General features: G+C 42.9%; 2 protein-coding genes across 3 annotated transcripts; one reads left to right on the forward strand and one right to left on the reverse strand.

Annotated features, from left to right (window-relative positions):
* Positions 1-7,519: 7,519 nt before the first annotated feature.
* LIMCH1 (LIM and calponin homology domains 1) lies at positions 7,520-212,761 on the forward strand. Of its 2 annotated transcripts, XM_075261451.1 has the most exons (34): positions 7,520-7,848; positions 90,300-90,370; positions 109,221-109,290; positions 136,566-136,672; positions 138,764-138,794; positions 147,608-147,718; positions 150,000-150,195; positions 154,412-154,664; positions 158,945-159,178; positions 161,786-162,061; positions 162,352-162,606; positions 163,262-163,585; positions 163,907-164,164; positions 164,402-164,698; positions 166,019-166,255; positions 168,602-168,640; positions 174,451-174,574; positions 175,461-175,618; positions 176,327-176,735; positions 181,411-181,638; positions 181,729-181,819; positions 184,347-184,477; positions 185,601-185,700; positions 196,725-196,753; positions 199,861-199,968; positions 203,328-203,420; positions 205,430-205,564; positions 206,604-206,731; positions 207,653-207,750; positions 208,843-208,936; positions 209,293-209,370; positions 209,450-209,558; positions 209,914-210,016; positions 211,435-212,761. In XM_075261451.1, exons 1-34 carry the CDS (start codon positions 7,756-7,758, stop codon positions 211,458-211,460), a joined length of 5,094 nt encoding a protein of 1,697 aa, XP_075117552.1. In that variant the 5' UTR covers positions 7,520-7,755; the 3' UTR covers positions 211,461-212,761. The 2 variants fall into 2 exon arrangements, with proteins under 2 accessions (XP_075117552.1, XP_075117553.1); XM_075261452.1 differs by lacking the exon at positions 166,019-166,255.
* Positions 212,762-235,168: 22,407 nt separating this feature from the next.
* On the reverse strand, positions 235,169-237,275 carry PHOX2B (paired like homeobox 2B). Its single transcript, XM_075266466.1, has 3 exons — positions 237,035-237,275; positions 236,155-236,342; positions 235,169-235,618 (listed from the first exon to the last, which is right to left on the reverse strand). Exons 1-3 carry the CDS (start codon positions 237,273-237,275, stop codon positions 235,169-235,171), a joined length of 879 nt encoding a protein of 292 aa, XP_075122567.1.
* Positions 237,276-288,358: the final 51,083 nt, after the last annotated feature.

A 288,358-nucleotide genomic window follows, 5' to 3' on the forward strand; every position in this document is an offset into this window, starting at 1 on the left:
TTCTGTTCTAACATTCTGCCGGAACCCTCGTATTATAGGCACCAAATTCATGTGACAAACTCCATGATGTGTGTCACTTTAACTAGAAGAACAGCGTACTTGGTTGTCTCTAGCAGTCTTATTAGGGAGCTTTCACAAGGAGTAAACACGCGTGTATTTTTTGCAAAATACACATGTAAAAATAAGACTCCCATTGACTTCAATGACATATTACAGGCGTATTTTTGCACATGTAAAAAATATCATTGAAGTCAATGGGAGTCTTATTTTTACATGTGTATTTTGCAAAAAATACACGCGTGTTTACTCCGTGTGAAGGCTCATTAAGGGAGCCTTCACACGGAGTTACGCTGCGCTCATTCTGAACAGAAAAACAAGTTCAGAATGAGCGCGTAAAAAGCAGCTCCCATTGACTTGAATGGGAGCCGGCATACGTGAGCACAAGCTTGTCAGAGGCTGGGCTGCACGTCCCAGTGCTCAGAGGACACGGTGAAGCTGGATGTCACCCTCTGATGCTGCGGCTGCAGTGACACGCACACAGCATCTGTCATGGTGGCACACCGCTCACACCAGGCAGGGCTCCACCATCCTCTCCGCACCGCGAGTGAGGGCAGAGTCTGGGCGCCACTCTCTGCCGTCCTGTGATCCGCTGCTACTTTATACACAGCTCCAGTGCCAGCCAGCATCGGGCCAGTAGTCAGCAGTTCAGCATGTCCCGATGCTGATGCTGAACTGCGATGCTGGCCCGATAAGGGGAAAGTACCAAAAAGGCCTCCCATTGATTTCAATGGGTAGCGCACGTATGCCGACTCCCATTCAAGTCAATGGGAGCTGCTTTTTACGCGCTCATTCTCAACGTGTTTTTATGTTCAGAATGAGCACAGCGTAACTCCCTGTGAAGGCTCCCTTACTGTGATTGTAAAGGGCAGTCTTGTAAGCTCCATTCTAGGTATTGCAGGAGTGAGTCGCCTTTGGATATAAGATAAATGTCCACTGTGCGATAGTCCACTGGATACGATAGGTCATCAATATAAAAGTTTCGGAAAAAAAATAAAGCTCGGGGCACATGTGAAGAACACATACCTCCCAACTTTTGAAGAACTGAAAGAGGGACAAAATGTGTGTTGACTCCGCCCACTCGTTAATTTTTCATGTGCCCGCACACAGTATAATCCTCCTACAGTCACCCGTAAATTATTATATGTCCCCCCTCTATCTCTCCCCCAGTTTCATATACACCCTTCATCTGCCCCCAGATTCATGTCCCCTCCATCCCTGCCCCCAGATTCATGTCCCCCCTCCATCTCTGCCCCCAGATTCATGTCCCCCATCTCTACCCCCAGATTCATGTCCCCCATCTCTGCCCCCAGATTCATGTCCCCCCATCTCTGCTCTCAGATTCATGTCCCCTCCATCTCTGCCCCCAGATTCATGTCCCTCCATCTTTGCCCCCAGATTCATGTCTCCACATCTCTGCCCCCAGATTCATGTCCCTCCATCTTTGCCCCCAGATTCATGTCCCCACATCTCTGCCCCCAGTGTCATGCCGTCCTCTCCATTTCTGCCCCCAGTGTCATGCCGTCCTCTCCATTTCTGCCCCGTGTCATGCCATCTTCTCCCCCAGATTCACGTTCCACCTCCACATTAAACTTACCTTCTCCTCCACTCCCTCGCCGCTCTCTGCGCGCCTCTCTCGCTGACACATATGCGGCTGAAGTGAGGAGCTGACCTGTGTCAGGTCCTCACTTCGCCGCTGCCGCCGGCTACTGGCTTGTAGACGCGATGTATCACATTGCGTCTACAAGCCAGTAGCAGCGGCAGCGGCGAAGCGAGGTGCTGACACAGGTCAGCTCCTCACTTCAGCCACACATGTGTAAGCAAGAGAGGCGCGCAGCGGCGAAGCGAGGAGCTGACCTGTGTCAGCTCCTTGCTTCAGCCGCAAATGTGTTCAACTCAGATCTGCGTCCTCGCAGATCTGAGTTGAAATCGGGACATACCTCCCTCCAATCGGGACGGTTGAGAGGTATGAAAGAACATACTGATAAATTTCATTTCCTGCTCCATGGCAACAGCCGCCTGAAATTGTTTTTTGTTGTGGTTCACCTGCAGGATTTGCTGCATTTCCCCCACAGTTTTCATCCTTTGCATTGAAAAGGATGCAAGGAGCAGGTGAGCCCCACAGCAAGAATGACATGCTGCAAGGCCAAAACCCACAATGAAGATCACTTTGCGTTGCAGACCTAAGTCACAGCATGTGAATGATTTTTAGTGAAGTACATGGTGGCAAACCTACTGCAAGTGCTGCCTTGGAAAAGTTTGCAGCGGTTAACCTGCTGTAAATACTGGCTTGGGCAAGTTCGGGGTGACTAATCTGCTGCAAGCACTGCCCAAGTGCACCAGCAAAAAATGTGTTACTCATAATAATGCTTTATGTAATCATATAATGATTGGATGGAAAATCATAGCATGTAAATCCAGCATAAAGGGGTTATCCAATATTTGATCTGCAGGGGTCTGACATCCAGGACCCCCACAGATCAGCTGTACCAAACTGGCTCTTGGTACTGTTTACATACTGCACTGCTCATTCGCCATACAACATACAAACTGTAGGGTGTAGATGCTGCAGCACTGCCTTGGTATTGATGCTTTGCATAGGTCCCGGGTGTCACAGATGTAATATTGATGGCCATCAATCTCGAGAGTGGATAAACCCTTTAGAGTCATGTGCACATGATTGTAGTTTGTTGTATGTGTGTCTGTGAAAAATGCAATGGCATTCGACCATCATTACAATAGGCAGAGCAACAAAAATGTAGGTAAGTAGCCCATATTCTGCAATGTGGTCCTACGGACTCCACATGGATCTATAAAAAGTATGGATATTTGTATGGGGTCATAGAAATGAATATTTCCTCATACCATACGTTATGGTCATACGCATGAGGATACAGATATCACTGCAGGGCTGTAGTATAAAGTTACCTTCTTTTTTTCCACCATGTCCATTTCAATTTTGCCTTTAGTTATTGTTTTTCTGTCTGTTCTGAATTTTGTCGAAGGACTATTACAAGTGGTAAATCCCTTTAATATGAGTTATACAATAGCTTAGAGGGCTGCAGACTGCATTTAGTAGAAGCAGAAGCCGAGGACTAGAGATCAGTAGAGAACAGACTGTTTTGTGCTCCCGATTCTCCATCCTGACCACATGACGGTTGTAGCTCTTTGGTATTTATGTGTTTTTCTTGCTTTTTATTCGTTGCACCCATAAAAATAAGAGCGTAATATCTCTATAAGCGGTGTGATTAATAAGCCTCACTGTACTACATTTCCTGTAGGCTTTAGACTTCTCCACTACATAAAAAATGTGGACATAAAAAAATAATCAGACATGTGGTATCTCAGGGGATTAGAACTTGGCTGCGATGCTAAATCCTCTGCATGAGGATTGCATCAACCCTAAACCTTTCACATTTCAGACACTGCGCTCCCTGTTAAATACAAGTGACCCTACATTTCAAGTCACAAGTCATTTTCATATAGATTATCAGCACGATATCTAATCTAGCTCCGCAAACACGCTGTCGGGCGGAATGCTTGACACAGTGGTGAATATAGATTATGTCCTCCTGTGGGTGAATGTATACATTCACGGTGCACAGCTGGCTTCACGCTGCGTCTGGCCTCTATACAGACAAGGCACATGCTTTTTTTCATATACGGGATATGAATGTATGCATTTTTATGCCTATGTTCAGTGGAGCACTTAGAAGAGAGGTCCAAATGGGCCCCTAATTTTGATACCATATGGTGCCACCTAGGATAGGAGAGCATAGTACTTGTTTTGCTCCTTTCCATTACCCTTGGCCCATTTGATTGGTACCGTCATTTATACAAACTTTGCTTAAATCTATATTATAGTACAGGAAAATACAAGAAACTGTGTTATATGGCTTAGCAAGGAAAAATGCTTCTTTCTCCAGGCTGTTGCAATCCTCCCTGCTAAACTGACTTTCACTCTGAAATACAGTATCTTCACTATTTGTCTCAAGACAGAGTGCATTTCACTTCTATCAGGTTCCACATGTCTACAGATGTCTATGAAGAGAGTTAGTGAAGGAGAGAGACTCCTAACTTGTTCTTGAAACTTCTAGAGGAGACTACATTAATACCTATGAAGAATGCCACAATTTTTTATTATTGTTCTGTACTTAATGATTCTTTCTTTACAATTGCAATCCAGTAACAAAAAAAGATTGCGCCCTCTATTTGAAAGTGAGTGCAATGTTATTGAATAACTTACAGCAATATTGTGAGGTTATGTGCTTCCCTCTGAAGCACTCACCTCCTCTCCAATGCACACAGTGAAACCCAGCTATGCCATAAAATTGGCCTAGGTGTTGTGCCCCTTTGGCACATAGCCCATATTTGTGCCAAACATGCACCACTTTCTTTTTGCGCCCTGCTTGCCACTTTTTAAGAAAGGATCAAGGTGAGCCTGGGGCCATTCTTGTATGAATAGGAAGTCAAACTCACAAAGTCTACTAGACTCCTATAGACCTACATTGTGATTTTGACCTTGTGTTCATATAGGAAACACCTTATATATGTGAGAAGGTCAATGCTCCAGAGGGGAGCACATAACTTCACAATAACGTTGTCAGTAAGTTATTTAATGACAGAGAGTCCCATTTTCAAACATAGGTTACGAAAACATTTTTTACTAGGGTACTTCTTTACAGTTAGTTTGCAGATATATGGATGATTTCCTCTGTACAACTGAATATTTGCATCGACCCATTTGGTGAATTGTATTCTACAGTAGCAGCAGTCACAGCTTGTGACTGAAAAGCAATGTGAAGCATTTACAACCAATTTTCTGCTTCGTCATTACAATGATCTAATTCTGTGTACTAAGAAAATATTGTAATCATTTAAGGAGTGGTAATGGAGCTCGGGCATATAAAGTGGAAATCCATGTAATGTGTCTTCCGTCATGTTTGAGAGAGGACAGACATCACTGCACAGCAGGAAGGAGTGTGGATGATATTCAGAGGGAATAGTGACTATATGAGGTTACAATGAATGCTAGGTTCTGATGAACTTCTATTAATACTTCTTCACATTGTTATACAACAACGTTTGCCCTAAATTCAGGGATACATAAAACCTTATAACTACAGGAGACACTATTCACGCACACCAACTCTAACGCCCTGCACTATGGTTTACTTATAAATGCATATACAAAGTGGTAGTGGACCACAAGGAATATGGTGGATCACAATGAATATGGTATTTCACCATAATATTCCAAAGTCTGAAAACTGGTCTAGCCGATTTAATAACATAACTCCCAACTTTCAGATTACAGAAAAAGGGTCAAAGTCTGCGCCCTGCCAATGTTATATATGATGAACTATACCTCTAAACCCATCCATGCCCACCCAACCCCTTTGTGCACCCATACAGCATAATGCTGTCATATGGTAACATGCCGCCTTGATATACAGTATAGGGTCTCCCCATTGGCCTCCACATAATATAACACCCTACCTGGCTCACCATTGTACTCAACCCTTTCTGTGTTCACAGAATTGAAATTGGGACCTATCGTTCGCCAACCAGGACAGCACCTGAAATCCAGGACTGTCCAGCTGAATCTGGATGGGAGGTATGTAACAGCATAAAATAAAAGCAGTATCTTTATAGTGTAAATTGTTCCATACTACCAACATGGCTACTGTTAGGCTGTTGCGGTCACGTGTCATGTATTTTGGTATTGCAAAACATCACAGTGAAAATCTACAACAAATCCGAGACTTGGCATGGAGCGTATTTGACAATCCACAGCATGCTTTGAATTATATGCTGAATTTTTATGCTACATGCAGATAAGGTTGTGAGAACCCTCTTTCATATACAATGTAATGTCAATTATTGCTGATTTTCAATAAGGAAAATCTGAGACATGTTAAAGGGAGTCTGTCAGCATGGCCATCAGTTATAAACCAAACACATCACTCCCACATATTCCAGTACAACCTTTTTATTGTGATCCGATTTCTCCTATGTTAAAAAATTCAGTGTTTTCAAAGTATGTGTTACCTGGGGAGTTTATTCAGATCCAGGCACTGGTCCTCCATTATTGGTGGGATTTCAGACAAGACTGGTGGGGAGGAGGCCATTGTGATGAAACAGGTGTTTTCAAGGGGTAGAGGGGATAGAGCAAACAGCAGAAGGGCAGGGGTCCTGGATGAGACCCAAGACACTTGAATCTGAGGGAACACAAAAGTAGGACTGGGGGACTCATTTACATATGTATGAGGAGCTTATAGGTACCATTGAAAGCCGAGCGTCTAGTACTATAGGGGGAATTGTTTGCACATATTACACATTCAGACCTGCCATAGATTTTCTGTATAACTTGTGCCAGAAAACTGTCCCAGCCTGCTCTGCCCATATTCACAGAAAGAGGTGAGCGAGGTGCAGAACAAGGGATCTGATGCATATTTGGCGCAAGACAGTACCGTGCACTAAAGATGGCCACATTATCACCTCTCTATGCTAGAAAACGGATGTAAACGTGTTCCTAAATTCCACCCATTTTACCCACCTCTCCTTCCCCCCTCCACCTATATACATTGGGGGTGATTTATGATAAACCTGGTGGGACTGGCAGTCCTACCCACATTCTGCCCCCTTTTTGGAAAGTGGTGATGGTGGCACAAAATAGCAAAGAGACGTTTTTATTTGCACCAAATGCCGGTTGAACACATGTGACTTTTCAAGCCTTGTTTGCCAGAAAACTGGTGTATACATGATAAACTGTGGACATGATAAATCTGCCGCATTAGATCTGCTTTAACATCCGTCGAAATTGGCAATTCGTTCAGCAGTTGCTAAAAATGCCATATCTGCTTTTCTCAGACATTTGGCACATGGTAAACATAATGGTTGTGTGAATAGGGCTTTATTTTATCCACACATTTTACCACATTACCATTTTATATAGTATTGTATAACATATGGTTTGCAAAAACCTGAGTGACTTCTTTACTAACCTTAATGTTGCCCGTATGGGTTATCACCCAGCTTTGCCAGATACAGATAAAATTTACAAGGAGACAAATACTGTTTAACCTGCACAAAATGATGTAAACCTGACCATTCCAGAAGCCAAAGCCTAGCCTATGTTAAAGTGTGTAATTTAAGACACATAAATCCAGCAGAGCCGGCATGATTTATGGCAGGATTTAGCAGCAGCAGGATTTATTTATACATAGACATAAAAGCCCATGTCTGGTTGGGTTTCTGAGCGCACAAGGCTATGGCAGACACTTGTTGCAGGCTATTCAGGTGCACTGTCTGATTCTCCCATCAGCCCCTGTGCTGACACCTGAGTCACTGCAGCCATCCAGGCACACAATGCCAGGCCTGCACCCAGGGCACCTCTCTCTGCTGTGTAGCTCTGTGCTGCTGTGTATCCACCCTCTTGTGGGCTGCAGCACTGACTGCCTGCTCTATGTGAGCATGTAATGAGGCATGTGATTGCTGCCTGTGCTCCAGGAGGAGGTGGCTTCAGGATTTGCATGGGCTGAAGGCAAAAGCTGCAACAGTCTGATTATTTTTAGCTGGTGTGTGGTACAGATCACGTTGCACAGAGCAGGGAATTGCTTGTCTCTTGCTCTGGGAGCTGGAGGAGATTGTGGATCCCTTCTCCTGTGCTAGATCAAGCCATCCTGCTGCCTGGACATGGCCAGCCCTGCACTAGATCTAGAGGACATCAGCCAGCCCCAGGAATCCCCTCCTGATGCTGCCTGCAGAGAAGCCCAGAAGTGGATTGAGGTAAATCAGGATCTTTTTAATGCATCTGGATGGAAGTTGCTCCAGAAGCTTCTACTGTTTGCAATGTGTTCCTAATACTGATCTGCATTGTGTTTGTTTTATACATTGTTACTTGTTTCCCTAAACATCCTTTTGGTGGCCATTGTACCCAGTGCCCACTATATACTCTTTGTATACTGTAGTATTGGGCTATGAAGGTGTGCTGTCAGACCAGCAGCTATTTGCAGCAGTCCATTGGTACAGGCTATTGTTGTGTATCCAGTAGCTGGGTGACAGGCACTGTTATTCCAGCTGACACAAGCTGCTGTTATTGTTACATTGTACACATGACTTCCATATAGCATATCCTTATCCTGTCCAATGCAGCTTATGAAATGCTCATAGTGCCCATGCATGACATAGTGACAGCTGCAATATCTGCAGACAGTTATATATGACATTTATTCTAAGTGTCTTATTTCCCTTGCAAATGACTGGCAATGGGGACTGCATACCTGCTGTGGCTATAGCCCTGTAGCTGACAGCTCCTGAACACAGAGCCCTATTCATCTGTGTTTAGAATGGGAGACCAGGGAAAAAGAGGGGGCACAGACGCTTCCTGGCTGGAAATACTCTGTTATTCCTCTCTGGGGTTTTTTTTTTTTCTTTCTCTCTCTACACTTTGCCTGATACTTCATCCACTTTATCAGGCATTCATGTGCCACTGACTTGTACAGCTGCAAGGGGGTAAAAATTGGGTAGGGGTGACTATGGGAAAAGAAGAGCCTATTTGGTCCATGTAACGCAAGCATTATTGTGTGATTGATTGCAACGTCTGTTGTTCGCTGGGACTCTGAAAAGACTGCAGAACTTTCCATTGCATTGCTACTGTGAGGCAGCTCAAGCTTCAGGCCCTTCGTGGGACTGAATTGTTTCTTTTGTGAGGACGCAGGCGGAATGCAGATTTTTTTTTTTTCTTCTTTCCCTCTCAGTTTGGATGTAGTCAAGTGGATTCGTAGGCATGAATGTGTGATCCAGCTTATAGTCACCAGCCTGTTTATTGTAATGTAGATTATGTTGTATACATTTATATTAAATTATATACATGTTTTATTATACTGTTATATGCAATATATCATTACCATGAGGTCAATGCAAAGGGCTAATGGTGAACAACCTATAGGTGAAGCATTTGACACATTTGTGACTAGGATATCTGGTACATACAGGTTGTCGTTCTTTACATTTTCTCTTGCCTCTTTTTCTTCCCTGTTCCTTACATTTTTTTTAATGACTATTTCCCAAGATGAGCCAGGTTTGGAAAAATCAATCAGGTGCTCTATTGGGCAAACTTTTTTTTTTTCCAAGGCTTGTCATTTCACGTCACTGATCTCAGGATATATTATGCCAATAGGAAAGGTAAGGAAGCCAAGAGGTAGAGCAGGGGTAGGGAACGTAAGGCTCTCCAGCTGTTGCAAAACTACAACTCCCAGCATGCATACTGGCTCTGCTGTTCTTGGAACTCCCATGGAAGTGAATGGAGCATGCTGGGAGTTGTAGTATCACAGCAGCTGGAGAGCCGAAGGTTCCCTAGCCCTGAGGTAGAGAATGTAAGGACACATCTGTACCAGCCACAGGTAGCTAGAAACCCAAGCTGTAAATGGTGAAGGCGCCTGACACAAGTTACACAAGTCTCTAGTAAATTCATGTTGATGTCTTATGAGGAATGAGAATACTCCTATCCAATGTCAAGTACCAAAGGTCTCCTCTGGTGGGCCCAGGCTCTAACACAATAATGGCACACAAATTTTAAGGCTACTTTGGTTTATTTCATAGGAGCTTCTATAATCACTTTATCTGGTGGGTTCTAGGACCTCAGTCCAACACTGCTTATGTCTGGGTATAGCTAATGGATTAAATATAGCAACGGTGCTGCTTGCTATGGTCTAAGTGTTAATAAGTAATGTATTAGACAGTTTGGTTGTATATTATGACTATAAACTGGAATGTGCATGACTTGAGCACTACGGTGATACAAACACTTAGCAAACCTTCCTATAACGTCTTCAGATACTTATAGTGAGCAGGCAGTGGTGACCCAGGTACAGGATCTATGGTATAGGATGTATATGCACTACGAGACTCTTTCCATGAAAGTTAGCACTGGATCATGGACAAGTCATCTTGAGTTGTGCATCAAATACTGACTTCTGTATTTGTCTTTCTGTAAAGTAGCAATAGATATGGAGACTTGGCAGAATATTTTATTGTATAGATTATAAGAATGTGTCAAGTTTATAGATCCGAAACGATTCTGGGTTCACACTGATTTTACATGTTATCCTGTTGACTTCTGGTGGATCCACTTGACCTCCTCCTTCTGAATCGTGATACATTTGTAGCCTTTAAGAAGTGGTGACATAATATGGCTATACAGGATACAATGAATAAGTATTAGAGATGAGCGAACGGTAAAATGTTCGATGTTCGTTTCGAGTATCCCCTCAATATTCGACTACTCGAATCGAATATCGAATCCTATTATACTTTATGGGGGGAAAATGCTCGTTTCAGGGGTAGGCAACGTTCGATCAAATTATACTTACCAAGTCCACGAGTGAGGGTCGGGCTGGATCCTCCGAGAAGTCTTCTCCGTGCAACATACCAGCGGCATCTTCCGGCTCTGAATTCACTCTGCCAGGCATCGGGCCTGGGCAGAGCCGACTGCACATGCCCGCACTACAAGCGGACATGTGCAGTCGGCTTTGCCCAGGCCCGATGCCTGGCAGAGTGAATTCAGAGCCGGAAGACGCCGCGGGGAAGCTGCACGGAGAAGACTTCTAAAGGTAGGAGAAGAACCAGCGTTGATTGGCCGACTGTATAGCATTCGGCCAATCAATGCTGGTTCTGCATCAAACTTTTCCATTCGAATAGCGAGTGGTACTCGATCGAGTACGAGTATTTCGAATACCGTAGTATTTGATCGAATACCTACTCGCTCATCTCTAATAAGTACATATAGATCACTAGCTTATGAAGATCTTAGGCAGTGGTAAAACTTGAAGCTTATGGGCTTGACATGTGTTTTATAGGACTTTTTGGGTTCCCTCTGTCTTCAGAGTCCAGTGCGACTGCTCTCTTCATAGTTACGCTTCTCATCTATAGTGGGACGTTCAGAAGAGTATGCATTATGTATCTTCTTGGATTATCAGAATATGTATGAAGGCCAGGTGAACCCTCAAGTTTCCTTGTTATTGAATCCCATGCAAGCAATAATTTTGGGATCAGAAAACAAAAAAATCCAGCCAAATTAATAAAAAAAACAAAATATCATGTTGGCATTCACTGTACTATGTAGTGATCCAACATACCTTGTTACGAGGCAAAAGTGGCCAAAAGTAGATGACCCTGGATAGCTGTACGAGGAGTCACAGGTGACGCAGCACAGTTTCGCTTTGCTATATTGGTTATCGTCCCAGTGGTCTCCAGAGCTGGAAATAGTGTCAGTACTGGGCTTGTTGTAAGGCATGACTTGGTCAGTGTGGTGTCAGACAGAATGTTCCAGGATTATTTTTGGTTTTCTTGCTAACCACAGTAGAGGAATGTGGTAAGAGGAACAGGAGTTATATGCTTGGCCTTTATAGATGCAGTTTGGGGATTCCTGCAAGGTTTCATGTGTATGGGAGAATATCATAGTGTTTTTCCCTAAATGCAAAGAATCCCCAGCAAATATAAATCCAAGTGTTGTACTCCTCTGCTTCTAGGAAATCCTAGTGGTTGCCATTATGACTTTCCTTGGAGAATATCCACATGCGATACATACAATGTGGATTTTTCAGTGTGGAAAATTTGCAGTAGCAGAAAAGTGAATAATATTAAAGAAACCAGGATATTGTGCTGTAAATGGGTATCATAACCTGCCCAGAGGTGCAGATTTTTACATCCCTGCAGGTCAATTTGTGCTGTAGAGCTTCATCACAGATTTCACTTTATGCAATATCGAGGGTCAAATTTTGCAATTTTGTAAATTGGCCAAATTGCTTTAGTTTTTTTCCTCCTTGGCTGAGTATATTTTCTGTTTGGGCATATTCTTAGACTGGGCGCACAGGGTGAATACGCTGCTGAATTCCTCTAATGTCATGTATTCCAGAAAGTCGAAATTGCATGTTTTTGCTGTGGGACTCTGCTTTCAACCTTTGCGCTATAAAGACTGAAAGCTGCAGGTAAAACCTGCTCCAATAATTGTCATGCTGCAGGTGTAAAGGGGTGACTGGGACTTTGCTTTTACTCACTTCCTCCTTGGTTCTTTTTCGGTTTCTTGCCTTGATCTGACTGATGGCCACAAGATCATAGCCAGTACCTGACACCTGAGTTGTTCTGTCTCCTCACTCCTTTATGTGCTCACGGTATTATGGGTGTTATAAGGGAGTCTGTCATCTACTATGTCACGCAGGTGGATAGGTTGGGGCCTCCTCAATCAAAGGCTGTTTTTTCCCCTTATGAATCAGTGACCCCATTGCCAAGATATCGCCTTACTTTGTCAATAAACAAATGAACTCTTTGGAGCAATGAAGGAGCTGCTGCTTACTAGAGATGAGCGAACAGTAAAATGTTTGAGGTTCGATATTCTTTTCGAGTAGCCCCTCAATATTTGACTACTCGAATCGAATATCGAACCCCATTATAGTCTATGGGGGGAAAATGCTCGTTTCAGGGGTAGGCAACGTTCGATCAAATTATACTTACCAAGTCCACGAGTGAGGGTCGGGCTGGATCCTCCGAGAAGTCTTCTCCGTGCAGCGTCCCCGCGGCATCTTCCGACTCTTCATTCACTCTGCCAGGCATCGGGCCTGGGCAGAGCCGACTGCGCATGCCCGCACTACAAGCGGACATGCGCGGTCGGCTCTGCCCAGGCCCGATGCCTGACAGAGTGATTGAAGAGCCGGAAGACGCCGCGGGGAAGCTGCACGGAGAAGACTTCTAAAGGTAGGAGAAGAACCAGCATTGATTGACCGACTGTATAGCATTCGGCCAATCAATGCTGGTTCTGCATCGAACTTTTCCATTCGAATAGCGAGTGGTACTCGATCGAGTATGAGTATTTCAAATACCGTAGTATTCGATCAAATACCTACTCGATCGAATACTACTCGCTCATCTCTACTGCTTATCTCTTTGGAGCAATGGTGATGATGTCATTGCTCCAAAAGCTCATTTTCATATTGACAAAAACGATGATCTCTCAGCAATTGAGGCGCCGATTCACAAGGGGAAAACACTGTTTAATTCAGGTGACTTTATCTTATATGTCCATGGGCCTGGGTTGATATTTGGTACTGATGACAGACGTCTTTTAACAACCAATTTGGAATCCATAATGGTGGCTTAAGGCTAGGTTCACACGGTGGAAAATGAGCAGAAATTTTTCATTTCTTTGGGTCTGCTGCAACAGAATGCTGATGCCCCTGTATTCTGTTGCAGCTGATTTAGCCTGGATGAATGGGCCTAATTGTGAGGGACTCCAGAGCCACAAATCCGTGGCAAGATCGGGCAAGACGCTGAATTTTTTTTATTCTTTTTTTTTTAATGTGATCTCTGCCATGTGAGGCAGATTCAGGACAGACTCTGACCTAGATCGGGGGCAGAATGCACTCCCAAATCCGTGGCAGAGTCCTCCATGTGAACCTAGCCTAACTCTTCCAAGAACTAGTTCGATCTAAGTTTCTGTTTGCATCAAAGCCTTTGGTTCATCTAGTATTTTTGTCTGATTTTACTCAACAGTAGAATATAACATTGCATTGTGAGGTCTCTTCATGTGTGTGCTACTATGTATCCTGCTAATAAGTATAGAAGTGATCTTATATGATTGACAGGGTTCTTATTTATTATATTTTTTTTCTGTTTTTTTTTTTTTTTGCAGTGAAGAGAATGAGCAGGAAATGACCGAGTGGGTTTGTGTTCTGCTCTGTGTAGTGTTCATATAGTCGAGGTTATAAACAAGGCAAAGGCCCGCTCCCCCGAGGATTCATGAGGATGGAATTCAGAAGTATCATATCTCATTTTTGTGTCCATAGAATGGGCTCATTGTTCTTGATACACAAGTGTTATTGGGCATATTGAAGCTCGACTTCTACAACTACACTGCTTATCCCAAGAACTTAAGAGGGTCCCAGTGTAAAATCTTATGTTGACAAGTGCAGAAAATGTGAAGGTGATGTGTGGACTGGTCAGGTCTATGCAGAATAGTAGTGTGGCTTTTCTCTGTTGTCAAGCACTGCATTATTAACATGGTGGCTCCTCTTACACAAGCCTGGTGTACATTTCATTTGGACTAGATCACCATTGCAAGTGCATGATAACACACAAAACTAGAATAGATTCCTATTTACACTTGGGTGTATTGTGAAATTGGTAAGCAACTAAGTTGTCAATCAGCTGGGGGTTGTGCAGCGACATGTCACAGATCTAAGGCGTACATCAGTTTCTCACTCTCTGCATCTCGGCTACTGCAGTCACTTTAAGTTGTCTTGCGATTCGCAAGTTAATGAAAACTACTGCAACGTGATGGCTGTCATAACCCAAATTGGCTGGATATTTGGATGCAGTTGTATTATAGTCTTTGCAATTTTCAGTCTTCATTATTTGCATTGCAGGCAGAACGACCCAGACCCAGGATGACCCTGCCATATTTGGCTGTGCAGACCTAACTGATAAAGGTTGTCTTTCTAGAATGGTCCCTGACCATATGGCCTAGCAAAGCTAATGGATGTCATAGAGGTTCGATCCCTGTCCAGGTCTTCTCTCTGTGAGCTAGAGTAGAGGGCCACAAAGCTTCAGCCCAGCCCACCCCAGTTTCTGCATACTAAGGGCCCCTTCACACGGAGTGCACGTGCGTTATGCGAACATGCCATTGAACTCAATGGCTAACTACATTTTACACGTGTATTTTTACATGTGTAAAATGTACAGAATACACGGAGCGTAAACTCCGTGTGAAGGGGCCCCTTGAAGGTGTGAGAAGTTACTGCTTGAGACTCTTCTAGCATTGACCACTTTAACTACTTTAAGGAGTCTGTCCAGAATGAGAAAATAAGTACTATATCTTTTCTAGAGATGGCTCTACTGTTGCCTGCGCCCTATATCTGGCATTGTACCTGAGCCCCATTAACATGAACAGGGATGAGCTGCAATATCTGACAGCTCAACGTGCAAGGGGGTCTCTGCCCAGACCTAGTAAACAATGTGTACATTTTTTCCATAAGCAGAGGAATTTTACGGAAGAAGAATTCCACAAAATATGCCGTAGATGTCTGATAGATTTGGGACCTGCGCCTGTTTTCCCAACCCCTATCTCTTCTGAGTGGTGGCATCCAAACAGAAGATGAATATAGAGGAGGCCTGGGGTAGAAGGGCCCCAGTTATGGGTCCTAAAGTTTGGAATATTGGTTTAACAGTGGTAATGCATGGAAGTTTGTATTTTATACTGTATGGAAGAAGGAAGAACAGGCTTTACAAGCTACCTGCAATACTTGTTGGAGATGTTACATACTCCTATGCCTTAGGGCACACAGTTTCTTAATCGCAACCTTTCTCACAGGTCATGATGGGAAGATTTTTTTTTTTTTAATTATTATTAACATGAGGCTAAAATGGGGCTTTCAGGGATTTAAATATTGATGTTGTATCCTTAGGACCCCCACATATCAGCCCATTGCAGTGGCGCAGCTTCTGCTTTAAGGCCACAGGTGTCTTATCACGTTACCTGTGTGTAGATCAGTCCCACTGAAGCAAATGGGTCTGAGCTGCAATACCAAGCACAGCCACTATACAATGCACAGCACTGTGCTTTCATTAATAATGTTGTGGGACTTAGGTGACTGGCGTCAAACCCCCACCAATATGATATTGGCAACCTATGCTAAGGATAGGTCGTCTATATATACTATGTACTGTACTATGTATACTATATATACTATTTACTGTATTATCACAATGCAAAGACAATTCTGGCCCCAGCAGTTAACCACTTCAGCTTTCCATCTGCAGCCCTATAGCTATTCACTACATCAATTTTTCCACAAAGATGCTATTATGATTTTACGGGCTGCATTATTTTCTGCATAACTGATCCATAATACATCTAAAATAAAAATGTATTTTCTAAAGCCAATGGATTGTCCCACGAGAAGCTGGAGCACAGAGGCTCATGCCGACTCTCCGCCATTTATCTGGGCCAAGTGGGGTTTGATCGCTAGTACGTTATATACAAGATCCCATTCTGTAGGTACAAAGCTCAGCTCCACGCCGACATACTCTTTTTATAAGATCTCTCCTGAAATCTCTATATTCAGCATGTGCAAGCAACAAAGTCAGATGTGAACATGTAGAATTGTGTTTTGCACCGTTATCAGCAATAACCATCTATAGAGCCTGTGAATAGCAGGGATACCCTTATAAACCGTCCAGAGAATTTATGCATGTTTCAGCGTCTGTAGGGTGTGTGTCAGCATTGTGCATGTGATCTCTATAAATCCATGTACTACGGAGGCACCTGAGCTGCACACGGATAATATAATGCTGGCCGACACACTGTGGATGATGAACGTACAGTACAGCAAGCAATGAAATATAATAAATATATCCTAAATATACTGGTTCCCGGTTTCTCAGCACTGGATGTCGGCCATCAGTAGGATACCAAGAGGTCATATGTTGCGGAAGAGCTGTTTTTTTTTTGTTTTTTTTTTCTTGCAGATAGTGTTTAGTGTTCAGGCACTTTATTATTCTCTTCTACAAAGCATCATATCATCTTCCTCCTTGTAAGCCTTGTTTGTACAGGATATAAACTCGCGACTCCTACAGTTTACTGTGATTGTCAGATTGTCTCTCCATCTGCTAAATTCATCTGTCAAAAGATGTCACTTCTATTTCGGAATTGCGCACACCACTTTTTTTTTTTTTTTTTTTTTGTGTGTGTGTTTAGTCCCATACACACAAGATCTACCACCTATGTTATGTGTATGTGTCCTTCCACTTTTGACAATGGACGGCATTGGTTGTTTATTTTAGCATCTGAACACTTTGACTCCGGTCTTTCTGTAGTTATCAAATATACAAGCGAATCTTTAGACTAGGTACACATCTTTGTCGCAGTCTCTGCACGGAGGACTTTTCTCTCCACCATTTTCAATATAAAAAATGCAGAAACCTGATGGACCCTCGGTGGACCCCATTATAGTCTATAGGATCCGTAGGTAACTGCTGCTTCAGCGGACTGCTTTCTGTTCTTTAAGTCCCACAGTAAACCCGAGCGACAGAGAGCCCAGCGCAAGAGTGAACCTAGCCTGAAATACAGTTTTATCATTTGAACACAGTGGAACTAAGTGTGCGTGTGTGGTATAACTAGGAATGGAGGGGCCCCGTGGCGAACTTTTGACATGGGCCCCCCCGACTGACAACAAAGACCCCGAACGACACCCCTTCCCCCTGCACACCGTATTATGCCCCATAGTGGCCCCTGCACACAGTATTATGCCCCATAGTGGCCCCTGCACACAGTATTATGCCCCATAGTGGCCCCTGCACACAGTATTATGCCCCATAGTGGCCCCTGCACACAGTATTATGCCCCATAGTGGCCCCTGCACACAGTATTATGCCCCATAGTGGCCCCTGCACACAGTATTATGCCCCATAGTGGCCCCTGCACACAGTATTATGCCCCATAGTGGCCCCTGCACACAGTATTATGCCCCATAGTGGCCCCTGCACACAGTATTGTGTCCCATTGTGGACCCCAGAGTATTTTCAGACCCTAGAGTATAATAATCTGAGACCCAAGGGGGGATACAAACATGAAAAACACTATAACTTACCTATCCCTGGCTCCGCTGCACTCCCTCCTGATGTCGGCCTTTTTCAATGACGTACAGGACGTCATATGACCTGGCCTGCATCGCGACGCAGGCCTGGTCATGTGACGTCAGGGACATCACACTAGTAGACCCTTAGCCTGCCAGGAGAGGTAAGTAAATGGGGCCTGTTAACTGTTAATACGACCTATTTAAAAAAAAATAAAACCTGCAGCGGCTGTCATCGGGTCCCCTAATGTCCCGAACCCTGTGGCAGCCGCTATCGCTGCTACCCCGGTAGTTACACCACTGGTTAAATGTTTATTACAAGAACACCTTACCATACTTTGCATTTTACTTTCAGGGCAAGTGTTGATAAAATGTCAGATCCCTTCTAGTTCTAAGATCAGAATCTGTCCATTCTAGTTCTCTTATGTATTTGTTATCTCCTGTGTGTGAAGAGGGTGTTCTACAATGACTTCATGTTTTTAGTTGGAAAATAGTTCTGTTTTGATGACATAATGGTCAGGGTGCGCCTGGGAAAGTTACAAGTGGGCTTTGGTCATCTAATTTTAGACCCACCTTACATTGCAGTTCCTGTAGACTGTAGCGAGACAATGGCTCGAGCGTCCTCAGGGAGGTTATGTTGTGGTGCCGGTCAGTGTATACCCAGCAGGCAGGATAACATACTGACTATGCATCTTGTTTTATCCGAGCTATGAACAAGGCCGGACTCTGAGCTGTACAAGCGGCGGCGCTCTCATGTATACGACTGCAAGCAGACATGTTTAGTTTGCAAGCTGAAGTGTATAGTCTGCACATGAGATGCAATGTTATTTCACATGTGTCAGGAGAGGACTAGTCAGATATTTACGTGTTTACAGTCACGCATGGTTTGGTGTAATGAAAAGGAGGAATGGCCAATACTAATACTAATGTACTAATGAAATCTTATTCTATGCAGAAGTCTTCCTCCTCTTAACTTGCCTTTACAATTAAAATGTACTGCGTCTTCTTTACGGACAGTTGACACCAGTCGCTCCTGGTGTATCGGTTTCCAATCTGTGCTGTATTGGGTGGACTTAGTCTATTTGGGGCCCTGCGAGGTCTGCTATTTTTGATGTCTTATGTTCTTTCTTTGATGTTCTGCCTCTGAAAAGAATAGTGAAAAATCTTGATTACAAAACATTCTATGATTTGTGTCTACAGCTTCTATGCAGGTCTATGTGTCTCAATGGTTACAGACTGCACCAAGAAAACTGTAGTCTGATCCTTGAATCTTAGACCCATCTGCCCTGTACTATTTGGTATATTTGTTACACTGTGATAAGCGCCACTACTTCCTCCATATGTGCATACACTACATACCGCCAGGTGACATGTTACTATTACATCATATGTAGATTGTGTAGGTGATGACATGTTTCTGGCACGGTGTCAGGGTGGATGATTACTCTACAAGAAGCAATCCATCATCCATACTTGTTTTCAGATCTCCCTGGGCTCAGTATGGGTGGCACCGCACTGTGTGGGAACGGTAGCGCTTTCATGTGGTGAAAGGTATTGGGTTTATTATGTTGCTACATCTCCTAACTAGAACAACTGGCTGCGAGAATGTTTTCTTAACTAATGAAGATCCTCTGCGTGTAGGTGGAAATCACAAGACGGCCTTGTGGCTTCTACACGCTCACATACATGGCCAGTTACCTCTTCCAGGCAGTTGTAAAGGCAACCTTTTTCCTTTTTATCATGTTGCTTTGGTGCCTAATGCTTATAATACCTAAGGCCTGGTTCACATCTGTGCTTGAGGACCCTTCCCATACGGATTACCAAACGCATTGACAAGCGGTGAGCTTATGAAAGCACATGGACCGCATAGACTATCATGGGGTCCGTGTGTTTTCCACGTGGTGTCCGCACGGAACCTGTGGAGAGAAGAGTACTTCAATAACTACTTTCCTCTCCACATGACTCGTGCACAGACCCCATTCTAGTCTATGGGGTCCATGTGTTTTCTTTGCTAACTGCTTTTTAATGCGTTCAGTATTCTGTTTACAGAGTCCGCTTGTTTTCTACAGTAATACTGATGGACATTTACTGATTTCCTCCCCACTAAGGAGCTGTATAGGCTGTCATAGCTTGCCTCAGTAGTATTAGCTGATCTCTGACCATTATGGCAGCTGTACACACTGGTTTCGCACACAAAAATGACAGCATGGTGAGTTTATAACCACATACCAGTTCTACTCGATGTGCAAATTTTCAAGGTCTCCATAAATTGTGACAACAAACCTTTCGTCACTGCTGCCAGCTGTGGATTTGTGAGCCACAAGAATGTTGTCACGTCATGACTTTGACCCTGAGGAGCGGGACATGACTGGCAGCAGCGGCTGTGGGGGGACATTACTATACTACTGCATGTGACATTACTATACTACTGCACGTGGACCTCACACTGGTGCTAATTGGTAAATTGTGAGTAAAAATAAGACCCAAAGGGTGAAGATGCCTGACGCCACTACTTATAGGGGGTCATTCCAATAATGTATATGTCATGTCTATATCAGACATAGTAGGGAGCGCCTGCTTTGGGTGCAGCAGCCACTGTACAATTCTGGGAGCTTGTCCTACCAAGCTACTGGTTTAATAGGATATCTCTGCGTCCTTCAATAGGTGCCGACCACTGATTTCTGCACAGTTGGAATTTCTCTTCTATCCCCAATGTTCCTGAGCTATCCGTGTAGTTATGTTCATCACTCAATATGCTAATTAGGTTCTCTACTGTCAGGTGGGCGTTCCCGGGCTGGAGCAGATGTCTGGGGCCACCCACTTGTCAATACGTAGTATAATTAGCATATTGTTTGTAATTAACTGCATGGATTGCTCAGGGTCTGTGCGGGCTAGGGGGGATATTCCATCTGTGATGGACTCAGAGCAAAGTATTGTACAGTCGCCCTAGGAGGAGGTGTAGAAGAAAATGGATTAGCATCCTTTTATAGATAGGCAAACCAGATTCTGAGTATCCGGATTGGATTGTTTTGGCCAAGATACAATTGGGAAGGTTTCCTGGAAGCAACAAGTTATTTTCGTGAGCTGCTGTTTTTGTTTTAATTTTTATTAGGCCATTCCCTGAGATCTTGTCTTGGGATCCATAGATTTTCGCCTTGTCATGTGTAGTTACAGCAGCTTAAGCATTGTGATAGCTGAAGAATGACTACTTAAGAAATTTCTACTGTATATGATTGTTCTTGGATGTCATGTAGGATGCAAATCTCTCATAAGCGTATTCTGGACAGGAATCTGGAATAGAGCCACGTATGGTCTCTGTACATGAGATAACTGGGTAAAGTATTACAATTAAGCAAACAAATAATTGTGTGTATGTAACTGTATGGGCAGAAAGTCCTGAAAACCCAGCTGTGTCTCAATGTCCTATACTGCCCAGCCGTAGCCCCTCTGCATGCATCGTGTTCATCAACTTTATTCAGTGTTTATTACGGTCGGCTGATGAAAAACAAAAGTGACCTTCACTATAGTAAATGGGGCAGCGTTCCCGTACTGTAGGGTCAGGAGAGCAGCATTGGTCTCCTACAATCCCTGTAGAATTTTACACGCTTTTCCTTCAGTTGTGGGTTTGTATGGTTTACATTGTTGTTCTCTAGAAAATAAGTTTGATGAACATTCCCTTGTACAAGGCGTTTTTATGGGATTGCTCCTCGCACGCAGCAGCAGCAATGTGGTGTGTAGGAAGTAAGCACAAGCACCCAGCATTGAATAAACTGGTCCCGGATTGTTTTCTCTACAGCAGACTTATTAAAATAGTTGGACAGCACATGAGGATCCTTTGGCCCACCAAGTCGTTTCTGTTATCCTGCTGTATCTGTTTTTCCTCTGTGTGACTGGAGATTAGCTCCTGCTTGTGAATGTGGATTAAACTGAATACCGTCCTGTCTGGGACCATTAATCTCTATGTACTATTAAAGGATGGACATAGAGATGCACCGAACTACTTTACTTATTGGAAGTATCTATACATTGTATTTCGGTATTACTTCAAACATATGTAGCTATAAATAAATAAAATCTCCATTCAGATGTATAAAACTAATTTTCAGTTACCAAAATTTCTGTAGCAAATCTGCTAGGTACAGTCTGAACATATACATATAATGTGGCCAAGGCATGCAAGTACGCCGTACGACGCCACTGTATAGCGATGCATCATATTTTGTGCAGGTGAATGGCTTAGACTTGGCGTAGGTTATTGGCGGCGTAGTATGGATCTAGAAATCTGAGGCCTGGTTCACATCTGTGTTCGGGCCATTCCATTCCTCTCTCCGCATGAAAAATGCAAAGAGAAAAGTCCTGCAAGCAGCGCTTTTCTCTCCACATTTTTCTTGCGGAAACCACACGGATCCCATTAGTGTGTGTGTGGTCCGTGGGTTTGCATGGGTAACCACTTTTTTTAATGTGGGTTAGTTTTCCATTTGGGGGTCCCCAAGTGGACTTTCCGAATGGAAACCCATGTGCAGATGTGAACCGAGCCTTGGATTTCCATTCTGGATTTGCTGGAGATGTAGGTGAACACAGTTGTGGAAACCCCATTCATGTGATGGAGATGCAGGTTATTGTTGAATTTGGCACGGTATCCTTACTGAAATCCAGGCCACAGTAAACATAGGTGAAAAGGGGATAAAAATTTCAAGCAGTATCAGTGGTGGGATGGGGCGATAGTTATCAAGACTGGTGTATTGTACAGGATGTCTCCTGTGCAAGCAGAGAATGCAATGTCCCTCATCCTGAGTTATATGCTATAAACTCCCCATAAACCATTCCTGTATTACATACACATATATGTGTATGGGCATCTGTTCCTTTTGGAATAGAAATACTATTTTGACAATTAAATCCACATCATGATTAAATAGACTTTTTAACTGAGTCATGCATGATGTTAAGGATGCTGCCCTCTATAGGGCGGCGTACAGAGTGCACTGTTCTCCTAATTACATCCTGGAGAACAGATTTGCATATTTTATACACATATATGGGCAGACATTTATCTGGAGGCTTCCATGTGGCCACAACTTTCCCCTCCAAAATCAGCTGTTTGCTGAGAGCGATGGGCGCAGGACATGTGCCAACCCCTTTAAGGAGAATCTGATCTAAGTCTAATGGATCTAGAATAGGGAAGAATGATTTACATGGCAATTTACAGAAGGGTTTAGTAAAGTTCAGTAACAGGTGGAAAGGTCACAAGGAGATGTCACTTCTCCTTTCCAGATCAGAGACTTGGCGCATGGTGGCAGGGGTGTCCCCCACTGCTTTCTAGCTACAGTCTAAATATATAGAAGCAATTACACAGGTCCAGCTCTTTTTAGGGGGGTTAAAGGTTAGGGAGAAGTTGAATCATTTGACCCTGTTACTCAGCAGAACTCTCTTCATTCACCCTTAGTGCCAACAGCTGAGACTGAGACCTGTAAGCGGGATTCAGAAATAATCTACTGTACGCTGCAAGATTTTACCATAATTTACAACCTCCAGGTGCTCCTGTCATTTTATAACTGGTATATGGAGATCTAGTCTACTCTCCCCACATTAATGTCTGTGTCCTGTACCCAAGTAAGGTGTAAAAACTACGCAAGAGTCCTACAAGGAACTTCCAGTTCAGAATGTATACATGAACCCAAAAACCACTTGCCAATGGCGGCATTCAGAGGCTTTTCTAAGAGTAGGTCACCAATGTGTGTTTATTGGGGGTCAGATAATGAAGATAAAATAGCTGTCATGATGATGGGCATTGGACGTTCTTGAACTATCCTGTCCTTCATTTCATATAAAAGAACATGAATTTACCCACTAGTTGCCACCTTACGCACCCAGCCCTCCATTATACCGCCATCATATGCCTTCTTTAATATAAGTAAGGTTGTTGTCTGCTGTCGGCCATGTCATATATCCTCGCTGTTGCAATAGCAGAATATCCCTGCTGTAGAATGAGCAGAGTCATGTGAGGTTTGGCATGTAACCTTGAGTTTGTGAAGTAGCTCGGCTCTACCACAGACTTTGTTTACTATGATATTGCGAGTTATGCGCTCTGGATTGTAAGATGTGCTCTGGTTATACTCGCCATACTGCAGACAGCTCTGCTTTGTGTCACAGGGAGCATTTCTATTGTAAATGGCCATTCAGTATAAAACCTGACCTACTTCTACCGGCTCTGACATTAAAGAATTCCTATTTACTAAGCAATGACTGTAGAACAGCAACTCTGTCAGGGAGGCTACCATGCTCTTCTTTGTTATAACCTGATCTGTGACTCCCCTACCCTCCTGCCCACTTTGGCAAGGACAGCAAAAGTTCTAGTGATCTGTATGGATACAAGGCCTTACCTTTCTGTAGGGATCTACTGTTGTCATTCACTATTCAGCAGGATGGTCTGTATTCGTTTTCATTATGTAGACTACAGCTTTCATTTAAAAAAAAAAGTGCCCCCTAGAGTTAAGATACTAGTTGCTGATCTTTAGAGGGATGGTACAGGATGAGAATTGTTTGTTGTCCAGGATTACCACTTTGCATGGTGTGGCAGTTCAGCCCCATTATATGGGTGGTCCACCGTTCATGACCAATCTTTAAGGTAGACCTTACCCTTTAGATGGTGGGAGGTCTAGATGCTAGACCTCTACTCCTGTAATATATGGAGACATGGGATCCCTATTCTTGTGATTGGTGGAGGGCCCAGCAGTTGCACCTTTTTCACTCTTTCAGGCACCTTTATTGTGCAAATTACCTTATATACTAGAGTATAAGCTGAATTTTTCAGCACAGTTTTTGTGCTTAAAAAGCCCCCCTCAGCTTAAACTCAGCAAAAAATAAAATAAAATAAAAAAAAATACATAAAAATAAATATATATATATTTTTTAGGAGGGAGGGGGGTCTATGACTAGCCGCAATATCAATGTATAGAATTTCCCATAAAATAGTGGGGGGGGGAAAAAGCTTTAAAAAAAAAAAAAAAAAGTTGTAAATCCCTCCTTTCCCTAGAATACATACATAAGTAGAAAATGACCGTGAAACACAAACACATTAGGTATCCCTGTGTCTACTGAATATAGGGGATCTGCAGTGCTCCTGTTCCGTCGGGAAGGGCTTAATAGGAGCACTGTAGATCCCCTATATTCAACCAGGCTGAATTCCAAGTGGGGGAAGAAAAAACCCCAGTCCTCAAGCTCAGGGAAGGCGCAGACAGACAACCAAAACACCCCCTCCCCTTCCCCAGCACTTACTGCACCCAAAAACTCCGACCATTTTAATTTTTGAAATTTTCCAGTAGCTGCTGCATTTCCCCCCTCGGCTTATACTCGAGTCAATAAGTTTTCCCAGTTTTTTGTGGTAAAATTAGGAGTCTCGGCTTATATTCGGGTCGGCTTATACTCGAGTATATACGGTAACCTAAAAATACAGAAGTATTAGTTTAAGAATACTAAAGTCACAATGTAATCTTCTTGCATTTATCTATCTCCATTCTGAGATGTTCATATGGCATACTAGCGGACAAATGAGACTGGTTGAGTCTTAAGCCACATGTACCACACCCTGCAGTGGACCTGTTTGCTGTTTTTTTTGCCACAGATTTTACCCCTTGTTTTTGACCTATGCATTACACAAGCCAAACCTGCAACAAGAAACTGATCTGATGTAGGTTTGTTAAAGGGTGTTTTTAAAAACTGATTCATTATGATAGACTAAAACATCCAGCACTTTATGAAAGGTGGGCGTCCAATGTCTAAGACCTCCACCTATCCTGAGCAGGATGGAGCAGAAGTGCTGACAGTTTTTGACCACCCAGCTATGCTGAGAATTGCAGTTGACCCATTCACTTATATGGAACTGTTGTGCACTATTCACACCAGATGGCAGGAACGCTGCTGTGCAGGAAAGAATAAGGAGCTGAAGGTCTAAATCAGAGCAGTAGTCCATTAATTCTCAGGATAGCGGGAGGGTCTCGGAGGTCACACTCAACTGATTAGATGGGAGTGCCACTTTTAAGGTGGTTTGAACTGGAGCCTGAGAAGACCCAGAAGGTCCCGTGGCTCCACATGAGAAGTACTACTAATAATGTGTCATAGTTTGGCCCTTGTTACAGCTTTAACTCTGGGGACCAGAAGCTTCACGTTAACCCTTTGGTAACAAATGACCAGTGCGGCATACGAATTTTGATCAAGCCAACCTGTGGTGTCTTTCATCATCTTCAGTTGTCCCAAGTTGGACTTGGCATCGAAAGGAAGGAGACGTCAATCCTTTAAAGTTGGCCCCGATGCTGATTTTGTCAGTCCAAGTGTTTGTGCTTCGCCCCTTGTTTCCTTATACAACCGCCTAATGATTTACTCCCTGAGAAATGTGCTGGACATGTGTTTTTCAGCTGTAAAACTTGGAACTTTGCTTTTGTGTTTATATATTTAAAGTTTGTCATTTTTTTATACTGTATATGAGCCGGGTCCTCTAAATGTAAACTTGTATTGGAGTCTTAACAATCCAAGCAGGAAATGTATGACAAGTAACATGGAGTATTTATCAATAACATCCCTTTAAGAATCCATTTCTTCTCGCAGAAGTTCTTTTCTTTGTTCTTGTTCCATTTGACTATTTTCTTCCTCTGGTAGCAGCGATTTATACTGCCGGCTGCTACTACAGCAGAGACATCTTAAAGTGGACCTGTCATCTGTCTTGTAAATACTTTGTATTCTTGTTACAATAACAACTCTAAAGTGTCTTTTCTTAGAACTCTAGTATATGTCTAGTTTATTCTATTCCTATCATAAAATAAAGTGGCGCTCCCCCAAAAAGTGATCATTAGAACGGTGCATAGTGTAAATTATTGTTAAGGTAGTGGATGTATTTGGGAGTTATCCACTGCTTTCTGTTCCTTAGCTGTGTCATGTGACCAGTAATCCGACTCTCCAGAAAGTTGTGTGCTGTGTCAATTGGAGAGTCCTGGTGTAGGTCACATGATACAACTGAGGATCAGAAGGATCAGCCACTAATGGCAATTCATTCCATGTCGGTATCCAATAGATCAGAGAATACAACTGTATATGGAAGTGTTACTTTAAGATACTATTTAGGAGTGAGGCCCTCCATGCTCAGACAGTGTCCAGTCAGTGTTGCCAATATCAGACTGTGTAGGGGCACACGCCTTTGGCAAGGGGAATGGTAACACCCAGATGACAATATACATTATATGGACACAATATAGTACAATGGTATGGTCCAGCCAATTCCATTTTGGCTGGGTTATACTGTAGTGGGAAGACGAGTGGAGAAAGTCTACGTCCGTGTGAAACCCTATCTCTGTGCCTTTTTTTTGAGTCTCAAGGCTGAGAAAAAAGTTACTCCAGCTTCAACTAAAATGATTTATTTTTTATGCAATTATTAATATTGTAATATTGTATAATTAATTCCATGCATTATTAAATATGCAACAGGTCTCTGGTTTTTTAGTGAATTAGAACAGCTTTACTGCTTTTGACAGACCACGGCAGAGTTGGAGTCTGTGGTTTGGCCTACTAACTCCATACCCCTGCTCAGTCAAACCAGAGCACAATCTGTAGCTTGCCATCACCAAGTTCACCCCATATTCACAGTGAACTGTTAATAACGAACATCTGCTCCTCTATTCTAGTTGGTCATTGATGGTTGCTGTTTGCTTTAGTTAACAGTAAAGTTGAAAACGCTTGCTCAAGCATCCTTGTGTCTCTTGAATCCTTTAACTGCAGCTACCATTATGGGCGCTCCACCTACCATCTGGCTAAGGAGGGCTGAAGACTATCATCACCACCACCACCACCATCAGATGCCCTCATCTCTGCACCAACCCAAGAGGAGAGCAGGAGGAGTTGGTTGAGTCAACAAGCTATGCGACCACTCCTCCTCCTTCTACTAAACCCACCCTCTGGAAATCCTCCAACAGGTTGCTTCATGCGTTTGGGAATTTTTGCCCATTCGTCCAGAAGAGCATTTGTGTACTGGATGCGCTTTAGGCACTTGAGTTATTTGCATTCTGGAAGGAAAGTTGTCTTATGTTCCCAGTTTGTAAGGTGTCTTAGGAGAAGGAAGGTGGAATTTAAGCTGTGATTCACCTGTCATGCAACAAACTCTAATGGAACCCAATAGAACTCATTGAAGTCACTTTTCCTACATTTTATTTGGAATATAACCTGTCAGATGTGATGGAATTTTGCGATCAAGGAAACCTTATTTGTTCTTGAAGGAGGACTGGTCACCTCTCCTTACAGAGGAACGTGGGATTCTGAGTAAAGATGCTCCTCATTGTAATTTTAGGAATGCGTCAGGAGTAACCAATGCACATAGTAAGAAAGTTTAAAGAAGAACACATACTTTAGATTTTAAGACGTATATGTAAAAGTTGGGTGCAAAGAATTAAATAATAAAATGATCATCAATAACCATAAAATATCATTGTTGGGGTGCTCTGGTGGTCATCTTGGGAATGCTTTACCAGGCTAGGAAACTGGTTGCCCAACATTGGTTAAGGGCTGCTCCTATCTACTGTCTCTGAATACATTGCCAAATTATATAACTTCATTGGGGTAGAGAAGGGGATTTATTACAAGAGGAAAGAAGAGTGTAAATTTCCTGAGATATGGGGCATGTGGGAAGAGTAATCTGCTCTGTGCTCGGGCACCCATGGGAGCCCTGTTTTGGTCTGAGGAGGGCACTTACATGCTCTTCATTCACAGACACCTGTCTTTACTATGTATAAGAATGGTGAACAAGGGAGGAAGCGGATCCATGATGGCTAAAGATCCCAGCACGCCCGACCACACATTATATGTTACTGCTTATTCTTTTGTCTCTTTGTGGGAGCCACAGGGGGGTGTTTTGTATGTGGGTGGGGTGAGGGGCTTGGGGATTGTTTTGAGTGTCTTATTGTTTTACCTGTAATTGTGTATGAAAAATTATTTTTCAATAAAAACTGATTTAAAAATAAAATAAAACATCATTAATGAAAATTGACGGTCTATACATTGTTGGATATGGAAGCGAGAAAAACAGCTTAGGTCTATTTCTGTAAAGGTATTTTTGTTTCTTTGCTTGGTAGGAATGTTCCTAAGTGTAACCTTATATCATGGACCCGAGGGATGAGCTCAGTATTTCTAGTATTTCCTAGAATGAAGGTCCTCCCACTAGTTTGGCTTGGTGGTCCCTTGTTTTTCTGGTGCAGGGTATCCCTGAACATCTTAAATGTCGGATAGAACTTTTTTTTTTCCCCTTACAATTTCCATTTCTTTGCCAGGAGATGGACAACAGCAGAAATACATCTCACTTGAACTTCATTTTTTCCCCTGCTTACTATAGCTAGTGAATGGGGAACTTGTGTTAAAGCAATTTGCAAAAACTTGATAGCCATGTCACATGATGGGTGTATGACTGGAAGAAATACTGTATTAGAAGTCTGCTTTTAAGATTAATATAAGGGAAGACTACATGCTACCACAGTGACACAGCCTCCCTGTTCCCCCAGCTGTGAAATTTCATTATATCTGCATAGTGGTTTTTATTCGGGTATTAATAGAGGGGGGTCCACTTTTAGGATGCTAATCCGTTGGCCAGAATAGAAAGTAAAGAGAATCTTTTCCTCTCTGGAGGTCTTATCCATAGCTTTGAATGTGTGCGGAGTGTAATTCTTGATCTAACCTGGCGGTGGCACTGTTTGGAAAATTCAACACTTACTACTAGTCTTCCACAGGGATTACAGATGATCGCTGGGGGAAACTAGCAGGGGGACAATGGGGGATAAGCTTATTCTCAGGAGATATATCTAACAAGTAGAGATAATTTAAAGCGGTGAACCTCTTTAAATGAGTGACCCAAGCCTTTGAAATTGATGGTGTACCCCCAGGGGTGAACCATTTGTTTCTGCCGTCTGAAGCAGACGTCAGAAAGCCGCCCCCCCCCCCCCCCCGGAGGAGGGGGCGGGGCCGAGCAGAAGGGTCGGGGCCGAGCGGAGCGATCATCTTTAGCAGGCAGGGAGAGGACCTGCTCTCTGCCTGAGCGTGAGGGGCGGCCGCTGGAGCAGAGCTGCTCCAGTGACTTCCCCAATCCACCGCTCAGTGACGGTGACCCTAAGCCAGTCCAGGACAGCTTGTCCTGGACTGGCTTAGGTCAGCAAAAATGCCGCCCTCCCCGGGGCCCTGGCATAGCGCCGCCTGAAGCGGTCGCTTCAGGTCGCCTCATGGGAGGTGCGGCACTGTGTACCCCTAATGATCTAAAGTTAGTGGCATAGCTATAGATGGGACATCAATTGTAGTAACTTGCTGAATGGCTTTTCTGATAGTATTTGTGTCATTACTAGTTTTTGTAATTTTCCTTATTACCGTATATACTCGAGTATAAGCCGACCCGAATATAAGCCGAGGCCCCTAATTTTGCCACAAAAAACTGGGAAAACTTATTGACTCGAGTATAAGCCAAGGGGGGGAAATGCAGCAGCTACTGGAAAATTTCAAAAATTAAAATGGTCGGAGTTTTTGGGTGCAGTAGTTGCTGGGGAAGGGGAGGGGGTGTTTTGGTTGTCTGTCTGCCCCTTCCCTGAGTTTGAGGACTGGGTTTTTTTTCCCCCACTTGGAATTCATCTTGGCTGAATATAGGGGATCTGCGGTGCTCCTATTAACCCCTTCCTGACGGAACAGGAGCACTGCAGATCCCCTATATTCAGTAGACACAGGGAGACCTAATGTGTTCGTGTTTCACAGTCATTTTCTACTTTTCTATGTATTCTAGGGAATGGAAAAAATTTGGCTTATACTCGAGTATATACGGTAACAGATTCTGGCTCCTTTCTGTAAAATCCTATTTCTTTCCCTTATGTGTTCTTCCCCTGTTATGGGCCGCAGAAATACTCACTGTTCAGACTATCAGTACGGATGCAATACAGAAACGCTGCACTTTAAACACTGGGGATGTTTTCTTGGTAGAAGCAGTGGTGCGGACCCAAACAGTCACGACAGGGACACAAAATGTGCAGCAAACCGGCTTATTTAGAAAAACAGGAAAATAAATAAACCTTCACTTCGGGCAAATAAGTAAAACAAAATACAGCCTTAACTTCAGGCAATAATAAAACAAATTCCTGCTCGTCCGAGCAACTAAACAGAAGTAATAACCTAACTATTCAAAGAAAGGAGCGAAAATCCATTAAAAAGTATATTACAAAAATTGACACAAATACTACCAGAAACTCAAAAATTATTTGAAAGTTTAGTTATGTTTTAGGGCAGAGTGTAAAGCAATATAATAATCTAAATGGACAAATCCATTTGTTACTGATATGCTACTAAAGGAGCATCTTGTGAATCCTTCAGTTGACCGCAGGCTGTTATTTATGGTGGCCGGTATGTTCTGTAAATGTATTCCAGACTCCAGGTTGTCTGCTAAGGGATTAAACTGAACAAACTTGGAAAAGTCGCCTGCCATTACTGATATATGCGTGCTTGTTATAGGGTCAATATGGCATTAACCAGATGAGTAAAGATACTACTTGTTGCTTACATCGGTGTTGGCCGTCTTGCCTCTTCTGCATTTGTTGGTCTGTTTTTGGCATGGCTATAGGACAGAATGCTTCACCCTTAGGTCCAGGTAAAATAATTTCATTTGTGAGACTACTATATGTGACGGGAGTATATTTATGGTCATACGGTAGACGGTCTAACAAACTGTTCCTTCATCCTGACAAGTGGCACATATTGTACTAGGATGTTGTCAGGAGATGACAGATTTGGTGTTCACTAATAGACAAATCTCATATTTTTGGAAATTCCATTGGAGAGAGTGGAAAAAAAAATCAGCTTTACTCTCTATAGATCTGATTTTTGCTGGGTCTCCTAAGTGAGAAACTCGCAGGTAGAATGAGGTTTGGCTTCAGCCCTGGGAAAATATACGCTTTAAATGTTTTCTGCTGAATGGAAAGGGAACCTGAGACCCGTCCTGGATGCTCTGAGAACAAGACGGCTTTGTGTAGATTTTTGCAGATTACAGACACAATGGAAATGGTTACGTTTCCGAATGTGGTTTCAAATTTGTAACCTCAAAGTCTGTGTGTGGGGCTTTATCTGCGGCTGTATGGAGGGCTGCTCTGCAAAGCTGGCTGTTTGTATAAGGCAATTGAAGTGTATGTACACATTCGGCGTGGGTTACAGGCTGGATGGAACATTTTCATATATACGTTTTTCTTTAGGATATATATATATATGCTTAGCTGGTGTTGCAGCAGGAAGCTACATCATCATGGCATCAGAAAGGCCATTAAATAAATGAGGTGTTAATTCAGGCACTTTTGCTGGTTTCTCTTAGGAAAGCCATGTTTGAAGTCACCACGTCCAAAAGTTTTCCAGTATAATATATTATGTAAAGTTTCCTATATACCGTTCACCTTGTGTGCCGTCCGGGGAAGTAACCGGACAGCAGTTTGGCCGTCAGGCTCATGTGTCCTCCTTATGACCCATAAAGCATTCCTAGACACTATAGCAGAAACATAGGCATACATTATATTGTGTTACTATAAGGTGCATTTTAACAATAATTCTTTTTTTTTTTTTCCCTGATTCAACAATGAATCCGTGCCATTGTTGCCAAGATATTACAGTTTTTGTCAAGGTGCAGTTGAGCTCTTTGGAGAAATGAAAGGGGTTGCCTCTTACCTCTTTGGAGCAATGACTACACGCTCATTGCCATATAGAGCTGAATTGCATCATAGACAGCAATTTACAAGGGGAAAACACTGTATGACTCTGGTGACCTTAAAGGGGTTGTCCCATCATAAGGATCCTATCTATAATGGTAGTTTATGTAAATTGAAGACTTTTCCTAAATATATTGCTTTAGAAATGCTGCTTTGTTTGTCTGCTATGTGAACTTATTCCCCTCGTTGCTTACACAGCGTTGCTATAACCACGGACCTGTGAGATAGGACAAGGGATGTCACTTACTGTGTTTCCCCGAAAGTAGGACACCTTCGAAAGTAAGGCATGCGGGGAGTTTTTTGTTGAATTGCCTAATATAAGGCACCCCCCCCCCCTCCTGAAAATAAGGCATGCTCAAAAATCTTTGCAGCCGACTGAACACTGTGTGACGTGCTCGGTGTGCACAGGAAATCCAGCTGCTGCCCCTGCTGTTGTGTCCACTGTCCCTGCTGTCCCTTGTAGGATGAGCTCCCCAGCTCCCCAGCTGCTGTCAGTGAAGCCCCACCCACGAAAGTCCCACTAAGCCCTGCCCCCCAAAGGCTTGCTAAGTCCCACCCACCACTGTTGGGACGAACAGCAGCACCAGTGCTACTATGAAGATGGGAAAGGTAAGTATGATACCTTCTCCCCCCTCCCCTACACTACCTACAACTGGCAGTCATGCTGACGCTCCGCTAAGAAAGTGCCGGCATGACTGCCAGTTGTCATAAGATAGATCCTATATTTAGGACGACAATTTATTTTAAGACACTGTCTTATTTTCGGGGAAACACAGTACTCCGTGTCAGTAGGACAATCAGTTCAGCTAGTTGCAGTTTGCTGATAAAGCCAAGTCTTTTATCTCTATGTAAACAAACAGATAACACTGAGTCCAGTCTCTACACGCATGTGCAAATGATCTGATCTGCATAAATATTGTGATACGTCATAGTGTCCCGTTCAGCAAGAGGAGGAGGTGAGAAATACAGGAAGTGAGAAGAAGAGACAGCAGGCAATCTGCTGGAATAGTGAGATGGGAAAACCCATTTAGGGTATGTTCACACTGCGGAACTTGCATTCCGCGTGTGAACATTCTGCGCGGCTAGCCCGGCATCCCGTCGCGGCATTCTGCTCTGGATTAGACCCAAATGAATGGGCCTATTCAGGAGGGAGCCTTGCGCCGCAAAATCCACTGCAAGAAAGGTCATTTTGCTTCTTTTTTCTACTACTAGCTAGCGGAAAAAAGAAGCGAGTGGCTCCCATTGAAGTCAAAAAACTTTGTGTGAACAAGCCCTTAAGCTATCTATTCTGTGGAGCTGGGTGGATATGCTGTGTTTTGGTGACATCTATAATATTTGTTCCGTATTATGGCTGCAAATCCTGCAACAGATGTGATGCTGCTGTAAATTTGTGTCATGGATTTGCAGTCCTAATACAGCTCCTAAAATACCGCCACATTATGGCTGTCTGAACATGGCTTTAGGGTGTACGGTATGCATAAATAAAAAATCATGCCACGAAACAGCCACGTATGAACGTACCCTATGTTGAGACTGCAAACTTGTACTAGTCTATAGTACGGCGCCTGTGCATGATTTTTTGAAAACCCCATCCACATGTTGAAAAAATTAGCATATGGTGTGGACTTCAAAATTGAGAGTCTGCCGTTCTGGTTCAGTGTGAATTCCCTGCTATGCAATGGGTGAAAGCCCATGGCAAATAACACATGAAGTTCCCCCTTGGATTTGTCCCAAGTGAAGTAACTCCATCCATGTGGCCTCACTCTCAGTGGTGACCCCGGCCCACCTTCCTATTACATTAACACTACTAAACTACAGTTTTGCTACACAAGGATTTAATTTCCATTTCTGGCAAAGGATTCTTTGGGCACGATATTGGGTTATTGTGTCTTAGGGCTAGGAGTGTCATGTCTTGTAGCTGGTATTGAGAGTAACAAACCTCCGGTTAATGGCGAATTAGAGGAAACAAATTAAAGTGGTGATTGAGCAATTCTGTCTATGTGTAATATGGGTCCTATTGAAACCATGTGGCACACCTGGAATATGAGGGGGAGGGGACGTCAGTCAATGACAGTAAGTAATAAAGTCAAGATTGAGTGACATCATTTTTAAGAACTGTAACCATGTCACTGTGTTTTATTCACATCTTCCATTTCTTTCTACTCCGCACAATGAAAACATTAAAAGTTGTATCCTAACCAAGAGGATTAAACTGATACCAGTCCTGCTGCTACGGACGATGGAAACCAGACGGAACAAACGCTTATCCAATTCCATCCCTTAGACCCCATTTCTGCAGTATTTCTGACACCTAAGGCGCTGTGTGTTCCACATGTCATGACTTGTAAGAGACATTAGTACAGACTACTGGGAAGTCTCCAGTTTGACCATTACTTTTTCTTAGACTTTTGCTGTCTTGTTCCCAGTTTCCACATTGAGCAGTTTAAAGCTTTTGTAAACCCTTTTTGCAGACTATGGAAAGGTCATGTAAAAACCGATGAGAATCCCACATGTAAATATCTTTAATTTCATTTGAGGAGAAACCCTCCTGGGCACTGAACACCTGCACGCTCACTCCGTGGCTGGAAATTCTGCAATTGACATTTTAATTTGGTCGGGTCCCTGGAGAGCGCGCTTCAGTTGTGTTCATGATAATGCGATGGTCTGGCTTAGCTATGTCTATTAATAATGGGTCATTTCCATTCTAGGAAGCAGCGGTATTTTATTTGGCCTGTTTTTGCCAAAAAATATGGATGGAAATATAGAGCTATGCTGCAATATTGGTTATCCAGTGAGTTCTTGATCCCTGTTCTCACCTAAAGTGACCTTTTGGATGTAAGCAGAATCATGGGAAATGCTATGTGGTAAAATATTCTGGGCATCAGCGGAACAATAGGCCTTGTATTTGGCAGTACCACGTCTAGTGCCGTCAAAGTGGTCTATTTGTTTGTATAGTATGTTAGAAGGGCAGAGTGCTGGAGTCCAGATAGATCAGCCCCAGGTTTCTGACGTGTGTGTGTGGTCCAGGGCGGATCTGGAGTAGGCCTCAGCCCAGGTGTAGATCCTTGGCCCATTACTGGACCAGAAAAGGCTGCAGCTCCTGCATTCCAAGGCAGTTCCATGGAGTGAAAGGAGGTGTATGGTTCTGTCCTGTAACCCTGAGTCTGGTGAGACAATATTGCACTTGTTTTATTCGTTTGGCTGGTAGTAAGCCACATGTATAGTTAGGTTATCAGTTCTGTTTAGTTAGTTGCCTAGACAAGCAAGTTTTTTTGTTTTGCCTGAAGTTAAGGCTGTATTTTGTTTTGCTCATTTTATGCCTGAAGTCAAGGTTTATTTATTTTCCTGTTTTTTTTTTTTTTTTCTAAATAAACCAGTTTGCTGCACATTTTGTGTCCCTGTCTTGACTGTTTGGGTCCGCACCACTGCTTCTACCAAGCTAACTTCCCCACAAGTACTATAGGCTACCTGTCTATTCCTGTCACTAATAATAAAAAGGAAAAATTAATAATTCTCAACTAAGAATTTTATTTTTTTTAAAGGGGGGCTGAGTCAACTAGACAACTCCCTTTTCTACATGAAGAACAATTTAGGACCAAAGAACTTGGCTGCGCATACGTATGCTCTCCTATATACATACGCACTACTATAGCGACGGCTTATCTCCTCGAAAACAAAAAGTTAAGCTACTGTATATTACAATCCAGTTGTCTGAACCTTCTCTGACCAGACATTTTCTGTTGGGGAAAACTCAGTCCTCTGCTTTGAATGCCTCCTAACTTCTTTGATGTTCATATGTTCTAGTGGGACATTATTGACTGGACATCCCCCTTAGGCTTAAAATGGGGGTCCTAACCAACATGTACTCCCCTCTCGCTACATTCCTACCACTTTAGTTCCAGTGCTGCTTGGGTCTCCATTGGTCTTTATTTCCTAATGCCTGGAGATTGGCTAAACATTTGTAGAAATTTCCTGGGTGTCTCATGACATCAGAAAGTAGAGCCCAGCAGGAATTTGGGCAGCAATGGATTGGTTTTTTTTGAGACTTTTTATTCTAAGCCCTAGAAAAGGTGTTATCCAGCTTCCAAAATGATGTGCAAATACACCCACAGCGATGCTAAATACTCACTGTTCCCTTGTACACCCTTTTTCTTGGCTTTAGTTTACTTGTTGCTCCCTGATTCCTGTTTTCACTCTGTGTACCCTTCTCCATTCTCCTCTGCAAGGACATCGCCACTAATAAATCACTCCCACATCTGAGGTCACATGATGCTGTTTAGTTTGCTGGCTGCATTGCTCACAGGGAGGGGTAGTGAGCTTGCAAACTAAATGTTTCAGCTGATTGATGCGTCCTGTTATTTGACCTATTATAAACCCCTTTAAATTTATATTCACTGGAAATCCCCATTCACACTACACTCTCTTAGTACTTAGCTACATCTAATGTCTTCTTTGGGACCTAACGTTGTTGTTTGTTAACAGACTCCCAGAAGAAATCAGATTTATATGCCTTTTATGGTATTTGGAAAATTGAGTTCTAACTGTTATTACTGGTCATCCTCCTTGGACATCCACCATCTCCTAAATATAGCTCAATGATGGCTGCTTTACAATATTAAAACCCTTCAGATGAGAGGACAGTGTTTTTCTTTTATTTCGGAGAATATTTCTTACCGGCATTGTCTCTATAGAAGAGCTTTCCCTCTAGTCTGAGGTCAGATGAGGTACGTCCCGGTCTTTATTTTCTGTTTACTCAGTGCGGATCTATCCTGTTAATTCGTGACTATCTGGACCAATTGTACTCGTAGAGTTTTAATCGGCGTGAGCAACACTCATTAATTTTAATTAATTTGCCTTTACCGAGAGACATTTTTTCTGACCTCCTTCTTGTTCAACGAATTCATGTTTTCCGTGCGTAAGGACAAGTGACAGTGGAAAGTAGGTTTACGAGAATGTCAGTCACTCATTCCTGAGTATTTCCATTTAGTGTCCCACTTTCGGCAGCTTGTTAATTTATCCTCGGTCTCTGGACGTGTCTGGAATCCTTTAGGAAATGTGAATTTTTTTTTTAAATTTTTTTTTTTTCAAGAACAGATGAGCCATTCTTTAAATTGTCTCTAAAAGTGTAAGATGATTGACGTGGATTGCGCAGAGCAGTTTTTGATGCAATGCCAAGTCCTGTTTCTCGAAGAGTAAAGTTTCCAGTATGTGTCACGGTTGATCTACGTGTTCACTGCGTTCTCGGCCTTAGACTGGCCTATCGTGTCATTTTTCGTACAATTTGGAATAAAGGTTCTATAAATTGATTCTTTTTAATTCAATAGGATGAAAGGATTGTCTAAAGGTCATCACAAACATTTCATATTTGTTGGCAGATCGAGCCCATTTTTGGAGACCTCTGTCAGATATCTTTAGGGTCATACATCTTCAGTTATCACATTTTACCCAAAATTTTTTTAATCTGTTAAGAAAAAATTGTGTCTACATTTCTCTTAAAGTGGATTTTGGAAATGAACTTTGATGGCTTTCTAATATAAACCATTAAAGGGGTATTCCCGCGTTGCATACTCGCTAGTCTTCACTGCTGTAAAATCTTCTTCTTTCTTCCTGGTTTCTAGCGTCATTTGGTGGGCGTGGTTCCACATGCAACCTGCCGTTTAGCTCTGCCCCCAAATTAGCATGTAGCTCCGCCCACCACATAGCGTGATCCTATTGGGCGGCTGAAGAGCCTGTGATGTCATCAAAGGTCCTTAAAGACTATATGCACAATAATGGACTATGAAGTACAGGCAGGAGCAACTCCATTCTGTGTTACATACAGAGACTGCCTGTCTCTGCCTTAATGAACACAATTGAATTAGCTAGCCTGATAACTGGGAGAACAGAAGACGAGTTCAGAAATGAAAGCAGCTCCTCTCCCCTATCTGAGTGCAGGACCTAGGTCACGTGGTGTAGACACAGGAATAGCTAGAAACACAGGCTGGCTCCCGTGCACTTAGCCCCTCCTCCCTCCCCCCTGAGAGCAGCAGATACATCACTTGACTTTTGAGCAGATAAGTCAGGGCTGTGGCCACAATGAATTGAATAAAGTAAGATAGTGGACAAACAAAGCAGTTTTGCTGAAGCAGTGTATTTAGGAAAAGTCTTACTGTCACGTTCGTGTCAGAGTCCAGACACAGATTCCAGGCTGCAGATAGCACCACTAAGGAGACAGGGGAAGGAGACTATCCCTGGCACTACGTTGGCTAGCTAGGCCCTGCCTACGGGTGGTGGTCAGCTGTCTCCAAGCTAACCTTGGCCCCGACGACTCCTGGCTCTCTAGCACGAAGACCTGACAGACAGACAGGGCAAGAGCTGCAAGAAAGCTAGGGACTGGGGATTCTAGGGTGGTGACTCCTACAGAAATAAAGGTGCAGCTGCAGACAAACAAACCGGACGGGAGGTGCTGGACAACTGACACGCAGCACAACAAAGTACAAAACAAGAGGAATGAGGAGAGGGACAGTGGAGAGGTGAGGAGAGGGACAGTGGAGAGGTGAGGAAAGGGCAAACACGAGACTGGGGTAAAATAAACTGGAACCCACCTCAAACAAACGGATAGTGCCAAGCAAACAGACGTGAAGGGCAGGGCAGAGTAGAAGTGTGGAGGGAAACCGACTCACACACAAACAACACTCAAACTCCTTTCTAGTCTGTAAGCACAAGCACAACACTCCTCCTCCTCCTAAGGCCAAGAATTCTAAGTTGGAACCATGAAAACTGCCAACTGGTGGAGACAGCCCTCAGCCTAATAAAGGCCCCAGCCTCCTTCCATTGGATGATGGCGATCCATAACACCTGAGGTGACACTTATAACCCCAAGTGTGTTCAGAAGACCAGAACACCATGTACACACTGATGGCTCAATGGTAGGGAACCCACCAGCAGATCACAGAAGCCCGGATCGAATCCCCGACAGAAACATACACCAACACACGCACGCAATCAGGTCATGACAGTACCCCCCCCTTCAACGGGAATCCCCCGGATTCCTGGGCCGAGCCCTATCCGGATACCTCCGGTGAAAGGCAGCCACCAGTCTGGGTGCAGACACCTCAGAAGCCCGAACCCACGAGTTGTCCTCCACACCGTACCCCTTCCAAGCCACCAAATACTGAAGAGTTCCCCTCAAAAATCTGGAATCCACAATCCGGGAGACCTCATACTCTCCATCTGAGTCCAGGGGAGGCACAACTGTAGGTGCAGTCTCCACCGAACTCACCTTTTTTAGCAGAGAGACATGGAACACAGAGTTTATTTTCCATGACGGGGGAATTTCCAACCTGACCGAAACTTCATTAATAAGTTCTGTCACAGAAAAAGGACCCACAAACTTAGGACCCAACTTCTTAGAGGGGACCTTCAATTTCAAATTTTTGGCTAGTAGCCACACCCGGTCACCCACCACAAAATCAACTTTTCTCCTTTTCTTGTCAGCCACCATTTTATTTCTCCGTGAACAGGCTACCAGATTTCTCCTCACCCTGACCCAGACATCCTCCATCTTATTTGAGAAGGACTCCTCCTCTGGTACTAAGGACTTTACTCCAGAAAAGGGGCCAAATATAGGGTGCTTACCACTGCAACAAAAGAATGGAGAGCAGCCCGCCGCAGAAGAATCGTGATTATTGAGAGCAAATTCAGCCAAAGGTAAGAAATCTACCCAATCATCTTGGTTGTCAGACACAAAACAGCGAAGGAACTGCTCAATATCCTGATTTTTTTCTTTCTGTTTGCCCGTTGGACTCGGGATGGTACCCGGAGGAAAAGGATAGATTTATACCCAGCCTGCGGCAAAACGCTCTCCAGAACCGAGCCACAAACTGAGAACCCCTGTCGGAAACAATGTCTACTGGAACCCCATGCAAACGGACAATATTTTTAACAAATTCCTTTGCCAGAGTTTTAGCTGTGGGTAGCTTTTGAAAAGGAATGAGATGGCACATTTTACTGAATCTATCTACCACAACCCATATCACCGTGTAACCTTCCGAGCGCGGCAGATCAGTGATAAAGTCCATAGTCAAATGTGTCCAAGGACTACCGGGAACAGGTAACGGGTGTAATAGGCCTGCCGTCTGAGCATGTGAAGCCTTAGACCTAGCACAGACTGCACATTTGGCCACGTGCACAGCCACCTCTGCCCTGCACCCTGGCCACCAAAAATTCCTTGTAATTAATCTTTTAGTCTCGGCGACCCCAGGATGACCGGCTAGCCTGGAATCATGACACTCCAACAACAACTGACCCCGTAAATCTGGAGGAACAAATAATTTACCCCGTGGGGTACCCCTAGGAGCTTTGTCTTGGGCTGCTAGGATCTGAGCTTCTAATTGAGTGTCTAAGGCTGCTAGCACAACTCCCCTCTTAAGTACAAACTCAGGTTTATCAGCTTCATGGTTAGGAGTCACACTCCTTGAAAGAGCATCTGCTCTGACATTTTTAGTACCAGGGACATAGGTGACTGAAAAGTTAAACCTGGCAAAGAAAAGCGCCCACCGAGCCTGTCTAGCATTTAGGCGTTTAGCCGCATCCAAATAGACTAGATTTTTGTGATCCGTAAGGATCTTAATAGGGTGTCTCGCACCCTCCAAAAAATGTCGCCAGTGCTGCAAAGACCACTTAATTGCCAATAATTCACGGTCCCCAATGTCATAATTCAACTCCGCAGGACAAAACTTTTTAGAAAAGAAGGCGCATGGATGAAGATGCCCCTCTTTCTCCTGAGACAGTACCGCTCCAACACCCACGGACGAAGCATCCACCTCAGCTATAAAAGGTTTATTTTCGTCTGGTTGGATAAGCACAGGAGCTGAGCTAAACCTAGCCTTCAAGGCCTCAAAAGCCTCCACTGCCTCCACAGGCCACTGCGCGAGATTTGCCCCTTTTTTTGTCAAATTGGTTATAGGTTTAGCAATCACAGAAATTTTTTTAATAAATTTTCTATAATAATTGGCGAAGCCCAGAAACCGCTGTAGTGCTTTCAAAGTCTCAGGCCTTGGCCAATCTAACACAGCTTTAACCTTTTCTGGGTCCATCTTGAAGCCCTCCTGAGACACGATATACCCCAAGAATGACAACTCTTGAACCGCAAACAGGCATTTTTCCGGTTTAGCATACAAAGCATTTTCTCGGAGTATTTGTAAGACCTCTCTAACCTTTGCCCAATGAGACGAAATATCCTTAGAATAAATCAAGATATAATCCAGGTAAACCAGAACTCCTCTACCAAGAACTGGACCTAACACATCATTAATGAAATTTTGAAAGAATGCTGGGGCATTCGTTAGACCGAACGGCATGACAAGATTCTCAAAATGCCCCTCAGGGGTATTAAAGGCGGTTTTCCATTCATCCCCTTCCTTGATTCTCAAAAGGTTATAGGCCCCCCTCAGGTCAATTTTTGAGAACCATTTGGCCCCCACAACTTGGTTAAACAGGTCTGGTATCAAAGGCAGGGGATAAGGGTTCCTGACCGTAATTTTATTTATCTCCCGGAAGTCTAAACATGGACGTAGACCTCCGTCCTTTTTCTTTACAAAGAAAAACCCTACCGCCACGGGAGATTTTGAGGGTCTAATGTGACCGGCTTCAAGACTCTTGGTTATATAATCTTTTAATGCCTCACGTTCAGTTATAGACAAGTTAAAGAGGCGACTTTTGGGCATAGACGCCCCAGGAATAAATTCTATGGAACAATCATACTCCCGGTGAGGCGGTAAGGTCTTAGACTCAGATTCACTAAAGACATCATGAAAATCTGATATTTCAGCAGGTAAGGTACAATTTGTTATTGTGGCTATCATGGCGCCACCACACTCTTTGACACATTCTTTGCCCCAAGACAAAATAACATTATTGGGCCAATCAATTACAGGATTGTGCTTCCTCAGCCAGGGAAGCCCCAAAACAATACTGGCAGGTAAATTAGGCAAAACAAACAATTCAATCTTTTCTTTATGATCAGGCTTTAAGCATAAATCAAAATCAGCAACAGAATGGGTAATGGCATTAAGACCCAATGGAGAATTGTCAATTGCAGACACTTGGATAGGGAGAGATAATTCTTTTAACTCCAAAGAGTTGTCTTGTGCAAACTTAGCGTCAATAAGGTTCAGAGCCGAACCACAATCAATAAGGACATTAATCTCCCCCCTGTTACTGCACAGAGAAGATTTGCCACTAAACAGAACTCCAGACGATTTTATAAATGCCAATCTAACCGGACTAGATACAGAAATATCATTGGGAGAGGGAGATTTTCTCCTTTTTACATCCCCACCAGGTCTGCGATTAGGACGTTTCTCACAATATTCAATAAAGTGGCCCAATTCTCCACAGTAGAAGCACCGACCAGTCTGACGGCGCGCCTCTCGCTCTCCATTGCGATTGACCATACCACCCAGCTGCATGGGCTCATCAGAAAATTCAGCTGGGCGGGAAAGCTCAGACGCCCTGAAACGCCAATCAGTATCCTCAGCCTGCCTCTCCCTGAGACGTCTGTCAGCCCTTATCGCCGACAGCATGGCGTCCTCGAGAGATTTAGGCTTGAGGAAAGCGACCATAAGATCCTTAATTTTAGCATTCAACCCAGTCAGGAAAAAACTTTTTAATGCTGAAGAGTTCCAAGTGGTGTCTGCTGCCCACCTACGGAACTCCGCACTGTAGGTCTCAGCGTCTTTTTTTCCCTGACGCAAGGACCACAGCATAGATTCAGCAGTAGATTCCCGATCAGGGTCCTCATATAACAGACCAAGAGCCCTGAAAAATTCCTCCACAGACTGTAGGCAAGGAGCAGAGGCTGGCAATGAGAATGCCCACGTCTGTGGAGACCCTCTAAGCAAAGACATGATAATGCCAACCTGTTGTGATGCATCACCAGAGGACTGAGGCCTGAGCCGGAAATACAATTTGCATGCATTTTCAAAACGAAAAAAATCCTGCCGGTCCCCGATAAAAGGTTCCGGCAGGCCCACCTTAGGGTCCGTTGTCCGAGGAACGACTACTGGCCTGGCTTCCACACGCTTGTCAAGTTCGACGACCTTCATAGTTAGTCTCTGCATCTGTGCCACCACATCTTCCAGGGAGACCATGATACAACGGACCGATGGGTATATTGGGCCGGTTTTACTGTCACGTTCGTGTCAGAGTCCAGACACAGATTCCAGGCTGCAGATAGCACCACTAAGGAGACAGGGGAAGGAGACTATCCCTGGCACTACGTTGGCTAGCTAGGCCCTGCCTACGGGTGGTGGTCAGCTGTCTCCAAGCTAACCTTGGCCCCGACGACTCCTGGCTCTCTAGCACGAAGACCTGACAGACAGACAGACAGGGCAAGAGCTGCAAGAAAGCTAGGGACTGGGGATTCTAGGGTGGTGACCCCTACAGAAATAAAGGTGCAGCTGCAGACAAACAAACCGGACGGGAGGTGCTGGACAACTGACATGCAGCACAACAGAGTACAAAACAAGAGGAATGAGGAGAGGGACAGTGGAGAGGTGAGGAAAGGGCAAACACGAGACTGGGGTAAAATAAACTGGAACCCACCTCAAACAACCAGACAGTGCCAAACAAACAGACGTGAAGGGCAGGGCAGAGTAGAAGTGTGGAGGGAAAAACCAACTCACACACAAACAACACTCAAACTCCTTTCTAGTCTGTAAGCACAAGCACAACACTCCTCCTCCTCCTAAGGCCAAGAATTCTAAGTTGGAACCATGAAAACCGGCAACTGGTGGAGACAGCCCTCAGCCTAATATAGGCCCCAGCCTCCTTCCATTGGATGATGGCGACCCATAACACCTGAGGTGACACTTATAACCCCAAGTGTGTTCAGAAGACCAGAACACCATGTACACACTGATGGAACCCACCAGCAGATCACAGAAGCCCGGATCGAATCCCCGACAGAAACATACACCAACACACGCACGCAATCAGGTCATGACACTTACATCCACATTAACAAGCAGTATAGATAGGATCCTTGTGATGAGACAACCCCTTTAATGTAATATTGGGCAGATTTAGATCTCTGTACTACCCATTGATCTTCAGAACAAAGACTTGGGCTAGGGTCACCTCTGTGTTGGAGTCTCTGTAGGACCATTACAGTCTATGAGGTCCGTGGGTAACCACTTTTTAAGCGGACAAGCTTTCCATCTTTTGGGTCCCCATATTGATGTGAACGACTGAGACCAAAACAAAAGCTAGTGTTGCTGGATTTAATCCATCATAGTCGTATAGATGCTGCTTTTGGTACTGCAGCTCAGTCCCATTCATCTAAATGGCAATTGGGAAGATGGTCCCGGTGTTCAGGCCTCCAATGACCACACATAGCCTATCCTAGGCATAGACGAACGGAGGCAAAAGAGTATTGCAATGAGACACATTAATGTAACTTTAGTTAGATATGCTATCACTTCTTTTAGTTCAGACTTCTTAGATCCCCATATGTTACAGGAATGAGAGGGTTACAGCTGTGTAATGAATACTGAATCCATCAAGGAATTGTCCTGGATGTGAAAATATGGCTTCTTTCTTCATCAAACAGCATCACACCTGGTCATGGGTCAGACTGTATTCAGATCTGTGAAGTTGAGCTACAGTATGAGCTACAATCCAATGGACAGGGGTGATTTTTTTTTTTTTTTTCTAAAAAGACAGCCACATTTGTCTTTAATCTAGAAACTTTAAAACCACTCAGGGAATAGATCTCTAAAGTCTGGATACTTATTATATACTGTGGGAAAGGTAGCTTGGTAGTAGCAATGGTGCAGACTGAACCAGTCAGAGACAGGGACACAATATCTAGAGCAAACCGGTTTATTCAGAAAAACAGCAAAATAGATAAACCTTCACAGTGGGCACAAAAGGAGTAAAATAAAATACTGCCTTAACTTTAGGCAAAGAACATGAAACAAAACCCTGCTCATTTGAGTGCTAACTAGGCAATAAATACTAACTGTTCAGGTGGCTTATTACCAGCCACATAACAGTGTCAGGACAGACCCAGGCACTTCCTCTCGCTCCCAGGACCTGCCCTGAAGTTTAGCCTCTGCAGCCTTTTATTGCCCAGTAGTGAGCCTTAGGACCCACACCCGGACTGAGGCCTACTCAAGTTCCACCCTGGACCACACATAAGTCAGAAATCTGCTGGAAATATACCATGACTCCAGAACCCTGCCTGTTGCCTTCTCACAGTACCCTGAATTTATATACAATATATGTAGAATTGGCCTGTCCCTTTCAGTCCACTGCCAGGACTATCTCCTCAGTATGGCATCACTGTTTATGACATAGTTTCTGTTATGGCTCTGAGGTGCCCTTTTAGTTGGGCTCTTTGCTTCCCATTGTCTTGTCTTTTGCTATACCTTCCATTTTGTACTGTATTTTTGCTACAAATGTATCCATAGGTCTTATGTTGTATGTGACTGGTAATTTAAAAAAGTTTACTTTTGTTTAGAATTTAAAATTAAGTTGAAATGTTGATGATTTTTTTTTTTTTTTTTCCCTCCCCACCACTCTGCTGAACCTTTGTGAGACACACATTGAAAGATTGTACATTGTTTTTTTGTGTGTGGCTATTTTCACCTTTCAACAGTCAGGATGAGTATAGATGATCTCTGTGACAGACAACGTAATTTTGTTTTAGAAAAATAAAACCTTTGTGAAATAATCTTTTCTGAAGCTTATACTGCATGTGTCTTCCAGGAACAAGCATTGTGGATAGGGACATATTCAGTATAGGCTAAAATGTTAACCAGGTGGATTGAAGAATCTCGCGTGCTTTATGAATGTGGAATGGGTTTGGATTCCTGTCGGAGCAGATGGTGTGCATTGTATTTAAAGGGAATAGTGTATATAAGAATAAAGAGTAAATTTTTTAAGCTGACCACATAGGAGTCAGTGAGGGTACAACCACTGTGACCAGGTGGTGGGTGACAGAAGGATACTGTCCGTGGTGACCTCCATGCTGGAGAATAAATCCCACCCCATGTATGGGACCTTGATGGGACTTGGCAGCACCGTAAGTGACCGTCTGCTTCACCCCAAGTGTGAGAAGGAGCTATCACAAGTCCTTCCTTCCAACCGCGACCAGACTGTATAATCTACATCAGACCAAGCGAAGACACTCCGCACAGAGAACTAATGATTATGACTATGAAGTCTTCCTTCTTTCTTCTTCTGTTCCTTAGCTGCTATGGACTCCTAGTATATCTTCTCTCCTCAGCTTATGTGTGTCTACATCTGTAATATATTACTGTGTATTATCCTGTATCTGTATTACTATTCTGCTGTAACATGCTGAAATTTCCCCACTGTGGGACTATTAAAGGATTATCTTATCTTATATGACCTCATATGGATCCTATATCCACCCCCTGTTCTTCTTCTCTATCTCTTCTGTGCAAATGCCTCCTCTGCTTCTCCCATGATCTGCTCCCTACAGCCCCCCGTATTCGCCCATAATACCCCCCTCGCTCACACTCGTGTCACCATACCCCTATTACCTTCCCCATTGTTATCAGCAACCTATGGAGCCATTATCCTGACAGTCTCAGATCCTGACAGGTACATAGTATCATGAGCTCTGCAGTTTACTAGACAGGGGTACAAGTACTAGACATGGGTGACCACATCCCCCGATTTTGAATCCACTTCCATGATTATGTTGCATAGCTAAAAAAACAAGAGCTTGAAATGTCACTTCAATCTGTTTCAGTATAGAACATTTCTATCTGTAGATTATATGGTACCATAGTATCCATGGTATAGAGTATGTCACAGTATGTGCCCGATAATTTACGATGCAGCGTCCAGTGACTGGAATGCTATTTAGTATGTGTTATTCTGCAGTGGATGACGCGTGAAATGGTTGTATACTATAATTCTGTGTGCTCGGCAGGAATAAGATGCAAGTGCTTACTTTGCAGGATGCACTTTACTTGGCAGCTCTTAGTCATTTTCTTTCTCTGGTTGCTTTTAACAAGTGGACAAGTAAGATGTATAAGAGAGACATGGCATATATTGATAGGTACTGGAGCCTTTCTGCAGGATTAGTGTAGGATATACTGGGATATGTAATGTTTCATCTGTGGGTCATGATGTTGGCTCATGACTCACGTCTTTCATATACATTTAAAGGGATTCTGTCATTAGAATCCTTTTTTGAGGCAATACCACGTCGAAATAGCCTTAAGAAAGGCTATTCGTCCTCTACCTTTATAATTCTGCTCCAAGCCGCCGTTGCAAATAAACCTCCAGACAGCTCAGGGGGCATTACCTGAAGACTCTCCAGTGACTCCTCTATCTTCTTCAGACTGCCTCTTCGCAGTGTCCTTCATGTCGTCATCGCCAGGCTGACCCTGCATACGGGATGGAAATCACGGGCTTTGGGCAGAGCCGAATGCGCATGTCTAGGCAGGTGTGGAATAAAATACTGCAAAGTAAGAATGTCTTCACAAGTAGAAGTATTAATGGCTTATTTTTGTAAAGTAGCAAAATGAATTGAATGAACATAGATCTAAATTGCATGAATATTTGGTGTGAACCCTCCTTTTGCCTTCCATCAGTTCTTCTAGATACACTTGCAGACAATTTTTGTAGGAACTTGCAGGGAGGTTGTTGCCGCCATCTTGGAGAACTAAGCACAGATCTTCTGTAGATGTAGACTTGCTCCAATCCTTCTGTCTCGTCATGTACCGTATTTTTCGGACTATAAGACGCACTTTTTCCAATATGGGAGGAAAATGTGTGTGCGTCTTATAGTCCGAATGCAGCGTGTGCAGCGTCTGTGTCCTGTCTGAGAATCAAAAGGAGAGCAGCACGGTGCCTGCCTGCTCTGCCCCTCCTTCCCTGTCTGTGTCGCGTGTTTGCAGGAGCGAGATATGAGAGGCAGGGAAGTAGGGGCAGGCCAGACAGGTGAAGGAAGCGTGGTTTCAAGCTTGCCGAGAAAACCACGCCTCCTTATCCCGTCTGGCCCGCCCCTCCTTCACTGCCTCTCAGATCTGGCTCTTGCAATGAAGCCACACAGACAGGGAAGGAGGGGCGGGCCAAACGGGAGGAGGAGGCGTGGTTTTCTCAGCAAGCTCGAAACCACGCCTCCTTCACTCGTCTGGCCCGCCCCTACTTCCCTGCCTGTGTGGCATCATTGCAGGAGCCAGATCTGAGAGGCAGTGAAGGAGGGACGAGCCAGATGGGTGAAAGAGGCGTGTTTTCAAGTTTGCTTAGAAAACCACACCTCCTTCACCCGTCTGGCCCCCCCTTTTTCTCTTCTTGCATAGCTTCACTGCAGGGTGTCTCTTTCCATCCATGGATGAGATTAGATAGATAGATTAGATAGATAGATATGTTCAAATCACCCCCATATCCCTAGAATACATATAAAACAAAAACATTACTGTGAAACACATACACATTTGGTATCCCTGTGTCCGAAAGCCCCCGATCCTATTTACATTGGTGAAATATTATATTAGGTTATTAAATATTTCACCAATTTTTTTTCCTTAAATTTTTTTTTTTTCCCTATTTTCCTCCTCTAAAACCTTAGTGCGTCTTATGGTCCGAAAAATACGGTAATCCCAGACAGACTGGATGATGGTGAGATCAGGGCTCTGCGGGGGCCGTATCATCACTTCCAGGACTCCTCCTCCAAAGGGCAAATGTCACACCAAATATTGAAAACTTAGATTTCTCTTATCTAGATCTATTGTTGAGTTTATTGGCAGCTATAGAAATCCGTCTTCAGTAAGCGGTGTGTGGGTTTGGGGCAACGTAACAGATCAACTGAGTTCTGATGCCTTTGGAAATGTTAAACGTCAATGAAATTTTGGACTCTGTTGTATTAAAAAAAAGAGCATATCACTAAATATCTGTGTCGGGTTGTTGGATGACTTGCATTTCCTAAATCATCCGTCTGCTCTCTACCATTTGTATATTTCACGCTGTGATTCAGTCCTCTGCTGTAGAGTATATTTGGCTCTCCTACTGTATATTCATTCCATGCATCTGTGTATGAAACCTTAGACCGTCCAAGACGCTTTTTCTGCGCTGTTAATAATTACCCTCCACCTATGACTCATTTGTTAGTCGCTCTTCTGCCAAGAGTCGCAGTAAGTAAAGTGCCCACACGTCCAAGATCTCGACCTTTCAAGAATTGAAGACTGAATTGGCATTGTGAGACATCAATGAGGATATCTGCAGAGCCAAGTCTTCTCAATGGACGGGAGCAGGAAAAATCTGGAGAGACAGTTTTAAAAGTCACCGATACGTGTAGAGAAGAGAAGAAGATCCACTGCATGTACTTGTCCGAATACTGATAGACTGCAAATGCCTTGAGAATATATTTGGAACATCGTGAGCTGTGGACAAGTGTTACATATGGCATACTCAAGAAACCAACATGACCTCAAGTCAACTCTAAGCTTACACTTTACATTGTAATACAAAAGGCAATGGATTGACCTAAAAAAAATATATATATATCTAAGTGGGAATTCATCATTCTCTGTTTAGTTTTTTGGATGGTATTGAGGCCTACGTTTGGCTCAAGACCCTTTCTTGTACCAGATGTGCTTAACAAGCCCCAATCTACGCCTCACCAGTGACATTGTGTGAATGTTAGCAGGGCAGTGCTCCATGGGAACCAGGGGTGAACCTGCCTGTTTCGCCGCCCGAGGCGGATGACAGAAAGCCCCTCCCGGGAGGAGGGGGCGGAGCGAAGTGGGTGGGGCGGCACGAAGGGGGTGTGGCCGAGCAGCATTAGCAGGCAGAGAGCAGGCACGGAGATGACCTGCTCTCTGCCTGGGCGTGAGGGGAGGCCGCTGGAGCAGCGCTGCTCTAGCAGCCTCCCCAATCCACCGCTCGGTGACGCTAAGCCAGTCCAGGACAGCTTGTCCTGGACTGGCTTAGGTGAGCAAAAATGCCGCCCTCCCTGGGGCCCTGGCATAGCGCCGCCTGAAGCTGGCGCTTCAGTTCGCCTCATGGGAGGTGCGGCGCTGATGGGAACACATACATGGCCACTGCTAACTTCACTCCTATAGGGCTACCATACTTGTAAACCTCGGCATCCCCACAGAAGTGAGCGGTGGCCCATGGTTGTACACAACATGAAACACTTGTGGGGACTTACCGGTCCATGTTCTTCTTTCAGAATCCCCATTGACAAGGTACTTTATCACCTGCCTTGTGGCTATATATTACCATCTGTATTGTGTTCGAACGTAGCTCTTAACCTTAACTTTGGTAGTTTGAAAACTGCCCAACATGGTTTGGTGTTGAGCACCTTTAACTTAGCTCAGCTGAAATATAGAGGTAGCCACATCATTTTCATAACAGATTTGTTAGAGAGAAAGAAGAATGGAAAATGCTACATTTTGCAGGTCGGATCTTTTTATTCTCACGGAATATATGTCACTAACAGAGGTGCCTTGAGTACAGCTTGCCTCCTCTCCCCATTAAAGGGGTTTCCAGGCTAAAAATGTCTGTTAGTGCTATTAATGGGGTTAATAAATGAACCCATATATCTTTATTCGTGTTTTAAGTTATTTCTGGGTGTCTCTGGGAGCTCCTGGTATCTTCTGCATTTGTTTACTTGGTTCCGCTTCCTGCTCTGTAACTTCTATGCTAGCTACCTCTCACCTCACTCTCCCTCTCTCCTCTCTCCCTCCCTTACACCACCTTCCCTGTCTCTCTAGCTGTCCCACTCAAAACTACTAACACTTCCCTACCTACTTAGCTCAATCCTAGACATTATTATATCTTTACCCCTCTTCCTTCCAGTCTTCCTCTTGTGGGATGGCCCATCCTTCTTTTCTGACAGCCATGGCAATTTCCAGTAAAATGAATTTGCGTCTAACAGAAGATTAGTGCTATGAGAAATTTCTGCAGGTCGGATTAACCAGGACAAGAGCTGTATGTTTGGAGCATTATATTAACCCTTTATCAGTTTTTTTTCTATACGCCTTTCTTCTTGTTTTACCTTGCAAACTATATACTCCGCAAGACAAAAGTCTCAATATTTTTTTTGAATTAAAATGAAGATTTTTCTATCCTCTTCCTCACTTAAGGAGAAGGGTGCATGCAGTCAACCTTATAGATGAATGCTCTAATACGCACCTCCTATGAAAAATCATTTGCAGGGACTTGTTGTGGGGACAGATTAGGCTTCTCACGCACGCATAGCAAACATCTGCGTCAGTGTCTTGGCTTGTCCAAGGATGTGATGCTACTGTTGTATTTTTATTATACTTGTACTATAAAATGCTGTCTGTAAATTGCAAAGTGATGACAAATGTTGTATGAGGTTGCTCCATTTTGTAGGCAAATTCCAAACATTACCAATTTAGGAAAAAGTGACCCGCCATTGGCCCCAGTCAAGTACAGGCGGAGGGTAGCATTGTGAGGTGGGGGTGAGGCATTGCTAATACAAGGTGCATACCCTCATTGTGGGAAGTTATCTTTTAATACAATTTTTGTTGCAACTGGAGATTTTGCACCTCCCACTTAATGAAAGTAGAGGTTGCTTTATATTTAAAGGGGTTATCTAGGTTACAAAAATGTTCTGCAAATACATCCACAGCAGTGCTAAATACTCACTTCCCTTCTGCACTGTTTTCTTGGCTTTATTTTACTTGCTGCTCCTTGTATCACTGTTATTTACATGCAGGGAATCTGTGAACAAACTACATTTCCCATGATGCATCTGACTGCTCTTTCCTCCAATTACAGCACATGTAATAAATCCCTCCCACATCTGAGGTCACATGATGCTGTGATGTTTTGTTTGGATTCTCACACTCCCCTGACCCCTGTGAGTGGCAAACATGGAGAGTGAGAGCAGGCAGATGCATCATGGGAAATGTAGTTTCTTCACAGATGCATGTAAATAACAGTGATACAAGGAGCAGCAAGTGAAATAAAGGCTAGCAAAGGGTGCACAAGGGAACAGTGAGTGTTTAGCACGGCGATGGAGGTATTTGCAGATCATTTTTGGACGCTGGATAACCACTTTAATGTCTTTTATGCCAGTTTATTGCTACAAATAATGACTGAAATTTACAGGGGATATGAAGATTGGCATTCAATACGCTATTCTTCAGAAATATGCCCCACTGACCAAAACAAGAAAAAAAACACCATAGGCTATAAGGCCCGTCCTGACAGTGGGGAGATATGGGTACCAAAACCATCAGCACTGATATCCACAGCACCAGGGTGCGTACCGGAGAAGCCAGAAGTGTACTGAATCCAGGACACTATCTACAATCTAGTTGTATATAATACCGTACCTCAATGAGGACATGAAATGTCCTCTTTACTGTACAAAGAATTACCCAACAACTGCCAGACTATTGTTGTCTGCGTATAAACTGGTTATTGTGCCAGTCCATGAATGATCAGTTTGTGAAAGAACATTCCAGGAAGGATCGTGCGTCCTTGTCTGGTGTCATTGGACATGTGTGACCTATTTGTAATGGCCATTATTGACTAAAATGTGTGTGCGCCGTCCCCATAACTATTTACTCGTATTCACCAGACTGATACATAGAGTCTTATCTTTAGCTTTGTGGGGGATATTATGGAGATGCATTTCATAGGATCCTATGCATGGAGGTATTGGGAAGCGTATAGAACTTTTGTTTCTGTCGGCTTTAGTGTTTGTGAACTTGAGCTGTATAAATCCATTTCTTTTCCTAGTTCCAGATCATTCTGCCGGAGTGTGGGAAACGTTCCATGCTATTAATTATTTTTACAATTTGTTGCCACGTCTAGTAATACCCCAACTCTTCCCATGACCTTAGCAGATTGCCAGGAGGACGCATTTGTTGTTAGTATAGACGACGCCACATTTGGGTGTTTTGTTGAGTTTGTTTGTGGCAACCTTGGCTGTTTCCAGTTAAATGAGTCGGACTAATAAGTGTTTGGCATTTTCTAAATGTCTTTTCTTTCTCGGGGTACAGAATTAACCTTTGTACTCATCACGTCCTGAGCTCGATGCTGAAATGTGAGGCATGCGTTCTATTTTAGTGTTCTTGATATACTTAGCTCAATGTTACTAATGGGTCACATGATGATCTATTAGCTTGGGTTTGGGGTGATTAAGGAACCAGGATCATAGTTTACTTGTAGCGTCAGCTTGTTAGTTTAATCTTCTCTTAGAAAGATGTCCAATTGTCCATCCTTTGATACAACATGACAGTATAAAGTAAATATGTCAATAGTCCGGTGTCCATGACATCCTACCTACTCAGACTACACAGCGACGATTACAGGGAGGATCAAGGCTGTGGCTTTATTTCCTTCCCCGGCTTTGATTAGAATTAAGTGTTTCAATTAAAGTTAAAGATCTTACCATCACTTACTGTCTGAAGCCTTGTACATCCAAATATCCAACAGAAAACAAACCAGCACACGTGTCGTACAATAGTTTTAAAAGACGCCTGCTGGGAATTTTATTAATAAATAGGGCGCATACCCTAATCCTGTATGCCAGTGCTAATCTGTTGGACATTTTCTGTATGGCTCACGCCTGGAAACCAAGTTATAATAAATCTGTTGGGCCAAGATGTGCCCGGGTGCCCCGGGGTATTTGTTGTGTCTTTGGGCCTTGCACCAAAGATGTGCCACATTATCGCCCCTCCACACCAGAAAACAGGTGTAAATGGGATGATAAATTCTCCCCCCCATTGTGTTTGGGACCTGTTACATTTAATGCTGTTAGAGTGGAGATATTTTCCCCATAAATTTAGTTGTATGGCAGAACATGGGGGTGTATGGTTTTGTACTAGGATACATACAACCTCTGTACATAGGATTTAAGCATGTGGATCAATTCTTAAAGGGATTCTATCATTAGAACCCTTTTTTTTAACAAAGTACACGTTGGAATAGTCTTAAGAAAGGCTATTCTTCTCTTACCTTTCTTTTTCTAATCCGCGCCTCCGTTCCTGAGGAATTTCTTCTTTCTTCCATTTGTAAATGAGTTTTCATATAGCACTGGGGGGCGTCCTCTGTGCTGTCTGAAAACTCTCCAGCAACGCCTCTGACGTCTTCTCCGGACCACCTCTTCATCGGGTCATCGGCCGCATCTTCAGCCAAAAGCACCGACTGTGCATGTCCTTCAGCTATTTTCCTGTGGCCTTTTACACGAGTGCCCGTTTGGCCACAGGAAAATGGCAGATGGACGTGGCCCATTACTTAGGAGTCTGACCCTGTAAGGTCCATATTATATTGCTCTGTATATGGTGCATGGGCAAGCCACTGTACGGTCTACTAAAAAGTAAGCTAGATTACTAACATGCCAGATAAGCAGAACAGAATAGATTTATATTATTGCGTCCTACATGTAATCTCCCTGTGCAATGTTTTATCAGTCTTTGTTATGTAGGAGACAATACAGCATGTGGCTGTGAATCTCTGATAGCTTTTTAGCATTTGAAGGCCTTTGTCCATGTCTTGTTCGGTCTACAAATAAAATCTCTGGGATCTATAGGATAGTATTGCTTTGTGTTTAATGGGTGTAAGGTTTATAGCTGACGTAAGTCGTTTCGTGCTGATGGAAATGACCGGCCTCTGTTGTATGACTGGTATCTCTAGGAGGTTTATGTTTGCTATTCAGCAAGTGGGTCGATTCCTTTCCATTGTGTAAAGCATTTACATAAGAACATCAAACCAAACTATAAAGGGTTAACCAGTGCAGTCACTAGACTGACCATTCAGCTCATGGGAAAATTTGCTGCATTGGCGTCAAATTTGTAACCTAGATGCTACGGAGGATTGTAGGTGGCATAAACTAACACTCAATGGGCAGTCACCTAAACCTCGCATATCAACCTAACCATGAGCAATCAGGGTGTTGGTGCTTACTAGAGATGAGCGAGTAGTATTCGATCGAGTAGGTATTCGATCGAATACTACGGTATTCGAAATACTCGTACTTGATCGAGTACCACTCGCTATTTGAATGTAAAAGTTCGATGCAGAACCAGCATTGATTGGCCGAATGCTATACAGTCGGCCAATCAACGCTGGTTCTTCTCTTACCTTTAGAAGTCTTCTCCGTGCAGCGTCCCCGCGGCGTCTTCCGGCTCTGAATTCACTCTGCCAGGCATCGGGCCTGGGAAGAGCCGACTGCGCATGCCCGCTTGTAGTGCGGGCACGCGCAGTCGGCTCTGCCGAGGCCCGATGCCTGGCAGAGTGAATTCAGAGCCGGAAGACGCCGCGGGGACGCTGCACGGAGAAGACTTCTCGGAGGATCCAGCCCGACCCTCACTCGTGGACTTGGTAAGTATAATTTGATCGAACGTTGCCTACCCCTGACACGAGCATTTTCCCCCCATAGACTATAATAGGGTTCGATATTTGATTCGAGTAGTCGAATATTGAGGGGCTACTCGAAACGAATATCAAACCTCAAACATTTTACTGTTCGCTCATCTCTAGCGCTTGCCTCTTTGGAGCAATGGCAGTGGCCTCATTGCTCTAAAGAACTCATTGGCGTGTTCACAAAAACATTGATATTTTGGCAGTGGCGGCACCGATATAGCGTATGTCTAACTTTTTTTGTATGTGTGTAGACAGGGTGTGGTTAAGGGGTCTCCGAACAGAATTCCTCCAATGCATTTGCAGACTTTTCTTTCTTATCCATGGTATTTTCTTAAACGGTATTTTAGGGTATTGTAAATCTCCCATCCAGTAATACTTTCTATGGTGATTTAGCATTATCGTCCCTGATATAATGTGTCCACTTGGCTCCAGTATGGAATATTTGTGTGACAGACAGATATAGAAGTGTAAAATCTTGCAGATGTTGCATATATGTATTTCATCCAAGTCCCTGCAGTCTCCTATTCTAAGCCTGCTCTCATTTAAAGAGACATCACGTAACAGGAAATATGGACACTTGTATAGCCAGAAATAGGATTATCTAACACATGATGCTATGCTGGAGCATGGCACACTTTCCAGATGATTCACAATATCCTGAAGCTAGTGCGGCCAGGAAAAGTGTGTTTAAGCCCCCTTACCTGGTTTAGTGCCAATACAGCCGGTGCAGATGTGATGAGTGAGATGTTTGAGGAATGTTCAGCTTCAGATAATACATCACGACTGTTTGGGTTTTGGTCTTTGCCAGCAATATATCTAGCAAGCAACCTGCTGTGTATAGTCGTAGAAGCATTAAAGGGATTTTCCAGCCCCTAATGTAGTTTTCATACCGCTGACCTATGCAGAGGATATATGATCTGTGGGGGTCCGTCATGCAAACCGCAACCGGGTCAAGTGCTGCAGAAGCCTCTATAGGAGGGAAGCAGGTTGCTACTACTCCAGTAAAAGGAGCGCAGCCCTACTGATCACATAATGAGCCACAGATAGGTCATCGATATAGAAATTAAGGAAAACCCCCTTTAAGGAGAAGCTTCGGGGGTTGCTCAGTTTCAGTCTTGCTTTTGCTACACTCAAAGTGCTCTAGTGCACCATAAAAGTGTACAGCCTTTACGCTTGTGTCATGCCTCTTATTGGTCCCTGTGCACATGGAAGGCTATAATAAAGCGTAAACACTCTCTTAATTAACCTAATAAGAAGCAACTGCAGCTCCTATGAGCTCATGTACAGTATTCACATTTCTGAGGTTGATATGTCCATTAAGGCAAATCCTCTGTAATGGGTAATCTAAATGATCTGGTGACCAGATCTAAATCCTGTAATATGCCCACACCACAGCCATGACGGAAGAAGAATATTAGTTACATACATGACCAAGTACTGACACATGAACAAGTACTATGCAGATTTGTGCACCTTTCAATACCATTTTACAACAATGTATCAATTGACTATTTCCAGTACCGCTTGTTACTGTGTTGCTTTTTCATCCTATAATTCCATTATTACAGCCTGTAACATAGTTAAGAGCTGTATTCAGTTTTGTACTCATCAAAGCTGAAATCTTCCAGTTTATCTGTGTTTCTATCTGTATAGCTATACTTATGTGTTTACTGTGTGTCTAATCTTCCAATTCTGGAAATACAGCTACACCTGTCCAGAACTTTATCTGTATACAGGGACGTAGTTAAAGCTTCCTCTGCCATATAAAATTTACCCCTATCCTAAATTGCACAAGGTCAGTAGCAGTGCCGTAACAAAGGTCTTGTGAGCCCTGGCGCAACTTTTGTCCGGGGCCCACTACCTCATCCCTACAGGGAATTCTTGATAGTGATGGTTACGGGGGCTAAGGAGTATAATCCACTTTAGTGTGGTTAGGGTAATCTGTGGGTCTCCTTGGTTTATGGGCCAGATGGAAGCTGCAATCTCAATACTGATACCAGTGCTTATGGGGCTCCGGTGTGACTGCACCCCTTCAAGTTACGCCCCTGGTCAGTAGTAGGGACCCCATTACAGATTTTGCATTGGGTCCCAGCACTTTCAAGTTGTACCTCCTGTCTGTGTGTATATATAATATATAATTTATTTATTTATTGCTACCATCTTTGGATGTAGCCTTGTCTGCAAGCAGAGCCAACCCCTCGTCCTATAAGAGGTGACTCCAGCATGCCCACAGATGATCTGTATTTTTCTTTGCATGATCTTTCTATTCATGTTTTATACCTTATTTTCTTTGTACTTGAATCATTTGACTTCATGGCTCATTTGCAAGTACTATATAACTCTCTGGATGAGAAATGTGAGTTTCTTCTTGGCTTTGTAGACCAGGTGGAAGAGAAATGGAGAATTCTATAGAAAACATCATTAAGGCAAATCTGCTTTGTATATGGCTTAAAGTGGACCCACCTGTTTACACATCAGTGGTATTCAACTGGAGAAGGGGCCTGTAACTTATATACATAACATAGATACATAGAAGAAGTCTGGAGATCATATGGCGGTATTCGGACATGTGCTTTGAATCCTGTGTTCCATAAAATTATTGAAAATGTTTGTACGGTATATGGACTTATTTACAAGGTTTCAGGCAGAGGTTCAAGATTTCATTCCCAGCTGAAGGAGCCGCAATGGGCAATGGTTCCAGTGGAAATTCAGAGCACAGATCTTCTGTAGATGTAGGCTTACTCCAATCCGTCTGTCTCTTCATGTAACCCCAGACAGACTGGATGATGTTGAGATCAGGGCTCTTTGGGGGCCGTATCATCACTTCCAGGACTCCTCCTCCAAAGGGCAAAGATCACGCCAAATATTGATGGGATTTAGATTTCCCATATATTTTATTCACTTCATTTAATTAATTGACAAAAATAAACTATGGGAAGAATATGCAAATCTGTCTTCCATGATGTAATTAGGAAGTCGGCTGCTGCCTCAGTGTTGCAAACCAATAGAGGGCGCTCACTGGAATGTGCAAGCCTGTCTTCCCTGATGTAGTTAGGATGACAGAATTTCAGTGAAATATCCCAATAAAGGTTTGCTCCCTTTAGCATAATGCTCGACCTTCCAAGAGGCCGTTGTTTTGCAATGACGCTGGAATTATTACCAGGTATAGTCTCTCAATCGAGGATGGCCGTTTTGATGTACTTGCATCTCGTCAGCTCGACCGTGTCTAAGCCTCTCACCTCTACCAGGTTTTAGTCTTCTCTACATCAAGCTGACGAGATGCAAGTACATCGAAATGGCCGTCCTCAATTGAGAGACTATACCTGGTAATAATCCCAGCATCATTGCAAAACAAAGGCCTCTTGGAAGGTCGAGCATGATGCTAAAGGGAGCAGCCTTTATTGGGTTATTCCACTGAAATTCTGTCTTCCTAATCACATCAGGGAAGATAGGCTTGCACATTCCAGTGAGCGCCCTCTATTGGTTTGCAACACTGAGGCAGCAGCTGACTTCCTAATTACATCATGGAAGACAGATTTGCATATTCTTCCCATGGTCCCTTGCGAAGTGGAGTGCTAAAGGCTTAATAAGTCTCCACACACCTATATGGTGGTCTCTTCCCAAGGAGTGACAATATCCCCTTAACCCTAAAAATAAACTATTAACGCTTCTATTTCTGAAAGTATTCTTACTTTGCTGTATATTTTTTTTTCACACCTGCACCACACATCAAGTCAGTCATTTACTTTTATATAAATTTATCAAGTAGAAATTTTTAAGTTTTTTTTTTTTTTTTTTAGTTTAAGGTTAGAAATGACTGTTTTGCATGGAAAGAATTGACAATGTGTTTTTGTATTTGATAATCTTACAGCAAAATGTCCCCTATATTTCTTTCAGAAGAGCATAAAATACTAATAAATGTCAAAAACTCAGAGGGCGGCCATCACGGAGAACAATGCGGTTCTGTATTGTTGAATCTGGTTTGCTGTTGTGTAATGAAATAAACACATCTCTTTGGCAGAGAGCTGCTGAGGGATGGGACACTGGAGACATTGAATCCATAAAGTGTTGCCATCAAAGGCTTTTTTTCCCCATTTCTGTTTTTTCTTCCCGCTACGAGCCCTGTAATTGTGCATATCAAAACCCCCACCAGGCTCACCCCCAACAGCCCGTCTGTGTACTGGGAATCCTTGGACGCAAGCCTTATTAACCTCAGATGGGCTAATAGAACAAAGCGTGGAACGTCTTTTGTGGTTCATGTCTTGGCTGTGTCATGGTATTCTTGTTTTTTAAAGAATTCTGGCCTTGCTTGTTGTAGTTAATATCTGGGTAAAGATCAAGAACCGCTCCCTCTATATCCCACTGTAACCCTGTGTCTGGAGCTACTTACATTATAATTGACTTTTGCTTTCCTTCTTATTGTTAAGCAATATCTTGGCACTCCATGGTCGGAGTGAACGGAGCCTCATAAATAATGGCTTTGCCGGCTGCCCTCCATGAACCCAACTATTCTGCTTCTTTGCTGCTGCCATGTAAAACATTTCATGAGAGGAAACTAGCTGAACCCACTGGTTTGTTCTCTGCCAAGAAAAGAAAGCAAAGTAATTTTACGGCAAGAGTGCCAACATGCTTCATTCTCTGAAGGCTACCAATGAAACTTGCCCACCATGAGACCCACCAAGTTCAACACGTTTCACGTTCTTAAAATCTTCATTGTTTTTGTTTTCCTGTTTCAGCCTTTAATGGACTCCCAAGTATAATCCGGGAATTGAATAAATGGTTATGTCACGTATAAATAGATTTGTCAAGTTTATGGTCCACTGACAGATGATCATGAGATAAGAAAGAGATGAAAGATGAATGGCCGCAGACCAATGGTCCAGCAAGGCTTGGGAAGAAATCCACTGAGAACTAATCACACTGAGTTACATTGGATGATCCGAGAGTCCGTCTCTGGTCGGATATGAAGATAGGCTTTACTTTTACGGTTTCTGTTTGAGTTCTTGATTTCTTTCGTATTCTGCATCCACATGCAAAATCATGGAAGACTGTGGAAGCCTATGAACCCACAAACTCTGGAAAAGGGTCCAAAAAAAAGTCCCAAACCACCAAAACATAAGTAGTTTGTGTACAATTTCCAAGTTCGGGTCAGCTGAAAGAATGGAAGTAGGCCTTTATTGTCAACTTTTAGGTACTGTGAATGGGCATCTTGAAGAATAACTTTGACTCGATTGTTGTACTCTGAAGGGCTAGTTCACGCAGAGTAAAATGGTTCGGATTTTGACGCGGGAAGCCGCGTCAGAGTCCGGACCAAAATGTGCCTGCCACGGACCAAAATGCGCCTGCTTTGGCTTTCCGCTCTGGATTAGGCCCAAATGAATGTCGCGAGGCGGACGTCAGCGGAATCCGCCTGAAGAAAGGGCAGATCGCTTCTTTTTTCCTTGAGTGGGAACAAACCGCTCACGGAAAAAGGAAATGACCGGCTCCCATTGATTTCTCATCAAAATCCTGACCATTTTACTCCGTGTGAACTAGCCCTAAATTGTAAAGGATTGTACAGGATTAAAACAATATGCATGGCTTCTTCCATACAGATTGCCATGTCTGTACACAGATTGTGTGTTATTGGAGTTCAGCCCCACCAATTTTAATGCAGCACCATAGATGACCAAATCCAGTAGACTGAGTAGTTCTGGTGTAAGTAATTCCTGAAAGTGATGATATGGCCCCCACCGAGCCCTGATCTCCACATCATCCAGTCTGTCTGGGATCACATGGAGAGACAGAAGGATTGGAGCAAGCCTACATCTACATGATCTGTGCGTAGTTCTCCAAGATGGCGGGAACAACCTCGCTGTTGAGTTCCTTCAAAAACTGTCTGAAAGTGTATCTAGAAGAATTGGTGGAAGGCAAAGGAGGGTCACATCAAATATTGATGGAATTTATATTTCCCTTCTCTGTATTCGCTTTGCGTTTTGTTAATTGACAAATATTTAAAGCATTTTTTTTAAATTTGCCTAAAATTTTTGTACAGTTTGTACATTCAAGGACTGTTTTAGGACTTTGATGCTTTTAATCTATTAATTAAAATCTAATGTCCTTGACCATCTTTGTATCGGAGGACATGGTTTCCAATGAAAGTAATCTGCATTGCCACCCTATATCTGCATACAGGATGCGCCAATTTTTGTTGCGTTGTAATTTCCATGAACTATAGACGTTTTGTTTGCTGTAAGATGACTGACATGTATGGATATTTAACAGACATGTGTTAGCTGTTATAACGTAGTGATAAATGTCTGACATTGCCAGTATTCGCTCATTGTGGTGTATAAATAGGAATCCAATAAGTGAGATCTTTCTAATCGTGGTGTGAAATGTTATGCAAATTATAACTTGAGAAGCGATTTGTCATGTTGGATTGTTGAAGTCTACAATGGTGGGGTTTGTACAGTTATCTGGAGCTTGTCATTCACTTATTCTTATTGCTTAGGAATGAAAGCAATATTTTTCAAGGAATTTTCAAAGATTGGATATTGATGGCGTCTCCTTTGGGTCCATGTGGACATCCAAGTTGGGGGTCGAGTTTATCACCAGATGCAGTCTTATGTAATCCGAGTGCATTCATATTTATGCGACTTCCAGATCCATTCTGTGCCATTAACACAGATGATTATAGAGGTCCAATTCTGCTCAGTGTTATCAGAATGCAATGGATCCAGAAGGTCCATAGATGTGAATGCACTCGGATGTCACATAGTGTCATCTAACTGTGTTCCATGATAAACTATGCCCTCAACTAGGATACACAGTGTGTATGAACCCTTGGTATGAGTCTTCAATATCTGATCAGTGGGGTTCCAACATTCAGCACCCAGATGGATCTGCGCAGTGTATGGAGCTGGAACCTTTGATGTATCTATGCAAAAAAGATTAGCAGTGTCCATTGGGGTGCTGCAGCTGCCTTTGGGTCCTGCCATTCAGCTCCTGTTTAATATCTGAAAATGGTGGATTAGTAGACCATACACTTCTAGTGATCAACTGCAATGTGTGGGGTAACCTGTTAGCAAGGGTAAATGTATATGATCGTGTACATGTATGGATCAGTGTGCTATCCGTATATTCCACGAACTAATACACTTTAGTGATTGACACTGGACAGTAATAGAACATGAGCCAAGACGTAGCCAAAGTGTTCAGTGTCTTTGTACATTGGACAGCTCCTTTGCATAAGTGTTTCCCCAAAATATTTCACCAGTTTCTCAAATTTTGATGTGCTTGGTAAAACCCCAAGCCTTCATAGTGCAGAGAGCCCTGTGCACCTTCATTATGCTACCAGGTTGCAGGGTTTGTCCACTTGCATGAGTTAACAATGGTTGTATTGGTTATTTGCAATATACACTAATTATTAGTGACGAATACAATTAGCACGCCTATCTATATGGGTATAACGGTCTGCTTTGGGTATATATTTGCGATTCTGTAGACCTTGTACTGATATAGCAAAGCTGAATTTGTCCCTTGACATTGCGTCTTAATACAATGAAAGTAAACTTAACAAAGTGAAATATCTGCTTTTGTTATATTTGCTTAATTTGTGATCTGGTCTGTTTCAAAGAAACACTATGGTGTCACATGGAGGCACCATATGGCGGCACACAAAGTCCTATATCTCTAACAGGTGTTGACGCCTGCGCGAGGCTTTAATGTAAAAGTAAGCAAATGTTGTTTCCAATCTAAAACTCATTTGTCTGCGCGGTTCTGCCTCATTGACTTGCAGTAAATCCGTTCTCAGAACCCTTACCGATATGTAGCTGACTGTTCACTTCTAGGGTTGGCCTAAGAAGCGTTGACTATTACATCATGGAAACCGTGATGGTGGCCGTTTTGTTCTAAGCTTGTGATTAAGGATGTAGTACGAAGAATGTTAGGAGTCTATTTTCTGATGTGTAAAGTGCGTGCTTTGCGTCGTCGCCATCACAAAGGCCCCAGGCACCTGGATTACATTCAGCTTTTAATTGCTCGGGTTGTCCTGACTTGGTGCTGAGGTTTTCTTCCCTAATCTGTTACCTTGTGTTCCATAACAGGCCTGGGAACCGGTCCCTGCCAGAGCGAACACGGCCGGGCTCAGTAGACTTGGCACGCAATGCCACCATTAACTGCAGAGGCATCTAAATGTAATCCATACCTGTAATTATCAAAAAGATTTTAGACTCTTAACTGCTTGAGGGCATGGTTTCCCTTCTTGCCAATCTATTGTTTTCTGGCCTAATTGAACCATTTGTAAAAATTTGTAATCTCCTGGTTTACAGACGGAACAGCATTGGCTTGTTGTATTGGTTGTGACGGGATTCACATTGTGATTCTTTAATTGCTATAATACTTTTAGATGATTGTTTTGTGCAGATTTATATAGAGTTTGTGGAATATGATGGAGACATATAAGTAAACAAAATAAAATAAAATTAAGTGAGGCAGCATGGTGGCTCAGTGGTTAGCACTGCAGCCTTACAGCACTGGAATCCTGGGTTCGAATCCTGCCAAAGACAACATCTGCAAGGAGTTTGTATGCTCTTCTTGTGTTTGTGTGGGTTTCCTTCCACACTTATAGGGTGAAAAAAAAAAAAAAAAAAAAGTGCTGATCCAGTCCCCTGCCACTCCCATGTCTACATCTGCTGCCCTAGTCTCTGTGCCCTCAGATTGTTACCAATATATAGGGGATCTGCAATATAGGGGATCTGCAGTGCTCCTGTTTGTAGTGTTGTAGTGAGGATGCAGGTCTTCTGGAATAAGTCCAATATGAGATGGTTACTCTTGTAGATCAGAACACTTTATTTCATGCTCCATCATGGCTCCCTGTATAACAACTCCTCCCCCTAAGCTCAGCTCCTCCTCCATTACTACCTCACTGTTGCTAGGCAGACAAAGCAGAATAAGTAAGCAGAACAGAACACACAGAACATACTTATAACAACATCACATCTCTCCCCTTCTTATAAAAAAATAAATAAAATAAAATGCAAACATTACAAATGAACAATAAATAAAAGGTCCGAACTGAAAAGAAAATTTTACTGCAGAACATAGTCCCTGAGGTGCGTTGGTGGCCTTCGACTCATCCTTGTCGGGTAGCGTTGAGACATCTCGTTATCAGAAACAGTCTGTGAATTTTCTGAGGTATCTCTTGTTGGTGTTGCTGAACCAGTTGTACCTGGTGAAATGTCCTCATCATCTGTCTCCTCTGCACTTGCTCCTGGGTTGTAGTCACGAAGCTTTTTAAAATGGGAGACATTTCGTGTCACTTGATGACCCTGGCGTTGAGCAGTAACCATGGTACCTTTGACGTGTGTGACTTGAAAGGGTTCTGGATGATAAGGGGATGATAACTTGTCACTGGGTCTCAGCCTTTTAACAAGGACCCAGTCTCCCACGTCCAGCTGTTTGAAGCGACAACTTCTCTTATCTGCATATCTTTTCATCCTGCCTTTGGCAAGGGAATCATTGAGGACCAATGGAGTCTGGACGTGAACTACTGGGATGTTTGGAAGCTTAATGCGCAAAGGCCTGCCGAAAAGCGCAGTCGCTGGCGGAGTTCCTGTAGTAGAGTGTGGGGTGGCTCTGTACTGTCTAAGGAATCTGTATAATTCTTGCTGCAAATCCTTGTGTTCCATGGTAGCAATCCGAAGAGTTTTGTTGATTGATTGCATGAAGCGCTCCACTTCACCATTGGCTTGAGGCCAGTAAGGAGTTATTTTCCTGTGGTTAAAACCAAGATAAGTTGCAAAAGACTGAAAATCTGCACTATTGAAAGGTGGCCCATTGTCAGTCTTCACTGTTTCAGGTATGCCATATGCAGAAAAGATTTTGTCCAGTTTTGGTATGACAGCTCTTGCAGAGGTGGTGGAAACGGGTTCAATGACTGGAAACCTAGAAAAATCATCTATGACAACCAGTAAATAGGAATGATCTGGCAGAGTGCAGAAATCAACACTCACAACAGTCCATGGATTGTCTGGCAGAGGTGTCATTTGTACTGGTGCTCGGCTATGGTCCACCGTAGTTGCTTGGCAAGGTATACATGTGGCAATAAGTGCTTCCACTTGTTTATCTAGTCCGGGAAACCATACTTTCTCCCTAAGTAACTGCTTTGTTTTAACTATACCTTGATGGGCCTCATGGGCCAGATCGATCACTCTACTCTGAAGTTTCTGAGGAATGACCAGGCGGTTGTCACGTAGTAGTATGTTTGAGTCAGATACAGAAAGAGAGTGTCTTGCATTAAAGAAGGCCTGCAAATATGCTGTTTGGCCCTGCGGTTGAAGACGAGTCTCAGCTAGAAAAGAGTTCCAGTTCTTAGACCGAACAGTGTCAATTACCAACTGAAGTTGGGGATCAGAATCCACCGCATGTTTAATTTCTTCGAGGGTCATTGCTCTTGGCACAGAGTGTGTAACAATGAAATTTACATGCTCCTCAGCTAAGACAGTGGCAGGCAAGTCATCTTTGGTAGACTGTGGTGAAGGGTGTCTTGAAAAATAGTCTGCAGGGTTCCCAGCTCCTGCCTCATATCTCAAGTGAAAGCGATAGTTCTGCAGGCGGAGTAGCCAGCGTTCAAGTCGTGGGGGTGGCTTTGATGAATGTTTATTGAATATTGGAATGAGTGGTTTATGATCACTGACCACTGTGAATGGACGACCAAAGAGGTAAAGATGAAAATGAAGGCATCCCCATACAACTGCGAGAGCTTCCCTCTCGGTTTGAGAATAGCGCTGTTCCGTTTCTGTCAAAGCCTTGCTCGCATAGGAGACTGTGGAGATGCTGCCAGTTTTGGACACCTGAGTTAAAATTGCACCAAGGCCTACAGGACTGGCATCCACAATGAGCTCAGTAGATTTTAGTGGGTCAAAATAGGCCATGACTGTGTCACTAGAAAGACTGGACTTTAGTGTATCAAATGCTGATTGATGTTCAACTATCCATGACCAAGGAGTATCCTTTTTAGTGAGCTGTCGTAGGGGTTCAGAAACAGTAGCCAGATCAGGTATGAATCGTCCACAGTATGTGACCAGACCAAGAAAACTTCGAACATCTGAGACATTTTGTGGCTGGCTAGCAGAGGTTATGGCAGCTACTTTCTCAGGGTCTGCAGAAACACCATTTTCAGAAAAAATGTAGCCAAAAAAGTTCAATGACGTCTGGTTGAACTCGCATTTTGATGGATTAACAGTTAAATTGCAGGTTTGCAGTCTCTGAAAAACTTGTTCTAGGTGATTGTCATGTTCCTCTTGGGTTGTGCCAAAGATAAGGATGTCATCACTAACATTGAGGACTCCAGGTATTCCTGAAAGAACCTGCCTGATAACATTCTTGAACCTCTTAGACCTCTTGAACCTTCTTAGACCGACATGAGTGCTAAAAGTTGTGATATATCTGGAGTCTGGATGCAATTCAAGCTGATGATAACCAGATTTTAGATCAATTTTTGAGAATACTTTTGCACCATTTAGATCTGTGAGAATGTCATCAATGGTAGGCGTAATGTGCCTTTCTCTTTGAATGGCTCGATTGGCATGTCGCATATCCACACATAACCTGATTTTACCAGGCTGCTTAGGTTTAGGCGCAACAACAATTGGTGAGACCCAGGGAGTTGGGCCCTCGACACGTTCAATAACATCATCTGTCTCAAGGTCTTGTAGCTCTTTCTCCACTAGCTTGCGGACATGGAATGGGATGCGCCTGTGAGGTTGAACTGACGGCTGGACTGACTGGTCAATGTGTAATTTCACTTGAAAGTCTTTCAGCTTTCCTATGCCTTGAAAGAGTTGAGGATATTTCTGCATAATAGTTTGGACAGAAGAGTGTGTTACGCTGTTTGCCAGTTTCACTAGGCCCAGAGATACCGCACTACTGCAGCTAAGAAGAGTGTCTGCAGAACACTCCACTACATAGAAAGTGTCCGTGATGGATTTCCCTTCCGCCGTTAGTAATGCCTGAAATTTGCCACATAGGGGTAATGCAGTAGCTGAACCATAAGGATATATCTTCAGGTTAGTACATTGCAAAGCAGGTTTGTTCTTTAGCTGGTTATAAGTGGCATGACTAATAACATTGACAGACGCCCCTGTATCTACCAGTGTCTCCACCGGATTGCCATGTATTAAGATGACTTGTTTGGGATTAGACATTGCATGCACATTGTGAGACCCCTCAGTCACTGAGAATAAATGGGTGCTGCTGGGCTCATCCACAGGGGGCACTGACTGCACTGCCTGAACTTTCTGTGGCAAGGCTTGTTTAGCAGAGAGAGAAGATTGTGATTTTAATCTGCAGACTTTTGCAAAGTGATTTTGTTTCCCACAGTTATGACAAGTTACTCCCTTTGCTGGGCATGGTTTCTGATGAGGATAAGGACCTCCACAGTTGTAGCAGGCTGCAGCCTGTGTGTGAGGCACATGTGGCTTCTGAGTGAGCTTTGCTACAGAAGATGGCTGCTCTGGTATATAGTCTGTGTTCTCTATAAGTTTAGCTTGATTCTCTGCTGCATCATGAATACGTGCAATGTCCAGTAGCTTTGCTAAAGTCATGGTGGGATCTCTGAGTGCTTGTCTGCTTAACTTAGAGGACACACAACCTTGTATGATTTGCATCAGAATTTCCTTGTCTATATCTGCAAATTCACAGTAAGCTGCAAGTTGTCTTAAGCGGATATGATATTCATCAATGGTTTCTGTTGCTGACTGTTTTGACTGTCTAAACTTGAAAATTTCAAAAGCTGCATTTATGTATGGAGAGAAATGCTTAGTTAGCGCTGCTTTGCTTAGATCATAGTCACTGTCCTCCCCTGTATTGGGCAGAGTTGTGAAGATATCATAGACTTGCTCCCCTGCATAGTGTAATAACATGGCTTTCTTTCTTGCATTATCAGTAATGTTCATTGCTTGCAGGAATATCTCAAAGCGTTTCAGCCATTTATTCCAGCATGCTGCTAAGTTTGCTTGGGGCTGGTGCACATCAAATACAGCAAAGGAGGGTAAGCAGGCCATGGCTGGTGCTAGGATTGCAGTCTTGTAAACAGTTTCTGTAGCAGTGAAATACCTTTAGCTGATGATTCTTAATTAGAGATGAGCGAACACTAAAATGTTCGAGGTTCGAAATTCGATTCGAACAGCCGCTCAATGTTCGTGTGTTCGAACGAGTTTCGAACCCCATTATAGTCTATGGGGAACAGATACTCGTTAAGGGGGAAACCCAAATCCGTGTCTGGAGGGTCACCAAGTCCACTATGACACCCCAGGAAATGATGCCAACACCTCTGGAATGACACTGGGACAGCAGGGGAAGCATGTCTGGGGGCATCTAACACACCAAAGACCCTCTATTACCCCAACATCACAGCCTAACAACTACACACTTTACACACTCAATACCACCTCTCTGACAGTAGGAAAACACCTTGAAACATGTGTATTTGGCACTTGCAGTGAGGAGAGCTTGTCACCAGCAGTGAATTTGGCCCTTGTAGTAAGTTGAGGTTGGCACCAACATTTGTTTTGAAAATCAGGGTGGATTGAGCCTCTAACCAGCAGAGTTTGGGCAAATTCATGGTGGAGGGAGCCTCTAAAAACCCCAGTTTGGGCAAATTCATGGTGGAGGGAGCCTCTAAAAACCCCAGTTTGGGCAAATTCATGGTGGAGGGAGCCTCTAAAAACCCCAGTTTGGACCAATTCATGGTGGAGGGAGCCTCTAACCAGCCCAGTTTGGGCAAATTCATGGTGGAGGGAGCCTCTAAAAAACCCAGTTTGGACCAATTCATGGTGGAGGGAGCCTCTAACCAGCCCAGTTTGGGCAAATTCATGGTGGAGGGAGCCTCTAACCAGCCCAGTTTGGACCAATTAATGGTGGAGGGAGCCTCTAACCAGCCCAGTTTGGACCAATTCATGGTGGAGGGAGCCTCTAAACGGCCCAGTTTGGGCCAATTCATGGTGGAGGGAGCCTCTAACCAGCCCAGTTTGGACCAATTAATGGTGGAGGGAGCCTCTAACCAGCCCAGTTTGGACCAATTAATGGTGGAGGGAGCCTCTAACCAGCCCAGTTTGGACCAATTCATGGTGGAGGGAGCCTCTAAACAGCCAAGTTTTGGGAAATTCATGGTGGAGGGAGCCTCTAACCAGCCCAGTTTGGACCAATTCATGGTGGAGGGAGCCTCTAAACAGCCAAGTTTTGGGAAATTCATGGTGGAGGGAGCCTCTAACCAGCCCAGTTTGGACCAATTCATGGTGGAGGGAGCCTCTAAAAAACCCAGTTTGGACCAATTCATGGTGGAGGGAGCCTCTAAACAGCCCAGTTTGGGCAAATTCATGGTGGAGGGAGCCTCTAACCAGCCCAGTTTGGACCAATTAATGGTGGAGGGAGCCTCTAAACAGCCCAGTTTGGGCAAATTCATGGTGGAGGGAGCCTCTAACCAGCCCAGTTTGGACCAATTCATGGTGGAGGGAGCCTCTAACCAGCCCAGTTTGGACCAATTAATGGTGGAGGGAGCCTCTAAAAAACCCAGTTTGGACCAATTCATGGTGGAGGGAGCCTCTAAACAGCCCAGTTTGGGCAAATTCATGGTGGAGGGAGCCTCTAACCAGCCCAGTTTGGACCAATTAATGGTGGAGGGAGCCTCTAAACAGCCCAGTTTGGGCAAATTCATGGTGGAGGGAGCCTCTAACCAGCCCAGTTTGGACCAATTCATGGTGGAGGGAGCCTCTAACCAGCCCAGTTTGGACCAATTAATGGTGGAGGGAGCCTCTAACCAGCCCAGTTTGGACCAATTCATGGTGGAGGGAGCCTCTAAACAGCCCAGTTTGGGCAAATTCATGGTGGAGGGAGCCTCTAAAAAACCCAGTTTGGACCAATTCATGGTGGAGGGAGCCTCTAACCAGCCCAGTTTGGACCAATTAATGGTGGAGGGAGCCTCTAACCAGCCCAGTTTGGACTAATTCATGGTGGAGGGAGCCTCTAACCAGCCCAGTTTGGACCAATTCATGGTGGAGGGAGCCTCTAAACAGCCCAGTTTGGGCAAATTCATGGTGGAGGGAGCCTCTAAAAAACCCAGTTTGGACCAATTCATGGTGGAGGGAGCCTCTAAACAGCCCAGTTTGGGCAAATTCATGGTGGAGGAAGCCTCTAACCAGCCCAGTTTGGACCAATTAATGGTGGAGGGAGCCTCTAAACAGCCCAGTTTGGGCAAATTCATGGTGGAGGGAGCCTCTAACCAGCCCAGTTTGGACCAATTCATGGTGGAGGGAGCCTCTAACCAGCCCAGTTTGGGCAAATTCATGGTGGAGGGAGCCTCTAAAAAACCCAGCTTGGACCAATTCATGGTGGAGGGAGCCTCTAACCAGCCCAGTTTGGGCAAATTCATGGTGGAGGGAGCCTCTAAAAAACCCAGCTTGGACCAATTCATGGTGGAGGGAGCCTCTAACCAGCCCAGTTTGGGCAAATTCATGGTGGAGGGAGCCTCTAAAAAACCCAGTTTGGACCAATTCATGGTGGAGGGAGCCTCTAAACAGCCCAGTTTGGGCAAATTCATGGTGGAGGGAGCCTCTAACCAGCCCAGTTTGGACCAATTCATGGTGGAGGGAGCCTCTAAACAGCCCAGTTTGGGCAAATTCATGGTGGAGGAAGCCTCTAACCAGCCCAGTTTGGACCAATTAATGGTGGAGGGAGCCTCTAAACAGCCCAGTTTGGGCAAATTCATGGTGGAGGGAGCCTCTAACCAGCCCAGTTTGGACCAATTCATGGTGGAGGGAGCCTCTAACCAGCCCAGTTTGGGCAAATTCATGGTGGAGGGAGCCTCTAAAAAACCCAGCTTGGACCAATTCATGGTGGAGGGAGCCTCTAACCAGCCCAGTTTGGGCAAATTCATGGTGGAGGGAGCCTCTAAAAAACCCAGCTTGGACCAATTCATGGTGGAGGGAGCCTCTAACCAGCCCAGTTTGGGCAAATTCATGGTGGAGGGAGCCTCTAAAAAACCCAGTTTGGACCAATTCATGGTGGAGGGAGCCTCTAAACAGCCCAGTTTGGGCAAATTCATGGTGGAGGGAGCCTCTAACCAGCCCAGTTTGGACCAATTAATGGTGGAGGGAGCCTCTAAACAGCCCAGTTTGGACCAATTAATGGTGGAGGGAGCCTCTAACCAGCCCAGTTTGGACCAATTAATGGTGGAGGGAGCCTCTAACCAGCCCAGTTTGGACCAATTAATGGTGGAGGGAGCCTCTAACCACCCCAGTTTGGACCAATTAATGGTGGAGGGAGCCTCTAACCAGCCCAGTTTGGACCAATTCATGGTGGAGGGAGCCTCTAAAAAACCCAGTTTGGACCAATTCATGGTGGAGGGAGCCTCTAAACAGCCCAGTTTGGGCAAATTCATGGTGGAGGGAGCCTCTAAACAGCCCAGTTTGGGCAAATTCATGGTGGAGGGAGCCTCTAACCAGCCCAGTTTGGACCAATTAATGGTGGAGGGAGCCTCTAACCAGCCCAGTTTGGACCAATTCATGGTGGAGGGAGCCTCTAAACAGCCAAGTTTGGACCAATTCATGGTGGAGGGAGCCTCTAAAAAACCCAGTTTGGACCAATTCATGGTGGAGGGAGCCTCTAACCAGCCCAGTTTGGACCAATTAATGGTGGAGGGAGCCTCTAACCAGCCCAGTTTGGACCAATTAATGGTGGAGGGAGCCTCTAACCAGCCCAGTTTGGACCAATTCATGGTGGAGGGAGCCTCTAAACAGCCCAGTTTGGGCAAATTCATGGTGGAGGGAGCCTCTAACCAGCCCAGTTTGGACCAATTCATGGTGGAGGGAGCCTCTAAAAAACCCAGTTTGGACCAATTCATGGTGGAGGGAGCCTCTAAACAGCCCAGTTTGGGCAAATTCATGGTGGAGGGAGCCTCTAAACAGCCCAGTTTGGGCAAATTCATGGTGGAGGGAGCCTCTAACCAGCCCAGTTTGGACCAATTAATGGTGGAGGGAGCCTCTAACCAGCCCAGTTTGGACCAATTCATGGTGGAGGGAGCCTCTAAACAGCCAAGTTTGGACCAATTCATGGTGGAGGGAGCCTCTAAAAAACCCAGTTTGGACCAATTCATGGTGGAGGGAGCCTCTAACCAGCCCAGTTTGGACCAATTAATGGTGGAGGGAGCCTCTAACCAGCCCAGTTTGGACCAATTAATGGTGGAGGGAGCCTCTAACCAGCCCAGTTTGGACCAATTCATGGTGGAGGGAGCCTCTAAACAGCCCAGTTTGGGCAAATTCATGGTGGAGGGAGCCTCTAACCAGCCCAGTTTGGACCAATTCATGGTGGAGGGAGCCTCTAAAAAACCCAGTTTGGACCAATTCATGGTGGAGGGAGCCTCTAAACAGCCCAGTTTGGGCAAATTCATGGTGGAGGGAGCCTCTAAACAGCCCAGTTTGGGCAAATTCATGGTGGAGGGAGCCTCTAACCAGCAGAGTTGGTGGAAATCAGGGTGGAGGGAGCCTCTAACCAGCAGAGTTGGGGGAAATCAGGGTGGAGGGAGCCTAGTATTAGCAGAATTGTGCAACGCTTATGGTGGATGAGTATGAGGATGCGGAGGAATTGGAGAGGTTGAGTACAGACATGGAGTTTCATGTTGGGGTGCTTTACACAGGTGGGCACAAAAATGACGGCTCTACCCAGTGGTGGTTCATTTTTATCAAAGTGAGCCGGTCGGCACTCTCAGCTGACAGACGGGTGCGCTTGTCAGTGATGATGCCACCGGCTGCACTGAACACCCTCTCAGATAGGATGCTGGCGGCAGGACAGGACAGCACCTCCAAGGCATATAGGGCAAGTTCAAGCCACAGGTCCAACTTCGACACCCAATACGTGTAGGGCGCAGAGGGGTCGGAGAGGACAGGGCTGTGGTCGGAAAGGTATTCCCGCAACATGCGCCTATACTTCTCACGCCTGGTGACACTAGGACCCTCCGTGGCGGCACTTTGGCGAGGGGGTGCCATCAAGGTGTCCCAGACCTTAGACAGTGTGCCCCTCGTTTGTGTGGACCGGTGAGAACTTGGTTGCCTACTGGAGGAACTGCCCTCCCTGCCGCCAACGTCACATGCTGGAAACATCTCCATCATATTCTGCACCAATTGCCTGTGGCAAGCATTGATGCGATTGGCCCTCCCCTCTACCGGAATAAAAGACGAGATGTTGTTTTTATACCGGGGGTCAAGGATAGCAAAGATCCAGTACTGGTTGTCCTCCATGATTTTGACAATACGCTTGTCGGTTGTAAAGCACCCCAACATGAACTCAGCCATGTCTGCCACAGTGTTAGTTGGCATGACTCCTCTGGCCCCACCGGAAAGTTCAATCTCCATTTCCTCCTCATCCTCCATGTCTACCCATCCGCGCTGCAACAATGGGACGATTCGAAGTTGCCCGGAAGCCTCCTGTATCACCATCACATCATCGGACAACTCTTCTTCCTCCTCCTCCTCCTCCTCCTCCTCCATTAAACGCAGTGAAGCGGACAGATGTGTGGACCTACTCTCCAGCTGTGACGGATCGGATGCTATCCCTAACTCCTCTGTGTGATCTGAGTTATCCCTGATGTCAATCAGGGATTCTCTCAGAACACACAAGAGCGGGATTGTAAGGCTCACCATCGCATCCTCAGAGCTCACCCTCCTTGTGGACTCCTCAAAGACCCGTAGGATGTCACAAAGGTCTCTCATCCATGGCCACTCATGGATGTGAAACTGAGGCAGCTGACTTTGTGGCACCCTAGGGTTTTGTAGCTGGTATTCCATCAAAGGTCTCTGCTGCTCAACCACTCTATTCAACATCTGAAACGTTGAGTTCCAGCGTGTGGGGACGTCGCACAAAAGCCGGTGTTGTGGCACATGCAGGCGTTGCTGGAGAGATTTTAAGCTAGCAGCGGCTACTGTCGACTTGCGAAAGTGGGCGCACATGCGCCGCACTTTCACCAGTAGCTCTGGAACATTGGGGTAGCTCTTTAGGAAACGTTGCACCACTAGGTTGAAGACGTGGGCCAGGCATGGAACATGTTGGAGTCCGGCAAGCTCCAGAGCTGCTACCAGGTTCCGGCCGTTATCACAAACGACCATGCCTGGGCCCAGGTGCAGCGGCTCAAACCATATTGCCGTCTCATCGAGGAGGGCATCCCTCACCTCGGAGGCAGTGTGCTGTCTGTCCCCCAAGCTGATCAGCTTCAGCACAGCCTGCTGACGTCTACCAACGCCAGTGCTGCAACGTTTCCAACTCGTAGCTGGGGTCAATCTAACAGCGGAGGAGGAGGCGGTGGCGGAGGAGGAGGCGGTAGAGGAGGAGGAGGAGGGGGGTGTTCTTCTCGTGTCCCTGCCAGGAATGTTAGGCGGGGAGACGAGGTACACCGGGCCAGTTTGGGAAGCAGTCCCAGCCTCAACTACATTCACCCAGTGTGCCGTCAGTGAAATGTAGCGTCCCTGTCCGCATGCACTTGTCCACGCGTCGGTGGTCAAGTGGACCTTTGTGCAAAGCGCGGAACTAAGGGCCCGCCTGATGTTGAGTGACACGTGCTGGTGCAAGGCGGGGACGGCACACCGGGAGAAGTAGTGACGGCTAGGGACGGCATAGCGAGGTGCCGCAGTTGCCATCAGGTCCAGGAAGGCGGGAGTTTCAACAAGCCGGAACGCCAACATCTCCTGGGCCAGCAGTTTAGCGATGTTGGCGTTCAAGGCTTGCGCGTGTGGGTGGTTAGCAGTGTATTTCTGCCGCCGCTCCAATGTCTGAGAGATGGTGGGTTGTTGTAAAGAAACGCCTGATGGTGCCTTTGATGGTGCAGGAGAAGGAGATAAGACAGGACCAGGGGAGGATGAGGTAGAAGTCAACAAAGTGGCGGAGGCAGATGAAGTGGTGTCCTGGCTCGTCCTCTGGAGTGCATCGCCAGCACAGTCAGCAGTGGCAGTGGCAGAGGCAGTGGCAGAGGCAGTGGCGTGAACGGCAGGCGGCCTTTGTCCTGCCGTTGCTGCCTGCCACTGATTCCAGTGCTTGGATTCCAAATGACGGCGCATTGAAGTGGTGGACAGGTTGCTCTTCTCAGAGCCCCTAATCAATTTCGAGAGGCAAATTGTGCAGACAACACTATATCTGTCCTCGGCGCATTCCTTGAAAAAACTCCACACCTTCGAGAAACGTGCCCTCGAGGTGGGAGTTTTTCGGGGCTGGGTACGAACTGGAACATCTTGGGAGATTCCGGGTGTGGCCTGGCTTCGCCTAAGCTGCTGACCTCTGCCTCTGCCTCTAGCTACCCTTTTTGGTGCTGCACCTGCCTCAACATCCACACTACTTTCCCCGCTTGACATCCCCCCTGTCCAGGTCGGGTCAGTGTCCTCATCATCCACCACTTCCTCTTCCAACTCCTGTCTCATCTCCTCCTCCCGCACAATGCGCCGGTCAACTGGATGCCCTGACGGCAACTGCGTCACATCATCGTCGATGAGGGTGGGTTGCTGGTCATCCACCACCAAATCGAACGGAGATGGAGGAGACTCTAGTGTTTGAGCATCTGGACACAGATGCTCCTCTGTTAGGTTCGTGGAATCGTGACGTGGAGAGGCAGGTTGAGGGACAATGAAAGGAGCGGAGAACAGCTCTGGGGAGCAGGGACAGTTTGGGTTATTGTTCTGTAAAGCTTCGGAATTTTGGGAGGAAGGAAGACAAGACTGTTGGGTAATAGGAGGAGAGGAGGCAGAGTCTGACTGGCTGCTGGACAATGTGCTGTAAGCGTTCTCTGACAGCCATTGCAAGACCTGTTCCTGGTTCTCGGGCCTACTAAGGTTTGTACCCTGCAGTTTAGTTAATGTGGCAAGCAACCCTGGCACTGTGGAGTGGCGCAATGCTTGCTGCCCCACAGGAGTAGGCACGGGACGCCCTGTGGCTTCACTGCTACCTTGCTCCCCAGAACCATTCCCCCGACCTCGCCCACGGCCTCGTCCACGTCCCTTTCCGGGAGCCTTGCGCATTTTGAATTCCTAGTTAGAAATTGGCACTGTATACCAGTAGTAAAAATTGTGGGTGCACGTAACCCCAATATATTCTTTGAATTACCAGTCAGACAATGGCACTGTATACCAGTAGTAAAAATTGTGGGTGCACGTAACCCCAATATATTCTTTGAATTCCCAGTCAGAAACTGGCACTATATGGCAGTAGCAAGAAATGAGGGTATTTGTATTCCCAATATACTCTTTGAATTCCCAGTCAGACAATGGCACTGTATACCAGTAGTAAAAATTGTGGGTGCACGTAACCCCAATATATTCTTTGAATTCCCAGTCAGAAACTGGCACTATATGGCAGTAGCAAGAAATGAGGGTATTTGTATTCCCAATATACTCTTTGAATTCCCAGTCAGACAATGGCACTGTATACCAGTAGTAAAAATTGTGGGTGCACGTAACCCCAATATATTCTTTGAATTACCAGTCAGAAACTGGCACTATATGGCAGTAGCAAGAAATGAGGGTATTTGTATTCCCAATATACTCTTTGAATTCCCAGTCAGACAATGGCACTGTATACCAGTAGTAAAAATTGTGGGTGCACGTAACCCCAATATATTCTTTGAATTCCCAGTCAGAAACTGGCACTATATGGCAGTAGCAAGAAATGAGGGTATTTGTATTCCCAATATACTCTTTGAATTCCCAGTCAGACAATGGCACTGTATACCAGTAGTAAAAATTGTGGGTGCACGTAACCCCAATATATTCTTTGAATTACCAGTCAGAAACTGGCACTATATGGCAGTAGCAAGAAATGAGGGTATTTATAACCCCAATATATTCTTTGAATTCCCAGTCAGACAATGGCACTGTATACCAGTAGTAAAAATTGTGGGTGCACGTAACCCCAATATATTCTTTGAATTCCCAGTCAGACAATGGCACTGTATACCAGTAGTAAAAATTGTGGGTGCATGTAACCCCAATATATTCTTTGAATTCCCAGTCAGAAACTGGCACTATATGGCAGTAGCAAGAAATGAGGGTATTTGTATTCCCAATATACTCTTTGAATTCCCAGTCAGACAATGGCACTGTATACCAGTAGTAAAAATTGTGGGTGCACGTAACCCCAATATATTCTTTGAATTACCAGTCAGAAACTGGCACTATATGGCAGTAGCAAGAAATGAGGGTATTTATAACCCCAATATATTCTTTGAATTCCCAGTCAGACAATGGCACTGTATACCAGTAGTAAAAATTGTGGGTGCACGTAACCCCAATATATTCTTTGAATTCCCAGTCAGAAACTGGCACTATATGGCAGTAGCAAGAAATGAGGGTATTTGTATTCCCAATATACTCTTTGAATTCCCAGTCAGACAATGGCACTGTATACCAGTAGTAAAAATTGTGGGTGCACGTAACCCCAATATATTCTTTGAATTACCAGTCAGAAACTGGCACTATATGGCAGTAGCAAGAAATGAGGGTATTTATAACCCCAATATATTCTTTGAATTCCCAGTCAGACAATGGCACTGTATACCAGTAGTAAAAATTGTGGGTGCACGTAACCCCAATATATTCTTTGAATTCCCAGTCAGACACTGGCACTATATGGCAGTAGCAAGAAATGAGGGTATTTGTATTCCCAATATATTCTTTGAATTCCCAGTCAGACAATGGCACTGTATACCAGTAGTAAAAATTGTGGGTGTATATAGCCCCAATTCTATTGCTAGGGGACTTGCAGGGTATTTCTGGGGTGAAGGTGGGGGGGCACACCGTTGGAACGGGTATCGGGGTATATATCGGGTATACACTGACAGTGTATTCCATTCAGGATCCTGGGAAAGCTGGGTTGCGGCGATTGAGCCCGTCAGTGCCACGTTACACTGACAAGCTTCTCCCTGGAATTTAGCTCTTATAAGAGCTGTTGGTTGTCTTCTCCTTCCTATCCTAGCCTGTCCCTGCCTACCCAGAATCTAAGCCCTAGCTAACTGGACGGAAACCTCCGTCCTCGGTGAATTGCAAGCTCAGAATGACGCGAACCTGGGCGGCGCTGTTCTTTTAAATTAGAGGTCACATGTTTTCGGCAGCCAATGGGTTTTGCCTACTTTTTTCAACGTCACCGATGTCGTAGTTCCTGTCCCACCTACCCTGCGCTGTTATTGGAGCAAAAAAGGCGCCAGGGAAGGTGGGAGGGGAATCGAGTAATGGCGCACTTTACCACGCGGTGTTCGATTCGATTCAAACATGCCGAACAGCCTAATATCCGATCGAACATGAGTTCGATAGAACACTGTTCGCTCATCTCTATTCTTAATCCTTGTCGCCAATTGTAGTGTTGTAGTGAGGATGCAGGTCTTCTGGAATAAGTCCAATATGAGATGGTTACTCTTGTAGATCAGAACACTTTATTTCATGCTCCATCATGGCTCCCTGTATAACAACTCCTCCCCCTAAGATCAGCTCCTCCTCCATTACTACCTCACTGTTGCTAGGCAGACAAAGCAGAATAAGTAAGCAGAACAGAACACACAGAACATACTTATAACAACATCACACTGTTCCGTCGGGAAGGGGTTAATAGGAGCACTGCAGATCCCCTATAGTCAGCCAGACTGAATTCCAAGTGGGGGAAGAAAAACCCAGTCCTCAAGCTCAGGGAAGGGGCAGACAGACAACCAAAACACCCCTTCCCCTTCCCCAGCAACTACTGCACCCAAAAACTCCGACCATTTTAATTTTTGAAATTTTCCGGGTGCTGCTGCATTTCCCCCCCTCGGCTTATACTCGAGTCACTAAGTTTACCAAGTTTTTTGTGGTAAAATTAGGGGCCTTGGCTTATATTCGGGTCGGCTTATACTCGAGTATATACAGTAATACTGTGGCTCTTTTACGAGTATTATGTCGCCATCTGTGTTAACCAGGCACAACTCAATACTTTTAGTATGGATTGTGCCTAGTATTGCAGTTTGGCACATTTAACTGAATAAGACTGCGATGCAACATTGGGTATAGCCATTACTGATATATCAGGTCCATATACACACTGATCCTTTCAATAAATACTGATGTATCCAAAGGACCACGAGTGCTGCATCGCCTTCAAATGGCTGATCAGCAGGGGTGCCATGTGACTGACCCTTCACTGATCTAATATACAAAAAGGTAGAAAACCCCTACCCTAATTTTTTCCTTTGCCTTACGTTGTCACAACTTGCCAACATAGTTTCATCTCACTTCACACTTGTAACGTTTGCACATTGCTCCAAAATTTTGCATAATTTTGTAAGCCGGGTTTGTTATGTTATAATATACAATTCTCTTCTTGTGTACTGTTGATGCAGGTGAATTTTGATAACTCTCTGGGCCGCAGGGTTAGATAATGTATCTATAGAAGGCCACTTCTCTATCGGTGTTACATTATATGTTCCATGAGCCCTGATATGTTCTTCTGTTAGGAATAGATGGTTCTTGTTCTGTTGCGGAGCTGTAGAGTACTAGATGTAAATAGAGAACCCAAGTGATGTTACAGTTTCTGATATTTTTTGGAAGGGTGGGATGAGTAGTGTATGCCTAAATGTCAGTTGAGCTTTTTTTTCCCCCTCAGGAGAGGACAGCCAGAGGGGAATTATCCGTGTCAGGCGCGCTCAATCCCATACAAAGAGTTAAGGCGGTGGAATTTCACACGTAATCGTTTCAATTATGCAGCATGCATTCTTTTGGAATTTTCTCACTGATCTCAAAAGACTGTTGTGCTGTATATGCCAGTGCCTGTCTGATGACTGCGCAGACGGATCTTTCCAGCGAGATGCTCTAGATTGTCACTGGAAGGAATGACGTGCTGTCAAGGGGTCCCATTTATAAAGACCTCTGAATTGGCATGTGTAGATGCGACGACAGAGAATTTTTGTGATTAATATTTAGTGAGGTTTTTTGGTGTTTTGGTGACATAAAGGGAATCTGGGCCAAAAGGTCTCCCAAACCATTATCATTGCCATGTAGAGGTCTTCAGTAAGAGCAGAGAGATGCCTATGTGGTCACAAATAATGTTTTATGGATTTGCAACTTTGCCTTGGGGACGAGACAGATTTGTCTACAGACAGCCATGATGCATGGTGTCAATCAAAGACGGTGATTGCAGAGGAGAATCTGGAGCACTTGCATGTGTCTGTAGACTAATCTGGCCCTGCCCTTGAAGCAGTTGCAGGTTGAATCCCATATAACAAGAGTAGGCAACCTTTGGCACTCCAGCTGTTGGAAGTGAATTGGGAGTTGGCATGTTGGGAGTTGTAGTTTCACAGCAGCTGGAGTGCCGAAGGTTGCTGATCCCTGCCTTATACAATTATGCTATATCCCATATGGTTTAGTAGACAACCTGAGCAGTCCAGGAGGGAGACCTAAGCCAGGGTCAGTGTGAAGAAGGTTATCTGCGTCCATGTTTATCCATTATAATAGAAATGTATCAGCGTTATATGCTCCAGTGCAGTGGTCCCCAACCTTTTTTTCCACCAGGGACCAGTTTCAGCAAGGCAATTTTTCTATGGCCTGGTGGGGGTGGGAAGGGGTGTTGTTGGGGCGGGAAGGGGGTGTGGTTGGGGGGCGGGGTTAAGCATGGGGGTGTAGATTAGTATCATGTACATATGAAAACACGAGAGAGTGCCAACTATATAATTTTTATTATTTAATGTGTCTCAAGTCACCATAAGGCAGAATCAGTGCTATTAACTTCACTACAGCCTCACTACAGCTACATTACACGTCACAGGGTCAAGTGATGTGTAATGTAGTTACCCAAAGTTTGGTAGGCGAGTGAAAATCATAAAGACACTCTGCCCTCTTCCCCCCTCCCTCCTAAAATTCTATCCCTATGTGTCCAGTTGTACATAAATATGCAGCCTTCAGAAATTGTCCTTAGTTATATCTGAAGAAGAAGCCGAGAGCTTCGAAACGTTGTAATCGGTCATCATTATGAGTTAGCCATTAAAAGAAGGTATCAACTACTGAAAACTTCCAGTGTTTTTTTTTCTGTGCAGGATGTAATGGCTGGAGCTGGGCAGGGTCCATCTTCTGTATAGGGATAAGCCCCGCCTCCTGGGCTCTCCTCACCCTTTCATTAGTGGGCAGAGGAAGCCAGAGAAGGTGGTGGGGGGGGGGGGGGTGAAGCTTCCTGAGCACGCTGAACTGAGCGTCCTCTATCAATAGCTGCAGCTCCTGCACTGTCTGCTATTAGCCGTTGCTGCAGCTACACAGTGCCCTTGCGACATATACTTTCCCTATTTTAAAAGGGAAAGTATTCCACCGACACGGGGCCCCTGCAAGGGCTGGGGCCCTGGGCAATTGTTTAGTTTGCAACTCCCCCCGCCCCCAAGGCTGGCAACTGCTGACTCCTCGCCGCCGGTATGCGGACCGGTGCAACATGCCCCGGTACTGGTCCACGGCCGGTGGTTGGGGACCCCTGCTCTAGTGCTCCAGTGTATTTTGACCGGGATGTTGAATGTTTCCAAATTGTTATCCACTCAGTATTGTTGTTTTAAGCCTTTTTTTTTTTTTTCCGTATACAAATCACAACCCTAATTTTCCATATTGGTAATCTTTTTGTACTGATCTGTCAGCATGCTAGCACTTATTGATCCACAGTATAACTTATTGTAATTTTGGTTTCATATTAGATATTTTTTATGCTTTTAGACCCTTTTGTTGATAGATTATAAATAAATTTTTTGTTTTGTGTACGAATTTAAAGTGCACCTTTCACCGCCTCCATCAGCTCTAGTTCATGTGGGCGGTCCTTAACTGCTCTGGCTCAGGACCACCCACCTGACGGTAAAACGTCTAGTGCATTGGATGTTGAAATTAACAGCACAAGTTGCCTGGAAACTACCTAAAGTAGGGAACTACCTAAAGTAGCATTAGTAATGTAGTTTACATATGTTTAGATCTCAGCTGTAGCTTCTGTTCAATCTTTGCTTTTGTCTTGGCTGTTCAGTCTTCCACTTGACACCCCCATGGTGCACTTGTCTGCCGTCACAAACGTTCCCACTAAGCTATTACTTGCGCTGTGTGCCAGGAGTGAGGGTTTGTTAGAATACATTTTGGCTGTACATTATAGGTATACTCTTTTTGACTGAGGATATATGTGTGTATATGTATCTGTCTCTCTGTATGCCTTTTCATAAACTAATATTACATGTAAAGTTAATTTACCGCCTCAACCCAAAAACATCAATTGGGGTCAGTCGGTGCATTCTTTATGCAGATTTGCGAGCCCAAAAAAGGACGGTATTGATATCTGTGATTACTGGGAGTTTTAACATTAGGATACCCACATTGGTGGTGTACTTATAATGGGCTATATCCAGGAGATAGGTCCGATGTCTTGTTTAATAGGACTTTATAGGAATGGAAAAATCATGCTGCTTTCCTTCAAAAATGTGACCATACGTGGCTGCTTAGTTGTGTGTGGTATTGCACCTGAACGACAGCGGTGATCCACTTCAGTATCTGACATAACCTGTATAAGGTTTGGTGACCAAAATGAATGGTGATGTCACAGGTGAGGGTGTGTTGAGAAGTGACATCACAAGGCGTGGGAACACTATAAACGTGAGCTGCCGGATTCTCATCTACTACACAACAAAAGGGATGGCCCTTATCGAGGGAGTGGTACAGCTTATGTTGTGGCCTGAGAAGAAACCAGATTGATGTCACAGTGGTACTGGCATTATAGGTTCAACACCAGGACCCACAACCCTTAGACAGCTGTAACAACTGCATCTCTTAAATGGGTTTTCTGGCTCCAAATGGTTTATCATACTGATGACCTGTCCACAAATAAGACATCCGTATCTGATATATGTGGGGGTCCATCACCCGTACCCTCCCCAGCTGTTACAGAAGCGTGTGCAAGCTATTCCTATTCAAGCTATAGGATTGGAGCTGCAGCCCCATCCACTGTATAGCGGTGGTTCCAGAGAATAGCAGGCGATCTGTGTAGAGTCTGCATATTGGACCCCAAAAAATCAGGTTTCTGCATATACACAGTTTCTATCTAATGCAGTCTGTAAAACCTAAAGAATTGAGCTCAGTTTTTTCCATGTCTTCTTCGCACATCAGTGAATCTCAGATGTGTGCAGCCCATGTTCTCCTCAGACAGCACACAGTCCCATTCATTTCAATGATTGCACCTAGCAGGCCTTCCACAGAGACATGCACCACTTTGCTCTGTTTTACAGACTGTGCACCCCAAGTGGGGTTTGTAAATATCATGGATCGTTTCACCAAAAAGTTTTAAAAATTGTTGTCATTTTTCACGGATCGATCACCTTGACGTGGATGTAAAACTGTACTGACAAACTCTCCCTATTTTTGCATTCGCATGTGTGAATAAGGCCTGATGATGGGAGGCTGCAGATATCCTAACTGCACTCCATGCTCTGTTCAGTAAATGTACAGATATTATGGTGTTCGTGGGTGAGATCGATGATAAAGCTGGTTATTCAGACCCAGAACAAATGCATCAGGCCATGACGTACATCTGATTGAGATTGAAAGAGCTTGGCCTGTAGTAAGCAGAATGACGGCGTGACATACAGTTAATGAAACGTTCAGGTTCTACACAGAGGTAATGAGACAGAACCCCTGTGTGGGAGGCTCATGGTCTAGGTGCAGTTTATTAAAGCAGGGGATGGTTCCGGACGTCCACGCTCCTTTATCCTGTAAAACTACAGAAGAGTTGTGAGAATAAGAGTGTTCCAAAAATCTGCAAATCTAAAAGCGATTTGCTTAGCCCAGCTGTTTTCTTTCAAGATGTTTGCAGAGTTCCAGAACGCTAGCTTCTTGCTTCTCCCATTAAGCATAATCTCCCTGGGATAACAGTCATGTCTTTTTAGGTTTAATGGATGTCTGTAAGGCTATGGTCCTGAGCCTGGTCAAGGAGAGCAATGTGAAACCTTGTCAAAAAAAATCTCCTTCAGTTTTCAGTTCGGGTGGAAAAAAGTGTCTGACAATGTTTAAATGGTGGGAAGTCAAATGGAACGCTAAAAAAAGACATCCACACCAGGCTTTCCATGGCCTAATCTTTATATTAAGAGGGATTGGTGTCTCCCTAATCCCTTAATAGATCCATCACATCTTTTGACTATAATCGGATTACTGCATTCAGTGTAACGTTATATTGTGAGCCTACCTCTTGGAAAGGTTTACTAAGCGGGACATGGATGGCGCTGTGTCAGTTTATGTTCTTACCTGTCCACTGAATGCAATGAAAAAAGATTGTAGAATGACATTAGAAATAAAGAGAAGGCGTTTTACACGGTGCAAAGTCACCATAGACTCTGTGAGGGTCTCAAAAAGAAAAAAAAATTGCCTAGCCATGCAGTGATGGCTTTTGGGTTTGTGCTTTCCCTTCAACTGGACACTCAGTATATGCAGGAACCATCACCCGAGGTTATAAGGGCATGGGAGAGGGAATGTAAACTGGGCCATTTACCACCTCGATCAACTCCAGCTCTTGGCATCCTTTTGTAAGTGTTGCTCTACTGATTTCGACATGGTTGGAACTTCATCTCTAGCCCCCGCCATTCCCAAGCAATCAGTTCTATTAGTTACAGTATCTGACGTGCCAATTAGACTCTTTTTCTGTCAAGTGGGTGGTGTCAGTCAGGAGTAGGCAAGGGGGTGGATGTGATTCGAAGCTCCAATCAGAGACGGACCGTGTCATAACTCAGAATCTCGCCCCCTAATCTGCTCTGGCCCAGATCCACCTACTTGACAGTAAAGAATGTAATTATCGTATCGGGGACCAAAACCAACAGCACTGATTGCTCTGCAATAATCGGCGATGGGGAAAAAAAATTCCAACTGCCTCAGTATCAGTGGACTGTATGCCAAGAGCAATGGAAGCTTGTTGTGTACACCTATAGAACAGAAGTATATTCTGTACTTGTGGTAAGAGGGACTTAAAAAAATATTTTAAAAAATGGAAGCATGTTTTTGCAACTCTAGTAATGATGGACAAGGTAGAGAAGATGCTTGTTGTCCCAGGACTCAGCCTATCACGTCGATACTTATCCTAAAGACAGACCATTAATTCATATTACTGGAAAACTCTTCTAAATTATGCCCAGAGTTGGCCAAGACATGACGTAGGTGTCTGCCAAACAATCCTTTATCCAAGAGGTGTCCGTTTGACATGTCCATTAACATGCATATGTTGGGTAGCTGTAGGGAGATGCTATTTCTTCGAGAGAGACTGCCAGTTGGCGAAGAAAGTCTTACAGGTTAAGTAATGCTTCCTGGGAGAAAGATAATCCAAATTAGTCCTTATCCTGGAGGACAAAAGCTTCCTCTCTATACTGTATTCACATGACCAAGCCGAGACTCTGGCATGTGTTCCGTGCAGGATCCACTTGTTTCCGACCCATTCATCTAAGTAGTTGAATTGGGTCCATGAAAATGGACTCCATAGTCCAATACTTAAAAACGATAGAGTACAGTATGTTCTATTATTTCCCAAATCAAATAACCCCACATTTTTTGGCTGCCGTTTGGGTGAGAGCAAGGATTGCTCTTTGGTCACTTCCATAGATATTTGGTTTTGGGGAGATCCTTATACAGACTCTGAAATACCAATGGACATTATACAAAAACTTGTGATCTGGGTATAAGGGTCTCTCCTCTTCTCCGGCAGATACAGCGTTCATTTCATGTTCCTTAGAAATTAATTTCTTAATTTTTTATTTTTCTAAAGTTTCTGTTGCTTTTCTGCTCTTATCAGCCCACAAACACAACTTATCTTGTTTTGGATATTCATACCAACGCTCGTTCCAGAAATTCTTTGCTGCAATAAGCATCACAAGTTTTCCATCGCTGCAGAACTTCCAAATCAGGTCAGGAGTTTATAAAAACGGGTATGTCATCCACTGAAAACATGACTGCTATCTGCATACCATTGTGTTTCAATGCCACAAACCAAAAATGTGTCTAGCGGCTCCCTGAGCAGTTTGTGGTGAGACAACTCCCAGAATCAATGCCTGGCTTGTTGCTTTAAGAATCTAAGACCATTGTACGTCTAACCAGTGATTGATGGAAACCGCAAAAGTCCTGATTTTCCGGGAAGGTCTATGTGCTGGGCACATGTGGCTTTACTAATTTTATTTTTTTAATTTAGTAGTCATTTTTTTTTTAAATTTTGATAAATATTTTTACTTCCAGAAGAATGGTGAGATTTTTACTGGAATTCTAAATTAAAGGGGTTTTCCGGGAGTTATTGTCCATAGGTCATCGGTGGGGATTTGACTCTTGGCGCTCCCACAGATCAGTTGGTTGAAGTGTTTGCAGGGTTCTTTACTGAATACCAAGCATAGTGCCAACTATTGTGCTTGATATTATAGCTCGGCCCCAATCACTTGAGTGGTAATGAGTTGCTGCTATACCATGTGACCTATGAACATTTGGCACGGGGGGAGGCTATTGTAATCATGAGCAGCGCTACTCTTCAATCTGCTGATCTCTGCTGGTCCCGGTTGTTGGATTTGTGCTGATCACGCGTTATTGACCTATCCCAAGTATAGGTTATCAATATGCAAGTCACATACATCACTTTTAACCGTGAGGGATTCCTTTTGTTTTGTTTTGTTTTGGTTTGGTTTTTTTTTTTACAAGAGCAGCGATCTGCATCCTTACTGATGTACATGGATAGTCTCCTGTACAGTGCCGGCGCTGCAGGAGACTTGCCAACAGATTACAGGTGATTGCCCGGGAACCCATAAAAGCCCTTTAAGTGAGTTGTGCTGAGGCTACAGGGGATGCTACAGGGCTCTAGCTGATACAGCCACATAGGGAGGATGCTGAGTGTATTCTGTATTATTACTTGAATAATGGATGAAGTGGTGTTGATGGAGATGGCAGGTGGTAAAACAATTGTAAGTAACCATACGTTTGTTCTTTCAAGTCATGTTAAAAGATGAGCACTTGATATAGGACTGTGCATGGGGGGGAGAGTCAGGAGGTGGAAATGTTATGTATATCAAGTTTGGTGATCAAATAAATACACATATTTAAGATGGAACTAGTATCAGGAATTCTCCAAAACTTCTGACACTAAATAATTCAGTGACTCCCTGAACAATATGATGTGCGGTGGTCGGCCTCCCTATACCTGATCCGCGCTCTGTTCCCTATTTTTTCATTCCTTTACCTACTTCTCTGTGCGTTTTACAACTCCACGTAACAAAGCACATATGGAGTCTGTCACATGAGCCCTGGAAATCCCCTCATCCTGCTAATAGATGGGTTCGGGGCACCTGTATCAAGCAGAGCTTTCCCTTGTCCATTGCTGAGAGATCGCTGTTTTTGTCTATATGCAAATGTGCACTTTGGAGCAACCACAAAGTGTAGACTTGGCATGCATCCTTTGCACATAGATACCGATCCTGCTTATTGCTGCCGGCGTAATAATTGGAAGCTGGTCAGGAAACTTGTCGTGTTCTTAAAAACCTCTAGAGTGACGTACAATAATATATTCTGTCCGTAGCACAATACTTGCTTGTTCCAGAGCTCCAGCGGCTATATGTAACCACACATTTATTTATATACATCAATGTAAGAAGAAAACCACCGTGTAATCTGTGTAGGAAGATGTTTGTAAGGAGTCTTCTGATACCAGCGCCTGCACTCCCTCATCTGCCCTTTCTCAAGCACATTCAGCCTCTCGGCGTGTTATGTCCATGGAGATAGGACAGGGGAGTGTCAGCGGGACGACCAGTGCCACACGTGCCCATCATGGGGTAGTGACTCTAAGTGACATAACATGTCTAGTCCTTTTTTGTATTATGATTGGAAAGCCGACCGAATGTAGTCAGCCATTCTATCTGTGAAACTGTTATGGCGCGGGATGTTCTGTATTGGAGACACTGTATTTGGGGGTTGGACTGGCCTTACAGGGTTCCTGATGGGTCCGGCCTCTGACACTGTGCTGTTTTCTGTTTCAGTCCGGTGACTTGGGAGTCATAATCTTGTCACTAGGATTATTTCTTATAGGATGGTTCACAATGCTATGTCTTGTGTTTTGTAACTCCATTGGATCCCAGGCGGGTTTTGTTATGATCAGACTATGGCTCGGTTAACATCTGCGCATGGGTTTCAGTTTGGCGAGTCCGCTTGGGGACTTCCACATAATCCACATAAAAAAGTGGTTACCTTAGGAAACCCGTGGACCCCATAGAATATAATGGGGTCCATGTGGTTTCTGCTCTGTTTCCGCCCAAAAAATGTGGAGAGAAAAGTGCTGCTTGAAACGCTTTTCTCATGAGGAGAAGAACAGAATCCCCAAAAGCAGACTGACGCTCTGTCATATAACCATCGACTATCATGTAAAGTCAAAAAGCTGTTCAAGATTCAATGTTTCACAAATGTTGTCAGTATTAAGGATATGATATACAATTTTAGTCCAGTACAACTTTATTACATCTATAGTTACACAACTTCAGGATACACAACCTATTCCATCAGAGGCATAACCTAAGGCTCCTGGGCCCCAATGCAAAATCTGTAACCACCTTGTGTCATTTAGAATAGTAGTTTATTTTATAGCATGGAGGGATCTTTGGGGCCCCTCATGATCCAGGGTCTGTTGGCATCTCTGCACAATCCTATAGCTACGCCCCATATTCCATAATTTAATTGTTGATAAGTGGCTGAAAAGAAATGTATTGCACAACGTTTCTTTTTTTATCCCCAAAGGACATATCCCCCAACTTAATAGGGTTATCCTGCAGATAAGACCTCAATATCAGATATGTGAGGATCTGTCACCTGCCACCCCTATCAACTCATTTACAGATAATTCACAGAGCAGGAAGCAGATAGCTCTGTTCCCTGTGTAGTGGTAGAACCGAGTCACTGCAACTTAGGTCCCATTCAAGTGAATAGGAGTTGATCTGCAGTACCAGATTTGGCCACTACACAGAGAACAGTGCTGTCTGCTTCCTGTTCCATTTTCTATGTATCAGCTGATATTGGTGATCTATCCTTGGGAAAGGTCATCAATATTGTTAGCCTGGAGAACCCCCTTATTGAAACGCAAGTATGAATACACCCCAAAATAAATACAGATAAGTTCCTAGCCCAGACCAGACACCCTAATCTAGTAAAGACCCCAGACTAGACCCACTACTTTCATGCTGACCCCAGAGGAGAGGAGCAGGAAACTTGCTTGGCCTTGTGGGAAGCCAATAGGTCTCTTATGGTTTTTTTGTAGCCCCCTAGAAGAATTGGCACATATATGGTTTATACTGTTGTATTCTACATATTATATTACAGTATGTGATATTTTTAGATTATAATTGTGATTTCAATATTTTAGAAATACAAGAATTAACCATTTGCAGTAAATTATTTCCTTCTTTTACATTGTAAGACTATTAGAATAATTCTATATTTTTGTTTCCATTTTCCAGCAAGTTACGGGTAGAAGTTTTGGCGACAAAGACTTCCGTACTGGACTGGAGAATGGCATCCTTCTGTGCGAGTAAGTCCAACTTTTTTTTTTTTTTTTTTTTCTTCTTCTTCTTTTCATATTTTACAAGAAAAGATTTTGTGCTAAAATTCGGACATAGTCCAGACATGTCCAGCCATTGTGACAGAAAACATGTACGTGATCTGCGGTTTGTATGTTCAATGATGCCGGCACTCCCACCATATTAAGAGCAATGGAAGTGGGGAGGAAATTCCCAGGAAACCATTCATTCTATGAAACCTGTCTTCATTATTTAATGTGGATAATTCTACTGCTCTGTGTAGTTTAGGGATAGGAAAGAGTCAAGTCAGGCAAGTGTGATAGAATAATGGCTATAGACTAGCAGTGGATCACAGTATTGGCTTAAAGGGGTTTCCAAGATTTTTATATAGATGACCTATTTGTAAGTCATCAATATCAGACTGGTGGGGATCCATCACCCAGCACTCTTGCTTATCAGAGTACTCAGTCTCATTCAAATCAATGCAAATCTATTGTATGGGACTGAGCTGCAGGGGAACCACGTGACTGGTGTATATAATGTAAGTCACTATGAAGAGGCCGCAACGCTCGCCCAAGCACCACGGCCTGTACAGTCATCTAAGTGTGAGGGGTGGGAGCCGGACCCCCACAGATCTGATAATGATGACCTATCTTTAAGGACAAATAAGTCTCAGAAAACCCCTTTAAATTTTAAAAATTACTTAAGAAATAGAAGAATGACACTTAACATAATATCAGACTATTGAAAAGATCTCAAGGGGGGTGTAAAAAAAAAAAAAAATTTTGCACGTTTTTAGTTTGGCCACAAGAACCCTCCTGAACCCTTAAAAACCAATGTATCCCCAAAACTGGTAGAATAAGGGCGCTACACATCTTTATAATAAGGCACTGTATGGTGGGAGAGGTAAAATGAATGATATAATATCTACCGTATATACTCAAGTATAAGCTGAATTTTTCAGCACAGTTTTTGTGCTGAAAAAGCCCCCCTCGGCTTATACTCGAGTCAGCAAAAAAAAAAAAAAAAAAAATTTTTTTTAATTTTTTTTTTTTATTAGGGGGGGGGGGGGGTGTCTATGACCAGCTGCAATATCAGTGTATAGAATCTCCCATAAAATAGTGTGTGTGGGGGGGGAGCTTTAAAAAGACCCAAAAAAATAAAAGTTGTAAATCCCTCCTTTCCCTAGAATGCATATAAAAGTAGAAAATGACTGTGAAACACAAACACATTAGGTATCCCTGTGTCTACTGAATATAGGGGATCTGCAGTGCTCCTGTTCCGTCGGGAAGGGGTTAATAGGAGCACTGCAGATCCCCTATATTCAGCCAGACTGAATTCCAAGTGGGGGGGGGGGGGGAACCCAGTCCTCAAGCTCAGGGAAGGAGCAGACAGACAACCAAAACACCCCCTCCCCTTCCCCAGCATCTACTGCACCCAAAAACTCCAACCATTTTAATTTTTGAAATTTTCCAGCAGCTGCTGCATTCCCCCCCCCCCCCCCTCGGCTTATACTCGAGTCAATAAGTTTTCCCAGTTTTTTGTGATAAAATTAGGGGCCTCGGCTTATATTCGGGTCGGCTTATACTCGAGTATACACCGTATCTATTTTTTCCCTACAATTTTTTCTGAACTAATACAAAGAATTGTAGAGAACTGCAAATATCCATCCATTTATTTGGAAGCCATAGGGCTACACTTTTGTGTTGTCTTGTAATTTTTTTGCGCTTTAGTAAGTTAAGATGTAATTGTCAAAATTCTGCTGCCACTTAAGCTTCTGATATATTATTCTGCCTTAGGATATGCAAGTTTTTTGTTTTTTATATTAGGATATGCTGTCATTATAGGGGGCCAAATGCAGAATCCCTTGGCATTTTCTTTTGCATAGTGCTATTCTCCTGCACATGCTATTTGCAGAATGTCTCCGATCAGCATGTCGCCGCTGTGATAGGAATACCCCTTTTAATTCTGCTTATTGCTTCTATTGGCAGCTTGTCAACAGATATATCACAGACGTATAATGGAGTCGCTCTCTGTCCAGATTACTGTAGGGCGCTTGGCATAAAGACTATAGATCTCGTGAAAATCACAAGGGCAAGGCATTGCAGGCACTGAACAGGCAGGCAGTGCTGGAATGTCTGAACTGTGAATCTGGAGACGTTTCCTTATAGGAATGGTATAGGCAGAAGATCAGAAATTATATATAAAATTAAGAAAATTTGTCTTCCTGTAAAATTCTGAAGAACCTCCAATTTGCTCCAATTCTGTTTTTAGAATTCATTTCCAAATGTAATAATAATTGATGGAATAGCCCCCAGTTTAGTCTTCGAATCCCGTTTCCTAAAGACAATGGCTCCATGCTGGGATTAGCTGAACCACAGCTGCAGATCTGTAGGTTGCCCTCACTATGATATGGGGGTTCTGCCTTGCTTCTATTATGTAATCTGTATTCTTACGTCCGCCTCCCCTCCGTACGTTACGAGCTGTGTGGGTGGCTTTTTTTTTTTATATGTGTACACGAGATCTGGTCTGAAAAAGCTGTAATTTTGGTCTAATTGTTGCAAGTAATTAGAGACTCCCTCTCATCCACTGAGCGGCTATGAGATCATGAATTGAGCAGGTCTGGGGCAGGCATGTGGCGGAAATAGCTTTTATAGTCCTGTCTTTACATTGTGGTTTAATTAGGCCTTAGAGGTAATTAGGTTCTAAGGATAGAACGCTAAGAACTGTTATTGTACGGTATATTTAGTTTCTATGTTTGTATTAGCCTGTTTAGAGGATTAGGTAACATGGTTGACGTTACGAGTAGGTAGCTACATTCTAGTGGGAATGTAATTGTCGCACGTGTTTAGGTTTTGCCAAAGACATGCAATATAATAAACCGGTATCATGGTATCAAAGAATCATATAATTATATACAAAATATGTGCTAATGACATTCTTAAGCATAGATTTAAGTTTTTGATCAACATGACTATAAATAGTTGTGGGAAGAATATGCAAATCTGTCTTCCATGATGTAATTAGAAAAACAGCTGCTGCCTCAGTTTTGCAAACCAATAGAGGGCGCTCACTGGAATGTGCAAGCCTGTCTTCCCTGATGTAGTTAGGAAGACAGAACTCCAGTGAAATAACCCAATAAAGGCTGCTCCCTTTTGCATCATGCTCGACCTTCCAAGAGGCCTTTGTTTTGCAATGACGCTGGGATTATTAGCAGGTATAGTCTCTCAATCGAGGACGGCCGTTTCGATGTACTTGCATCTCATCAGCTCGATGTAGAGAGGACTATAACCTGGTTTGCAATACTGAGGCAGCAGCTGTTTTCCTAATTACATCATGGAAGACAGATTTGCATATTCTTCCCATGATCCTTTGCGAAGTGGAGTGCTAAAGGCTTAATAAGTCTCCACACACCTATATGGTGGTCTCTCCCTAAGGAGTGACAATATCCCCTTAACCCTGTCTAAGCCTTTCGCCTCTACCAGGTTATAGTCCTCTCTACATCGAGCTGATGAGATGCAAGTACATCGAAACGGCCGTCCTCGATTGAGAGACTATACCTGCTAATAATCCCAGCGTCATTGCAAAACAAAGGCCTCTTGGAAGGTCGAGCATGATGCAAAAGGGAGCAGCCTTTATTGGGTTATTTCACTGGAGTTCTGTCTTCCTAACTACATCTGGGAAGACAGGCTTGCACATTCCAGTGAGCGCCCTCTATTGGTTTGCAATACTGAGGCAGCAGCTGTTTTCCTAATTACATCATGGAAGACAGATTTGCATATTCTTCCCATGATCCTTTGCGAAGTGGAGTGCTAAAGGCTTAATAAGTCTCCACACACACACGTATATGGTGGTCTCTCCCTAAGGAGTGACAATATCCCCTTAACCCTATAAATAGTTGGGCACAAAGAACACCAGTCTTCCTCTTCTGCGTCCATATATTATGACAAAGGCAAGACAAGATTACTTTAAATACTAAAATCTTTTCATCTTAAGGCCCCACAAGTGCCAGGAGTGTATTGTGCAGTGGGGAGGTGGAGAAGAGCTTCCTTTTATATTTGCCATTGTGAGCGCCGCAGCCACTATAGATGGCTGATTAGTGGGGGTCCTGTATGTTGTATCCCCACCTGCAGTGGTGTAACTAAGGTCTTGTGGGCTCCGGTGCAATCTTTTGTCCCGGGCCCCCTACCTCATCCCTAAAGTCAATTCTTGATAGCGATAGTTGTGGGTGCTAAGGAGTTTACTCAACCTTAGTGTGGTTCGGGTAATCTCTGGGTCTCCTTGGCTTATGGGCCAGATGGAAGCTGAAATCTCAGTACTTATGCCAGTGGTTATGGGCCCCAAAGGCTCCTGGGCCCTGTTGCGACTGCACCCTGTGAACCCTTCAAGTTACGCCCCTGCCCACTGGTCACATATTGATGAACTATGCTAAGGGTAAGTCATCGACATAGGACCTTCCTTACTAATCCAGGCAATGGCAACGTGACCGTATTAAACAGAGAATGAGTCCTTATATAGAGTAGCTGGACGCTTCAGTCTCGGAGGACCTTTTACTGCAGTATCTCTGCTTACTACTGTGTATACTCAAGGATAAGCCGACCCGAGTATAAGCCAAGGCCCCTAATTTTACCACAAAAAAAACTGGGAAAACTTATTGACTCGAGTATAAGCCGAGGGGGGGAAATGCAGCAGCTACTGGAAAATTTCAAAAATTAAAATGGTCGGATTTGCTGGGTGCTGGGGAAGGGGAGGGGGTGTTTTGGTTGTCTGTCTGCCCCTTCCCTGAGCTTTGAGGACTGGGTTTTTTCTTCCCCCACTTGGAACTCAGCCTGGCTGAATATAGGGGATCTGCAGTGCTCCTATTAACCCCTTCTCGATGGAACAGCAGCACTGCAGATCCCCTATATTCAGTAGACACAGGGATGCCTAATGTGTTTATGTGTCACAGTCATTTTCTATTCTAGGGAAAGGAGGGATTAAGAACTTTTTTTTTTTTTTTTTTGCACTATTTTATGGGAGATTCTATACACTGATATTGTGGATGGTCAGAGACCCACCCACCCCTAAAAAAAAACAAAAAACTCGAGTATAAGCCGAGGGGGGCTTTTTCAGCACAAAAACTGGGCTGAAAAATTCAGCTTATACTCGAATATATATGATAAATGGCTCACAGCCATGGTCAGCCAGAAGCATTAAATTTCTTAAAAAGCCCCTGATTGAATTCCTATGAGCATAACTATACCCAACCAACTATGGATCTAATTATACAATATTATTACATGTAAAATATAATAAAAAATATTAATTTTATTTTGACACCGACTCGGTAACTTTTTTTGTCACTCCACCCAATATTGGCCTCATCTCCGACTCCACAGCCCTAGTCTGTAGACTCAGTATCACTAAGTTGCTGAGACTCTTCCAATACAAATCTATGTGGCTGTGCCTGGTAAACAATGAAGAGGATGGAATGCTCATTGGCCCCATCAGACAATTGGATCAATGGTGGTTACAGGCGTCTAACCCCCACTCATCAGATAGTAATTATATTGTTTTAATGGAGCGTCTAGGGAAGTTGCATTTATCTTTCTCAAAATGGCAGAAAATCATTCCAAAGCACTTAAATGCATAGGCGCCAAATTGAGATTGGTAAGAAAAGGACACCGCACTGTATTGCCATCCGAGTGAAGGACTTTCTATCTGCATTACTTCTAGTGGACACACATGTTGCCTTGAAGCAAGATTAGCATATTCATCAAGGTCATCTATCTCTCATGAATGGCAGCCGGCCAAGACCATATTTCCAGAAAATTTCCAGTTGGTGGGGCCATCATGCTGGGATGGAGTGACTCCCGACAGTCCAAGGCTCCGCTTTGGGATAAGATACAGTAGCTCGCCATTTCTATTGGCGTGAGGCCAAAACTTTCATCATCCAGCAGACAAGTGTACTGTACCATCTTATCATTAGCTAATCCTTTGACAGAGGGGCTTTCTAAAGAAGTACTACAGCATGCAAACCTCTTCAAAGACTCCTCTGCCCTCCCTTTCTTAACAAATTGGCAGCTGTTGTTACTTGTTGGCCTCTTCATGTTTATGTAAATGTCGACATTTTTCACTATTTTAGACATTGCACAGTTGGGTAATGAAATAACTATGGCAGCAGGCTGGAGATTAAAGAGGAACATATAAAGCATCCACTTTACATTCAACGTTAGCAGACTATCTTACCATGTTCACATAACATCTCATATCTTGTGGAGTTCACTGCATGGTCAATGGGGTAGGAATAGTCGTTTACAGCAGACCAAAGATGAATTATTCCAAACATTTGAGGACATCAGCAAAACCATGGACATAGTGTAGCATATTGGAACTTTATTTTACACCAAAAGATACTAGTAGTGGAGTAGAAACAAGACCCATCAATGGCACGTTCATGGAGAGCCATTCCAAGGATCTATATGGCAAGCAGGGTAGAGGAGAGAAGTCTGTTATCAGAAGTTGTTTAGTTCTGTAGTCTACAAAGAAGCCATGAGATCTTGGTTTCCAACTAGTCGGCTCCTCCGATGTATTGTTCCAAGCCACTAGGACTCTGTTGGCGAAGAGTTGGAGGAGATATCTTGTCAAGGCCATAAAATTGTCACAAGATACTTGGTAGCCACATTTGAGTTGAGAGGAAGTTTGTCGATAGGTTGAAGGCTGGTTCAATTTTGGCAAGACGTACGTTTTCTAGAAATGGATTGACCTAGAACTGCAAACCAGAAAGACAGTATGAGATGATAATGCCCCAGATATGTGTGAGAGTGCCAACGTCTTGGAGACCTCTCCAGCAAAGTGTAGGTTCAATGCAGTTTCTCTGGTATCTTGTACGTCCCCTCAGAGAGGGCGATACCAAGTTGAGACTTCCAAAAAACTAGAAAGAGGGTCATAGTATCGTTTATGAATGTAGTTAATTTGTTTGGCTTGACCGGGTGGGCATCTATGAGATGATAATGGGCATCTATGAGATGATGATGCCCCAGATATGTGTGAGAGTGCCACCATACTGGAGACCTCTCCAGCAAAGTGTAGGTTCAACGCAGTTTCTCTGATATCTTGTACGTCTCCTCAGAGAGGGCGATACCAAGTTGAGACTGCCCAAAAAACTAGAAAGAGGGTCATAGTATCGTTCATGACTGTAGCTAATTTGTTTGGCCTTGGTCGGGTGGGCATCTCTTCTAAGTCGTAATTTTTCTGCAAATATGACTGCAGCGCCTTGAAATCTATAAGAAGTGTTTAATTGTGCAGAACAGTTGACTTAAGACTGGAGGAAACGGGCATGCACATGATCACGCCATAGAAGTGAGACACAGAGAGAGACGCCGCGTAGCACATCGTAAAGAGTCTTTTTAGCATTACGTCAATGGGATTTTTGAGGAATGTAGCGTATAAAGCTGAGAAGGTAATTTTTAAAGATCTATTTGCTACTTTTATGATCTGCAGTAACAGACTAGAAACGTCGAATAAAGTTGATGGGCAGAGATCCTGAGCGAAATGGTTATTCATTTCTAAAGTTTAAGGAATACCCTGGGAAATTACACTTGGAAATGTTGATCCTTCTCGCTGCACCAGCACTTGTCTGGCCAAGGATAAAATAACCATACAGGCTGATCACGTTGGATGGGGAAATTGTGCAAACCTTACGAAGCCTCTCTGCCATGTTCCAATAAGGAAATGAAAAACGGAATTTTTTGCTGGTGAGGTATATGGATGAATTAATTAACCAGAGACTGGCGGTATTTCATCACTCCATTATGTGATTGTATCCAGCCTGACATAAGATGGTGTTAAAGTAATTATGTGACGGCATTTACACTCTTATTACATGGCACCTTTTCAGCTTAAAGGGTATAATCCAGACTTTATATAGCGCTCATCTTTCTTAGGAGTAACACATAAGCCTCACGGTGTGTAAATATTAAGTATAAATGTTACCTAAAATGTCAAGTTGCTGCAACAGGTGAATATCCATTTTTTAATTAGTGGAATCCTTATCCAATAAGAACCTTGTGTACGAACAAATTTAATGTAAAAGTACATTTTTGGTAAATGAATTCCCTTAAAGGGGATGTGGTTTAGTATATTTTTATACTTCCCATGAAGTAACAGTTTTGGAGCAACTTTCCTTAAAACTGTACATTAGACCAGCTTTTCTTAAATCTGATTGTCCGGGGTAGAGCATTCCAGAGAAGTGGTGCAACTCAGGAGAAGTCTTGTATTATGAGCATGGGAAGTTCTGATAATAGAGGATGTAAGTGTTAGGTCATTGAGTGTCTACTGCCCAACCCGTGTTCTCCGCTCAGAGATGAGGGAGGAAATGTATGGAGGTGCAGCATTATGGAGAGTCATGTGTATGAGGGTGATAACTTTATATTTTATTCTATAATGAATAGGCAGCCAATGTAGCGACTGGCACAGACCAGAGGCATCGCTGTAGCGTCTAGCCTGATAGATGAGCCTGGCCGCTGCATTCAGAATAGATTGTAGAGGGGAGAGTTTAGTGAGGGGAAGACCGATTAGTAAGAAGTTACAGTAGTCAAGGCGAGAATCAATCAGAGAGACAATAAGTGTCTTTAGTGTATCTCTGGTAAGGAAAGGGCATATTCTGGAGATGTTTTTGAGGTGGAGGTGACATGAACGTGCAAGTGATTCAATATGAGTCTCTTCACAGGGGTATAGTACAACCACTATTTCAGTATTGTCACAGCCTGGCTGACTGGTCTAAAGATTAATGTATTTCACTAAAATATATAACTTTTATTATTTGCCACTTAGGCTAAAAACGTCTAAACACATTACAAAATAAACACCCTTATAGGTTAAAGTTGCACAGCTAAATATGCTGACGTGCCCTCCCTTAGGACAATTCACAATATTTGCACTATGTGGGTGATAAGGTGCCGTTCACACATAGATGTTAAGTTGCACAGCTAAATATGTTAACGTGCCCTCCCTTAGGACAATTCATTGTATTTGCACTATGTGGATGATAAGGTGCCGTTCACACATAGATGTCTACCCACATCGATTGTTCAAGGGATTAAGGTATCCTCAGCTAATAACTGTGTAAGCCGTGCACACTGAAAGGTCTGAATCAAACATGACCCCGAGGCAGCGGGCCTGCTGCCTAGGAGTTATAGTAAGGCCTGAGACTACAATGGATATATCAGGGACAGATCTATTAGATGGTGGAAACAGTAGTAGCTCAGTCTTGGAGAGATTTAGTTTCAGATAGAGCGAGGACATGATATTTGAGACAGCAGAGAGACCGTCGCTGGTGTTCTGTATTAGTGCAGGGGTCATGTCACGATAAGATGTGTATAATTGGGTGTCATCAGCATAAAGATGGTACCTGAAGCCAAATCTAGTGATGGTTTGTCCAATGGGGGCTGTGTAGAGAGGGAAGAGCAGAGGGCCAAGGACCGAGCTCTGAGGAACCTCATCAGCAAGGGAAAGAGGGGAGGAAACAGAGCCCGCAAATGATACACTGAAAGTGCGGTCTGAGAGATAAGAGGAGAACCAGGAGAGCGCAGTGTCATTGAGGCCGACTGAGCGGAGCATGGTGAGGAGGAGATGATGGTCAACAGTGTCAAAAGCTGCAGGGAGGTCCAGAAGAATAAGAAGAGAGAAGTCACCATTGGATTTAGACTTTTGTGAGGGCCGTTTCAGTAGAGTGCAGAGCGCGGAAACCAGAGTGTAGGGGGTCAAGCAGAGAGTTAGCAGAGAGATAGCGGATTGAACGAGAATAGACCAGGCGTTCCAAGAGTTTAGAGATGAAGGGGAGGTTAGAGACTGGTCGATAGTTAGCAGCACAGGATGGGTCCAGGGAGGGTTTTTTCAATAGCGGAATTATAACAGCATGCTTGAAGGAGGATGGGAAGATTCCAGAAGAGAGAGAGGTAATCTTTTTAGAAATGTATGAATAAATTGGCACCTGGTTGGGGGGAAGGCGGGTCCCTACACTGGTGCCCTTAAATCACTGCTGCCAGTGCCGGGCATTGTAGGAACCCCCTTTTTGACTAGGAGATTGGTAATACTCATTTATAATAACAGAGGGACAGCACAATGGCAGAGCAAAAGAGCATAATGGCCCAGAATGATTGTTCTGCTGGGAATATATGTATTTACTAAAACTGACATGTAAGAATAGGTCACAGACCTGTGGAAATTCAGGGTAAAAAGTAATGATGACCTCTGCTAAGGACCAGGTTACTGCATGTTCGATCCCATATACTTGAGTGGGGACTAAGCTGCAATGACTCGACTCAGTTCAGCCACTATATAGAGTATGGCGCTGTCTGCTTCCTACTCCATTCTTTGTGTATCAGCTGACTGGTAGCGGTGCCAGATGTTGGACCTCATCAATCTGATATTGGCCATCAATATTTTTAGCCTGAAAAACGACTTTTAAAATGGTTATCCAGGAATTAGAGAAATTCTGGAGGGGCCCATGGCAGTGTCGTGCCTCAGCCCCAACAAGCTCTGGACTCCACGTGATTGCTAAGGCTGGCGTTCACATGAGAGGGGCCAGAGACAAAAGTGACTGAGGCGCGGGCTGCAGCGCTTGTACAGTGGTCTGAGGACATCCACTACAGTATAGGTAGGTGGACATAATGGACACTTTAGGCTGTGTTTAGACTTCATGGATATTTTTTTCCCATGTGTTTTTCACATGACTTTCAGAACGCTGACTTGGGAACACAACGTTGCTTAGATGTAATTGCGTAATTTTCCAGGTGTGTGATCTTTCTATAGACAGTAAGCCTCGGGATCTTCTGATCAGAGCCAAGTTCTAATCCATTTTAGGTGGTAACGTGATAAATATAAAGCTGAGACCTGTAAAATATATTCTCTGCACCCAACGTGCCCAGAACATCCTGCAGACAGCTGCGTAGTGTGTAGGACATCATGGCTTTCAGAGGATTGCTGCTAGGTTTCTTGTTGGTTAAGCCATTGTAATATTTACTTTGCAATCTTCCCTTAGGCATGTACTAAATAATGAAATGTCATTGTGTCCTGTAAGACTGAATGTTCTCATGATTTTGGAAAAGCAATGCTAGAATAAGCCTAGACCAAATGCAGACCAGTGGGTACTCGGGCAGCATCTGCTATCAATACTAGATTGGTGGGGCTCCGACTCCCCCAGTGATCAGCTATCCTCAGTAGAGATGAGCGAATACCGTTCGATCGAGTAGGCATTCAATCAAATATTACGGTATTCGAGATATTCGATTCGAATACCACGCGGTAAATGCAGTAAAAATTCGAATCCCCTCACATCTTACCAGGCATTTTTTTTTTTTGCACCAATAACTGTGCAGGGAAGGTGGGACAGGAAGCAGGAAAACGTAGGCATTGGAAAAAGTCATTGGCTGGCGAAATCAGGTGACCTCGGATTTATAAGAATAGCAGCAGCCATATTTGTGTCAGATGCGGTTTGGAATTAGATAGGGAGAGACGTTGTGCTGAGGGCGAGAGAGGATTTAGGTTTGGATAGGCAGGAAAAATTAAAACCAACAGCGTTTTTCAGAGCTAAACTACTTCACCAGTGTATATACACCACTAGTATATACACTAAGCTCCAGAAGTTTCACAAAAGCCCTTTTTAGGGCTCAGATTCTCCACCACTGATATACACTATATACCTGTCCCATAGGGGGTGAGAAGAAATCTGTATACTGTCATCTGGTATATACGGCAGTAAATATGCCCAATATACTGTATCTACCCTCTGTCTATTCAAAAAAAAAATTGTATACAATCCATCAGTTTGTGAACTCACTCACTTACTCACTCATTCCTGTATACTGTGTAAGCCGATGGCTGGTCAGGTAATGGAGGGGGTGTACATCTCACACAGACGACTAAGGTGGGTGAGATGAGAAAACTCCAGAAGGAATGTTTGTTCTCAGCAGACAACTTTCATCTGCTGAGCATTTTGGTAAATGCTCAGTACTGGGCTGGATTTTTAGGAATGGCAGGTAGGTTGGCAGTGTGACCTGTCATTCCTCCCCCTCCAGGCCACACTTTGGGGATGTTCTGGCAGCGACTCAGCTGTTGAGAGTCTTCTCATCAAGGAGGCTTAAGAAGTTGCTCCAGCAGCAACACTTTGGGCAGAGCTTGGCTGGAGAGCTGACAGAGAGGTCATATTTTTGGAGCTGTGTCCTGAATGATTCTACTGGCTTTTGATTTCTGTTATTCTAGGTGAGGTAATCTATTCTGTGTTTAGTTAGAGCCTAGCAGGGCAGGGATTTATTTTTGTATTGTTTCCTTTTGTTGCTGCACTATATTTTTGAGTGAAAATAAAACTCTACCTTTGTTTTGGACTAAAGAATCTGGACTTGTGTGTCTATGCCACCCCACCGAGCAACCCCAGACCCTGACAGCTGTCATCTGGTATATACGGCATAAACTAAAACTCTGCTGGTAAAAGGCTCAACTCACCTCAAAGGCCAAAAACATTGCTGGTACAAGGCTCAACTCACTCCAAGGGCCTGAAAAGTAAATTTTTGTATGGCTCAGCTTAAGGGCCTCTAACTTAATTTGGAAGGGCTCACGTGAAGGGCCAGAAAAGTGATTTTTGGAGGTCTCACCACATCATACAGACACACACACAATGACAGTTAAGGGTGGGGGCTGTTGGATTTCCCATTGCCTATGCCATCTGTGGTTGTGATGGGCAACGTGATTTAAAGGAGTGTATGGTAATGTTTATTTAGCTTAAAATTTGTGTTTCTGTCCATACTAATGTAGAGGAAAGAAGGTTTCCAAGTATTTCTCCACTTTCCATATTGAGTTTGGAGTGTCTAGTTGATAGGCTGTGATAGTGGGGACTGGGCATGTTAGGTGCCCCCAGACATGCTTCCCCTGCTGTCCCAGTTGCATTTCAGAGGTGTTGGCATCATTTCCTGGGGTGTCATTGTGGACTTGGTGACTCTCATTAGTCGAATAATGGTTTCCCCTGAAACAAGCATTTTTTCCCCCATAGACTATAATGGGATTCGATATTCGGACTACTCGAAACGAATATCGAATCTTTCTCTAGTCCTCCGTACTCACTGGTGCAGGAACTTTTCAGTGGACACAGCCAGTAGCAAAACACGTTCACTGGATAAGCTTCAGTGTCTCAAGAATGGCACCTTTTGCTATATCTCATAATCTGAGATCTACCAGAGTGGTCAGCTGGCCAAACGAAGCCGATTTTACAGGGGAAAATTGTCCTTGACCACATGTGGGCATTCAGTTGAATGACTCTTCATGGGCAATACATGGACAGCCTGCGGTTTCCAAAGTGAGAGCCATTATTTTCAGCAGTTCTGAGCTCTGGCATTGTTCACATTTGGACACAGTGCTTATTGTATATAGTGTGGGGTCTGGCACTCTTTGCACATCAAGCTATAAATCTCAACTTGTTTTTACCATTTTACGATTTATCGGGGTTCCACCTCTGATGCAGCCGTTTTCCTTCATGTTACTGTGTCCAAGCCTGAAGGTCTGGATACCATGTGGAGGAGATCTTCCTGGCACAATATGTGCTGCATACTTATCTATAACATGGTGGAGACTGCAGATGTTCTGAAAGGCTGCACAGACAATCCCGGGCTCTGCATGGTTTGTTCGATATATTTAGGTAATGTTTTTAGTTGAGCTTTGTTTTCCAATGGAGACGCCGGTGCAGATGTGAACCTAGGCATAGGGTATGTTCACACAGAGATTTTTGCAGGCTGAAAAATTCTGCTTCAGGAATTTTTATTTAACCTTTTTGATGCTTTTTTTACATGATGCATTTTTTGTTGCGTTTTTCATCACGGTTTTTGCAACCGGTTTGCACGGTTTCCTTTTTGTTTCAGCAAATTGTATGGACCTAGTAACATCCATGTTAAAAACGCTTTTGGTTTTTGATGCTGATTAGAGATGAGCGAGTACTGTTCGGATCAGCCGATCCGAACAGCACGCACGCATTGAAATGAATGGAAGCACCTGGTACTTCCGCTTTGACGCCGGCCGCTTAACCCCCTGCGTGCCGGCTATGTCCATTCATTTCAATGCGTGCGTGCTGTTCGGATCGGCTGATCCGAACAGTACTCGCTCATCTCTAATGCTGATGCCTTTTTTGCAAAAACTGCATTGCATTTTTTTCCGCCTCCCATTGATTTAAATGGGTTTTTCAAGGCGGAATTAACCTGAAAATAGGTCATGTCGCATTATTTTTTTTCTCTTAGCTGAAAAAGTCTATTCATTTTTAAGGCCCCAAATAGTGGCCCTCAGATAAAAAGCGATATCACGGTTATTCCCACATCGTTTTTCGCAGAAAGTCTGCAAAGTTTTCCTTTCTCATCATTTATACCTATAGGGAAACCACGGTCATTTCCATAGGTATATTTCCGCGGTTGACATGCTGCGGCGTTTACAGCACGGGGGGGCCTGGCCTAAGGCCTGGTTCACATCTGCGTTCGATATTCCATTCGGGGAGTCCGCATGGTGACCCCTCCCCGAACGGAATACTGAACACATTGGCACACGGTGAGCACTGAAAACACATGGACCCCATAGACTATTATGTGTGTTTTTCGCGCAGTGTCCGCACCAGTCATGTGGAGAGGAAAGTAGTTCATGAAGTACTTTTTTGTTTGCATGTTATATGCGGACACCGCACAGAAAGCACACGGACCCCATTATAGTCTATGGGGTTCATGTTCCTTTCGTAAAGTTGCCACTTTGTTTGATATTCCATTTGGGGGGCTCCCCATACAGACTCCCCAAACGGATTACCGAACGCAGATGTGAACCAGGCCTAAAATGAGTTTTGTAATCCAAACGTTTTTTTAAAAAAAATATCACGCTCCTATCTCCCTATGTGAATGGGCCCTAAATTGTTTCTTTTTCTATGTACTATTTTTTATCTCTTTTTTCGATTTTATCACATGAACCTTATTTATAGTCCTGTTTTTCTGCGGGGCCCAAAATATCCTAAACAAATAGAGGGGAAAAAAACCTGGCCGCAGAATATTAGCCATGACTGAATAAGTCTATTTATTACATTACAGACCGATACATTTTTTGCACATACATTCTTCTGCCAGGATACGGCTTCTGTTTGCCTGCCAATACATGGCTTACTGCTGCCCCTACATAGAGCTTTCTGTACAAATCAAATCTGGAAAGAGTGATGTCATAGTTGGACAGATAAGTTTTAATCTGCCCAAACTGGACCCTGCTCGGACTGAATATCCATATAAGACTAATAATGTCAGGGCTTTACAGATATTAACTTGTTCTTTGGTCAAAAGTAAACTTTTCTAATCGCTCTACCTTGTAAAGCAAAGCAAGCTTGTTCATTAAAAACCACTGTACGATGAGATTTGGTGCCGTAACCCTTTGTTGTCCCTTGTATATAGATGTAGCAGAGCTGAGTCGGTTCTCTGGAATGCCTGTATACTTCAATGAAAGATCGTGAGAAACTGACAAATTCAACTCTGCTACATCTGTATATCTCATTTCAGGAGCGGGAGCGATTCCCAGCACTAACCTGAGAGTCCATCAGCAGTGAATAGTGCCGTAGACACAGACTGCACCTGCCTAATAATCCAACTCCGCTTTCCCTGCTCGATTGTTGGAATTGCCTCAACTCATAAAGTCACGGACTCTAAGAATATTATTAGAATAATATACAAGTATTGATTTATCAGAGGCTGACCTAAACCCGTAGTAATAGTACATAACATAAGATGGTTTATTGTGTATCGTGTACAAACCAATCCAGCGATGTAGATAGGCTTTCTACTTTATCTAGTTCCAAAGTGGTTTGTTGGTGTCGCCCCCTAGCAGCCATTATCTGGGGCAATCAATTCCTTGTGGTTTCTAGATCATTCAGATGATATACATTCCATGGTCATATGATGCACATAATGGTGCACAGCTAGTTACAGTGTCCGTACAATAATACCTATGCAGATCAGATAATATGCAGATGCTTGTACAGAATGGACTCAGTGTTATCTGTGTGTTCACATACAAAGATAACAGACCAGGCTTTATCAGCAAACTGCAATTAGCTGAACTGATGTCCTGCCTGTAGAGCAGTGAGTGACATCACTTGTCCTATCACACATGTCCGTGGTTATGAAAACGCTGTGTAAACAATGGGAGGAATAAGTTCACATAGCAGGCACACAAAGCAGCATTTCTAAAGCAATATACAAGTGGTCCCTTGACTTTCGCGGGGGATACATTCCAAGGCCGCCCGTGAAAGTCTAATTTCCGCGAAGTGGAGATGCGGTGTTTAATCTCCTGTTGGGGGATGTCCTGCAATACTGTTCATATCCAAAATAGTATACCTACAGTACAGTACTGTATATGAAATGATATGGGTTTGAAGAAGATGCACAAAACTTTTCTGATGATAATGATGAGCGGCCACGGGAAAACCCATGGTGTTAAAAAAAAACAAAACAAAAAAAACCCCAACATAATATCCTTCCATTAATATTAATACCCGTGGTATAGCCCTTCCGCGAAGGTTGGACCCACGAACGTCAAGGGACCACTGTGTTTTGGAAAAATTTTCGATTTACATACACTATTAGTATAGATAGGATCCTTGAGATGGGAGTACCCCTTTAAATACCTAATATTACCAACATTGGAGTAGGTTGACCCAGGGAAATCCACCTTGACTGGAGCTCTAACTTGTTATCCTGCTTCTTAGGGCTTATAGACTTGACACCATGCTTATGGATCTTGGTACCATTGGTATATGTCTTGCACCTATATTGTATCTCTGTGTAGAATCAAAAGCACAAAGGGAAGTGCTATATGGGCTCATAGTTTTATATGTATATTGTACTTACAATACAAATACTATCATGTGCTGGAAGCCTAAGAGACCTCTATTAGGATACTTGCAACCAAGCAACTTCTACAGACAAAACCTACATCTCCCTTGGGTTTTGCTGGTGTATTGTAAATGTGTTAACTGTATACCACAAAACGATTTATCAATCTGCTCTATAATATGCCGCCCCCAGATCACATTACATTTTCACAGGTTCCCTTTAATTCTGACATTCAGTATCGTAAGGACTTTAGATGTTTGGATAGTTTATTGCCATAATAATGTCATTACTTCGAGAGCCTTTTATAATATGTTACAGTTGCTATTTCCTTCCTTCCTTAGTTACTTGGAACAATTTCTAACACATTGGAATCACAATTCTTTCAGTTCTGTCTCCGTAGCCCGATTAGAATTAGCCTAGATATCCAAGAATGTAAAGCCTTATTGACCTTGTCCTATCAGTCTTCTGGTTGTTTTGGTTTCCCAAAGCAGGACAAGTTATCAGGGATTTCTAATCGCCATTTATTGAGAGGACGTTTTTTGAGAACATTTCCAGCAGAGTTGGATGATGTTGGCAGCGCTGGAGTAATCTCTGTTACCCTGCCAGAACCAGCTGCTTTTCTAGTTCCCAACAATTAGGGAGGAATCTCAGCTTGTACTTGAGTCCAAGAAGAAAATTCCCACCACACCTTAAAAGCACAAAACAACACTCTGCATGAAGTCTACTTGTTGTACTGTAGATGTAGGTAAATCGCGGATGCTGTATCAGTCACTATTATCCTTCTGGGACTGGCAAGAGATCCTAGGAAAGGAAAAACTACAACCGCAATAGTATGGTATTATGTGGGCACGAGGCTAGAGTACTCAGTCACCATGCTTTGTCATATCTATGCATGGAAAAATGGTGGCACCAGTAGTAAATCTCTAATTTTACTTGTTCCCTGCAGCTTAGCGGGGGCGCTATCTATTCCAGAGAAGAATCCAATCCAGAGAGTAGCCAGGGCACTGCTGGACCACACAGGGGAAATAATTGCACATATGTATTACATCTCTAGGGAATAAAAGCATTAAATGTGATGTTTTGGACACATAAGGGGAAAAAAGCTCTGTATGGCAAAACATCACCTGGTCTTTGCATCTGTATCCTGTGGATGGAACACTTTCTGCAAAACCTATGGTTACATTGTTGTCTGAGTCAAGGTGAACACTATATGGATAAATGGTGACAGCTGTCATATTGTATTCTATGGACTCGGAGGATTCCAGTTTCTGAATACCGTATATATAGCTGATACCTGGGCAGCCTGAGGCTTCTGTTTCAGAGCTGGGGTAAAGGATATACTACTTGGTAGTTGTACGTGTCACATACAATTTTTCCATATAAAGTGTACAAAAATATGTATTGTCAGTGTCTGGGGTTGCTCGGTGGGGTGGCATAGACACACAAGTCCAGTTTCTTTAGTCCAAAACAAAGGTAGAGTTTATTTTCACTCAAAAATGTAGTGCAGCAACAAAAGGAAACAATACAAAAATAAATCCCTGCCTGGCTAGGCTCTAACTAAACATAGAATAGGTTACCTCACCTAGAATAACAGAAATCAAAAGACAGTAGAATCATTCAGGACACAGCTCTCTCTCCTGCCAAGCTCTGCCAAAGCCTCCTGCTGGAGCAGACTTCTTAAGCCTCCTTGACGAGGAGACTCTCTGCAGCTTAGTCGCTGCCGGAACATCCCCAAAGTGTGGACTGGAGGGGGGTGGAATGACAGGTCCCACTACCAATTCTACCTGCCATTCCTAAAAATCTATACGACTCCATGCTAAAGAAGCTGTACAGGCTCCGTGCCAGTGTGCATGAGTCTTTTGATCACTGGTGTAGTTATTAAACACTAATGTAACTCTATATTACATGTATGAGATGTCATTACAAATAATAAAATCACATTCAAGGCCGTGTTTGTAATTTTTTTTTTATCTCTATGATATTGCAGATTGTTGAATGCAATCAAACCAGGAGTAATAAAGAAGATCAATAGACTGCCCACACCCATCGCCGGCTTGGTGAGTACAATTTGCAATGTTTATTTTGTTGTTCTTAAAAATAGAAGTGCCAATATCTTTTGATGCAGTACATGGACTAATGTGAATTGTGGTGTAGCTTCATTTTCTTGTAAAACACCAAGTTTTGAAGGTTTGTCCAGAGGTAAGACCCCTGATAAGTAGTACTAAAGGAAACCAGGCAAGTCCAGGAGCTCAGCGGCATTATAGTCATACATGCTAGCCAATGAGTAACTATCCATATAATGCATTAGTAGTCATTGCTTTCTACCATTTTATGAGTGGGGTGTCCATGTTGAAGTCGTGTGCGTTGGCATCACATGAGAGTGGCTCATTTACGAAGTCTCCTAAAAGGGTTCTTGCACAATGCCCAATTTTACGTGGTGGTCATTCAGATGAACTTCCATTTTCCATCCTTACGTTTTCTGTGAATTTCTTCTAAAGATTTCATTTCTTCACAAATTCAATGCATTATTGCCGCATGCTATCAATACCTTCCAAATGCTGCCATACACAGAACAACCACTAGGTGGTCACATGTAGACATATTGCAGCGTCACACATTTTTAATTTGGTTTTTATAATAATTTCCGACCATTTCAGATGCCTGAACTCTCTATCATCCAGTCATCTTGGGTTATTCGTCTTTGGGGTATGCCAAGCCAGGAGGAGAATTGAGAAGGGAGTTATTTGTACATGGAGTGAGCACAGGAGAGCCCCCCTCCCCCCCATTGACATCCATATTCCATCATAGAACATAAGACAACGCCTTTAATAAAGTGTCTGTAAATTGGGTATATATCAGTGATACCTATGGGATATATTCCCCATTGTAAATTGAATTTGGATCGTTTTTATCACCTCTGAATAATCCTTATTTGGGTTGAGATTTATATCAAAATATAAGAATTGTAATTGAAAAACTCCAACAGAGTGCGTAAAGTGGGATAATATTTGATGGCACCATCACAAAAAATTCAATATTTTCCAGATGTGCTCAGTTATTTGCACGTGTTTGTGATATCAAGTTTTCATCACATTTCACATAAAATACCTACGGCGCGGAGAAGAAGATGGAGGTCCAAAACATAACGTCACGTGCTTGATTTGTAACGTGTGTATGGTACATTCTATTGCAACCAATACACAATTCACATTTGCACAAAAATTTTTCATTCCCTATTTCTTCTGTGGAAATGGACGGCTGTCGAGTTCAGTTTTACTGCAGCAGAATAGCTCATACTTTTGGAAAGAGTTGTCTCGCTACTCCGTCCCCTGTGCATGTATTTTATCATACCCTAGAGGTCGGCCATCCTTAATTAGCAAGGGTGAAGAGTCTAAAGCTGCTCCATTCTTGCCTTGATGCTGCCCTTGTCACCCACCAATGACTACCCTGGTGGCCTCAGCAACGATGGACTCTACAGCATTCCCTATGTGTTGTGAGGCACCAAGAAGTAGAGGTTGGTGATGGAATTAGGCCACAGTGTTGGGGATTGGTGAAGTGAGTACCACCAGTGGCAATAGATCAACTGGATTTTCCAGTCTGAACCTAGTCAGGAGGTGGAACTCCTCGTATCATATAAAATAGAAGAGCGAGGAGGCCCGGACTCCCAGTATGATAGATCACTATATTGTAAGGAGTCCTGTCTCCTAACTACATTTGTAGCCGATGTTCAGACCATATTTTCCGGTCCCAATACCCCCATGTGAATGGGGCCTACAGGACAGATTGTACTTTTGCATGTTTTTTGTTTATCTAAAATTGTACAAGTGTCCAAATGTATAACTGCCCTGGTGCACTCGCACAGCAGTGTATCCTACTTGACGCTTCACTCAGACAGGGGACGGGCACCCCATTCTGGATTAGTGAAGGTTCCAGCCGTTGGACCCCTACCAGTCAGAAAGTCATCCCCTAGGGGCCACATGGTGGCTCAATGGTTAGCAATGCAGCCTTGCAGCGCTGGAGTCCTGGTGTTCAAATCCCGCCAAGGGCAAAAAACCATCTGCAAGGAGTTTGTATGTTCTCGCCGTGTTTGCATGGATTTCCATCCCATATTCCAAAGACATACTGATAGGGAAAAAAATGTACATTGTGAGCTCTATGTGGGGCAAAAAAAAAAAAAAAAGTAATCCCCTATCCTTTGGATAGCGAATAACTATTAAGCTTGGGATAACCCCTTTAAAATTTTCGATGGAATTGATTTACAAAGTCATGTGTCTCAGGGGACGATGACCAGAGGACCCCCTTTCTTCCCTTTCTTTTGCCTATTTACAAAGGTCTGTTCCCTACCATAGTCTGACCTTTCAGCACTTTACTTTATGGCATTATGCTAATACCCAATTGCCACCAATTATCTGTTAATGAAGTTAGCATACAGGAATCCCTTGCTGATGTGATTTCCTACAGGAGTGAGTGACATTGACAGTGATGTATAGAATAGTCAATGTTGGCCTTCGAAGCAATGTCCAACAGATTTCATGTGATGGAGACCTGGCGCATATACTGTAGATGGATGCTTTACTGTGACTATAAGAACTGTGACATAGTATATACTGTATATACATACACCTTAGCACAATAGCCATATACACTAACTATATAAACCCTGTAACCCATAGAAACCCTTGACCAGCGACTTGTCTGGAGTTAAAATATTTTAAAAAAACTTCTTGCTCGCCGCCCACTGGTGATCACAGAATAATAAAACTGCTACACCTTCTGTTCTTCCGCTGCAATTGTATTATTTCGGCCCCCACAGCTATGTTAAAAGCTATACATGAACGTGGGCTCTCCATCTGCTGCCATTGTTCACAGCACCTACTCACATCACCTCGCTCCAGAGAATTTGTATTCCTTAAAATTCCAAGGTTTGACATTGTTTGACACAGTAGGACACACGCGTGTTCCTGTTTGCCATACACTTCAATCACGGCCTATATCAAAGGCATACTGTACATAAGAGATGCAGAAATAATAAGTGCACTATGGCAGGAAATTGCCGCTATGGTCCAGGCGTTGTGTCACGTTGCAGCACAGCGTTGGATGCTGAGATAGTAAAGGTGAAGAATATTGTAGTAGTTATACCTGTATTGCATATCCACTGGTTATGCTATAAATATCTAAATGATGCAGATCCCACCTCTTGGATTTGCACCTATCTCCAGAATCACAGATCTTTTGACCCTCTGACTTTTGCATACACCTAACCTTGCACATCGACACGGTTTCTGGAATTCTATATTAAATGTTATTTTAAAGGGGTTGTTCAAAAGTCATCATTAAAGATATATCCTTAGGATAGGCCTTTAATTTGAGATTGCGATCCATGCTGGCCCATGTTGTTTGCTTGGTTTGGGATGTTGGCTGCTCAGATCTAATGCCGTGGTCAGAATATTCCATGTGGAAAGGGATGATCTGGACAGGCCAAGGACACTAGAACAATTGGCACTACATCCTAGCAGCACTCAGTATTGGCTTACTTAGAGGGGCCGTAACATGGAACCCCTCCATAATGTCCAAAGAGCAAGATCTGAACCATTTATAATACCTATATTTCTTTAATTGGCAAAGGGGTCTTTGCATTCTACTGATGCCCCCATGAACCCCTCTTGGGAGAGAATTATTAATATTGTCTAATACATAGACCAGGAATTCTAAAGATGCACAAACTTTATCAAAGCGGCTTATGCTAGATGATAAATATAATGGATCTTTATACACGTTTGCCGAACTTTACACTTTGTACCTAAATTTTGTAGCAAATTATTTTTGATGTTTGTTGGCAGATCTTAAACCCCATACTTTAGTACGAACTGATATAGATTTCTGTTGTATCTCGCTATAGGAAACTGGCATGAAGTTTATTAAAGCAGCTGGGCTAATCCCAACCCCACAATGCCCACATTTGCAGTATGTGACGGGTGAGGCATAGATCGGGGCCAAAGGTCCTTGGCCAAATGTTCACCTCCAATATCATCCTTCTGCCGCAATATGATTCCCTCTTCTGCAAAGGAAAATGTTTATTTTTGCACGTTAGCCAGTGGTTATGAAATATAAAAAAAACAAAAAACTTGAGAGTCTTCAATAGGTGATACCTTTTTTTAATGGCTAACTCATAATGATGACAGAATATGACGTTTCGAAGCTTACTCTGGGCTTCTTCTTCAGATATATGTAAAAACACTTTCTGCAGGCTGCATATATATAGGATAGGATTTCAGGAGGGAGGGCAGAAGAAGCTTATTACTATATACATATAAAGACAAATAATCAATTCCGAATTCCCAGAGTCTTTATCTTTATGGCTCTCTTAGTTCGGTGATTTGTATAGAATGACATGAACCCAAGTGAAAGGTTCATTCCACTATCCAGAGTCTTGAATAGGGTCATGCACTTGTACTCATAAATCAGTCGCTGTTTTCTTGATTTAAAATTCCCTCTTAAAATCAAAATTTTCATGTCACTGGTGATATTATGATCTTCCTGGCAGAAATGTTTTGGCACGGGAAGGTCTATTCTCTGTTGTTTAATTGTATGGCGATGTGAATTCTCATTCTGAGTTTCTCGCCGGTCTCTCCAACATACAGATTTTCGGTGGAACATTTGGTGCACATGATCAAATACACTACATTGGGTGTGCTACAGGTGAACGTACCTGGGATTTTATATTGCCTGTTAGAGTTTGGTATCTCTATCCTGTCAGTGGTCCGTATGTGAGGGCAGGTCTTCTGTAAAGGGAGTCATAAATTCCCCCAGTGTTTTTGGCCTTTGTGAAAATGCAGCAGAAAATAAAACGCTGTGTTGTACTGTGTACTGGTGTGAACGAAGACCGAATACTGGCACAGTTTGCTTAGTAAGCCTTATATGACACGCCATGTATCAGGTCATGTATTGCTTAGTTGCAAGACATTCATCACAATGCAAAAATAGACCCCCTATCCACTTGAGATGTGGCCGCTACAAAAACATCAGCATGAGCGCAGTGGGTTTCTGTAAATCTCATTGACGGACCTGTCAGAAGTTTTGGCAGTAAAAGCCAGTTCGTTACTCCTGAGGGTCCCTGTAGACTCACCGTGTAGAATTTATTTGCGTGACTTGATGTTGGTGACATTGGAAATATTTTCATTGGCACTTTCTAATTAGAAATGATTTACAGGAAACCCCCAGAATATGTGGTGATATTATTAAGGTCGCCGCAGTAATGTGGGCCTTGACCTTCCATGATGCCGCTATTCACATAAACATACTTCTCTACGTGGTTGTCCTTGGATGACATGGAATATTTCCTCCGAAACACAGCGAGCTGTGTTAACAAAAATGGCACCTGACCTTTCATAAAAAGTTGGCATTTGTCACCATTAGCACAGTGCTGCCACCAGACTATAATGAGTGTGAAGTGTTTTCATCCTTCTGGTTATGGAGTCCTTCCAAAAGGATTGTTCTCCCCCAGAGCCCGCTCTCGCATACCACAATGATGGCTTTGACACATCAAACTCTCTATGATGTAGAAGTCTTACGGTCTCGTCCAGGATTTTACTTAGTTTGCCACAAATGAAATTGGGGTTAAAGGAATTTTCTGTTTTTTTATCCTAATAAAGCGTTGTTTTTGTATTAAATCACATTTCTACATCATTCTGTTCTAATTCCTTATTAAGGGGATATTGTCACTCCTTGGGGAGAGACCACCATATAGATGTGTGGAGACTTAAGCCTTTAGCACTCCACTTCGCAAGGAACCATGGGAAGAATATGAAAATCTGTCTTCCATGATGTAATTAGGAAGTCAGCTGCTGCCTCAGTGTTGCAAACCAATAGAGGGCGCTCACTGGAATGTACAAGCCTGTCTTCCTTCACTGAAATTCTGTCTTCCTAATTACATCAGGGAAGACAGGCTTGCACATTCCAGTGAGCGCCCTCTATTGGTTTGCAACACTGAGGCAGCAGCTGACTTCCTAATTACATCATGGAAGACAGATTTGCATATTCTTCCCATGGTCCCTTGCGAAGTGGAGTGCTATAGGCTTAATAAGTCTCTGCACACCTATATGGTGGTCTCTCCCCAAGGAGTGACAATATCCCCTTAACCCTGTCTAAGCCTCTCACCTCTACCAGGTTATAGTCTTCTCTACATTGGACTGACGACATGCAAGTACATCGAAACGGCCGTCCTCAATTGAGAGACTATACCTGGTAATAATCCCAGCGTCATTGCAAAACAAAGGCCTCTTGGAAGGTCGAGCATGATGCTAAAGGGAGCAACCTTTATTGGGTTATTTCACTAAGATTCTGTCTTCCTAATTACATCAGGGAAGACAGGCTTGCACATTCCAGTGAGCGCCCTCTATTGGTTTGCAACACTGAGGCAGCAGCTGACTTCCTAATTACATCATGGAAGACAGATTTGCATATTTTTCCCATAATTCCTTATTGTCAGTGAGAAGAACACTGGTTGTTACATCCCGAGGTAGCATTCCCCATATCTCAGCGGACAAGTAGATACGACGGTATCCGATCTAGACAATGGTCTGTGTAACAAACTATCAGAGAACTATGCGGCTGCCCAAATTTATAATGTCCTGATCCAGTTGCACCCACAGTTTAAAGTCTCCCAGCGATTGCCCCCATAAGATTAGGTCCCTCTCCTTAAATATAAAAAAGACTAACACTCACCTTTTACATATTGGGGAGGATTATGTTAGACATGAACTAAAAATTGAGCTTTATCTGGAAATAGGCGGAGACCCCACTTCCCAAAATACTGCCTGGATTCCTTGGTGTTATTTCTGTGGGTCATTCAGAACTCTTTTAACACTTCATCTGTATTATATTCCTACTGTATATATTGTTCCAAGGGGTTGTCTATTATTCTATACTACTGCTGAGGGGCCTATAAACATAACAAATTATTACTCGCCTCCCTTCTGTGCGGCAGAAGGTCCTGTCTTCAGTTTACAGGTCCCCTGGCTGTTTGTGCCCGGTGACTGCTTCAGCCAATCACAGGCCTCAGTGGTGACCTCTTCACAAACAGCACATCATAACAGTCACATGTCGTTAGTGAAGAGGTCACTGCTGAGCTCTGTGATTGGCTGCAGAAGTCCACTAGCACAAACTGGAAATCACTAATAATGTCAGCCGGGGGACCCATATATACGTGAACAGAGATGCTGCCGTTGGAAGCCGAGGCCTGGGGAGAGGTGAGGTATATTATGTTGGTTTTATAATTATTAAAGACAAGTAAGTTGGACAACCCCTTTAATGCGGTGGTTCTATCATAGAAGATGGCCTGTATACATAATAGATGGTCATTATATAGGACAACTCGTCATAAGCAGTTTGGTCTGGATTGAGAGTGGTCTTCTCAAAGAGGTCTTTTGGTGAGGTTTCACTGTAACGGAGAATTGGTCCAAAGTTTGTACTTCATTACTCAATGTATTCTGTACATGTAAGCTGTGAAAGATCCTATAGGTGCACTCCTCCTCATACTACTAGTCACATACCATTAGACATATACAGTATATAATCTTACGTCTTCCTGATATATTGCTTTCTTAGCAATCATTATGCGCCCTGTTTTGTTTATATATGTAAGGCTTTAATGTATATTGATTCTCTGTAATCCGCATATTGATTTACATGTAGACCTGCCTGCGGAGTGTGCTTAGCAAGCGACTGTCAAAACTCTTCCTGTTAACTCTGCTGTTCTGTATTTCTAAGGTATCAATGGTAGGAATCCGAGAAGTAAAGCAGTTTTTCAGAGTATCCACCAGTGTTGTAATGGTGAAGGTGAGACCTTCTGCAGCTCTGCCAATTGTTTCAGTGGCCATACACCTTAGATGTCCAACCCACTGTTATTCCTTCCAACCTTCCAACGTCCCATAGGCATGCTTATTTCATCTGATTGCCCATAGAGTGGGGGAATAACGTTTTGCCATATTCCTGAACAGAGAATTGGGCATCCAATTGGAAATCCAAAACTGTTAATCCTTTTTTCACCCCAAGGGGGTTGGAGGGGACTTCCTTATACATAGTTGGTTGGCCATTTCTACTAGAATTGGCAAATTCTGTTGACTCTCTTCTATTTTGTATGGCCACTGTAAGTCACTGCCAAAGGCTACCAGGTGGTGAAGTCTAACATGGCTGGTATCCCCCAGTGCTCCTTCAACCTTGTTCCATTTGCATTCTACGAAGAGTTGGAAGACGGAACGGTTTCCCTCTCCCCCCCACCAAAAAAAGTCCAGCCAACTCTTATTTTAGGTGTCAGCCCATCTTTACTTTTCTTCTTCGAAGTGTGTTGTGTAGGAATCGTGACCGTAATGGTTCCCCTATGGTAGTTCATGCTTATAGACCATAGCAGATACTAGACAGTTGCGGAGCTGTTTCACGCTATGTTTGGCAGTGACCGTACATAACCTCCTGCTGCTGGTCTGTCTCCTTGTTGGCAATGGGTGGGCGAAGCTCTATATAGCTATAGCAAGGTGAAATTAAAGTTATAGGTCTTGCGTGTCCTTCATGTCTGTAACTCTAGGGCTACATAACAGATACAAAACAAATCAAACTGCATAACTATAGTAATACTAGAACTATTATATTAGTGCTGTATGAAAGTTATGTCCTGGATGGAGAAGTGTTTGGGTGGTAATCTCAAGAGTACGCTGTGACATTCTCAAGTGTCCATGATACATACAGTCCAGATCTTACAAATACAATTGCGTCAGAGTTGGCAGAGCACAATTCAGCCTGTACTTTGTCTTTCTGCCTGTACGCTATGTGTACGTAGTTAGTTACTATGATGTGTTGCGGTATTGTACACTTACGGATTTCTAGTTTCTAATATGGGAGGAATATGCAAATCTGTCTTCCAAGATGTAAATAGGGAGGCAGGGCCTCTGTTATGCTGCCCTCTATAGGAAGCACTCTGAACATCATGCCCGACTTACCCAGGAGTCTTTACTGCATAATGCGGGGTTTGAACCAAATCAATTTTTCAGATACGGATGGCACCGTTTCTGTCTGGCTGGACTTCATCAGCGCAGCCTAGAGAAAATTGATTTGGTAGAAGCCTCTACATTCACAATCTGGGTAAACACCCTTGTTCTTAAGATCAGTAGGTGTCCCAGGGGTCAGACCCTCACTGATCAGAAATGTATCACTGTCTTATGGATAAGGGATAAAGAATTGAACTACAAGAGCGGCCTCCCAAAAATGGCCGCCAGCCGGCATTCGCACTCTGCTCTGCTGGTGTCTCACTGACAGAGCCAACTGTGCAGGCGTCGGAAGTGACGCAGGAGGAAGACGACAGAGAAGGGGAGGATCCAGCCGAAGATAGAGGCGTCGCAGGATCGTGTTTTCGAGCAGCAGTGAGGACACCCCCATCGCATTTTCAGCACTGGGGCCCGCCCCCATCACTGCCAGAGAACTAATTTGCATACCGGTAAAAAACGGTATTTCTAAGGAACGGTGTGGCGGAGATCATATCTAAAGGTAAGAGACGAATAGCCTTTCTAAAGGCTATTCCGACGTCTTATCCACAAAAAATGAGGTTTTAATGGTAGAATCCCTTTAAGTATTGAGACATAGCAGAAAGTCAAGACAAGTAGGGATTTGTCAGTGTCAGAACTGTGGTATGGAGGGATCGTTGAGAGGCGATTATTACGTTTTTTTTTTGTTTTTTTTTCTTATATTTCACCTGTTTCAAATATATTTATATTTCTATGGAAAACCCCTTGAATTGGACTCCACCTCATAATGTCCCCCCTATCTAAACCTGTGTTTGGTAGTAAATAAATCTCCTTCCAAGACGCTCCCGTAATTGTACATAACTTTCCACCTTGAACCATTCAGCGCAGCTCCCCAAGCTTTGAAATTCTAAGACTTGCCTAGTTTTCAAAGAGAATTCGGAGCAGATGTTTTCTATAAAATAACTTATTACCGCGCATGAAGCGAGGACATCAAACAAAACTTCATGTGATATTATAAATTATAGTCGAGCCATCGCCCGATGTAATCTATACTGTAGCAGACAGTAAGAAATGTTGTTTATAATGGTAGACCCCAACCTGAGGAATTCCTGCTGTGGCCGGTGACTTCCTTGTTTGTACAAACCTGACAGGGGAACATGCCCTTGTACATAACAGCCGGACGTTGCAGCCTGCCAAAAATGTAAAGATATTGGTTTTATTTTCCTTTTTTCTTAAGAGGAGGAAGGGGGGGGGGTGAAGTCTTATTAGTGGAGAGGAAGGGATACTTGTGGTGTAATGTTTAAGAATAAAAGCACTATTGACTATGCAAAAATTTAGTAATACCGTATGTAACGTGATCCATCGCTTTGTAACCTCGTGGTGGCAGACCTGGTCAGACCACCCCATGTGCTCATCACCAACTCTTATTAACTACCGCTCCATTCAGATTGAACCTGGACCTCCCCCCCCCCCCCCCCTGTAAACTTATTTCTCAAGAACTGACACCGAGACCCTGGATTAGATTTATCAAGGTAATGAAATCTCTCCAAAACAAAAGAGTCTTTGGCTCTCCTGAATGTATGCAGCAGTTATTAAGCTCAACATTGGCTCGACTTTCATTTTTGCAGCTGGGAGACATTGATACGGGCTGCCGAAGTATAACATCTGGAGCAGCTGGGATGGCAGACTGTGCATGCAAAGCCTGGATGGGGTGTCCATTAATAGTAAAATCACTTGTACTCCCACAGTGTACTGTACAAGGAGTGCAGCGTAATGTGTAACAGTACATTTCTCATAAGATCAGGAGCAAAGCTGCAGGAAATGGTTTTCAGACGAGCATAACCTTTCCATATACATCAGAAGACTGATATCTTCTGAATCCCGGGGGATACAGATTTAGAATTCAACCTAACACTGGTATGTGCACTCATATGTCTAGAGTAAATGTGAACCTGTGTAAATGTGTGCAAAATTCTATCCCCGAATTAGAAAATGATGAAAAGCTTTTGTTCTCTTTTCCCATCGTCATAAAGAGTTGTGCAGTTCTATCACTATATCTCTAGATCATGTCCTCTGAGCTTCAGCAGGTGATACTGCTTGCATCATGGAATAGGTGCAAAAGACCATGACTTTTATACCGGGGCATATGGAGGGTGACCGGAACCAGTAAGCTTCCCACACAGTATAATACGCTCCACATGGTGGAGCATTGTGTAGGTTTCTCAATACTTGGCGTTCTTAGGACCCGCGTTCCTTCTGTGCTCTGGTGCCGGTACACACTATATCAGATAACCTCCAGCACCAGGAGCTGGGAGTCCTAAGGACAGTGAATATTGAGAACTGTATTCTCCATTTGCTCCATGAAACACCTAGTAACAGCTGTGCTATACGGTTTCGGTACCTCCCACAGAAGTAAATCGTGAAGGTATAGCACAGCATGCTCTAATGTTTCTATGACTTTTATGGTAGTTCTGGAAACGGCGTAGAACAAATGTGTTTTGCGATTTCTGTAATTCCTGAACCACATCAGGGAGCCAGACACAGGCACTCACACCCCTCAGATGAGAATACCCCTTTAACACTGATTTACATACTCATATGACTTGGGGAATTTGGTGGGTTTATGGCCCCATGTCACTCCACTTTTAATTCTGTTACATACTTGCCTAATATAAGTGAAATAATTCTGTAATATAATGGTATAACAATATATACACAGTTGTTTTGTTGTAGGAATGGCCCAATAATAACACACACAGCCAAGTATTTTAGTTCCACGTTCCCTTCCATGTATCCAAAAATGGGATTGAATCTCAACTTCTGAAAAGAAATATTTCCTTTAGCAATTGTTTTCTATTGTCCTTCTGCTGGTCTGGGTTCCTGTTATTAGAAGAAAATTTTGGAAGGAAATATGAAGCCAAGTACACTTGTGTAAATATGCCCTTAAGCAGCTCCCTCGTGTTTTCTCAAAGGATCATTGAAAGCGACCTTACACTTACACAAGTTCATTCCATTGTCCCAAATACCCAGGATAGCAATAAAGGAATGGTCTATCCTCACAGGTTGGAAGACTTGTCTGTCCTTAGACTATATTGGGAGAATCAACTTGCTCTTCACACTGTACACTGCTGACTTTAGGCACAACTCCTCCAGCTGTTACTTACAGAAGTACTCCGATGACTCTGCTATAGTCGGCCTTATCACTGATGGCGAAGATAGGGAATACAGAGACTTAAACTGGGACTTTGTTGAATGGTGCCAGCAGAACCAGCTCAGGATTAATGCTGGGAAGACCAAGGAGATGGTGGTGGACTTTAGCAAACGGAGAAGTGCTCCGACCCCATGGAGATCCAGGGGACGTGCATTGAGATAGTCAGGACCTATAAGTATCTGGGTGTGCTCCTCAATAATAAACTAGAGTGGGCTGATCACCTGGAGGCGCTGCACAGAAAGGGCCACATCAGACTCTACCTGCTCAGGAGGCTGAGGGCCTTCGGAGTCCAGGGGACACTTCTTAGGGCCTTTTTCAATTCTGTGGTTGCTTCAGCCATCTTTTTCGGTGTGGCCTGCTGGGGGAGCAGTATATCAACCAGGACAGAAATAGACTTGACAGGCTGATCAGGAGGGCCAGCTCTGTCCTGGGGAGCCCCCTGGACCCAGTACAGGTGGTGGGTGACAGAAGGATACTGTCCATGGTGACCTCCATGCGGGAGAACAAATCCCATCCCATGTATGAGACCTTGATGGGACTTGGCAGCACTGTAAGTGACCGTCTGCTTCACCCCAAGTGTGAGAAGGAGCTATCGCAGGTCCTTCCTTCCAACTGCGACCAGGCTGTATAATCTACATCAGGCCAAGCGAAGATCACTCCGCACAGAAAACTAAATGATCCTGAAGTCTTCTTTCTTCTTCTGTTCCTTAGCTGCTATGGACTCCTAGTATATCTTCTCTTCTCAGCATATGTGTGTCTACTTCTGTAACATTACTGTGTATTAACCGGTATCTGTATTACTATGCTGCTGTAACATGCTGAAATTTCCCCACTGTGGGACTATTAAAGGATTATCTTATCTTATTATTTTCATAAATTTGTCAAAAGCAATTCCCAAATGGCACAAAATAATTCATTCGGTGATGGCAGACCTGTTACCGACTTTGCATTGAGCCTAGAAACTTCAGCGTCTGCCTTGGCACATTTACTTGGATAGTCCCTGTTGATACATTTTCAGACTGGAATACTATTACATACTCCCCATGCCGTCTGTGTAATAAAAGCAATGCTTATCATGCTATAACAGACTTATGTCTTATTTGCCATCATCTTAAGTGCCCCTCTTTGGCCATGAAAATCTGAGAGATAAAACATCTCTGACATTTCCTTAGAAAGAGTCATTGTTAAGACTTGAGATTTTGCTCTTATTTCAGCGCTCGCTGTCGGAGGAAGGGATTAGACCTGCTACAATTAGACACATGTTAACCTTGGAATGACTTCAGAGATAGTAACAAGTCTGCGGAGATAAAATGGTATAATAAAGTTGGCAGTATTTAAAGTGAAGCATTTTCTGTTCCTGTATTTCTTTATTCTGCCTCCTAAACACACAGTGATCACAGGGATTTGAGGGAAATCTACTTAATACCTACAGCACTAATGGACATGCGTCCGCACCTTGTTGCTAGTAAGGTTTCCATTTTAGCTTAAAGGCTATTATTAGCAGTCACATATTGTAATTCGTCTTGTGCTGGTGGATGGAAGCAGCTGTTGTCTTCCTTACTGGTAGCCAAGATTAGGTTACAGGTTTCTAGATGCAATAGGAAGATACTATAATTGTAAGCAAAGCAGCTTCTGTGTCTGTGGGAGCTCGGATCTGGAGGCTCCATTTACATTAGCATGGTGGCTTCCATTTATCACCGAAGCCAAAACATGGGGTCAGTCTCTACAGATTACATTGACTTCTATAATGGGGTCCATATTTAGGATAAGTTATTAATGTGAGATTCGTGGGTGTCCAATATGCAGCCCCCACCAATTAGCTGTTCTCCGCACAGTGTACAAATCTGAAGTCAGAGGGCTCTGTACACAGTGTCCCCCACATTCTTGTATTAATGACCTATCTTAAGGATATCGCATTATCATTATTCCATGATGCTGTACATTATTATATTAATTCCATGGTGCTGTACATTATTATATTATACACAAGGCCTAATAGAAAGGCAAACTACTAAAAAAGTTTTTTATGAAGTATATAATATTTATTAAATTCTTATGATAAAAATATAAGATAACAGAGAAGACAGGGGGATATTGCAACCACAAATTTACACAGAGGTGGAAGAATATGTCTAAAAAAGAGCAACCTGCATCAATCACTCAGCCATTATTGGGTTATTTCACTGGAATCCTGTCATAAGACAGACTTCCACATTCCAGTGAGCGCCCTCTATTGGTTTGCAACACTGAGGCAGCAACTGTCTTCCTAATTACATCATGAAGGCAGATTTGCATATTCTTCCCATAGTTTCTATGTATAATACTTCAGTGTACCCTGAGACAATCTAATATAACATTGAAGCAGGGTATACCTACAGTATATAACACTATATAGGTATACCCTGCTTGTTCATGGGAAGCCAATTTACCATTGTGCATATTTTTAAAGGATACCATAAGTCATCCAAAACACTTCCATATATAAAATGTTGTGGCATAGTGTTACTAATTTTATAATGTGTATATGGGCCATATGTTCTCTCTGCAGTGTACAGGGGTCATAATTTGACGTATATTGGCATTCTTGTCCTGTTCGTGTGCGCTTCTGACACCTGCTTGTGCAGTCTTGTACCTCTCGACTCCCTTTAAACATGAATGTGTCCAAGGGTGGATGTGTATGGGAACCTTTACTAATATGGCCCGGAGACATGATCATATACCGTATATACTCGAGTATAAGCCAACCCCCCCTAATTTTACCACAAAAAACTGGGAAAACTTATTGACTCGAGTATAAGCCGAGGGGGAGGGGAGGGAGGGGGGGAGAATGCAGCAGCTACTGGAAAATTTCAAAAATTTAAAATGGCCGGAGTTTTTGGGTGCAGTAGTTGCTGGGTGATGGGGAAGGGGAGGGGGTGTTTTGGTTGTCTGTGTGCCCCTTCCCTGAGCTTGAGAACTGAGGGTTTTCTTCCCCCACTTGGAATTCAGCCTGGCTGACTATAGGGGATCTGCAGTGCTCCTATTAACCCCTTCCTGATGGAACAGGAGCACTGCAGCTCCCCTATATTCAGTAGACACAGGGATACCTAATGTGTTTGTGTTTCAAAGTCATTTTCTACTTTTATATGTATTCTAGGGAAAGGAGGGATTTACAACTTTTATTTACTTTATTTTTTAATTTTTTTTAAATCTTCTTTTTTTTCTCACTATTTTATGGGAGATTCTATACATTTCTATTGTGGCTGGTCAAAGACACCCCCCCCCCCTCCCCCTTCCCTCAGCTTGACTCGAGTATAAGCCGAGGGGGGCTTTTTCAGCACAAAAACTGGGCTGAAAAATTCGGCTTTTACTCGAGTATATACTTGCATTATAGGTGTCATTGCTTCAAGGGATCTTTATTGGTGAAAGAAGCCCTTTAAACAGTGAAGAATTGTCTTTCGTTCTGAACATCAAAGGGGTGGCTGGAAGCCATTGTAAAACCGTAACCGGACCCTCAACTATCAATGATCATTTATAGCACTGCCCTCTGTATATGGGGCACCTATAGTGGCTCTACTATAGAACATCATCCATTACAGATAAACACTGCACGTATTCTGGCCATATGAGTTTTCAGACGGCCGTGTCCTTGTTAGTATGACCCTTCCTGTGGGTGCAGTCTTCACATGTATCTATAGTAATAATCTTTGGATTTGCACAGCTCAACAGAAGTATTTGCCATTTTATACGAGGAGCAAAAACAAAATGCATTTATCTTTTTGGATGTGTAATCTAAAAAAAACACAAAAAATCCTGACCCCCTATATAACAAAACACATAACCAAGTCTATTCAGTGCGGATTTATCTTTTGTGCCTGGTACAAAGATAATAGGGGAATAAATGAGTGTGGTTTGTAGAAAAAAAGCTCTTTGTCCCCTTCCACAGATCCATCATGCAGATGTGTGAGCCAGGAATTTGTTGTTTGGAAGAAACAGCGATAACATTTTCGATGTCCTCCCAGCGATGTGTAATGAAATATAAATAGCCTAGCAAGACCACCCGGCCCCTTCATTTATTGGGAGCTGCTGAGGTTTTATTTTACTGCTTATCAGAAGAGCTAATTCTGTGTAGCCGGATATCACCATGCTGAGCCGGGAACAGGAATATACTGGAGGCCTTCACATAGCCAAGGCTCCTGATGTTATTGTAGATGCATTACACTCCTTGACAAAAGCAATAAGACAATATCCCACGCAGACAGAAATGTTGGATTGCTGCAAAAGTCGGCATGCAGTTCTATCTTAAGTTACGGATTACAGGTATGGTCTGCTTAGACACTGGGCTATGACACTGTTCCACATCTATAAGACATTCATGGAATATAGTGTGGCTATGTCATATCTGCAATGGGAATACTTCTATCTAACATTACCTGTAGACTTGGCAAGAACACAGAGGCGGCGTGCATGATCTACATCTTCATCTTCTTCTCTAGCTGCCAACATTCCCCTAAAGTTTCATTTGTCAACCAATAGGTTATTGCTTCCAGGTGTTGCATATTCTTCTTGCAAATAGGAGACACCATGAAAAGTGACAGAGAAGGAATATTTTAAAAAAAGCGGACTTAAAAATATGTATGCTGTCCTAAAACAGAATTCTTTATGAATCTTTGTCATGGGTAGAAGAACGCCTAAGGGGTCATTTATGCTTTGGAAAATGAAGAGGATTCGAGGCTGACTTCCACCTTGGATTCCTGTCCATTTTCTGTCCCCAAACCTGAAGCAGAGCTTACACCTGTAATCTGATGCAGATGTTCTACCATGTGATGATAGATGGTCCATGTGTTACACCTCCCTTAGTCTTTGCTGGTTTTGGCATGTAAAAAGTGATGCCGTGGTAGAACCTGCACTCAGTATGAGAGTGTCCTGGCTGGTGAGTGACTGCACCGCTGCCGTATAAGGTGAACTTTGTTCTCCGCCAGAAGAAATGCTTTTTCTGTTGCTATGTGTTTGTAACTACACTGTAGACTAAAGGGGTTTTCTGAATAACAGGCAAAATTTAAGGAAGGGTTGAAATATTAAAAAAAAAAGCCACCTACCTGTCCTAGGCTCCTGGTAACTCAGCTGCAACTACTTGGTCCAAAGCACCTCCTGTTATGGCAGTGACTTGCATAGGTTCCCAAGTAGCTTCTGCAGCCAGTCAGTGACCTTAGCAAATGGTCAGGCATGTCACCATTGCAGAGGAACTGGAATCCCTGCAGTGTATTAGGTACCAAACCACCTGCATTGGCCGCAGCAGCAACAGGGGGCCAATCCACATCATTGATGGAGCACCAGAAAAGAAGGCTGGTGCTGTGGACTGGGGAGCTGCAGCAGGGACATTGGGGTACAGCCCATTTCACATCTGCCTTTGGGCCATTCCGTTCCCCTATCCGCATGAAATATGTGGAGAGAAAAGTCCTGCAAGGAGCACTTTTTTCTTGGTATTTTTTGTGTAGAAACCACGCAGACCCCATTATAGTCAATGGGGTCCACGGGTTTCCTTAAGTAACCACATTTTTATGCGGATAGGTTTCCATTCATGGGGTCCCCAAGCAGACTCCCTGAACAGAAACCCGAATACGGATGTGAACCGGGCCTACAACAGCAACGTTTGCAAAAGTGAATGCAAAGTATTCATGGTTTTCAGTCCCCCATCAAAAACCCTGGGAAGGCCGTTCTACTTCCGATGTCAGATTTGTCCAGTGGAGTAGCTATTTCTATAGTAAATTTCTGTCTTTTGTTCCTTAATGGCGCCTGATCACAGACTTTGACAAATGCTCTAGTCATACAGGGATGTTATCTCTATGTTTCAGGAGATGTTCTTTAAAGATGGCGGCAGCCTGTAGTTGTTAGTAGGGTGTGCATGGAGCCTCTGTGTGTGTAGAACCAGTGTGTATTGTGTGAGGGTTGGGCTGGGAGCTACGAGAGGTAATCTCTAGGAAGGGGACAGTGTCGTAGGCTCAGGAAGAATAAAGCGCTAAAGATGATCTCGAGAGACCGTGCCAGCTAGGCAGCTGTAACCTAAGCTGCAGGTCTGTTGGGGATCAGCTTGGCTCAAATGCAGCAATACTATTCCACTATGTATACAATTAACCCTGTATATATCCGTACAGGGTTTCCCCACAGACGTGCAAAAAAAAAGGGGGGCATGTTGCCTCCGATAGTGGTTCAGGTTAGGGAATTTTTGGGAATTTTGTGGAAAGTCTCTTTTATAGTCCTTCATGTAACATTTGTCAGGTATACATAGACTGCCTCCCTCGGTCATCTCACATATACTGCCCCCTATGGTCTCTTCCCTCCTCTCATACAAAGTGCCCATTATTTCCCTGTTTTCCAGATGAGTCGATATGTCTGGCATATTTTTGTTGGCTTGTGACCATTTGGACAGGTTTAGTGGCTATAGTGACACTGCTACTGGTGGATACTTGTTACAGAAGATTTCTACCACAGTCATTGACCATATATTAGTAAATCAGAAGTTAGAGCAGTAACCAAAGTCTGGTAGTTGTCTCTTTAGTACTGGCAGCCATGTTTACAAAAGTAAAAACATTACGTGCAGCCATATTGGTTGTCACCTTTACATGGACTTCTCAAAAATAACATTGCTATAGAGAATATGCTGACATTTGGTTTCTTTGGTTTTGGTGGAAATGTCCTTTAAAGTTAAGAATAGATCAAAATTGATTCAATAGGAGAACGTGTCTGATAACTCCATTCATACAATTACGATATACGTTGCAACAAACGGCTTTTTTTTTTCGCCTGGGATAACCATTAAAATCACAGTAGAAAGTGAAATTTCAGTAAGAAACTGGATGTATTTTGTTGTTTGGGTTTGTCTCGTGTTCTGTTTTCTTCTGAGCCTGTAAATATGCTGAGAAACACAAGCAGCGGGCTGACACCTACCTGACAAACATCATTACTTCTAGAAGAAACTGTGTTATCTGCAGGGCTGATCTGCAGTGAAATGTCTGGCATGACTTTATTGCCTTTGGAAAGAGACACTTGGTATGCAGCGACTGTGCCAAGATCCGCAGTCCTGGATATTTTATTTGTGTGAAGTTTACCTGGGTTGTCTGGACGCCACAATTCCACATCTTCTCTCTACGGGTAGCTTCATCGGGGTTGCTCTGTGTAGTGATATACAGCTAAATTTGCCCTTATGTACAGTCTATCCTATTAATATTATAAAGTGAAAGTTTGTGAGTTTGGATGTTTGTTCCTCAGTCACGCAAAACCCGCTACACTGATTTGGCTCAAAGTTTCCACAAACATAGTTACTACACTGGATTGCGCAATAGGCTACTTTTCATCACAATAGCGCACATACGTTTTTCCTAGGACCCTCACAAAACCCAAACTCACATCTCCATCTGTGTAATCTCACACACTTTCAAGCATAGCAAACCACAATACTTCCTATTGCCCTCTACAGCCTAGCCCCTAACCCCACACAATCATATATACATATACTTTAAGACTTTGCCCCTCACCTTAACGATACTTCAGGAGGCTACTTCTTCCATGCTCCGGAGCAGCCATGTTTGCTGACCCTCCACCTCTTGCACGCTCTGCGACAACGCCCACCCAGCCACTCCACTGTGTGGCCAGGTGCATGCGCATGTTACCCACCTACAGAACGTGTTCCTGCTCGCCACCATTTTGCGCCTCCAACGTAGGCCGCAGCACCCACCATACTGTCTCCAGCCAGCTACACTCCCCGATGGCACTGCGACCACCCTGCTGTTTCGTCTTCACCATCCATACATGTTCCCAAGCTCTACGCGCCACACTGGTAAGTTCGGCTCCACAGTTGCAATCACTCCTTCTCCTCTACACTCCGCTGTACCCTTTGAACACACCATACACACGTTACAGCCCATAACATCTGAACAATCTGCCTGTCTGGCATCTCCTTCAATCCCCCCCCCCTCCCCTAAAACACCAGACATTCACTTAAACCTGACTTCAGCCCTTGCCTACATATGCCGTACTACTATGGCCCATGCCGGCTGCCTTCTTATACCAGGCGCCCGCCATACACGCCTCTGTCACTACTAGCGCTCAGTTAACTCTTTGCCGACATATGCCGTTGTACTACGGCGCAGTCCGGCGGGTTCGCTATAGCAGCCGCCATAGCCCTCCCGTTGCCTAATATTCCATGCTCTTGGCAAGCCAGCGTCATGTCCACGGTTGCTGGCCACAGCAATCGTGGACATGACCCTTTCAGCACCGTAATGTCCCCGATTGCTGCCCACAGTAATCGTGGAAATTACCCTGTCCTACCACATACCTCTATGGCGCCTCCAGTCTGTCCCCCGCTGCGCATACCTCTCCTCCTCTTCATGTACGACACCTGCACTCTGCTACCCTGCCGGCGTCTGATTGCTATAGCAGCCAGCAGGTCTCACACGCCTCCCTGTCAGCCTTCTGCATGCTATGCCACCTAGCCTGCAATACCACTGCTGCTATTATGCAATGCATTGCATTACTCATTACACTCCCTGCTACCCCTCGGGGGTCTACCAAAAAGTACAACTGAAAAGAAAAAAAAAATCCACATTCAACTCACCCCCCCTTTCTCTAGAAGACATTAAAAAGTACTTACCGTTTTTTTTTTTTTTTGGACTATAACATGCCCTTTTTTCCCCCTATATTTAAGGGGAAAAGAAGGGTGCGTGTTATAGTCCAAATGTGGCCACCAATACAGACCCCGCATCCGCTGTAATAGAAAGGGGAGGGTTAGATGAAGGGCAGGAGCGTAGCCATGTCGCAGGCCCCGGTACCTGTGCCGCCATCTAACCCTCCCCACCACCCGCCTTTCTATTACAGCGGATGCCGGGTCTGTATTGGCGGCCCCTTGCCCCCAAAGTGTAAACTACCTCCCCCCCGCGGCCAAGCCCCACCGGCCCCATACCTGTAAAGTTGCAGGCCGGCTCCTGCGTGGTGATATCGCAGGAGCCGAACTTGAAATACCTTTTTCCCAAAGACAGTATGTACAGTTTATAACAACACCGTATAGCAGCTGAAATACTAATTAACTTCCAACACAAAAGTCTCACGTATTCTCTGGATTACACCAAAAACAAGATACACAGTTACATTTCATATCCCATACCTTATACACAGTACGAAAACCTTACCCGTGCCTGTATTTACTCACTTCTGCAATCATCGCAGATGAAGTCGCGGGTACCAGCTAGTAAAACATAGCCATGTATGCTAGAGGTGTATTGTTCCTATTGAAGTTACTTTGTTTTGTTATGCTTATATAGCACCAACATATTGCACGGGGCTGTACTAAGGCTCTCTCCTTTCACATCTTGTCCATGATGGAGCTCACAATTTACATTCTCCATACTACACACATACACATTAGGGAGAGTGTGTGCCTACATAGGCGTACGGAGACTTACAAGTCATTCCTGCTCCGCTAGGGATTCTGGGTAAAAAATATGCAAATCTATTCTCCAGGATGTAATTAGGAGAACAGTGCCTCTGTATGCCACCCTCTAGAGGGCAGCGCCCTTAACATCATGCATGACTCAGTTAATAAGCCTACTAACATGATGCGGATTTAATTGCCAAATTAGTATTTCTATTCCAAAAGGAACAGATTCCCAGCTATGGACAGCGCTGTTTTGGTCTTTTGGACCTCCTCAGCATAGCGCAGGGATACTGATTTGGCAGAGTGAGAGATTATAGACCAGGGTCAGGGGATAATCATACACATTGGGGAGAGTGTGTGCCTACATAGGCTTATGGAGACTTACAAGTCATTCCTGCTCCGCTAGGGATTCTGGATAAAAAATATGCAAATCTATTTTCCAGGATGTAATTAGGAGAACAGTGCCTCTGCATGCTGCCCTCTAGAGGGCAGCCTCCATAACATCATGCATGACTCAGTTAATAAGCCTACTAACATGATGCGGATTTAATAGCCAAATTAGTATTTCTATTCCAAAAGGAACAGATTCCCAGCTATGGACAGCGCTGTTTCGGTCTTTTGGACCTCCTCAGCTTAGCGCAGGGATACTGATTTGGCAGAGTGAGAGACTATAGACCACGGTCAGGGGATAATCATATACACTAGAGGGCAGCATACAGAGGCACTGTTCTCCTAATTACATCCTGGCGAATAGATTTGCATATTTTTTTACTACACACATGTAATGGTAGCAAATTAACCTATTGTTTTCCACGTTTTTGTGTGCTGGAATAGTTTTGAAGTGTGCATATACATAGTTGCCAACATCTGCAAAATTTTAGTAGGGACATGAAATATGGATGACTAGAGTGTGACTTGTTATAGATGGGGTTTGTTGGTGAGTGGCTTGCCACGGGACAGGGTTTGCCAGGATATATATTTTTGCGGCACATTTTTGCAGCATGGTGACTCAGTGGTTAATACTGTTGCCTTGCAGTGCTGGAGTCCAAGGTTCGATTCTGATCAAAGACAACATCTGCAAGAATTTGTATGTTCTCCCCATGTTTGGTGGGGTTCCTCCTAGTACTCTGGTTTCCTCCTACATTCTAAAGACATACTGATGTGAGCCCTATATGGGGCAGTGTAAAGCGCTTCGGAATATGAGTAGGCAAAATAAATAAACCTTAACCAGCCAAAATGAACAGAAACGAGTACTAGAAATAGAAGGAATAGCCCAACATGCATATATATTGGAGCTCAGTAGAGAAAGCTGTCAGCTGAAGGATCCCATTATATACCAGTCATTTATTCTCGATACTGACATGTAATTATTGTATTTAGACACATATATTACCGCGGCCATGCACATAATGGCAGGGGGTTATCAGATCTCGCCTGACGTCTCCTTTAATGCCTAGACATAAAGTACGGTATATAGCAGCTATAAATCTTTATTATTTACATTGTAACTCGATAGACGGAATTCTGAGAACAGAATCTTCACAACCTGAGAATTCTTCAGAGAATTGTGGATCAATGAGAAGAATCTGCTTGTATAAAACCATTACCACACTTTCTGATAGATTATGTCATTGCATGGACCATGATGAATGAAGTTCCCTAGACTACAAAGGGCTCATACAGATATAGCAGAGCTGAACTGGTCATGTCATCCTGTTAATGTCATATTGCTTATGGCGGGACTGTGATTCTAATGCGGTCCTGTATCACATCACAGACCACATAATGTGATAACTGGCAAAATCGCAAACTCAGCTTTGTTACATCCGTAGTGATGACCATGTGGAATCTGTTAATTCGTCTTAATCCTGGCATACGTCTGATATCTCCCGTACAGAAGTGATGCATATAAACTAAAAAGACTTATTTTATCGGCGCCTACAAAAATCTGTGGGTCGAAATTTACACAGCGCAGCCAATTGGCAGCCGCACAAAGGGCCTTGTAAACATTTCAGCTATTAACATGAATACAGATTCTTTTAACTGCATTTTAAGCCTTGTTTTTGTCTATCTGTCAAATTAAGCCAAATTAGCTTTCATTTAAAGCCAATAAACTGTGATAATTAGCCAAAACTAGTAATCTTATTATTAGTAGGAGCCAACTTTTTGCTTTGTGAGCAGGAATGTTAAACCTGTTTAGCGGACCTGAGTTTAAATAAACTTTTATCTACTTTGAGGGCTTCTGATTTTACGGTGTGGGGTCCAGAGGTGTCCATGGTGCCCACTATTATTTAGATTTCCTTTATGGCACCCCATACTTTATACAAAGGGCCTGCAGGGCTCCTGAGACATTCTCGGCACAGCAGAGCATCAGCATGTACTCGTGCCCCGTAATGACCTCATGCCTAGTACAGTGTATTGGAGAGGAGGTTTCAGTATCGTCCACTGCAGAATTGCTGGTGGTAGGTGAGTACGCTTTTTGGGGGTCCTCATAGTCGCCAAGTATGTCTATGAGTGGGCATGAAATATAAAAAAACAACAAACTTGCAAGTCTTCAGTAGGTGATACCTCTTTTAATGGCAAACTCATAATGATGACAGAATATAACGTTTCGAAGCTTCCTCTGGCTTCTTCTTCAGATATATCTAAAAATACTTTCTGCGGGTTGCATATTTATGTATAACTGGACATAGGGATAGGATTTCAGGAGGGAGGGGGAAGAGGCTTATTACTATATACATATAAAAACAAATAATCAATTCCCAGTTCCCAGATTCTTTATCTTTATGGCTGTCTTAGTTCAGTAATTTGTATAGAAAGACATGAACCCATGTGAAAGGTTCATTCCACTATCCAGAATCTTGAATAGGGTCATGCACTTGTACTCATAAACATTTTCCTTATATGAGTGGGCACTATGATTCTATGGGACCAGTGGACATTTATACTATTTTACCACATAAGTGAATTTTTCCTCCTTGATTCCAGGACATATAAACTCTATTTTTCTAACTCATCGGAAATACGACCCATTGTGTCACCTAACCGTTTTGGCTTTTGGCTACTCCTGAGGGTGTTGTCTATGGTTTTCACCCTTTAACCCCAATACAGAGATTTGGTCTTCCTGCAAGGTACCGCCAGGTCACTATCTCTAGTAGTAGCCCTAGTGACCGCTTACCCAAGGAGGTTGAGATACATCAGTATATAGTTCCGAGGGATCAGGCAAGCGATTACTCAAGGTATAGTCTTGGATTAGGACTGGCAGAATATGATCATGTTAACCTAAGCAGTGGTCAGGGCAGGTGGCCGGGGGTCAATACAGTACTCAAAGTAGAGATTGGGGCAGGTGGCACAGAGTCTGGTATAAGAAACTGATCAGAGTTCAAAGAAACAAAATGGGCAGAGTATGAACCTTTAGGCAGACAGGGGTATGACACAACCAAGCTCAGTCAGATGGAGCAACATGTCAGACATGACTTATAGTTTCATCTTAAGTTCACTATTAGAGATGAGCGAACAGTAAAATTATTACAGTCTATGGGGGGGAAATGCTCGTTTCAGGGGTAGGCAACATTCGATCAAATGATACTTACCAAGTCCACGAGTGAGGGTCGGGCTGGATCCTCCGAGAAGTCTTCTCCTTGCAGCGTCCCCGCGGCATCTTCTGGCTCTGAATTCACTCTACCAGGCATCGGACCTGGACAGAGCCGACTGTGCATGCCCGCACTACAAGCGCCCGATGCCTGGCAGAGTGAATTCAGAGCTGGAAGACGCCGTGGGGAAGCTGCACGGAGAAGAACCAGCGTTGATTGGCCGACTGTATAGCATTCGGCCAATCAATGCTGGTTCTGCATCGAACTTTTCCATTTGAATAGCGAGTATACCTACTCGATCGAATACTACTCGCTCATCTCTATTCACTATACATGTTGCATAGAAGTAGTTTGATGCTACAAATGTAAGGATAATAACCTGGTGAGTGTCCATGACTCCAATGTAACCGTGCACATTTAGTCCAAGTTGGCCAATACAGATGTTGAAACACTGACACTGGGCGCAGTACAAGCGATCTTTCTTGAAGCATTCTTTAATGGAAAGATTGTTCATGGACTGGGCATTATTGAGACTTTAAACATGGCAGACCTGTCTTTGGCTAACACTCTCATTGCTGAATTTCAACCAACCAACTATGGTTTTGATTGCTTATCTTTATTCCATTGTATATGGCTACCTTAATGCATAGACCATAGACCATTGATCACAGATTTATAGCTATTTTTTACTATTTGATTAGTTCTTGTTCTACCTTAGCTAATGTTTTTGTAGGGAAATGTCCAATATTCAAGTCTCAAAGAAGCGTTAAAGTTCTTGCTTGAGTTTGGACAGGGAGTGATGTTCCAGGGAACCAGAACCAGTCATCCTGAAGCCAAGGTGCTGAAAGTCTATCCCCTTGCACATACTGTATGTCTTAAATCCTGTGACAATGTATAAACATTTTGTTGGATTACTTCAAACTGTCTTCTTACACAAAGAACTTAATCCTAGGACTATGTTCTCAAACTCTAACATTACCTTATATAGTTCCCTTTATACCTTGAGCACATCACAAACATCTGGGATGTTTTCGAGGTGGTGTTCTACATAAAATATCAGTGTAGGACTCATGATTCAAAGCAACAATATTTAGACAACTTGACGGGTTCTCCGGAAATATAACACCCCAAGTGCAGTTCAGATCTCCGGGGTTATGTTTAGCTGATCTTTATGTCGGCAACAGTGTGAAGGGTGGCGATGATGGCGGCTGGAATGTCACTTTGTTTTTAATGTTGAAGAATGTGAACAAGTCCTTCTGAACATAACAAGAGGCTAAGACTCTGTGGATGGGATATCTTGAGTAGAGGAAATGTGTCGGGACAGACTATGTTTAGTTCTGGGTGATAGGATTATGAAATGGAGTTAAAGCTGTATACATGTAGACCTCCTTAATGTGTTCCTTCAGTGTGGTCTAATGTTTGGAAACCGTCAGGGGTATGCAGATTATTTCATGGAAACTGCGGTCTGCAATTCAGCTACGAATCGTCTACTAGGACTACTACTTTTGGTCTCCTATAGAAAGTAAATGTAGACTTTTGGATCTATTAAATAGTCCAACAAATAACTAGAGAATTGTCGGTATCCTAAATCGCTATGATGCCGAGTGTTCAGTTCAGAGGAGCGCAGTTAGTTCAGGAAATATGGCAGTCATGTTTTGGTTTTTTTTGGACTGGACATGGCTTTCTGATAAGCATGGTGGACTGATACAATATGACCTCTGACCTATGTATTTCTCCTATAAAAGAAGCAGACAGCAGCTGTCCGTTCACGATGTTTGCCTGCGCCGTATACTCAAGATCAGCTGTTCTTGGTCTTGTTGCATAAACCTTTAAGCTGCTTAGATTGCTAAGTAAAATAATGAAAAAAGAAACCTTTGTCATTCTTATGACACAACGTATTTGCTCTTCCAGTTAAGTAATTGCACCAAACGGATTTTTATTCTTTTTTTTTTTACATTTTTTTTATTGTATTAAAGTATTTGCATTTGTATTTATTACGTAATTTATTCATTTAATATAATTATATTATCAAAAATAACACACAAATTCATGTAAATAATTAATTAGAGAATAATTGTTTAATAATTGTTCTATCTTTTTATTATAGGATAATGTAACATTATTCTTACGGGGCTGTAAAGAACTTGGTCTGAAAGAATCGCAGCTTTTTGACCCAGGTGATCTGCAGGACAACTCAAACAGAACAACAGTCAGGTGTGTATCTACGCCTATATGTTTTCCATGTATAATGACTATGACGTAGAATAGATTATAAGCAGGGAAGGTGGAGTATAAATGGTTGTAGTATAGGATGTGAGCTGAGCTATTGGTGCCATATGCAACACGTCCTAAATACATTTCACGCCATGTACATGAACACATACACAATAACTTCGCTTCCCTATACTCATGGCTTGGACGAAACTTATTAATATCAATATAAAATATCTGCATTCCATAACTCTCACAATGGGCAAAATAAAATTAAAGGGGTTATCTGGTTGTTTAAAATTGATAGCCTTATTTTAGGATAGGCCATAAATATTAGGTCTATGGGGGGTTTCAGCTCTCAGCCACCCAGCTGATCAGCCAGATGATGGGCCCGTAGCAATTCCCTTCATTGTTTATTACTCACATCATTGTACTGCAAGTAGCAGCTGTGTCTGGATTTACAGCTCAGTCCTGTTGACTGGAATTGGATAAAGCTGTGGTAAACTGTAAAAGCAAGCTTAGTCACTACTAAAAGTACCAAGGGGTCCCTGGTAAACATAGGGGACGTGGTGCTTGCCATAGTGGCACAATCCCTTTAAATAGCTGTTTGGCAGCGCAATTTGCAAAAGGCCACAATTTGCAACAACATTTAGGGTCGTAACTTGAGGGGTTGCAGAGGGTGTAGTCGCATGAATAGATTAGTATTATAACAATATACCGGGAAGGGGTCTTGGTACAGATTTTGCCCTGGAATCCAGGATGTTCATGTTACGCCTCTGTTATACCCATGTATACTAGTAATGACCCTGTGCATTACCTTGTATACACTAACATGTTCCAGTAACCTTTCTTTGAGAATCTCAGCACTGTATACTGAAGAGTTTAATGGTGCAGTGGAACAAGTTGGCTTTCCGTGACCCTGTATTAGTGGGCATGTGTGCACAGATATCCTTGGCACCTCTGCTGCCTCTATAGCTTGCAGCATATTTAGTTTGCAGAGAAATGTCTCTGGTGTGATTTATTGCTCCCTTGCTTTTGGAATAATTTGCAGTGTACCTGTGTGTATGCGTGAGCCAAACTGCGGGGCCAAGTCTTATTCAGCTTGACACTAAGATCTAGCAATATTATCATTTTATTTCTAGAGTGCAAGGATATGGTCAGCAATGCTGTTTAACTCTCCAGCATAAATCTAGGTTATGAAAGAGAGATGTAAACTCAGAGAACAAAAGTAAATTAGGCTTCTTCGAGAAAACAGAAAATTATTTTTTAGATTTTTAATCATTATATTATTATTATAAATTGCAACAATCCAGATTTTGTTAGAATGCTTATCATTTCCATTACTGGGTTCAAACTTTTGTATACTTTTGTTTTTCTGCTTGAAATGACTAGATGTGTACTAGAGAGGAAGCAGCCCAAAATCTTTCTCAAAAAGGCCTGATTTATTCAGTAATGGGGCACACCCAAAAACCTCTAGGACCAGCACCGATCACTAAAACAGGGATCCTCTGTTCCGCCTATCTGTAGTTACTTGTATGACGTGCCTTGCTGGTTCATTTAATGCCTCAGGGCCAGCAGAAATCACTGAATGGTAGTTCACATGTGTGACCAGTGCCACCATTCTATTCGAGCTCCTTCCTTTCCAGTGATCAGTTGCAGTCCCGGGCTTGAGGAACCCCTCCGTTCCTACATTTATTCCTGCTATGGTGGATAGGTGATAAATGATTTTCATGGTATAACCCAGTTAATGCTCATACGTTCCTTAAATTGGCCCTTGGCTAGGTTCACACAGTTTTTTGCAACATACTTGTTGCCTGTGAAAATCAGGGCATAAAAGCCGAGGTGCTATATTCTCTGTGCTGGTTTTCATGCGCTGATCAGCCCTGTCAATGGGACATTCCAATGCTTGAAATAGGGCACTTGTGCTTACGTGTTTTTAGCAGAAAAAAACTCAAAATTGGCTCCTAAAAACAGTATAAACTTACCCTTAGGCTACATTCAGCAGCATAATTCCGGGGCCCCATCTGCCGCAACACAAATACCTTATTATATTGTCAGCGGATGTCTAATACTGGATTCCTTTTCTTCTTGCAGAATCTCTGATTGCAACAGGAAACTAAGAAACGTGAGTATATTAATACTGAATATTCTGTGTGTTAATAAGCAATCTGTGTATAGATGTGCATGTGTTAGGGATTCTCACTAACAATTAGAATAATGGTATCCTGCCAAGGCTTATAGTTCTACAACTGAAGAAAGTTGTTTACATAATGGGATTTATGGGACAGAAGATACTGGTGATCCCATAATAGGATAGGTCATCAGTATCTGATCCATGGTGTGCAATATCCAGACCCCACACCAGTCAGTAGATGTCCTATCCCAAGGACCAGAAAACCCCTTTAGGCTAAGGCCCTACATTGCAGAAACACAGCTTTTTTTGTTGCAGATTTTGCTGCGTTTTTTTGAATGGTTACAAAAGGAATAGGAAATATCTAGGAAGTTCTTAGACTTCTCCCTTCTGCTCAATCCACTCCTGGCTTTGGCTCAAAAAAAAAAAACGCAACAAAATCTGCAACCAAAAAAGCTGCGTTCTGCAATGTGGGGCCTCAGCCTTAAAGCTCTTGACCTCCAAGAAAGAATGCATGTGGCATCCATGTAAGATCCAACACCATCAAGTGACTGCTACCTCTACACCCTCTATAGTTACATGTCTGCCTTTGACACAGTTGACCACTCCCTCCTGTTAGAAATTCTCTCATCCCTTGGTATCTCAGACCTGGCCCATTCCTGGATCTCCTCATACCTCACCGACCGCACATTCAGCGTCTCCCACTCGCACACCACCTCCTCACCTCGCCCTCTCTCTGTAGGTGTCCCCCAGGGCTCCGTCCTAGGACCCCTCCTCCTCCTGTTCTCCATCTACATCCTTGGCCTGGGCCAACTCATAGAATCTCATGGTTTTCAATATCATTGCTTCTGCTTGACACTAAGATCTAGCAATATTATCATTTTATTTCTAGAGTCCAAGGATATTGTCAGCAATGCTGTTTATCTCTCCAGCATAAATCTAGGTTATGAACTACAACTGATGACACCCAAATCTACATCTACATCACTGGACCAGACATTACCTCCCTGCTGGCCAGAGTTCCAGATTGTTTAGCGGCCTTAGCCTCCTTCCTCTCCTCCCGCTTTCTCAAACTCAACATGGAGAAAACAGAGTTTATCATCTTCAGCCCATCCTGTATGGCCCCTCCACCTGACCCATCTATCAAAGTTAACGGAATCACAATTGCCCCTGTCCCACTGGCCCGATGCCTTGGGGTTACCCTGGACTCTGACCTATCCTTCAAGTCACATGTTCAAACCCTCAACACTTCCTGCCGCCTCCAACTCAAGAACATCCACTGAATCCGCTCCTTCCTCACCCCTGAAACCACTAAAATTCTTGTCCAGGCCCTCATAATCTCCTGCTTAGACTACTGCAACACTCTTCTCCATGGACTCCCAGCAAACACCCTCACCCCCCTCCAGTCCACCCTAAACTGCACTGCCCGCTTAATTCACCTCACCCCCCGATCTTCATTAGCTGCTCCCCTCTGCCAGTCCCTCCACTGGTTACCCATAGCCCAGCGAATTGAGTTCAAGCTACTAACGCTAACATACAAAGCCATCCACAACCTGTCCCCTCCATATATCTCCATCCTAACCTCCCGCTACCTGCCCACACGTAACCTCAGATCCTCCAATGACCTCCTACTCCGCTCTGCTCTCATCCGCTCCTCACACAACCATCTCCAAGATTTCTCCCGTGCATCCCCCATACTCTGGAACTCCTTACCACGACACATAAGACTGATCCCCACAATCACAGGATTCAAGAAGGCCCTGAAGACTCCCCTATTCAGGAAGGCCTACAACCCCCAATAACACTATCACCTCACCGCCATCTATACAGTCTCCCACGCTCCTTTCTATCCCCCCTCCCTCATAGACTGTAAGCCCTCGCGGGCAGGGCCCTCTACCTCACTGTGCCAGTCGGTCATTGTTAGTATTATATCTACCTGTATATTCTGTGTATTGTATGTAACCCCCAAATGTAAAGCACCATGGAATTAATATAATAATGTGCAGTACCATGGAATATAATAATGTACAGCACCATGGAATTAATGTAATAATGTACAGCACCATGGAATTAATGGTGCTACATAAATAAACAATAATAATAATAAGGACCATACACATACAGAGCCATACACATTTGATCAATATTGGCTGAACCCACGGATGAAATGGACAACCATTTAATGTCTATGGGCCTTGTGGCTTTTCCCTACAGCAAATCTCGAGGCAGAGAAGGCTCGAGAATGTTAGGCTAGGTTCACACTTGCACTGTGCACTCCGTCATACAAGGTCCACCAGGTGACCCGAACGATGGGGAGCCGAACTGCTAAAGTAGCCACAGACCCCATAGATTATAATATACCTGTTTTCACATCTGTTGGAACTTCCACTGCAGAAACTGCTCTCTGCCAGTTTCAGTATTAAAACAACAAAGCCCAAAGTCCTTTGTGTTGTTTCCGTGGTAGAGTCTCCAGCAGAGAAAAAATACCTGTTGACCAAGTGATTGTTTGGTTGACAGCCATCTTACATTCATGGCCGGCTTCAGGGTGTCTGTGTTTCTTATACTACTTTACCCAGTACTTTGGCATGTCTACCGCTCTATGAGCAGCCTGTATTCTGCTACCAGTTTGCATTCTTAGGGTGAATTCACACTGAGTAAACGCTAGCTTATTCTGAACGTAAAACACGTTCAGAATAAGCGGCGTCTAAAGCAGCTCCATTCATTTCTATGGGAGCGGGGATACGAGCGCTCCCCATAGAAATGAATGGGCTGCTTCTTTCACTCCGTGCAGTCCCATTGAAGTGAATGGGGAGTGCCGGCGTGTACGCTCCGGCATGAGCAGAGCTTGCCGTATATAGGATACCGCTCACTTCTCAATATAGATGTAAATGAATAGATTTCCCATTACAGACATCCCATAACAAACAAGTTCCAGGGTTTATTATGCAATCCTAGTATGTGTTGTTTTGCTGTTCTTTCCTTCTACTTGAGGGTGTTGAGGACAGGACTGAAGTTGGGAAACCCTCGGCAAGCTTCCTCCTGGTGGACAGCACTTCTCACACACACATCATTGGATCTGATCGGATTCCTTCTGGCTCGCTTCTTATCTGGCAGAGCGTTTCTGACAAAGGAATTACATTTCTGGTGCCTGAACTGGAAGAGATTAGAAGCCGCCCATTTTGGCAGCTGGAAAAGTTCTGCACGAATGGAGGCTGCCAGCAACTGAGCAATTATTCCTTTGCAGTAAATCATATTAAATGATGTGCCATAACTCGCCTCCCCGGGTTCATTGGGACAAACCAATTTCTAAAAACCCAGCCAGCGTCAGTCAAATACTTTCTGCCCTGCGAGGTCGGATCCTGACTGGGCTGTCATTCTCTTCGTAACTTTCCATACTGGGTTTGACTTTTTTTCTCTTTCAAAGCAATGTTCACATTTGTCAACAGGAGGGTTTTTACAAAGGGATTGAGCGCTAATCCAATTGACTGTAATTCTCTGTTGATTTATGCCAGGAGAAGTACTAATGAATGTAATAGTGTGCTGGGAACGGAATCTGAATGACTGGCATCTCCGCATCGCTGACAAGCTGGATGGCGACTATATCACTTTATATACATTATAGCCCTGATTTAGTAATAGTTATTGCAAGTGTAGGCAGTCTGACTATACACCGGATTCATCACCGTGGCTGAGACTGGTGGATTTACATAGTTTAGTTGGTTTACTTTGAAACAGACTTTTACGACGTGGTTCTGCATCTGTATTCTGTAATGGAAGTCCGCATGGGGACCCTCCAAATGGAGTACCAAACACAATGAGCAGTGAAAGCACACGGGCCCCATAGACTATAATGGGGTCCATGTGCTTTCCGCATGGTCTCCACACAAGTCATGCGGATTGGAAAGTAGTTCATGAAGTACTTTTCTCTCTGTGTGGACATCGTGCGGAAAGCACACAGACCCCATTATAGTCTATGGGGTCCGTGTGCTTTCACTGCTTACTGTTTGTCAATGCGTTCAGTATTCTGTTCATACGGACTCCCCGAACGGGTTACCGAACGCAGATGTGATGTGAACCAAGCCTCACACGTAAAAGTCATGTCCCCACACTAAAATTTTTAGCAAAGCTGAAAAAATTTAGCCCAAGATGCGTCACCAAGATGCATCACTTTTACACCAGTTAGTCCTGACTACAATAGCACCATATATACTCGAGTATAAGCCGACCCGAATATAAGCCGAGGCCCCTAATTTTACCACAAAAAACTGGGAAAACTTATTGACCCGAGTATAAGCCGAGGGGGGAAATGCAGCAGCTACTGGAAAACTTCAAAAATGAAAATGGTCGGAGTTTTTGGGTGCAGTAGTTGCTGGGGAAGGGGAGGGGGTGTTTTGGTTGTCTGTCTGCCTCTTCCCTGAGCTTGAGGACTAGGTCTTTTTCCCCCACTTAGAATTCAGCCTGGCTGAATATAGGGGATCTGCAGTGCTCCTATTAACCCCTTCCTGATGGAACAGGAGCACTGCAGATCCCCTATATTCAGTAGACACAGGGATACCTAATTTGTTTGTGTTTCACAGTCATTTACTACTTTTGTATGTATTCTACCGAAAGGAGGGATTACAACTTTTATTTTTTTTTTTTTCTAAAGCTTCTTTTTTCCCCCACTATTTTATGGGTGATTCTATACAATAATATTGCGGCTGGTCATAGACACCCCCTCCCCCCCCCCCCCCCGACTCGAGTATAAGCCGAGGGGGTCTTTTTCAGCACAAAAACTGTGCTGAAAAATTCGGCTTATACTCGAGTATATACGGTAAATCTCGGCCTATATATGTATCTAAACCACTAGAGATTAGTGAACGGTGTATGATAGATCAGTCATTGAATGTGAAGAGGGCTTTAGAGTTATTAGAGTCGGAGTCAGGGCAAGTTTTTGGGTGGAGTCGTGAAAAAAAACCATTCTGTATAACATATTAGAAAATAATTATTTTCTAATATATTCTGCAGTTATTAGTATACTATTATTACATGGATAGCTTATTACTTATTACTACATATTTCCTTTCATAGGTTTATAATCCCTGTCTTTTTTCATGTTCAGTCTATGCATTGTGATGGTCCCCGACATGTATACTGAACATATCTATAGGCCCGTATGTACCAAGCATAGGCAGAGAGTATCCTTTTTGGCATATACTTGGCTATACTGTTTTCCTTGTATTGTATGAGATCGTGTTGTCTGTTATACTTTCCTATACCGGTGGACACAGTACTGTACAATAGGAATCAATGGGTAATATATGGCGCTTATGCCTATACAGTGACGTGCAGTAGGTTGGCGGTATACATCATTGAATAATCTAACACCGTAGCACCAACTAAAAGGCCTTTCAGATATATAAAGTGAGGGCCCTGTTCCAAGTTTTGCTAGGAGTTCCCTTGGTTACACTGTACACCCTGGTGTATGGCTGCCCGCTATTGTTTAGATGACGTCTATGGCATCTTCTTAGATAATAGAAATAATGTAGGTTGTTAGAGATGACTTGATAACGTCCTAGTATAAATATTTTAGTAAACTAATGGCGAGAAGTCGTCCCATCTCCGGCTCGGTTCCCCTGTGGCCTTCCCTTGTGTATACCCTGGTGTGTAGAGGCCTAGCGCCGCACACATAGCCGCTACCCATTAAAGAAGCTTTTGTCATAGTCAGCTCATTGACAGAACATTACACAGCAGCTGTTTAATATTGTCAAGTTGTGTGAACTTTTTCCACATTGAGGCCACATAGACCTCTCCAGCCCGTCTATCCTAAGCCACACGGCACCATCCAGTCTGAATAGCACCGCACCTTTCATTTCAGGTATGCAGGTCTTGAGTTTCCTGGTTCTTCTTGCCATCTGATGACTATATTTCTTGCAGGGTATCGCTGTATTTTCAGCTGCCTCTTCTATTAACGGCTTATTCCAACTAACTTAAGATCATGTTTTATGCCTGATCCCATTTCCTACATCTGTTTCTTATTGATGGAAGGGGGCAGTTGCAGAACTTTAAAGTGAACTCCCACCTTTTGGAATTACGCTGGTTCTAGGTTTACAATTCTGTTCTAAGGAATTTCTTAATATATCTAAATAGTGGCCATTGCTCCAAATCCCTTTTATAGACTTAGGTTTCAACTTTTTGCCTGCCTGCAGCTGCCACTAGAGGGAGCTCTTACATGCTAGAGTGCTCAGCTCCATAAATAATGATTAGGCTTGTGCCCAACCAATGTTCCACTTAAACTCCTCTCTGCCGCCGTACATATACAAGGAACGCATTTTGGGTGATGTAGACCTCTTCTTCAAGTCAATTAGTAATATACCCTTTCAGAGTACGGAGATTTCTTCTTCAAGCCAACTCTTTGGGATTTGTGTACCCTGAAACGGGTTCCTGTAAAGTCATTAGAAATAACACAAGATTATTTTTCACGCAGATGGTAGCTGTGGTGTCATTGACCAACTTTTTAGAAAATAGTGTAGCATGCTCTGTTATTTTATCTGGAATTTTTTAATGGATTCTGCAACAAAACCTCCAACAATACAGTAGATGTAAACATAACCTTAGCCATTTGGCTAAAAAAAAAAAAAAAAAAAAAAAAAAAAAAATTCTATGCAGAATATCAAGAGGAAGCTCTTTTTTTCTTTAATGTACTAGACATGACGTCTGATAGTATAGTTTTGGTGGGGCCCATCTTTATTGGGAAATGGGTGTGTTTGGGTTGACTCGTCTTTGGGATTCCTTATAGAGAACACAATCTACTGTATACAGGTTGTTCCAGTTTCCTCACTGGGTTTCCCGTTTTTCTTTCTTACTGACAGTAATTATTAATTTTCTGCTACTTTTCAATTTTTTTTATTTTTATTTTTTTTGTGATTATTCTTCTAAAATAATAATAATAAATTTTATTTCTATAGCGCCAACGTATTCTGCAGCGCTGTACAATTTGTAGGGTTCAAATATAGACAGAAAGATACATTACAAAGAAAGTCATTTCACCCAATGGGACTGAGGGCCCTGCTCACAAGAGCTTACAATCTATGAGGTAGAGGGGGTGACACAAGAGATAGCAGGGGCAGCATTGCTTATACAGAGGTCAGACACTTTTGTAATAGAGGTGACTGTCATTACACAAACAAAACTTTATGAACCGTCACCAGTCATGTCCTTTAACATGTGGATGGAGCTTGGACATATAAAGTTAGCCTGAGATGACATCATATCATGTGGGGTAATGTGGGAGCGAGGACAGAGGAGGGTTAAATTTTAGGGATTCTTATTACGGTACAGAAGGGTTTACATTAGGAATTGTGATAGGCCTGTCTGATTAGATGCGTCTTTAGTTTGTGTTTGAAGCTGTAGAAATTGGGAGTTAATCTTATTGTCCGGGGTAGAGCATTCCAGAGAAGTGGTGCAGCTCGGGAGAAGTCTTGTATACGAGCATGGGAGGTTCTGATAATAGAGGATGTAAGTGTTAGGTCATTGAGTGAACGGAGAACACGGGTTGGGCGGTAGACAGAGATGAGGGAGGAAATGTAGGAAGGTGCGGCATTATGGAGAGCCTTGTGGATGAGGGTGATAACTTTATATTTTATTCTATAATGAATAGGCAGCCAATGTAGTGACTGGCACAGCCCGGAGGCATCGCTGTAGCGTCTAGCCTGATAGATGAGCCTGGCCGCTGCATTCAGAATAGATTGTAGAGGGGATATGGCTACTGACACCAGGACTAACACAGAGAACAACAATTGTGTAGTGCCTGTAGCAATTCAGCTTCCATTCACTTCAATGAGAACTGAGTTGCAATAACCCAGTCCAGCCACTACACAGATGACTTTTATTTTTTTCCATCAACACAAGGACTTGTTTTTTTGCTGGAGAAGTTGTATTGTTAAATGGCTCTATTTTGGGGTACATATGTCTCATTTAGCTTTTGTTAATGTTCTTTGAGGGGACTTTATAAAGTAAATCTTTATTATTTTTTGGGTGTCCTTTTACTTTATCATTCTGTAGTACAAATGACATTGTTACATTTTTCAGTGGTTTATGACGGTGATGCCAAATATACATTTATTCTGTTTTTCTGCAGAGTGAACTATTAGTAGTTTTTATGGTGTATTTTATAATTTTTGTAATTCTGCGACATGTTCTGTGTATCTAACCTACTAGGATGAATAGTTAAGCTGTAAGTATAGTATATGTTGTGTCAGGACGGTGCCCCATGGGACCCTGTGACTTATGAGCTGTCTGTGAACCAGTCTGCCTGGGCGGTGGTAATAAGTGCTTGATAAAGTGGTATGAGTGGTGTTGACACGTTGACTTCCACTAAGAGTCAGGCTTATCAAACTTGTTTGAAGGATGAGTTTGACCTAGACCATGCATTCTCCACCCTTCCTGTTCAGTATCAAGTACATGAATGTGATCTATGGTAACCTTGTGAAAAGCCATCTGCAGCACATAATGGAATAATAAGCAGAGCTGTGTCTATTGCCAGTAATTCCCATGCACCAGCGCTGATACGTTACGTTTTATGCTATACAGCTGGCAGCATGTCATTCATCTGGACATTTATCAATATGGCAGACAATGGTGTGAAGTCATATCACGTTTTATTCTTTTTAATACATTCCTTGTGTTTCTAGAATCAAATAGGAGCAAATTCTGGTCAATTTTTCATGGTCGAACTTCATAAATCTGAATTTTGTGGATCCAAATATTTATTATTACTCTGAATTTTTCTTCTTTTTTTTTTTAATCCGATCTGTGCTTTGTTTCAGGTACTAGTCACTGTTTATTGGCTTGGAAAAGCGGCAAACAGCTGCGCGTCCTACAGTGGAAATCACTTGGATTTGAAGGAGTTTGAGGGTCTGCTGGCACAGATGAGAAAGGTATGGTGCGGATTAGTATTGTAAGTATAGGGATGAGAGCCAATCCAATGAGTAATATTATTAAAGAAATCAGACTCAATTGACCTCTATCGTTTCTGGATTCCTGCAAGATTTTCCCAAGAATAAGCAAGACGTGCCGATACCTGCATGCCGCAGGATGTTGCCAATTCATGCTCTTTTGTGGCTGGAGAACGCAAAGCTAAAATACTATTCTACCTATGTAATACATAAAATGTACATAAATATGTACATCTGACAAAGTGCACTTTTTTATATAGAGTCTATTGTAGGTCAAGTGTCCGAACTCCTGAGAAAGATTTCTCATACAAAACACAGCGCCATACATTGTATAGTGGCTGTGCTTGGTATTGCAGTTCAAATCCATCCATTTGAATGGAACTGAGCTGCAGTTTGGCTGTGTGACCAATGGACGTGATGTCACTGGCATGGGAAGAGGAAGTGGAACTTACTATCATAGTCCTGTAAAGCTCCTTTAAGTCAAACTGGTCACCAGCACTTCAGTATATGGAGGCGTTATCTATGAGGTGCCTGCCGATGGAAGGAGAGCTATGTCAGCAGCAGAGACTCCTCTATGGGACCTAAGTGTGAGACTTTAGTCTTCTTTGCGCCCCTTACTAAATGTCTCTGTTGCAGCTAATCTGATATGATATGTTGGTTTATACCCTAATATGTAAATATATTACAATACATACTCCATAGCTGAACGTTCAGGTCAAATGGTTCCAGTATAAGGTAAAATTCTGGCTCCACTATTATGGGTTTACCTTGTGTGAAGGGTTCAGTTCTCTTTGAATGCCATTGAGCTGAACAAATCTGTATACAATAATCTCCCCCTAGTGGTGACTGCAGGCAGACAGAATTTTTTTTACTGTTTTCCATATCATTAAGTAATGTTATATAGTTAGTATATGCCTTAAAGGGATAGTCCAACTCCTATTTTTATTATTTAATAAGGCTCTAGTAGGGTCATAAGCAAAACAACCTGATGCAGAAGAAATGTGTTACTGTCAAGTCGTGGAACAATGAGGATATAATTATGAAATTTTTTTGGAGAGAGTTTTTTTTATTTATTTCTGTATTTTGCAACTTTGGCTGTATTTTTTAAATTATTTGTGAACGTTCCTAAAACAAATCATTTGATGTTTGTTGAGTATTGTGCAATATTAATATTGTGAAGGAATAAAACTCATCTGGTCTGGCCTTGCTTGGCTGCAGATGGTTTAGCATTTGATGGAGTAGAAAAATAGAAGCACAGACCTTTACGGAAATACATGATGAAATATTGTTTGCTTTTTCTGGATTTTCTTGTCTGTCTTCTAAACTTATATTGGGAGTTTGAAGACTTGACAAGTAGCGTGGGGCATGGACAAAACTCGCATTTGGCAGGGGACAGCGCGGTGGCTCAGTGGTTAGCACTGCAGCCTTGCAGTGCTGGGGTCCTGGTGTTCAAATCCCACCAAGGGCAAAAAAAACATCTGCAAGTAGTTTGTATGTTCTCCCTGTGTTTGCTTGGATTTCCATCCCATATTCCAAAGACATACTGATAGGGAAAAATGTACATTGTGAGCTCACAATCTACATTAAAAAAAACAAACTCACATTTGGCATTTGGGTGGAAGCATTTTGTTGACGTCACTGGTCATAAATGACCTCCTTCAGGCGGCCCTCACAATGATGGGATCCTACAATGCAGGCAGGTCACTAGATGTGTCTGTATTTTGCTTTTCCTGTCTGTGCTGGTCTCTAAGTGACACTAGAACCAACAAGACCTTTATTTTTTACTGACCTTTCCTCCAAAGGATTTCCCTCCTTGGCTGAATGCTGCTTGCCCTGGGAAAAATGTAGCAAGACTAGACGGTCAAAGGCGGCCATTGTTCTTGTACTCAGAACGTGTGGGTCAGCTAAGAGAATTCTTGGTCCCCTGCAGTTATGAGTTGGCAGAGGCTGATCTCTCTTTATGCATTTTATATGTTTGGTACTGTACTGTCACTGTACCCTAACCATAAAGGAGTGCTGTATTTACATTGTGTGTATGTATGTATATATATATATATATATATATATATATATATATATATATATATATATAGTGTATATGTAGATCAGGTGTCTTGCAAATTATTCCCATATATATATTGCTAATTATTCCTATATATATATATATATATATATATATATATATATATATATATATATATATATATATATACATACACACTGTATATAGCTCTGTACGTCCTTTTTGTTTTTCCTTTTTTAGGAAAATGAAGAGATTGAAAGTCCTAAGAGGAGTATCCGAGACAGCGGTTATATAGACTGTTGGGATTCTGAGAGAAGTGACTCTCTATCTCCTCCAAGACATGGAAGAGATGATTCCTTCGATAGCTTGGACTCTTTTGGTTCTCGGTCACAACAGACGCCATCGCCAGATGTCATCCTGAGGGGCAGCAGTGATGGTGAGTACATGCGACTACTGGTCGGCACGGTCCCAGGTGTTATACTTTACTGATCTACTTTTGATGGTCTATACTAAGGTTCTCTATATCATGGTCCCAAAAAAAAAGCTTTTAAAATTGTAATTATATTGCAGATATTTCAATGGTTTTATTTATTTTGCCTGGCCACTTCCACTCAACAGGAAACAAATACAAAATTGCACATTGTTCTTCTTTTCTACATCTGGTAGTCACCCAGACAGGAAATGGTTGGAGGGAGTCACACCTTGGAAAATAATATTATAATGAAATATGCAATGAATACAATGAATACAATACAAGTCTAATCTTAAAGGGGCCCTATCATTGGGAAAAGTCATTTTTAACTAATCACATCCTTGCATAGGCTTTAGAAAGTCTATTCCACACCTACCTTTAGTATGCAAATTGCCTCAGTGGTTTCTGAATACATCCGTTTTTATTCATATGCTAATGAGCTTCCAGCCAGCACAGGAAGTTCCCAGCAGCACTCGTCTCTCCTATTCTCTCCAATGTGTGTGCAAACAGGAAGCTGAGTCATCATCATCAGCAGCAGCAGCCTGTGCTGTATACACCCATAGGAAACAATAGGAGAGGAGTGCACAATGTATTGTGCACCAGTCTAATTAGCATACGAATAAAAACTAACTTTTTTTAAAAACCACTGCGGCAATTTACATACTAAAGGTAGGTGTGGAATAGACTTTCTAAAGCCTATGCAAGGATGTGATTAGTTAAAAATGACACTTCCCAATGATAGAGCCCCTTTAACCTAAGTGCAATAAAGTGGGATTTTCTATGTACATATAGAGAAGTGGAGTCAATATTCCGTTCAGAATTTTGGAAGTCTACAAAAAGGTGTATGATAGCAATGAGAACTATTCCCGGTCACTGGAGAGGTGTCAGGAGAGCACTTGTAGGACAGATTCATTTTAGAACTCAAATATCTGTGCTTGAGAAAACAGCTCGCAGGCACCTTCCAGTTCTAGTTCTGTCTTCTATTTACCCAGCCTTTATTTTATTTGTGCAGGCTAAATCTCTTGCTGAAACGTCTGTGACTATGACAAGTCCATGCATTAAAAATAAAATGTGCTACATGTCAGGAAATGTCAGTAGGGGAATTAGAAGTTCTCATCTGCAAGTTGTTATGAATTTCCTTATAGAGTCTCAGTATATTCTTTGTTTCCACAATATGTTTGGACACGGCACTGAGTAAAATACTATTGTGCATTATTAAAGGGATTCTACCATTAAAACCCTTTTTTTGTGCATAAGACGTTGGAATAGCCTTTAGAAAGGCTATTCGTCTCTTACCTTTAGATGTAATCTCCGCCGCGCCTTAGAAATACCAGTTTTTACCAGTATGCAATTTAGTTCTCTTGCAGCGATGGGGGCGGGCCCAAGTGCCGGAAATGCAATGGGGGCGTTCCCACTGCTGCTCGAGAACAAGCTCCAGCGACGCCTCTATCTTCGGCTGGATCCTCCCCTTATTTCGTAGTCTTCCTCCTGCGTCACCTCCGACGCCTGCGCAGTTGGCTCTGCCAGTGAGACACTAGTAGAACCAACTGCGCATGCGCGCAATTGCGGCCTTGGAACTATGGCCGCCGGCCGGCAAAGTTGTTGTTCGGTAATTTTACTCTTTGTTCTATGTGACAAGGCTGATTTAGAATATCCGATTCTTTGGTTATACAGCTCCTATGTGGACTTGTATGTCTCCATGGTTATAGATAACACACAAACCATGTTTAGTCTGGATCTGTTGTCAGGAGTTCCTTCCATGTGCCTCATCTAATACTGCCCATAGGCTAGCAAGGAGAGGAACGAGACTAAATTGCATTAAAAAGAATCTGTAACTATAAAAAATTGCCATCCATTAGTCACCATGTTCTAGAGAACCCGAGCAGGCGGATATAGAGGTTTATGTCAAATGTTCTAAAATAAATGATCATTTATTAATTTGAATCACTCCTCATTCTGGGTTTAGGAGTCCAGTGGGCGGGTCTAGTCGGTGACTGACAGCCTTCCCTGCAGGAGTCTATATAGAAATATTTGTCGGGGCACCCATTGGACTCCTAAGCCTACAATGAGCAGATATTTAATGGAATAAATTACAAGTTATATCTCTTACAAATATCTTTCGATGTGTCTTCTTTGTGAGAAGTATAACTACATTTTATTTATATTAATATTATAGTCCAGTGAATTTTTTTGGATACAATGTAAATGGCTGGATAGACACAGACAGATAGACAGACTTCTCCCCCTTCTGATGATGGACTGTTCTATTCACTTGTTCCTATAAAGAACCAGAAGTGTGACTTGTATCCTTCTATCTGACACTGTATACTCATTAACCCCATAAAACAGCGACTTTATTGTATACTATTGTAAACCTCGGTCACTCTCTCCGCTCTGTAATGTCCTTATTAAAGTGGCAGTGGCCAAATAGCTGAGGAATGTAATAAAGTAGAGAACGACATAGAAAACAAACAAGCAGCGGAGGAAATAAGACCTAGTGTATACAGTATATCTGAAGATCCAGGATTGAGGCTTGGCAGGAAGACTTGCTAGGATACCCGACATGGAAACAAAGCAAGGTTAAGTGGTTTTAGTATAAATCTGCCCACACAAGACTTGGGTTTCAATGTTGACATTTGCTCAAAACATAATGAAATATTTAGAAAGCACTTATGTCCGTGGCCTGCGAAATGAACCCAGAATATGCACAGCAGGAGCTGGAAGGGCCGATGGCTTTAACAAGTCTCTGTATACCTTCTGGCAGCTTATTTGGAGTCCGTTGTGGATCTGGCTTCTACAGAAGATTCCCTTGACGTATCTTATATAAGATCTATAATATAATCCCCTACATTCTTGTCTTCTTATTCACTGTGGGTTAAAGGAAGGTCTTCTTTGAAGACTTATTGAGGCAAACTCAACACTCTCAAAACCGATATGAAGAACAGACCTTACGTTCCGTTGACCGAGACCTCAATGCGTATACTGTATTGCACAAAATTTTAGACATGGGTGGAAAAATGTTGCAAAGTTAAAATGCTTTGAAGTGTTAATACCTTATTGGTATAACTGAAGTGAATGAAGAAAAGAGAAATCTAAATCTCATCAATATTTGGTGTCATCCGTCCCTTGCCTTCCATCAGTTCTTCTAGATACACTTGCAAACAGTTTTTGAAGGAACTCTGCAGGGAGGTTGTTCCCGCCATCTTGGAGAACTAAGCCCAGATCTTCTGTAGATGTAGGGTTGCTCCAATCCTTCTGTCTCTTTATGTACCGTACATACTAGAGTATAAGCCGACCCGAATATAAGCCGACCCCCCTAATTTTACCACAAAAAAACTGGGAAAACTTATTGACTCGAGTATAAGCCGAGGGGGGGAAATGCAGCAGCTACTGGAAAATTTCAAAAATTAAAATGGTCGGAGTTTTTGGGTGCAGTAGATTTTGGGTGCTGGGAAAGGGGAGGGGATGTTTTGGTTGTCTGTCTGCCCCTTCCCTGAGCTTGAGGACTGTTTTTTCTCCCCCCCCACTTGTAACTCAGCCTGGCTGTATATAGGGGATCTGCAGTGCTCCTATTAACCCCTTCCCGACGGAACAGGAGCACTGCAGATCCCCTATATTCAATAGACACAGGGATACCTAATGTGTATGTGCATCACAGTCATTTTCTACTTTTATATGTATTCTAGGGAAAGGAGGGATTTACTTTTTTTTTTTTTTTTTTGCACTATTTTATGGGAGATTCTATATATTGATATTGTGGCTGGTCATAGACCCCTCCCCCCCTCAAAAAAAAATAATTTTTTTTTTTTTTTTTGCTGACTCGAGTATAAGCCAAGGGGGGGTTTTTCAGCACAACAACTGTGCTGAAAAATTCGGCTTATACTCGAGTATATACGGTAATCCCAGACAGACTGGATGATGTTGATATGGCCCCACAGAGCCCTGATCTCATCCCTTCCAGGACTCCTCCTCCAAAGGGTGCTCACACCAAATATTTGATGGGCTTTAGATTTCTCTTATGTTTATTCACTTTATATTAATAATTGACAAGAATGAACACTTCTGTTTCTGAAAACCTTCTGACTTTGTAGTATTTTTCCATGCACAGCACTGTCGTACTTCTTCTTACCATAACTTTGCATATTCAACTTTTTTTTTGTATGTGATTTTTAATTTTTAGGGAGGGGAAGTGATTCAGAATCTGACTTACCTCATAGACGGCTACCTGATGTTAGGAAAGATGACATGTCTGCTCGACGCGTCTCCTTCGGTGAAAACAAAATAATAGTGCCTTTTAACCAGTACCTCCCCAACAAAAGTAACCAGACTGCATACATCCCAGCTCCCCTGCGCAAGAAGAAGGCTGAAAGGGAGGATTATCGAAAAAGCTGGAGTACCGCCACTTCACCATTAGGCGGAGAAAGGCCATTCAGGTAATTGTTTACTACCATAACCACAGTAAGACGCTTCCATAGGTCTTAGTTCAATTTAGTTGTGTCGAGAATATGTACAGTAGTACCATGTGTAACCTGTGTCGGTGACCAATACTTACTAAGTAACTGCACTGCCGTGTATAACATGGTAATGTTTTATTTATGTATTAACTTAGGCTAGGTTCACACTGCCACCGCTGTACTCTTGTTCTGATCCGTCATTGGATCAGAACAACAAACTGAAATGCTTCATCCATCTCCATATCTGCACCTTCCATCCGGTTCTAAATGGACAGTAAAGATGTATCTGACTGTTTTCTTCTCTGAAAAGTAAAAAACAAGCGAATCGAAATGGATGCTTTTGGGGGTTTCTCTGTCAGGGGGGGGGGGGGGTGTGCTCCGTCTGGATCTATTATTCTGTAGGCATTTCAGTCCGTTGCTCTAATCCCATGACTGATCAGAACATACGACTTCAATTACAGCAATTTAAATGTACCCTAATACATTTTTAATTTTTTTTTTATATACTGTATATTTAAAGGGATTCTACCATTAAAGCAACTTTTTTTCTAATTACCACGTCGGAATAGCCTTAAGAAAGGCTATTCGTCTCCTACCTTTAGATGTGGTCTCCGTCGCGCCGTTCCTTAGAAATACTGGTACTTACCGGTATGCTAATGAGGTCTCGGCAGCAATGGGGGCGTCCTTCTTCTTCATCTGCCTCCTCCCCTTGTCTGTCGTCTTCTTTCTTCTTCATGTCTGACGCCTGCGCAGTCGGCTCTGACAACGAGACCCTGCGCATGCCTGCCGGCGGCCATATTTCCAAGGCTGCAATTGCGCGCATGCGCAGTACGCTGCTCACATATTCGCTGAACAGAGTGTACTGCACATGCTCAGTAAGGTCTGTACAGCCTTCCGATGCCTGGATGAGTTCACTCGCGCGTCGGAGGGCTGTACAGACCTTACTGAGAATGCGCAGTACACTCTGTTCGGCGAAGACGTGAGGAGCGTACTGCACATGCACCCAATTGCAGCCTTGGAAATATGGCCGCAGTCGGCTCGAACAGGGTCTCGCTGTCAGAGCCGACTGCGCAGGCATCAGACATGACGAAGAAAGAAGACGACAGACAAGGGGAGGAGGCAGATGAAGAAGGACGCCCCCATTGCTGCCGAGACTGGTATTTCTAAGGAACGGCGCGAAGGAGACCACATCTAAAGGTAGGAGACGAATAGCCTTTCTTAAGGCTATTCCGACGTGGTAATTAGAAAAAAAGTTGCTTTAATGGTAGAATCCCTTTAAGATTTTACTTGACTTTTTCTTGCGTTTAAAATGAAAGTTCACCCTTAAACGGCTAAAATTTTATGTTAGAAAAGGGAGGGCAGGAGCCAGTTATGACTCTGGTGTATTGTGGGACCCCTGGTATTTCAAAGTTTATCCTACTCTTTTCATAGAGACTTCAAAGTTGGACATCTGTTTAATAGACCCAACCTAGTACTTGATTTCCCTTCCTTTCTGGATTCTATTAGCTGTGAGAATGTAATCTAACAACCCAAGAAACCAGACTTCATGAATGGCAAACCCTGGCGGTGACTTCCAGCGGGTCACACTTGGTTGACAAGCCTTAGAAGAGCGATCCAAACCCCATTCACAAGTCTGGTTTTATAGTTAATTATTTATGGGGTAGTCTGGATCTATTATGGAGTAGAAAACGTACCTCTGATGTATGTTCTGATTTACTGGAATATATAGCCCGTGGTGTAAATGGATTATTGCTTTCCGTCCCTGTAAATCTGAAGTCCAGATTGTGATGGCGGTAGTAGGCAGCAGTTCTATAGAGATTCTGGAGGCATTACAGTAACATATGTACACATTCGGAGGTGACTGTTTTGGTTCAGTTCCAAGACGTTTTTTTTTTGGAAAGTAGTATTCTATAACATCCAACACATTTTTCTCAAAAACAGACCTCTCTGGCATGCAGACAGGATAACATAAACCATGTTCACATGGTTTATATAAAAACTGTATTCATACAGAGACATGACCGGAGTACAATCGAGCCCTCTTAGATTTAATATGACTGTAAGCGCTAGGATAATAGATAGTGGACTTGGTTACTTGCTGATTTATATTCCACTAATGCCGGAGTTATTTTGGAGATATTCATGGATAGACGTTTTTGTTTTTTTTTAATTCCTAACCAGCCTTCCTGTCTTACTATAGTAAAGTTTATACACCATAAGTGTATTAGGCTGGTTGGACAATGATAGTAGTAATCCCTCCAAGGAGCCTCTCTAGGTGGTCTTCTGAACATGTGGTATCTTAAAACCTAACCCCAACCACTAATTCAGGTGGGATTGCAGTAAAGCCAATATTTCACCCTCTCCGCCATCGCTATGTTACAGTCACTGAGATTTGCAGATTTATTTGACAGGGTATTCATACCAGACAGCTAATGGTCGCTGGTGAACCTAAAGAAGAGAATAGTGGTTTAGCAAGATGAAAGAGATTTTCCCATCTCAGGCATAGATGAACCATAAATGTGGGTTTTATCTCTGGGACCAGCCCCTATTTCAGAATTGGTGGTCAGGAACCTATTCCTGCATCCTATGTGGTTGGAGATGTGGCTGCTCATCTGCAACTCTCTCCTTCTCTTTCCTTAAAGGGATTCTACCATTAAAACCTCTTTTTTTTGTGTGGATAAAACATCAGAATAGCCTTTAGAAAGGCTATTCGTCTCTTACCTTTAGATGTGATCTCCGCCGCACCGTTCCTTAGAAATACCGGTTTTTACCGGTATGTAAATTAGTTCTCTGGCAGCGATGGGGGCGGGCCCCAGCGCTGAAAATGCAATGGGGGCGTCCCCACTGCTGCTCGAGAACACGATCCTGTGACGCCTCTATCTTCGGCTGGATCCTCCCCTTCTCTGTCATCTTCCTCTTGCGTCACCTCCCACGCCTGCACAGTTGGCTCTGCCAGTGAGACGCTAATAGAGCCGGCCGGCGGCCATTTTTGGGAGGCTGCTCTTGCTCTTCTAGTTCAATGCAGGAGCGGCCTCCCAAAAATGGCCGCTGGCTGGCATTTGCACTCAGCTCTGCTGGTGTCTCACTGGCAGAGCCAACTGCGCAGGCGTCGGAGGTGACGCAGGAGGAAGACGACAGAGAAGGGGAGGATCCAGTCGAAGATAGAGGCGTCGCAGGATCGTGTTCTTGAGCTGCAGTGGGGACACCCCCCATCGCATTTTCAGCACTGAGCCCGCCCCCATCACTTCGAGAGAACTAATTTGCATACCGATAAAAACCGGTGTTTCTAAGGAATGGCGCGGCGGTGATCACATCTAAAGGTAAGAGATGAATAGCATTTCTAAAGGCTATTCTGACGTCTTATCCACAAAAAAAGAGGTTTTAATGGTAGAATCCCTTTAAGTGTTCCAGAAAGAGTATTGTTAGGCTAAGTTCACATCTTTGTCAGGACTTTTGTCTCCTCCATCTTAAGTACAAAAATGTTGGAAACCCAAAAGATTAGAGTCTATGGGGTCTGCATCTCTCTATCGTTGAGGTCCCTGGCAGACCCAAATGTCGTAGATCCACATACAGATGTGAACCTAGCCTAAGAATGCATGGACCGCATCTCCATTAACAGCAGCTAGTCTTAAGAATCACAACAGGTCTCAGAGGAAGGATCTATCTATAAGACATTTATGGCATATCCTGTAGATGGGCCAAATATGTCAGAGATGGGAATACAGGGAAAATGTTCCATGGAAAGGAAATTGCTGTATACCACTCTCTTTCTAGTGCAACATTTCACGGCCTGTTTGGATATTCGCATGGACAAACCTTTGAGCAGTGGTAGATAATCTCTTTTGTTCTACAGGACACACAATACCAATGTGAATACGTGCATGCATATGTTATATTGGGCCAATAATCTATTTGGCTATGGCCAGCTCTAAGCTAGGACTAGGGAAATGAGGACTTATGACTTCTATCTATGATTTGGTCAATCCAATGGTCACAATGTGTCCAGCTTCCGAAACCAATGTTGTTGCTGTTAATGCTGTATTTGGCCATTGAAATGAGTGGTGAGCCGTGTAATGCAAGGACTCGTAGAGTCCACCATAGCAGGAGCCACTCTTACCAGAAACGGGACCTATAAAGCATGTAATAGTGGTAATGTGCTAATGAGATTTAACAAACCTTACAACCCCAGCTGGTTTACCTTGTTCTTTACATGGAGATGGCTCTAATTTTGTCATTTTTGATGTATAATAACTTATTAGCCCAACGCGTCCAGAGACTATTGAGGAGGAACGTAGTGAGGGACACAATGAGGAAGACGGGACCACTCTAGTGGCTCCTCTTAAAGGGCTTCCTGGAAAAGCCAGCAAGCTTAAAGAGCAATTTGAGCGACAAGAAGAGGATCAGCCTGATCCGAGTGATGTAGAGGTTCGGAAAATAAAAACCCTTCAAAAAGTTGGAATTAAGGTCATGCCTGCAGCAAAGCGGTATAGCAGGTCAGCTACACATTGGGAATGCCTGTCTGGAGTGCAGCCTGTCTATGTATATGTGAAGCCTGCTGTCTTGTATAGAAGCATGTGTAACATGAAACGTATCCTACAGAAGACATCTATGCAGGTCAACATATGCATGGGAACCTTAATAAACTCTCAGTTAATAGCAAGCTGTTATGGATTAGGTATGCATGTATTGTATGATAGATGTCTGTTGTCCAATTCCAAAATGTAATATCAATGTTGTAAAAATGTAGTTTATCAAAATGATGGTTGCCTATACTTACGTTCCAGTATGCTTTTACTGGTATAACAGCAAGTTGTTGTATAAAAGCCTGTAATTCGGCCATGGTTCTCCGCTCCATAGCCTTGTAATGGATTGGCAGGGTACATCCATGACTGCCTCTCCACTCAAGAGTGGGATACAGGACTCTAGTTGGGTTCTTATTGATAATGAAGATCCTGTACTTGGATAGATGTTGGTTGACAGCTATCTCTGCTGCCCCCCCAGTCACATGCATGCTTGGCTGAGCAGTGCATAAGTCCTGAACAAGGAGAAGGGAGAAAGCCACTGCCAGAGGAGGCCTTGTCCACGTCACAATTTAGGATTGAGAATTGTAATCCATTTTCCCAATCTTTATCTCCCTACTGTTGAAGAACGATAGGTGGCACCATACACATAAATTGGTTGGTCTGATTTTCATGACCTTAGGGGTAAGGTCACACTGCATAATTTGGAGCATCGATTTCTCATCAAAATCTGATCCAAATTCTGGGCAGGGTCTGCCTCCCATTGTTTTTAATGATAGACAAAAACAGACACAGGACGCTGAAAAAAACATGTCCTGCTCAATCCTATTGCAAATTCCATGGATTCCACTGCAGAACCTGCGGGCCGAGACACTCTGGTGGTTAGCTCCATTCGTCTGAGCTTAATTGGTGGGTAATGGCCGCAGCAGAAAGATAAGATAATTCTTTAATAGTCCCACATTGGGGAAATTTCAGCGTGTTACAGCAGCCTAGTAATACAGATACAGGATAATACACAGTAATATATTACAGAAGTACACACACATATGCTGAGAAGAGAAGATATACTAGGAGTCCATAGAGCTAAGGAACAGAAGAAAGAAGGAAGACTTCATAGTCATAATCATTAGTTTTCTGTGCGGAGTGATCTTCGCTTGGTCTGATGTAGATTATACAGCCTGGTCGCGGTTGGAAGGAAGGACTTGCGATATCTCCTTCTCACACTTGGGGTGAAGCAGACGGTCACTTACAGTGCTGCCAAGTCCCATCAAGGTCTCATACATGGGGTGGGATTTGTTCACCCCCATGGAAAGCACAGGATCACAAACTGGAGTGGAATCCAAAGCTGGAAATCTGGCTCAAATTATGTTCCTGGAAAAAAAAACCTTTAACCTTGTAGTGTGATGTACCTCCTATAATACCTCCAAAAGATTATTGTGATTTTTTTCGATGATCAGAATTAAAATAAATAAAAAAAATTTAAAAATCCAAAAATATTAAATTAATATCAGGCTATGGTCACACTAGTGTTGTGTGACCATTCGGGGACTTTTCTCTCCACTGCTTTTGGGTGGACATTGGGAGGAAACTCGGCAGACCCCTTTATAGTCTATGGAGTTTGCAGGTTTCCACCAGTAACTGTAATGTAAACCTATTGTCAATCTAAAGTTATTTCATCATATTGGGGGCTGCATGGTGGCTCAGTGGCTAGCACTGCAACCTCGCAGCGCTGGAGTCCTGGTGTTCAAATCCCACCAAGGGCAAAAAAACCATCTGCAAGGAGTTTGTATGTTCTCCCCGTGTTTGCATGGATTTCCATCCCGTATTCCAAAAAAACATACTGATAGGAAAAAAATGTACATTGGGAGCTCTGTGTGGGCTCACAATCTACATTAAAAGAAAAAAAAAGTTATTTCATCCTATAATAATATTTTCTTGCTGATATTTCATTTAAAACCACTCCACAAGTTAATAGTGCAGGTTGTAAAGCAATGCTTCCATGTTTGTTCTGCGCCGTATACGCTCCATATAGCCCTCTGTTGGGTTAATCCCCTGCTAAACTAAATTGGTGACATGTTATAAACTTGCCGAAGCCAAGCGTGAGCTTAACATGCATTGTGAGGTTTATGCTTTTCATCCTTTGTTTTACAGAAATAACTTTATTATTACATTAGTTACTTGTGTTTATGTGGCATGGCATGGGGTGGGGGGAACGCCTGCAAATAGCGCTTGGCCATGTTTTTATTGCGAGTGTGTTGGATTTTTATATCACTTTTTACCAAGTTGCTATGAATTAGTTGTGTATACTGGAATCAAAAATAGCAAAAAGTACTGTAATCTGGTGTAATGCTATAATATAACTGTATACTGCTGATGAGCACATGAGCCATATGGAGACATGAAGAAATGTATTTTTCAGGAAATTGTCCTGTTGTTATTAATTGTATGTCTGTCGGTCACTAGAGTGGAGTACGTCATATCTAACCACTAATGTTCTGCATGTGGGACCTGCTTTCTTGCAGTTTGGAGTGATATTATGCCATTGGGGTAGCTGTATAATGTCATTTTTAACTCTCTCAGTCAAAAGCAGTCTCTTGAAGACCATGAACCAGACATAGTGCTTCAGAGAGAAAACAGCAATCTGTCTAATGCGGATTCTGAGGAGGAAGAAGAATGCCGACTTCCAGATATCGATCGAGATGACCTGGCCACACGGAGGGCAAGGATGAACCAGCCTAAAATTCCAACCCCTTTTAATCAATATATACAGGGCTCCTATATCAATAAAGCCAAACCCGCTCAGGACGACACCTTGACTTCCACCCCTGCTTCCCCTAAACATACTGCAGATAAAAGGTAAGCGCAACGTGTAACCTGTGTGTGAATACACCGATCTGCAGTCTATTAGTGAGCGACAGACCACAGCGATCCAAGGAATCTTTAGTCTTATACTATGCATGTGTGTTTCAGAGTAGCAAAGTTTGACCTTGCCAAGAGATCCTGGAAGATCTCAAATTGTTGCGCGTTTCCAAAAATAAAATACAGCTGATAGAATTGGCAATGTTTTCTATGCACGGACATAACATAATCGGGAAGAAAATGTAGCCGTGTCGTAACCCTAATCTTCTGAATTTCACTGTGTTCAGCAAACTCGAAAACCAAGAGCCAACGCTAGAAACGGCTGCTGTCAGTGTCAAAGGCAATATAGTTCAAAGACCCGTAGATGTCGAGTCAGACCAAGAAGAAGAGAAAATTCCAGATATACAGCGAGATGATTTGGCCAAGCGTAAAGCTCAGGGAGCAGCCTCACATCAGAAGGAACCAAAAGCTTTTGGAACACCCTCCATAACCAAAGCTGACCTAGAAACCTGGCAGAGACTTAAGCTTTCTTCTGAGGATAGGTGTGTTACTTCTTGAGTGTGAATGGTTATTTTCCATCTGCTTGATAAAAAGTCATCGCAATAATATTATGTATTCTGCAGAATTAAGCATTGCCTGCTGACCTAGGGTATAAGCAACCATAATACAATTGCACGATAATAAATTCCCCTATGTACTTTCCAGCAAAGTTGGCCGGACCCCTATACTGTGGTGGGACCAGCTGAATGACTTATGCCTTTAGGGTGTGCTGCTTCCGATTGTTCACAGTCATTAAAGGTGTATGTGTCATGTATGAAGGTCACCCAACACTTTTTACCAATGCCAACCTCTTTTTTTGTTTCGATCCTTGGGTTGTGACCATGATGGCCCAACGTATTTAGTAGATATTGTCTACCAACTTTACCATTAGACCAATGATCCACCTTGTGATGAGGAGTAGTAGTGTTGGGGAAAGCTGCCCTCCTCTTAAATGAATCCTATTGTGTCTTTGGGACTATGTAGAAGGCCATGCATTTGGTGAGATACACCTTTGGAGCATTACACCTTGAAGAGAATGGCAAAGCTTGCTAGATATTAGTTAACACCGCTGGTGTGGTTTTCCAAACTAACCCAGTTTAACAAAACAAAAATGACTTTCCCATTAATTTCTTGTTTCTTCTCTTCTTGGAACCAAAGTGAAAAGAGTTCCATTCCATCCCAAGATAACATCCAAAGTCCTAACATTGATTTGGCCAGAGCAGCCAATGACGACTTTGGCAAACGCAAGTTATCATTGCAAGAGAAGCGGGCCAGAAATAAGCAAAAATTTGTTCGCTTTGGTCCAGTCACTGAAATTGATCGACAAAAGTGGGATAGGCTGTGTATTGCTAAACCTTCCACTGGCGAGGCCAGTGCCCAGGATGACAAGGTCCCTGAAATAACTTGCACCAAAGCAGTGTTAACAGACACTTCAAAAGTTGAAGTCTTGGAAGCGACGCCTGTCTTACAATCGAGCCCAAGGTATTGCAAAGTGTCGTCTACATCACTGTTCATCATTTTTTTGTATTTTTTTTTTTGTGTTTGACCATAGTTTTATATGTGAACTATTTGAAAAAGTGAACCAGATAAGAAAAAAAAATCATATTCTCTAAATGGAGAATGTTTTTTTGTACAAGTCTTATTCCATATGGCAAAATGGGAATTTTTTGGAAAGTATTTATTAACAAAATACTGTCTATAGTCCTATACTAAGTTATGTAATGTCTACCTAGTCTCATGTTTGATCCTATTTCTGGTGTACAATGTTATAATTAACCATTGCACATATTGTTATGCGAGTAGGCCTGCCAAACCTGAGGTTTGTAGATTACCAGATGTTTCTGCACCTCCTGAAAATGAAGTCGGTGGACAGTTCCTAGATACCAAGCGGGATGACATGTTGGCACGTCGAATGGGAACTTTTCAGAAGTGCGCCAGAGTCAATAATCCTTCACCTGCTTCAGATGACTCACATAGACACGTAGATCATGGAAAATCATCAGAACAAAAGATGGAAGTGAATGGACATAGCCATCCGTTGCAAGAGGAAAACCAGCAAGTGTGAGCTTCTTGTGTGCTGTGTACTGAACTGAATAATATGTGGTGTGATCCAAGCAATAACTCACCGTTGCATGCTTTTGCCATGACTATTATTTTGTGTGATAATTGATTTTTAATACTAATATAATTGAAGTGACTTCTGGGTTTGATTTGTGGAGGATAACATCCCTAAAGACAAAGCATGGTGTGTGCGTTCAACGTGACAAAGTTCCAACGTCCTGTCGCCTGTCCCTGCAGGACTAAGATACCACCTTGTAATACTGCTAAAGCAGACTGTGCAGGTTCTTGTAAGAATCCTGATGCAGGACCTCTTGCTACTGTAGAAGACACCTGTAAAGAAGATAGGAACTTGCAGAAGGACAGAAGTACCCCAGACCCAGAAAAAGACGATATGATGGTCAGAAGAATCTCAGTTAGCCAGCAGAAGCCCCCGACTATAACAATGAGTCACTTCCTTCCAGTGCCATTTTCTGCCCAACAAAAAACTGAGGACAAAAGACAAATCTGTCCACAAAAGGAGAAGAAGCAAACAAGGTCAGAAACTATTTTTGTTGAGGAACACGGTGATCCTTTTGGTGGGGTAAAACTTGTAGGAGATGTCGTCGAGGTGTTGTTTCGTCATTGAGAGTTCAGTTGAAATTTTATGTAACCTATTGGCTTAAATTTTAGATCTTCTAATATAGCATTGTATGGTTTATAGCAGTTTTCCACGCTGGACAATCCCTACATGTTAGAGCAGATCAGGAAGTCTTCCCTTGCTGCGGCACCTATGATCTGTTGTTGGCCACAAAAACTTGGCAGCAAGTGTATATTTTCCCTGCAGTGCCTCCGCAGGAAAAAGCAAAGCATTACATAGTGTCTATACAGATCAGGGCCTTGTCTGCTTTGTAGGACTAGACAGATCCTCCAGTCCTGCAAATTCTCTACTCTGTCAAGGAATAAGAATCTTTCTTGTAACTTGAATGTTCTTAAAGAGTCCATTGAAACCCGTTTGAGATACTTATCCCAAATTGCAGTGAAGTGTGGTATTCTAAGATGGCGGCCTCTTATTTAAAGATGGCCAGTGTACATAATCTATTTTGGAACTGGAATTCAGCCTTTATAAGTTTGGTCTGGTCTTCACAAAGAGGTGGTCTTTTAGTATGAATGGCAACATTTGGTATGGCAACTGGAAATTTACTCATGACTGCCGGGTATCCAACCACTGATCGGACGATTGTTTGTGCCAGACTCTACACCAGTTTCTATATCTCCTTTGGATTTTAATATAGAGGAACCTTGCATTACTTTCCTACTTTGAATGGTAACCAAGCCTTGTCCACTTTGCTAGGATAAGTGGAATTTCTCAGATGGTGATTGATTTTCCTTTATGGAGGCCACCAGTGGACAGTAGTCAAACCTATAGACCATGCAATGCTTTTTGGGAAAATTGGTGGTATTCTAAGATGGTGGCCTCTTATATAAAGATGGCCAGCGTACATAATCTGTTTTGGAACTGGTCTGGTCTTCACAAAGAGGTGGTCTTTTAGTAATGGTTTCCTGTATACAAAGATGGCCTTTCTAAAGTGCACAACCCCTTTAATGTACCCTGCAACGATGTTTTGTTTAAAGTGTGGGCTTATAAGAGATGGAAGAGATTCTCCAGTAAATGTAAAGTAAAAAGTATTTCAACACAATGACTTTGGTTTGCGTGTTTTGTCCTGTCCTATGTTGTGCGCCTTCTTCATACTAGTAATGGTGTCTATGTAATACCGGCTAATATTTCTTTTGACTTTGTTGTAAATATTTTTGTAAGATATTACAATATAATATGCAATCCATACTATATAACCGTGTCTAAAATTACCTCCATAGCTCCCTCCAAGCAATCCCTATTTTGCCACCTCGTACTCCCCAAACCCCTACCACCTCCAGTTCTGAGAGTCCATCAAAACAGATCGAACCGAGCAAAGCAGAAGATTCCTCTGAACTTAGCAATGATGATCTGACAAGCAAACAAATGTGCAGCCCCATTCAGAGTACTCCCATATGTGCAGAGCCCAAGCCACAGCCTGAAGAATCTCTTGAAAGGCCTGACCTTGACTTTTTGAGGTCAGATAACATGTGGTCAATTAGTTTTATGGCTTATGTTTTTGTAAAACAATTTCCTTGTCTTCTTCATATATATATATATATATATATATATAATGTGTGTGTGTGTGTGTGTGTATGTGTGCAGTAGTGTACATAAAATAGAATAGCAGGTTTGTTAGGTGCAATAGGGCTGAGTTTCCTATTTAGCAGTCCCAACAATACAACCACTCAAAGCAGTGGCGTAACTAGGAATGGCGGGGCCCCGTGGCGAACTTTTGACATGGGGCCCCCCCGACACCGAAGATCTTGACCGAGTCCCTCCTACACATTCCTGCGCGCTCTATTATGACCAATAATGGCCCCTGCACACAGTATTATACCCCACAGTGGCCCCTGCACACAGTATTATGTCCCATAGTGGCCCCTGCACACAGTATTATGTCCCATAGTGGCCCCTGCACACAGTATTATGTCCCATAGTGGCCCCTGCACACAGTAATATGTCCCATAGTGGCCCCTGCACACAGTATTATCCCCCATAGTGGCCCCTGCACACAGTATTATGTCCCTTACTGGCCCCTGCACACAGTATTATGCCCCATAGTGGCCCCTGCACACAGTATTATGCCCCATAGTGGCCCCTGCACACAGTATTATGTCCCTTAGTGGCCCCTACAGGACTAAATACTGTCACGTGACCGCTATACCAGGACAAATTGTGGATAAAAAATCTGGTCCTGTGCATTACAATTTAGTAACTCCATGTGCCTCATATTAATAGCAGTTAACCCCATCATGTCACTCAAATTAACCCCTGTGTGCCTCACCATAAGAGTTACTGATATGTGAGAGACATGGAGGTAATAATAAAGTATCTTCATTACTATTACCTCCATGTCTCTCACATATCAGTAACTCTTATGGTGAGGCAAACAGGGGTTAATGTGAGGGAGATGATGGGGTTAACTGCTATTACTATGAGGCACATGGAGTTACTAAAACACAAGTAATCCCCCCAAATGCCTGATAGTAATAAGTATAGTAACCCCAGTACATACCTGTGTAGCTTCAGTTTCATATTCCTGGAGCAGCTTCTTCCTCTTCTCTTCTGTGCAGGACGGCAGGGATAAGCCCCGCCTCCTCCTCTCATTGGTGGGCAGAGGACAGCAGAGAAAGGGAGGGGGGAGAGGGGGAGCGTCCTGCAGCGCTGACAGGAGCCAGACCTGCAGCTCCTGTGTCTCAGCTGTTGCTGCAGCTTCGGGGCCCCCTGTTGGTGGAAAGTATTCCACCAACAGGGGGCCCCGATCATTATACTCGGGGGTCCGAAAAGACCTCCGAGCATAATGATAGCAGCGGTAGCAGCTGTCGCCGGGCCCCTAATGTCCCGGGCCCTGTGGCAGCTGCTACCGCTGCTATGGTGGTAGTTACGCCACTGACTCAAAGGTCTACTGTCTATGGTATGGCCATTGGAAATCTACTCATGACTGCCTGGGATCCAACCTCAGGGAATACACTGATCGGACAATTGTTTGTGCCAGACTCTACAACGGTTTCTATATCTCCTTTGGATTATAATATAGAGGAACCTTGCGTTACTTTCCTACTTTGAATGGTAACCAAGCCTTGTCCACTTTCCTAGGATAAGTGCAATTTCTCAGAAGGTGTCCGGTTTTCCTTTATGGAGGCCACCAGTGGACAGTAGTCAAACCTATAGACCAGGCAATGCTTCTTGGGAAAATTGGTATGCAAATTAGCTTCCATCCAGCAGGAAGAAACTGCCTTTTTCGTGCCAGCTACCTCCATTAGGTGGCACTAAAGAGTCGGCTTTTTGTCTCCTGGTTAAATGCATATACACAGTTATTACACCTACCGTACATATGTCATAAGGACTGTTGAATTATTGTACCATTTTATGTATGTTGTATGTAGGTCTGATGTGTTTAGTTGCGTTGATATGGATATTGTATATAAACCACATAGTAGTAGTAATCCTCAAACAAATGGAATTTTGCAGGATTTTGGTTAAGTGCTAGTACAAGGACATATTGATGTAAAGATGTGGTGACAGCTCACCATGGTTCGCTCGCCTCTCTATGGGCTGTGTAAAACTGCGCCAGGCTTACCGCTAAACCGGCAGTCATGCTCACAACAAGGGAGAGAGAAGGCAACCTTGCTCTATTACAAATAATGGAGAGGAAGGTGCTTCTGATACCTAACCTAGCATGGGATATCTGCCATCTTTCCATTATATACCTACAGCAGAAATATGGACAGCCCTGATATACAGCAGCTTTCATCATTGTGAGGATGTTCTCTTATTTCTTCTCCCCATAAGTGTATCTAATTCTATATTTGGTTTCGTAGATTCAGCAGCTCACGGTCTGCTCTGTCAGATGATGCAGAGTAAGTTCATTTCTTTCCTTGGAGAGTTTAACAACCTAGTGCATGTCTAAAAATAATAAAATAATAAGAATAATAATCATTCTGCATCTTCCATATTCCTCAGTACTAAGCAGTATTAATGACTAGTAACCTGGATAAGAAACATTTAGCATGAACTAATCTATTCTGAGGGCTGATGTTTATTGTGCATGATTCTTGGGTTCCTTGGCTTCATATGCAAAATCTGCAAAGCAGGAGCGTTTTCTTTCCTATATTCCTCTGAATTGCAAAACAAGGATAAAAATATAGATGCGCTTGTAATTCTGGTATAAGAAATGTACTGTGCTCAAAGAAAATGCTACAGAAACAGCGTGCATGAACATGTTTTATGCTATTATGACCAGCCGCAATAGTAATGTATAGAATCTCCCATAAAATAGTGAAAAAAAAAGAAGCTTTAAAAAATATAATAAAAAAATAAAGTAAATAAAAGTTCTAAATCTCTCCTTTCCCTAGAATACATATAAAAGTAGAAAATTTCTGTGAATCACATACACATTAGGTATCCCTGTGTCTGACAGTGCCCGGTCTACTGAATATAGAGGATCTGCAGTGCTCCTGCCCCCTTTTTCAGGCCAGGACATGCCCAAATCTGCTGGGTCTGTTGTCAAATATGCTTGGATTGAAATGAGTCCTGGTACCCAAGGAGACCTAGAAGTCCCTTTGTCCCATATGAGGAAACTGGTACTATAAATGACACCTCATAGTTGTGGGGTGCCTTGGTTCAGATTTTGCAATGGTGATCAAGAGCTTTAAGTTACGCTTGTGGATGGAAGGAATAGGTAGGGGAAACGAAGCTCATGACCCTTTTGTTCTGTGTGAATAAACTAGACATCCTAATGCATTACCCATATTTATCCCCATTTACATTTATCCCCTATTTTGTTCCCATCTCTTCTATGTATGACACTGTGACTTACTATACAAATGCAAAATCCCAGCATTGGAAATGCATGATACTCCATACCTATACAGTATACTCCTATGAAGTTAAAGCTTAAAAGGGTATTCCAAGTTCCAAAATGCAGGGAAAGAGTTAAAAACAACAAAACAATCCGTACCTACACATCCTCCCGCTGCTGCTTCCAGCATTGCACTGTGGGATTTTCCTCCAGGACTGTTTGCGACACTGGGGATGACGGGTAAGTTATGGGTTGTTTTGTCATTTTACCTCTTTCTCTGCATTAGGGCAATTTCTTTCTACAACCTGGACATCCCCTTTAAGAACACAAGCTGGAACTTCGGGGTCTGATGAAATCTTGCTGTGCTATTAAATCCTGCCATTGATGTGAATTGTTTGATGTACAGGAAATACTAGATTGTGTGCAATTTACAATAAAGCGGATGAAGGCGTGCACATTGGTAGACATGGCAATCTGCTTTAGCTGCATGGTAAGCTTCAAAGGACATTACCAAAGTGACCGATTTGTGGGTGTGCGGTATCCCAAGCCTCAACCTCAAATCATACAGCCTGGGCTTCAAGTAGTTATGTTGCAGAGGAAGTGTTCTGCACTCTGTCATTGTGGTTACCAGATGAGGGTAGTCAGGCCCGGTCACTGTGTCATGTCTGTGTGAAGGAGCGGACATTGCAGTGAACAAGCTGCTAAGTGAAAGAGCAAAGATACACTGCAGAAAACACAACGATGCTGTCAGTCTAATGTGTGCCTGACGTGTTTGGTATGCAGGCTTCTTTTACTATACATTTCATTTAGGTATGTAGTTGGCAGTATAGCCTAGTAAAAAAATAACGCAACAGCAGTCTGTAAAATGTAAAGTAGCTTGCATTGCCTTTGCATTTGGAAATCTGCACGGACAGTACATGGATGCTATTTATGTGCCATCCATAAGCATATTGATCTCTTGTAGTGAGCCTGGGCTGGCATAAGGCCTGTTCTGAGTTTTGCCCTGGGCTCACGGCCCCCTACACAGACCCATGATAATACAGAGTCTTCTGTATAAGGCCATAGAAAATAATGGGTCAGTGTGGCAAATGTTAAAAACATGGCTAGGTCTTGGAAAAAGCACAGATTAATGTGCATGGAGGCTAACCCACTGAGAATCCTACGGTGGCAGCCTCAGGTGACCCCTATACAGTAGCGTAACTAGGAATGGCAGGGCCCCAAGGCGCACATTTGACATGAGGCCCCCTGACCCCCCCCCCCCCCCCCCCGCACAAACAGCATTTCTGCACACACTATTATGCATCATAGTGGCCCCTTCACACACTATTATGCCCAATAGTGGCCCCTGCACACAGTATTATGCCCATAGTGGTCCCTTCACACACTAGTATACTCCATAGTGGCCCCTGAACACAGTATTATCCCCCATAGTGGCCCCTGCACACAGTATTATCCCCCATAGTGGCCCCTGCACACAGTATTATGCCCCATAGTGGCCCCTGCACACAGTATTATGTCCCATAGTGTCCCCTGCACATAGTATTATCCCCCATAGTGGCCCCTGCACACAGTATTATCCCCCATAGTGGCCCCTGCACACAGTATTATGCCCCATAGTGGCCCCTGCACACAGTATTATCCCCCATAGTGGCCCCTGCACACAGTATTATGCCCCATAATGGTTCCTTCACACAGTATTATCCCCCATAGTGGCCCCTTCACACAGTATTATGCCCCATAGTGGCCCCTGCACACAGTATTATGCCCCATAGTGGCCCCTTCACACAGTATTATGCCCCATAGTGGCCCCTGCACACAGTATTATGCCCATAGTGGCCCCTGCACACAGTATTATGCCCCATAGTGGCCCCTGCACACAGTATTATGCCCCATAGTGGCCCCTGCACATAGTATTATACCCATAGTGGCCCCTGCACATAGTATTATGCCCCATAGTGGCCCCTGCACACAGTATTATGCCCCATAGTGGCCCCTGCACACAGTATTATGCCCCATAGTGGCCCCTGCACATAGTATTATACCCATAGTGGCCCCTGCACACAGTATTATCCCCCATAGTGGCCCCTGCACATAGTATTATGCCCATAGTCGCCCCTGCACATAGTATTATGCCCCATAGTGGCCCCTGCACACAGTATTATGCCCCATAGTGGCCCCTGCACATAGTATTATACCCATAGTGGCCCCTGCACACAGTATTATCCCCCATAGTGGCCCCTGCACATAGTATTATGCCCATAGTCGCCCCTGCACACAGTATTATGTCCCATAGTGGCCCCTGCACACAGTATTATCCCCCATAGTGGCCCCTGCACACAGTATTATGCCCCATAGTGGCCCCTGCACATAGTATTATACCCATAGTGGCCCCTGCACACAGTATTATCCCCCATAGTGGCCCCTGCACATAGTATTATGCCCATAGTCGCCCCTGCACACAGTATTATGTCCCATCTTTTCAAATCCCAGAGTATAATGAACAGAGACCCAAAGAAGTATACAAACATGAAAAACACTGTTACTTACCTCTCCCTGGCTCTAACACACTCCCCGCAAATCTCTTTAATGTTGGGCCAGACGTCACCTTGTCCAGGCCAGCATCACGACACATGATGATGCTTGCCTGGGCCACATGACATCACCAAACAGGCCGGAGCACAGGAGAGGCAATCCATAATGTCACCGAGCCCCCTAATGTCCCGGGCCCTGTGGCAGCCGCTACCCTGTTAGTTACGCCCCTGCCCCTATAATACCAGCAATAAAAAAAAAACCAAAAAAAAACCTAGAGTACCAACAACATATGCTGTCTTTACTGCTTACTGAGGGTGGCGCCATGCTTTGCCTACCCCTTAAAAATCCTTAAGGAGTGTGGGATTTCTTTGTGATGTGGTGAAACTACTACTGCTATGTACATGGCTGCAATACCGCAGGATTATCTTCCAGTGCTGTTCTGACCACACCGTATCTGCGACATTTGAATACCCCCCGACACACAGGACCTGTGGCGTTCCTAAAAACGGACAAGTCAGTAGTAGCGTTAGTGACTTCAGGCAATGTAGGATGACATGAAATGGATAGAAAACCATCATGGGTACTCTTGAAGTACATTGTTAAAGATCGGTGGTTACAAAGCAATTGGTTTTATGGCGTGTTAGGAAAACTGTCCGGGGAAAGGGTACAGAGAGGACTGTCACAACTGGGGTAAACCCTAATGTATAGGGTCACCTAGTGGTGTCTGTATTTAGTTAGGGATTTTTTGGGGCAGACACACTGTCCATGCACTGGTCCTAGCAATAAATCTCTTGTTGTCAGTCTGACTCAAGGAGGATGTGGTTGGAATATTGGTATCTTTGCACCTTTACATTCTCACAGTCCCCATCTTAGGTATTGCCCAGTTAGCCCTGCAACACTGCACGGTGTGTCCTAGATCACAGTATACAAAATAGCCACTGGCGGCTTGCATCAATGGTTTTATATACAATCTCTCTCTGTACTGCTTGTGTATCATTCTCCTAAATATTATACATATCTGGGAGTAACGTCATTCCTCCTGCCTAAACCACGACCTGTCCTTCCGTCACTCCTGTATAGACCTGTAGGATGGCTTCATGCGATGTGATGATCTAGTGTATGTATACAGGTTGCTGCAGCAAAGCTTCTCCACTTCATAACTTCTGATTGGGGCATTTGGTTACAGCAAATGTTACTTATTGTATAATAGAACGTTATATATGATATTTATTTTGGGTATGTTATTCATTTCTAGCAAACTTCAAGATTTCCGCTTGCTGTTGTACATTAGGAACTTTGGTTACATCCATGGGGTAAAAATGTGGGCACACGCCTTACAACGCATAGCTGTGACTATAAGGGGAAATCTCACCAAAGAAATTTCATGCTTTGCATGTGGCTTTTGTGGTGAATTGGACCAGGAGTCATTGCAGATTTCACAATAGACGTGGTGAATTCTGCTGTAATAATCTATGACCAAGTCTCACAAATAAAAGTCTGCAGCGTGTGAATGAGGTTTTGTAAGAAATCACCCCTTTGCCCTGTATGATCTTTCTCTCCTATCTACTTTAAGTAAAGAGGGAATGTTTTCTATTAAATGACAGCAAGGCGAATTCTTGAAAACTGAAAAATTAATAGAAAATATATTTCAGCACACTTCTGTTCTTAAGTGGGCGGTCCAGGACCACCCACCTGACAGTAATGAACCTAACTAATTGCACCGATTTCTCGAGAACAGTGGGGCCAAGGGAAAAAATACCAACCGTGCCGAAATCAGTGAAACGACACCCATGCAATGAAGTGGAGGTGATGAAAGGGTCCCTGTATTTATGTCAGACAGTAATATCCTTTACGATCTGTAATCTTAGATTTTTCTTTTGTGCATTTCTTACCTGGCCCCCATGAGATTTTGGGATATTCATAGCTGAGGCCTTGATACAATCTAATGCAGGGAGTATGCTTTTATCTACTGTATACACCTATATGTTGCTTTATCACTTGTTTTTGTAATTCACTAAGGCAACCTATAAGCTAGTAGTACGTCATAAGAAAGGTTTGTGCTATGTAGGGTCACCTCTAACTCTTATCATTCATAATATTTGGTTACCGTCAAGATACCGATCTCCTTGCTAAATAATTCTTGCATGCTTTACTAGACCTCGAATGCTTGTCAATTCCTTTTCTTAACAAATCTCTCCCCCTACAGGGCGACCGGTGCTGGGCTCTATTATGAACTGGGACTGCATGTTGCTTCGTCATCTAGCGCCATCTAGTGGTATATTTACAGAATGCTCGCTTATGGTTATTAACTATTTTGTCTCTTTCTGTTTTGTGCAGGAGTGTAAGCATGTTAGACATGAGGTATGAAGACGAAGTAATGATGCCGCATAGCAGAGCTCACCAGGAACATCTGCAGTTTGTCAATGATCTGCTCAAGGAGGAGGACGACACGTGGCAGGATGTAGGTAGTTTTAGCCTCTCGCGATGCAATGTCTCTGCTGAGGTTTCCTCGCTGTGTGTGTTGTGTTTATTTGTGTGTATCTATGTATAGAGATGGATGGATTCTTGTTCCTGGACATTTTCCATTTACTAAACAATTTTTTGACCTGAACGTGTTTTGCACAGGTGATACAAATTCCTATATATTCTACTTGTTCCTTCTAACTAACATGTGGTAGGGTGGTAAGACGTACAGGACAAATGAACGGCAGGATCAGACCACATAGGGTTTGTTTGCAGTCTTCTACCATGGAAGTATATTAGTCTGGATCAGAGGGCGTAACTAGGAAAGCCTGGTCCCTATAGCAAGCTTTTGACTCTGTGTCCCCCCCCCCCCCGTTATCTCCAGCAATATGGTATAAGGTCCCTTTTACTGGCCCCTACATATTACAAAACTCCCTTTACTGTCCCTCACTTGGTAAAATTACCCATTTACTGGCTCCCACATGGTATAACGCCCCCTTTACTGACCCCGACATGGTATGTTGCCCTTGTAAAGTATATTGCCTCCTTTATTGCCCCCCAATACAGTATACTGCCCCCTTTATTGCACCCCATAGTAATAGAATAGATACCTTTTATAGGCCCCCATACAGTAATTGATACCCAAAAGTATGAACCAGGGGGAATAGGCCGGCAGTGGAGAAGTGGAATCCTTGTCAGCTTGACTCCATATGGGCAGATTTCTTGGCTTGGCTTCCTTCTAAGGTTGCTCTTTGTTCGGCAGTGAGCGGGTTAGCACCATATAGAATAAATGTGCATACACTGCTGTGTGAACATACCTCTAGGATTGCTTTTACACCGCTCTATTTTACACCTAAATCAGTCAATTTTGAACAATGTTTTAGGATCTTGCCCGATGGAAGACGCGTAGGAGGAGCGCATCGCAAGACTTGATAAAGAAAGAAGAAGAAAGGAAAAAGATGGAGAGGCTGCTGAGTGGAGACAGTGACTCCTCGGAGAGGAGGAGAAGCATCAAAACGTATAAAGAAATAGTGGAGGAGAAGTAAGTCTGCCATGTGCTATTCCTTTGTATATGTAGAATATTGTGCAAAAGATTTAGGCAGGTACGGGGGGGGGGGGAATGGTGCAAAGTAAGAATTCCTTCCAAAATAGAAGGGTTAATAGTTTATTTTTGTCAACTAACCAAATGAAGTGAATGGACAAAAGAGAAATCTAAGGCTCTGTTTAGATCGTCCGCTTAATGTAAGCGGCCACAAAAAAATGGCCGCGTGCAGGTGCAGTCGGCTCAGAGCTGAGTGCGCATGCGTAGAAGATTGAAAGCCAGGCTGGAAGAAGGCGCGTAGAGGACGGTTCCTGAAGAAGATGGAGGCGGCGCTGGAGAGTTCTCTCGCAGCATTGGGGACGCCCCCACTGCTGCGAGAGAACTCATTTGCATAAAGATGGAAAATGGAATATCTACCGAACGGCGGTGCGGAGAAGACATCTAAAGGTAGGAGAAGAATAGCCTTTCTTAAGGCTATTCCTACATGTTAGTTAGAAAAAAAGGGATCCCTTTAATCCCAGACAGACTGAATGATGATGGGGGGCCGCCAGGGTGGTCATGCCATATACTGATTTAGTTATAACTAAACATGTCACGTAAGCATTATTAGGCAGGCCAAGTCTTGGGAACCAGCACTTGTATCAGGCGGCTGTCTAGTGGGGCCTTTACTGTCTCTGAGTTCCTCTTCTTTTATCTTTCTCCTTACAGGGAGCGCAGAGAAAAAGAATTGCACGAAGCCTACAAAAACGCTAAGTCAAAAGAGGAAGCGGACAAGATTTTGCAGAAATACATAGAAAGGTTTACAATAAGTGAAGCGGTTCTTGAACGTTTAGTGATGCCAAAAATTCTTGAGAGAAGCCACTCGGTGGAGCCCGGCTTGCTCACCTCTACGGAGGACCCCAACCCACTGAAGTATCTGAGGCAGCAGTCTTTACCATCTCCTAAATTCACATCTACAGTAGAGGCGACCATAGCTCCTACCAGTGAATCAGACTTTAAAGCACCAGCAGGTCGGACATCGCCAACAAAAAGTGTGGTCTCTAAGGCAGTGCCTATGCTGACGCCCAAGCCTTACTCCCAGCCCAGAAGTACACAGCAGGTCTTAAAGACATTCAAGGTAACATTTGAGATTTCACTGACATGAGGTAAAGCAGAAGACTATAAAATCGGGTAGATTTATTCATTGTGTCTTAAATGTTACACAGTCTTAAAGGGATTCTACCATTAAAACATGTTTTTTTCTAATGACCACGTCGGAATAGCCCTAAGAAAGGCTATTCGTCTCCTACCTTTTGATGTGGTCTCCGCCGCGCCGGTCATCCGAAATACCGATTTTTCCCAGTATGCTAATGAGTGTCCGGCAGCAATGAGGGCCGTCCCCAGCGCTCATACGCCGATGGAGGCATCCCCACTTCGGCCGGAACTGGGCAATCCAGCCACACCTTCTTCCTGATCTGCCTCCTCCCCTTCTGTGTCCTCTTCTTTCGTCGTCATGGGTGATGCTTGCGCAGTCGGCTCTGGCAGCGAGACCCTGTTAGAGCCGACTGCGCATGCCAGCCGGCGGCCATATTTGCGAGGCCGCAATTTTGCGCATGCGCAGTATGCTTCGCGAAGTATTTTCCGAACAGAGTGTACTGCGCATGCTCAGTAAGGTCCGTACAGCCCTCAGACGCGCGAGTGAACTCATCCAGGCGTGGGAGGGCTGTACGGACCTTACTGAGCATGCGCAGTACACTCTGTTCGGCAAATACTTTGCGGAGCGTACTGCGCATGCGCGCAATTGCGGCCTCGCAAATATGGCTGCCGGCTGGCATGCGCAGTCGGCTCTAACAGGGTCTCACTGCCAGAGCTAACTGCGCATGAGTCACCCATGACGACGAAAAAGAGGACACAGAAGGGGAGGAGGCAGATCAGGAAGAAGGCGTGGCTGGATTGCCCAGTTCCGGCCGAAGTGGGGACACCTCCATCGGCGTATGAGCGCTGGGACCCGCCCTCATTGCTGCCGGACACTCATTAGCATACTGGGAAAAAACGGTATTTCGGATGACCGGCGCGGCGGAGACCACATCAAAAGGTAAGAGACGAATAGCCTTTCTTAAGGCTATTCCGACGTGGTCATTAGAAAAAAACATGTTTTAATGGTAGAATCCCTTTAAGTATTCAGATTGCTTTTTTTTTTTTTTTTGGGGGGGGGGTCTTTACATCTGTGTAGCAGATCTATTTAACAGATACAAAAAACAGTCATAGATATCAATTTAAGAAGTCAACTTTTTGTCCGTTTTACTGGAAGGACATAAGTATGGTATACTACGATTTTGTGTCCTTCAAAAGAAACAGACAGAAATGGACAGAGATCCCTTTAGAGAGACAGAGGGATCTAACGAAGATCCAATGCATTCAGAAGTTTCCTTACAAGTCTATACTATTAATGGTCATTTAAGAATTTATAGGAGAAACACAGCAAATGGATCCATAAAACGTTAACTAAATAATATTACTAAATAGCACATATTCAATAAAATATCAAGGTTTACAAAAGACAAAGCACATGTCAGTATTTTTACTATACTCCAATATAATTTCCCAAATGGGAATTACTCCCATAATTATATAATAATAGACAATATGCAGAGAAAATAGGAACAATCTTACTGGTGTGACCGTCTAACGATCAAGGAGCAAGCTTAGGGTCAGGGTAAAACACCACCATTGAAGGACATCTTCTAGGAAAGTAGACTTGCCCTGGTTTACCCTGAAACTTTCCCTATTAGCCCCAGATCAATAATTCCCACCCTTACAAGGGCAGCACAATGAACTGTGCCCTAAATGCACCCTAATATTCCTTATACCATACCAACACGTTACAAGGTAGGAAGGGTTGCCAAGAGAGGCATGCCAATCCATCATTTTTATTGGGTAAATCACAGCCATGTCCTCAAGTCATGTCAGACGCACCTGTAACACTCAGGAGGGCCAGGACTGATGTCACGGGTAGTATGTCATATGTGGCCGACTTGTAGAATAACCCTTGATCTCAAATGTGCACAAAGCCTTTTTGATGTCCCCGCCTACCCACCCCCACGTGGTACCTGACAATGACAACAGACAACCAGGTCTCGGGGGTAGTCGTTGCTCTTTTTACTAGCAGGATGAGGTAATACAAATGTACAAATGATGGAGTAATTCTTCACATACAATACAGTGATCTTTGTAGGCAGTGTCCAGTTAAGCAGGTGATGGAGCTTGGAGCAGGAATGCTTTGGATAGTTTAACTAGTAGTTGCTTGGGTAGTTTAACTTGGATATACTTGTAAAGATGGCCTGTATCCGGGGGGTTAGTCCTCAACAAACTGGGTACATGTATGAAGAAGAGGAAATAGGGGTGTTGACAGCGGGAGACCCTCAAGTTCTTTCAGACTAGTTATGGGCTCCATACATATGGACTTGTCCCAAAGACTTACTTGCAGAGAGATACGTGCAGAGTTCCCAGATGTATGGGTAACAGGTCTGTATACTTTAGTACTTGTATAGAGATATGTGTGGAGTTCCCAGATGTATGGATAACAGGGCAGTATACTTTAGTACTTCTACAGAGATACATGTGGAGTTCCCAGATGTGTGGATAACAGGTCGGTATACTTTAGTACTTGCAGACTTGGGACTTCAGAGAAAAACACTCTCTGAGAAAAATCTTTAGCACAGAGGAAGAGACATCTCTGGTTGAAGTGCACTGATGCTTGGCTAACATGTCCAACTCTGCTCCACATGTGCAGATCTCTGCCCACACACCAATCAACAGGGTTTCCAACCCTCTCCAGAGAGGGCTGTAACTTCCCTCCTCCTCCAGGCCAATCAAGGGAGTTTGATTGGTTCTGAAGGTCACCTGATCATACCGGACACTCCTTTACATTAACACACTAGGATGATGCAATCACAGACATAAATTAAAATGAAAAGCATAGGCAGGTGCAGTTCACAAAACATCCACAAGATGGTGATTTAATAGACCCCCATGTGTGCTGGCTCTTGTGAAATAAATATATATTAAATATATAGGAAGGAATGGGGATATACCTCTTTACCTTATATGCAAATGTCCATACCATCTCGGTCTGCAAGGACTATTAAAGGGAATGGGACGAGCAGTACCGGAACATTACACACCTGCTCATAGTAACTGGTGTCATGCATGACGATCAATAATATACATAAACTTAGCCAAAAAGTATATACAGAGTGTAAGGGATCATCCATATACTATACTGCCAAAACAGCAGTGAGCAGCCTGTTATCTCACTTCCCCTCTATAAAATTGTATTGCTGGCAGAGCGGTGAGAGAACTCAGCCTCCACAGAGAGCAGAAAGTCATCTCTCCGACCTGTTATCACAGTACAGGATGGAGACCGAGGGAATGTTGTGTATACAATGGGAAGAATAACTTCATATACAGTAGCAGGCAAACAAAGCAACATTGCTAAAGTCATGTATTTACTTGAAATTCTTGAATTTACATGAACTAGCAGTATGGATCCTTGAGATGGAAATACCTCTAAGTTTTTTGGCTTCTATTTGCTGTGTTTAATCTACGGATAAACTCTAATATCTTCTGATATGGATGTAGACTCTTGCTGGTTTTTATTTTAAGAATTTATACAAATAATACATCATGTACAGAGATTATTGTTCAGAACATGATCTCTGTCTTTCCACAATGAGCACTTTATCTGAATGTTGACCTTCCGCAGTGTCTTGGCACAGCATAAGACAAAGCAAGTGAAATCCTTTCTAGCACATTCTATAAGATTATATGAAGTATATATGTTTCATAAATATGTGATGTTATGGGATGGACATAAAAGTCGGGTATGCTACGTTTTTGTGGAGTCCATTCAAAAAACTGACCAGGAACGGATCTGGATCATGTTCGCTTGTAGAGCATTGTGAGTCAATAGTTATATACACATGTCCGTTTTTTTTTTTAATAATGTCCTATTTTTGCTTGTTGTTATGCCCTGACAAACCCAAACAAGTGTACAGGGTCAGTTTTTAACTTCCATTTTTCTGGTTGATGTATCAATTTCACTGATGTTAAAAATGGATGAATAGGTTGGGTTAAAAAATGATCATTGAAGTTCATCTGCAAAATGGATGTAAAAATAGACTTTTTTTCACTTTTGTGTGCATGAAGCCGTGGGGCCCGTTCACACGGGGACAGAGGGGGTGGATTATGGCACATAATCCACATCATAATCCGCCCCCTCACAATGGTGGTCTATGGGGAGCTGCCCTTTCTTCAGGCGGATTCTGCAGCTTGTTGAGCTGCGGCGTCCGCCTGGTGGCAGCAAGCTCCGGAGTCGGCCCATTCATTTGAGCCGACTCTGGAGGGGGAAGCTGCGACCATGACAGTCATGACAGGTAGGTTTTGACCCGCGGGGAGACACGTCACTCTCTGTGCCAAAATCCGCCCCACCACCCCCGTGTGAACTAGCCCTAACACTCTCCACGCCAGCTTTTCTGGATCCTTTTTGGCACCGCAGCTTACCTGCCTTTTATTTTTGCATTATGTGTGTTGGCCCTTAGTGGTTAGCACTGTGGCCTGGTTCAGAATCCAGCCAAGGACAATATTCTCAAGGGTTTCCTCCGGGTACTTTGGCTTCCTCCCACACTCCAAAGTCATACTGATCTAGAATCTAGATTGTGATCCCTATACGGGACAGTGACTCCAATGTCTGTAAAGCGCTATACAAGTAAGAAAACTTGATAATAAACACACATTTGCTTTTACCTGTTTAGGTAGATGGGAAGATTAGTGTGAATGGAGAAGCCGTTAATGGCACAGACGAACAGAAAGAAAGAAGATCTCCTATAACCTCCACCTTTGTCCCCTCGCTGACCAGATCGCAGAGGTTTGAAGGTGTGGCTAGAGTAGACGCACCAGCAACTGAACTGAAGACAGATGTGTCTTCCATTGAACTCAACCTGACAAGAATGAATGTGCATAGTCCTGACAAGGATGTAAAAGTAAGGCCCGCCATTGTCCTGAGGCATACTATTTGCTACTGCAGTTTTTTCAGATTTAAGACACCTATTTTGTTCCTATTCTCTCTCCAGGTTTTCTCTGAAGGGATAAACCACACAAACCAAGTGGAGGAAATGGTTTCTTCTTTGACAGTCGGAAATGTCCACAAAGAACAGACTAAAGGTTTGCATGTTTGACGTAACCTTCCCAAACTAATAGTCGATTGCAAATGAAATGCTCATGTACAATATGTAGAACTTTCAAGTATAATCCAAGCCAGCAAAGTATAGCTTGCCGACAGTGGCGTAACTAGGAATGGCAGGGCCCCGTGGCAAACTTTTGACATGGCCCCCCCCCCCAACCGACACCAACGCCGAAGACCTCGACCGACCCCCTCCTCTGCACTCTATTATGTCTTTTAGTAAGCCCTGCACACAGTATTATGTCCCTTAGTGGCCCCTGCACATGGTATTATGTCCATTAGTGGCCCCTGCACACAGTATTATCCTCCATAGTGGCCCCTGCACACAGTATTATCCTCCATAGTGGCCCCTGCACACAGTATTATCCCCCATAGTGGCCCCTGCACACAGTATTATCCCCCATAGTGGCCCCTGCACACAGTATTATCCTCCATAGTGGCCCCTGCACACAGTATTATCCCCCATAGTGGCCCCTGCACACATTATTATGTCCCTCAGTGGCCCCTGCACACAGTATTATCCCCCATAGTGGCCCCTGCACACAGTATTATCCCCCATAGTGGCCCATGCACACAGTATTATGTACCATAGTGGCCCCTGTACACAGTATTATCCCCCATAGTGGCCACTGCACACAGTATTATGTCCCATAGTGGCCCCTGCACACAGTATTATCCCCCATAGTGGCCCCTGCACACAGTATTATCCCCCCATAGTGGCCCCTGCACACAGTATTATCCCCCCATAGTGGCCCCTGCACACAGTATTATGTCCCATAGTGGCCCCTGCACACAGTATTATGCCCCATAGTGGCCCCTACGTACAGTATTATGTCCCATAGTGGCCCCTGCACACAGTATTATGCCCCATAGTGGCCCCTACGTACAGTATTATGTCCCATAGTGACCCCTGCACACAGTATTATGTCCCATAGTGGCCCCTGCACACAGTATTATCCCCCCATAGTGGCCCCTGCACACAGTATTATCCGCCATAGTGACCCCTGCACACAGTATTATGTCCCATAGTGGCCCCTGTACACAGTATTATCCCCCCATAGTTGCCCCTGCACACAGTATTATGTCCCATAGTGGACCCTGCACACAGTATTATACCCCTTAGTGGCCCCTGCACACAGTATTATACCCCTTAGTGGCCCCTGCACACAGTATTATAGCCCATAGTGGCCCCTGCACACAGTATTATGTCCCATAGTGGACCCTGCACACAGTATTATAGCCCATAGTGGACCCTGCACACAGTATTATAGCCCATAGTGGACCCTGCACACAGTATTATGTCCCATAGTGGACCCTGCACACAGTATTATCCCCCATAGTGGACCCTGCACACAGTATTATAGCCCATAGTGGACCCTGCACACAGTATTATGTCCCATAGTGGCCCCTGTACACAGTATTATCCCCCCATAGTTGCCCCTGCACACAGTATTATGTCCCATAGTGGACCCTGCACACAGTATTATAGCCCATAGTGGCCCCTGCACACAGTATTATAGCCCATAGTGGCCCCTGCACACAGTATTATGTCCCATAGTGGACCCTGCACACAGTATTATCCCCCATAGTGGACCCTGCACACAGTATTATAGCCCATAGTGGACCCTGCACACAGTATTATGCCCCATAGTGGACCCTGCACACAGTATTATAGCCCATAGTGGACACCCATAAACAATTATTATACTCTGGGGTCTGAAAAGACCCCAGAGTATAATAATCTGAGACCCAGGGGAATAAAAACTTAAAAAATTACTCTTTCTTACCTGTCCCCGGCTCCTATGCTGTCTTCTCCGCTGCTGTCCTTGTTCTATGTCGTCGGACGTCACATGACCCGGGAAGCGGGCCGGGTTCATGTGACGTCAGAGATGTCAGACAAGAAGGAAGGAGGCCTGGCAAGACTGTGGAGAGGTAAGTAACTGTGTTTGTTACGTTCCCTTACCTCTCCCGGTCCGCCGATCATTATTCTCGGACGTCTGCAAAGACCCCTGAGTATAATGATAGCTGCGGTAGCGGCTGTCACCGGGCCCCTAATGTCCCGGGCCCTGTGGCAGCTGCCCCCGCTGCTATGGCGGTAGTTACGCCCCTGCTTGCCAAACTCGTATGCTTGTAATCCAATGGTCAGAAACCCTGCAACTTTTTACAAATCTGTTGCACCTTCTTGAGCTTTTCACTACTCACTCCACGAGCTAGTTGGTGTAGATTTTGGATTGTGGTGCACAGCCAGCCAAAAGGTGTGCCAAGGTTATGGCACAATTCTTGACACCAATTGTCCAACAGGTCTTCCAAGACTGCTGTATGATATCCCAGTCTTAGTAAATCAACCCCTAGATGTTTCTGAACATTTTTCTAAAATAAAAAATCTATATCCTGATGTCTGTTTGTCAGCTCACAATTCTATAATCTTAGAGTATTTCTACATGTATAGGTATGCATTTTTTTTTCATTTTTTTTGTTAAATCTGTGTTGTATTTTTATGATTTTTAGATTCCACAAAGTCTCCTATCCTAAGCAAAGAAGAAGTTACCTTACAGTCACAATCTGTCGTCGCAAGTGAACCGGCTGTAAATGGGAAGGATGTAGAAGAAGAGCAAAAAGAGTCGCTAGTTATTCATTGGGTAATAGTTTTTTGTGTTCGCTGTTAAAGGTGTGACTTTCACTGGACAACCTCTCATTGCTATAAGATTGCCCTCAAAATAATCTCTTCTGTAATAAATTGTGATGTGCTTGGACATTTAGCAGCAAGTATTCACTTTTCCCTGGACTGCTATGATAGTGAAGTTAAAGCAGTACATGCGACTTGTTTATATTTGCAGGCTAAGTTAAGGCCAAGTTCACATCCACTTTTGTCTATTGACAGACACCAATGGATCCTGATGGACCACAATGACTATCTGTCATGGTTTCCATCATTTTCCTGTATACAGGACTTTTTTTGTTCATGGTTTTAAAGAGAACCTTTCATGTTCTCAGGCACATGCAGTTTTATATACTATTAGAATTAGAGAGCCAACAGTGTGCTGAATTCAGCGTATTGTCGGCTTTCCCGTTATATGCACCAGGGGGAGAGATATCGGTGCCGTTACCGGTGTCTACCCACTGTCAGAAGGGCGTTCCTGACAGTCAAGCTGGGCTGTCGGGAACGCCCCTCCTGACAGTACTCGTCCATAGTTCTGTACTGTCAGAGGGCGCGTTCCTTACTGCCCAGCGATGACGCTGAGCTGTGAAGAATGCCCCCCAGTATTAGTCTGTGGATGAGTACAGTCGGGGGGAGGGCGTTCCTCACTGCTTAGCTTACCCCTCTGACAGTACAGGGTTATGGACAGTACTGTCATGGAGGATGCCTCTCACAGCTCAGCTAGACGGTCAGGAACACCCTTCTGACAGTGGACAGAGATCGGTAACAGCACCGATATCTCCAGCACATAATGGGAAAGCCGACAGTGCGCTGAATTCAGTGCACTGTTGGCTTTCTAGCAGTATATAGAACTGCATGTGCCCGAGGACATGGAAGGTCTTCTTTAAATGGATGTGATGAACACACCTAATGGAGCCTCCACTGCAGGTGTGAACAAAGCCCGATATGGATAAATTATAACTACAGGCGATCTAGTCTAGTCTAGTCCGCATTTTGGGACCAAAATGTAATACCGTTTTTCTTAATGCGAGTCCTATTTGTATGAAATCTTTATATAAGGCTTTAGTTCTGCAATCAATTGTAGTTATTTTTATGTTTTTTAGTCTTCGCATTCCTCCGTTAAGGAACAAAATGATACTGCCCTGTGTCCGGACAAGAGAAAGTCTGAAGATGGCAATGATGCACTACAGAAAGAGAAGCATGGTGCGTACATATAGCGCCTCCTCATGATGGCATGACACACCATTCACCCACATGGACTGGAATAGGATCGGGGTTGCAGTGTTGTAGCAGACATTGTCTGTCAGTGTTTTAAGCCATTTCTTATACCTTTTTGTACATAAATGAATTTGCCTACTATGCAATGTAGTATTGTTTATTCCACTAAATAAAAGCACATTTACAATGATGCCCCAGTGTGACTCTCCAATAAGTATCCTGAAGATACTCCTGTAATGTGACCAATGTGCAGGCTCCTCAGATAGACCTCTAGATAATCCTGCCGAGGGGGACTAGCTACTAGAATGCAGAAAGTTGCAAGACTATTACAGAATTGCAAGAAAATCTAGACTTTATATCAGATGCCGATACATTTATTTTACTGCGTTTGCCTCTACTAGACAGAATTTCCTAGTCCATGCCTGCTAATTTTTTTTTATTGATGATGTGGCAAATCCTATACCTGGGAAGAACGCTCGAGGATTAGTACTAAAGATTAAGGAGTTGTCCTGTGAATAAGACTTAGCATCTATCCACAGGACAGAGGCTCAGTGACTGATCACCGGGGTCTCAATGCTGGAATCCCAATCATTTACAAGTATGGGGGTTCTGCATACCCCATTTGTATCGAACTTCGGTCAGAGCTGTGGAGTTGGAGCCAGGACCAGGCTTTAAACTAAAATGAATTATTTTTAATATTATACTATTATTAATATTGTATAATTTGTTGCTTATTTACTCTTCTATTAAGTCAATCTCTAACTTTTTTGGTGCTTTAGTGGAGTTTTAATGCATCTTTATAACCGTGGCTGTCTGCCTTATATGAAGAAGTCGGCGCTTTTGCCTACAGACTCCGCAGCCCAGACTTTGATCATACATTCTGCTATGTTCACCACTATGGGTCTGCCAAACAATGTCGCGCACTGTACTAGGCCATGTGTGGCAGTCCCGTAGAGGTGAAAAGAGTGGCTCCATGAATTTGCAAGTACCACTCCATTCAAATAGGTGACACAGGACCCCTAGTCTCTTGATCACAGGGGGTTCCAGTGGTGATGCCCCCAGCTATCAGATACTGTTGCATTCTTGTTCAGTGGATACGGTGTAAGTCTTGTTGCTGGAACAACCTTTGAAAATTCCAAAAGCAGTTTCTTCCACTAAAGACGTTCTCTGTATACTGCCATATATAGGAATCTAATATAACCTTCTAATAGACTCAATATACTAGACTAGTATTTGAAAACTGAGATCTGTAGTAGATTGCACCACACTACGGTAACTAAGCACCATTGTTTGATAAAAGGGGTTTTCCATCAAAATAAAAAAAATTGATGGAATCCGTCTTGGGGGCATATTAAAAAAAAAAAAAATTAAAAAGTTGTATTCACCTCATCGATCCCTACTGCTGCCATTGCTGCTCTGTACTTCCTGTGCTCTCTTTATAGACAAGAAATGCCTGCTCAGCCAATCGCATTTACTCCCCAAGGATGACCGTACACATTAGATTGGTGGCAGCCAAACATGACCATCCAGCTATCTAATGTGTAAAGGGGCCTCCCGTCTCGTCTCTGGGGTAGAGAAAGATCTGGTAGCTCAATTTCAACATGCCCAATCCTTTTCTTCTTAGGGAAGATAACCTACCACCAGAAGTGTCTGGTAGAGAGTTACTCCCTTCTCCCTATGGAGAACATATGCACACTTGGACAAACTGAGTAATGTTGTGTATGAGGGATCAGGGAGAATAGTTACTGACCGCACAAACATTCAGTCAATAGTTAACTTAGGCTAGCCTAAGGCTTGATCCCAGAATAATTTTCTTTTTTTAAAGAATCAGGCTTCATAGGTAAGTGCATTGGACGTCTCACTAACAGACTACATCTATTCATGTAAATTTGCCTCCTTGCTACAAAGAGATTTCCAAGATTAGAATCTTTCCAATACAGTACCATCGGTTGTGTCATATTGAAGCTTAGTCTTATTCACTGTAATGGAGTTGAGCAGAAATACCAGACATAGCCCATGCAGCACTGTTTTTGGAAGAAAGCAGCCATTTTTTGTGATCCTGGAAAATCAATTGAATAGAGTTTGTCTAGGATTTGATGACTGCAGCTTCTACCTATGGTAGGTGAGGAAGTACAGTAGTAGTGTCAGATTTATTAACTCTACTGTCCTGACTTACCGTATATACTCGAGTATAAGTCGACCCGAATATAAGCCGACCCCCCCTAATTTTACTACAAAAAAAAAACAGGGAAAACTTATTGACTCGAGTATAAGCCGAGGGGCGAAAATGCATGACATTCTGTTTGTGCTCATTAGAGATGAGCGAACAGTGTTCTATCGAACACATGTTCGATCGGATATCAGGGTGTTCGCCATGTTCGAATCGAATCGAACACCACGTGGTAAAGTGCGCCAAAATTCGATTCCCCTCCCACCTTCCCTGGCGCCTTTTTTGCACCAATAACAGCGCAGGGGAGGTGGGACAGGAACTACGACACTGGGGGCATTGAAAAAAATTGGAAAAAGTCATTGGCTGCCGAAATCAGGTGACCTCCATTTTAGACGAATAGTGGATTTCAAATCCGGGTCATATGAGAATGTGAACTTTGTGACTATGAGACAGGGATAGCTGTACAGGCAGGGATAGCTAGGGATAACCTTTATTTAGGGGGGAATGTTATTAAAAATAACTTTTTGGGGCTCTATCGGGTGTGTAATTGTGATTTTTGTGAGATAAACTTTTTCCCATAGGGATGCATTGGCCAGCGCTGATTGGCCGAATTCCGTACTCTGGCCAATCAGTGCTGGCCAATGCATTCTATTAGCTTGATGAAGCAGAGTGTGCACAAGGGTTCAAGCGCACCCTCGGCTCTGATGTAGCAGAGCCGAGGCTGCACAAGGGTTCAAGCGCACCCTCGGCTCTGATGTAGGAGAGCCGAGGGTGCACTTGAACCCTTGTGCACCCTCAGCTCTGCTACATCAGAGCCGAGGGTGCGCTTGAACCCTTGTGCACACTCTGCTTCATCAAGCTAATAGAATGCATTGGCCAGCGCTGATTGGCCAATGTATTCTATTAGCCTGATGAAGTAGAGCTGAATGTGTGTGCTAAGCACACACATTCAGCTCTACTTCATCGGGCTAATAGAATGCATTGGCCAGCGCTGATTGGCCAGAGTACGGAACTCGACCAATCAGCGCTGGCTCTGCTGGAGGAGGCGGAGTCTAAGATCGCTCCACACCAGTCTCCATTCAGGTCCGACCTTAGACTCCGCCTCCTCCGGCAGAGCCAGCGCTGATTGGCCGAAGGCTGGCCAATGCATTCCTATGCGAATGCAGAGACTTAGCAGTGCTGAGTCAGTTTTGCTCAACTACACATCTGATGCACACTCGGCACTGCTACATCAGATGTAGCAATCTGATGTAGCAGAGCCGAGGGTGCACTAGAACCCCTGTGCAAACTCAGTTCACGCTAATAGAATGCATTGGCCAGCGCTGATTGGCCAATGCATTCTATTAGCCCGATGAAGTAGAGCTGAATGTGTGTGCTAAGCACACTCATTCAGCACTGCTTCATCACGCCAATACAATGCATTAGCCAGTGCTGATTGGCCAGAGTACGGAATTCGGCCAATCAGCGCTGGCTCTGCTGGAGGAGGCGGAGTCTAAGATCGCTCCACACCAGTCTCCATTCAGGTCCGACCTTAGACTCCGCCTCCTCCAGCAGAGCCAGCGCTGATTGGCCGAATTCCGTACTCTGGCCAATCAGCACTGGCTAATGCATTGTATTGGCTTGATGAAGCAGTGCTGAATGTGTGTGCTTAGCACACACATTCAGCTCTACTTCATCGGGCTAATAGAATGCATTGGCCAGCGCTGATTGGCCGAATTCCGTACTCTGGCCAATCAGCACTGGCTAATGCATTGTATTGGCTTGATGAAGCAGTGCTGAATGTGTGTGCTTAGCACACACATTCAGCTCTACTTCATCGGGCTAATAGAATGCATTGGCCAATCAGCGCTGGCCAATGCATTCTATTAGCGTGAACTGAGTTTGCACAGGGGTTCTAGTGCACCCTCGGCTCTGCTACATCAGATTGCTACATCTGATGTAGCAGTGCCGAGTGTGCATCAGATGTGTAGTTGAGCAAAACTGACTCAGCACTGCTAAGTCTCTGCATTCGCATAGGAATGCATTGGCCAGCCTTCGGCCAATCAGCGCTGGCTCTGCCGGAGGAGGCGGAGTCTAAGGTCGGACCTGAATGGAGACTGGTGTGGAGCGATCTTAGACTCCGCCTCCTCCAGCAGAGCCAGCGCTGATTGGTCGAGTTCCGTACTCTGGCCAATCAGCACTGGCCAATGCATTTCTATGGGGAAAAGTTAGCTTGCGAAAATCGCAAACTGACAGGGATTTCCATGAAATAAAGTGACTTTTATGCCCCCAGACATGCTTCCCCTGCTGTCCCAGTGTCATTCCAGGGTGTTGGTATCATTTCCTGGGGTGTCATAGTGGACTTGGTGACCCTCCAGACACGAATTTGGGTTTCCCCCTTAACGAGTTTATGTTCCCCATAGACTATAATGGGGTTCGAAACCCATTCGAACACACGAACATTGAGCGGCTGTTCGAATCGAATTTCGAACCTCGAACATTTTAGTGTTCGCTCATCTCTAGTGCTCATGTTAATCCTAGCTGGCTGGGGCATTATCATACAGGCCCAAAGCCTTATGGTAGTAGTAGCAGCCTGTTGCCGTACAGGCCCAAAGCCTGTGCTAGCAGTAAAAGGCTATTACTACTACCACAGGCTTTGGGCCTATATGGTAATATCCCAGACCACGTGACATCTGGGATTTTACCATATAGGCCTGAAGCCGGCTAGGATTAACATCGGATCCCGGAGAGGTAAGTAACACTGTTTATTTTCTCTCACCTCCCCTGGGACTCCGATTATTATACTCGGGGGTCTGAAAAGACCCCCAAGTATAATAATAGCAGCACTGGGATTGTGGCTGGGGCTCGGGCCTACTCACTGCCGGCCTCCGCTGCCTATAGTATAAGGTGACGCAGATGCCCGTAAACTGCTGCACTCGCCCATAGAGTTCTATGGGCGAGTCCGTGCAGTGCCGTGAATTGCGGCCATTACGGACATGTTCTAAAAAGTGTGGACCTCGGTTGTGGCCCGGCACACCACGGATAAAATATCCGGTGGTGTAAGAGACCGTATTGAGTATAATGTGTTCGCAAATGGTCCGCAATTGAAAACCCTCAATTGCGGACCATTTGCGGTCTTAAATTGCGGTCGTTTAAGACAAGCCTTAGACTCGAGTATACAGTCCTATGAAAAAGTTTGGGCACCCCTATTAATCTTAATCATTTTTAGTTCTAAATATTTTGGTGTTTATAACAGCCATTTCAGTTTGATATATCTAATAACTGATGGACACAGTAATATTTCAGGATTGAAATGAGGTTTATTGTACTAACAGAAAATGTGCAATATGCATTAAACCAAAATTTGACCGGTGCAAAAGTATGGGCACCTCAACAGAAAAGTGACATTAATATTTAGTAGATCCTCCATTTGCAAAGATAACAGCCTCTAGTCGCTTCCTGTAGCTTTTAATCAGTTCCTGGATCCTGGATAAAGGTATTTTGGACAAACAATTCAAGTTCAGTTAAGTTAGATGGTCGCCGAGCATGGACAGCCCGCTTCAAATCATCCCACAGATGTTCAATGATATTCAGGTCTGGGGACTGGGATGGCCATTCCAGAACATTGTAATTGTTCCTCTGCATGAATGCCTGAGGATTTGGAGCGGTGTTTTGGATCATTGTCTTGCTGAAATATCCATCCCCGGCGTAACTTCAACATCGTCACTGATTCTTGAACATTATTCTCAAGAATCTGCTGATACTGAGTGAAATCCATGCGACCCTCAACTTTAACAAGATTCCCGGTGCCGGCATTGGCCACACAGCCCCAAAGCATGATGGAACCTCCACCAAATTTTACAGTGGGTAGCAAGTGTTTTTCTTGGAATGCTGTTTCTTTTTGGACGCCATGCATAACGCCTTTTTTATAACCAAACAACTCAATCTTTGTTTCCAAAATGAAGTTGGCTTCTCCAAATGTGCTTTTGCATACCTCAGGCAACTCTATTTGTGGCATACGTGCAGAAACGGCTTCTTTCTCATCACTCTCCCATACAGCTTCTCCTTGTGCAAAGTGCGCTGTATAGTTGACCGATGCACAGTGACACCATCTGCAGCAAGATGATGCTGCAGCTCTTTGGAGGTGGTCTGTGGATTGTCCTTGGCTGTTCTCCCCATTCTTCTTCTCTGCCTTTCTGATATTTTTCTTGGCCTGCCACTTCTGGGCTTAACAAGAACTGTCCCTGTGGTCTTCCATGTCCTTACTATGTTCCTCACAGTGGAAACTGTCAGGTTAAATCTCTGAGACAACGTTTTGTATCCTTCCCCTGAACAACTATGTTGAACAATCTTTGTTTTCAGATCATTTGAGAGCGGGCTGTCCATGTTTGGCGACCATCAAACTTAACTGAACTTGAATTGTTTTGTAGAAAGAAATGGTCCAAAATACCTTCATCCAGGATCCAGGAACTGATTAAAAGCTACAGGAAGCGACTAGAGGCTGTTATCTTTGCAAAAGGAGGATGTACTAAATATTAATGTCACTTTTCTGTTGAGGTGCCCATACTTTTGCACCGGTCAAATTTTGGTTTAATGCATATTGCGCATTTTCTGTTAGTACAATAAACCTCATTTCAATCCTGAAATATTACTGTGTCCATCAGTTATTAGATATATCAAACTGAAATGGCTGTTGCAAACACCAAAATATTTAGAACTAAAAATGATTAAGATTAATAGGGGTGCCCAAACTTTTTCATAGGACTGTATATACGGTAATTGCTTTAGTGTCTATTAAAATTACTGTTCAGATGGCAAATCCTTGTATACATGTGTTCATATTTTTGAACATTGGATATCTCCAAAAATGGACGATATTTTATTTGGGAAGTGATTAGAAAAAAAAAATTTGTTTTATTTTTATGAGCGCTTTTTCTTAGTGGCCTTTGTTACTCTATACACATCATTATGTCATCATGCCTGCTGCAAAAAATAATTTTTGTAACATATTTTGGATCCTTTCTGTGAAATCCTGTTTTTTTTCTTCATTCTTCCCCTAGCTTCTGTATTGAGAGCGGCTTCTGCCTCTCACTGAATGTTACTGTGTATGGAGTACGGGGCTGTGTAACATATAGAAGAGAGTCGCTTCAAACAGTTATATCTCGGATATTATAAAATGTACAAACTTGCGTTTGATTCTCTTCTTTCTTTAGATTCTTTTCTTTAATATGGTACTAAGGTTACAGTGCTACCTAAATTATTTACTGGGTTATCACTGGTTGAAAACACATTTGGGACTGGGATATTTATATCATACTTGCATTACCGGCGACTTTGTCCGCGGCCCCCTCACCCTCTGCGCGACCCAGTTGCAGCGTGACCCACCTGCAGTGTGGCCCCTCCCCTTGCAGGTGCAGTGGGCCCCTTGGACACCATTGCGCCCATGGTCCCTCGGCCCCCCACCTTGTGTCCCACTGCCTCCCTTTACTGCCGCTCCCCCCTGGCCCCCCGTTTTCTATCTACCCGTGGCCCCTGATTCTGCCTTCCCCCCCATCACTGCGGGACGACGGACATCCTTCTTCTCCCCCCCCCCCCCCCAATCTGTACCCCCGCTGAACCTGGGACCTCAACCCCCCCTCAATTCTTCTCTCACTCTAGCCATGTGAGGTGCGCACGTAGCTTGACGGCAGAAGCAAGCCGGCCATCAGGGATGAGAGCAGGATGTCACGGCCGGCAGAGACTGTGTCTGGCAAGTGCTGGTGTGGACGCTCCGGAGCTTTGAGTAGGCGCCCTGGTCTCCAGCATGCCCTCCGTTTGTAGCGCTTCCCACGCAATCCCGCAACCCTATCAGAAAGCGGCTGAAAGTAGAGCGGATGACATCTTCTCGGCCCCGGTATCCTTGCCGGACGGCGATTTCGGGGCTAGTAGCCAGACTACGTAGCCTATCTGTCATTCCAGGTTCTAAGGTATGTATGTGCCAAATTTGAGCCAATTCCCTGGAGCCGTTTCAGCGTGATTGAGAAACAAACTTCCAAACCTACAAACTTTCACATTTATAACATTAGTAGGATATATTATACTGCTATATAAATATCCTAATCCCAACTTTGTTTTCAACCAGTCATATCTCTGGAAAAAATGTGGATAGCATGTTATAGTCATATGAAAGAACAGAACCCTCATTCTCTACATCTTACACAACCCTGTACTCCATACACGTAACATTCAGTGAGAGGCAGAAACACTCCCAATATAGAAACAAGGGGAAGAGTGAATAAAAATGCAGGATTTCACAGAAAGGAACCAAAATTTGTTAATAAAGTATATTACAAAATATATTTATGAAACATATACTGCCAGAAAATCAAAAGTTGCTCAAAAATTTAGTTAAGCTTTAAGTCACATTTTGTAGAGTTACTATTATATTCTATTTTTAATACATTTCCCCAACCATTACACCTCAGAATCTCCCCAAAATATCTGCCTAAAGGTTAAGATCCAGAATGTTTGGCGACGTTCCCAGTTTTTTTCTCAGTCGGTAACTGAAGTACAGGTGAAGACTTCGAGGTGTCCTGCACGTTGTCCCGGGGGGCACACTGCTCACCTAGGTGTTGCTTTATTGGGATGTGTATGTGTAGCCTTCACAACATTCACTGGGTTTGAAAAAATTTGGAAATCTATTTGAATTGGTTATGGCAAAGAACCTGTGTCATGTAGTATGATGTTAGATTCATCTTGATCACTGATAGTCAGTATTGATTTGATAGGAATTTACTAAAAATTTGACATAATTAATCCTTACGTGTAATCTGACTGGATAAGGTTTATTTCCTTTTTATTCTTTTCACTAAGATTGGATGGTATGAAGAGAAACCTTAGAACATTCCACCACACATCACTTGAGTTGTCCACCAGTTGGGTAGACTTTAGATATTTGCTGGCCATTCCCATGAACAGTTTAATATCTATGGAAGTTTCCATATCCTGTATAGAAGAAGGCAACATAGACCAGAGGGCTTGAAGGATTACATTTGGTCAAGAAGGCTTGTTACCAACAATTTACTGGTTATGTTCAGCTTTAGACAGTAAAATAATACCAAGTAAATTCAGTTTCTATATCTAGAGAAGACTTTGAACATTCTCGTGTTCTAATACCTAACCCAGTGGTGGTCAACTTGACCTATTCCGGGGGCTTAATGTGCTTTTACTCTTCGTAGCCCAGAATATTCATATTCAGATATGAGCGGAGTACCCTGCCGCATTTGCAATTTGTGCTTCTAAAAGCAAAAAAACGCAAATAAAACCATCTAATTGTGCCCACCACAGTCCATTCTATGTGGAAACTCGTACCTTGTACTTGCCCATTCGGGTCTGTTCTGTTCAAGCATAGATTCTGGGTAGCCAGTCAGTGGTTACAAGGGGCCAACGGAGAGACCCCTTGCTCCCTGCTGTGTTTTGGCTCTGGACCAGGAAAAAGAGAACAGAGGAGCCACCAGATAGTGGGGCCTATGATCTGGTAGATCACTCCATGTACATGAGCTGGCCTAAAAGGCACTGCACACTACTCAAATTTTTCATGCCTAATGGGGGCAAGATGGTGGCTCAGTGGTTAGCACTGCAGCCTTGCAGCACTGGAGTCCTGGGTTTGAATCCCGCCAGGAACAACATCTGCAAGGAGTTTGTATGTTCTCCCCATGTTTGTGTGGATTTCCTCCCATTCTACAAAGACATACTTAAATGAAAAGGTAAAAAAAATGTACATTGTGATCCCTATATGGGGCTCACAATCTACATTTGAAAAAATAAAATAAAATTTCCTGCCTGATCCTGGACTAACTCTGTCCATTCCCTCTGGTACTTAATCTTCCCATAGCTTGTCAACCCTAATTTTTCTTAGTAGATCCAAATTCTGCAGAAATAACCCCATTATATCTGCTGAACTACTGAGAATTTTGTTTAGTCTTTCTTTTTTTTTTTTTTTTAAAATATAGATTGTGAGCCCCACATAGAGCTCAGAATGTACATTTTTTTCCCTATCAGTATGTCTTTTTTGGAATATGGGATGAAAATCCATGCAAACACTGGGAGAACATTCAAACTCCTTGCAGATGTTTTTTTGCCCTTGGCGGGATTTGAACACCAGGACTCCAGCGCTGCAAGGCTGCAGTGCTAACCACTGAGCCACCGTGTGGCCCCGAATCTGTTTAGTCTTCATCACTCCTTGCTTCAAAATTTTAGGTATTTGCCCCCAAGTCAATAGGTGTTTTTTTGTTTGGGAGCAATGTATGGCGCTCTGGTCTTATATTGAACAGGGTACATATATCTATCTACCAATGTCACATTGTAACCAGTTATGCTTCTGGCTATTACTATTCCGTTAATCCTTCAAGAAAGGTGGGGGAAGGTCATAACATCTTGCCATCTTGCCAGCATTATCTCTTCTGGGTCATTGGATGTTGGTAAAGTCACGAGATGGCCTCAAATATGGGTTGGTGGTTTCAGCTCATCCACAGTCATGCTCTTGCTAACTTTCACGTGACTTACAATGACCCCAACTTGATTATTAGATTTTGGATCTGTGTTGGTATTGACCTATCTGTTCCCACTGCTGCATGCATTGAATTGTGTATCCCGAGGGTTATGGGTTCACCAAATGCACAGACTAATGTACAGACTAATATAATATTCCACTTTCTCGTCTGAACACATGGGTGATGTAGCAAGGCCTAGGCTTCAGTCCCTGGTACATAGTCACCGCCAGGTCTGAATACTGTATATACTATGCTAATAACCTGTGCTAACTTGACTCTTGCATTAGAGTTAAAAGAATAAAGTTGTTTTGTTCGCTTCTGTTTGACAGGAGAGCCGGAAGTCAGTGGGAACCCAGCAGTAAGTAATTTTACTTGGCGTGTTTGTGTTGTCAGAGTGCTCACACTTTAATTTTGCCTGACTGAAGAAGCGGCAAAATATTTCACAGCCTGCCAAGCTAAGACAATAAACAGTAACGTCACACACAAGTACTTATCGGCTTTCTTAGGTTGTGTTTGACTGATCTGTCAGCAATTGCTCCTTCTACTTCAGCGCTTGTTTTAATCAGCTTACTTCAGTCTAAGTGGATTCTAACCTCCAATATGTTGTTTATGCTGTAGTGCCTCTTATAGTGGAGTAGCCATTATAGACCTGGTTTTCTGTCCTATATGTTGTTTCCGTGAGCAGAATCTAAGGAAATTTGGGGGTTTGTGTCATTGTTTGTTTGCTCGTAGTTCTGATTTATATAGCATTTCTTCTAATAAGACACCTGTAGACGTACAGATGTAGCAGAGTTAGTATGAACTTCTGCAGTTGGTTAAATTGCTGCAGTGCGTTATCTTATCAGAGATTAGCAGTTTAATCAATTGCAGAAGCTAAGGGTTAACTCTAGAGATGAGCGAGTACTGTTGGGATCAGCCGATCCGAACAGCACGCTCGCATAGAAATGAATGGACGTATCCGGCACGCGGGGTGTTAAGCGGCCGGCCGACGTCAAAGCAGAAGTACCAGGTGCATCCATTCATTTCTATGGAGCGTGCTGTTCGGATCGGCTGATCCGAACAGTACTCGTTCATCTCTAGTTAACTCTACTTCATCTGTAAATAATTGGATGACCTGTCATCAGTTTTGATGACCCTTAACCTCTATAAGTCTAAATAGACGTTCCAGTTCATGCAATACCTGTGTATAACAACCCCCAAAAATGACCTATTGTATGCAAAGTACTCTCCAAGTGTCTGCTGGGCTTTTCTTCAAAAGACAAGTGACCGTTGAGCTCCCATCCAATTATGGTTGTCTTCTGTGAAGCCTTCTGCATCATCCACTATTCCCTGCGGACATAGATTTCAATCATGTATAGATGGGAGAACTTGAGATTGACGCTTGCCTGCTGAAGAAACACCCGGTAGACCCTTGGAGAGTATTTTGCATTCAGAGAAGTCTCTCTAGCCTTATGTAGCAGTTCTAGTAGTTTATGGTTATCATTAGAGATGAGCGAACAGTAAAATGTTCGAGGTTCGATATTCGTTTCGAGTAGCCCCTCAATATTCGACTACTCGAATCGAATATCAAACCCTATTATAGTCTATGGGGGGAAAATGCTCGTTTCAGGGGTAGGCAACGTTCGATCAAATTATACTTACCAAGTCCACAAATGAGGGTCGGGCTGGATCCTCCGAGCAGTCTTCTCCTTGCAGCGTCCCCGCGGCATCTTCCGGCTCTGAATTCACTCTACCAGGTATCGGGCCTGGGCAGAGCCGACTGCGCATGCCCACACTACAAGCGGACATGCGCAGTTGGCTCTGCCCAGGCCCGATGCCTGGCAGAATGAATTCAGAGCCGGAAGATGCTGCGGGGAAGCTGCACGGAGAAGACTTCTAAAGGTAGGAGAAGAACCAGCATTGATTGGCCGACTGTATAGCATTCGGCCAATCAATGCTGGTTCTGCATCGAACTTTTACATTTGAATAGCGAGTGGTACTTGATCGAGTAAGAGTATTTCGAATACCGTAGTATTCAATCGAATACCTACTCGATCGAATAATACTCTCTCATCTCTATTTGTCAAAGAATTAATGTTCCCTTTAATATTTGGTTAAAAATATATCCTGGGTTTTTTTTACATTTTTTTATTCTTGTGACATTAGATATGGCTGCCATTGTAGCTTCCAAATTACTGAAATACTAGGCACATACACAGTACCTTCTACTATAAAGCCTTGGTCTGAAGCAAGTAGTGCGGGGCTTCTTGGTTGAGTATCACATTGAAGAGTTTGAGAAAGCCAAAAGAGGAGATAGCTGTCCTTCATCCTGTGGGGTCAGACCTCGAAAGGAATTAGGGCAATAGTCTGCAGATTACACTCCTTTGGGGAGTTTTTTAAAACCACGAATATCTTGGGAACAGAGCTACGGTCTGAAAATAAAGGAAAATTTGAAAACCGTATCACAAGCCCTACAAACTACCATGGATAGCTTTGTCATATTGTGAGCTGCCAGACTTTAAGTGGAAAGGTATATGTGGCCAGAGTCTGGGGGGTGACTGCTACCGCTGCAGCAAGTAGACTTATTAGGATTCTAATTAATCAGCCAGCTGTAAACGCCATATTAAACATAACATAGAACTTGGGGATGACCAGAACGGATCTCTAACCTAAGTTTAGGCAATGTGTGTCTTACCCTCTACAAATACATTGAGGACTTTGCTAAAAGACCCTCACCAATGGGTGTGATAGAGGAACTGGAGACAAGGAGTGCTAATAAAGGCTATTACTAGGCATGGTGGGCCTGAACACTAACCCTCTTACCCCGGTCAACTGGTCAGAAGTCAGATTCAGTATTGTACAGTGCACTAGAAAGTGAAATACAGACTGGCTGGGTGTTATTGACAACACAACCCAAGTATATAAATGCCAACATAGCAGGCGAAGACGCAGAAGGTGCGCAAGTGAAGACCTTAATAATATTTCCACAATGTCTACATAGCATGTGGAGGGATATGGTAGAAACATTGGGGAGATTTATGTAGACTGGCCATCCTTTACTGGCATAAATGATAATAAATCTAACATGTCGTCCACGCCATACCGCTGTCCATGAAAGTGTGTAGGCAGCTCAAAACGACTGTAATGGGGCCACACGGTGGCTCAGTGGTTAGCACTGTAGCCTTGCAGCGCTGGAGTCCTGGTGTTCAAATCCTTCCAAGGGTAAAAAAACATCTGCAAGGAGTTTGTATGTTCTCCCTGTGTTTGCATGGATTTCCATGATTGTTTATAGGTCTACCCTGTAAGTTACAATGAGTAGACAATGAGGATAGTTATATTGTATTGTGAAGAGGCTCAAAATAAAATAAAAAATCTATAGATGTAAATTTTCCAAATACAATAATATAGTTGTGCACGTGATACCGCCCTGCTTCGTGTTACAGACAGCCGAGACTATGACTATAGATGATTTATGTTCTTTGCTAGGTGTTTCAGCCCTTGCTTAATTCCCCAAGTCGATTTTGTGCTTGGGACCCAGAAGAAGAGCGGAGACGACAAGAGCGGTGGCAGCAGGAGCAAGAAAGATTACTTCAGGTATTAGAGGTGGAGTTTTGTTGAGAATTGGTACTTTAAAGGGGTAGTCCAACCTAAAGCATTTATTGCCTATCCACTTTTTTCGATGATAAATGTTAGATTGGTGGGGTCTGATAACTTTTTAACTTTAGTCACCATATAAGTGACAAATCCTTTGGGTTGGGATACCCCTTTAACACTTAATTATATTAATTATTATTATTATTATTATTAATTAATTAATATAAATTAATTTATATTGTGAAAAAATAGGAATGTGGGCAGTATTTTCCAATATCGTCAGATGATTAAGGTGAATGCCTGAAAATCCTATAAAACTGGTGCAAAATGTCAGATCTAGATTTTTTTGAAGGTTGCACCTTAGCTTTCATATACTACCAATATTGTGGCTGTAGCTACTGGGAAATCACTTCCTAAAAATAAGTCGGAAATGTGATTTTTATATTTGGCATATGAAAACTGGGACTTGGGACCGCTTTCAAATAACACCAGAAAGACTGTCGCAGGTGGCGTATAACCAGAGATACAGCGATTTTGAAGTGACACCTACTTTTTGGCATTTGCTATAGATGTAGATCCTGTCAATACAGGTTAAATACAAGATAGACCTTCCTAACAACTTTTATGGTGGGTTTGCACACTACTGTTGGATGTCCGTTCTGATAGGGTCCATAAAATTGTTTAAAAAAAAAAAGTGACAAAAAAATAAGCCAAAAAATTGGGAACCTAAAAGACGGAAACTGTATCCACTTAAAAAGCGGTTGCACAGAGAGACCCCTTAGACCATAATGGAGTCAGCCTTATTTCTGCCTGGTTTCCGGCAGTCCTTCTGTCTCCACTGATTTTAAGTGGAATCTGGGACTTAGAGGATCGACCACCAGTGTGATCCTAGCGTTACGGTCAACCGATCCAATCCCATTGAAATCAATGGAATTTTTTTAAACAGATTTATGACATGTGTTACTGTCCATTAATAACATTTTGTTAAATGCTGGCAACAGATACTAACAACGGTAGTGTGAACTCCTCCTTAGTTATTGTTTTATGCTAAAAGAAAGTACATTGTTATTATAGTATATTACAAAAATATTCAGAAAGTCCCTTTCTACATGGTAGAAAAAAACAATGAGAAACTGCAGTTACACTTTTGCTTTATAACATTTTTGACATATCATAGTGATAGGTCAAAAGTTTTGATCTGTGGGGCTGCAGGTGTTGAGATCATTCCTATCCCTAAAACAAATGGTCATATGTGTTAATCTGTGTATTAGCCCCTCCATTTCCATCTTTCTATGTTTGACTATCCTCAAGGAGTAAGGGGATATCGTCACTCCTTGGGGAGACACCACCATATAGGTGTGTGGAGACATATTAAGCCTTTAGCACTCCACTTTGCAAGGGACCATGGGAAGAATATGCAAATCTGTCTTCCATGATGTAATTAGGAAGTCAGCTACTGCCTCAGTGTTGTAAACCAATAGAGGGCGCTCACTGGAATGTGCAAGCCCAGCATCATTGCAAAACAAAGGCCTCTTGGAAGGTCGAGCATGATGCTAAAGGGAGCAAACCTTTATTGGGTTATTTCACTGAAATTCTGTCTTCCTAATTACATCAGGGAAGACAGGCTTGCACATTCCAGTGAGTGCCCTCTATTGGTTTGCAACACTGAGGCAGCAGCTGACTTCCTAATTACATCATGGAAGACAGATTTGCATATTCTTCCAATATCCTCAAGGAGGTGATTCGGTGGTATTCAGACTCATAAAGCCTAGCTCGATTCTGCTTGGGGGACTGAGCAGAGCCGATCTGACTCAAAGGGGTATAGTTCTCAGGTGAGCACTTCTGCCCCATTGTTTTAGTGTTTGGTGGGGATATCGGCACCTAGACCGCCAACGATCAAAACTCTTGATGTATGAAGGTTTATAAAATGATCAGCACACCCACTATCAAGGGTTTTTGCAAGTTACAGATATTGGTGACCTATCGTATCAGATGACATGGTTGACACCTAGCACCCCCATGATCAGCTGTTCATAGCAGCCAGTGCTGGAACTATCACAGATAATGGAGCACAAGCACAGCTCCGTTCTTTATGTAATGGTGTTGGCTTCACACTGATCAATATCAATATTTGTATCCTCCTCAACATCCCCTTCACCATGTAATATTCGATACTCCACCTGTTGAGGTGGAATCGACCTGTGTGAACATACCCTCGACCTCCACCAGGCTAAACACTTGACATTTTTAGTTCATTGATTCATGCTGTTTGTGCCAAATTATGATCCCAGCGATCATAAAATTCTCAGGATCCTCTTTACACAGATGAAATCCTAGCGCCAATGATCAGGCCTTGCTCAGTCACTCAGATCACTTGGTTTTCCCATTATTATGTGGGTTCACATTTAGGCCAAGGTCCCAAGTTACGCAAACGCTACAATTTTGCCATGACAGATATGGTGAAAACCGTGGCTTATTACAGTACCTACAAAGTGGATGAGATTCTGGCTAATTCCATCTGTGGACTTTCTGTGAAAAGCACTTTGGGAAAAACCATGATGCGTTTCCGCTGCGGATTTTTCCGCAACGCTTTTTGGTTGCAGCTCGCTACATGCATACAAGAATAGGATCCTTAATTAACAGGATTGGTAGTGCTTATATGTGGCCATGGCTCCATTCACCTGTATGGGGCATATGGAGACAGTGGAGTACAGCGTTCCAATGAATGGCAACGCATTCACGGATGGTCATATATACACACTACTCCTTCCTTCACACAGGGCCTCGGACCCCCAGTCTCATGCTTGCTGGGAATCTCAGCAGTAAGGCCCCCGAGGGATTAAACCCATAACCTTTTTTTATAGTCGGGTCATTTTGGTCCAAGGAGAAATGGTGGGTGCAATGTTCTTTGTTCTTGTTTTAGTGGAAAGAATATGGCCGTTAATATAAGTGGACGGCTTGATAGGAATTATCTAGATTCTTGTTTCGTACCAGTTTTAGAGAAGAAGTGACTTGATACACTTACGCTAGGGTCACACCTGCTTTTGGGTTTCCATTCTGGGGGTCTGCTTGTGGACACCCCGAAGGTAAACCTAATCCGCTTACCTTCGGAAACACATGGACTATATTGGGGTTCGCCAGGTTTCTGCCTGAAAATGCAGAGAGAAAAGTGCTGATTGCAGGAATTTTTCTCTCCCCATTTTTAAAGCGGAATGTGAAACTGAATCCCCGGACGGAAATCAAGCGCAGGTGTGAACCTAGCCTTAGCTGTATCAACGTTATCTTATACAGTAGATACAGCTATCTAGCCGCCAGTCTCTGTCATCTTCGTACCATATATTTGTCTCAATTTCCTACAGGAAAGGTACCAAAAAGAACAAGAGAAATTAAAGGAGGAGTGGGAGAAAGCTCAGAAGGAGGTTGAAGAGGAGGAGCGGAAATACTACGAGGAGGTATCCATTAATTATTAATGACATGATTAATTTATTCAATGTTTAAGTATCACAAGGAGGAGACATCACAGCCAAGACTGTAAGTGATACATCGCAAGTAGGGTTGAGCCGATCTTGACTTTTCAGGATCGATTTTGAAATCCGATTTCTGATCATTTTTCATTCGAACCCGATCTCGATCCCAATTCCGATCCCAATGCAAGTCAGTGGGATTGATCGGATTTTTAAAACAATCCTATTCACTATACAGCATGGAATCTAACAACTGAACGCTTTAATTGTTAGAATCCACGCTGTGTAGTGATTTTTTTTAATCACTAAGTAGCCAGAGGATTTTTTTTAATCCTCTGGCTACTTAGTCCCCCTGGTGTCCACTTACCTGCAGAGATGGCTGGTCCAGTGTTCTCGTTCTTCTTCGCCTGACTTCCCCCTGCCTCCCAGGTTAGGAGAGTGTGGGCGGGTACTGGGAGGGGAGACTTCACGTCTCCCCGCCCTGTACCCACCCACACGCTACTAAGTCACAAGTCCCGCCTTCTTCCTAGCTCTTTAACACTAACCTGGGAGGCGGGGGCAGTGAGGCGATGAAGAACGAGAACACCGAGCACTGGACCAGCCATCTCTGCAGGTAAGTAACTACTAGAGATGTTAGCTAGTCTCCCATTAGAATGAATGGACACAGCTGGCGCGCAGGGGGTTAAGGCTGTGTGCTGGCTGCTTCCATTCATTCCTATGGAACCACAGCGGAGCCTTCACACTGAGTATACACTCCACTCAGAATGAGCGGAGCGTATACTCAGTGTGAAGGCTAATATTGTTAGCTTTTCCCACAATGCTTGGCCAGTAGCAAAGCATTGTGGGAAATAATCACCAATCTCGATCCCACCTAAAAAGATCGTGTTCGGAATTCCGATCGCGATCGTGAAATTTTCTCGGATTGCCGATTGGAATCTGATCTTTTCCAAACACGATCGCTCAACCCTAATTGCAAGTCTTAGAAAAATTAGTAAGACAGTAATAGCCATTGTAAGAACATCTGAGAATACTTGTAGCTGTGATATTCAGCGCAAAAACCATAAAATGATATGTGCTACTGAGGGGCACAACCTAGATCACCTATATTTTGTACAAATAGAATAACTACTGTGAAGACAAATAACCTCTTACCAACCTTGGTACAATTAGGAGCTATTTTGTGAAGAACAGAAAATTGCAAAGACTTAGTAGGAATCAGAGCCCAAAGTGTTAACCAAAGGAATACTGTGCTCACTGGTGTAACTAGGAATGGTGGGGCCCCGTGGCAAACTTTTGACATGGTGTGTCAATGTTTGTGGGGTTCGCGGGCCCGCAGCCTCACTTACCAATTCCGGCACCTGCTCACAACCTCCGCAAAAGAAGTGCCGGCGGCCGTGTGCAGGATCGGTAACTAAATAGGGCCCGTTACCTGCTAGAGTTACTCCAGCAGGTAACGGACTATTGAAAAAAAAAAAATGCAGCAGTAGCAGCTACCGCCAGGTCCCCTAATGTCCCAGGCCCTGTGGCAGCCACTACCGCAGATATCCTGGTAGTTACGCCCCTGACTGTGCTACCAAAAATGTTAGCAGTGAATGGTGTGATGTTGGATTAGCTGTTGGATACCCGTCCAGTGCACAATACATGGCCGGAAACAGAATACTTTCTCTTGTCAAGTGGCCAGCACCTTCACTGCAGCTCAATACTCATCGGAGTCAGGGGCAGGATAGGCCCGGACAACCCCTTTAATAAATTGTCCCTGCTAGACACACATAATGTACAAGACTAGCTACAGTGATAAGTGAGGCCTTATTCCTTCAGCTGTATTAGAAGACATCTCAAGACCTATCGGAGTTGCAGGGTTTCTTGTAGAAGATCTGAGAACAGATAGCACCACCTTACTGTAATAATTTACTGTAAATGTATAGTAACCTAGAGAATTGTCAGTGATATCAGTCATTCTGGAAAGATGTAATGACTAACAATATGTGTACCTCTAGGAAAGGAAGATCATAGAAGACACAGTGTTGCCCCTGACCGTGTCCCCAGTCAGTAGCGTCCATCAGAGTCTATCGGAAACAAATGGGAGTTCAGTCTCAAACCACAGTGAACCAGGATCAAGCGTGCAAGGGCAGGTATGTATAGACATGGCACACATTTGTCGCCATATTGATGGTCTATCTTTAAGATATCTGGAGGGTGGGGGGTCCATCTTTCAGCACACCTGTCAATTAACCTTCATTGTTTACCCTGCATTTAATAGTGGCTGCGCCTGGTGCTACGGCTGAGTCCTCGCCAAGTTAAAGGGACAGACCATCCTAGTATATGACATGGGTGCAGCTGTCAGGGGTTAATTCACTCCACTCACTTAATCTTGTACTCACCTTTCACTCAAGCTGCAAATTGAGTGTAAATCTCACCCAAACACGGTCCACGCACCCCAGATACACACTGCCACCGCATATCGCATTCAGGATTGGTAGGAATCCAGGACACATACAACGCTCCCAGCAGTCAGACGGCAAACACACTTTAATAAGGAAATGGATCCATAGCGCATACATGGACCACCATTAAATTGAATGTCTTAATACCAAAAAGTTCAGTGTTTATATCAAAAATACAAACTAAATTGACACTGAGCAGCCAAACAGTTGAAAAACAAAAAGAGCAAAAAACATAAAAACCTTATACATTATATAAGCTGTTGCTGCTCCAAAGGTGTGACAAAGTTTTTCTTGGTGACAACAGTTTTTGAAATGATAAACCCCGGCTCCTATTTCAGATGTTTCCTTGTCAGGGCACCCTTTTATGAGGTGAGGGTTGCCAGGGAAAGCTGGTTTCCCTAGACCTCTCCCAATCCCCTTTCTCTGATGTCCAAGAAGAGGTTTGTGTGTCTGGCAGTGTTAACCCCCTTATCTGTCTTTTGCTACTTCAAAGGGAATTCTCTGCACAGACCACAAGTGACCAAACCATATGGGTTTAATGTGATCACAGCACAATAACAATATCTTACATATGTTTCACATATACACACACATCAACAATATAATTCACTGAGAGTATATACAAGTTAGGGGTTTCATCGGGTCGGTTATGTTTGGTCGTAATATACTGCTTGAGGATATTTTATTCACATGAGCATTTGATTCCCTGTTATCTGTTTGTTTACAGCCCTGGATACAAGACCGAAATCACGCAATGGATGATTCACATGTAGCCGAAAACAAACCACAAACTGAGCTCTCGAACAGAGCAGAAGCTATTCATAGAGCAGAAGAGGATCAAACTAAAAGCAGCATGTATGTCTTCAGGGAAGATTTCTGGGGACAAGGAGGGGGCAGGGTAGTAAGACAGTTCACTGTGGATGAGATATCACTCATCTGGATGTAACCAAGAATATTTCTATTCACTGAAAGCAAGCCACACATCCCTGCCGCACCCCATTCAGGAAAGTGGCCAGGACGACTTAAAAAGGCAATTTACGTCAAATTTTATTGCAAATAGCATTTAATATGTTGCAAACCTGGGGTGTGTAATAAATCAAATAAATCTGCCCCCGGAGCTTTTACAAACCACTTCACATCATATATGATACCAAGGCCTCATACACACAGTCATATTTTAATATTTTATATTCACGTCACACAGATGTGTAATACTGCACCCGTAGCCAGTTATTGGCCCATATTGTACCTTCATGCTCTTCCCATTTTATATGGAGGGCTTAACTTAGTGGGGGCATGCCATATTATTTAAGTATATACTGTATAGAGAGAGAGAGGGTCCTATGGGAGGTGAAGTCCTTCACAGAGTCATCACATAGCAGCACCTCGGGTATATATGGATCCTTAATATGGAGTGTAGGGATTGTGTATGACATCATACAATGAAGTGTGCAATGCATTCACCCTAATACAGGGCAACCTTCAACACTCCAAAAATTTCCCAACATGCTCCATTCACTTCTGAGGCAGTTTTGAGAAGGAGTGTGCATGCTGGGAGTTGTAGTTTCACAATAAGTGGAAGCTGAAGGTTGCTAATCCTTACTTTAGTGTGTTTTCGTCCTCCCAAACTATCCCATAGTTTGGGAGACTCAGTGACCCCATATAATATACGCAGTATACAGAACTGAGTGTACATATTCTTTCACCTTTTAGCATTGTTGATTATTTTGGATTGTTACCTTTGCTGTAACCCTTTCCTGCCTGTCATACCCATAGTACCGAAACAGAAGAGAGCAAGTCTACGTCCGAAAAAGAAATGGACCAAAAGCCAGGACAACAGCACAATGCTTCTACCAAACTCCACCTTCAGTTAGGTGAGCCGTGTCCTCCCATAAACTACCAGTTTAACACCTCGCAGTGACGTCGCGTATCCGTTACCTATTATATGAACATCCTATGTACTTGTGTATTAAAAGGTTTATGTTGCACAAATATCCTACAAAGCCACAGGAGGAATTTTTTTTTTGTATTCTTTCATTTGGGGAGTTAGCAGAATGAGTGACAGCAAGCAGAGCTATAGAAAATGCAAGGAATTGATACAGAAAGTATATTAGAAAATTGTAGAACTTTTTAATACACAAACAATATTTGTCTCCCAATATTGGTCTGAAAGTAGACAGCCCCTTTAACTACAGCCATGGTACAGTGTTCCAATAACGTAACGTCACACTGAGCCTTATACGTTATACATTTCCATCATAGTGCATTATGCTGCTGACTTAATGGTGAGATTTGGGTCAGTGCATGTAGCTCAGGTTCCTTGGCACAGACCCCAGATATCAATGGTGGCACTTTCTATTGTACGTAATTTCACTTACAGTGAAAAGGTTATTTATGTAAAGTATCCATATCCTACTTAAAGGGGTATTCCCATGACGATTCTTCACCAACCTGCAGGCTGTTGTGCTCTCTTCACTTCCTGCTTTTCTCGGCACATTGGTGGGCGGGGTTTCATTTGCACGGGATTGGTTGTAAATGAATTACCACAGTGTGAAGCTGATGTAGCAGAGCTGGATTTGAGTCCGTTTGCAATACATACAGAGGTAATGGAATCCCTATCTCAGCCCTTATCAGCCAAATTCAATTAAACCGACTGATAAGAGCTCAGAAATCCCGGAGCTCTCACCTCCCCCTCCCCTATCTGAGAAGCTCCGCTACTTATCAGACACAAACAGCTCAGAGCTGCTCCCAGCCCCTCCCTCCCCCCTGAGAGCAGGCAGCTACATCACTTGACAAATGAGCAGATAATCCCAATCTCCACTGTAAGGTTCACTGCTTGTGGTATTGATTGTACAGGTACTCAATTTTTTAGTTGCCTTTTTCACTAATTTGACCTAGTTCTCATTATTATTATTATTATTATTATTATTATTATTATTATTATTAATCTGTGTTCTGTTTGGCAGGAATGACAACAGAGTCACATTTATCTGAGAACACGAACAACTGTGTGGATAATAATAGTGTCCAACAGAGGATGCCCTACTTGGATTCAAAAGGGTATGTTTTGGCCCGTTACATTCAGGTAGCACACCTAGTACCATCCCGTGTTATTCCTATTGTGATAGAACCCTAGCACCATCCTCCTGCTCAATGTATCTCTTGTAGTTGCATGTTTTATGGTGAGAAGGTCCACCACCCAGGTACTGCCACCCATCGGCAAAAAGAGCCTGGTGCCTGATATAGTCCTAATTTACTATTTAGGGCTCCTTGGCATATCTATGAGTAGGTTAACTTCAATATCCACCATGTACCACTGAACTAGGACAGAAAAGTAACCTATTCCCCCCACTTACTCGGTTATGAGTACCGCCAATTAACTTCTTATCTCTCTCATATTTTATCTTGTGGAACAGACCTGACTCCAAGGACAGCCCCAGAGATATTGGCTATTCATCGCCATCTCCAACGTCCCAGAGCCAGTCACTCAACAGGTACCAAAGGCAAATCGTATCAGAGTTTTTTCTTTACTGACACTGACGTATTGGATCTTAATCACTTTCTGGTTTTCAGGTCTGTGAGTGGAAAGAAATTGTGCTCTACGTGTGGACTTCCACTTGGCAAAGGGGCGGCCATGATAATTGAAACACTCAGCTTGTATTTCCACATCCAGTGCTTCAAGGTTGGTGGTCTTTCCTCTATTTGTCCTCTGTTTCTACTTATGGGTGATGCCTGTATTGGGCATGTGCCTTTTGACTTTGGAGCCCAGTCATTGCCCACAGAGTGGTTATCAGTATGGACAACACATCACTAGGTAAAATAATGTCTTCAGTATGGACAACATGTTGAACGTATATAATACTTTCCAACTGTCCTCAATTTTCTGCATCTGTTACCAAGTTTAGTCTTTTCCTAGGCCAAAAAGGGACGGGTTTGCCAAAACCCAACCCAAAACTGGAACTCCAGCCCAGGTTCTGGTGGTCCTGCCTGTTGTTCTTGGGACTGCTTTCCAGTGACCATCCTTTGCTTGTTTGCAGTGTGGATTATGTAAGGGACAGCTCGGTGGTGCAACTACGGGAACAGACGTCAGGATCCGCAATGGTCTATTAAACTGCAATGACTGTTATGCAAGATCAAGAAGTGAGTTCTGTCTCCATTTTTTCCTTTCAATAGTTGAAGATGTTTCTCTATCTGCTCAAGCAAATTTCCACCTTTTAACACCATAATATTCTGTGCAGATTAATCTATTGTGAACGGAGCTCAATTATTATCTTTTAGAATACAGAGTAACAAACCGCTTGCAGAAATATACAATTAAAGGGATTGTCCAGGGAGTATTTTTTTTCTTCCTTCCTCCAATGGTTTGTTTACTCAGCCTGGCCTCATAGCACCTGTTAAAATAGGAGTGGAGGGAAAAGGCGTAGCAACCTAGAGTTCGAGTTCAGGTTTTGATCATGTGACCACGTGACAAAACCAGCCCAGAACCCCTAGTAACAACATGTAAAAATTCCTGGAGGAATCAAGACCAAAAAAGAATCCCTGGACAATCCCTTTAAATAATGAAATTCTGGGGGCAACACTGTGGCTCAGTGGTTAGCACGGCAGCCTTGTACCAATGGAGTCCTGGGTTCAAATCCTGCCAAGAACAACATCTGCAAGGAGTTTGTATGTTCTCCTGGTGTTTCCTCTCATATGCCTATCCCAGTCCAACATTAAATACATTGAAAAAGGGTTTCAACTCAAAACGCATTGTGCTTATATATGAATAAAAGTCAAATAGTTTACTTCTACTGTTGGATCCCCAATCATTGACCAGAGAGTGCGGCCATTTCGTTATTGGGATTTGTGGGTTCAATCCCCTATCTAGCAACATTAAATACTTATGAACTCTCTTAAAGGGGCTTAGGCATGAAAACCAATGATCACATGTCTTGTGTTATCACTGGGGGATTACACTGCTGGGACGATCACTTGTCACAAGAACAGGATCCCTAAATGCCCTATGTGAATGGAGCTGTGGCCCATATGGGTAACTGCAAAAACCCTTGTTTTATTGGGTTCAGTACCAGTGGGGGTCGTAGCAGTTTGACACCAGTAGTCGCACATTTATCATCTCTCCTGTCAGGGTTGAACCTGCCCTTTTCGCCGCCCGAGGAGGATGACAGAAAGCGGCGTTCGCAGGCAGAGAGCAGGCAGGGAGAGGACCTGCTCTCTGCCTGAGCGTGAGGGGAGGCCGCTGGAGCAGCGCTGCGTCCACAGGGCCTCCCCAATCCACCGCTCGGTGCTAAGCCAGTCCAGGACAGCTTGTCCTGGACTGGCTTAGGTAAGCAAAAATGCCGCCCTCCCCGGGGCCCTGGCATAGCGCCGCCTGAAGCGGTCGCTTCAGGTCGCCTCATGGGAGGTGTGGCGCTGTCTCCTGTTGATAAGCAAAGGGAAAACCCTTGAATAAAGTTTCCTTACTGAAGATTCAGAGTTACAGTCCTGTTAGTCTTCTAAGACTTGTAAGGCAGACACCTGCTGAGTTTAGTAATACATATCATACCTGTTCTTTCTTCCAGCGGCAGGTCATCCTACCCCATTGTGATTCCAGCATTTGCCATGAAGACCTTCCGTAGAGAAGAGCTCCCACTCCCCCATGAAGGTGGACTTCAGACAATCACTTTTACCTGCAGAGATCCTGACACTCATCTCATGTCGAGAAAGGAGACCTGTGTGTGGTGCTTGCTAGTAGACTACATGATTTGCTTAACATATGCAGACGTTCATTTGCAAAACAAATCCGGTAGATTTCGGTCTAACAAACACCACGAGAAAGTTTTGTGTATTTGCCAAGAAGAGTTTGGTCAGGCCCTGGTTTACAAATACCCCGCACACTGGTGTGGGATGGCTTTGATAAGTGACATGCCCCGGAGGTGCCTCTCTTAACCCTACACACGGTGCATCTGATTGTATATCTACTCATAGGGCTACATCGTACGCACACGTTCCATCACATGTAACCAGCAAACACCTCTATACTTACATGATATTAATGATTGTGGTGTTGTGACGTGTTGAGACACTGCTTAGACCTGTGACGTGGAAGCTCCAGGTCCTGCTTACTGGTGTCCAGTGGTTTGCACCTTCATTGCTTATGGGATAACCGAAGCGTTAAGTTTTAGATTCCTATGGATCGCTCCATGAGTCTTACACACATGAAGATATACGCTCTGGTTTGGGGGTCACTTCGTGCAGTCCTTCCAGCATTTGAGAACGGTAGTAATGTATCTGTGTGAATCTTGTATACTTAGCAGACAGCTGACGGATGTGAATGTTCTTGGGTATAGACTTTCTAGCACAATAAAAGGACTTTGCTGTTTCGGTCTTTGTAGAAACTTATATCATAGAATGTACTCACCATAGGACTGTGTTGGATGCGTACCCTAGCGTGACTGATGCCTTATCATATGTGCATACCACTTCTCATTTTTTGCATTACCTACAGATTATCCATAGTGTGTTGCATTTACACCTTGTGGCACTAGATGGCGGTATTACACTGAAGATAGTGCTAGTGGCCATTGGTGCTTTGTCCACTATATAATGAGGTATAGACTGTGTTTACACTGAGTGTTGGGTTCGGCATCTATAGGATTGATGACCTACAAGGCAGGGCAGGCCTGGTCTCTTACGTTACGTGCACTATGACTATGATTGAATGCTGATGAGATGATTATTATAGCTGCCTAGATTTCCAAAAAGTTCACGTGAACCTTTGCTGTGTAGATAGAGGAGACTCAACTGGTTTTGTATTCTGATACGTGGTTTTCTATTGTCAGATGACTTTGCTGTTTCAGCTTGACCTTTGCATATTATCAGAAGTTTCTGAACGTTATTAGGTTTCTGTGTGTAGAAGACTTGCAGGGTAACAACCCCCGTACCTACACGTGGTACCTAAGCAGAACTTACATACACAAGTGGCTATGGGATACCCCACCCTGATACAATGGTGTCTACGTTAGAATACACCTCATAAGCAATAACCTGTCTTCTCGAGCCGGTAGCAACTATTTATTTTATCGCTAGCACTGATTTATTTTTTTTGCATGTCGTCGATAGGTTCTTTATCATGTGTGGTTCCGATACATCTGCAGCACTCGCTATACATTGCAGCATACAAACTGTGCCTTAAAATGCAAAACTGTTGCACGTTCCTGCAGGTGCAACAGATGCAATAAAAGCTACGGTGAGGGAAGGTGAGGGAGACAAGATGGGGTCTAGAGCTCTAGCTTAAATGTAAAGGAAAATATATTAAAATAAAAAAAAAGTTTTTGCGTTTGTTTTTTTTTTCTTTTTCTGATGTTTTGCATGGATCCGGTTTTCCATAACTGATGTTTACACTTTGCATGGTGTCTATAGATTTTATACCCGATTCCTGCATCGCACAAAACGCGCCCGCACCTTTTGTTTTATAACTAGGATTCTGTTACGTGTCGGAGCGCTAGTTAACCCTTTACATCTGGTTTCCGGCTTCACTGATGATCTTGTGCTTTTATATTTGGATGGGGTTTAATATTCGTCTGCGTTACGACACACGGTGCAGTATGTACATAATAGCAGAATTTCCATGCTTTAATAAACCGGTCACCAGCACTCTGTAAGCTACTGGTTTTCAATGATGCCCCGATTCATTGGTATGTGTATTATATCATGGACATTTCTTGGTTTTATGGACTTTCCGGTTGAATGTTAAGGCTGCTCATGAAACCCTAAAAATTCATTTGTGACCGTATATATCCCCAATATCCTACAGTATAATTGCAATGCTTCAGGAAGCTTCAATATACAGTTATTTTATGGGGTCTGCTCATTGCTTTATCCCTGTAAGAACATGGAGAGAACAAGGCACTGCAGTACTACATAGCCAAATATTGATAGTGTTAACCCTGCACCTCTATTTTGTAATATAGGTGAAACCTATCTCCCCTCAATACAGGTAAGACCACTCCGCAGCAATGTGATGACACCACCTTACAGCTTCCTATCCCACCTTAAAGGAGAGGTATTGAGCTATTGATCGTATCTTATGCAGTCATGCCTGAATTTTTGGGTTGCGAGTAGATTTGTACAATTCAGTTGTCACTATTCCAGCATCCTCCGAACTTCTTATAAATAGTCATGTACTGTCAGGCTTACCAAATACGGGGCTAGTGTGTGTTTGCATTGTATATTTTGTTAACACGGTGTATTGGTGTGCAATCTGCTGATGATCCTTGTGGCAGTGATATCTTTGATTCTCTGTAATTCTGGTGTTGCTGAGTACTAATATTGTCAGTACTATTGCAAATGTATTGTTGGTGTTATTATTTTTTATTTTATTTTTTTTAATATTTACCAACACGCTGATGGACTTCACCAATGGAACCGGTTTACTCTTACTACATCATAATACGCCATGCTTAGTGTTCGGAGATACCAAAAGCGTCAGCTAGCCACTGTGTCTGTGTTAATTCTGTCTATTGTGACGTTATACTGGTTTGGTGCATATTGCCTTAACTAAGGAACAATGTTGTGTCGGGTTCCTATGTCCTATCTGGTTCATATAACACTAGAGAGTTGGAAAATAGTTGAATAAAAAAACAAAAAACATGCAACAGCTTTTATAGTACATGTATGTTTATAAATAAACCATTGGACAACACGTCAGACTCCGGCTCATGTGTGTCCTGTCTGCTAACAAGAATACCTAATGTAGTATGCACATGAAGTTACACCTACAGTCCAATTTCCATTTTGTATCCCAGGACTCCTATAGGGCTTCATATTTTTTCTGACCAAAGTCACAATGTAGATGTGCCATACGTTCTAAGGGGGAAGATTTTTCTTAAACTTAAAGGGGTTTTCGGTTACTACAGTGTTCAATCGTGGCTATGTTCACCATACAAATGGTGTTAAGGGGATATCGTCACTCCATAGGGAGAGACCACCATATAGATGCGTGGAGTCTTATTAAGCCATGAGCGCTCCACTGTGCAAAGGAACATGGGAAGAATATGCAAATCTGACTTCCATGATGTAATTAGGAAGCCAGTGCCTCAAGAATGCACACCAATAGAGGGCGTTGACTGATAATGTGCAAGTCTGTCTTCCATGATGTAATTAGGAAGACAGAGTCTCAGTCAAGCAAACCAATAGAGGGCGCTCCCTTTACCATCATGCCGACCTTCTCAGAGGCCTTTGTTTGCAATGATGTTGGGATTATACCAGGTACAGTCTCTCAGCCAAGGACAGCCGTTTCGATGTATTTGCATCTCATCACACTTGAGGCACTGGCATCCTAATTACATCATGGAAGTCAGATTTGCATATTCTTCCCATACAAATGGTGATAAGAAAACTCAAAATACATGTAAAGCTATGTTCAGCGCTGTGAAGCGCTGTCAGGGAAAAAACAACAGATATCGAATTGACCTTCTTATAATGGGGTCCATGAGATCTGTGATCTGTCATTACGAGAACTGTCTTTATTGTTCAGTCTGTTCTTCTGGTCCTACAAGGGATGAAAAAAAGGATGTAGATGTGAATGCACGCTTACACTAGGTTCACACCTGCGTGCGGGTTCCCGTTCCAGGGGTCTGCTTGGGGTCCCCCCGAATGGAAACCTAATCCGCTTAAAAAGTGGTGCAAGCAAGCAGAGGGAAAGATTGTGGAGGGAAGATATTTCTCATTAAGATGGCTCCTCTCCACTTAGGTAACATCCTCATCAGTCTGTGCTGTTTTGTCCTTATCTCCGCCCCTGATAGAGAAGAGCAGTACAGAGTATACAGGAGGAGTCTGCAAGCAGGAGGAAACCTACAGGTGGATCACTGTGCTGAGGATACAGCAGAAGCTGTACTGTATTCTACTGGACATGCATGACAAGAGACCCATACAGCAGCGGTGCTATTTATAAGCAAATAATTACAATATTTCTGCAACCAGTACTGTTTGCATGTGACCTTGTCTAAACAACAATTCAGTCCTATTCATGCTGGTTGGACGCCCTGTATTCATACAATGATGCCTTATCCATTACTGTCCTACAATAACCTCTATGTATTTCTCACCCTTGGCTGTTGGTATTGATCTGAAAGAAATCTTAGAACTTTTTGTGACATGGATCTGATCTGAATTTCTACTGTAAAAAGTGTTTTCAGTGGTAAGGCAAAGATAAAAAAAAACGCACATAACACAGAGTAGTACAGGCAGTATCATACAAGTTATATTTTGAGAAAATTTGGGTTTAAATCTATGTAAAGGTTTTTTTTCAAGTAATGAAGGATGAAGATGAACCTAGCCTCTCTGCTGCCTGAGGTGAACTATATAAAAAAGAGAAAAAAAAAAATCTTTGGCGGTGCGATCGGGTTTCGCTAATTAGCACATGCCTGATGCCCCCTGTTGGCAGATTAAAAAATCCCCCTATTTGACCCCCACACAATATACAACCCCCTTTTTCTTGGCTCTCCATACGATATATCACTCGATTTTTCTGGACCCTCATACACTATACGACCCCCTTCCCCCCCCTCCCCACACGGTATATGACCCACTCCTTTGTGCAACTTCCCAGTTTATTCCCTGAGCCCCTGCCAGAGGTCATCACCTCACGTTGCCTCATGGAAGATGTTCCCCTTCCTGTAAGAAGAAGCAGGGGCATGACAATGGAAGGGAGCTAACTTGGTTTGACCAACAGGGAGCACCAAGTCATCACGCAGGTTTGTATGCAGAGTAGGAGACCGGGAGTCCAGTCTGCTGCTGCAAGCCTGCCATACACTTTCTGGGGCTTAAATGAAGACTCTGATGGAAGAAAAAAAAAAAAAAAAAAGGTTTATTAAAGGTTAATTTGAGGTTTTTTGCATATTAGAGTACTGTGTTCTTCTTCTTTTGATATATAAATAAATGTATACATACGTACTTACTAACACATTTCCAGGAGGAGTAACAGAGTAGTGACACAACAGCATTGCTATGTCTTGAAGATTACACCTTACTATAACAGACATGTCAGCATTGCTGACCGCTGCTTCTTACACGGTACCTAGGTGTACAGTTCAGCTTCTGTATTTCTCTACCCTGTATGTATGACAAGTGCAATGCACAAGTGTATTACAAGCTCTACCCTGGCTCCCCAAGCAGCGGTAATAAATCGGATTCCCTTCAGTAATGCTTGCTCAGGACATTGGCTGAGGTTATCACTAAAGGCTTCTCCTCCTGCACAACACATTGTGGTGACAGCTTGCATTAAATTAATGACAAATACTTTACTTTAAGATTACACATGTTTTTGCTTTTAATGCAAGAGCTAAATTGAAATCCCAAACAGGTGATTACTACATTTTGGCTTCCTCAGCGAAACAGCCATTAAGGACATTGTGATGGTCCAAGGGCCATACTTCCAGCAGGCATTTGGCTCTGGCTCGCAGGAACATGAACCAAGTTTTAATTAGATTTCCATGAGATGATGGATGTTGTTCTTTAATGCAAGAATATGTGCTACATTAACAAGACTGTCTGTTTCATTTCCATCCGCAGCCACACAAAGACCCAGCTCTGCTAATATCTAGACATGAAGCATTACAATATTCAAGAAAATTCTTTCTTCTTTCAGCTTTTTTGCCAGTGTACAATGTTGGCACATTGCCGATTAGTTTTATTACACTTGTATCATTCTTTTCCAGTAATGGGGTTTTTATATTGACTTTGGGAGAGCAAGGAGCAGACCTGCACTTATAGCCAAAAATATTAGAAAAATTGTTTAAAACCTGAAAGGGGTTGGCCACTTTCAGACCAATATATACCAGGAAGTTCCATTATTAGGAACATCTAACTTCCCCAAATCCCCCGGAGTGATTATTCTAAAAAAAAACCCAAAACATAAATTTGACCTTAAAGGGGTTGGCCATTTTCAGACCAATATTGACGAACAAATGTACAATAAAAAGATATACAATTTTCCAATATGCTTTCTGTATCAATTCCTCACGGTTTTCTAGATTTCGGCTTGCTGTCATTCATTCTGTTACTTCTAGGGGATGGTCATGTGATGCGGGGTGAGCTGGGTTTCACTTGCTCTGCTATATGCTATGTTTGCAGTCAGTAATGAGGGATTGGTTGTAAATGAATTACCACAGTATGAAGCTGATGTAGCAGAGCTGGATTTGAGACAGGTTGCATTACATACAGAGGTAACGGACTCCCTATCTCAGCCCTTATCAGCCAAATTCAATTAAACCCACTGATAAGAGCTCAGAAATCCTGGAGCTCTCCCCTCCCCCCTCCCCTATCTGAGGAGCTCCGTTACTTGTCAGACATACACAGCTCAGAGCTGCTGCCAGCACTCAGCTCCTCCCTCCCCCATGAGAGCAGGCAGCTACATCAATTGGGAACTGAGCAGATAAGCACAGTGGCCATAGAAACTGAGTGTAAACAATGAAGTGAATAAATTAAGATAGCAGCCAAACAAAGCAGTTTTGATAAAGCAATGTATTTAGGAAAAGTCTTAAATCCACATACACTAGCAGTATAGTTAGGATGCTTTTCATGGGACAACCCCTTTAATACATGTATTACTTTTAACTAGATTGGTGTTTTCACCGATCCATCCTGCAACTACCTGTCTTGTAAACCACAAGACACAGTTTACATAACACCCGGACCAGACAGAACATGTCTGGTCTATGCAAAGGCGGGCACAATGACATCATAGCATCATGGTGCCGAGACGGAAACATCCTGTGTGTGGCCCCTGCACAAAGAGCGTAGGGCCAAGACGAGGAAGCGGCGGCAGCTCCATTCACCAAATCCGCAGGCAGGTGAGTATAACTTTTTTTTTTTTTGCACAGTTGTGGGTAATTTAATAGTATAAGGGGGTTGTTAGAAGGGGGTAAAATAAGGGAAGAGTCATTAGGGGGCATTATAACAATAGGGGGGCCGAATTATATAATGGGGCATTGTGAACATAAGGAGGGTCACTTATATAAGGCTATTAGGGGGCATTATGAATATAAGTGGAGAGGTTATTTATATAAGGGATCATTAGGGGACATCATTTATATAAGGGGTAATTAGGGGTGCCGTATTTATGTCAGGGGGAATCAGGGACATCATATAAGGGAGAAATTAATTTAATTAAGGTGGCACTTGGGCTTTATTAAAGCTAAGGCCCCACATAGCAAGCAGCAACAATAAAGCACTACAGGAAAAACTGTGACGGTAATGAATCCCAGTTTTTCCCACAGCGCTTTTTACAGAAAGTCTGCAGAGGTTTCCTCTGCAAATTTTCTGCTTCCTTTATACCTATAGGGAAACTGCCTTTGCGTAATAAGGACCATTTTTCTCTTGGCACCAATGACCTACCTTCTTACTGTGAGGACCAGACAGTGTACATGTCATTCATAGCAGGGAGGGAAGAAGAGGTGGAGGGATTGGGTACTAATTGGTGCTATGAGGGCAATGGTAATGTCCTTATTGCACCAAACTGCTCATTAGCTGATGATAGGGTCTATACTGCTGACAGTCTCCCTTTAATGGCATGCAACTTGTTATGGGGAGAACAAAATGCACTACAATTCTATTACAATTTATGTAAAAAAAATAACATGCAGTATGCTAAAATATTTCTTTATGTATACACCTCAACCCATAGCTCCCAACATCCCGGATCCAGCGAGGCAGTCCCGATTTTACACTCCTGTCCCGCCATCGCAGATAGCTTACAGTTTGTCCCACTATGCCCCTGAAGTGTTTTGCCCCGATTCACTACTGGCTGTTATCTCAGGGAAGGCTAAATGGTAGATGCTAAATCCTAGTGGGCTAAAGGACATTCGATGACACCATAACCATGTGATTAGGCTCTTGTGTAGTTGGAGCTATTCTGGATGCTACAGGACAGGGTGGTGTTACACAGATGTGGAAGATGCAGGGAACGGAGACTGATGGTAGGTAAGGAGGAGAGAAGGGAAAGTGTGTGTAAGTAAGAGGGGTGAGCTGGGGGCCATTAAGCTGAGGGCAGATAAAGGGGGACATTAAGCTGGTGGTACATGAAGGGGGCAATTAAACTGGGGGCAGATGAAGGGGGCATTAAGCTGGTAACAGATGAAGTGGCACATTAAATTGGTGGCAAATGAAGGGGGATATTAAACTGGGGACAGATGGAGGGGGGAAATTAAACTGGGGACAGATCGAGGAATGGACATTAAACTGGGGGCAACTGAAGGAGGACATTAAACTATTGGGGGGTATCTGGAGGGGGACATGTCTGCCTCTAGTTGCCCCCAGTTTAATGTCCCCCTGTAACTACGCCCACTGTTTAATGTCCCCCTCTAGTTTCTACCAGTTTAAACTGGGGCACTAGGAGAGGGACTTGATACCGTGGGGAAATTGGAGAGGGAAAGGACCGCCCATTCTTGGGATCATGGGGGTCTCAGCAGTCAGACCCCCACCATCAGGTATTAATCCTCTATCCTATACATAGATGATATATACTTTTCAAGGCTTAACCCCTTCAGTCCCATATTGCCCCATCTGTCTTCACAGACCAAGGGACCGTCTATTTCTGCCTTGCAGTTTCCATACATAACACTATATACACAGCAAAGGATTTTCGTTGAAACTATAACTGGAGTGCTCAATGTCAATTTGCGGCAACAAAGCTAGTGAGGTATTAGCCGTGATGGAAGATATTGATGGATGAGAAAGAAATATCATTTTCCCCCATTCAGTGTCATTGATATAACCACAAGCTGAATATGGAGATCAGTTCTAGTTTCAGTCCACAGAGCGGACAGTATAGAGTTGGAAATTGTCCAGACCTGCACAATAATTAAATAAAAGGATCATTGGAATAAATTCCTATACAAAAAACCCAAAACCGACGTCAGAATGTATCTGGTTATTGAGTATTACGCAAGGATTGGCCTGGATATCTGACAAATTGTGTCCTATGATCTGCAGGCATTAAATCATTAGAAGCTTTTGGACCATCCTGAGATATCGGGATTCAGATACTACTGTGAAAATGGAGATCAATATTTGTCTCATGAACGTCTCTTGTTGACAGAGATGACATAATGCTTATTATATCATGCCTATACCTTCTGGGATCTGATTCTGATCACTTCTTAAGGAAATTCTGAGATATTGGAGGGGGCGCTCCCCCAATTCTTTAGTTAGCCATGGGAAAAAACCAACTACATAGACAAGCGTCTCGACCCTGAAGATGCTGGCATATGCATGTATCAAACCAAGACCACTCATTGCAATGAAAACTGTGTAATTCCTCATTTCTCCTGTGGAGGCGCTGCAGAGAATCTGAAGACTTGTTCTATTTCTTCCGATATTACAAATAGGATATCATGGTATAGAAAGTTATCATGCTGAAGAAAGTCAATTTAAACAGTGCTACCTGTCGCCAGGTGTCTGCTGTATTGCACAAAGCCTGTAAGAGAGTCACACAAATGCGGTTTTCTTCCAATTCCACCCCACTTTTGATTTTTTTCCAGCTTCCCAGGACATCATATGGAATTTTAAATGGTACCATTACAAAGTATAATTTGCCCTGCAAACATTAAGATCCATATGGCTCCGTGAACAGAAAAATATAAAAGTTATTGGGTTTGGAAGGTGGAGGGTCAAAAACAAAAATAAAAAAAAATGCCTGAAACAGGAAGGGGTTAATATAGAGATACAGCACTGCTTATAACTTTCTGCAGTGTGATACATTTCTATGTCATGAATTTTTATCTCAGAATACAAGAGCTATTGAAATCATTGAGCTAACATTCATTGGCTGAAACTGGGTCACGCAACAGGACAATGATCCCGGGTACACCAGCAAATATACAACCAGTGGCGTAACTACCACCATAGCAGCAGAGGCAGCTGCCACAGGGCCCGGGACATTAGGGGCCCGGTGACAGCCGCTACCGCTGCTATCATTATACTCGGGGGGGTCTTTTCGGACCCCCGAGTAAAATGATTGGCGGACCGGGAGAGGTAAGAAACATAAAAAACACTGTTACTTACCTCTCCACAATCTGGGCAGGCTTCGGCCTAGTCGTCTGACGTCTCATGACCCCGGCCTGCGTCCCGGGTCATGTGATGTCTGACGTCATTGAAGATTGACTACTTCAGAGGCCGACAGCGTAGGAGCCGGGAGATAGGTGAGTAACAGAGGTTTTTATGTTTTTCTCCCCTGAGTCTCCGATTATTATACTCTGGGGTCTGAAAAGACCCCTGAGTATAATAATTGTTTATGGGTGCCCACAGTGGGACATAATACTGTGTGTAGGGGCCACTATGGGGGATAACACTGTGTTCAGGGGCCACTATGGGGGATAATACTGTGTGCAGGGGCCACTATAAGGGATAATACTGTGTGCAGGGGCCACTATGGGGTATAATACTGTGTGCAGGGGCCACTATGGGGGATAATACTATGTGCAGGGGCCACTATGGGGGATAATACTGTGTGCAGGGACCACTATGGGGGATAATACTGTGTGCAGGAGCCACTATGGGGGATAATACTGTGTGCAGGGGCCACTATGGGGAATAATACTGTGTTCAGGGGCCACTATGGGGTATAATACTGTGTGCAGGGGCCACTATGGGGTATAATACTGTGTGCAGGGGCCACTATGGGGGATAATACTGTGTGCATGGGCCACTATGGGGCATAATACTGTATGGAGGGGCCACTAAGGGACATAATACCGTGTGCAGGGGCCACTATAGGCATACCTCCCAACTTTTGAAGAACCGAAAGAGGGATGAAATGTGCGGTGCGCGTAGTGCACCGCGACAAATTTAGCCCCGCCCACTTTTGTGTTGACTCCGCCCATTCTCATTAATTTTTCATGTGCGAGCACACAGTATAATCCTCCTACAGTCACCCGTAAATTATATGTTCCCCCTCTATCTCTCCCCCAGTTTCATATACACCCTTCATCTACCCCCAGTTTCATGTCCCCCCTCCACCTCTGCCCCCAGTTTCATGTCCCCTCCATCTCTGCCCCCAGATTCATGTCCCTCCATCTCTGCCCCTGATTCATGTCCCCTCCATCTCTGCCCCAGATTCATGTCCCCCCCATCTCTGCCCCAGATTCATGTCCCCCCCATCTCTGCCCCCAGATTCATGTCCCCCCATCTCTTCCCCCAGATTCATGTCCCCCCATGTCTGCCCCAGATTCATGTCCTCTCCATCTCTGCCCCAGATTCATGTCCCTCCATCTCTGCCCCCAGATTCATGTCCCCCCATCTCTGCCCCTAGATTCATGTCCCCCCATCTCTGCCCCCAGATTCATGTCCTCTCCATCTCTGCCCCCAGATTCATGTCCTCTCCATCTCTACCCCCAGATTCATGTCCCCCCATCTCTGCCTCCAGCTTCATGTCCCTCCATCTCTGCCCCCAGATTCATGTCCCCCCCATCTCTGCCCCCAGATTCATGTCCCCACATCTCTGCTCCCAGTGTCATGCCGTCCTCTCCTTCATCTGCCCCCAGATTCATGTCCCTCCATCTCTGCCCCCAGATTCATGTCCCTCCATCTCTGCCCCCAGATTCATGTCCCTCCATCTCTGCCCCCAGATTCATGTCCCTCCATCTCTGCCCCCAGATTCATGTCCTCTCCATCTCTGCCCCCAGATTCATGTCCCCCATCTCTGCCCCCAGATTCATGTCCTCTCCATCTCTGCCCCCAGATTCATGTCCTCTCCATCTCTACCCCCAGATTCATGTCCCTCCATCTCTGCCCCAGATTCATGTCCCTCCATCTCTGCCCCAGATTCCTTCTCTTCATTCCCCTGCTGCACTCTGCGCGCCTCTCTCTCTCTCTCACTGGCGCACAGTTGTAGACGCGATGTGACGTCATCACATCGCGTCTACAAGCCAGTAGCCGGCAGCAGCGGCGAAGCGAGGAGCTGACCTGCGTCAGAGATGGGGGGACATGAATCTAGGGGCAGAGATGGGGGGACATGAATCTGGACGCAGATCTGAGTTGAAATCGGGACATACCTCCCTCCATCCGGGACCGCGGGACATGTCACCGGAATCGTGAATGTCCTGCGGAAATCGGGACGGTTGGGAGGTATGTATGGGGGATAATACTGTGTGCAGGGGCCACTATGGGGCATAATAGCACGCGTATAGGAATGTGTAGGAGGGGGTCGGTCAAGGTCTTCGGTGTCTGTATTGGTCGGGGGGGGGAGAGCCATGTCAAAAGTTCGCCACGGGGCCCCGCCATTCCTAGTTACGCCACTGTATACAACACAATGGCGAGAAAGAAATAACATAAGGTGTTAAAATAAGCTGGAGCAATGATGTAAAGAAGACTGGGGTCAAAATGTCTCTATTGCTCCAAGTCCTCCATTACTGCAAGTTATTGCTGGTGAAGATGAATTTCCACGCCATCAATTCTAGATCTTTTTGTATTATGTCCTGATACAAAACATCTACAAAATCCATAATACAAAATCAGATCTTATACAGAAAACATAGAATAAATAAAGAAGGAAAATGGAGAAAGGTCACATAACAAAAGATGCTGAGGCTGTAGAGTAACAAAACAATCACATACTATACCAACCCATAGTATCAATCCATATTATGTACATAAGCACCTGCATACAATAGAAGTACAAGGATGGATGGAATGAATGGACTGTATATCATATCCACATACATACAGTCCTACAGAAGACGCGTGGGAGAGAACCGTACATTGGGGAAGGCGGTTGTGCTCCGTATGTATCAGTATATGATATACATATATTCCATCCTTGCACTTATATACATAATAATATTTTATGTTATGGGATGGTATAGTATGTAATTATTTCGTTACCCTACAGCCTCCGCACTTTTTGTTATGTGACCTTTCACCATTTTGCTTCTTTTCATGACATATTTTATGACTAATGTATAAATAAAGATGTGTATTTTTATTATGGATTCTGTATGTTATTTTTTTAGGTTTTTTTTTTTTGTGTGTTTCGCTTGTAGCGGGCACACGAATCGACCTCGATGATTGTGATCGGATCGATTATATCCTGATACATAAGACCATAGAATCCAAAGAAGACGGACATTGTTTTTCTCATATCTGTTTACCAGTATCCAGAGCGTTTCCTAATCTTCCCCACTAGAGGGCAGCACTAGAGCTTATCTTGACTGTTGTGTTTCATGTTATTATTTATATTCAGAGCACCATTTGTACATTTGAGGGTTTACATACAATACATCAATACACAAACATGTACAATACTAATAGAGATGAGCGAACACTATTCGAAACAGCCGTTTCGAAAAGCACGCACCCATAGAAATGAATGGACGCGGCCAGAACGCGGGGGGTTAACCGGCCGCTTCCATTCATTTCTATGGGAGCGTTCTATTCGAAACGGCTGTTTCGAATAGTGTTCGCTCATCTCCAAATACTAACAGTGGTCAACCGGAAACAGTGGGATAGAGGGCCCTGCCCGCCAGTGCTTACAATCTATGAGGCAAAGGGGAGAGAGACAGTAAGTGATGTTATATAGTACTTGTATTATTCTTGCTTCTATATTATATCATAAAATTTTGCCCCTAATCTAAATTCAAGAATTTTCCTAAATACATTGCTTTAGCAATGCTGCTTTGTCTGCTATGTGAACATAATTGTTATCAAGGTTACTGGCCTGTTATCTGATGTTAGGTCGGACGACTCTCTCACTGCTCTTGAGGCTTTTCCTGCTCTTCTCTCCAGGCAATCAGGTCAGCTAATTGCAGTTTGCTGATAAAGGCTCAGACAGTATCTATTATTTCACTATGTAAACACAAAGGTTATGCTCAGTTTACTGCAAGTCATTTGTCAGCAGGGTGCATGTAAGTGTTCTCCAACCATGTGTAATGTTATATACATCTACTATGCATATTTGATCTCTAGTAATGTTAATAAATAATCTCTCATGGTAAAGACAAAATCTGTATCTGAATCCGTTCATCAAACAGTCAAAGCCGCCTCCCGCCAGCTTGTTGTAGAATTCAGGAAGTGAGAAAAAAAAGACAGCAGCCAAACTGGTGAAAGAGGGAGATGGCAAAACCTCTTTAAGCTGAGGCCCCACACAGCTTTTTTTGTTGCTGATATCACCTGCTGTTTTTGAGTCACAGCCAGGAGTGGATTGAGTAGAAAGAAGAAGTATAAGAACTTCTTATATATTTCCCATTCGTTTTAAAGCCACTCGTGTTGCAAATCTGCAACAAAAAAAGGCTGTTTCCGCTATGTGGGGCCTGAGCCTTAAGGATTCTTTTTTTTTTCATGGCGGTTTCAAAACAAAATTTTTTGAAGGAGAATTTTAAACAAGTGATCAGACTCCCTGGGGTTCAACACCACTAGGGGGTCTAATAAATGCAAAAAAAAATTAAAAAAACAAATCTAAAAAAATATAAATAGTATTAAAAATTCAAATCACCCCGCTTTCCCTAGAATACATATAAAAGTAGTTAAAAACAGTGAAACATATACATGTTAGGTATCCCCGTGTCCGAAATCGCCTGCTCTACTAATCCATAAAAATATTTTTCCTGTTCGGTAAACACCGTAGCGGAAAAATAGTCAAAAATGCAAAACCGCCGTTTTTTCACTGTTTTGATTCTGATAAAAATTTGAATAAAAAGTGATCAAAGCAATAGCATTTCCCGAAAATGGTAGAACTAAAAAGTACACCCGGCCCCGCAAAAAAAGACGCCCTATACATCCCCGTACACACACGTATAAAAAAGTTACGGCTGTCAGAATATGGCGACTTTTAGAAAATTAAATTTTTAACACAGTTTTGGATTTTTTTTAAGGGGTCAAAATGTAAATAAAACCATATAAATTAGGTATCCCTGGAACCGTACTGAAACACAGAATACAGGGGACATGTCATTTTGGCTGCACAGTGAATGCCGTAAAACCAAAGCCCGTAAGAAAGTCGCAGAAATGCATTTTTTCTTCAAATCCACCCCATTCTGAATTTTTTTCCTGCTTCTCAGTACATTATATAGAATAATTAATGGTGGCATCATGAAGAAAAATTTGTCCCGCAAAAATTAAGACCTCATATGGCTCTGGGAGCGGAGAAATAAAAAAGTTATGGGGTTTAGAAGGAGGGGAGTCAAAAACGAAAATCAAAAAATGCCATCGGTGGGAAAGGGTTAAAAAGGCCTGGGAACTGGGCAGATAGCGGAGCGGGCAGAGAAGCTTCGGCCTACCATATTTATTATAACTCAAGCCAGTTTTCTGCCACAAGTTACACTGGAAATCAACTCATGTCATTTTTTTTTGACAGATCCTTTTTTTTTCTCTGTATGTGAGCTCAGATTCCTCGTAAAATCAAGTTTTATGTTAAAAATATTTTTAAAGAGTTTTTGGTGTTTTTTTTAAATGTTCATTTTATCTATATTTAATAAAAATCTTAAAAATCCAGCAGTTCAGACTCTGACCTCTAAACCAAATAATATGTACAGACTTCCTGTTTTCTGTAGGAGATTTGTTTGCAGCAGCCATATCACTTTGATGATCCCAGCTATCATAAGACACACAATCCACCAATCAGTGCAATTTCACAGTTCATCTGCTTCTCCATCTGTACAAGGTCACAGAGCGCGCCTAGAAAATGGATATTATATACTGACGGCTTTATCCGTTTTTTTTTTGTCCCCTTTTTCAGTGTTGTGTACTGAGGCCTCAGACTGGGTTTATCCATTATAAGCTTTTTTTTTTTATTAATTACGATGGATTGTCAACATTTCTATGGGAAATTCAATGTTCGTCATTTTCCCAGCGGTTAATGGATGGCTGGAAAAAAGAAAACAGATTCAAATACGGACCTATGGGTATATTCACACTAGTAGCTTTGAACAGTATATATTACTTACTGATAGAACTGAACAATTAAGGCTACCTTTACATCTGCGTTGGAGTCTCTGGTGCAGAATCCATCAAAAATCGAAGTCGAGCAGGAAATCTCATTTTAGGGGGGGGGGGGGAATGGACACCTGATAGACCCCATTATAGTCAATGCTGTGAAGTTTCCAGGCTGTGTTGCTGTTCGTTGTCCCATTCTTCTAGCCCTGAGATGGTTTAGAAGACTGGATAGGACAGTGCAGGTGTTGTTTCCAGAATTGTCCAAATTGTCCAAATTCTTTACTGACTTTAATGTAAAAAAAAAAACAAAAAAAAAAACAAAATCTGAAATTTCTGTTCAGGAATAAACTTACCTAATGTTATTCCACTCACGTCATTTGATCAATTCATACAAAGGTTTTAACATTAGATACTTTGACAAAACATTGCTCCAAACACAAAATGCCTTTTTTCTATACATGTTGGCCATCAAACCAATCCTGCAAACTCATCTGCAAAGATGCCATAAAGCCCCTAATGTGAATCCACCTGACTGGATGGGACTGGCAGACTGGATCAATAATATAAAGGGATTGTTCACATTATGCTGTAATATCATCAGGTCTTCACCTAGAATCTGCAGCCTGACATGACATTGGAGTCTGCACAATATCTCAGCTGTGTCCCCATATACTGTATATTAGGATATTGCTGTTGTATATGACACAATCCTCCAGTATACTCAGCAGCTCCTAGCACAAGTGGGACAAATGTCTTAAGAAATTGTCTGAAATTAAGAAACCTCAGCAGAAAAAATTCTCATTCGCCTCAAGTATAATCGCCATGACAGCTATATAATAAGCATTGTATATGCAAGTAGATAGAAGAATTGGCGCATACTGTATATTTGTTTGCAGCTCTGATAATATGAGATTTATGTTATATTGTATAATCCCTGGCAGGAAAATGAGGGGATTCCTAAAAATCTCTGTAGAAACAAATTCAATAAACCTACAGTATAATGTCCAGTATATTACATATAGTCCACATATACAGGATATAGTCCAGTATATTACATATAGTCTGCATATACAGTATACAGACCAGTATATTACATATGGTCCACATATACAGTATAATGTCCAGTATATTACATATAGTCTGCATATACAGTATACAGTCCAGTATATTACATATGGTCCGCATATACAGTATACTGTCCAGGATATTACATATGGTCCGCATATACAGTATATAGTCCAGTATATTACATATGGTCCGCATATACAGTATACTGTCCAGGATATTACAAATAATCCGCATATACAGTATACTGTCCAGTATATTGCATATAGTCCGCATATACAGTATATAGTCCAGTATATTACATATAGTCCACATATACAGTATATAGTCCAGTATATTACATATAGTCCGCATATACAATATACTGTCCAGTATATTACATATAGTCTGCATATACAGTATACAGACCAGTATATTACATATGGTCCACATATACAGTATAATGTTCAGTATATTACATATAGTCTGCATATACAGTATACAGTCCAGTATATTACATATGATCCGCATATACAGTATATAGTCCAATATATTACATATGGTCTGCATATACAGTATACAGTCCAGTATATTACAAATAATCCGCATATACAGTATACTGTCCAGTATATTACATATAGTCCGCGTATACAGTATACTGTCCAGTATATTATATATGGTCCACATATACAGTATACTGACCAGTATATTACATATAGTCCGCATATACAGTATACTGACCAGTATATTACATATAGTCCACATATGTAGTACACTGTCCAGTATATTACATATAGTCCACATATAGAGTATACTGTCCAGTATATTATATATGGTCCGCATATACAGTATACTGTCCAGTATATTACATATTGTCCGTGTATACAGTATACTGTCCAGTATATTATATATGGTCTGCATATACAGTATACTGCCCAGGATATTATATATGGTTAGCGTATACAGTATATTACAAATGGTCCACATGTACAGTATACAGTATATTACATATGGTCCACATATACAGTATACTGTCCAGTATATTATATATGGTCTGCATATACAGTATACTGCCCAGTATATTACATATGGTCCGCGTATACAGTATACAGTCCAGTATATTACATATGGTCCGCATATACAGTTTACTGTCCAGGATATTACATATAGTCCGCATATACAGTATACTGCCCAGTATATTACAAATAATCCGCATATACAGTATACTGTCCAGTATATTACATATAGTCCGCGTATACAGTATACTGTCCAGTATATTATATATGGTCCACATATACAGTATACTGACCAGTATATTACATATAGTCCACATATGTAGTACACTGTCCAGTATATTACATATAGTCCACATATAGAGTATACTGTCCAGTATATTATATATGGTCCGCATATACAGTATACTGTCCAGTATATTACATATTGTCCGTGTATACAATATACTGTCCAGTATATTATATATGGTCTGCATATACAGTATACTGCCCAGGATATTACATATGGTTAGCATATACAGTATATTACAAATGGTCCACATGTACAGTATACAGTATATTACATATGGTCCACATATACAGTATACTGTCCAGTATATTATATATGGTCTGCATATACAGTATACTGCCCAGTATATTACATATGGTCCGCGTATACAGTATACTGTCCAGTATATTATATATGGTCCGCAAATACAGTATACTGCGCAGTATATTACATATGGTCTACATATTCAGTATACAGTATATTACATATGGTCCACATTCAGATCAAGGTAATGCTTCCTAAATCTTATAATCTACAAATACCAGGCAGCATGAAACATACAAATCCAATAATAATAATAATAATTATAATAATAATCTGTAGTGTTGTGCGGACATGTCACCAAATATTTTATATCATACTGGCAAAACAGCAAAACATATTTTTCATTGAAATTCCTGTTTGTTTGTACCCCACAATCCAACGTAATTTATTATTTGGAGACTTTGGTTTATTAGGTTGTTTTTGTTCCACAGTGAGGATGGATTATAAAAATATACTAGTGGAAGGATATAATAATAATCATCATCATATTAGTCCTAGTGATTTATAACATATTAAAAACATACTAAGATAATGATGAGGATGATAAATAAATAAATATATAACAAAATGTTAAAAAAAAAAAATATATAAATAAATTTCATAAATGCTTTAATAACCATCCACATGGACTCTTAGCAAGGAAAGCATCCAAATGACCTTAACAATTATAATAATAATAATAATAATAATAATAATAATAATAATAACTACAAATAACTTTGGTGTAATAGTAATAATAATAAATAGTCGAATTATATCTTATAAATACTTATTATTATTATTTATTTATTTGATATAACTATTATGTTTCTTAATATTATTTTCTAACTCTATATACCATAACAATAAAATAATGAGGTATGTTTTATAATATATTTGGTAACACAATACAGTTATTGTCGGCCTCATTTCATAAGCACTGAAATTATTATTATTATTATTATTATTATTAATGATAAGATGAATGCTTATAACTTGCATAGGATGATGTGGCCTCCAGTCTTGGTCCAGTCCTGGATCTGTCGCTATTTCATCCCCAGAAATCGTTAGTACAAATATAATAGACAGGAGAGGGGTCGGGATTATTGTCTTTCTGTTCAGTATTTTGTGGAAAATAATGAAAAATGCAATAAAAAATTACATTGTCGAGACTTATTAAATTAAAGGAATATTAAACGGATCCTAGCAATAAAATATTCTTAATAGCAGAATTAATATTACCATTGTAGCAGAACTAACTATAAGCTCAACTCCATAAATATTTCGGTATACTTTATCTGTAAGGCAGCAGATTGGCAAAATAGTTCATGTAGAATATTCTATGGGTTTCATATGGAGTGTCTAATGGGAATATTGCACGTAATGCATATGCTATACAACATATATATATATTCTATCTCCTATCTATCTATCTATCTATCTATCTATCTATCTATCTATCTATCTATCTATTCATCCATCTATCTGGCTATCTATTTGTCTATACATTTTCTATTATATCGGATTTACCAATGTATCGGCATATAAAATAATTTGCCGGTCAATAAATAAAAATTATAAAATAATTGAAGAAAAAGGAAACCTTGAAGGGAGGGAAGTATATATATATATATATATATATATATATATATATATATATATATATATATATACACACAGGGCATGTGATCTATACTGCATGAAACATTATATACTAGGCAAGCAAGCAGAGATACAGTGCAAATACAGTGCAAGACACTATGTGTTGTGGCAGCAGTAATATGTGGTATATACAATATACAGTCCAGCTTGTTGTGTACTAATGGTGTGTTCAGGATACAGGACAGACAGGGCTATAGCTTTATTGTCAGTATACACTCTGGCACGAAACGACTGCAATTGGGTATATACAGGTCAGACAAGGATGTTAACGGTACATATAATGAGGATAGGGCTGTGTATACTAACATGGTACCTATAGTACAGGCAGAGTTGTGTATACTAGCAGGGTAGATGTGGTGCTAGCAGGGTTTTGTATGACACCAGTGTATATATTGTAAACTACAGCAGGGCTTTGTATACTAGCAGGATACATGTAGTGCAGATAAAACTGTGCATTGTAGCAAGGGTACACCTTGTACAGGCAGGGCTCTGTATACTAGTATAGTACATACAGAGCAGGCAGGGCTCTGTATACAGAGTATATGTATGTTGCACACAGGACTGTGTATAGTAGCAGGGTAAATATAATGCAGCCATGGCTATTTATACTAGTAGAGCACATATAGCGCAGACAGGGCTCTGTATACAGAGTATATATATATATATATATATATATATATATATATATATATATATATATATGAAAGGAGTCCTATATATGTGTATATATATATATATATATATATATATATATATATGTACATATTACACACAGGACTGTGTATACTAGCAGGGTATGTGTATAACAGGATATAGCAGGGAAGCTCCTGTATATTACTGTAGAGGACACTTGAAGTGAAGGATTTGCACTTGCTGTGTTGCTGGCAGAGGTCAATGGCTCCTTTCATTAGAATGTATGCAAAGCTTAATTGATGCAAATCTCCTCTATAAGACTGATCACTGATCTTACATAAGATTCACATTAATGTCCCCCCTCATACTCACCGCAATGTCAATATACACACAATGAATTATTATACAAGACATGAAATGATTCTATACCAGAACACAATCTATGAATCCGTAATATATCAAATAAATATAATACATTTCTGTCCTAGTTTATGCATGTAAAAATGTTATATTCATCTATATATTTGTAATTTTTTAAAACATTCAGACAAAATATGAATGCCTATATTCTTCATAATTGGTATTAATATATTGAGAATAACATGGTTTACAAATAATAGATGTTTAGTACGAATTCCTAAAGATAATAATAATTATAATTATTATTATTTAATTTTTTTGTTTACAGTAAGAATATTAAAAATGCTGGCTATAAAAAGATAAACTGGGTTTGTGGTTTTTGTTGAAAGATGAATTCCTTAAGATGATAATAATAATAATAATAATAATCAATATTATTATTATTATTATTATTATTATTATTATTATTATTATTTACAAATAATAGATGTTTAGTAAGAATATTAAAAATGCTGGCTATAAAAAGATAAACTGGGTTTGTGTTTTTTCTTGAAAGATGAATTCCTTAAGATAATAATAGTAATAATAATAATAATAATAATAATAATAATAATAAATATTATTATTACTTACAAATAATAGATGTTTAGTAAGAATATTAAAAATGCTGAATATAAAAAGATAAACTGGCTTTGTGCTTTTTGTTAAAAGATGATTTTCTTAACAATATTATATATACATATATATATATATATATATATATATATATATATATATATTTGATATATCACATGGAAAATAATTGCTATTTTTCTGAAATGACATGTCTTGCCATAACCATATAATCTATATACTTCAATAGTATAAATAATACCTAAATATATTACAAATACAAGGCATTTTATTTGCATTTTCATTTTTTATTATCAACAATCAAATAAATGGCACACTTTCTTTTGGAAAACAAAATGCACATGTAAAAATTGTTCCCTTTTAAATAGGCATTCATAATAACTACATATAAATAAGTGAACCCCCTGAACATTGAATTAATGGGGTTAATATGCTCAGGACTGGGGGAAAATAAAAGACAACATGCAGATTCTAAGAACAAAAAAATAATAATAAAATAAAAAAGAATTGAAATGTGTGAAATCCATTTAATAATAATAATAAAAAAAGTAACGAAATAAATAAAAACCTGAACGAATAAACAAACGGACAAACAAAGATCAGAGGAGCCAGATCCTTTTCTCCATAGAGAGACATTGAATAGACTAAAGGATTCCACATCATTTACTTCAACAATTGTCGACATTGTGTACTTATAATAACACCATACAAGTCACATTATAACACTGCTGGAAAAGACACAGAAATAGAAAGCATCAACATCCAACTAATATCTAGAGGTCTTGTGCCTTTAAAAATGAATTAAAAAAAAAAAAAAAACCTAAACGAAAACCAAACATCTGAAGGTGAAACAATGTAATAAATAGCTTCTTATTACACCCAATGCAGAATAAGACAGACCCTGCAACACAGTGCAAAATATTCCTGCCAATGTAATGTCCAGCAAAGAATAGTCAGTATGGACCGATGTGCTAAACCAGGGGATAAAGCAGATGAACATAGTGCTAAGAATCATATATCAGACAAGAAGAAGAGGGGAGCCTTGTTTAACCCTTTCACTGCCCCCGTGGCCTGTCCCATCGGCAGTGAAGGAGTTAAATTGTCTATACAGCTAAAAAGTGTCCTGTTTTGTTAGATGATTTTTTTTTTTTTGTGGAGGTCTAGTACGGATCTGCTGCTGGGTGCTCAGGCTTTTGGCATCCTCACCACACAGTTATACTAGGTGGTGGCAGTCTATGATACTAGCTGCTGGGGTCTGCACTCAGCCATCTTTCCCTGTGTCATCCACATGTTGTCCACCTGCTGGCTGAGCCTGTTCTGAGGTGTCCTGGACAGGTAGCTGAGGTGGACAGGTGTCCCTCATCATCATCATCATCATCATCATGGTCATTATTATTCTAGTAGACTGAGAACAATAGCAGCAGGCAGCCACTGACCTTGCAGATCTCAGCATTAGTGCTCATGCTGGGAAGTTCAGAACATGCTCTTGACTAGAGTGGCTTTGGTACTGTTGGGTCTCTGCAGGGAGGATAACACACTGGCGAATGGACCTCCTAAGGAGTCAGGGATGGAGGTGATGGTGCCACCTGGACCAGTAGCCCAGCCTTGTGCCCCTCCTGTGCCCCCTACCACTGCTGCAGATGACAGGCCTCCGGATCCTTGCACTCCTTTGACTTGTTCTGTTGGGCCACCAGATCCTTGAGATCCTGTAGGGCTAGGGCCACCACCGCAGCTTTGGCTTGGGTTGGGGTTGTTACCTGGGCCCCCAGTGCTGTCAGGATCGGTGATCTTGGCTTCTTTACTCTCATCATCTCTTGAGGAGTCGGATTTTTTGCCTGAGGAACCATTCTTGGCTGCAGCAGCTGCGGCGGCCGCTGCTCTTTCCTGCTTCCTAAACTTCGCCCGACGATTTTGGAACCAGACCTGAGAATGGGTATAGGGGAAGGGGACAGCAGAGATATAGGTGAGGAGATATAGGGGAAAGGGACACCAGAGATAGATATAGAGGAAAGGGACACCAGAGATATATGGGAAAGGGACAGCAGTGATATAGGGGAAGGGGACAGCAGAGATAGATATAGGGGAAAGGGACACCAGAGATATAGGGGATTGGTAGAAGTGTGGGTAATAATAAGAGGTGGTGTTAGGAGGTGTTCAGGAAAGAGGAATATAGGATTATATAGTTATAGGATTGGAGGGAAGTGTGGGGAGGGGATAGAAGGGGGAGAAGGAAAAAGGAAAAGAAATCATTTATTAAATTTGATTAATGAATATTCACTATTATATATTTATATCATATAATAATACTGCTGCTCCATCCATATAATTATTATATATTATTATATAGAAGATTATAAATATAATAATATATATTTATTAATGTTAATATATATATATATATATATATATATATATATATATATATATATAACTACTATAATATCTTCTGTATATTGTACCTGTACTCTGGCTTCAGTGAGGTCTATCTTCAGAGCCAGCTCTTCTCTGGTGTAAATATCAGGGTAATGGGTTTCAGCAAAGACCCTCTCCAGCTCCTTTAGCTGAGCGCTGGTGAAGGTGGTCCTGATCCTCCTCTGCTTCCTCTTCTCATTGAGACCACCATGGTCAGTGAACAGCTTGTAAGGAACTGCAGGAACCAAAGAAACATCAAGTGAGGAATAAAGAAAAAAAATAAGCATGCAACAATATAAGAACAACAAACAGTATAAAATGTATCTATAGGCAAAAGATGCTTAATATGTATAATGTAGAGGAAGGTATAGATAGAGTATATAACTATAAGTGTTGTCACACTATATAGAATATTTTCTTAGTAAGATGTGGTAATAGTAGATGTTCTCTAGTGTCTTGTATCTGCCCTGAAATCCTGATAAAGTGGCTAATAATGTGCAAGGTGATGGCCAGGGATGAGGAGTGAAGGGCTGCAGCAGCTGCAGTGAAGTCCAGCAGAGTCCCAGCTTTTTAGGACAGTGTCTTCTGGTGTGATGAGTCTTTCTCTTGGGTTATTTAATTATTTGCTAAGCTTTACGTCTCATCCCAGAGTAAATAAATTATGCCTATCATTTTGGCAGCTTAAGATAATTTTGTTGGCGGTTCGGGTGTGACTACCAGGATAGTGTAACCCTGTAACTGAATTACTCCTCGCCTGCAATCGCTTCTAACGTGATAAATTCTTTCATTTGTGTAAGCAAATTTCGTTTGGTAAATACTAAACACATTTCCATTTTCAAATGCAATCAAGGATTCCTATATACAAGGGGAAAAGCTCCTTTCAAGGATTGGGGTGGGGGAAGAAGAGCCTGGAGAAGACCTCCTTACCTGCTGCATAAGGGCTGCTCTGGTGATCCCTGAGAGTTCCAAGGCTGCAAGATCCTGGGGTGAGGGAAGGACAGCCTGAGGTGGCCCCAAAAGTGGTCCTGATAGGGTTGTACTGGAAGCCACTGGCTTGGCTGCAGGAACTGAAGTCTGCATAGGCAGATGCCAGGCTGGAGGTGTCCATGCCAGCCATACAGGACTCATAGGCAGAGGAGTTAAGGTAAGAATATTCCATTTTATACATTGAAAAGGCTCTGGAAGTCTCACCAAGGAGGTAAAGAAGAGAGTGAGAGATGAGGGCTGCTGGAGATGACTTGGAGGAGGTGATGTGCTCTGCTCCACGCCTGCCTCAGCACTGGCCTCCTTACTAGCAGCAGAGCCTAGTTTTATCAAAAAGCCTCCTATGAGATGCCTTGCCTGAGGTCTCCAGAGCATAGAGTCCTCATAATAAACTTGGCTCTTTCCACTTGGACAATAGCAAAGCGGTTGGTCTTATTGCTGGCGCTTTTTACATGACAATAACTCATCAGTCTATTGGGCTGGCACTGGGGGGACTTAGCTGTCCAACCTCCCTATCATTGATTCCTGCATCTCTAATTAGAATTTAATAGCACCATCCTCTCCCTTCTAACCAGCTCCCTGCCCTTTAATTCAATCACACTCTTTGCAAATAATGAAAGTTGGGTGACGATTCTCCCTGATCCAATTTCCCCCCCTAGCTTTTAACCGATCATATATACCTTTGGCAATAAATTGAGAGGCTGTGTTTTTAACTCTTATTTGCTGTGTGTTTCTTTTACCCCCCAAGCAGGCTTCATGTCATAGGAGCTGTAATGTAAGGGTTACACCAGTGCCCAAAACCACATGCACTGCCAAGGAGGCACCATGGAGGCATCAGCACCTTGGCCAGGGCACTCAGGCTCTGTAGACTATTCAAGACTTGCCATAGACACATAGAAGGACCAAGAAAACCAACAATATAGTTAGTAAGTCTGTCTGCATTCGACACCATTTTGTATTAAAATCCCATCTATCATTCTATTCACGGATTATACAAATGTCATAGCTTACAATTATTTTTCGATGTTATGTTTTTGCTTGTTAGTTTTTCAAAGACAAATATACACAGACACAGAGATGTAGCAGAGCTGACTTTGTATGTGCTAGTTCTTAGTCATTGCATGTGGTTTACTGCAGGGGCATATCATTGCAAACACCACTGGTTTACTGTGTATATATATATATATATATATATATATATATATATATATATATATATATATATATACAATAAATAATCTTGTAGCTCCCCATGTTTTACTATATCTATCTAATATATATATAAAATCTTGAAGCTCTAATGTTGTAGCTCTCCATATTTTGTCTCTACTTATCTCTATCCCATATGATATCTCTAATATATATATATATATATATATATATCAAATAGATTTGCAAAGACATGAACACAGATGTAGCAGACTTTGTATGTTCTAGTTCACAGTCATATTATCATATGTGGTTTACTGCAGGGGCATAGCTTTACAAACACCACTATATTATATATATATATATATATATATATATATATATATATATATATATATACATATTTATATTTTTTTTTTTCATTATATATATATATATATATATATACATTTTTGAGATATATCAAAAATAGTGATGTTTGTAATATATATATATATATATATATATATATATATATATATGTGTGTGTATCTTTATACAATTGTATATTCTATATTTTAAAGAGGTGCTTTATTCAGTTCACATACTGTATTATGTATATATATATATATATATATATATATATATATATATATATATATATATTTCTATCTATCTTTATATACATATATCATAATCCAGTGGATAGAGACAGTTATAAGGCTTCCCTTTGCTACCCTGACATACTCAGCTCTGCTATATCTGCATGCATATGCTTTGTTCTAGCTTATTGTTGTTGTTATTACCATTTTGATAATATTTCCAGGCTGTGCCCCCACATTGTAACCCTCTCTCTCTCTGCACCAAGAACCTCCTGCCTTAAATTGCCAAGCAAGTGACATTATTACACAGAGATGACGGTTCCCATTCCAATGCCTGGGGTGGATCTTGTGAGGAAGAAAACATTCATTATTCTCTTCATTTCCCCTGCACACAATTTCATTTTGGAGTCATTTGTATGGTTTGGCAGCATGTTCTGAGCTCCCTGTCATCTATCTAGCTGCTGCTTTCTTCTCAGGCCACAGTGGGTGAGGCACCTGTATAGGCAGACATACTTGTGTAGATAGTGTGGGGATCTCCTAACATGCAGATAATTACTTCCAGTGCATTCATTACCCCCATAACAAGTGTATAATTAAAGTAAGACACTCATAAAGCCTTAATAGGGGCTTCATTTAAGTGCTTCACCACTTACCAACTAATTCCCAGCCACAGTCAATAGGCAAAAACAAGCACATTAAGATGACACTTTGTAGCTATGGGGTGTTTTACTGCATTTGATAAAATAAAGTCTCTCACCAGAGTCCTTGTCTGAAACAAAGAGTCACAAGGAGTCATAAAGTTGGTGGAGTTTTATGGGTCAGGCTGAGAGGTTTATGGCCTGGGCTGGGAGCCATGGGTGTCTGGGATGATGGAGGCTGCTGCCTGGCACCATGGTGGCAGGAAGGGAGGACAAGAAATGAGGACAAGGTTTTTAGTGACAAATTGCAGGATTCTTCATGTGCTTTCTATTTCTTTTCTGGTGGCCTGGACAGCAGGGGAGAATGGCTGCAGAGACATCAGTCTTCTGGCCTGGCCCCATGTAAAGGCCTCAGAGACTAATGGGAATCCAAACACACTTACTGCAGCCATTTATCTGCATGCATTCTGCTCCTCATGAATATCAATACACATTTGGGGCAGGGGGAGCTTTTCACCTCTGCGGAAACTAATGGGTTTATTTTGCCCCCAACAAAGAATCACAAACAGTGAGATTTTCTGGAATGTGAACCCCGCGTTATAATGTCATTGATCGGATGTAACTGCGACATATTACTGTGTATTATATGTGACAAAATAGAGGAGACTGGTCACAGGCATATCATAGCCATTAGAAGAACATAAAAACAGTCTAGAGTTTTAGGTTTTTTTTATTCAAAATAATTTTCAATGTTGTTATATTTGTATGTGACTTCAATGCATGAATATTAGTTTATTATAATATACACATAGTTTTAATTTTGGTTTCTAGTGTTCAGCAAACCACAGTATTGGATATATTGTTTATTACATTCGGATCCATTGTAGCAAAATTAATGTAATATATATGATTATTCTATCCATTTTCTCTCTATCTATCTATCTATCTATCTATCTATCTGTCTGTCTCCTATCTATCTATCTATCTATCTATCTATCTATCTATCTCCTATCTATCTATCTATCTATCTATCTATCTATCTATCTATCTATCTCCTATCTATCTATCTATCTATCTATCTATCATCTATTTATCTAATATCTATCTATCTCCTATCTATCTATCTATCTATCTATCTATCTATCTATCTATCTATCTATCTATCATCTATTTATCTAATATCTATCTCCTATCTATCTATCTATCTATCTATCTATCTATCTATCTATCTATCTATCCATCCATCCATCCATCCATCCATCCATCCACAGTATATACAATGTATCAAATTCTGCAGTTTTCTTAATCCTTTGGTTGATGTATATGCTGTACCTAACTGTGATATATCGGTATGTGTGTGTATATATCGGTATACAGTATTTCCCATTATATAGAAATTTCAGAGTTAAATGAAATAATCTCTCAAAATAAATATATGTGATTAATACAATTATTATTTTTTTTCTGTTATTTATTTTTATTACAATTTTTTTATATCGATATTAATAAGATTAATATATGAATTGGTCATCATAACACCTAATAATACACACACAAACATGTATATATAATTTGTTTTTATTTTCCTATTCCTTCTCTCTATGATACACCAGCCCCTTCCTCTTACGCTTTTTACCACCTTCATCTCTGTGATATTCACCAGGATTATTTTGTCGTATTCACATTATACTATAGTGCAAAGAAACTAAAAATCCTAATAAAACAGGACAATTCTGCTCCCATATAACTATGACTATCTATAGCTACAGGACGTTTCTTTTGCTTACGTTTACAACTTGTTTCCACATTCTATCACATTTTATTGGTGACAATTTCTTAAAGGATCTGGATTTGCTTCAACAAGAAACCCACAGTCATTACAAGGAGACTTCCCAGGGTTTATAACCAGCAACCAATGATCTCAATTAGTGCTAATCCACTTACTTATTCCAGTGTCCTCAGAATAACATTTATCGGTACAGCAAAGAACATTGTGCTTAGAAACAAAAGTACTCCTGTGCTGGGGGTAGCTTAAAGCCGCCATCCCTGGATTGTATATCTCGGCCGCTAGGTGGCGCTGTTTTCTTGGTGTGTGAGTGTAAAATGGAAAACATTTCTGGGAAGTAAAGAGAGGAGGTGATAGTATCTGCAGAGAAGGAACTTGTTCACACATACAGTATGTACACTGCTTCTACATCTTTGTAACAAAGTTCACCAATATTACCTTGACAGGGCTATTTTTTGATAAAAAGATCCAGTAATGGGGCTAAATTAATTTTTTGTTGGTTATTTACCATTCTATCTATCTATCTATCTATCTATCTATCTATCTATCTATCTATCTATCTCCTATCTATCTATCTATCTATCTATCTAGCTATCTATCTATCTCCTATCTATCTATCTATCTATCTATCTCCTATCTATCTATCTATCTATCTATCTATCTATCTATCTCCTATCTATCTATCTATCTATCTATCTATCTATCTATCTATCTATCTCTCTCTCTCTCTCTCTCTCTCTCTCTCTATCTCCTATCTCTCTCTCTCTCTCTCTCCTATCTCTCTCCTCTATCTATCTATCTATCTATCTATCTATCTATCTATCTGTCTGTCTATTTCTCTATCTCTCTATTATCTATCTATCTATCTATCTATCTATCTATCTATCTATCATCTCTATTATCTATCTATCTATCTATCTATCTATCTATCTATCTATCTATCTCTCTCTCTCCTATCTATCTATCTATCGATCTATCTATCTATCTATCTATCTATCTCTCTATTATCTATCTATCTATCTATCTATCTATCTATCTATCGCCTATCTATCTATCTATCTATCTATCATCTATCTATCTATCTATCTATCTATCTATCTATCTATCTCACTCTCTGTCTATTACATATGTCCAAGAGCATATAGTAAAACACTATGGAAGACAATATGATATCCTATATTTGTTCCATATCTGGATGGATCAGAAGTGATGATGTCACGAATATCAGTCACATGACGTCAGCCAATCACAATTCTCAATGGTTGTGAATGATGGACACAATGTCATCATCTGATGTACAGGACTATATCTGAAGCCTCTTATGTCACTGTATAGATTATAAGCCCTCACCAGCGGGCTCTTGCTTATATTATGTGAATTGTTTTATTTCACTGTAATGTCTCATATTGTCTATACATGAACTCTATGATTTGTAATGTGCTACATAAATAAAAACAATGTATATACATTTATATTAACAGAAACACTGGAGTGGAGGGACATTCAGAAGATTAGTTTTTTTTCTTGTTTTTTGGGGCAAAATTTAAAAAAAATTCAGATAATCCCTTTAAGAAATGATCCTGAACTGGAGGAAATTCTGTAATCCCCTTCTATTCCAGTGCTGATGTTCTGGTGATCCCTTCCAGTCTTTATTTTTGATGATGTGACTACTACATCCAGCATTGGTCTCAGCAGTGATGCTAGTATATATGGTGCAGGATCCTTGAGGCCTGTGACTTCAGTAACCACATGCATGCCCGGCCCATCACCACTGAGCAAAATAAGCACAGACCCGCACCAAGAACTGGAGCGACAGCGCTGGAGCAGCTGAAGATTTATTAGGTGAGTAATGGCTGTTTATTTCATTGCATTTCCTGCCATTAGGTAATTTGGTAAAACCATCCCTTTAAGGATTTTCACATGCAAGATTTTGAGTATAATGTTATGTTGCATTTCCCCATCAACCTCAATGGGGTTCAATGGGAAAAAATGGAAAATTAATAACTGTTACTTGGACATTGCCTAGCCTTGTATCTATTATACTCCCTATAGAGGCATGGACAGATTGCAGGTATTTTATTCTTATTTATAGGGGCACTGCTCTCATCCTCCGATTTATTAAAGGCACCAATTTACTGTACCTGTATCAAGTGCGTCACTTTTTTTTGGGACCTTTTTTTCCCTTTACCCCACCCGTTCCCAATGCATTATGACCGATCCTCCCTCTATCAGTAGCTTTCCACCTCTTCTTATGGTTCGGTGAGCACATGTGCTGTGGACTTCATCATTGCCTTTGTAGTGTCTGTAGGTTTGTTTTTCTGTGTAACCTCCATTGTTACCATCTGAAATCGCCTGTAAGGATGAAAGCTGGGGAGGGCTTATTGCAGCCTGACAGACCCCAGCCCACTGTTTTGTTGGAGTTGTGCTTTCTACATGCGAGCCCGCACTAAAACTTGTACCAAATGGTTAATTTGATTATTCCAACTATAGGCCAACTGCTTCACCAGCCTTCCACCACGCGTCTGGAGGGGAGAAAGAAACCATCTCCGAGGAATAATCTAATAAAACTCAAGTGTGGAAAAAAAGGCCTGTGATTTCCAAGCGGCACAAATAGAATTAGAGCTTTAGAATTCTCCATCCAAAATAGGCCCTTTGTGTGCGACGCAGAACCACATTTATCTAGCCGCAGCCCATGGACAGGTTCTCGGTTTGTTCGTCACGTCTATACATGCAAACGCAGGGAAAAAATAAAATTATGTGGGGGCTCCATCTATCAGGGGACTATATCGTATGTCGGCTCACCCCGCAACAAAGACCCTCAGCTGGGAGCCAAATATCGGATAAGATGCCAATCTCCATAATGTCGCAATAAATGAATTTCTATTGAGTATTTTAAGCACTTCTGTACTCATTGATTAGACGGTGAATTTCCTGCGGCGGATCTATTCTCTAAAGCTCAATACTATAGATTTTCTTACCTTAAATGATGCAAGAACCCTATAGATAATGGAGCTGAGTTCTATCACATACTGTATGGTTCTGTTAACTGATATGAAGAACCCAAATGTACACTAGTAGAAATAATAGGCATTTTACATCTATCTATCTATCTATCTATCTATCTATCTATCCATCCATCTTCTATCTATCTCTCGATCCAATATCTGTCTATCTATCTATCTATCTATCTATCTATCTATCCATCCATCTTCTATCTATCTCTCGATCCAATATCTATCTATCTATCTATCTATCTATCTATCTATCTATCTATCCATCCATCCATCCATCCATCCATCTTCTATCTATCTCTCGATCCAATATCTATCTATCTATCTATCTATCTATCTATCTATCTATCTCCTATCTATCTATCCATCCATCCATCTTCTATCTATCTCTCGATCCAATATCTATCTATCTATCTATCTATCTATCTATCCATCCATCTTCTATCTATCTCTCGATCCAATATCTATCTATCTATCTATCTATCTATCTATCTATCTATCCATCCATCCATCTTCTATCTATCTCTCGATCCAATATCTATCTATCTATCTATCTATCTATCTATCTATCTATCATTCATCTATCTATTATCTATCTATCTATCTATCTATCTATCTATCTCCTATCTATCTATCTATCTATCTATCTATCTATCTATCTATCTATCTATCTATCTAATCTATTATCTATCTTATCTATCTATCTATCTATCTATCTATCTATCTATCTATCTATCTATCTATCTATCTATCTATCTATCTATCCACATCTATCATGAAATGCAAAGTTGCATGATAGAGATTATACTTTGCAGATGGGCACAAAAAGGAATCACATTTGCAAAATGCTGATAAAGGAATTGATCTCTTACCAGCAGGGGAAGGAATTCTTTTACACCTTACTGTGAACTGGATCTATGTAAAGGGAATGTGTCGTCTTAAACCAACAGGCCCTTACTGACCAGGAGTTTAGTGTCCTATATATTCCATTTCCTATATCATAACTCTCTTTCTTAGGTTAGGTTCACATCAGCATCAGAGATTCTGACAAAAATCATGAGAGAGAAAAGTCCTGTTATAAAAACAACAGAAACCCAACAGACCCCATAGATTATACCCCTACTTTAGCACACAGGCTCTCCGTAATTCGGATCTCCTGGAAGACCCAAATGAAGAAGAGAACGGCGCAAATGTGTTCCTAGCCTTAGGTGTTAAAATCAGAAGTACACCTCAGCTTCACTGAGCCTGCTCTTGATAGCGCATATGCAGTAAAGCAAAGACAAACACCAAACTACCTGGCCACGAGAACCTCTTGGTGGATTAGTATACCAAATTTAGGCGACAAGTTCCCATTAAAGGCTTAGATCCTATGTTGCAGAAACACATCAGGAAAAAACTCTGCATTGTATAGTAGTAGCAAAGTGAATGAGATTTTGGCTAATCCCATCCACACATTGCAGAAAAAAACGGTGCGGATATATATATATATATATATATATATATATATATATATATATTTATATTCGCATTTTCCTTATAGATTTAGTATGGGAAGAAAAAAAAATCGCAGCGCTTTATGGAAATATATCAAGTTGGGACTTTATGGACTTGGACTATAAGACCAATGTCTTAAGAATCTTATTAACCTATCAGTATGTTTTGGGCTGTGAGAAGAAACCTGAATACTCAGAATAAAGCTATGAAAACGTTGAGAACACATATAAATCCATTGCAGATATTACCCTGGTCAAACTAGAATCAAGGACCCCAGTATGGCAATGCAACAACTCTGAGACAAAGAGTGTGTGACTCATATATACTGGTCAGTTATACTGTATATATAACTCATCTGCCTGAGATTGTATAGGTGTCCTCATGCCACCAAAACCAAGTCAAGATGACACTGAAGTCTCTTTGTCTTGCTTTGTCATTCCTGAACTAGTTCTGCAGTGTGACACGGAGCATTATTCTACTGAAAAAGCCATTTACATTAGGAATACCATTGCTATGAAATGTGTATTTGGTCTGTAACAATCTTTAGGTAAGTGATACATAGACCTAACTCACTCCATATCCTCCCAATACAAGGAAGACACTACTAACTTGTTTCCCCTTCCTACGTTAGGGAAGACTCCCTTACTCCTCCTCTTCCCTACCCAAAATTGCCTAATCCAGGGTCGTACCATCATGCAGCACCCATTTTCCAGTGGTTTGCTCATTCTCCAGTGGTTCTCCCATTCTCCAGTGGTTCTCCCATTCTCCAGTGGTTCTCCCATTCTCTGGTACTTTGCCCATTCTCCAGTGGTTCGCCCATTCTCCAGTGGTTCTCCCATTCTCCAGTGGTTCGCCCATTCTCCAGTGGTTCTCCCATTCTCCAGTGGTTCTCCCATTCTCCAGTGGTTCTCCCATTCTCTGGTACTTTGCCCATTCTCCAGTGGTTCGCCCATTCTCCAGTGGTTCTCCCATTCTCCAGTGGTTCGCCCATTCTCCAGTGGTTCTCCCATTCTCCAGTGGTTTGCCCATTCTCCAGTGGTTCTCCCATTCTCTGGTACTTTGCCCATTCTCCAGTGGTTCTCCCATTCTCCAGTGGTTCTCCCATTCTCCAGTGGTTCTCCCATTCTCCAGTGGTTCTCCCATTCTCCAGTGGTTCGCCCATTCTCTGGTACTTTGCCCATTCTCCAGTGGTTCATAAATGGAAACTATGATGCCCTGTGTGTTCAAAGACCTTTCCAACATAGCCAGCCTTAACCTATTCAGATGTTACAATAGCTCTTCTGTGGAATTAAACCAAATAAGGTCACATAAGGGTAAGTTCACAAGTCCCAACTCTCTCATTCATTTGATTGCGAGTCAGGCCCATTTTCAGAGGAAAAAAAGAAGCATCAGGACTTAGTTACAGGTGGATTCTTCCTTGCAAATCCCATCAAAATGAATAGGAGGCAGAAAAAACACTAGAGTCAAAAATCTACTACTGACTCCTGTTGTAATAAATGGGAGGGTTGGGGGGGGAGGTGTATTTTGAGTGCAGCATAAAATAAAGTTTCCATGGATCAGTTTATCATAGTTCCGTTTCCGAATCCACATTCCAACTATGGGAAAATCAGATGATCTAAGCAACTTCAAATACGGCCCGGTCATTGGCAGCTGACTATCTGGACCAATATGTCATACACTGCCAACATTGTGGCCTTTATTCGTGCAGGGTAATCTGAGAATGGTATGAGCGAGGAAAAACTTCCAGAAGAAGGGGTTCTTGTGGACATATCAAGGATCTGCTCCTCTATAACAGCAGACAACTAGCTCAAGTGTCATTACTACTAAGGAAAGAGAAAGGCAAGACGCTAGTTGGCAAAAGAGTTCAAAAGTTGGATAAGCGAGCAATGGAAAGACATTACATGGCTAAATGACCCACCATACAGATGAGAAGGAAGCATCATGAAACCTTCATGTCACATGTCAATGGCTGAAGGCCAAAAGAGGTCCAACATATCAATAGATGGGGGTCTCTAATAAAGTGCCTATTCAGTGCAGAGATGAAAATCCTCCAGTTTCATGAATAAAAAGGTTTGTGTACCCTGTCAGTTTCAATGCTGGCCCATAATGTTCTCTACCGTAACATCTCTGATACTGAGCTCCTTCACAAGATCCATTATTTTTCTCCCGTTGTTAATGTAGCATCAACCTATTTCACATTACTGTGCAGAGATCTTCATCATTCACATCAGCTCCTCACAGTCTAACATCCCTGCCTTAGACGTACACATCCAATGTCATAGGACAGCAGGTAACCTATCAGTATGTTCTTGAAGAGTAGGAAACAAATCCCATAAAAACATGGTAATAAGGTAGAAACTCTATGGAGATGTTAAGATAAGATAATCCTTTAATAGTCCCACAGAGGGGAAATTTCAGTATGTTACAGCAGCATAGTAATACAGATACAGGATAATACACAGTAATATAATACAGACGTAGACACACATATGCTGAGAAGAGAAGATATACTAGGAGTCCATAGCAGCTAAGGAACAGAAGAAGGAAGACTTCATAGTCATAATCATTAGTTCTCTGAGCGGAGTGATCGTCGCTTGGTCTGATGTAGATTATACAGCCTGGTCGCGGTTGGAAGGAAGGACTTGCGATAGCGCTCCTTCTCACACTTGGGGTGAAGCAGACGGTCACTTACAGTGCTGCCAAGTGTCATCAAGGTCTCATACATGGGATGGGATTTGTTCTCCCGCATGGAGGTCACCATGGACAGTATCCTTCTGTCACCCACCACCTGTACTGGGTCCAGGGGGTTCCCCAGGACAGAGCTGGCCCTTCTGATCAGCCTGTTAAGTCTATTTCTGCCCCTGGTTGATATACTGCTCCCCCAGCAGGCCACACCGAAAAAGATGGCTGAGGCAACCACAGAGTTGAAAAAGGCCCTAAGAAGTGGCCCCTGGACTCCGAAGGCCCTTAGCCTCCTGAGCAGGTAGAGTCTGCTGTGGCCCTTTCTGTGCAGCGCCTCGAGGTGATCAGCCCAGGATCAAATCCCTGACCCCAGAGCTGCAAGGTACAGTATCGGCCATTCACGTCCGTGATGGCTTTTGGGTGTTGCATTTGGTTGTCTCCACCCCAACTTTGAGCATCTTGATAGGGTCCTTCTTATATTACCATGTGCTAAGGGGGAAATTTTAAAAAAATTATCTGGACTATACAACCCCTAGTGTAAAAATAATAATAATATTAATGATAAGAAATTACCCAATCACCCAACAACATGCAACTTTTTGATAAATTTTGAGCAATTTGCAGAACAGCATACAGAAACTCTGCATATAAAATCTGATGTTGATTTTTCGGGAAATGATAAATTCCTCTCAATGAAAATATCTATCATCCTAAACGTGAACTCTCAGAATTCGTGTGGATTTTAGATTTCTTTCAACCCCAATAAAATTGTCAATCATTCCAACAGAAGTCTTGTCCTTGGATTATTTTAACATTGGATTGAACCAGGTCCATTCAGGTGAAGTGTTTTTCGCCCTCTTCTTTGTACTTGATGCATGAGAAGACATTCTAACCGTCTATGACAACTATTAATATCTGGACAGTTGGTTTGCACTGATAATTTATTCACAGGAATTATTTATTTATTTATTTTTAAATGGAAAATGGTATTTTGGCTAAATAAACCCCCATAGTCTTTTGCATGGAGTTCTTTTTCCTGACACATACATAGATATGAGGAGAGCCTATAGCATGCAATGATTTCTGGTTAAAATCGTTGCACCGTTATCTTCCCTGGGACAGGAGAACTTGGTGCTTGTTGTCTCCCATTTGCATTCCATTAGCCTTGGGTTAACTCTTGACACTCTTCCTTGCTATGGTTGTATGACCTGGGAAGACGTGATCTTAACATAGATTCTCACTACCCATGAACAATAGACATACGGCCAACCTGGACTGATTCACCTATGTGCAGATGCTCCGTAGAAGCTGAATAGGCTATTTTAATAGTATTGTTTGTACTACACTTACTTTTAAAGGACCGATGTCCATTGGATTTGAGTATAACATAACCTGAAAGATTAAATAAATTACTTGGGGGCACACATTGGAAGTGGAACCATCATGAAAAGCCACAGCTAGACTCATAATTTTACCAACAATGACATCTCTTCCAGAAGTGTAACATGAAGATCCTGGGCTGCAATATAAAATATGTGATGGTGCCCATACATACCATAGTGATGGAGCCCCTACATACCATGGTGATTGAGCCCCTATATACCATAGTGATGGAGCCCCTACATACCATGGTACTGGAGCCCCTATATACCATGGTGATGGAGCCCCTACATACCATAGTGATTGAGCCCCTATATACCATAGTGATGGAGCGCCTACATACCATGGTGATGGAGCCCCTACATACCATGGTGATTGAGCCCCTATATACCATAGTGATGGAGCCCCTACATACCATGGTACTGGAGCCCCTACATACCATGGTACTGGAGCCCCTATATACCATGGTGATGGAGCCCCTACATACCATAGTGATTGAGCCCCTATATACCATAGTGATGGAGCGCCTACATACCATGGTGATGGAGCCCCTACATACCATAGTGATGGAGTGCCTACATACCATGGTGATGGAGCCCCTACATACCATGGTGATGGAGCCCCTACATACCATAGTGATGGAGCCCCTACATACCATAGTGATGGAGCCCCTACATACCATGGTACTGGAGCCCCTATATGCCATAATGATGGAGCCCCTACATACCATAGTGATGGAGCCCCTACATACCATAGTGATGGAGCCCCTACATACCATGGTACTGGAGCCCCTACATACCATGGTGATGGAGCCCCTACATACCATAGTGATGGAGCCCCTACATACCATGGTGATTGAGCCCCTATATACCATAGTGATGGAGCGCCTACATACCATGGTGATGGAGCCCCTACATACCATGGTGATGGAGCCCCTACATACCATAGTGATGGAGCCCCTACATACCATAGTGATGGAGCCCCTACATACCATGGTGATGGAGCCCCTACATACCATGGTGATGGAGCCCCTACATACCATAGTGATGGAGTGCCTACATACCATGGTGATGGAGCCCCTACATACCATGGTGATGGAGCCCCTACATACCATAGTGATGGAGCCCCTACATACCATAGTGATGGAGCCCCTACATACCATGGTAATGGAGCCCCTATATACCATAATGATGGAGCCCCTACATACCATAGTGATGGAGCCCCTACATACCATAGTGATGGAGCCCCTACATACCATGGTACTGGAGCCCCTATATACCATAATGATGGAGCCCCTACATACCATAGTGATGGAGCCCCTACATACCATAGTGATGGAGCCCCTACATACCATGGTGATGGAGCCCCTACATACCATAGTGATGGAGCCCCTACATACCATAGTGATGGAGCCCCTACATACCATGGTACTGGAGCCCCTATATACCATAATGATGGAGCCCCTACATACCATAGTGATGGAGCCCCTACATACCATAGTGATGGAGCCCCTACATACCATGGTACTGGAGCCCCTATATACCATAATGATGGAGCCCCTACATACCATAGTGATGGAGCCCCTACATACCATAGTGATGGAGCCCCTACATACCATGGTGATGGAGCCCCTACATACCATAGTGATGGAGCCCCTACATACCATAGTGATGGAGCCCCTACATACCATGGTACTGGAGCCCCTATATACCATAATGATGGAGCCCCTACATACCATAGTGATGGAGCCCCTACATACCATAGTGATGGAGCCCCTACATACCATGGTGATGGAGCCCCTACATACCATAGTGATGGAGCCCCTACATACCATAGTGATGGAGCCCCTACATACCATAGTGATGGAGCCCCTACATACCATGGTGATGGAGCCCCTACATACCATAGTGATGGAGCCCCTACATACCATAGTGATGGAGCCCCTACATACCATGGTACTGGAGCCCCTATATACCATAATGATGGAGCCCCTACATACCATAGTGATGGAGCCCCTACATACCATAGTGATGGAGCCCCTACATACCATGGTGATGGAGCCCCTACATACCATAGTGATGGAGCCCCTACATACCATAGTGATGGAGCCCCTACATACCATGGTAATGGAGCCCCTATATACCATAATGATGGAGCCCCTACATACCATAGTGATGGAGCCCCTACATACCATAGTGATGGAGCCCCTACATACCATGGTACTGGAGCCCCTATATACCATAATGATGGAGCCCCTACATACCATAGTGATGGAGCCCCTACATACCATAGTGATGGAGCCCCTACATACCATGGTGATGGAGCCCCTACATACCATAGTGATGGAGCCCCTACATACCATAGTGATGGAGCCCCTACATACCATGGTACTGGAGCCCCTATATACCATAATGATGGAGCCCCTACATACCATAGTGATGGAGCCCCTACATACCATAGTGATGGAGCCCCTACATACCATGGTACTGGAGCCCCTACATACCATGGTGATGGAGCCCCTACATACCATAGTGATGGAGCTCCTACATACCATAGTGATGGAGCCCCTACATACCATGGTGATGGAGCCCCTACATTCCATGGTGATGGAGCCCCTACATACCATAGTGATGGAGCTCCTACATACCATGGTGATGGAGCCCCTACATACTATGCATTTTTGAATAGCACCAGTCTCTTCTTATGTTTTAGAAAGTCCTTTGGGCTCCCTCAGGCTCCAGGGCCTAGTCGAGATCGCTTCCTCTACACCCCCTGTACCAATGCCCCTGCCTACTCCCATATATAAAGACATGACTTGTATAGTTTATATACTCATTTATTTACTGCAATCTCTACAACACCTATAGATTCATCACACCAACAAGCCTGTACACAATACACCTATATCATGCCATGAAAGTGCACATCAGGACTTGATCACATCTCATGGCTTTCCAATGGTTCCATTAGGTTGAAGAGCTAGCACTTGTCTCCATGATTCAGAATAGTAAGGTTCTAGCTCCACATGGTCGTCAGCGAATGTTGTTTATTTGCTGGCAAGTGATTGTGAAGTATTAGGACCATTGGGTAAGTGCATACTAGAATAATGTAATAATAATGTAATAACTTACATCAGTGGCCAGTACCGAAGCCTGGTTATGTATAGACGGAATTAGAACGTTGAAAGGCGGCATGTAGGAATCTACGGTGACTTCTGATTTCCATGATAATGAAATATTTACAGGCTATGTGGAACTAACACGAAGAAAGGTTGAAAGTTTAAAAGACACTTTTCTCCTCATTCTTTGCCTTTCAGGAGTTTTCTATCCCCCTTGAAAATTTAGAAAGAATGTTTGGGAACAATGACACAAAACAGGGGACAAAATGCCATTGTGCCGGGCTCGCAATTCATGAGCAAACACTTGTCACTGACCACATAATGTCTCACTTCTACCAGCCTCATTTCACCGCAGGCAAAGTACAATGACATGGAGATGAATACAGCATTAACCCCTTTCCCCCAGCAGAGCAGCAATTTGCAGTTATCGGCGCTCATGACCTGTCACTTCTGTTGGGGTTTTTTATCACATCTCCCAAGTGGCTGGAAAGGTAATAAGGGGTCTGTAGAAATGAGGCCATGGCGGATAATTCAACATTATGAGAAATGCAAAACCGCTACGGGGATGTGCACGGCCGTTCATCGTGGACAGTGGAACAAAGAAATCTTACAAATGAAAGAAGTTGACCTAAGGGAACTAAGATATATTTATACGGAATATGGGATACTTAGGTTGTATTTGTAGCGTTCCATTGTACATAGACAAACACTCACCTGATGGAGGCCGAATGGTCTCTGGTTCCCTCCACCTAGATGCCGTATGTTGGTATATCGTTCATCAGTATGGAATATTGTAGTCTGCTGAACTATGTTATACAAAAGCACATTGCAAATAAAACTATACTGAGGAGGATTCACCAAGATCAGCATACCGTACGCCCGTCTCAATGTTCCCTGTGCTGACGGAGGGGGCCCATCTACTTGCAGGGATAGAACTCTGCCTTCATTTACACCACAAAAATGTCGTAAATGATAGCGAATCTGGTTAAGAAAAAATAGTGAGTGTGGTGCAAACTATTTACAACTATTTTGCGGTTTGCAATGTTTTGTACACCTGCAAAGTAGCACAAAGTGGTAAATTTGTCCCACTGTTTTTTAATTTTTTTTTTCTTAAAGTTGGGATTTGCCCACGTATACCACCGTATAGCTATACAGAGCCATACTGTATGTTGGAGGCATTCATTACAGCTATACGTCTGGAACTCCTCCCGGTATATACATCAGGGGCGTAACTACAATAGAGGCAGCGGAGGCGGCTGCCACAGGGACTGGGCCATTAGGGGGCCCGGTAACAGGGGCCACTATTGGGGATAATACTGTGTGCAGAGGCCACTATGGTGCATAATACTGTGTGCAGGGGCCACTATGGGGGATAATACTGTGTGCAGGGGCCACTATGGGGGATAATACTGTGTGCAGGGGCCACTATGGGGGATAATACTGTGTGCAGGGGCCACTATGGGGCATAATACTGTGTGCAGGGGCCACTATGGGGCATAACACTGTGTGCAGGGGCCACTATGGGGGATAACACTGTGTGCAGGGGCCACTATGGGGGATAATACTGTGTGCAGGGGCCACTATGGGGGATAATACTGTGTGCAGGGACCACTATGGGGCATAATACTGTGTGCAGGGGCCACTATGGGGCATAACACTGTGTGCAGGGGCCACTATGGGGCATAACACTGTGTGCAGGGGCCACTATGGTGCATAATACTGTGTGCAGGGGCCACTATGGGGGATAATACTGTGTGCAGGGGCCACTAATGGACATATTACTGTGTGCAGGGGCCACTAATGGACATAACACTGTGTGCATGGCTTACTAAGGCACATAATAGAGTGCGGAGGAGGGGGTCGGTCGAGGTCTTCGGCGTCAGTGTCGGTTTGGGGGGGGGGGCATGCCAAAAGTTCGCCACGGGGCCCCGCCCATTCCTAGTTACGCCACTGATATACATCCAACAACACACATCTAAAGCACAGTGTACACAGAAACGTGTTTTGCCATTGTGCTTATGTTTTCTATTTTTGACTCCATTACTTCTTCCTCCTATAGATGATCAGGATGTTGTGGGATTTACAATGTCCCCATGCACCATAGAGAATAATTCATTATTAGAGATGAGCGAACACTAAAATGTTCGAGGTTCGAAATTCGATTCGAACAGCCGCTCACTGTTCGAGTGTTCGAATGGGTTTCGAACCCCATTATAGTCTATGGGGAACATAAACTCGTTAAGGGGGAAACCCAAATTCGTGTCTGGAGGGTCACCAAGTCCACTATGACACCCCAGGAAATGATACCAACACCCTGGAATGACACTGGGACAGCAGGGGAAGCATGTCTGGGGGCATAAAAGTCACTTTATTTCATGGAAATCCCTGTCAGTTTGCGATTTTCGCAAGCTAACTTTTCCCCATAGAAATGCATTGGCCAGTGCTGATTGGCCAGAGTACGGAACTCGACCAATCAGCGCTGGCTCTGCTGGAGGAGGCGGAGTCTAAGATCGCTCCACACCAGTCTCCATTCAGGTCCGACCTTAGACTCCGCCTTCTCCGGCAGAGCCAGCGCTGATTGGCCGAAGGCTGGCCAATGCATTCCTATGCGAATGCAGAGACTTAGCAGTGCTGAGTCAGTTTTGCTCAACTACACATCTGATGCACACTCGGCACTGCTACATCAGATGTAGCAATCTGATGTAGCAGAGCCGAGGGTGCACTAGAACCCCTGTGCAAACTCAGTTCACGCTAATAGAATGCATTGGCCAGCGCTGATTGGCCAATGCATTCTATTAGCCCGATGAAGTAGAGCTGAATGTGTGTGCTAAGCACACACATTCAGCACTGCTTCATCACGCCAATACAATGCATTAGCCAGTGCTGATTGGCCAGAGTACGGAATTCGGCCAATCAGCGCTGGCTCTGCTGGAGGAGGCGGAGTCTAAGGTCGGACCTGAATGGAGACTGGTGTGGAGCGATCTTAGACTCCGCCTCCTCCAGCAGAGCCAGCGCTGATTGGCCGAATTCCGTACTCTGGCCAATCAGCGCTGGCCAATGCATTCTATTAGCCCGATGAAGTAGAGCTGAATGTGTGTGCTTAGCACACACATTCAGCTCTACTTCATCGGGCTAATAGAATGCATTGGCCAATCAACGCTGGCCAATGCATTCTATTAGCTTGATGAAGCAGAGTGTGCACAAGGGTTCAAGCGCACCCTCGGCTCTGATGTAGCAGAGCCGAGGGTGCACAAGGGTTCAAGTGCACCCTCGGCTCTCCTACATCAGAGCCGAGGGTGCGCTTGAACCCTTGTGCAGCCTCAGCTCTGCTACATCAGAGCCGAGGGTGCGCTTGAACCCTTGTGCACACTCTGCTTCATCAAGCTAATAGAATGCATTGGCCAGCACTGATTGGCCAGAGTACGGAATTCGGCCAATCAGCGCTGGCCAATGCATCCCTATGGGAAAAAATTTATCTCACAAAAATCACAATTACACACCCGATAGAGCCCCAAAAAGTTATTTTTAATAACATTCCCCCCTAAATAAAGGTTATCCCTAGCTATCCCTGCCTGTACAGCTATCCCTGTCTCATAGTCACAAAGTTCACATTCTCATATGACCCGGATTTGAAATCCACTATTCGTCTAAAATGGAGGTCACCTGATTTCGGCAGCCAATGACTTTTTCCAATTTTTTTCAATGCCCCCAGTGTCGTAGTTCCTGTCCCACCTCCCCTGCGCTGTTATTGGTGCAAAAAAGGCGCCAGGGAAGGTGGGAGGGGAATCGAATTTTGGCGCACTTTACCACGTGGTGTTCGATTCGATTCGAACATGGCGAACACCCTGATATCCGATCGAACATGTGTTCGATAGAACACTGTTCGCTCATCTCTATTCATTATTCATTTATCTCTCACTGTGGAGACAACAGGGTAGACAACATTTGAGTTAAAGAGGTTCTCCTGGAATAGGCCAAAAAATAAAAACTACAAAAAAGTCAGCGTACCTGCCCTGATATCTACCGACATCTTCTTAGTAAGAGGCAAGAGCTTGTTTTGCTTCTAGGGGTATGATGGAGAAAAACAATGTCCGCCACTGCTCTTCTCTATGTAAAACCTGTCATGGAGTGACTCTGGAGGAGAGAAGGTGGCGTCAAGGTTCAGGCCATTGCAACACTAACACCAAAATATGGTGGAGCAGCACAACATCTCTTCTTAGTCTTCCAGTCATTCAGGCCCCCTCACCTGATCAACCAAGTAGTCTCCATTGTCAATGGTATGGGGGTCAATAAGGAGGCAATATACAGTGTTTAGGGTAAGGGTGGTCTATAGTATGTAGAGCCAGATAAAGGGAACATTATATCATTTGGGGGTCAGTGAATAGAGCGTTATACTTTGTGGGGGCCAGTAAAAGGTACATTATACCATGTTGGGGCCAGGAAAGTGGCGTTATACTGTGCTATGGGGCCTAGTCTTTGCTAGTTACGCCCCTGACCATAACTATTATGAGCTAAACTATACAATAGCATAGAGCCCCCTTTCCTTGCTACCACACACTATAACACCCCATTTAAACATGCTATAATGTCCCATAGTGGCCCCTCCACACAGTATAAGGTCCCATAGTGGCCCCTCCACACAATATAATGTCCCATAGTGGCCCCTCCACACAGTATAAGGTCCCATAGTGGCCCCTCCACACAGTATAATGCCCCATAGTGGCCCCTCCACACAGTATAAGGTCCCATAGTGGCCCCTCCACACAGTATAAGGTCCCATAGTGGCCCCTCCACACAATATAATGTCCCATAGTGGCCCCTCCACACAGTATAAGGTCCCATAGTGGCCCCTCCACACAGTATAATGCCCCATAGTGGCCCCTCCACACAGTATAAGGTCCCATAGTGGCCCCTCCACACAGTATAATGTCCCATAGCAGCCCCTCCACACAGTATAATGTCCCATAGTGACCCCTCAACACAGTATTATGTCCCATTGTTGCCCCAATGGTGTTTTTGACAAAAATTACAAAATTTTGGGTTCAGCAGAGTATAATGATCAAAGGCCCAGGCGAGGTGACAAACATAAAAACCTATGTTACTTACCTCTGCCGGGTTCCGACACAACTCCCTGCTGTTTTCGACTCACTTCAATGACATGGGTCATGCCAATATCATTATGCACCACAACGCTGGCCTGATCCACACGACATTTGTGACATCACTACAGAGGCCTGAAGACATCCGAGAGTCGCACCAGAGTCCATGAGAGGTGAGTAAGACTGTTTTTTATGTTTTTTTACCTCTCCTGGGCCTTACTTACCCATCCTGCTACTGGTCACAGCCACCTTTGCTTCCCCATCTTTCTTCCAGGGGGCCCCAGTGACGTGATACAAACGGGACCCCCTGGAGGGCAGAAGGGAACGGGCAGCAGCAAAAAAAAGCAGGGAAATCCATGGCGGCAACACACTAAATACTCACTGCTCCCTTGTGCACCCTTTACATGGCTTTACTTTACTTGCTGTTCCTTATGCAGTTTTATACTGAAACCTTCTACTTTGGAAAGAATTCTTACTTTGCAACATTTTTTTTTCCACACCTGCCTAAAACCTTTGCACAATACTGTATATGATAAAATGGTATTTTTTTCTGCATCACTTTCTCCTACCCTGCACTTTATTTCCATAATGTCCTGATACTTTTTGTTACAAGTGAATTGTGCAAACTGTTACTGATCTGTCTGTACTTTACATTAACCTATGACACATAATGCAGAATGTATGAAAGTGCCCTTGATGTCTAAGGAGCGGGTGTAGCATCATCTCCCACGCATTGATTTTCTCCGGGCTGTGTTAAGTGTAGTGGTAGACTAAACTAGGTGCTATTGATTTCTTAGACACATTAAAGGGCAGAGGAGCAGAACATCTTGAGAATGAACAATTTCTTACTTCCACTTTTTTTTTCTTCATCCCTACATTAGGTGTTATCTACTGGAAGTGATCCACTGTGTTCATATGTATAATGCAATAAGGACAGCGCTGTCTCCTGGCTTTGGAATTTCTTATAGCTTTAGCCAATTTTTAGATATTAACTCTGGTGTTATGTCTAATATTATGCAGATTCTAAGCAGTCTGGACTCTAGCTGACTTAATGGGAAATTACAAATGTAGAAGAGTTCACTTTAAAGGGGTTGGACACTTTCAGACCAATATTGACAAACAAATGTACAATAAAAAGATATACAGTTTTCCAATATACTTTCTGTGGATCATAATGGACTGGCAGGACTGGACCATGCTGAAAGGCACTAGAGCACCGGGGAAAGGTGAATATGATTTTTTTTTTTTCACTTACTTGGCCAATTTAAAATACACATTTTTTGCCTGGACAATCCCTTTAAGGTTTGGACACATAAGAAAAAGAAAACAAGTACTCATAGGAAGATAACATATGCCTTGGGGAGATAACCCATAAAATGTGTGTGCGGGTACTCAGCTTTTGGCAGAAGGTAAAAAGCAAAACTGCATTTGTTGATGCCACTCATGGGTGGTTGCAGCCAAGGCGTGATGATAACGGGGTCCGTAGCCCTTGCGCCCAGGTGATTGAAGTGGAGACAGATTGGGTACATCTCAAACCAGCGACTAAAGGCGCAAGCTCACTGTGGTCTATTCCAAATTATGACTGTGACTTATTCTAGTATAGTGAAAATCTTGGTTTATTGGAGGTCTCAAACAAAAACGCATTTCAGACCCCTTTATAAACTCAATAGGGAACAGTAACTGTGTACCCCAAAATGCGTTCTGGTTTGAGACCTCCAATAAACCCAAGATTTCCACTATGCTGGAATAAGTCACCATCATCATGAACTTCTACAATTGGTTAAAATGCTGAATTGTGATATTTTATCGCAGAAGACATACATTTTCTAATGACTTTCCATTGCCTTTGGTTATTCTGTATAGTAAGCTGTGGATAACGGTTCATGCTTGCCAGTTACCATGGCCCAAAAGGGGCAAAGAACATGGGGAAGCAAAAAAGTCCAACATAGAATATGCCAACTCCAGAGTGTTTCAAAGAAGAGTTTAGGCGCAAAGTTTTACATCACAACAGAGTCAATGACCAGTTGTGTCCTTCAACAGTAGCGCACAATATTCATAGACAATAGTTTGTAGCAATGTTTATAGGTAGACCCCTATGGAAAGTTGGGGCAGCCATTGGAAGTTGAAGTTTCTGCTCTGCTTTAGGATTACTCCTTTAGCCAACTGAGGCCATTCTCATGGTTACATCAGGAAATTGTTACTTCTTTGAAGTGCCTCCAAAAGTGGAAATAACCCATCACTCATATTGACCTTTCACCTTATAGATACGTGAAGGAAAATCATAATTGGTGTATTACTACAATATGCACAACTTGATAGTGATTCCTGTGGTCTGACCGATGATCACTGGATGTCCCTACCTGTTTATCCATTTTCCAGCCTCACTGGTTGCAGTAGAAGCATGACCACACTGCATAGTAATGACTTTAAAGGGGTTGTTCCATAAAGTAAACTCAGCAGGACCCTTGTCCTGGACTGGAGGTGGTTGACGGTACCATGCACTTCAGTGAAGTACAGCAACTGGCTACCTCCAGCACTCCCATTTAAGTGCATGGGAGCACCAGCCATCTCCTGTACCACCCACATTCAGGCCCTGTGGAGTTTACTTTTTGGGACAACCCCTTTAAACTTGCCAAACATTATAGTATTTCTGCCTTTTATTTCTATGACCAAAATAAGACTACCATATTAAATCATTGCAACAGAAGCAAAAAATTGTGAAATAATGGTAATACACAGCCTATTGTACAAATTAAGCAGAAAAAGCTATGGTCAGCTAAACAAAAAAATATGACTGCCAATCTCATACAATAAGGCCCAACTGGAAAGAGCAATTTGTTCTGCTAATGGAGTACCTAAAGTAAACGGATACCCGATGTGGCATGGCCTTTAAGATGAGGTTCACTTGAATGTATTGAAAATGATCTACGTTGCATCTTCAGCAAGTGGACAATTTTTCATCTCTTTGGAGTTCTGTATGTCCTTGCAAGAAATGGAATTGACAACTTGGAGACGCTTGACCCAGGCTAGGTTCATACCTGCACCCGGACTCCGCCTGGGGATTCTCCATTCCACTTGAAAAATGCAAGCGGTGCTTTTCTCTCCACATTTTTTGCCCTTTTCAGGCAGAAACCTGGCGGACCCCAATATAGACTATGGGATCTGTGGGTTTCCGTGGGTAATCGCTTTTCTAAATGGATTACGTTTCTGTTCGGGAAGTCCTCAAGTGGACCACCCAAATGGAAAACCAAACGCAGGTGTGAACCTTGTGTAAAGTAGTGCTTTCTGCAATTTGTTCCATATGGACCTCAGGGTAAAATGGATGTATGACTTACATCATAGCATGCAGTACTGTGTGTCTGTGCGCCATCCATGTACAGTCTATTGAAGACATGGGCAGCACACAAGCTAAAAACACATCTGCATGAGTAAGCCCTTATGGGAAGAGTACGGGTTTCATCTGCCGACTGTGTGTTGTATGGAAATGATACAGACATTACTACTTCAATGTCATAACAAAGAACAGAATCTCTGCTTGCATATGGCACCAAACGTAGGTAATTTACTAATGACCCAAATACTGCCAGAAAATCAAAAGTTGTCTCAAGGTTTAGTTACATGGTTTACAGGGGACTGAGGGTAGTTTGTTGGGAATGTAGAGGGATTTGCATTCATTTTTAGAAGGATTTATCAGCTCTTGTGCATTTTCGGAATGGACAACCTCATGCAATGTGATTGTGAAACAGAGCGACACAATAGTAAAGTATCAGAGCCGCACACAATACTCCTTGAAGGAGGAGAGATTTTTTTGTCATAGCTTATTGGTTATTTCTTAATGTCATTAGAACAAGTATTTAATAGAATCTGACAGGAATATCACATTGACATCCTAGATCCAAATCACTCTTGTCACTTGTATATTTGATTCCAATTATAAGATTTTGGCGTGAATCTTTTTACTTGTTGTCAATTGTTAATTATTATATTTTAAATAGAAATCTAAGGAAAATAGGAAGTAATAATAAATCAGGCGAACGCAAGTACATGACAAGGGATAACAAGGGAAGGTGCCAAAAAAATAGGCCTAGCTTTAAGAGGGTGCCTGGACCCACCTGGATAAATATAATGTCTGTCATGGAATAAAGTTTAATATTGAATTAGTAAGAATTGAAAAAATTAGCATAACATTTTCCTTACGGTCTTCTCTCCCCTTCAGTTAGGTTTTATTTGCAACGTCAGAAAACGTTATATCATTATGTCACATTGTACATGCAATTCTATCTACAAGCAGCATGTTATAGAGCAGGAGGAGCCAAGCAGATTGACATATAGTTGTGTAAGTAAAAAAATTCTGTATTAGACTAAGGCACCATGTTGCGAAACGCAGCTTTTTTGTTGCAGATTTTGCTGCATTTTTTTGAGCCAAAGCCAAGACTGGCTACAATAGGAATGGGAAATATATAAGAAGTTCTGTTGGATGCATTGGGTTGGAGAACCCTACCATACTAGTACTGCACTTCTAAAGAGTGCGGTGCTATCGATATGTGACCTCCAAAAAATGGACAGAAACAGATACTGCAATACTAGCTAGCTAGCTGAAAATAAAAGTGAGCAGCTCCCATTGAAGTTAATGGGAGCCATTTTTGCAGGCGGATTTTGAGGCAGATTCCGGAGGCCGCCTCAGGTTCTAGACCAAAAACCGGGTAGCCGCGACTGAAAGCCGGTGCACTGCAATGGCATCCAGCCACGCACTCCGCTCCGGATTAGGCCCAATGAATGTACCTAGTCGGGAGGAGGGAGTGTCTTCAGGCGCAATCGCGAGGCGAAACGGCCTGAAGAATGAGAACCTCGCTTCTTGTACTGGCTCCCAGAAAAACCTCCTGAGCGGCTCCCATTGATTTCAATGAGAGCCGTCTTTTTGGTCAGGATTTTGAGACGAATACGGCCTCAAAATCCTGACCAAAATACTCCGTGTGAACTTACACTACTTGTTTCTACATTGGATCACCTGCAGTTCAATTTCTCTCTAGGAATTCTGGGAGATTTCAGCTCCGAAGCCAACAAGTATAATTCTGGACTGTGATACAGACTGTAACAGAAGGTGATCATACGCCCCGATGTTCAATAAATTTGCTATCTTTTAGCAATGAGACACCATAGTACAAGCTGTATATGGAGTTTCCAGTTCATGACGCTATTGACCATTATGGTATCTGCATGTATAAGCATACCTCCCAACTTTTGAAGAACCGAAAGAGGGACAAAATGTGCGGCTCGCGTAGCGCGCCGCGGCAAATTTAGCCCCACCCACTTTTGTGTTGACTCCGCCCACTTGTTAATTTTTCATGTGCCCGCACACAGTATAATCCTCCTACAGTCACCCGTAAATTATATGCCCCCCCTCTATCTCTCCCCCAGTTTCATATACACCCTTCATCTGCCCCCAGTTTCATGTCCCTCTTCCATCTCTGCCCCCAGATTCATGTCCCTCCATCTCTGCCCCCAGATTCATGTCCCACATCTCTGCCCCCAGATTCATGTCCCTCCATCTCTGCCCCCAGATTCATGTCCCCTCCATCTCTGCCCCCAGATTCATGTCCCACATCTCTGCCCCCAGATTCATGTCCCTCCATCTCTGCCCCCAGATTCATGTCCCTCCATCTCTGCCCCCAGATTCATGTCCCTCCATCTCTACCCCCAGATTCATGTCCCTCCATCTCTGCCCCCAGATTCATGTCCTTTCCATCTCTGCCCCCAGATTCATGTCCCCACATCTCTGCCCCCAGATTCATGTCCCACATCTCTGCCCCCAGATTCATGTCACACATCTCTGCCCCCAGATTCATGTCCCCTCCATCTCTGCCCCCAGATTCATGTCCCTCCATCTCTGCCCCCAGATTCATGTCCCTCCATCTCTGCCCCCAGATTCATGTCCCTCCATCTCTGCCCCCAGATTCATGTCCCTCCATCTCTGCCCCCAGATTCATGTCCCTCCATCTCTGCCCCCCCAGATTCATGTCCCTCCATCTCTGCCCCCAGATTCATGTCCCTCCATCTCTGCCCCCAGATTCATGTCCCTCCATCTCTGCCCCCAGATTCATGTCCCCCATCTCTTCCCCCAGATTCATGTCCCTCCATCTCTGCCCCCAGATTCATGTCCTCTCCATCTCTGCCCCCAGATTCATGTCCCCACATCTCTGCCCCCAGATTCATGTCCCACATCTCTGCCCCCAGATTCATGTCCCACATCTCTGCCCCCAAATTCATGTCCTCTCCATCTCTGCCCCCAGATTCATGTCCCCCATCTCTGCCCCCAGATTCATGTCCCCCATCTCTGCCCTCAGATTCATGTCCTCTCCATCTCTGCCCCCAGATTCATATCCCCCATCTCTGCCCCAATGTCTTGCCGTCCTCTCCTTCATCTGCCCCCAGATTCACGTTCCACCTCCACATTAAACTTACCTTCTCCTCCACTCCCTCGCCGCTCTCTGCCCGCCTCTCTCGCTGACACATGCGGCTGAAGGAAGGAGCTGACACAGGTCAGCTCCTCGCTTCGCCGCTGCCCGCCTCTCTCCCTGACACACGCGGCTGAAGCTGCTCGCGTGCTCGCTTCGCCGCTGCGTCTCTCTCTCTCGCTGACACATGCGGCTGAAGCAAGGAGCTGACCTGTGTCAGCTCCTCGCTTCGCTGCTGCCGCCGGCTCCTGGCTTGTAGACGCGATGTACACGCCAGGAGCCGGCGGCAGCAGCAAAGCGAGGAGCTGACACAGGTCAGCTCCTCGCTTCAGCCGCATGTGTCAGCGAGAGAGAGAGACGCAGCGGCGAAGTGAGCACGCGAGCAGCTTCAGCCGCGTGTGTCAGGGAGAGAGGCGGGCAGCGGCGAAGCGAGGAGCTGACCTGTGTCAGCTCCTTCCTTCAGCCGCATGTGTGTTCAACTCAGATCTGCGTCCTCTGGACGCAGATCTGAGTTGAAATCGGGACATACCTCCCTCCAACCGGGACCGCGGGACATGTCACCCAAATCGGGACTGTCCCGCGGAAATCGGGACGGTTGGGAGGTATGTATAAGGAAGGTGCCTTATCTTACAAGACAGACAAGAAGCACACTCTCCCCATCACAAGCAACAAAGACCAGCTCCATAGATTGATTTTGCCAGTGTTTTTTAACAACAGCAGCATCTGCTGGCTGCAAGGAAGACTCAGCATTTACACAGACAAACAGATGTAAAAGTGACATCTGCTTGTGACAAAGGATAGGAAGAAGTAAATTAAATTATAGAAGGCTCTCTGTCCACATGCAGTACAGCAGGATGAAATGAGCCCTGTATAAACAGGCCTTTAGTCTGACTCACTGAATTACAGCCCACGTTATAGCAAGCTTTGTCTTGGGCTGAGACACAAAAAGACTAAGAAAAAAATCACACAAAAAGATTAAGAAAAGTAAAGTGGAAAGTGAAAACTTCATGATAGAATTATCACAAATCATGATTCATCTCTGATAGATACATGAAGAATGTCTCTTTTTGTTTGAGGGTATCTTGAAGATGTTCTGCTAAAGGAGAGCTAAATGGGGGCACTCGTACTGATGATGATTAAGGGCCTGATAGCCAGCACAAGGTGCACAGCCTGAGCAGGAAGGAACAAGGTGCACAGCCTGAGCAGGAAGGAACAAGGTGCACAGCCTGAGCAGGAAGGAACAAGGTGCACAGTCTGAGCAGGAAGGAAAAAGGTGCACAGTCTGAGCAGGAAGGAACAAGGGGCACAGTCTGAGCAGAAAGGAACAAGGTGCACAGCCTGAGCAGGAAGGAACAAGGTGCACAGTCTGAGCAGGAAGGAACAAGGTGCACAGTCTGAGCAGGAAGGAACAAGGGGCACAGTCTGAGCAGGAAGGAACAAGGTGCACAGCCTGAGCAGGAAGGATCAAGGGGCACAGTCTGAGCAGGAAGGAACAAGGTGCACAGTCTGAGCAGGAAAGAACAAGGTGCACAGTCTGAGCAGGAAAGAACAAGGTGCACAGTCTGAGCAGGAAGGAACAAGGTGCACAGTCTGAGCAGGAAGGAACAAGGTGCACAATCTGAGCAGGAAGGAACAAGGTGCACAGTCTGAGCAGGAAGGAACAAGATGCACAACCTGAGTAGGAAGGAACAAGGTGCACAGTCTGAGCAGGAAGGAACAATACCATAAGTACCTGTCCCTCCTTGTTTTGTAAGAATGTGGTCAATTGTACTGTATATGCTGCAGGAAACATTTTGATCCACAATCGGACTATTGGGATTGGTTTTAGTATGGAGATTTTGGGGCCAGTTTTGGCCTTTAGGACACATCCAATTTTTTTTATTATTATTAGGTCACAAAGTTTTTTGGGGGTAATTTCTATTTTTCAATGACAGAATTTTAATATTAAATTGTATTCATTGTTATCAGCAATCCTGTCTGGTTTTATTTTAGAATTTACCATTTAGTATAAATCGTATACCATGATGTATTACACTGCCTGGCCAAAAAAAAAGTCGCCTTGTGCAACAAGGTTCCGTTCCACCCCTGATATAATTCTGAACTGTTCATGACAGGAATTTGCATATACTCTTGAATATATATAATTGAGCTGTAGCCTGTCAAGTGCAGATCATAATTAAAGGTGTGAAGCGATGTCTACCAACGGAAGAGCTAACAGAGGATGAGATGTTAGTGCCTTCAAGAAGGGGCAAGTCATTCTATTGCATCAGGCCAACAAATCGACCAAGGAGATAGCCGAAGTAACTGGTATCAGACAGAGAACTGTTCAGCGTATCATACGAGCATGGCGAGATGGTGGAGAACCCCCCCTCCAACTGTGGAACGTGTGGGCGTAAGACTATACTCGAAACTCGAGGTCGTAGGTCCCTAAAGCGACTGGTGAAGAATAACTTCCGGAAAACCAGCTTTGAGCTCACACAGATGTTCAACTCGACGGAGCGACACATTTCGGAGTGAACAATGCGACGAGAACTCAAAGGAATGGGTCTCAACAGTTGTGTCGCCACAAGAAAGCCATTGGTGACAGAGACCAACAGACGTCGGCGCCTGTCATTTGCAAGAGACCACAAGGATTGGACCCTAGAGCAGTGGAGAAAGGTCATGTGGTCAGATGAATCACATTTCACATTGTTCCACAGTGATGGTCGTGTCCGGGTGCAATGAGAAGCACACGAAACACTGGAATGTGCTGGAAAGGAACCTACGCTGTCACTCACCACCCCAACGAATCTGCGTAACCTCGGCTCCCTGATACTCAAGAATTGGATCAAAAACCCTGAGTGTACACTACAGAACATTATAGACTCCATGCCGAGACAGATGCGTGCTGTTATTCGTGCTCATGGTGGCCCGTCTAAATGTTAACACTCGTGACTTTTTTTTTTGGCCAGGCAGTGTACCATCTCACTTGCCATCTTGTAAATTTATGGCAAAGAGTGGTGAATACATTAATGATTGCATATGGACTCAGGACTCTTACTGTCTCTTCTAGGAGTCCTTTCAGGATTTACTGTGCTTTTCACTTAGAAATTTTTCTGTAAATCCTAAAATCCTACAGATCACAAAGATGTTGTGTATCACAATAATGTGCTCTGTAACATGTTGGTGACAGCTGAATATGATAGGGGGGGATCATAGACGTCCTTAGAGGAGACTGTCAGGCAGATATCAGCCACATACGTATTGAAAGAAATGCAATTTGTTAAATAAATATGTATTAACAAACATGTCAATATGTGAAAAAGTTGGCCTAAGAGGTAATTGGCAATTCCAATTACAACATGCTTGTTTTTTTTTACTCTATTCATCTGCACTTCTCCTGCGCGCCGCCTGTGCCTTTAATTCACGGCCGGCTATTCGGCCACAGTCGTCTGCAATCGGCCTAACGCAGTGATACTTTTAGCATTTAATAGGGTTATCCAAGAAGAATAAAAATTATCTGCTTGGACTGGGTTACTGGGATTGCAGGATGATGTCACCGACTACAGTTTCAGTCAATCACAGGCATCAGCGATTGGCTGAAGTTGTCGTCAGTGATGTCATCTTACACAACATGGGCCATCGAAGAGGAAAGGATCCACCGCTAAGTAATGGAGGACCCTGAATGGCTGAGTCTAACCTGCCAACAGGCAACTTTTTTTCCTCTTGGATAGGCCGCTAATTTAGTGTCTATTATCAGGAATTGGAATTCTGTTTTAGAAAAATGAAACTTTATTATAAAGATATTGTATAATAAGAAATGAAGGAAACATCATTCCAGGGGCTCACTATACAGCTACATATATTACTTTACCGCATTTGCAAATTTTCACCCACCATATACTCCATTTGAAGGCTGTATCTGCCCCATCTGACAGATGATGGGAGGTCGAATAGGTAGAGTGTGGAGTTGGAGTATAATGGTTCGCCTGCTTATGTGCCTAAATATCATCTCACCCACCCAAAGGGTCAATATTATAATAAAGAGGATAGTTTAAGTAAAATACCCAGTTTATTGTACGGATTCATAGGCTGTACTCTACCTATATGCATTTAGTGTGTTCTGAGCCAAGATGGTGTCAGGGACCTACCTTGGGATTTGGATGTTCTCCAGTGTGTCACTCCGACTATGAATAACATGCTATGTATGGTGGACATTCACTTAACAAGAATTGGTCCCTACATTGCTATGAATACATCAATCTCTATAAAGTATAAAGTTATCACTCTCATCCACAAGGCTCTCCATAATGCCGCACCTCCCTACATTTCCTCCCTCATCTCTGTCTACCGCCCAACCCGTGTTCTCCGCTCACTCAATGACCTAACACTTACATCCTCTATTATCAGAACCTCCCACGCTCGTATACAAGACTTCTCCTGAGCTGCACCACTTCTCTGGAATGCTCTACCCCGGACAATCAGATTAACTCCCAATTTCTACAGTTTCAAACGCAAACTAAAGACACATCTTATCAGACAGGCCTATTACAATTCCTAATGTAAACCCTTCCGTACTATAATTAGAATCCCCAAAATGTAACCCTCCTCTGTCCCCGCTCCCACATTACCCCACATGATATGATGCCATTTCAGGCTAACTTTATATGTCCAAGCTCCATCCACATGTTAAAGGACGCGACTGGTGATGGCTCATACAGTTTTATGTTACAGGTTTATGTGTAATGACTGTAACCTCTATTACAAAATTGTCTGACCTCTGTATAAGCAATGCTGCCCCTGCTACCTCTTGTGTCACCCCCTCCTCCTCATAGATTGTAAGCTCTTGTGAGCAGGGCCCTCAGTCCCATTGTGTGAAGTGACTTTCTTTGTAATGTATCTTTCTGTCCGTATTTGAACCCTACAAATTGTACAGCGCTGCGGAGTATGTTGGTGCTATAGAAATAAAATTTATTATTATTATTATTATCCCTGAAGTATCTGTACAAAAATATAAAGTGGTCTTCTTGAGTCAGTAAATAAGTTCCCATAGCATATTAGATTCACGTCCTGCATATTATAGCCATCCAATGTTGTACAAAGTATTCCAAACTTTCAAGTTAATTTTATACCGCTAAAGGTCCCCATAAATATTTTCTAATAGAGGCCAAGGTACATTTATTTCGGTGTACTGAAATATACATTTATCTTTTTTTTAGATAAGACTATAATTTGTCTTCCACATTTTAGTGCTTGGTCGAGAACACGCCGAAGAAGAAAAATCTATTATTTGCCCCAAGATCTGCTGCAGCTGCCATGTCTGAGAATGATAAAGTATAGCAAATATGATAATAAATTGTAGTCAAATTTTTTGTTTACCGTCTTCTTTACCGCCATGTAAGAAAGCAGTAAAATATGTGGGTCAGGCTCAAAATGGATTAAAATGGATTTTGATTCAGGTTTTCAAGAAGAATTAAACATTGGCAACATAGCATTTAAGTCAATACAATTCTTTCCAGAGCAATCTTTCTCTCTGCCCTACATTCCTTCATTTTTCATCCACCGGCCAAAGGGATTGTGTTTAATAACATAATTTACATCAGTATGTCCCAAATGGCCGAAACACTGAAGCAGGAATAGATTAGCATGGTAATCTCATTCTGATGGATAAAATTAGCAAAGATATTACTCTCAACGTAGAGCGGGCATTGGCGAGCTGCCGTGCTTAGAATCAATTACTAAATTACTTTTAGCTCTAAGTCGACATTAACAGAAAAAATTGCCATCGACCGAAACAAAATAAGATAAAAATATGCGATCATTAAATCTCTCGCTACTATTCGCGAATGTGACTTGCAAGAATTGTACAAATAAGATAGAATTTAATTTTTAACGTTAGCCCCTGTCATCATTTCATCTAAAGCCTCGAAATGAATTTAAGGGTAGTGCAGACTTTGTGGCATGTCATTATAGCCCTCTGCCAGAAAGGAAATTTTCTATTCTCTCAGCTCTGGCACAAAATGTCTACACAGCCTAGACACGTAACCTTGCGAGCGCCTAGACTGCAGGTTATATTCTGTACACTATACAAAGGGAATTTAATATTTATATGTAATATTCTATCAGAGAGCGCATCAATCTATCATCTATCTATCTATCTATCTATCTATCTATCTATCTATCTATCTATTATGTATCTTTTTGATATTAAGTGGACCATTGAACGTGGACCTATAGATGTGCAACCATCTTTCCCTGTTTGTGCTGCTCTCTGTTCTCAATTTATTTAGATTAGATAGATAGATAGATAGATAGATAGATAGATAGGAGATAGATAGATAGATAGATAGATAGGAGATAGATAGATAGATAGATAGATAGATAGATAGGAGATAGATAGATAGATAGATAGATAGATAGATAGATAGGAGATAGATAAATAGATAGATAGATAGATAGATAGATAGAAATTATAGCTAGAGCTAGAGAAATGATTTTTATCTACCAACAAATTTCATATCTCTATCTATCTATCTATCTATCTATCTATCTATCTATCTATCTATCTATCTATCTATCTATCTGTGGCTGTCTATTTAGCTGCAATTTTATCTGTCACCTATTACTAGAGATGAGCGAGTACTATGTGATCGAGTAGGTATTCAGTCGAATACTACGGTATTCGAAATACTCGTACTCGATCGAGTACCACTTGCTATTCAAATGTAAAAGTTCGATGCAGAACCAGAATTGATTGGCCGAATGCTATACAGTCAGCCAATCAACGCTGGTTCTTCTCCTACCTTTAGAAGTCTTCTCCGTGCAGCTTCCCCGCAGCGTCTTCCGGCTCAGAATTCACTCTGCCAGGCATCGAGCCTGGGCAGAGCCGACTGTGCATGCTCACTTGTAGTGCGGACATGTGCAGTCGGCTCTGCCCAGGCCCGATGCCTGGCAGAGTGAATTCAGAGCCAGAAGATGCCGCAGGGACGCTGCACGGAGAAGACTGCTCGGAGGATCCAGCCCGACTTGGTAAGTATAATTTGATCGAATGTTGCCTACCCCTTTAGAGCATTTTCCCCCAATAGACTATAATAGGGTTTGATATTCGATTCGAGTAGTCGAATATTGAGGGGCTACTCGAAACGAATATCGAACCTCGAACATTTTACTGTTCGCTCATCTCTACCTATTACCTATTCACCTATCTATTATGTATCTACTGAGTTATCTTATATCTAGCTACTTACCTATCTACCTATCTTTCTATCAGTTTATCCAACTCCAGTGCCACCACAATACACTGATAATATTCCTTCACACCTGCAAACTCATCTTTTTAAAGGATTGTGTCCAAATTTTACTTTTTGGAATAAATAAATAAAAAGCATATATATAGTACAGCGCCACGATAACAGTATATAGTGCTTAGATAACATCAAATAACATTGGCCTAGCCTTTACATCTGCAAACCCAAGTAGTATTTCTAAACTCTACCTCTTGGAATAAAGATATAAATACAATATACATATAGTACATATAGTACAGTAGCAAGGTCAATGGAGCTATATAGTGCCAAGAACACACACAAGAGAAAAAAAATCTGGAAAAACACAAAAAGCAGCGCTTAGCCTGTTTTACCTAAAAACAACCCAAATCTGTTTTCAAATGCTTTTTGAGTAAAGAAAAAAAGAACATATACATATAGCGTGATATAACTAATGACATACAGTATAGCGTGATATAACTAATGACATACAGTATAGTGCCCAAGAAACAAAAAGGAACATATACCTGTACCTATAGTACACTGGCAAGATAAATAATGACACATAGTTCCCAGGAGACAAAAGGAAAAGAACATATACAGTACCTGTACATATAGTGAACATATACAGTAGCTATACATAGAGTGAACATATACTGTATCTATACTGTACACAGAGTGAACATATACTGTATCTATACTGTACACAGAGTGAACATATACAGTACCTATACATAGAGTGAACATATACTGTATCTATACTGTACACAGAGTGAACATATACAGTACCTATACATAGAGTGAACATATACTGTATCTATACTGTACATAGAGTGAACATATACTGTACCTATACATAGAGTGAGCATATACAGTACCTGTACATATAGTGAACATATACAGTATCTATACATATAGTGAACATATACTGCACCTATACATATAGTGAACATATACAGTACCTATACATAGAGTGAACATATACTGTACCTATACATAGAGTGAGCATATACAGTACCTACATATATAGTGAACATATATAGTACGTATACATATAGTGAACATATACAGTACCTATACATAGAGTGAACATATACAGTACCTATACATAGCGTGAACATATACAGTACCTATACATAGAGTGAACATATACAGTACCTATACATATAGAGAACATATACAGTACCTATACATAGAGTGAACATATACAGTACCTATACATAGAGTGAACTGGCAAGAGAAATAAAAAAAATAAAAACCACAACAAGGTGGTCAGTCTTTATTCACCCACTGGTCTCATAGTTCTGCCTTCGTGCAAACTAAGCTTTCCTCAAACATGGCATCACATACATAACTGATCTAAATCTAGAATATTATCAATTCATTATTGGAAATGAAGTGAATTATTAATCAACCATCAAATGCAACCAAAGTGAGTATATAAATAACACATCCCAACATATATTAGATACTAAAGAAGTTACACCGTCACAGTGTCATAGTGTTCCATAACCCCAGTGCTCACAGCTAAATGCTCATGTGCAACATACTCAAATAACTAACCAACAAAGTCCAGAAGTGTGCCCAATAGGGAAGATGATACTTGTATTTGTTTTATGTTACTGAATGGTAGTTTCATGTAAAGTTGTCAGAGAATAAAGAATGTTTTTATCCCTTTGGTATTATGGGGAAGTTAGCTCGGTAGCAGCAGTGGTGCGGACCCAAACAGTCAAGACAGGGACACAATATGTGCAACAAACAGGTTTATTTAGAGATAAAAAACAGATAAATAAATAAACCTTCACTTCAGGCACAAAATGAGCAAAACAAAATACAGCCTTAGCTTCAGGCAAAAACAAAACAAATACCTGCTCGTCTGAGCACTAACTAAACAGTAACTATACATGTGGCTTACTACCAGCCACAGGAACAAAACAGGAACAATATAGTCCCACCAGACTCAGGGTTAGAGGACAGACCCACACATCTCCTTTCACCTCATGGAGCTGCATTGCAATGCAAGATCTGCATCCTTTTTCTGGCCCAGTAATGAGCCAAGTATCTACACCTGGAGCTGAGGCCTACTCTAGATCCACCCTGGACCACACATCAGTTAAAACCCTGGTGGAGAAATAGCAAGATTCCAGCACCCTTCTCACAGTATATATTTGGCTTATACAGGGCTTCCTCCATGAAAAGATGATCCGATCTCACGCTAGTATGTTACTTTTTACACTAGTTCTTTGCTATAAGTTGTGTATAATGCATAAGTCTTACTTTCCTGAGGATACAACACATAAGGAGACAGTATAGGATTACTATTAATGAGATACTTTAGGAAATGTATTAGGTCTTCCTATTAAGTGCCAAATTCATCAGATCATCTAAGCTTAAAGGGAGTCTGTCCGCAGAGAGTTGTTATAAGCCTCATCCCAGCACCTTGTAGAGGTGATTCTACAGATTTCAAAAAAGTCTCTGTTATTCGGCTTTGGAGACTCATTTTCATGTAAATCATTGTTTTATGCATATGCAAATTAGTAAGTCCAGGTATCTAAGCTAAGACCTGTTATTTATTTTTTTTATTTTTTTTGGGGGGGGGCAGGGGTACTATCTTTCTTTTCATGTACAATGCACTTATCTGATTTACTAATATAGCGCCATCATACTCCACAGCGCTTTACCGATATTGTAAACACCCAGGGCTCCAGCGCTGCAAAGCCCCTGTGCTAACCACTGAGCCACCATGCTGCCCAACACAAAGCAGGTGGTATATCACATTTCTATGGAACTCCTGCGTTAATTGCATCAAAGCACATTTTCATTGTGATCATTACATTATTGCAATATTCATATATTTTTACATTACAATAGAGGCAGTGGTTGAATATTGATCACATAAAATAGAAATAAAATAGTGTTTTGGTATTCAGCAATTCATAGAGCCGAGCCAATGTTTACATGCAACTCCGTTATTTTATTACATTTCTTTATTATGCAAATGTTATATTATTTAATTTTGTTGGTGAAAATGATATCAATTGTATGAGCGTATACATATACAATATATCATCTCAAATAGCTGCAATATAATACACAATAAATACATTGCATTAAAGGAGTTGGCCAGGAATGGGACAAGTCACAGGGGAGACCGAGGGCGGGTATAACATAATAATACTCGCCTGTCCCTAACGCTCCTGGTTTACCACCAATGTCTATTTGGGTGCACACCGTGCCTTCGTTGGTGGAAGTCTTGCGCCGATGTGGCTGGAAAGGAACCGGGCCTCCTCCTGTGGTTGCTGAAGCCACCAATTGGCCTCAATGGTCATGTGGAGCAGAGGACATCCAAAGGCTCAGTAGACATGCCCAAATGGACAGTGGTGGAAGAAACCAGAGCGCCAGGGACAGAGGAGTATGAATTATTTTTATGCTATACGTCCATCAGCCTACAGAGATTTGACCAATTTCTGGACAGCCCTATAATGGTACTTAATAGCTGCTGGATTATGAAAAATTCTGGATTACTATCTACATCTTCGCTCTACAATCATGACAGTAGAGGACCTCTAAAATAAACTGCTCAGAAAAATATTCTACTTAAAGGGACATTTCAATTTTTTTCCCTGTAGAGGCTAAAAGGGCCAACAGCCAGGTCTGAAAAGCCCAATGATATCATCTGATGTCACCCAGAGAATTTTGGGGTTATGTTTATCCAAATCCATACTCATAGTATACCCTGTTAGGGTCTGCTAGCCAAATGGGTGGTAACAATGCATGTAGCATATAGCACGTAGAGACCACACCCCCGAGGAAACCACAGTGTTACCACGCAGTGTCTGCACAAGTCATACGGAGAGAAAGGTACTTCATGAATCATGACTCATGCGGACACCGCGCGGAAAACACATGGACCCCATTACAGTCTATGGGGTCCATGTGCTTTCATAAGCTCACCACTTGTCAATGCGTTTGGTATTCTGTTCGGGGATCTCCATGCAGACTCCCCGATGTAAACCAGGCCTGATACACATACTCGGCCAAGCTCAGTGTGCATACGTATGGAACATAAGACTTACATGCATTAGCCTAAGTATTAATGTTATTCCCTATCCACAGCATAGGATCTTTCTTTGGCAATGAATGGAGTTATGGTGTACATTCTCAGCCTCCTGATACATTCAGATGGGGAATGGGACCCCCATTTTTATGATACACGGGTTTCCCCCCTCATTGATCAGCATATTATCCCCATCAATGTAAGATCAGGATCCATCCTAAATATGTCCCAGAAACCCCCTTTAAATAACTAACCCTTGCCTTTTAGATATCTCACAATTCTGTACCAGTACCCATTATCATATTTCTGGATTAAAGTGTTGGATTAATGGATTGGACATATTAAAATATCTGGTTATCCAGATATTCACGTACTTGCCAATAATCAATGCATATTAGATTATTCCTATAGAGAAATTTGAGATCTTTTAATTCTACCTGTTCTATAGTCTGACAATTCTTATAGAGAAATAGAAGATGCCTGTTATAAAAAAAAAAATCCAGAATATCCAGAAAAATCCAGAATAAGGACATAAATATTAGATCACAACTCATCAGTGTGTTTGGTGAGGCGAAGGCCGTCATGTCATTGATAACATTATTAACAGAGTATACATATCAGCTGTCTAGATGTTATGAAGACTGAATTCATCCCCTGCTGGGAGAGTCAGGGTCAACATCATTAACTCTAGATCCTGCCATGGTTTACATATAGAAGCCTTAGGCTAAGTGTCTGCCAGATACATCTCCATCTCTGTACATATCTATAGGACGTGCGGGAGGATAATCACACATCACATGGAGACATTCGGCTTTCGTTGATGTGGAGGTTTACAGGAATTAACCGATTAGTGTCAACTTGACACAATAACTTTTGTCTATACCGCAGTACATCATGTTGATGGCTTTATTGATGGGGGTGATCTAATGGAAGAGTTCGGGACTAAGGATATATTTCAATTAACATGCATTGCTAAAAAGTCCCCATGCAATGTTTAGTTCTGTAATGTCTTTAAGTACAGATTAGATACACAACTACTGTACACCAGGATTGAATTATAGTCACGAGTTTCTGTTCTTCAACTGTGGTTATTGTGTTGTCTGGATAACATGTAGCAAGTTCTCCATGCTAATGCTCTTTATTGAGGTACAATCAGTGGTTTAATTGGGCTGGAACGCACCGGAACTCAGTTCTGGCATAATTTTAAAAAAGTCTCTCAGTGTTACGGTATAATTTTCTTAGTTTATACCGTATAATTTATATGGTATAAACTAAGAAATTGTCTGACTCCGAATGCGGAACATAAAAAACACAGTAACTTACCTCTACCAGCTCCAGAAGGCATCAGGCCTAGTTAGCTAGGGCCTAGTTAGGCCCACGTCACATGGGCCAGGGCTTACGTCCTTATGCGCCGCGATGCAAGCCCATGCTCACGTGACATCCCGTGAGATGGACGACATGCATCTGCGGGGAGTGCACCGGAGCCACAATTTGTTGCTTCTTAGCAGCCGATATATCCTTTTTCTTTCCCATTTTGGCAGAAAATGTAGGCTGCTTAATAACGTGGCACAGCCTTAAGTAGTCTTGCCTTTAATTGGACACACCTGCCAAACTAATTAGCACAGGCGTCTGTAATTGTTTTCAGTGATATAAAGAGCCCTGACACACATCATCATCAATGAGTTTAACTGACAAACAAAAAAAATCTTACCTTATCACTCCTAAACACTTTTTGCATAATAATGTGGAACACAGTGTATGTGTGGCTTACTACCATACGGGTAAACAAAAATAGAGCAATACAGTCTCACCAGATCCTCAGTGCATCAGAACAGACCCAGGCACTTCCTCTCCTCCCAGGATCGGCCCTGAAGTGCAGGCTCTGCAGCCTTTTATGCCCCAGTAATGGACCAAGGATCTATACCTGGGCTGCAGCCTATTCCAGACCCGCACTGGACCACACAGGTCTGAAGCCTGGGGCTGATATATCGGGACTCCAGCACTCCGCCTGACACCTTCTCGCACAATTTCTACTTAAGAGGATGAGTGTGGCCATATATTTGGCATCATTTGTTGAAGGAGGCAATTGTGACATCACTATGACCTTATATAAGTTGGGGTTTAGTTCTAAGAAACTGCTAAGATCAGATGATGAAGACAATGGGAATGTAGAAGAACAGGGAGGAGCAGAGAACAGTGCAAATGCGGCTCAATAAAATACGTATTTCATTTTCTTAGTAAATTGTAAACAATGAAAGGCTGGTTGGTAGACACTAGAGATGAGCGAACAGTAAAATGTTCAAGGTTCGATATTCGTTTCGAGCAGTCCCTCAATATTCGACTACTCAAATCGAATATCGAACCCTATTATAGTCTATGGGGGGAAAATGCTCATTTCAGGGGTAGGCAACATTCGATCAAATTACACTTACCAAGTCCACGAGTGAGGGTTGGACTGGATCCTCCGAGAAGTCTTCTCCGTGCAGCTTCCCCGCGGCATCTTCTGGCTCTGAATTCACTCTGCCAGGCATCGGGCCTGGGCAGAGCCGACTGCGCATGCCCGCACTACAAGCAGACATGCGCAGTTGGCTCTGCCCAGGCCTGATGCCTGGCAGAGTGAATTCAGAGCCGCAAGATGCCACGGGGAAGCTGCACGGAGAAGACTTCTAAAGGTAGGAGTAGAACCAGCGTTGATTGGCCGACTGTATAGCATTCAGCCAATCAATGCTGGTTCTGCATCAAACTTTTACATTCGAATAGCGAGTGGTACTCGATTGAGTACGAGTATTTCGAATACCGTAGTATTCAATTGAATACCTACTCGATAGAGTAATACTCGCTCATCTTTACTAGAGACATTAAGGCCTCTGGCTTAGTATGATGCATAGTATGAGCAGGCTGGTTGCTACCATTCATGTAGGACTTTGTCTATGATATGGGGCATAGGGTTTTCTTTGCACTTGGGGGATAACATTGAGGCCTCCAAATGTGTAAATGTGGCTACCGATGTTTTGTAAAACTAAGAAAACAAATAACCCCAAATAAAATTATCCATATACTGAGCGCCTGCCATGAGACTGAAAGTAAGAAAACTGCAATAGAAAGTTCAGATAAGACAACAACTCCCATTCAGCGGGCTGCAGTCACAGGCAGAGTCTGCTGGGATCCATCATACGATGACTCACAGGATGTTAATGAACAAAGGACATTAAAATAAAAGCACAGTGTCTGCTTCAGGGATATTACAAAGGTCGTATATTGTGTATGCATCATGCTGTCTATTAGAGGAATCCCAGAGCCACTTTGTCCTCAATGACCATTCTTATCATCTGGGTTGTCCTGCATTTAAGGTTATGCCTATAGATACAGTAAACTTCTGCGCATGAGGTCTGAAGTATTACATACATGTGTTTCTATAGAATATACAAACTTTCATGGGGACACCCAATATGTATTATCTAGTAAAATTGGTTTGGCCAGGGTAGACTCTTTCGGCTTCTTGTCAATGACCATTGGCTGCTCTTCATCTTGAAGCTGGATGAGTTGGAGTGATACAAGTTGATATATTCTTTAGCTGGATAGCTGGAGGGACAAATGACCACTTAACCAATGACCGGAGGACCAAATATCCATTTAGCTGACATTCTATGACTCCGTGGACATTTTTAAGCCCAAACAAAACTGACATACTCTCAAGGTTGCTATTAAGACCCTTTAGACTTATGGGACGATGCATGGTTGTCTTCTGGAGTAAGCTTTTCATTGCTATTGTTCTGTGGTGATGGAGATAGATGGTGAGACTCCTAAAGAAAGGAATAAAAAAAACCTCATGAATTACATGTATCATAATGAAAAGATGGAAGAAATAGAGCTGATAATGTTGGGAAATGTGACGATGGGGATACGTAAGACATGACTGGACTGATGGACTGATCCGCAAGTCACGCACACCATTATAGTTTTGTCTGCGGGCAACCGCTGTCTTATCAGACGAGCCCAGTGCAAGTGTGACCCTATCCTTACACGTAACACTTAGAATGGCTTTTCATTGGCTTGTAATGTGTTCTGTAGCAAGTCAATGTCAAGTTAAACTTTGCTAGATCTGTAGAAAAGAAGCAAAAGCAAAGGATTGAGACTGAGAGACTTGACAAAGTAAAAATAACCTCAAAGTATTATTCAACAAGATAAATAATAAGAAACTTAAAAGTCTAGATCCCCTGAGCAATAATCTGGGTGTAATGGTGAAGAAAGATGGAAAAAAAGCTAACGTATTAAATGCCTTCTCTACTGTATGACCAAATCCTATGGCAGAAGACAGAATTAGGGCCCCTTCACACGGTGTAAGAACGCCGCTCATTTAGACACGTATACACGTGTCTGAGCGCGGCGCTTCAAAACATAGCCCATTGATTTCAATGGGAAGTATGCGTATATCGGCATATACGCGCGCTTCCCATTGAAATCAATGGGCTCTGTTTTGAAGCGTCACGCTCGGACACGTGTATACGTGTCTAAATAAGCGGCGCGCTTACGCTGTGTGAAGGGGCCCTTAGGGATCTATGTTAAATGTCATCTGTTTAACGCAAGGAAATTATTATGCAAACAAGCCCTCCTTGATGGAAAATGGAAAACTTGCTGTAGCTCCACCTTTTGGAAGGTAGTTCCCTGCAGATCAATGCCTGGTTTTACAGGATTAAAGGCAAATCAGAAAATCTCCTCCAAAAGTAGGAGACCCATCTGCAGAGGTTATCTCCTCTCATCAGTGTAATGCAAGATACTGGCTGGCTATGTTAGAAGTCATAGATGTGGGTTACAAGGGGTACTATGTTTCCTTAGGGAAACTGTCTTTTCAGGCCCCTTTTTGGTGTACAGGGGCAGTGGCATAAAAAGTGTCTTGTGGGCCCGGGTGCAATCTTTTGTTTAAGTCACCTCCCCTGGGCTGGTATCTATTGAAAAGGGGTCCAGTGACATGCCGGGGCCCCTATTCATTTACAATATGTATAGCGGTTGGGGAACCAGGCTTTCCCTAACCGCTGTCATAGTGGTACCAGACCTGGGCCATCTCCAGCTGGTCGTGGGGCCCTGTACCGGTCATGTTTGCACTCCCTTATAACACGATCGTCATGCCCCTATACAGGGACATACTGTATAGACCATATGTACTTTGCTTAACATTCTGGGAAAATAATATGCAAATAAGTCCTCCTTGATGGAAGGTAGCTTCCTATAGATCAATGCCTAGTTTTCCAGAAACCTATCCTGTTAGGAATAATGCATTTTTATAGATGATAGTTGCACCAAAGTAAGTATTGCTTTTGCGCTTCTTTCCCATTATTCTCTCCTGCCTGTCCGAAATATCCCCTGCACTATAAAGAGGACCTGTCGCCTCTCCTGATATGTTTGTTTTAGTAAATACATGTGTCTCAATGTGTCATTGATAACCACATCCACCTTCATGCAACTTTGTGAGAAACAAATGATTTTTTGAGAAAATACATTAAAAAACATATTTGCACCTAAAACTCCTATTCAATTGTACATTTGCACAAAACCACATATAAAATAATAGATCAAGGTGTACACAATTATATATACCGCAAACATCAACTACAACAAAAGCTCGTACTCTCAAAAACACTGATACAAAAGACAAGCAATATTTTGATGTTATTCACTAAATATGTTAAAAATCTATAATTCACATAGCAAACTGTAACTGTTTACCAAAATCTAACTTTTTTTTAGATAGCACAGCTGTACAAAAAACCCACAACTTAATGTTTCATATATACAGCCACCTTCATGCAACTTTGCAGCAGAGATTACAAGCAAAAATTGCACCAAAAATTAAAATTTTCCACGAAAGTGTGGCTCAAGCAATCTCTTTCTGCAAATAAAATACATTACACTATAAATATCAGGTATAAACAGGGTGAAATGTAAACTTTAATCGATGACTTTGTGTATGTATTGTGTAAGTGTTTGGTGCAACTCTTTTGGCGCTGCAACATGAACAATGGTAAATTTCTGGGTCACAGTGTCAATAAACTTCCTGTGTATGTTCAGAGGGGTATTACATTAGAATGCCCATGTGATTAGGATCAGAGGGGTATTACATTATCACTCTATATGACAGAAGCAAAAGTATAGTATGATCTGTGATTGATAAGAGAAGTGATAACATGTACAGAAGTCCAGGCTACCCCTTCTACTGGGGTCACATATAAGTTATGCACAGATGATGATGGTGATTTATCTGTAGTCTGCAGCTCTGCTCCTTCCCCCACCTTCCTGCTTCATCAGGTGATGCCTGAAGCAGGAGGGGGAAGAACATTTTAGAGCCATACAGTGGGGCAAAAAAGTATTTAGTCAGTCACCAATAGTGCAAGTTCAACCACTTAAAAAAATGAGAGGCGTCTGTAATTTACATCATAGGTAGACCTCAACTATGAGAGACAAAATGAGAAAACAAATCCAGAAAATCACATTGTTTGATTTTGTAAAAATTTATTTGCAAATTATGGTGGAAAATAAGTATTTGGTCAGTAACAAAATTTCATCTCAATACTTTGTTATATATCCTTTGTTGGCAATGACAGAGGTCAAACGTTTTCTGTAAGTCTTCACAAGGTTGGCACACACTGTTGTTGGTATGTTGGCCCATTCCTCCATGCAGATCTCCTCTAGAGCAGTGATGTTTTGGGGCTGTCGCTTGGCAACACGGACTTTCAACTCCCTCCAAAGGTTTTCTATAGGGTTGAGATCTGGAGACTGGCTAGGCCACTCCAGGACCTTGAAATGCTTCTTACAAAGCCACTCCTTCGTTGCCCTGGCGGTGTGCTTTGGATCATTGTCATGTTGAAAGACCCAGCCACGTTTCATCTTCAATGCCCTTGCTGATGGAAGGAGATTTGCACTCAAAATCTCACAATACATGGCCCCATTCATTCTTTCATGTACCCGGATCGGTCCTCCTGGCCCCTTTGCAGAGAAACAGCCCCAAAGCATGATGTTTCCACCCCCATGCTTTACAGTAGGTCTGGTGTTTGATGGATGCAACTCAGTATTCTTTTTCCTCCAAACACGTAAAGTTGTGTTTCTACCAAACAGTTCCAGTTTGGTTTCATCAGACCATAGGACATTCTCCCAATACTCTTCTGGATCATCCAAATGCTCTCTAGCAAACTTCAGACGGGCCCGGACATGTACTGGCTTAAGCAGTGGGACACGTCTGGCACTGCAGGATCTGAGTCCCTGGCGGCGTAGTGTGTTACTGATGGTAGGCTTTGTTACATTGGTCCCAGCTCTCTGCAGTTCATTCACTAGGTCCCCCGCGTTGTTCTGGGATTTTTGCTCACCGTTCTTGTGATCATTTTGACCCCACGGGGTGAGATTTTGCGTGGAGCCCCAGAGCGAGGGAGATTATCAGTGGTCTTGTATGTCTTCCATTTTCTAATTATTGCTCCCACAGTTGATTTCTCCAATCCAAGCTGGTTGCCTATTGCAGATTCAGTCTTCCCAGCCTGGTGCAGGGCTACAATTTTGTTTCTGGTGTCCTTTGACAGCTCTTTGGTCTTCACCATAGTGGAGTTTGGAGTCTGACTGTTTGAGGGTGTGCACAGGTGTCTTTTTATACTGATAACAAGTTTAAACAGGTGCCATTACTACAGGTAATGAGTGGAGGAAAGAGGAGACTCTTAAAGAAGAAGTTACAGGTCTGTGAGAGCCAGAAATCTTGATTGCTTGTAGGTGACCAAATACTTATTTTCCACCATAATTTGCAAATAAATTCTTACAAAATCAGACAATGTGATTTTCTGGATTTGTTTTCTCATTTTGTCTCTCATAGTTGAGGTCTACCTATGATGTAAATTACAGACGCCTCTCATCTTTTTAAGTGGTGGAACTTGCACTATTGGTGACTGACTAAATACTTTTTTGCCCCACTGTATATCTCAAGATTATTATGATAGTCCTTACAGGTTCGGAGCAATCGGCTGTTAAAAGCGATATCAGTAATTGAGATCTACATTGGGATCTCAATGCCGAATAATGTTTTCAACAGGAAAATCACTCCGGATCCATAAGGCCCATCTCATCTTTAAAATAAATTCAAGGTCGTCTTCATAGCCCTAACCGTTCCTGAAATACCAGTATTTGTAGAATGGACTAGAGATGAGCGAACGGCGTTCGATCGAATTGGTATTCGATCGAATATCAGACTGCTCAAGATATTCGATTCTAATCGAATACCACACGGCAAACGCACTAAAAATTTGTATCCCCTCCCACCTTCTCTGGCGCTTTTTATGCACCAATAACTGTGCAGGGGAGGTGGGACAGGAACTACGACAACGTAGGCATCGGAAAAAAAATCGGAAAAAGTAATTGGCTGGCTAAATTAGGTGACCTCCACTTTATACGAAGAGTGGATTTCAGATTCAGTTCATATGAGACTGCTACACCGCTATATCTCAAGTATAGCACAGTTGAGCGCACGGCCAGCTCTGCTGCATCTCAGGTGTAGCAGAGCTCAGCGCACAGCGAGCTCTGCTACATCTCAGGTGTAGCGGAGCTCAGCGCACGGCCAGCTCTGCTGCATCTCAGGTGTAGCAGAGCTCAGCGCACGGCCAGCTCTGCTGCATCTCAGGTGTAGCAGAGCTCATCGCACAGCGAGCTCTGCTACATCTCAGGTGTAGCAGAGCTCAGCGCACGGCCAGCTCTGCTGCATCTCAGGTGTAGCAGAGCTCAGCGCATGGCCAGCTCTGCTGCATCTCAGGTATAGCAGAGTTGAGCACACAGCTCTGCTACACCTGAGATGTAGCAGAGCTGTGTCAACTCTGCTATACCTGAGACAGGACCACAATGGAGACTGCTGTGGACCTATCTTAGACTCCGCCTCCTCACAGACGAGCCTCCGGCAGAACCAGCATTGATTGGCCGAATGCTGTACACTGTATGGCATTCGGCCAATTAACACTGGTCAACGCATTCCTATGGGAAAAAGTCAGCTGCCTCACTATTAGTGGCGTAATACAGGGACTTGGGCGTGTTAGATGCCCCCAGGCATGCTTCCCCTGCTGTCCCAATTGCATTCCAGAGGTGTTGTCCTCATTTGCTAAGGTGTCATAGTGGACTTGGTGACTCTCCTGAGTCGAAGAGTGGTTTCCCCTGAAACAAAGCTTTTTTCCCCCATAGACTATAATGGGGTTCAATATTCGTTTGAATAGTCTAATATTGAGGGCCTATTCGAAACGAATATCGAATATTTCACTGTTCGCTGATCTCTAGAAAGGACGTATTAGATACGTCCTCAACTAGAAAAGTGTCGCCTTGAGAGACGTATAAATATATGGATGGCAGGGAAAGGGTTAATTCAGAGAAAGGGTTTTTTGTTTTTTTTTTGTCTTCCTCTGGATCAATGCTGTAAGGTTATAGGATGTACTAGATGGACCTGTATTTTCATCCAACCTCATATACTATGTACAAAAATCCAAAACTTTGCAAAGTAGAACATTTTCTTAGAGGCGTCATAAACGAACAACCACAACTTTTTTTTAGATTTCTGTGTACGGAGATGCGTAGGGTGGCTTTTTTTTTTTCTAGGCAAAATGTAATTTTTAGTTATACCATTTTGAAGATTGTCTATTGCATTCCTCAACTTTATTCAAATTCTCCTGTGTGACATCATAGGACACGATAAAAAATTAGAAAAATCCACATAGAATGCCAACAGGAGTGATGACAAGAGAAAGGGAGCACGGTGAAGTCCAGATGGTCATTTATTTGAAGAAATAGAAGTAGAGATGAGCGAGTAGTTAAATACTCGACATTCAATATTCGTTTCAAGTAGCCCCTCAATATTTGACTACTCGAATCCTATTATACTCTATGGGGGAAAAATGCTCGTTTCAGGGGTAGGCAACATTCAATCAAATTATACTTAACAAGTCCACGAGTGAGGGTCGGGCTGGATCTTCCGAGAATTCTTCTCCGTGCAGCGTCCCTGCGGCATCTTCCGGCTCTTCATTCACTCTGACAGGCATCGGGCATGGGCAGAGCCGACTGCGCATGCCCGCACTACAAGAAAATGGCTGCTTACATTCAAAGCGGCCATTTTCTTGTAGCGCGGGCATGCGCAGTTGGCTCTGCCCAGGCCCGATGCCTGGCAGAGTGAATTCAACGCTGGTTCTGCATCGAATTTTTCCATTCGAATAGAGAGTAGTACTCGATCGAGTACATGTATTTCAAATACTGTAGTATTCGATTGAATACCTACTCGATCAAATACTACTCGCTCATCTCTAAATAAAAGTTGAAAAAGAAATTCCTGTTTTAAACAAATAGTAGATGCAAGTCTTTATAACCCCTCACCACAATTTGTTAGGTTCACTTTTGTCATATAATAGGTGAGGAGTTTCTAAAGTTGTATTCCATGCCCATCTCTATGCTGAACCCTTGGGCCATGACCGATTCCTAAGGGAGAAGTTTGGAGAGGACGTGGCCTTCTGCCAAAGATTTCTCTCCAAATCCTGAGCTTCAGTTTTCTGCCATAAGTTTGCAGACTGATTAACCTTCTATGCAATGGTGGTAAAAAGAAACGGAGGAACTTCACAAGATTTTTTTTGATCGATTGAGCGCAATCTAAATTAGTGATTATTATACTTTGAGGACTCTTCAAACCCCAGAGTATAATATCATAAGCTAAGGGGAGGTGTGGGAACATAATATTCACCTTGCTTCTCCTCTCCTGGCCTCCCATGTGGCATGTCGTTGTCCATTGGCATCCTCTTCCAACCTCCTGGCTAATGTCACGTGCCCTTGTTATGTGTGGCATGCCAGTGTAACCCAAAAGGCCAGAAGAGGCCTCAGAGGAACCACCGAATGCAGCGAGGGAACTCAGGAGAGGTGAGGCACGGCCTGAAACTTTTGGAAAATTCAAGTTGAATATGGTTTGATCTGAAACAATTCGCTCATCGCTTGTGCTACTCCAGGGTCAGCTTTGTGCATGGGTTTCTACAGTTTGCTAAAAAAAAAAAAAAAAAAAAAAAAAAGAAGCCTCCATTATCTCCCATGGAAAACATTGGGAGGCAGATTCAGGACAGTTTTTGGAGCGGATTTGGAGGCAGAATCCACTTCAATATCAACTCCAAATTCCTCCATGTGAACTTCCCCTTACACAGGCTGTTGGTTGGCTTCATAGCCAAAAACAAATAAAAATAGGAGACATTCAGAGACAATGTAATTGATCGATTGCATAAAATAGCGGAGGCTTAGACTGTTCTCCATCAGCGAAAATGAGTGAAGTTTCATGATGAACATTATCTTGGGGGACGAGTGGTTTAACCCTTTATCCTCTCACAGTTCCCATCTGACAAGGCCTTTCAGGAGACATTACATTGGAAGAACCATGTGAAAGGGTATATTGTAATGGGGTGAAAGCTGTATCCTCGCCACCTGCTGGGAACCGTTTGTGTGGATATCCTACTGGAAAGCAAATGGACATCCAAGTTATTTCTGTTTTGGTGAATATAGAAGCCAAGCTTTTCCCAGTTTTTATCTGCAATACTGTCTTTGTTTCTGGGAAATAGCGTAACGCTCGCCTTTCACAAACCGCTTGGGTAATTTTCATGCAACACATACACAAATGTGAATGCAAAGTCAACCATGTCTGCTGTGGGACACCAGAATAAAGGTATACTGTCTACTGACTATAGAGCAAGGGACAATGTCAGGAAAGTTGCACATAAATCTCTCACAATGTTATCCAAATATACGTTAGCCTTAGATGATATTTCATATTGCATTTCGCTCTTGATGTCCAATTTTTGTGCCGTATATCCATATCTAAGCCTGTTCTCCAAGATGCTGAGAGTGTACTAGGTGAGCTAGCTGCACGCTGGGTAGCTCTCTAGCCATTCCTGTGATATACACAGGTCACTCGCGGCATCACATTTACTAAAAAAAGTGACTGTTAGCTAGAAGTGTCAACCTTAGATGTCGTGCAGAGCTGCTGTTTCTTAGTCAGGCATATACCGTAGTATATATATTTGGCCGTTACAAGGCATTAAAAAGTCACAATTTTGTTGACTTTTTTGTGCAAAAATTGCATCCTATTTCAATTTATGACCCGTGTACCCTGGGCCATTTTAACACATTGGTAGGCCCAGTGCAAAGGTTTCATAAGTGGGCCCCCCACATCATCACTACTTAGACATACCTGACTTGCACAAATTATAATGCCCCTTAGTGGCCCCCGCACATTATAATGCCTCCTTGGTCGTACTGTACAAAATAATACCCCTCAGACATTAACCTTTCAACCTCAGTGGCTCCTCAGACATTAACCTGTAGTCACCCCATGGTCACTCAGATATTAGCCTTCTCCCCCTCCAGTTGCCCCCATGGTATAAAATCCCTCACCTGATGTGCCCACAGTGTAATGTCCCCCTTAAGATGCCATCACAATATACACTGTCTACCAATAAGTATTTGGACACCCAGTAAAGTTCTGCGGAGGTGGAGTTATGGTCTGGGGGTGATTCTTCTGGTATGGACCTTTGGTCCCAGTGC

The sequence above is a fragment of the Leptodactylus fuscus genome, chromosome 1 (genome assembly GCF_031893055.1).
Source record: "Leptodactylus fuscus isolate aLepFus1 chromosome 1, aLepFus1.hap2, whole genome shotgun sequence".
Classification (NCBI taxonomy): domain Eukaryota; kingdom Metazoa; phylum Chordata; class Amphibia; order Anura; family Leptodactylidae; genus Leptodactylus; species Leptodactylus fuscus.

What these genes read in the sequence shown, in the direction of transcription:
- PHOX2B (XM_075266466.1), bottom strand. Translation starts at nt 237,275, where the DNA reads ATGTATAAAATGGAATATTCTTACCTTAACTCCTCTGCCTATGAGTCC. An exon ending in GAGCAGCCCTTATGCAGCAG is followed by an intron (nt 236,343 to 237,034) that starts GTAAGGAGGTCT and finishes TGGTTCCTGCAG; the next exon opens with TTCCTTACAAGCTGTTCACT. An exon ending in TCACTGAAGCCAGAGTACAG is followed by an intron (nt 235,619 to 236,154) that starts GTACAATATACA and finishes ACCCATTCTCAG; the next exon opens with GTCTGGTTCCAAAATCGTCG.
- LIMCH1 (XM_075261451.1), top strand. Translation starts at nt 7,756, where the DNA reads ATGGCCAGCCCTGCACTAGATCTAGAGGACATCAGCCAGCCCCAGGAA. An exon ending in CCTGAGGGGCAGCAGTGATG is followed by an intron (nt 150,196 to 154,411) that starts GTGAGTACATGC and finishes TTTAATTTTTAG; the next exon opens with GGAGGGGAAGTGATTCAGAA. An exon ending in ACTACAGAAAGAGAAGCATG is followed by an intron (nt 185,701 to 196,724) that starts GTGCGTACATAT and finishes TCTGTTTGACAG; the next exon opens with GAGAGCCGGAAGTCAGTGGG.